The sequence below is a fragment of the Cololabis saira genome, chromosome 8 (assembly GCF_033807715.1).
Source record: "Cololabis saira isolate AMF1-May2022 chromosome 8, fColSai1.1, whole genome shotgun sequence".
NCBI classification, from domain to species: Eukaryota; Metazoa; Chordata; class Actinopteri; order Beloniformes; family Belonidae; genus Cololabis; species Cololabis saira.
The window spans coordinates 32160898-32449255 of record NC_084594.1 but is presented as its reverse complement, the minus strand read 5'-3'; the positions used below and the strand labels follow the sequence as shown (position 1 = coordinate 32449255).

Sequence of the window (288358 nt, the reverse complement as noted above, 5' to 3'; positions counted from 1 at the left end):
AATCAGAAACCGTCTCTCTCTTTCTGTCTCTCTCTCATTTGAAAAAAAAAAATCAGTACAGGGATCATTCACGTTTCTAATTGACAACTCATCAGACTCCCTGCTATTATGACTTCATTATATCTGCAGAGATAAAAATTAATGAGAAGCACAGACACTAGATGGATATGCCAAACTTAGAATTCATTTACATTAAAGAGGGAAACTCTCACTTGGCCGGGAGCATATCTCCAATGACTTTAATCTATAAAACTTCTAATTTAATGTCATAGTTCGTTCATTGTTATTATTCTTTATGACCTTGTGTATTTATTACTTTAAGCTCCTGTCATCCAGTTTTGTTTGATGAGCCCTCATTACATGCATTTGTTCTTCATATTTACTTTTTCTGAACTCACTTCTCTATAATTTCTTGAGTAACTTTCAGTGCCGCATTCCCACCTCCTCTCTTGCTCTTTCTCCTTCTCCTCTGACAGGGATAGGTTTCATTACTGTAGTCAATCTGGGCCCAGTAGACAGCTCTTCTGCTGCACTGTGCACCTCAATATAATCCTTTTAATTAAAGGCCTGCCCCCCCACTACTTCTGCCCTGCTCCCGCCTCTGCCCTTTTCTCGCATGGCGCCAGCCTTTTGTTCAACCAGGCACTCACCCACTCGCTTCATGTCAAGCCACGCTCTTGCCATTTCAAAAGAGGAGACGTCACCTTTGTCTTTGCCTCTTTCATGTGACTTTAATCTCTACTGCAATATTGCAGAAAGTGTCTTGTGTGTGAGTGTGTGTCTGTCTGGCTGTGTGTGGGGTTCATCTAGCGCAGGGCTCATCAGGGTTAAATCAGCCTTTAAAAGAGCTTGATTGCCTGTGATTGGGTGCTGATAAGAGGCCAAAGGGTAGGGTGGCATTTAGGCTGAACTCTGCTGTAGTTTCTCAATATTGATTTGCAATTGTAAAAGCGCTTCACACCTGATATTCTTCCCTATGGCATCATTTTCAGCCGTTTTGATCTAAATCATTGGCTCTTGGATTTATTATTGGGCTACGAAGTTGCCTGCAGAGTAATATGCACGAATGTAAAAAACATGTTGTTCCTGCTACTTTTCCAAACCTACCTACAGTATAAAACTCTGTGTTGACAACAGAAGTGTCTGTGATAGTTATATATCTAACAAACTGGTTACTGATGAGAGCCTCCCATGGAGTTAAAACAAAATGAATGATCTTAGATTATATATATTTCTCGTCAGACAGTTCTTTTTTTCTCACCTCTGAAAAGAGATTAACTTCAGTCATTCTAGCAAAACATGACATCAGTGACATAAACCTAAAGTGTTCACTACCCTGGAGTATTTACTATCACAAGTCATCATATCCTTTTCACCTCTCTGCATCTGTTTCTACATTTCACAGCTATCAAAGAAGCTTTATCCTGCTGCCACAACCCCCAACCCCCAACAAGCCCAGCTCTGCGCTTGTCTATGGCATTCCCTCGATGACTCCTAGATTGATAAGAAAAACTCCTGAGCTAACCCTCCACCCATTCTGTCCTTGACCTGTCTGCCTGCAGTATTCATTGGGGTTTTTAAGAGTCACATTGGGTTTGCTTGAATTGTCCGCTGTTAGAAGTGAGGGGCGTTATCAATCTCTCTGCAGAGGATCTCTCGACTCTCTGGCTCCCGACCCCTCGAGTTTTATGCATGTGCGCAGGTTTATGAGAGTGAGTGCACCCTGTCCCAAATAGACAGGACATTTATTCACTCAACTCTTAGAGTCCATCGGTGGTTGGCGGGCATAGCTATAACAGTCTCGGCCTCGGTCTGTCTCCCTCTCATCTCTCAGAATGGGATGTTGTTAATATGCACAACAAGCAGCCAAGGCTCTGGCCCTTTGACAAGCAGGCTTTGGGGAATAAGACAAGTGAGAACAGAGAAAGACAATGGAGGAGGAAGAAGAAGTTAGAATAGTGTCCTCGAAGGGGCATCTCGGTTGCTACTGCTGCCTCACTGAGAATTGTGCAGCATTGAGCATTAGGACCACGCATGAATGAGCGGCAGAGGCTGCCGTGGTGCTGCACACAGGACGGTTTACAGGGAAAAATTCTGAAGAGTCAAGTGCACGGGGTCAAAAAGAAAATTAGAGAGCTATTGCAAAGTAGTCTTTACATCGCACATGTGTTTTGACCTTCTGTGTCACTGACAAATCATGTCAGCCCCTACCGTTCATGTTGTCTCTCATTGTGTTGTGATCGATTGCAGGAGACAACTGGTTATTCACGAGCACCACCTCTGGTCATTACGGTCCTTACCATCTGCCTTCTGTGAGAGACTGTTTTATTCTCTCATTAAATAGGATTCGACACTGTCATCCTGCTAGCATTTAGCCATATCTCACCATGACAACCAATTAATTCATGTTTGGAGGCCCTCAGGAAACGTCCAATACAGTAAACCTATCTGCTAAACATTAGATTGCAAATTGGTGTTTCTTCGTTCAATTTTTTCTTTCACCATCCGCCCATGCCATAATGGGTTAACTTCCCGTGGCCACATATTCATTTCCTGTTGTGTGCTGTTCATATTGGTTGGAAGTGTTTATGTGGAACTCTCCTCCCGTGTTTATTACACTGCATATGACAGATCAGGCTCTCTGACCCCTCTGGCTGACTTAAAATAAAAGCAGTTTATTCCAAAGCAGCAGTCCCAACGTAGACCACTGACGAGAAAGTGCTGGAAGAGCACCAGGAAAGCAAAAGGCCAGTTAAAGGGAAGTTATATTCCTGAACAAGGTTTGACAATAAAAGCATGAGTGGGACAGATAAACAAAGGACACTGTACCCTTTCTTATTACTTCTCACCAGAGTCCATGAAAAGGCACAGGGGATTTGGTGAGCTTACTGTACTATGTTTACTGCTTCTTCAGAACATATTTGCTCACCATTGGCTTTTCTTTTCTACATCTGATTCAACTATGTTATATTCCATTTAAAAGGGTTATTAACTGCAAGTCTCCATAACCTTACTTATTAACAGAAGTTTAATGGATACGCCAGTGTTCTTCAACCTTGGTCCCCAGGGCACACTTCGTGCATGTTTTAGATGTTGCTCTGCACCGATGCAACTAATTCAAGTGAATGGATCACCATCAGCTTTCAATGGCCCACTAACCTGAATCAGATGTGTCAGAGCAAAACAACATGCAAGACTGTGTGTCCTAAGAACCAGGGTTGAGGAACACTGGGATATGCAATAGAAAGGCATTTATATTCATTTAAAGACATAATGGAGGTTATTTATGAATGATAGCAACATTTTAAGAAATCATTTTTCTCACAAAATTGTAAAACATCTTGAAGATAACCTTAATGTAATATGTTTGTGTGTATCCACATAAAATCCCTAATTAGCTGTACTTGTGCTAGATGCCATGAGTCGATGTGACCATAGATCATGTCCTCAATAATGTCTGTTTAATAGATTACAGTAATGTGAAGAACCCACCCATCTGAGAATAATACATTAAGTAAAAAATGATTCAATGCATCACCCAAGAATTATAAAGAAGGAAGTTTTCTTCTCACCAAAATATTTTAAATTTATAAGATAAGAGTAAGCCTGGGGCAAAAAAAAGTCTTCAGTGGCCTCTGAAATCTCATAAAACATTGTATAAAACAAGGGTTTGGGATCCCGATACACTGAGATTTTTTCTATTATTACAGGCATCCATTATGTCAGGCACTACTAAGCATGCTCCAAGCTGGCCAGCGGTCCATCGGGGGTGCGTTGTTATCTCTTCACAGAGTCGTTTCACTCTTCGTGTTCCCCCCCGAAAGAGTCAATGTTGCGGCACATCAGAAAGAGCCCTTGCCTCATTAAGCCATTGATATTCTGTGATGCTGGCGCCCTGCTGAACACCATATATAGGGACAGCAGCATCAAGAGAAGGAAACAGTGTGTGTTTTATGGAGAGACTCTACTAATACTGAGGAAATGCCATTATCATGCGGATATGGGTGCTGTGTAGTATCTGAATGTGTGTGTGTGTGTGTGTGTGTGTGTGTGTGTGTGTGTGTGTGTGTGTGTGTGTGTGTGTGTGTGTGTGTGTGTGTGTGTGTGTGTGTGTGTGTGTGTACTTGTGTGTGTGTGTGTGTGTGTACTTGTGTGATTAGTGTGTTCAGCAGAGTGTGAACAAGACCAGGAGTGTGTGTTTGTAAGAAGAACTCAGTATCATAGACGAAGCCTGGGGCAAACCCACTGTTATAAATACAGCATTCTAATGGTGACTTTATGATGTTGCTGGTGTAAGACTATGGCCCCCCGGGGACCACTTCCCTGCAGCCCTTCTCCTCCCTCATCTTCTTTCCCTTCCCCCCCTTTCTCCTCTTTAATATATTCTCCCGTTTCCCCACATTCAGAATTTACAACCTGACTCAGTAAGACGGGAGCTGTAAATTCTCGACTGCCCCCCCTTTTCCTGCTGAATTATTTATCTGCAGGCCTTGTGACATGAACAGCAGATGAAAATGCTGGTTAAAGAGATAAAAGGTAGAAAAAGTTTAGGACTAATTGACTATGTTGATGGGGTAATGAAGAAATATTCATGAGTGAAAGCAGTTTTACTACATACAGCACATATGTGGAGAAAATGGTGGCATTTCAGTTTAAAAAAAAAACTGTACCTGTGTGCGCAGCACAATGAAATCACCACATGAATGCTATCACTGTTAAAAGCTTAGGACAACTTAAGTAACATGTGAGTCAGCAGCAGCATCAGTGAGTCATTTGTTTCATTTTCCCATTTCTCAGCAAAACACAGACCTGAAAACAGTGGGATAGAAATCTTTTTAATTAAATCATCCGAGCTTTCAGTGACACCTTCATCCTACTGCGCAACATCTCTTTTTTGCCTTTGTTTTTCCCTCTACTGATGCAACCACTTCCTATATATTGCACTGTTCAAATGATAAATGATGATAAGAGTGGGCCATTAATACACTGCACCGTAGAAGTCAAAGGAGATGGTACGAAAAAGTGTATGTGATGTCCCCCTTTCCCCCACAATCTTATTGTTCTAATAGTACTGAAGTTCCTCTGAATGTGGTTGGATTTTTAAGCCTTGAACAGGATGTATTAAGCAATGACATGGCTTGATCATGTTCATCCCAGAGTGTATACCAACCCATTCTGATGACTTCCACATTTCCCTCCACTAAATGTCTCAGGGTCAGATGCATCCATAGAGTGAGGTTGTATGGCAAAAAAAAGTGAGGGACAGAAGAGAAATGCAGGGAGAGGGAGGTAAAGGGGGAGGATATCTGCAACTTTAATAGATTGTTATCTCTGCCCCATCACTATTGGCCTGGAAGAACACCAAGAGCAGCATGTCTACCGAGATAAATAAAAGAAAGCCATCAGATCGATCCTCCCCACCCCTCTGGTTTTCAGGGGGCCATGCAGTGACCTTTCCACAAGATAAGGCGGTCAAAAAGGTCACCCCACCACCCCACACCACCTCCGTGGACTATTTCTCTGAGGCAAACCAAGGCTGAGTGGTGTAGAATCAGAATGGAGAAAATTGTCCACAAACTTTTCCCTCCCACCTCCAAAGGGGTCCCAAGGAGGAGCCACATAGTCACAGCAGCAGATTGATGAGGATAGACCTTTTCTGAAATGCATCAGGAGGGTTAAAACATAGCACATCCCCCTTGCTCAATTGCAGAGGTAAGCTGTACCACACCCCAGATGTCGCTTTCTTAATTGCATCAAGTAAGAGCAAAGTGGGAACTAAAGAGCAGTGTTCTGGGATCACGTCTCTGTTATTCCTTTGTTGAAAAAGGTTACAGAAACAATCTATGAGATTTTCAATTCACTGCCTGTCATCAGCATTCCCCACGACAACCAAGTTTCTCTCAAGGATGGGTCCAAATTCATTCTCAGGATGAGGAGGATGTATGCAAATTGAAGGCCATTTTCAGAAATGTGCGAATTACCTGGTGAAATGTACTGTATATTCCTGCTGGCAGTCATTCCTTTAGCCGTTGTATATTGAGTCAATATTAATACAAACAGATCCATTGGTGTTTGTATTAGAATCATCAAAGGCCTCTTCTACAATCTGTCTCCTTCAATTTCTCCAAAAACACAAACATTATTCCATTAGTTGCACAGGAGACTAACTCATACTGCATGTCTTCATTATTTAGTTGCATTCCGATTTCTTTAAATTTGAAAAGGGTTAATCAGCTGAGACTTGTTGGTGGTTGTTTCTTGAGTAACAGCAGCAATATGAAGACCATCATCTTATCTTTTTTTGTCTTCTTTTTATCAAAGTCATGGTTACCAGGTTTGATTGAAGAGAGAGAGTGTGTTCTGTGGCTCATAACCTTGACACTTGACAAGTAAATAAAGACAAAACCAAGGGGTCCAGATTAGGTCTTATCTTGAGTAAAGATGCTGCGTGGTGTCAGATGGAGGGGCTAGGTGATGAAGATAATAACCTTTTTCTTTCCAGATGGGAAAGGACACCTTTAATTCCCTCCATGCTCCTGTGAAGAGAGAGTATCCCTCAATGTCTTATCTCTGCATCATCTCTCTCCCTTGCTGAGCAAAGAGTCTGGACACAGCTTTGAGATAGTGAAACAGTCAACTATATACTACAACGCAACACCACATAACCAACAGTCAACTGTAGCCACAGCTACAAGAAATGTATAGAGCAAAAAAAGGTGTATACGAATGTCATCTGTAATTGTTTAAAAGTAATATCATGACTTGTATTTCTTATTTTCTTATGCGTGCTGGCTGTGCTTAATGTAAGGTGTGCTCCCCTATCCCCAGTCACGGTCCCGGCATGCCAACATAGCCAGTGACTAGAGCTAAACACTTAGTGTAATTGAGGAAGGCAATGTGCAGAAATCAAGATGGATTGGTGCTGCAAACGGGGGCCACCTCCCTGGAGCCTCAGTCTATTAACACTGTCACTCTGCTCATCAGCCCAGCACCTGCCCGCTCCCCCTCCTGGCTGCCTTTAATCATGCTCACTAATAAAAGCCAATATATCACAAAACTACTGTAACTTACACAGCTTAGCACCTGCTGTTAACCTGCTAGACACAGCTTGTACAGAAAGGCATACTATAAACTCCTATAGTAAACTTGATATAGGCTACTTCTAGCCCGCATCAATCAATGGATCAATGGCAAAATGATTATCTTCGGTCATGAGGGGGGCTATTTGGCTACCACCCTAACTGTCTGAGATGGACAGATAGCCCATGTGGATGTTTAGAATGATTGCTGGCAATAAAGATGAATGGCTCTTCCTCTGTCTTTATGACTTGGCATCAGTGTGTTGTCAGAGCAAATACAGCTGAGATGGTAAATAGAGACAGGTGCATTTGTTTAGCACTAATGGGAGCTAGTAAAGCTGCGATGCTAATGTCTTCTTGAGCAGCGGACTTTGGACATCTGCTTTGGGGTTGTCAATAGGCATAAGTAATCAAACAAAGCAGTACAGCCGCTGGTATGTAACTTGAAAGCATTGGAAAGATGGGTTGCATTGACCCACTTGTCAATACCCTGCAGTCGAGAAGGCTTGGATTGTATTCTTTATTTATGAGGACACCAGGATGTATTTTCAGCTTGTTTGTAGAGTATTTTTGAGTTGAGCATGAAAGCAAAACTACGAAGCATGGTCATGTGTTAGCCATAATAATCATTCCAACCGTCTAATACATTTGACGTCCTTGCTTTGTAAAAGGATTTGAGGTGTTATGGATTTTCTTCTGTCAGCCCAATTGACAGCTTAGGTGTAAGGTTGGTTTAGCTGCTTCTCCAACAAACTCCTGACCTGTTCTGTTCCAGATTCCCATTCAGAGCTAAGTTTAAGTCTTCTTTTTTTCTGCAGATTCACAATTTTCTCTCTTCTTGTCATTTGTGTTGGACTACTCTGCGTACAATTTGTTGGCTTGAATAAGTTGTGTTTTTCCTAACAATAAATATAAAATGCTGAAAATGCATTTGCATTAAAATCCACCCAGACCACCTGGTATTGGAAATACATATGAAGGGGCAATGTTTGTAGCATTAGATTGCAGAAGCTAATACACACTATTATAAATACCAGTTTGCTGCTTTATATTTCTTCCTTTGCTTACTACAGATTTATTTGTACATCACCAAACAACATCATTCAGATAAACCTAAATCATTGACTCTCAAAAGGAAATGCTTGTTTAATGAGTGGATTTTCCGTGACAACATACTGTATGTAATGTTGGCTATGCATGATTTCATGGCTGTGAAATAGTAGAGGTAGCATAAAACTATTATTGACTATTTGACTATTATTTTGATTTTATGGCATAGTCTGTTGTCTGCTGTGTAAATACATCTACTAATGCCTATCTGGACACATCCTCAGTGATTTGCCTGACGTCATCTGGCGTTTTGGGTCTTTCGAAATCATACGCCCTCAATCAGGTGACCCAACTGGGGTGGATGAGGCCCCAGCTTGCGTCCAGATGGCTAGCTAGCTACCATGACTCCATGGTTCCCCTCTCTTAAGCCACAGCCATCTTGAGGCTCTCTCTGCCGCATCGGTGGTACTGTGGATGGCTCTCCTCTTTCGTTCTCCCTCGATGCCTAAACTACTGAAGGCTCTGACCAAGGAAACACCTTACTCTCCAACCAGCCAGCCTGACAGTTACTGACCAGTCCTGCGTACTTGGAGAGCTTACTCTCAAAGGCCTCTTCCAGGCGATGTTCCCACGGGACTGTCAGCTCCATTAGCACAGCTTGCTTGGTGGACTCAGACACAAGGACTATGTCTGGTCGCAGAGTGGTGAATGCAATATGGCTAGGGAACTTCAGCTGATGTTCAAGGTCCACCAGCAACTGCCAGTTTCTTGCAGACATCAGAATGCCTGCAGATGATGTTCTTCTGGCAGGCGCTGCCGTGTCCCCAGCTCTGACAAAGGCGATGGTTTTCTTGGTAGAACGGAACTGTTTTGACCACACTAGTCCTGTGCTGATGGCTTCAGCGATGGTCTTAAGGACCTGGTCATGTCTCCACCTGTACCGTCCATCTCCAAGTGCCTGAGGATGTGTTCCAGGGTTCCTCGCTTGGAACATAGTGGGCATGCTGGTGTATCTGCTATGCCCCATATGTGCAGGTTTGACGGGCTTGGTAGCACATCATACACTGCCTGGATGAGGAATTTGATACGGTGAGGCTCGGCTTTCCAGAGCTCAGCCCAGGTCACTCTCCTCTCAGCCGCATTCTCCCATCTCGTCCAAGCTCCCTGTTGCTTCATTACCACTGCCTTGCAGGTTCTTGTTTCCTCCACTGTCGCTCTCACCTCCTCCTGAACAAGATGTCGCCCCTCCTTCCCCTTGCTGTTTATTTGGGGTGTTGGAAAGGATCCTAGCCCAGCTCGACCTCGTGTAACCACTCCGACCAGGCTCCTGTGACGCAGCCTTGCATCTGCCTCTTGAACTGCTTCCTCCGCCCTCCATTTCCTGCCAGTCCTCACTTGGATCCCTGCGTTAGCCACCTTCGGATCACTTGAGTCCCTGTACTGAACAACTTCTCTGGCTCTAGTCACCTTGAATTCTTCCTCCAGGGATTTGAAAGGCAGTTGCAGTTTTTTGGTGTTCCCGTAGAGTGCGATGCTGCTCAGGCTCCTGGGTAACCCAAGCCATCTCCGGAGGTGGTTGCGACCCACCTATCCCAGGCCGGCGAGGGAACGCGGGTGATGTGGGCCCCCCTCCCGACCCTGGTGTTGAGTGCATGTAATTAATGCAATAAAAACAGGGAGGGGGAGGTCAGGGTATCATACTGACAATGATCCCCCAGAATTTGGTCGACATCGTCATCAAACTGCTTCCAGAGTGGGGTCATGCTAGCTGCAGGCCATTTGATCCGCCTCCTGTCAGACTTGGGGATTAGTTTGCACCACTTGGAGGTTCTGGGCACTGTGGGGTGACTCCGGGCCTGGCACCTCCTGCGTCTCACCAGGTGTAACACCTGTGCGTTGTGTTGCTTCTGCTCCCACCGGACACTTCATCCTTGCTCGGTGGATCTTTAAGCCGTGGATGTTCTTGCATACTTTGCCGCATGTACACTGCTTGCTTATAGTCGTCTGTTCGTTGCTTGGGTCTATTACCGTTGTATCCGTCTGACTGGGGTGCTCACCCCCATCCTCTCGGGCACCCCTGGGGGTATTTGTCCCTTGAGTTCTTCGTAGCTTGGTCGGGTTCCTCATCTCGAAGGATGCAGATTGGGGTGCCGACCCGCTCTGCCCCGGTTGCCGTCTCTCCGAGCTGTCACTGACTCTCCAGTAGTCACCACACTCTTCGTGGTTGTCATCCAGTCTTTCCTCAGGACAAACTACCATGTCAAACTGAAAAGCTATTTCCCCACATTCCAAGTTTCTGTTTTGAAATCTGTTTTTTTATTCAACCTATTCACTATCAGTTTTGGATATCAGATTTTTTTTTCAGTTATCCAAAGTAGATTACTGTGGTTTTAGTTTTGCTACATACTTTAAAAGGACATGTGTCCACATATTGTAAACAGTTGTGTGAGGTATCCTTTGAAAAGCAGGTAATACCACAGGATCCCACACCACCACCAACATCGTAAAAGTTGTAAACTAATGAAAAGCTCCAATTGCAGTATTTCTTAAGAGTTTTAAATATATGAGATGATTCTCTTCTGACCGATTCAATATAAAACCTGACCTGTCCGGGGATTATCTATGGAGGGTGATGGTCTGAACACTTTTGGACACCTTTGAGTGCATGCAAATGCTTATTGACTGGGGTACCATATATTTTATATACTATGCTCTTATATACAGAGGTGCACACAAGCCGGGACTCGAGGGCCAGTCTACTGCACGTTTTAGATGTTTCCCTGCCTCAACACAACCGTGATAGACAAGGCTGTGTCACCAACAGAGTTGTGTAAACCTTGATGACATGTTGATGACGACCAGTGATTAGAATCAGGCGTGTTGAAGACAGGGAAACATCTAAAACATGCAGTAGACTACCCCTTGAGTACCGGCTTGTGTGCACCCCTGCTTATATACTACTATGGCACTATATAGAATAGCATTGACCAATGGGGTAAATAAATGTGAACTCTATGATCAAGCAAAGATCATAGAATCCAATCACGTTATCTCGGTTTTTGCTTAATTAGGTTTTAAGAAAAAGAGAAAACTGTTTAAAAAACACATTTATTTTACAATTTCTATCAAACGTTTTGAGAGATGACTGAGACAACACTCCAAATGTGTCACCATACACATTTATACTTTGCATAGGGGTTAAACAAATAAAAACTGTCAATGACACTGCCAATTTTCGAATATGAAGTCAGAAACCCAATTTTAGACAAAAGCAAAAACGTCCTTTTCTCTACTACATTGCACTTCCATACAAATAACAAAGTATTTTCCTTGTGAAAATTTACATCCGGAGGGAATCCAGCTTGCCAGGCTCCAGGTTATGTGCATGTGGCCAAAACACAGTTGTTTGGACCAGTCAGCGTCCTTTACTGGCAATTACTGGGCAGATTTTGATGAGGAGACAGTGGAAAACATATGGCAGCTTCTAATTAGATTAGTGAGGATCCTGCAACAGCGTTTAGTTATTACAGAAATTGAGATTATTCTTTTATTAAAGAAAGAGCAAGACATTATACTGAAGTCTTTTCTGGTAACACTTATGTTGGCAAAACAATGGTATGATTAAAGATAGCGAATACAAACACATGTCAATTAATTTTGGAAAATGAATTATTTCTTTTTTTCTCAAACAGTTTCAAAGTAAAACGTCCTAGGTAGAGCAAACAACTGGTGTACCAGGATATGAAACAGGACCTCACACGTGTTACTGCTAAAATGTCTTATAGTGAAGAGTGCTTTACATTTTGATAAAAGGTCATTCTGCTTAAAACTGTTGCTCTACAACTAGTTTTCCAAAAAACAACTACAACCTTCCCATGCCTTTTACTTGAAACAAAGGGATGAGAATCATGTTTTTTTTTTTGTTTCTTCTGCCAAAGAGAAAATGTGTGTCATCACACTTAGGAAAAGACATTTCACTTTGTAGTGACCTCACTAAAAGCTTAAGTTTACAGTTATTTGTGTTGTCAAGGGGAACGAGTTGTGAGTGCCTGAGGTCGACAGAGAGCCAAGTGCCTGAGCACGAGCCTCTGCTGCTCTGATGGATGTAGGGAGGAATACAGTGAGGTGATGGCAGGAAAATCTTGCCCCATACTAATACAACTCTAACTCATAGCTTTTCCTGAATGGAAAGTGCTTTCAAAGAGTGGAGCCACACCCGGATGTCAGAAGTGGATCTCAGGGGCAACGAAATGACAGAAACACAAAAAATGGAAAAAGCTCAAGAGTGCAGCAGGATGAGCTCCCACTGAAAGAGGTTGGTTATGGTTCAACCTAAAGCCTCAGATGCAGTATAGTGAAGAAAAAGGAGGTACAGAAATAGCAGAGAAAGATGGAGAAAAAAAGAGAAGGGAAGGGAAGAAATCAATAATTCGACAACGTGGCCACTGTCACCCCGCCAATGACGGCAAACATCATGAAAAGATATGGGAGTAGGGAAAGGGACAGAAATGAAAGAGATAAGAAGAGAACAGTAAAGTAAATGACATCTGAAGCTATTTCCTCCAGGGTCCTGCGTAGTGTCGAGCCTCGAGGACCCAGTGGAGTTATGGGCAGAGTTAAATTTCTATTAGCTCTGAGGGGAAATTTAAGTCTTCCGTCTCTAGAGAAGGACTCAAGTGGAGACACAAAGTATACCCAGTGATATGTGACAGATGACACAAGCACACCTTAAAACGTGTCAGGGGGTTCACCACTAAATAGTCATGTCAGTGAAAATATATTAAAGTAGGACAAAGAAATTTAAGCTCATACTGTGTTAATTTAGAGCTATGATTTTCCAGATCTTTCAAAAAAGACATTTTGCGCATGCATGTCAACACACGGATTGTAAAATCAGTTTAACAATCAGTGTGATTATCAAAATAATGGATATTATTATTCTTTTGATTTTACCGCTCATGCTGTTAGAGCATATTCTCAACATGTTTTCTGAGAAGCGTCCTGCGTCTGTCAGCATTACAAAACCTTCCAAACAAAATGAATGAAAATTATTTTTCCTCCTTTTTCAAAGGGCTCGATCACAGGAATCTAACATGGATCGATTTCCACACAGTTCCGACCAGGAATGTACTGAACGATGAATATATATAGGAGAGTAAACCTATTTAATTTCAGCAAACATTTTACACATCCCAATCGTCATCTGTACATTACCTTCCTCACAGTAACACGATACATAGCCATGGAGAGAAAGTAATTTTGGAGAGCTCATTGTTGGTGGTGTAAACCCCATGCATCGCCTTCCTCCTTCCTTTCATCGCCTAAAGGCATTCCAGAAAAAGATAAAATATCTTGACTTAAAACAGAAACTGCAAAAGAAGTTTATAAAAGTTGCATGCTGTGGAATATTGTTTGAAATGTATAATAACTATGTATATCTGGGTTTTTATTAAAAGATTGTGTATGCTTTGTCATTAATTCATGTGAAATGTAATTATGTACATATTCATGTGCGTATCTGTAATGTTTATGTCTGTACTGAAGTTGTTGAGTTTCCTTCTATGAAAAGTGTCCTGAGATGAACTCATCAGAGAAAAAACTGAAGTGAATGTGTGCATTTATGCAGGCAAAACTAGCCTCCTACATAGCGGTTTATGATTTATTTTATTTTTTTCTCCCTTGAATGTTTTACCAACTTTATTAGGGCCCGAGCACTGACAGTGCGAAGGCCCTATTGTATCTGTAGGAATTTTTTTTTTCTCGTTTTTATTTTTCCGACGAAATGAGGGACTTTTTGCCCCCCTAAATGTGCCCCAAAAGTCACCAAATTTTGCACGCAAGCCAGGCCTGGCGAAAAATTTGATATTTAATGGTTTGCATTAATAGGCGTGGCCTAATGGTTCAACAGCGTTATCGTGGCGACGATGGATGCCAAAAAGCGTGCCCCCCCTTCATCTGATTGGTGAATATTTGATAGTCCCTACTTTCTGCCATAACTTTTGAATGGTTTGACATAAAGACTCGTGGGTGGTGTCATCGGACATGGTTTTGAGTCCTTGAACATAATTGATGCAAATTAGCCCTGCCCCTTCATCTGATTGGTCAATATCTGGTAGTTCCTACTTTCTGCAATAACTTTTGAATGGTTTGATATAGAGAGTCGTGGGTGGTGTCCTCCGCTAAATGTCCAGGCCTGAAGACATCTACATGCAAGTCATACAAGCGCTTCCACTGCAGCACCCCTGAACGTGTACAAGGGTGCGAGGGCCCGTTCATCGCTGTTTGCAGCTTTAATTGGCATTGTGGTTCCAGTGCTTGTGTATTAACTCCAGTTTGACTGGGCTCACAAAAACCCACATTAACAGAGACACTGGATTTGTGTACAAGTGCACATGTGTGTTTATACCAAACCCAACCTTTTCATTACATATTTTTCCAGACATGCTTTAAATGCCAATTCAAACTCCTCCACCTATGTTGTGCATTAGCTCTTCACAAAGTGATATCTAAGAAATACTTGTAAAAAGTGTTTTAAAGTTCTGGAGGCTCCTCTCACCTGTCTCCTCAGTCCTATTTCGATATCCAAATAACCAGTAGAGCCCACTGTAAAAGTCAGCATACTGACCAAGTCCCTCGCTCCAGGTCTGCAGCTCTTCCCACACCAACTCCAGCTCTGGTGCCGTGTGAAATTCGTCTGACCCACTTTACCATTTTTGGCACATACAGATCAACCACCTTAGTCACTAAATTAGTGGCCTCTGCCCTCCGCTTAACAAAGATAAGCAGCAAGAGGACAGTTGTCTTCATACGAGTCCAGCTGAGCTTATCAAAGCCTTAAAATATGCTTAAAAAGACACTGAATCAAGATGGGTTGAAGCTGATTCTATAATGAGGTTGATGATGAGCAAAATGGAGTAAGGAAGTGGAAATTTACACCTTCTTCTTTTACTTGTTATGGAGAATGTGAGATCACTGCCACAACATATGGAAATTCTTGAAACTCTGATAAAGACACTGAATTTTTAACGATTAGATGCAATGTGGTCCATCAAGATGTGTGCAGGAACATATTTCCCACTCCAACACCCCTTGGGGAGTGGTAGCCTAGTGGTTACAGAGGAGGGTTGTTCTGGAGGTCCCAGGTTCAAGCCCCTGGATTGCAACCGAGGTCAACCACTTTGGGCCCCTGAGCAAGGCCCTTAACCCTTACTGCTCCTCGGGCACCGTGCAAATGGTAGACCACTGCTACTAGTTTGACTAGAAAATGGGTTAAATGCAGAGAAAGATTTTCCCCATTGTGGGATTAATAAAGGAAAATTATTATTATTATTATTATTATTTACCTTGGTTTCATTTGGGCAGAGACTACAAACAAAGTAAGCAAGACTCTGAGGAGACGGGATCGCAGCACTTGTTAACAACAGATGCTGTACTCCTGGAGACGTTACTGTGACCAAGTGCACCCCAGAAATAGAACTAGTGACTGTCAAGTTCTGTTTTTCTATTAAGACATGAATGCAAAGGCCTTCTTCAATCCAGATGTTCACTTGGGTAGCTCGCTATCCCCACCAGGGAGAGAATCCACTCCAACTCCAGGATCTGGGGTATCTATAAAAAAAAACCCAGCCTGTATAACATCACAGGACGTATAAAAATATTAATCTTCTTATAATTGTACAGCATGTACATTAAAATAATAACAATACCTTTTTAATAATTTAACAGTGAAAAGTTGTAACTGTTTCATTGCAGTGTAACATGAAATGTCAACTTCACAGTTTATAGTAAAACAAAGTCATTCAATTATTAGCAAATGATCAAACCTGTATGCAAATGCAGGCCCGCCGTAAGGGGTGTGCGAACCGTGCGACCGCACGGGGCCTCGCGCCCCAAGGGGCCTCGCGCTATGGGCCGTTTTTTTTTTTTTTTTTTTTTTCCTTTTTTTTCCTTTTTTCCCTTATAAATATCAACAGTCACGTTCCATTACAGACCTAATTGTGTACTAGTCTGTGCGGACACAAGGTACTCTGATCCAGACGGGTGGATTGTGGAACAAACTGTCACACAATGTCGAGAGAACGAGACAGATTCAGGAAATTTCCATCAGGGGATGAAAAAAGAAAAAAACTAAAGAAAATTTAAGAGTTTAATGCCTCTCTGAAAGGCTCGTCTGATAAATTTGTTACAAAAATCACCGATCCGACCGGGTCTCAAGCAGCCGTGGGGCCCCACGTCGAGGCAAGAGATGATGATGAGGCAGGGGAAGGTATCCAGTATTTTGCTAATTGGAGAGTTAAAATTGCGCATATAGACACCCGATCTGACCCGAAAAACCCAAAAATTTAGTGCGAGCTCGCTATGCTCACGTGCGAGGGCCCCCCCGGCCATTTCGCACAGGGCCTCGCAAATCTCCCAGACGGCTCTGTGTAAATGATCATGAAACTACTCACAGCTTGTCCATGAATAAAAATACTCACAATAGATTGAAGTAAGCAAGATGGTGTAACATAAATTTCATATAAACTTGTGTTGTAGCCTATCCCATGCATGACACAGCACAGTGGTATGCAGAATTAAATTGTCTCATAACCTATGAAACTCAGCAAAATCACCTTTTTTATTCTTTACTTAATGTAAATAACATGCACATCATTTTACACACACAACCCCATTTTTACACTCTTGTTAAATAACAAAAAACAAAAACAAAAAAACACACTGATGGCTTCAGGCTCCTGCCACGTAGCTAAGCACCATGAAGCTACGCAAACTCACGCAGCTCTCCACTCATGCGTCACGGTAGGCTTCTCACCGAGAGAAGAAAATAATAACGCTTCTGTGTGGTTCACATAACACTGATATGCTTTTAAAACAATATCATTTTTTTCTGAATTTCATCACTCAAAAACTTCTGTGTTTCTGCTGTTATCTCACTCGTGCTCTGTGTATTTCTCACGCCGTAGCTCTACCTAACCTGCGTGAAGGGGGCGGAGCAATGCACTACTTTGCACCAATGATAATCCAGCTGGACCAGGACGAACCAATTATATCGTTTTAGTTTTCTTATGCAGAAGCACTTAACTGATTTAATCGAGACCACTGGAATAAAATACATTTATAAAAGAAACTCAGAATTTAAAAAAAGATGAGTTAAATAAAAATAAATCAATGAAAAATATATTTTTTCATAATGTAACGCTTGTTTTGTTTTCCTTCTTTTAACAGGTTACTGTCACGGCTCAAAAGACAGAGAACCCAAAAGCACAACACCAAACAGAGTATAAGAGTTCAAAAAGGCTTTAATCAGGTCAAACGTAGACAGGAGTCAAAAACTGGGCATGCAGGCAGATCAAGCAGACAAAACCAAAGGGAGCAGGCAAAAATAAAAAAAAACAGGAATCAGGCAAAGTAGCAGGCAGGCAGACACAAACAGACTCAGGAACGCTGGAAAGCTAGGCATGAACACTAGACAATCTGGCAGAGAGCAAGTGAAAGTGGGCCGGTATATAAAGGGGAACTGATGACAATGGAAACCAGGAGATGTGGAGATGGGCGGGGAAGCACAGGTGAGGGGAATGAGTAGATTGTCTGGCTGATGAGGGTGGCAGGATCATGAGAGTTACACATTTAGTAACAGTTGGGCTTGTTGTTTTCCAACAGGTTACAGGTGCATCAGTTGCTGCTAACCTACAAACACCCCAGTGTATTCATGGAATTTCTTATCCTTGAGATTTTTACCGCGCCGCTCCCTGCTACACTTCACACCTACTAACAGTCTTTTATGTTTTTCGTTACTGTATTTTAGTTTTACTAAATTTATTTTGCAACTATATAATTTGCTTTGAGGCAGGGGGAAGTTTTTTCATAAGGGCAATCAGACGATACACCACCACTAGGAAAAGCATTCATTCTAACACCTGTTACAGTCGTAACTGATTTGACAGTTTGAGTTATATCTGTGTTATTGTCCAATCAACATAAAGTCATGCCACCACTGGTCACAACACTTTTTAGGGTAGTAGAACCTCCCTGAAATGCATTTTTGAAACTTTGGATGTCTGTAAACATCCAAAAAGTTTCTGTAAAGGCTTGACAATTATAGATCCTACCGCAACTGGTATGATCGCAAAAACTGAATAAGCAGTTCTTCTTAACTGTAATGGTCTTGCTATTCGATTTGATTGTTTTATTGATAATGTTTATAGTCACAGTAACTAATTAATACAATAAGTTATAATTCAAATCAAATTAATTCAAAATCACCAGCTGGAAGTCTGTTTGTTATACCAGTGTGATCCCAATGTATGCAGATAATACATTTATAATATTGCTACCGTTGTAGATGGTCATCCCTTAAAGTAACAATTAGATCAAACTAGAAATTTGACATTTGAAAAGGAAAAAATAGCACAGGAGTTATTCATTATTATGAATTCATTTTTTCTGGGTTGTAGATGCATTGTAAGTAAACTTGGATTCGTCAAGTTTAGTAAAAACAGCAGGAACCTTCAAAATAATGTAATCACTAGACCTTATGGATATGGGACCACGTTAAAAGATAACAATTAAGGATTGTAAAAGGGTTGAGGACAGCTGGCTTTTATCACAAATTAAACTTTGTGACTCTTGTGCCTCATAGAGCCCAGTCAACCTCCTGCTTATGACCTATATTTGAACAACCATCTGTGATAGTAACTACTAATGTCACTGCAATCCAATGCTGACTCAGAAGTTGCAAAGATTAATTGGAGAGACATGTTCAATTTGAACAACATCCTGTGTGTATGTGTGTGAGTGGTGTGTATAAAATCCAAACACAAAGTTTCACAAAACACAGCGATCAATGTGAATATTTGAATAAATTCTAAAATTTTGGCTCTTCTGCCACCACCTGCTTCCAACTGAGCCTCCCAATTCTCTGTCTCAATACAGCTAATGTCTTCCCACACATACTAAAGTACAAACACAGTCCTGTTTTTTCCCCTGCTGTTATCCCTGTGCATTCGGCATTATAGAAGGAGGCCTGATTGTGATGGAGCAGGTGATTTTAGGCTGTGCCTTAAGCAGCAGAGAGATAGAACATCTTCCTAAGGTCTACGGATAGCGGTTTTTATGAGCTGCTCATTGCTGGAACTACATCAACCTGTCCAACGCCACCACTGCATCAGGGTCTTTAACACCCTCCTTTCTGTACCCACCTCTATCATTCCACCTATCATACTGGCTCAATTCTTTTCTTTTCTTTTTTTTTCTCTGTGTGTGTTTTTTTTCTCTAGGAGAAAAAGACATTTATTAAACTGGACAAATGAGATAAATTGGAAAGTACTGCTTGTAATTGTTTTCCATTTTAAGCTAAAAAGAAATGACCGTAGCAAATGGTCTTTATGAAACAAATGAGCCAACCCTCATAACAAAGAGACATGACACACATACACACACTTGCAAGTGCACTCACAAACACACGTTGATATGGCATAAAACAAGGGAATAAGACAACTGCTTAAGAAGCCATGTGCACACTGGTCAGCGTGCATAGCTTTCAACTCCCACACACTCTCAGCAGCCGTCGCCTCCACACATGCACAAAGACACACTTACAGCCATCACCCTTTTATTAGACATCAGTAATCACTTTTGGCATTTACCATTACCATCAGCTCTTCTTATACCCCATCTCAAGCCTCACAACAAACCACTTGGCGTTATCACACTGCTCTGCTGACTGACCTCAGATCACTAAACTAGTAATTTGTCACCCCTCTATCAACGCAACCATGGCGTGGAGGGAGCACGGGGTGAAAGGATGGGTGAAGGAAGAAAAGATGTGGGGGACGGGATGGTGTATCAACAGCAAAGCCAAATTATTGCCAATCAGATTTTATACACAGCTCAGCTCTTAGACAAATTGCAGCTCATGCCGTTTGCCATGGGTCAGGGCTCAGCGTAATTTCATTTTAATAAGTCATTTTCCAGGGTGGGATGACACTGGAACACACCTAAGTACACATGCTTGAGCAAACACATACGCATTCACTCATGAGCTCAGACTCATGCGTATCACGGCTCGCTGAAACAAACAAAAGTGTGTAACCATTTCTTTAGGGCTGATGTTTTATGGAGTGAAAGAATTGGATACACCACTAGTGATCTTCTGAGGGAAGGGCAATACATATGAAAATGGACATGAATGAGAAGATTACATTATATTTTGCCTGTACTTTTTACAGACTTTATAGATAATCTTACAAGCCATTTACAAAAACTAAGTTAGAATTCTGGTATATGTTTTCTTTTGAGTTTATCTTATTTTTTTGATGTAACAATTATAATTTTTGAAATTGCATGCTGAATATTTGATTGAAGAAAAATAAAACTGACATTGGGATAGTAAACCTTCTGACACTTTATAATGCTCCTTCTCACAAAATTTGAAAGGCATTAATAGCATTAATAGCATCAAGGAGTGATGTGTTTCAGTTAGGGATGTCCCGATCAGGTTTTCTGGCCCCGATCCGATTCCGAGTCATTTGATTTTGGGTATCCGACAATACCGAGTCCTGATCCGATACTTTTGGAACACATTAAAAAGATGATCAAATGAAAAACAAACAGATCCAGGTTGTCCCCTATTTTTATTTTATTCTTATTTTATCATGTAGCATTTAAACTGTGCAGTTTTCTTCAAGGTAGCTTGAACAATCAAGTAATAATAGTGCAACTAGTAACTAGTAAAAATAGTGCAAATTTTAACATACATTTGAATTAAATAAAAACAGCGGCTCAACTTAAAATACCCATCAGGCATGTAAAAAAAATAAGCAAATAACAGGGCAACACTATTTTATATTTTTTCATACTGTTTAATTGTTTTTTATATTCTGTACATTGGTGTATGCTATGATTAACATGCCCATGCCTACTCAAAATATTTGTAATTGACATGCAGCATTTCACCTTTTTTACTTTGTGAAAATTTCAATAAAAAGATCTTGAATTAAAAAAATAACAGGGCAACAATGTCTTAAAATAAGGCCAGTTGCTTTTTAGACTGTACTCTCACTGTCCTTTTCTGACATAAAGAATAAAATGTTTGTGTTTGAAGGACCTACAATCTTTCTCGCCGTAGCAGGGTGTCCATCACACTGCCCTTTTGGCGCAAAGTCAGCAAAAATGCGCGACAGCCTGTGGCGTGTTTCTGAACGCTCAGCTCAGGAAGACGACACAGACGCTTAGTCCGGGTTTCAGTCATTGTTGTATCTTAACTTTTATTTATTTGCCTCTGCTGTAACACTGCTGTGTGCAGATCACCAAAAACAAACAACTTTATTGAACTAACTTCACGTGACACAGCCCACACTCCGCACCCCCACCGCAGCGTTGTAGCGCAAAATTACGTGGACCTGTTGGTTGCTGATACACCGGTTAACATTGTTTCCATCTGTTTGATGCGCTGGTCAAAATAATGAGAATAAAATACATATCCGCTCCCTGATCGGAATGCGCATCCGATTTTTCGGGACATCCCTAGTTTTAGTTGTTTATTTGTTTAATGTACGCACAACAGTAAGGTGGTACCTTCCTATTAGCACTACATGGTTCCAAGTTTTTTAGGTAAATGATTGAAAGTTTTATATATATATATATATATATATATATATATATATATATATATATATATATATATATATATACATATATATATATATATATATATATATATATATATATATATATATATATATATATATATATATATCGTCACCGGGGCCCCTCCCTGGAGCCAGGCCTGGGGTTGGGGCTCGATGGCGAGCGCCTGGTGGCCGGGTCTTTGCCCGTGGGACCCGGCCGGGCTCAGCCCAAAATGGCGACGTGGGCCCGCCTTCCCGTAGGCCCACCACCCGCAGGAAGGTCCATGAGAGGCTGGTGCATTGTGGACTGGGTAGCAGTCGTGGCGGGTTGCCTCGACGACCCAATCCCTGGACCAAAACCCTCACAGTGGGGACATGGAATGTCACCTCGCTGGGGGGGAAGGAGCCGGAGCTTGTGCGTGAGGTTGAGAGATACCGGCTAGAGATAGTCGGACTCACCTCCACACATAGCTTGGGCTCTGGAATCAGAAGGGGGAAGCAGTACTCTGCCAGCACCGTTTATGGTGTGGGTGGGGAGCTGTTGACCTCGACTGGGGACATCGTCGGACGGTGGAAGGAATACTTCGAGGATCTCCTCAACCCGACTGACATGCCTTCCACTGAGGAAGCAGAGGGTGAGAACTCGGGGACGTGCTCATCCATCACCCAACTGAGGTAGTTCGTAAGCTCCTCAGTGGCAGGGCACCGGGGGTGGATGAGATTCGCCCTGAGTACCTCAAGTATCTGGATGTTGTAGGGCTGTCTTGGTTGACACGCCTCTGCGACATTGCATGGAGGAAGGGGACAGTACCGTTGGAGTGGCAAAATGGGGTGGTGGTCCCTCTTTTTAAAAAGGGGGACTGGAGAGTGTGCTCCAACTATAGGGGGATCGATAGTTGAACCTCGGATTCAGGAGGAACAAAGCGGTTTTCATCCCGGTCACGGAACACTGGACCAGCTCTACACCCTCCGCAGGGTGCTCGAGGGTTCATGGGAATTTGCCCAACCAGTCTATAAGGGCCAATCCCAATTCTCCTTCACTCGCCCTTCTTTTCTCCACTCGCACTTCTTTTCTTCCCTAAGCCCTAAAAAAGAAGGGGGAGATTTTAGGGCACTTGAGATCTAGGGCACTTGGCCCAGGTGCCTGTCCCATTTCTCCCCCTACCCCTCGTTTCCATCCCTACCCTGATCAGGAAGCTGAGAGCCAAAAGCTGTTTTAATTTCAGCTGTAGCGCTGTTAATATGGCACTTATATTCCATATAAAAAAATGTGCACAGAAATATTTACAAAAAAAAAAGTTTGCAGTGTATGTGCTGCTACTGCTGATGAGGTGTCCTGTCCACCATTTTCTCTAAAAGGTTCAGGAACCTGTCCATGTGTTCTTCATATAGTTTTGTACTTGTGTGGTTTTACTCACTTGGAAATACTTTTAAATTGTCTAATAAAACTTGTTACAAAACAGTTTTCTCTTCTGGGGTTTCTCAAAGTAAGGTAATGTCTCAAATTATAAACTGTACAACGAGATCAATAGTAAAATAAGGATAGTGAGAGAATCTGCAGTAAAAAAGGCTTTATTTGCTATATTCAAATACAATTTTTAAAAAGAAAAAAGTAAACATTGCACGCAGAACAAAGAAAGGTGCTGTTCCATATAAAAAAATTTGCACAGAAATATGTACAAAAAAAATAATTTGCAGTGTATGTGCTGCTACTGCTGATGAGGTGTCTGGTCCACCATTTTCTCTAAAAGGTTCAGGAACCTGTCCATGTGTTCTTCATTTTTTTGACATCTTCTGTCTTCTTTGGCGGCCTCAGCTTGAAAGAAGTCCTGCATAGAGAGTTTCTTTTTTTTGGGGATCGGGGGGAAAGTGGACCTGATGCCTGAAGCTTCCAGCTTCCTCTTCCAGCTGGTGAGGCAGAGCTTGAGGCCGATGTGCTGGCGTCTTCCAAAGTGTTCTGAGATAAAAAAGATGGATACACATGTTGATTACACACATGACTGGACTATCATACACACCCACAACATCATACCAGGTTCATTATCACTGTATAAATAAAAATTACCTCTGTGCTATTAATAAATACTTTACATGGATTTTTTTTTGTTAAGCATCATCTCTTCAGCAGATAATATAACTTAGCATAACCATAACCATTGCTTACCTTATATTTTTTTTTAAGATTTTCCCATTTTTTGCCAATTTGTGCTGTGGTCACCTTCCCCTCCAGTTCCAGCTCTTTGATGAGTTTCCTGTAACAGAAAACAGTGATGAATAGTAGTTATACCATGGTTAAGGACCCCATCACAGATATTCTGCAAGCAGATAGCTAGATCACTCACTCCCACAGTGCTTTAGCAGCATATTTCTTCTTAGTAAAATTCTCCTCGTTGGTAGTCCTAAAGCTTATTAGGTGTCGGACCTGATCCGGAGTCCCTGGAATGAAATGTGATTACTGCAATGCACAAACGTCCTCGAAAAAAAACAAAACAAAAAAAAAAAAAGTTTGAACTATGATAACAGGCAGCAAGCAACGTTATTATTACTTCGTAACCCCCCCCAAATAACGTTGCTGCCTTATAGTAATGTGAAATATACAACAAATTTGTAGAAAATATGAGAGTTAACGAGTAGTTAACAGGACACGGCAATGTTATCTACCCGACTCATCATGCAGCCACATATGCATTATCTTACGTTAACTCAGAATCAGAATCAGCTTTATTGGCCAGGTTCTAACATTGTCCAACAAGTAATTTGACTCCGGTAATTTCACTCTTTGGTATTAAAAATAAACAATAAACAATGTGGTATTTCTATGTACTGTTCAAACTGTTAAAACATACAAAAGCACTGTGATTTTTTTAATTCCATGGGACATTATACTTACATTTGTGGGTTCAATATCCTCCTGCTCTTTGCGGTGCGCCATTTGACTCAAAAAAAATGAAAAAATGCTTGCTTGCTCAAAATCGAGACGAGTCTGCAAAGCATGTTTTCCTCGGTCGGCGAGCTTTAAATAGACGCAGCCTACGGCGTAGCTTACGTAACCTACGGCAACGCTTACGTAGGTTACGTAACCATATTCCGGCGCGATCTTAGCGAACAACGGACAAAAAAGGGATGATGTACATTCACTGAGTGAATATTATGAAAGTAAAATATCGGTTTGCGCCGAGAAATGTAATCAAAATGCATTTTTATGCAGAAACTAACTCAAAATATTGATTTCATTCCCAAAAAAACAAGAAATGTCCTCCATGTTTTTTTTTTTGATTCAGTCGGCAAATGACGACGAAAAGCATTCTGGGAAATCTTCATACCCCCTCGCTCGCCAAGTCAGCATCTGAAATCCCTCGATTTGAAGGGGCTATTCTCAGCCCCTAGCCCTCGTTATGCCCCCTCCCCCTAGGTGAAAAGAGGAATTGGGACACCACTACCTTCACGGGAACGCGCAAAATTTAGGGTTAGGGAAGAAAAGGAGGGCGAGGGGGAGTATTGGGACGCACCCTAAGTGTTTTGTGGATCTGGAGAAGGCATTTGACCGTCTCCCTCGTGCCATTCTGTGGGGGGCGCTCGGTGAGTAGGGAGTCCAGGGCCCTCTATTAAGGGCTGTCCGGTCTCTGTATGATCGGAGCAGGAGTCTGGTTCGTATTGCCGGCAGTAGATCAGATTTGTTCCCGGTGCATGTTGGACTCCGGCAGGGCTGCCCTTTGTCACCGGTCCTGTTCATAATTTTTATGGACAAGATTTCTAGGCACAGCCAGGGGCCAGAGGGGATCCGGTTTGGGAACCACAGGATTTCGTCTCTGCTTTTTGCGGATGACGATGTCCTATTGGCTTCATCGGACCGGGACGTTCAGCATGTGCTGGGGCAGTTTGAGGCCGAGTGCGAAGCGGCAGGGATGAGAATCAGCACCTCCAAGACCGAGGCCATGGTTCTCCACCGGGAAAGGGTGGCCTTCTCCGGGTGGGTGGAGAAGTCCTGCCTCAGGTGGAGGAGTTCAAGTATCTCGGGGTCTTGTTCACGAGTGAGGGAACGATGGAGCGGGAGATTGACAGATGGATCGGTGCAGCGTCCGCAGTTATGCGGTCGATTTACCGGGCCGTCGTGGTGAAGAAGGAGCTGAGTCGAAAGGCGAAGCTCTCGATTTACCGGTCAATCTACGCACCTACCCTCACCTTTGGTCAACTTTGGGTAGTGACCGAAAGGACGAGATCGCGGATACAAGCAGCCAAGATGAGTTTCCTCCGCAGGGTGGCTGGACGCTCCCTTAGAGATAGGGTGAGGAGTTCGGTCATCCGGGAGGAGCTCGGAGTCGAGCCGCTGCTCCTTCACATTGAGAGGAGTCAGCTGAGGTGGCTTGGGCATCTGTACCGGATGCCTCCTGGACGCCTCCCTAGGGAGGTATTCCAGGCATGTCCCTCCGGGAGGAGACCCCGGGGAAGACCCAGGACACGCTGGAGAGACTATGTCTCTCGGCTGGCCTGGGAATGCCTCAGACTCCCCTCGGAGGAGCTGGAGGAAGAGCTGGAGGAAGAGATGGAGGAAGTGTCTGGGGTGAAGGAAGTCTGGGCATTTCTGTTGAGACTGCTGCCCCCGTGACCCGGGAACGGATAAGCGGCGAACGATGGATGGATGGATGGATGGATGGATGGATGGATGGATGGATGGATATATAAATAATTTCCTCATCAGCAACACTGAAAAGCAAATGAGTATCACATCATGAAACTGCAGGTAGGCTACTGAATACATTAATATCCAATTATGATTTACTGAAGTTGCCAAATTTCTGTCTTGAAGAATTTGATTTTTTAACCTCTCTACTCTCACGTCAGCTCCATTGCAATTCTCCTCAAGGTGTGAGTTGAGGCAAATTGATTAGATTAATATATACCTTGGCAAATAAACAACTTGTGCCTTGGGGGGCTTTCTTAGCAGCATTTCTTTTGAAATCTTAAGGAATCAAAGGCGCTAATATCAGCAGGTGCCATGTGGGGTAACTTCATACTCTAATAAAAATGCAACTCAATATATTATCAGAAGAAACCTGCAATAGTCACCATCTCAGCGGTGAAATGTTAAGTCAAATCATATTCTTGGGGATGCAAAAGAAAAAAAAATTCTCCTAAATAGACCATAAATTCTTGCACTGGATTCAAAGGCTGTAACGCCGGCTGCCTGTCATGTTCATAACTGGGTCTTTGAAGTCTGCTGTCAGTGGTCGATGCTAAACCATCCTCAGAGGTGCTCTCCCTCCTGTTCTTTCAAGTTCCCCTCCGGCGGCCAGTTTGTGGGGTGATGTTTTGAATGTGCAGTTGCTCCTCTGGAGATAGGGCTGGTCAATCCTCTTGTCAGAAATATCCTGTGAGCAAGGCATGTTTGCGTAAAGTTTGTCCTCAAAGAAAAAGGAATTCTGGAGGCTTATTCAGTGGGGTGCAAAATACAGGGTTTCCAGATGCTGAATTTTAATGTACTGTATTTTTGCCACTGGTTTCTATATTGAAGCATAATAAATATTTTATATATATATATATAAAATATATGTGTGTGTGTGTGTGTGTGTGTTTTAATTTAAAAAAGCCATATACTGTACATATATGCAAAATTTAATTTAATCTTTTCTGTAAAAAACATTCTTTACCGATACTTATCAGTTCTAGAGTATTTAAACTTTTATGTCATCTTTTTAATTTCTAAATAAAGTTCCTGTGGTATATTCTGAGGCGTATGGACTATGAGAAACTAAACAGCACATTTGATCTGTGAGCAAAAGAAATACCAGGCCAGCACAGTCAAGCTTGACGGCCAACAGAAATACCGCCAAATCAGGAAGATATAGTCTGGGGGTGAGAAAGTGGAGATAGCAGGGTAACTAAAAGATAGAGCCCACATGTAGAGAGGAAGAGTCCTCAACAGATAGTGAGCCCTCGGGATAGAAGCATTTGCGACAAAATGCCTGACATTATCTTTTAATTAGATTCACACTGTTTACTAGCTTGTTTATACTCTCATTTATACATTACCTGATATGGCTTTCCTTTATCTCATGTTGTGGTTGTAGGGGATGATGATGATGGCAGTATTTGTTCGTATTATTTGTGACATCGTGTAGAAACAGTGAAGAGGCAATTCTCCTGCAACGTTTCTTTCACGTAACTGATGCTTTTCACATGATCTGTTTCTGTTTTACATACCAATTAATTAACTGCACGATAACACTTGCAGAATTCTAGGAATTTCTTTATTTAAGTGTTCCAAAAGATGAAATGCCAGAGATCGCCAAAAGCTGACCAATTGATCTTTCCAGCTGTACCATGTGTGGGAGTTACAACTTCACAAATTTACTCCTCTAGCATGTAATATTCAATAACATGATGTATGCTATCATATATCAGTTTAATGGAAGATGCAAATGTCCTTGTTAAAGATGGAAGCACAAGTTTCTCTTACACACAGTCAATCCATAATTAGCTTGTTCCCCCCACTGGCCCTGAAGCATTTACTATAATGCTGTCTGAGGCCAACAAGCTCAGTTAGCCTCTGTCTCAGGGCTCATGCAGTGATACAAAGATGGGCAGTTAATCTTCCTGGAATCGTGCAGGATAATTCAAAGTTTTGCATTACATTAGAAACAAGAAAATGGTGAAAAAATGCAATACAATATTAAATTTGCTGTTTGGTTTGCAGCCAGCCTTCCTTTTCCTCTTGTCTCTCCAGCTGCCAGACTTCTTTACGCACCTTTGTCCACATGGCATTCGACTCAATACCACAATAAACATGACAAAAAGTGAAAGACTGCAACTTTAAAACCAAAAGCATGAGTAAAATGTAGTTCACATCATACACTTAAAGGTAATAGTCGTTAAGGGAATGGAGCAAAGTCATATGTGTAACAAATAAAAACCTTCACTGTGCCACTGCATGATTCGCAGGAAAACAGTCACTGCATGACTCGCAGGAAAACAGTCAAAGCACAGCCGGCTGCACTGAAAACAATGCAAAAAGTCAGTTTACATTCACTATCTGGGCTTTGAGCTCTGCAAAGGTGTCTGTTAAAGTCTTCAGATTCAGTTTGCAGGATATTGCTTTGTCCACTCTTCTTGTCTCTTTTATGGGTGTATTCTTGAGCCAGCTTTTCTTTTTTTTTTTGCTCATTCGTCACTAGTTTGTTGGTTGCTGGTCGTGTGGTAATGTTGCTACATAATTATACAGATGCCCACGGTGTGGCATTTCATACCTTACTTTTTTACTTTTATTGATTCATTAATCCTTGTGTCATTTATAATTGTAACATGTGTTTGAGTAAATGAATTAAATTATTTTATATACAAAATAGTTATATCTCATTGTTACCATTGCTGTAATTTTTACAATTAAATGTTACAAATTTCTTAGTAAACCTGATGTAAATCTTTACAATTCACTATTTTAAATAAACTACATAATGGAGTCCTTTGGGCTATTTTACGTATGCAACTTTGTTTTTTTAATTTTCATTATTTACTTTGTTGTAATTTACTCTTCTTCTGTCGTATGTCCTTAGACCTTCAGTTCGGTTGCAGCAAGCCAGACCAGCGTGTCATTGTCTAAGTCTATTAAGCCACGATCACCATTCGGTGGCCGGTATATGGGGCAGCTGGACATCACATGCTCCACAGTCTGTGATGGAAATTTACTCTTAATACATAGCCACTAACAGTGCTGTAGTTAGCCAATGCTAGCTGTTAGCCAGTGCTCAACAGTTAAGGAATCACGTTCTTAGAGGGGACCTATTATGAAAAACATGTTTTTTCCTGCTTTAACATATATAAAGTGGTCATAGCCTGCCAACTCAGAGAAGGAGGAAAGCAACCAAATTTTGCAGTGTCTGTACAGCCGCCCGGATGAGCCATCCAGTCTGATGTGGCTTCTACGAGCCGTTCATATTCTGCTCCCGTCGTTACATAATGACGGGCGCGATTTACATCCGTTGGCCTCCGATGCGTGAAACCACGCCCACAACTAACTCCGGTGGCCGGAGCTTCCGCCATTTTTTCGTAGCGGTGTATCGCGTCATTCAGGCAGCCAATCAGCACAGTGCCTCATTATCATAGCCTCCCCGCCCACTCAAAATCTCCTGGTTTAGAGGCTGAAATAAAAAAAAAAAAACAATCAAAAGATTGTTTTTAAGACATTCAAGACCTGTTTAAAATAGGTATTAGATGCCATAATAGGTCCCCTTTAAGTTAACTCAGAACCAAATGAGATGCAGGTTCTGTATGACCATAAGGCTAACTTGGCTTATTTAGCTCTTTAAAAAATAATTAAGAAAAAAACTAATTTAGATTATTACCGTATGTTCGCGACCATATGGCGCACCGACCCAAAAAGGCGCCGTCTACACACATGGAGCGCCGCCTTACAACAACACACACGCGCGCGCGCACAACACACACAAATAGAGCGGGAAAAAAAAACTAATTTTAAATAAAGCGGGAGCAAAACTTAGTTTGATTGTACTTTATTTAAGTTATTACATTAATCAAACCCATCAAAATCTTCATCCGAGCCTGATCGCGCTGAGACCAGGAGAACTGATCAATGAGAACGGGAGGACTGATCAGCTGCGACGGGCACGAGCCCGCAGCTCTCTGGCTGCTGAGCAACCGAGTCATTTTCCGTGCCGTGCTGCCCCTTGGAAATTATGCCGGCTTTTGCAAAAGCCCGAACAACTGTCCAACCCAGCAGACACGTCAGCCCACGCATCTACAATCCTTCAACAGTAAACGACGGAGCCCGCCGACCGAGTGGCAGTCGACATGTCGGCTGCCGCTCGGTCGGTGGTTCCTCCAGCATTCAGGCCCGCCTCTGCGGTGCAGCTCCTCCCCGGGAGCAGCGTCTTGTTCTCAGTAGCGAGGCCAAGTCTCCCTGTCCGCTCCAGGAGCCCCGCCACGGAGCCAACGCCGGGCAATCACGGGCAATTCACGCGCCCCCCTTCCCCCTTTAACTTCTCATGGTGGCCTCAATTACGTCCTCCTTATGGATCTGTGTTAAGTCGACGCAGCCCTACACCGTAGGCTCTGCGTCGGTGTAACGCGGAACCATAAATCAGCTTTTACCATAATACAATGGGCGCATTGCGTCATTGGGCGCGCGGCACATTTAAAAAAAAAAATAAGACGTTTATATGCACCTAATGGTCGCAAAAATACGGTACTCATATCTTGTCCCTGACAACAAATCAGTGCTGTAACAGTGGAACTGTGCAAGAGTCTTCTGCATTACTAGGTACAGGGAAACGGTTTAGAAGATTTTTAACACTATGGTGAATTGTACAACAATTAGTGTCCTACTACATGAAACATTTATAAGATGATACAGATACACTTTAAAGCTTCTATCCATCCATTAACATTTGCTTGACCAGGTTACGGTTGGAGAGTTGGCTAAGTAGAGAGGGTATTCATGAGGCATTCCAAGGCCAACTGAGAAATAAAATCGCTTCAGTGTGTCCTGGGTCTGCCCCAGGGCTTCCTCCAGGTTAGACATGCCCAAAAACACTTCCCTAGGGAGGCATCCAAGAAGCAACCTATCAAGATGCCTGAATCATCTCAGCTGGCTCATCTTGATGAGGAGTAAGATGACTGAACTCCTCACCCCATCTCTAATGGAGAGTCAGCCGCCTAGTGGAAGAAAGTCTTTTCAGATATTTAGGGCCCGAGCACTTACAGTGCGAAGGCCCTATTGTATCTGTAGGAATTATTTCTTTCTTTCTTTCTTTCTTTCTTTCTTTCTTTCTTTCTTTCTTTCTTTCTTTCTTTCTTTCTTTCTTTCTTTCTTTCTTTCTTTCTTTCTTTCTTTCTTTCTTTCTTTCTTTCTTTCTTTCTTTCTTTCTTTCTTTCTTTCTTTCTTTCTTTCTTTCTTTCTTTCTTTCTTTCTTTCTTTCTTTCTTTCTTTCTTTGCCCCCTTAAACGTGCCCCAAAAGTCACCAAATTTTGCATGCAAGCCAGGCCTGGCGAAAAATTAAATTTTTATTGGTTTGCATTAATAGGCGTGGCAAAATGGCTCAACAGCGCCCCCTAGAAAACTTTGTGCCTCAAGCCCCACAATACGGTTTGACGTACATGCACGAAAATCGGTACACACCTGTATCATGTCGCAACTTAAAGAAAAGCGCCTTGGCGCCATGGCCGAAACCGAACAGGAAGTCGGCCATTTTGAATTCATCGTGTAATTTATGCCATTTCTTCGGCCGCTTCTTGGCCCGAACCCTAACGTGCACCCAGGTGTGTTATACATCAAAATGTGCATCTCTATCCTGCAACGACGTGCATTACTTTTCTCAGTCAAAAGCGTTACCGTGGCGATGCTAGACGCCAAAAAGCGGGCCCCCCCTTCATATGATTGGTCCATACAGAAAAAACTTTGTGCCTCAAGCCCCACAATACGGTTTGACGTACATGCACGAAAATCACTACACACCTGTATCATGTCGCAACTTAAAGAAAAGTCTCTCGGCGCCATGGCTGAAACCGAACAGGAAGTCGGCCATTTTGAACATTTTGAATTAATCGCGTAATTTTGGTGCAATTTATGCCATTCCTTCGGCAGTTAATACGGCCCGATCCGTAACGTGCACCCGGGTGTGTTATACATCAAAATGTGCGTCTCGATCCTGTGACGATTACTTTCCTCTTTCAAAAGCGTTACCGTGACGACGCTAGACGCCAAAAAGCGCGCCCCCCCTTCATCTGATTGGTGAATTTGTACCTACCTACCTACCTACCTACCTACCTACCTACCTACCTACCTACCTACCTACCTACCTACCTACCTACCTACCTACCTACCTACCTACCTACCTACCTGCCTACCTGCCTACCTGCCTACCTAATTGTGAGAAGGTGATATTTCCCTTCTCATTACTGCATGAAGGTGTTATTGGGGGGGTCGGTGTTTCGTAACCCACTTTTTCACGTTTATTCACATTCTGTTCCCATTTACATTTTTGTGTTTTTTTGTACTGTTAAACATATTTTGGCGCTTTTAAACTAGTATTAACTCAGCGCGACTCAACTCGCCAGCCCCCGTTTTGCGTTTTTACACTACGAGTCGAGGCGGGTTGAAGCGGGTCGAGGTGGGTCGAGGCGTGCGGAGTTGATACTTTTTCTGTATCTATTCTGCCGAGGTTCTATGCGTGCTGAGTCGGCCCTGTATCTGACGTCATCACACTACACGCCACCGATTGGTTGGGGGGCGGGGCCGTCAGACGTTTGAATCAGGAAGAGACCATGGTGGGTAGGGGGGTGTAGTGTTGGGAAAATGGTTTTAAGGTCAATTTAAGAAATTGTATGGTTTGGAAATGTTCTATTTTGTTTTTCAGTTTCTGATAATTGGTTCATGTTAGATTAGTTTGTTTGGCTTTGTATTGGCTTGTCCTAATTGACGGCATTTAAGGTTGGCAGTGCACTATTTAAAGGTGCCTGCACTCCAGTCTCGGGTGGGTAGGTAGGTCTGTTGGCCTGCTAAAGGGAGCAGCAACCGTGCTAAAAGTACAAACCGGCTATTCTGTTTTTGTTATTGGTTTGGTTTATTTTTCCACCCCCTCAGTTTGGTGACCTGTGCATGTTTATGGACTGTCTGGTTTGCAATAAAACTACTTTATGTAAAAACCATCAATCTGCCACTTGCCCCTTCCAACTCTTCTAAAGAAAGTCCAGGCTGATCACATCCTGAAATGGGGTGACCACCCGGTCGCTAACACTAATCTGCAGTACAATATATTAAACACAGGCAACAGAAAAAGTAAATGGTATATGGGTGGTAGTGCAATAGACTGCTGTGAGAATTTACATATTTATGGGTAGAATGTATACATACATGTATGTGAAGTGCGGTGGTATGTTCACCTGTGACACAGAGGTGAATTGTTGTACGATGACATATTGATGACATGAATGCTTTCTTGAGGCTTTCTTTATTACAGAAGAGCTAAATGAGTCTGCTGGGGAATGAGGTACAATCTCTGTAATGTCATGAAGAGTGGGATGGATCGTCCATGAAGTAGAGCAATTTCCTTAGTGACCTCCTGTTTCTCCCTGATTTGAACATCTCCAGATACTGTACAATAGTTTGGCCAATCTTACGGGGTGCTTTGACCACAGCGAAGTAGATGGCTCTCACCCACCCCAAACTTGAAAACATCTCAAGTATCAAGCACTCTCAGAAGTATCTAAGCTTATCCAGAAAATATAATCCACACATCACCTATGTATGAACGCTCACTGTTTGTCTTCTAGTTGCGTTTTTATGTTTTGGATACACAATTGAATAGTCTGAATGCATCTTTTAACTCCAAGGCACCTTCATAGTTTACGATCTTGGGCAACAGGTCTGAAGCTGCCGATGCCAGGTGGGGTGGCTTTCTTAGGTAATGGGGATAAAAGGATATTTTCCAAAGCAGTCATTTTCCCTTTAAAAGATTCAGGTTGAAAATATATTCCAGGAGCCCAAATATGTGCTTGGAAACACAAAAGTTTAGCTCCCTGGAAATGATACAGTCAGGCCAACAGATTTTCTTCTCGAGGTCTCTCCTGCTGTTTCCTTTGTTGTTTGTATGTGACAGTCATGTGTGTGGTGCATGTGGTCATTTCTGAAGATGTTGGAGGTGGGGAATTATAATCCAAAGAATTTGATGATTTAGGAGGTGTTCTAACTGGTGGAGTGTTGGATGGCCAACATGGGTTCCTGTGCTGAATCTTTTGAAGAAAGGATTCAGTTCATTCCAGGACACACCCTGCTGCTGGTGTTAAAGCTTGCGATCTCTTCATCCTTGTCTAGGCGTCTGACATTATTATGTTGGATTTTATCCTCCAGCTTTTGCCTGCATGACTCTTTACACCTCTTTGGTCCCAGTTTCTGTTCCTGTTATATGCTTTTCAACTTGTCCTTGTCAAGAGACCTGAACAGCCTTGTTTTTCTATGAAAAAATGTTTAACTTAGGGAAGCCACACAAAGTTCTGGTTGGAAATACAGATGTTTGATGAAATTGGTAATGTAGTCAATGATACTGTGAATGTCAGCTTCCAAAGTGAATCCTAGACTGAAATATTGAAGCATTCCTGAAAAAACCTCTGACCTTCTGAACCAAACCTCTTTTCACACTTGTGGAGAAAGGTAACTTTTCAACTGGAGGACTACAGTGAGTGGGGGGTGGTAGTCTAGATACAGAGGTGGGCTTGGGTCTGGAGCAGCCAGGTTCAAGGCCCAGAATGGCAACCAAGACGAACCACCTTGGGCCCCTGAGCAAGGCCTTAACCCTAATTGCTCCATGGTGTGTGTGTGTGTGTGTCTCAGATGTAAGTCGCTTTGGATAAAAGCATCTGCTAAATGACAGTAGTAGTAGTAGTAGTAGGTTTTACTAAGACCAGGTTGTAAAAACAACCAAGGTCGGGTAGTGGATCTGTAGGTATCCTTGACAGGTGATCTTGTATATTATTTTATTATTATAGTGTGGTGTAATTAACAAACAGGGTGAAATGTTTTAAACCCTAAGTAACAGCTATGTAAAACCTAGCAGGTGTTTTAGCTGATGTTGAGGGGTAGCTGCCTGTATTACATCACATGGCTGCTGTGTCTGAGCTGACTGCAGTGTGTAAATACCAACAAGTATGGCTGAAGGGACATTTCTCTTTACGCATGTTCTTTATTGCGTGATTTATTTCACCTCAGACAACAACGCATCCATGTTGACATTGTTGCTTTAGACCCACAACATTGAGGTAAAACTGTCCCAGAGGCATTCCCAGGTATGAACACTTTATGCCTTTACTTTACTCTCATGTTGGACTTCTGCTGCTGTAATAAAATATTTAAAAAGAACATCCTTGACGGAAAATGTGAGAAGACATTTTGGTTTTTATTTTTAATTTTTTTAAACTGCAGTTTCAAACAAATCTTCCTATTGTGAAATATTATTATGAGCTATTCATATGTCTCACAAACACAGAATAATTACACTGTCTTACTGTTGTCAACTCAGTATATATCCCCACTGTTTTACTCGGGTGAATGCCCATATACTGAGTGACTTCAGACCTTTCAGTGACAATATCTTTACATCACTTCTATCTTTGAAATCTTCCACATCCCAGAACTGCTTCATAGCCAATCGATTCTGTAGATAGCAAGAATTCATTCATCGCTTCTGAACCTCATGCATTTGTGCCTCAAAACCAAACAAGGTGATATGTGTGCGACTGTTAAGGCATTGGGCGGCAGTCATCTTCATTTGATCCTCCTTGATCCCAAGAGATCGCCTTCAGGACTATCCAAGCACTGGATGGTCTGTTTTGCTAAGGATATCCATTTAAGATAGATTTTTTCCACGCTGGTTCAGGATTGGCCCCATTTGCTGCCACTTCCTGCAAAGTGAATGGATGATGGTCCGTGCCTTGATCACCTGTGCCAATAGTTCCCATCAGCTCCATCTTTAAAAAGGTTCAGGTGCATTCATATGTGGGCAGCTGTTTTTATCATCAACTTTTTCTGTCAGCTTAGCTGAGATTTGTGAATTGTATCTGTTTGTTCCTTTGAGGTCCACCTCCAAGATTGATTGTTTTGCTTTACCTTTTTGTAAATAAAACACTTTAGGTCCAATTTCATCTGGGCATTTTCTCAGTTGTGACGTGCAGTCCGAGCTGAGCCCAGGTCATAACAGCAACATTGTCATCTTTTCTAACATCTGGAGTGTTTCACTGTAAAATGATTGTGCATGGTAGATTTATGATTCGACTGGATCTCACTTTTTCCTTATTTTATAAACAGTCCGACAACTGAGGCCTTTGTATATACTTCTCATATTTGTACCCCATAGCACCTAAACTCAAACCACCATGCACCCTTTAACCAGTTTGCCAGTAGTGACGCATTTATCACCACCCTTATTTCTGATTAAAACAGGTGCCAGCTGCCAATTCAGACTCTCAGATTTCAATAAGCTTTGCATAAACTATTCAATTCCTAGGACTCACTATTTAGACACATTCAAATCATTGCCAATCTTTAATGACACACATTGTATTTGAAATAGTGGTTATTGGTTAATGAAAGTGACTATTGTAGGGTGTTTTTCAGATTGTACATGATCACAATTTCAATAACTGATCCTGGATTCTGAGAAAGATGATTTTCTAGAATCCATCCATCCATCCATCCATCCATCCATCAACTTCCACTTATCCAGGTTGAGTTTATGGGTGCAGGAGTCTAAGCAGAGAGGCCTAGATTTCCCTTTCTCATGCCACCACCTCCAGGTCTTCCGGGGTAATACTGAGGCATTCCCAGGCCAGCTCAAAGACACAATCTCTCCAGAGTGCTCTGGGTTTGCCTTAGGGCGTCCTCTCAGTTGGACATGCCTGAAACACCTCCCTTGGGATGCCTCCTGGGGAGGCATTCTCAGCAGATGCTTCATGCATCTTCCATGTGGAGAAGACTACCAAAATGATCAAGCTACTCTAAGGGAGAGTCAAGCCACCCTCTGGAGGACACTTATTCAGCTTGTATTTGTGATCTCATTCTTTTGGTCACGACCCGCAGCTTGTGACCATAGGTGGCACTTTGAACATAGATTGAGCAGCAAAGACAACCTTTACTTTTGGCTCGCTTATCTCTTGTGGTGAGCTGCAGATTCTGCACTGAACCACCTGTCAGTCACCCCAAAATACTTAAGCTCCTCTAGAGCAACACATCACTCCCAACTCTGAAAGGATATTCCACACCTTACTGAATGACAAACTATGGTTTAAAATGTTGACGTTCTGAAGCTATCAGGACCACTTCATCTGCAAAAAGCAGACATGTGGTATTGTGGCAACAATACCGGACCCTTTCACCACTTGGTTGTACCTAAAAATGTTTCTCTTTTTTTTTTTTTTTAACTATAAACAGAATGGTGGCAAAAGGCAGCCCTAAAGCCGAGGACACACCAACCCGACGTCGCCCGCTCTCGGACGACTGCTGTGTCGCCTCGCGTCGCCTGTGTCGGGCTGGGTCGGGCTCTTTGAACACACTGCAAAGACGACACCCGACGGCCTGACTAGCACGTACGTTCTGCGCATGCGTGAGAGGTAATTCCCCTCCATACCAGCAGGCAGCGGTAGTCTGTATTCACTCAAAAACAAGGGAAAACCAGAAGCTCTGGGAAGCCGTAAACAGAGAGGGAGAGGGAGAAGGAGGAATACAAATGTAAGTAACGTTATTATATAACATTTTTAATTCAAGGATTAATTCATTAATTAAGGACAACTATTAAAAATTGTGACAGAGCTACGTTGCCTATTTGTAATGAATGTAGAACTTGGCATATTTGTCCAAATAACGTTAATACAAAGCGATAACGTAACGTTAAGTTGGCTAAAGTAACGTTACTGTTAACGAATTTGGCCTCTTCAGTGGCGGCCAAATGCTGCACAAAAAGGATTTAAGTTAGGTCTTTAATAGCATGTTAGGTTTCTGTTAGTTATCTTAGCATGCTTGCTAGGTAAATAAAAGTGATTTAAGTGTTATGACAACGTTATATATCCGGAGTTCGTTGTATTTTCATGAAATAACTACTTTTCATTGCTGTGTTTTGACAGAGAATTTGTCCGGGAGCTGAAATAGGAGGTGCAGAGAGAGCGAATCGACAGAGAGGAGAAGAACTTTGTTAATAATAAAATGAAATTCAATAGACTGATATGTTCATTTTAATACATTTATTAAAATTGTGACAGCTCTGATGTACCGACAGTGCAGCAGCGCAATAATCAATAATCTATAATGATGACGGCGTGGGTTGACCCAGCGATCACGTCTGTCCCCCCGGCCGTGAGCTGCTGCTGTGCCCCGGGGCCGGCGGCTCTTCTGATCCCCGAAACATCGGATCACATTTCTTAACAGGCGTTATTTGGATAAACTGAGCCCAGGTTGGGGATCCGAATTCTGATACAGCCTGTGTGTCCTTTTCTAATATAATACATCCATTGTCCTCTTATCCTTTGCCGTTTGTTTACTTTTGTCACTTCCGTTTCTCCTCTCGTGCACTGATTCGCTACCTGAACAGCCAATCACAGTGAGCTGTTTGACACACTGGGGAAACTAGCCCGACAGACGCGCACCGACGCTCATCGACGGCCGATTTTCGGCTTGGTGTGTCAGGGCCTTAATAGAGACCAGTTCCTACTTGGAAAGAATCCAAATTATTATTGTCATTGTTAGCCAAAACTTCACCCCATTTGCAGAGAGACTTTATTTGTCTGGACCTAGTACCTTTTCTCCTCCAGGAGGATAGTGCGGGCAAAGAGCTAGCCAAGTCTTTCACGACCAGGGCAGCTAGTTCTTCCTGAATCTAAGGTTCAACTACCAGTCAGACTCTCTTCTGCATCACTGCAAAAGGAGGCTGAGGACTGTAATTTCCCTGTAATTGGAAAATACCCTATTGCCTCCCTTCTTGAAAAGGGGGAACACCACTCCAGTGATTGCTAATCCAGAGAGACTGTCCCGGATGTCCACACCATGAGGCTTGTCAACTAAGACAGCCCCACAACAACCAGAGCCTTAAGTTACTTAAGTAACCTGGAGCCCTGTCACAAAGGTGTTTCATGACTACTTTGGCAACTTCAACACTGTTAATATCTGAGTCTATACCGGACTCCACACATTCAATGTCATCTGTGGAAGATGTTGAAAGAATTGGGAAGTTCTTCAAAGTATTCCTCCTGGCGTCTAATTACATCTTCAGTTGAGACAAACAGCACTTACCCACACCGAACACATTGTTAGTAAAACACTGTTTTCCTTGTCTAGTGCCTAGTATTCCATAATCTCCCACACCCAAGTTTTTGCCTCATTATCTGAGGCTGCAGACCTCTTGGCCTGCCGGTACCTGTCAACTGCCTACAGTGTCTGGGATGCTAACCAAGCCATGCAGGACTCCTATTTAGTTGGTACTTTTCAACCTCACACACAGGCCCCTAGTTTTGAAATTCAGGGTTAGAAAGCAAAGGCCCACGCCCTCAGTTGAAGCCAATAACAAACCACACAATCCACACGGCCCCACCTGCAAGGGGGGCAAACCCTCATATTTCATTTGGTCTGAGCCTGAAGGCCCAGCAACCGGGCACTCACCTACAAGCCCCAGGCCTGGCTGCAGGGGGGGGCACAGTAACACACATCCAGATGAGGGATATGCTATCCCTTCATTTTTATTCTCCATGTGTGTCCAGAATCCCTCTTAGTCTGGGAAGTCCCTCAGGATCAATTTGACTTGGGAGATCCTACCAGGGGCAATTGCCTGCAGCAACATAACTCCTGGGATCATTCAGGCATGCAAATTCCTCCATGGCAATATGGTGATGACTTAAAGAGAGGTTTTTCTTGCAGTAATATACAATATATATATTTTTTTCTTTTTCTTCTTTCCCCTTTTGGAGTCAGCACAGTAGATCAATCATTTCCATCCTACCCATATTCCTCACATATACAATATATATATATATATATATATATATATATATATATATATATATATATATATATATATATATATATATATATATATATATACTTTTTTTTTCTTTGCAGACAGTACAAGGTCATACACTTTTTACACCTTTTTAGGAGTCTACATTTTCCACCCCCATTAAACATTTAATTAGGCACTATATGTGCCCCTATTGTGGTCAGTTTTTTCACAGGCAATAGGTAAGAACTACATTTCAATTTGAATTTTTTTTTCCTGTTTTATCTTGGTCAATAAGGGATTCTTTAGTGCTATTAAATAATGCATGTGTTTGCTTATGGTGGAAGGATAAAGTGGCTTTTAACGTGAGCTACCACCCAGTGTGGGGCTCTTCCTGTCAGGGGCCAGGTGAACCGCCTCTGAGCTTTCCACCATTGCTGTGGAGGTAACTTTCATGCTCCGCTGGGCAAACATTTTCCAGGTCACATTTTTCAATTACACTGAGAGGCAGGTCTCAGCAGCAACCACCCAATCTCACACACTCACTTCCACACATACACTCACATAAACAGACTAACCCTCTCACCCTTCCCCCCTTACATCATGCCATTCTGACACAATCTCTCATACTGTGTTTAGCAGCACAGCATCTTTTACTCGGCTGCATATCTTGAAAACACACAAACAATGCTGAGGTCTTGGGAAAAACAGCAATGTTTATAAGGGAGAGTTCAAAACACTTCATGATGGCAGCAAACACAAAAAGATAATGTTGCAATTTTCTCAGAAAAATAAAAAGTTTAATATCTAACAAACTTTATTATAACTTACTCAGTCATACTCAATCAGTATTTTGCCAAATTAAGCCCTGCCTATCGGAACGCAGGACCCATTTCTCCATTATAACTGTCACGTACCTCAAGTTCTGCATTAGGTGTTTATCTCCTTATCTGAAGACTTTGAAGTCTTTACCTCTGTGTGTTGCCTCAGGCGTGTGGTAAGATATGAGGAGAGTCTGCCTAATGCTACTGCTGTAGCTAATAGTCCAGAAAACACTGCTCTGTGAGGCCAATGATTCATTTTAAGTTGTCAAATGAAAGCAACTTGCCATGCTTTGGCCCTCTTTCGCGCCAACAATATGAAGATATAAGAGAGGTTGGCCAAGTTTAGAGCTAGAGAATACTTGCATCCATTAAAATAAACTCTTAGCTGCTTTCTGTTGTGCCAGCTCTGCTGTATATAAAAAACCTGGTGTGATTCCATCCATGTCTTGTTAATGTTAATACTTTGCATGAAATAAACATATTGAATATATTCCATCAACAACAGCTTATTCAGTATAGCTCAACTATTGACACAAAACAATAGCCATGCCCTCAGCTCTTTGCAACTTTCCTTAGGGACAGTTGTCCATTAGCTAAATAATGATGCCAATTCGCCATAACGCATTCTCTGTTTAAATGAAAATATACTTAGCAAAGGTAAAGGTAATAATGCTATGACTAACATCTTAGTGTAATATGTTTCTAAGGTGATAAGAAACCTAAAGCTACAATGAAACTGCTAGAAATCTCATTTGTTTTTCCAAAATGTTCACATTCCCAGAGTACTGTATCATATACTACCAGTCCATCCTTTTGACGTATGCACATGATGTATTTGGCATTATGGCATTATTAGAATGCACCAGCAAGTATGGCAAATGTCATTACAAACATGCAACGTGGTTCTCATAATATAGGAGTGTCAGGACAAACAAAAAAAAGACTTGGTCTGGAGATAACATTTGGACAGCAGTTTTTCCTTTTCCTTGGCTTCATTAATTTATTTACCTTGTACTCACATTTCTACCCACTGACAAATAAGTTGGTTTTAATAGAAATTGTAAGCCCTTTTTTCAAAAGCCGGGACAACTTCTTAAGACTTAAAATTAAATAAGTTTGACATGCTTGCTCAAAATGCCACAGAAATAGCATAACAAAGAACAAATCTATATTCAACTATGTTTTAACACCTCTATTCATAGCAGCAGGTTTTAGAGGGTGGAGCAAGCCACTTGACTGCAGTCCTCCCTCTTTTTTTAATTGGGCGGGACTCTTGAGATGAACTATGTCCCGCATCCTTCAAAGATAATTGTGACATCATTATTGTGATGTAAAACAGGCCCTCTCAAAAATGACACTCCATGTCTCAATGAGTGTAACTTTTTAGGACAAATAAATAATTAATTTGTTATTATTCAGTAGGGCTGAGCCAGTAGTCTAAAAACAAGGGGAGTATAGGATCAGCTAGCGATGGCTTCACGCATACACATTTCATTTGCAGCTGCTCCCAGCTCTGAGTGTGGTTGGGAGCCGCTGATGCCTGACCTTAAAGCTGCCATGAGAGCACTTTGGTATGGGACACGACAACACTGGCTGATCGCTGAGAAACAAGTGAAAAGGATACATGCTTTCACATTAGAGTCTCCAATAAGACCTAAAAATGTGGTTAGATTTGTTACTAAAGAGAACTGAAAACTTGCTTAATATAGTGTCAAAAGTTGGAAATACTGCTGCAGTATTGCTCCACTAGCTCTTCCAATGAATCAAATGATGTAAAGTCACCATTTCCTAGGTTGATGGAGAATGGAGAAAAAATGTTTCTTTGTGATGCAACTTGTGAAAAAAATGAAAAAGAATTGTTGTCGATTGGAAATAACATTGCATGTAAGTTTGTATCGAGGTTGCAAATGTTTTAATGATTTATTGTGCAACAATGCTTAATGCAGCATAAAGGAGCTTTTTACATTTTTAGCTCAAAGGTGTGGAGGTTAAAGGAGCCGTCTGTAAGAAATGGCCAAAACTGGTACTGCAGTCACTTTCAAAATATTGTTGAGCGGCGTGTACCCTCCCCCTCCTCCCCCCAACCAGAGGTTGCCAGGTAGGCTGCAGAATGCAGCAGGAACGTAGGCTGCCATGGCTGCGATAATTAGAGCCGAGCTGGCAACCCGGATGCCGAAACAATACGGACTTCGTGATTGGGAGATAGGTGGAGGGTGGAGCTTCAGAAACAATACTGACTTGGTGATTGGGAGATAGGTGGAGGGTGGAGCTTCAGAAACAATACTGACTTGGTGATTGGGAGATAGGTGGAGGGTGGAGCTTCAGAAACAATACTGACTTGGTGATTGGGAGATAGGTGGAGGGTGGAGCTTCAGAAACAATACTGACTTGGAGATTGGGAGATAGGTGGAGGGTGGAGCTTCAGAAACAATACTGACTTGGTGATTGGGAGATAGGTGGAGGGTGGAGCTTCAGGTCAAAACAAAAAATGACAACATAAACATCAGTTGAGGGCTGCAACTCCTCTTTTTAAACTGGAATATCCTGGCTTGAGTGCTGTTGTCAGTGACATAAGTATTTGACATGAACATGATTTTTAAATGTCTGTTGACATATCGGGGTCATTTTATGATTCGTTTTATTATTGGTCTTACATACAGCTCCTTTAAGTAGCTTTTATGACACTCGGCCACTGTCTTGTTTTCTCTAACTTATTTCTTACATCATTACTTCCCTGGGTCTCTCAGTACCCTAATGTCCACTGTAGCTAGATTAATCTTATATCCATTTCTGACTATTGTTGCATATGTTTGACATTAACAGAGTAAAGTGAGACGCAGCTGTCATGTAAGATGAGCAGGACAGGGGTCCAAAGTTACTTTGATTGGTTTTTGCCAAAAGGAATGGGAGACCGTGAAAGCTAGACGACACTTCTTAAAAACAATTAAACATTCCTTGAAATGAAATAGAAAAAAAAAATTTGAAAAAAAAAGCCTCTGTGTCACTTGAACTGCTGCTGAGCTTCTGTTTATAGCATGATAAAACAGTATGCATCATACCTCCTACTACAACTGGGTTTAGCAAATGAAGAGAGATGAGGGCCTCAGGTGGTAGAGTGGGTCGTCCAATGATCAAAGGTTTGGCGTTCGAACCCTGCTATCCCCAGTCTTCTGGGCAAGACACTTTACCCTCATTGCCTCCAGTGAGGATATCGAGAGTTGGAGTTTGTGGAAATAAAGATGGAGAGACTAGAGAATTGTATTCTGAGATGATCAAATTTAATAACAATTTTTAAAACATAATCAGGCACCCACAAATGCACAGCTACATATCCATAAAGCAAATAGGGTATCTCCAGATAGATGACCAGGCCTGAGGTTGTCAGAACATATGCAAATAATTAAAACAAAGCAAACAAAACTTGCTACTGGCATTGTTTCAAGCAACATAAAGACAGATATGTTTTTTCTTCTTACATTATAAGTACACTGACAACTTCATAAGTCCACTTCTGAAATTGATTACATGGCAGGTGTGTGTGAAAAAGAACTGGATCTCTTCAGCTCTTACTGACAATGTAAAAAAAAAAATTTAATTTATATATATATATATATATATATATATATATATATATATATATATATATATATTTTTTTTTTTTTTTTTTTTAACATAGGGAATTTTAAATCATAGCCTAGGGCTCAAGTCACACCGCTAGCAAAGTTAAAAGCACATTGGAAAATCATGCACTGATTGACATTCACCCCATCATCATAGTGAACAGAACTGTAGTTTATTTTAGGTGGATCCCAACAACATCATCATGGTGCCAAAGCTGCTCATTAGTGTATCAAATCCACAGCTGAAAATACACCCCTTTTAATACACTGTTTGCCAAAGTCTGAGAAGTGTATCACAACAGACAAGCTGAGGGATTGACACTAAAGACAATAAAACACATTTGGGTTGGTCTCTTCCTTGAACAGATTTACAACAATAAAACTGAGAAAAATAGCCTGTCTTATCCTTTTAATCCATGTGGATAAATCAACATTTATCTATTAATGCATCGTCTGTAGCTAGCTTTACATCTTTGACACAAAATACCCACCATGCATGTATAAACATTCATCAATCAGTAACTTTTAAATCCTGATTACAAGCAGAGTGTTGATGCATGGAGCATTCATGAAGAGTAGCTGTGTATTATTCACCAGGTATCTCAAACCACACACTGGTTCAAAACATGAATAAATAAACAAAGTATGAGATAGATTAAAGATGACAGACGGGTCAGATATCATAAAATAATATTCGAGCATCCATGTCCAGAGCAAGCATCAGCATATAAAAGCACAGTATATACACAAATGTTGTTAAATCCTTTGATAAAAATCATAGTGCTAACAGTAAAATCTAAAAAACGGCAGATGAGATCAGGAATATCAACTGCTATGCAAGTCTGTTCTCATTCCTGTCTTCTTTACTGACAGTTTGTAATGTTCAAAAGATGTGCACAACATATATTTTATCATCTATACAGAAATGCATCCTTGCAAGCTTGCTGTGTTCATGCAACTATTCACAGAGATCCCATAAATGACAAACTGAGTCAAAGGATGCTTTATAGGGTTTAATTATGTACGCAGACTAATCTCACAAATATAGTTGCATGAAAAAGGAAGCCCAGCTTCAGGGTTTGATATCTTATGAGCCTTCCCAGGTATTAAATTTAGGTAAAAGCAACCTCAGAAGAACAACAACACATGACATAATACACAGTCATTTTTCTTTTATCATAAACTTAGCTAAAATACAAGAGAAAAAAAGAAGTGTGGTTTACAACACCTGCAATCGTGTGACTGTTTTCTGTGTTTCAAGGGGTTTTGTATGTCCACACAAAACTAAGCACCACATAAAGTCACATCTCGAAGCTGAGAATGCAAGCCATAGAGATGCATCTAAACTTTGAGGACTTCTTTGTGAAAAGGGAGGAGATTTTGCAAAACAAAAGACATTTGATGACAGAAACTGACGAAGCACTTATGGCACTTTTCCACTAGTACCTACCAATCCATATTTGCCAAAAATGACTCTGACCATGGTCACATGTCTGCTGTTACACACAAGATTCACACTGGGTCTGCTAAGCCTGTGCGCCAGCCTGTGAGAAGAACTACTCTTGGATTTCAAGGTGAGGAGGAGACACACTTTAGAGTCATGCTGGAAGCCTGTGTAATAATGCTATCATCATCCGAATGGTCCTCTCCAGTAGTCCTAGTGTGTAAAAAAAGAGAGGAGGAAGGTGGTGTGTAGATTACAGCTGTTTAAAGACTCTGACTATCCACTACCTCAGACAGAAGAATGTCTTGATGTTGTTGGTGGAGCTACCATGTTTTCTACCCTCGAACTTCAGTCTGGTTACTGGCAGATTGCAGTGGACAGCAAAGATCGCGAAAAGACTGCATTCATCACCAAATGGGGCCTTTACGAATACACCCGAATGACATTTGGATTTGTGCTGAGTATGTTTCAGAGAGCAATGAAACTCATCTTTAGAAGCCTTCAGTGGGAAACCCTTCTTATTTACCTGGATGATGTCATTGTCATCTGCAATGGAGTGGACCAAAGCATAGATCAGCTTGAACAGGTTTTTTCAGAGGTTTCAAAGCTATGGTCTAAAACTAAAGCCATCAAAATGTCACCTACTTCAAGAAAAAGTTCTCTTCTTGGGCCATATTGTGAGTGGCCAAAGACTTGGATCAAATCCAGCTCTCGTCAAAGATGGGCAGCAGTGAAACCCCAAAAAACCTGCAGGGAGCTTCAAGCTTTCCTTGGGCTATGTAACTACTACCGTAACCCTCAGGTCCCTGGTTTTGCAGAGTTGGCAAGCCCCCTTCTCAAAAAGGGTAGTGAGTTCCTTTAGACTGGTGAGCACAAAGCTGTTTTTACAAAGCTCAAAGATAAACTGACCACTACACCTGTGTTGGGGTATCCCTGTGCTGATGGCATTGATGGATAAAGTATATCTTTGATACAGATGCTTCAAACAAGTGTTGGAGCTATCCTCTCACAAGTCCAGTGAGGAGAAGAGTGGGTTTTGACCCATGCCAGCAACCACCTTTCACCAGCCGAACAAAGGTACTGTGTCACCCATCGTGAGTTATTCACTGTTTTTCGTTTCACAGTTGTGCCACTACCTACTGGGCAGAAAGTTCCTACTGAACCGATCTTACCAGCCTTACCTGGCTCTTCCAGTTCAAATGCCCTGAAGGAAAGCGAGCTCGCTGGCTTGAAGAGTTAAGCCAATATGACTTCCACATTGAACATTGAGCCAGAAAACAGCACGCTAATGCAGATGCTATGTCAAGGCTGCCGGGAAAAAATTTGGAAATATGTGACTGTTACCAGGTGCCAATTAAGATCTGCCGTGCAAGGGGTGCAATTCTGCAAATTAATTCACGAACAGTGGGCCAAATTTGAAAATTACGTTGTGCCACTAGTAGTAAGGTGCAACACTATGGCAGTGGCACACAGTCAGCAAAAAATCGGCCATCTGCACCCTTGTCAGTGAACTGGCTTGAGTCCCTTATTCCTGAGCAACTGGCACCATTTCAGAAAGCAGATCCTGTCCTTGCCACCCTTCCCAAATGGAAGGAAACAGGGACACTCCCCACCAAAGACGAAGTGATGCTCAAGAGCCCTGCAGTGAGGATGTTCTGGCTCTGTTGGCCCCAAATCACACTGACAAGGAATCATATTACTCCTGGGAGAGAATTGGAGCTCAGTACTCCAGCTTGCTGCTATTAGATCGAACATCCATGCAGAAAGAAGTCCTACAGTCATGCCACAACCCTTCATACTCTGGTCACCTAGGAGAAGCCAAAACCTTGGAATGCTTCTAAGCTACCATTGGTAATGCATGGGCGGAGATGTCCACCTTTTTGCAAGAGGTGCCCGCACTGCAGTGCATGCAAAACTACGGGACCAACAAAAAGAGCAAAACTGCAAAGTTACCAAGTCGGAGAACCCCTGGACTGTTTGCACCTTGATATATTTGGCCATTCCGTGTGTCCAGTTCTGGTAACAAGTACATTCTTGTCATTATTGATCAGTTCATCAGATGGGTCAAACCGTTTCCTCTCCCTGATCAAGGTACTGAAACGACTGCAGGAAAGCTAGTCTATCCTACTACTACTACTACTACTACTACTACTACTACTACTACTACTACTACTGTCATTTAGCAGACACTTTTATCCAAAGCGACTTACATCTGAGAGAACACAAGCAAAAATCACACAGGAGGGTATAGCATGGATACATGCTGGTCAGACTGCTGTGAGTCCAGTTGGACACAGGTGCTGCCATGCCAGTGCTAGAACCTTTTTTTTTGTTCCTTTCCAGGTTCCACAACAGTCCCTTTATACAAGAAAGCTACATCTAAAAAGACACCATCATGCGATCTTGTCATAAGTGCATGCAGCTTACTCAGTGCTGAGTCCTGCAGAGAGCTGGACTCTCTTCTAACTAATTCTGATGAACTTAGGTCAGTAAGTGCTCATTGTGCTTGTGCTACACTAGCTAAGAAACTCAGTCACTTTAAAATATAACTGTAAATATTCACATCTCAACAAAATATATTTCAATGAAAAGATACAAAACATAACCCGTTCGTTTTTAGAGTGCATAAAGTGTGCAGACTCTGCTTAACGCGCGCTTGACCTGAACGAGCTCGGCACGTAATGGCGGCTGCTCGGGAAACTTCTCCCGTTTCTAGCGCATTTTACCTGTAAATAACGCAAGTAAACAGTCTTAAACTCGCTTTTTACATTAGTATGGATAAAAGGCAACAACATAAAACAACATTTTCCAATTCTCAAACCGTTTACTGACCTGTAAAAGCAGGTGAAGAGCGGAGTAATGAAGACACCATGCGTCTCTGTTTTCCTTCAGAACGTGTCTGAGGAACTAGGGGAGGGTTGAGCTCCTTTACCGTACCCCCTGAGCACCTGGAGCAACCACAACGTTCCGCCCCACTGCTTTTCAACATAAAATGACCCCTTTCATCATGGTTATCCATTTTTAAATTAAATAAATGAAAATAAATACATATATTTATGAAAAGTGTCCCATACACATGTAAGTTTTATACAAAATAATATTAATGTGACCATTCCCTCTCAGGGGTGCCACAATAGTAACAACCTTTTCAGTAAAGTAGAACCAAACCTTTCTGCAGACATCCCAGTAGGTGGTTGAGCAGGTGGTGGAGAGAAAAACAGAGTTAAACGCCATGAACAGTTGTCGGGAGTTGGGAGCATTTTGGATTTTGTTCTGGTAGAAGGATACCTTGGCAGCCTATGAGCTGGATGTGAAAAATGAAGGTTTTTGTCGGTACTTAGACAAGTCAGTGTGCTCTTTGGACTTTTGGTCTATGACTTTGTCTCCAGGTTTGGAGCCCCTCTCGAGATACATGCGGATCGAGAGCAATTTTGAGAGTTCACGGTTTCGAAATGTGTGCAAGCTCCTGCAGCTCATCAAATCCCGGACTACCCCATATCACCCCTCCTCTAATGGGCATGTCAGATGCTTCGAATTTATGTGGACCAGAACCAAAAGAACTGGGGCAAGCCATTGCCCCTGCTAGGCGCAGCCTGTCAAGGATGTGGAGGATAGGACCCAGATGCTGGAGACCAGGAGGCAGGGGTTCCATAAAACAGTGATTTATTTGATAAAAACCAAAAGCACTGCTCTGCAGAATAACAAATAGCTAGAACATGACAAAATCTTAAATAAACTGACACATGGAGGAATTAAACATTACAGACCAGCAGGGAGCAAGGGAAAGAAAAGAATAGATATACACAGAAAGCTTGACAAGACACAGGTGCAGATGAGAACAAGGGATGTCAAGACATAACTGAAACACAAAGACACAGGTTTCAAAATAAAACAGGAACTAAATACCAAAACCATGACACACAACAGCTTCCACGTGTTCCCTAAAACAAAGACCCTGGTTGTGGCAGGAGAAGGAGGGTTACAGGTTGATAGATAGATCCAGAAAAACCAAAATAGAATTTTTTGGTAGAAACACAACTTGTCGTGTTTTGGAGGAGAAAGAAAGCTGAGTTGCATCCAAAGAACATCATACCTACTGTGAAGCATGGGGGTGGAAACATCATGCTTTGAGGATGTTTTTCTGCAAAGGGACCAGGACGACTGATCCGTGTAAGGGAAAGAATGAATGGGGCCATGTATCGTGAGATTTTGAGTGAAAACCTCCTTCCATCAGCAGGCCATTGAAGATGAAACATGGTTGGGTCTTTCAGCATTACAATGATCCCAAACACACCACCCGGCAACGAAGGAGTGGCCTCTCTTATCTTTTTAAGTAGGAGAACTTGCACAACTGGTGTCTGACTAAATACTTTTTTGCCGCACTGTATATAAAAATAAAATAGCTCAAATCTGTTACCAAGTCCTCCAATAAATAGAAGATTCTCAAATTAAACGAAATATCAAATATGATACAAAAATGTATCTAAAATAATACAAAAAGACAACAAATAACTATCAGTTACAAATTGTAAGTTTTATTTATTTTTTCCAGGACAACAGCAGCTTTTGCTTGTTCATAAGGGGCTGGTATTTTAATACCGGGGCTCAATCACCAGAAACATGCCTGATGGCTGGTGAACAATGTCGGCACATTGCTCTTGTCTTATCTACTTTTCTCTGTCCGTTGTTTTTCACCGGGCAACCAAAGTGTTCCCAAACAGGAGACCTTAAAGATAAGGGAGGATCTTCTTGTTTGCATCAGAAAAAAAAAAAACTCATGTGGGAGTCTGTTGCTGACTACAAACTTCCAGTCCGCCAGTTAAGATGTCCGTGTGGGAACTCGGATTTGAACTATGCTCTGTGCGGAAAACGAGCCTGTTAAGCAACTACTGTTAAACATTGTATTCGGATCGGTACATACCGACAGCCCTGTACCGAAATGGTTCAAATGTGTGTACCATTACACCCCTAGTCTCAAATGACACATCTTCGCAATGTACAGTTATCAGTTGTTTGGAATTGGAAAGTGAACCATAAATATCCAAGGTCAGTTTAAGTAAATCCTGAGTCTTTTTGAAAATTTATTTATTTATATTGCCACCATACATAATCTAACTGTCGCACCTCAGGGCCGAACCAAAAGACTAAGATTGTTCAAAATGATAAAACCTATGGGAGAAAAGCTTTGGTGTGAGAGAAGTTGGGGGCAGGTGGTGCACTAGAGACTTGATAAGATCCAATTTTATGGCTAAGCAGAATCTGAGAATTCATCACATACAGGGTAGAGATCACGGCAAGCCTTCCTCCTGCACATATTTCTCTCGAACAAGTTGCAGAGAAAAAATATGGAGAAATAAGGAACAACCCCTCCCTTCTCTGGAAGCCTGATGGCACACAGAAAAAAAAGCACATTTGAAGCAATACATTTCACACATGGTTGTAGCGTTAAAGGATTAGCATCTGCAGATGAACTTACTGACTGGATTAGTGCTCTTGTTGCCTAATCTGAACACATTGTGAAAAGCATGCCCCCCCCCCCACCCCACACACACACACACACACACAAACACAGGGGATGTTAGTCATGCTTCAGATCCCATCATAGCGCACTGGTACAAAATTTTATTTTCTGTGATTAAGTAGTCATGGAGCATACTGTTTATTTTCCCGACACCCCATGAGCAAAAATAGACCAGTTGGGCTGTGATTCTTCCTTCCAAAGCATGTAGGAAAAGGCTGCAGGAAGAAGCAGATAAGAACGTCTCCTCTATTTTACTTCATCTCCATCTCAACCTGTTGGTATGACTGCTGTATTCCCGCCCTGCGTAGCCATGGAGATGTGCTGCGTAATTAAAAATAGTCTCCTTCCTCTGGCTATTCACATAGTGCAACCAATTAGCAGCTGTTGGATTTGTTTAGATTGATGTTGGGTGTTTGCACACTGCAACACGTTTGCTTTTTAGCATGTTCTGTGTAGCGTGCCTAATAGATGTATGTGTGAGAGAAATTTCAAAGTATATTTGCAAATACTAAACAGTGAAAGAGTTTAACTGTGTACAAAATACATACATGTAAATTTGCAACCCTGAGATTAAGTTAAAGCACTATGTATTAGCACTACATGTATTTTTTCCTCAATAGAGAATGTTCATTTGCTTAAGTGTTAGTAACCATTTTTGTAGGCTCTTATCCATCTGTGGGAAGTAGTACAGTGTGTCTGTCCTGCTTTGGTAAAAAAAAAAATGGTGTGTCGATTAGTCCTCTGAAGATGGTTTCTCCAGTAAAAACAAAGAAGGAATCAGTGATTCATGATTGATACCCTCATGTATATTGTATACTATCATCTGAATCAGGAATATAACCTTCAGTGTTACAGCTTTCTGTTTGGGAATAAAAAGGATCTTTCTTTTTGAAGAACCTTCTAATTTCTAAGAAGTCAGACAGACAGAAGTCTTGTCTCTTGTATCAGTGTATCACATCCATTTCAGTCAATAAGTCCCTCAAAACTCATACTGCAGCAGATAGGAACAGAAAACATGTGATGTAACAGTTTTGTGCAATCTTAACAAGGTGGGAGTTTTATACATCAGTTAAAACACCCCTGATGTTATTCTTGGTGTGTCTAATTAACACTCCTGTGTAGCGCTGATTCTAGAAACTACCTGTGCTGAGACACATGTCCTGTGACAAACCTGTACTCTCAACAGACATTTTATTGAGTATACTTTTAAAAATAGTGCCTCTGTTCGACATTTGTCTTGGTGGAGTTAAGATGAGAGGCAGCAGGTGTTTCAAAGAGGCTCAGCTGGTATGACACATGCATGCCCAGAGGTGTCAGCTCATGTTGACAGGTCCACGTGCACAATATTGTACAGAAAAAGATGGATTAGAGTATGACTAAGTTTGGCAGGTTTTAGAACTGAAATTTCTGTCAGCAGTTTAATGTATTTTAATTTAAAAATGTTTGCCTGTTGAGTAATCTAATGATGTTTTCTTGCCAAGATACTTTTCAGAGAAGATGTTCGTGAATTTGCATTTATATTCCACAGCAAGATTTATCACACATACTGATGCTGAACAAGTTTTACTGCAGTGTGCAATGATGACCTGTACATTTGATCAAACGTTGTGTTAGTTAATTGGTACTTTCTGTGTGTGTTTGCAATCGTGACCATATTGTTGCGCATCTCCCCCAGACATTTACTCTGACCTCATTGAACACAATGCCCCTGACTCTGCCAATTTTTTTTTTACTGTTGGCACGGCTTAAATTCTTAAATTCAGGAAACTCAAAGTGCTTTTATCCCCAGGCTCTTCCACAGAGATGTTTTCTCAAACCTGAAGAACTTATATGTGCAACATAGCATAATGTCTTGTTGTGGGGTTGTAGTGTCGTAGTGCTTTCAGAGTTTCCTGGTTAGTGAAAGATTCAACAGTTGAATTAACCAGCTGAGGCATGACATAGATTTACTGTCAGAATAAGGGAACCAAAGGAAAATGTTCCCACTGCACCTTAACAGGCAGGAATTTTGTGAAGTATCTCAAGAATATACTTCAACATAAAACCATAATTGTTTTTGATCATTCAATATTAATCTGAGAAGAATCTGAGAAGAATTGATATTTGTTCAGCAATTTTAGCTAGTATGTGATATGATAGCAATCAACGCGTTGTTGATTTAATGTTTGCGTGTGCCCATGTTTTATTGATGCGCATACATTAAAAATATGAAGATTGAATGCATTTATCTATATAAACTCTGTCAAATGCAGCTTTCACAGATTTGTCTGTAGAGAGCTGAAGCCTGCGGTTAACTCTCAAACTCTTTTGCTGCAGGAGACACTGGCACCAGCTTGCTTTGAGACTCTTTTCAATTAAGTTAAATATGTTTGCTTAATAATAGAAATATTTATTTTTTTATTTTGCTCCAGAATATTTTTTGGGGTGGTTGACGTCAGGGCCAACTCAAAAACTGGCATTTTTCAATTGGCAATATAAGTCTGAAAATATGTCATTCAGTGATCCACTTAGATTTGCAGGGTACATCACAGGTCCATTGAGAGTACAATTATACAGTCTCCTCATATTTTTTTTTCACCCAGCTTCAAGGTTTGGGAGGAAATGTTGGAAAATCCAGTAAGAGCCAGAGATATTTTGAAAATGTACCCTTAAAAAGTCAAATCCCCTTCCTTTAGACCTGCTTCCAAAGTACATGAATGCTTGTTCGTTGAAGAAAAAAGAGGTCTTGACGGACAAGTCAGTGGTCCAGGGTCTTCGCTGGGGTAACACGTAAAGGACCTTATTCAGTCAGTCTTCATAAATATGTGATTAGAATTTCACATAAATAACCTACTTACTATTACTAAAAACCTACTTCAGAGTCATGAACATGCGTAAAACTTGAATTTGAACGCAAGAACATGTGTATCTTCATGAATGCCAGTCAATCACACATATGCAGCACACTCATTGCTCATTAATTAGCATATATCATCACCCAGGGACCAGCGTATAAGGAGCTGATGATTAATATGTAAAGGTACATACTCATCTTCAGTCTGGCTGTAGTCACGGTGAATGTTAAAAAAGAGAGGAAGACATTTTTTTTTTTGCTGCAACACATGTTATTTTAAGTAAGGTGGAGCCAAGAAAAGTATTTTATTTTGCTCTGTTAGCATAGGGGAGACGGGGACCAGCAAGGCACAGGCCTGGAAAGAGGTAATTAATGCAGTTAATGCTGTTTCTTCTGTCCAAAGAAGCTTTCAAGGGATCGTTTGATATGGCGTTTGATGCAAGACAAACGCAGTTGTCCTCAACAGAACATTACTGCAACTGGAAGAGGAGACATCCCAAAGAAAACTCTCTGCTGAAGACCACATTGCTTTTATACATGCAGATACCTCTTTATCAGGACTCACACCTGAACGAGACACCATGTCTGTAAAGAACAGCAAACTCTGAGGGTTGATTTATACTTGTCATATCACTATACTGAAATAGCTAAGGGATGTATTGCTTTTAACACACATTTCAAGAAACGATGCATAGGAATACAATACAATGTATGGCACATTCATTTCATTCAAAATACCTCCTTTGTTATATATGTTATCATTATGTTGTTGTTGATTCTCGTTTTATTTTTTCTTTGGACAGCTTCCATATAATGTTCTCAAAAATGTTCAGTGTATAGTAAATTTTAAATGCACATATTAAATAGTGAAGACATGTATTTGGGTTTATGACTGACAAAAAATGAATACAATTTGAAACTGAATTATAACCAAGTTTATAGATTTAAGGCAAGTAAAACCTGTTTTATATCTTTTCAAGCTTTTGCCAGTTACTTAAAAGATTTAAATCAGCCTACAAGTGCTAGTCAAATCAATCACTTACCTTAGAGGCATGTCCAAGTAGCTTTGTTGGGAACGGACTCACAATTTCTTCAGGTGCGATGGGGTACTCCGGTACTGGAAGGTCTGCTTTAATGGACATGTCGCAAGCCAATATTATTCAGCATACCTTCTCGGGTTCATAGAGCAAGGTGAACTCACTGCATCCAAGCACAGCCACCTTGCCTTCAGACCACTACCGGTGCATGACAGCCTGAGTTGCTGTGTGGGCCTTAGTAAAAACCAGCTCCTGCAGTGTCTGTTTTTTCATGAGGGGAGTCCGAAGTCATGTGTTCAGTGGATAGCCACACTCTCTCATGAACAGAGAGTTAAGCCTCTGTATAAAAAAGATATGCGCTTCTAAAGGGAGGGGTATGTTCTTTATGGATAAGCCAGTGGTCTATCACAGCCCCATTTTCCAAATGGGTGCCAACTGAGATGTTGCATCACTGAAGCTGTCATGCATCCCACCAGCCACGGAGCCACAACATTTAGCGACAAAGGCCCTGCCCTCACATATGAGATGCATATTTACAAAATACAAATTTTTCCTATTTACAGTATGTAGGCAAATACATTACTGGATGGAGCCTACCATCCATGCATACCCAAGTGCAGTCTATGGATGGATGTCATGGATGGTGTGTGTATGCCAGACCTGTCAGAGTTCTCCCGCTGAAAGATCCCTGTTGCTAAAAACCTAAGATAGTAAATGAGAGGAATTGGTATAGCTGTACAGCATATATAGCATCCCGTGGAAGACGGGCATGTAGAATCTACTGTAGTCAAGTGCCTGACTCCACCCCGAAAACCGCAATTATAATCATTGCAGTAAAGAACTTATTGTTTAAAGGAGCCGTCTGTAAGAAATGGCCAAAACTGGTACTGCAGTCACTTTCAAAATATTGTTGAGCGGCGTTTCCCCTCCCCATCCTCCCCCCGACCAGAGGTTGCCAGGTAGGCTGCAGAATGCAGCAGGAACGTAGGCTGTCATGGCTGCCATAATTAGAGCCGAGCTGGCAACCCGGATGCCGAAACAATACTGACTTGGTGATTGGGAGATAGGTGGAGGGTGGAGCTTCAGAAACAATACTGACTTGGTGATTGGGAGATAGGTGGAGGGTGGAGCTTCAGAAACAATACTGACTTGGTGATTGGGAGATAGGTGGAGGGTGGAGCTTCAGAAACAATACTGACTTGATGATTGGGAGATAGGTGGAGGGTGGAGCTTCAGAAACAATACTGACTTGGTGATTGGGAGATAGGTGGAGGGTGGAGCTTCAGGCCAAAACAAAAAATGACAACATAAACATCAGTTGAGGGCTGCAACTCCTCTTTTTAAACTGGAATATCCTGGCTTGAGTGCTGTTGTCAGTGACATAAGTATTTGAAATGAACACGATTTTTAAATGTCTGTTGACATATCGGGATCATTTTATGATTCGTTTTATTATTGCTCTTACATACAGCTCCTTTAACTTATTGAAAAATAGAGCTTTTTTACTTCACTGCTGAGATATTTTGGCCAAAAGATGTCACAAACAATTTGTGAAGACCCCAGGAAATTGCTTTAAATTCAGAAAGAAATGTCATTACACCTTTCCTGTATTAATGTATTTTTTGCTGGAAACAGTTCTCCAGTAAATATGCTTTTTATGTTACAGTTTGTGGTAGTAATTGTGTTTTCTCTTTTCCTGCACTGCCCAGCTGGCCTCCGGCAGGAGGGTCCCCCCTTATGATCCAGGTCCTGCTCAAGCTATCTTCCCTCTTAACGGGGAGTTTTTCCTTGTCACTGTTCGGCTTAAGGCTTCTCCCGCCAGCAGAGATTTTTTTACCTGCCATTGTTTATGTTATGTTTATGTAATAATTGCTCGGGGGGTCATGTTCTGGTCTCTGGAAAGCACCTAGAGACATCTTCTGTTGTAATAGACGCTATATAAATAAAATTGAATTCAATTCAATTGGTAATACAAGTAGTTTGTCTTTTAGAGAAAAGTCAGAATAATTTCCACTTTATTTCAACTATCCCAACAGGGCTTGTTCTGCGTGGAGTTCATTCTCCCTGTGCTTGTGAGAGTTTTCTCCAGCTTTTCGTCACATTTCAAAAACATGAAGACTATGTCAGGTTAATTGGTGAATCTAAATTGGGCTTTTATTTCATTTCATTTCATTTTTATGTCCAAGGCTGTATGAATGTTAATTTGATCTGAGGATAGCAGCAATGTATTTCTGATAGGTCTATGACATCAACAGTGCTGAGTGGTGTCCTGTTTATTATATGAATGTAACAGGCACCACATACAAACCACACACTATCCTTTTACCTCCTTTCTCTTCTTCTTCCAAAAAGCTTCATCTTCCCTATCACGTAGTCATCCTTCATGTGTGTCCTGTGAAATTAGCAGACATCCTTTAAACTTAGGAGGGCATTTTGATGACATCCTGCTCCCAGAGAAATAAACGGTAATGGTAAAGATAAGTCCCTTGGATCCATCTAGTAAATCTAATTTGAGGAGAGATGTGCTCACGCTGTTGTAGGGTGAGGATTAGCCAGCTGCTGTTATGCAATCCATACTTGTAATAAACTACAGTCTGACATGTGTTGCTAAGGACATTGAGATGTGCATTAAGCAAGCAGGAGATTATCATCATGAAGGATAGCAAGCTGTTCCTTTACTCAGTTTTCTCATTTAGCTACTTGTACATTCAAATCTTCTGCTTGACAAAACACTCCTGTTGAATAAACAAGAGATGTAACTTGAAGTTCATTAGAAAAAGTTCTAAATTAAGCTTTTCACTTCCGCTCCAATTGTCAAATCAAATCAAACTTTATTTATATAGCACTTTTCATACAATAGTATGCAAAGTGCTTTACATAATAAAATCAACATTTAACAAAGAAAAACTCACACACTCAAAAAAAAACACATCTGGTCATTTTCACACACATCCTCACATTAATACCCACACAGCACACATATACCCCCCCCACATAGACATTAAAACATAATCATGAACATCAGAAATAAATAAATACCTGGCTTGACGCTGAGGTGAGGAACAATATCTTGGGGATCTATCCCCACCAGGAGCCCCCCCACCAATGAAGTGAAGTGACTCAATTCCAGTAGGATTAATGGCTCCATAAAGTTTCATGTGGTTAATCTAAATCTTTTTTTTTTTTGTACTTGTGTAGTAGACATAAATAACGTGACAAATCCACAAAGAATTACGATGCAGCTATGTAGCTGCTCTCAACTCCATTATACAGTACTTGATAGCCTACGAGTATTATCTGTTGTTAGATATCTAATGTATTCAGCAGCTAAAGAGTTAGTTATTTCCGTTAACATCTTCTTTTAACCTACCTTGGTAGATCAGGCCCACATCTAGAAAGATGTAGGATCTATAGGGCTTCTGGATCCAAGGTTGCGTTCGCACGCAGTTGATTAGCGCTATGAGCTATCAAAGCGATGAGAGAGTTGGAGTATTTCCAGGGTAATCTACTGGTGAAGAATCCCATGATAAACACTTAAAACTCTTTCTTTATTTCTTCAGAATAATCGTTTTACATCTAAAGATCAAGAGAAACTTTGTCCTCGCGGTTAACCATTTTGTGCTGTTGTTTTTTAGTAACAGGAGTCATGAGCCTTTTCCAATTTTAACATTTTGTTCTGCCACTAAAGTTTCTCCTTTGTGGTTGGAAGTGGAAGTTTGAGAAAGGACTTTGTTGTTTGACGTCACTTCATCTGACACAACTGATCTTAAATAATATGATTCTTTATCAGGTGACAAAAACCCATCACTACAAGAATTCCCTTGTCAGTAAAAACAAACTAAGACGAATCAATGTAAAACAATAAAACAATCTCAGGAAAGAAGGTTATTTTAGACGCAAATGTCTTGCATCTTGAACTGGTGTCAATAACAAGGTTTAATCTCAGGGCAATACCTACTTGGAATTAATGTGTTTAAATTCTTCATCACACGTTAGATTCTGGATTGTGGATGCAAATGATATAAGGAAAACTATGTCCTCAAAAGATTAGACTATATTATGATTTTGCCACATTTCTCATCCTTACCAAACTATAATCATGAGTACTATAGTAACTGTTTTTCCTCTCATTGTGCAAAGTTGATAAGTAATAAAAAAGAGCGAGCCCATGACAACTCAGTTAAAACACCCACAGCATTTTAGTGAGTATAAAATACCAGAAGCTAGAATGGCACCCCAGAGACACACAAACAAATAGCTTGCGAGGAAAGTCGTCTTCCTTTTTCTTTCCCTCTTGCTTTCCTTCTTCATGTTCAGTCTCATTTTCTCTTCACTCCACAACGGTTTCATGAGTGAACATTTCTCAGTTTTGCTCCTACTATGCATCTTATTTTTTTCCAATTACCTTTCCTTGTCTTTGGGCATTGTTAGGCAATGCTCTGCAAACATTCAGAAAAAGATAACTTTCTGGTGTAAACTGTTTCGGCTGTCAAGCATTGCAAAGCAACAGCACAATATTATTTTTCCCCCCACAGTGGCAGTCTGCACTGTCTTGTACTTGACATGTTTGAATCAATAATTCACATCCGGTGACTGCAGGTGTTTTGGTGTGCGAGTGTGAGGTTTGTTTGTCCACATCAGTTTGTCCATCAGAAAGGTCCCTCTGTGTCTGACAGATCAACATGTAGGTTTATCAGACAGATCCTCAGTCTGATATCATTTTCACAGCCAGTTTATGGTGGCAGCAGGTGTTGGAGCTCATCTAACAAGCAAAGACATATGCAATGTCTCAAAGGTTAAGTGACGGAAAAAAACAATTAAAAAAAAATAATACAGTGCTTTTATTTCAACACAAAAGAATTCCAGTTTGAAGAGTTTCTGCAGAATTGTCATGGTTTGTGTATATTTTTTGTGTGTGCATGAGCTGTTCACATGAATGCTCAAGTAGGTGTGTGTCAAGGCCACCGACATTAATATTCTCACCACGTAAGCAGGTTTGCCACTGGCACTATTATCTTTGTAGAAAAACAAAATGACCAGCACAATCCATTTCCAAAATGGCCTCGGCGCGGTGCAGAGGATAATCATATAATTTGCAGATTTAATTGGAAATATAAATCCCAATGCGCAAACCATTACAGGCAGCTTTGATATACACCTTCCCGATTGATGCATGATGACACCTCGCAAATGTGGAGGGTCACCCGTGTCATTTTTAAATATCACAGCACCCTGGGAAACCTGATTGGAGCACCAACAACACATTTGAATAGCTGTCCTTGCATATTGCTGAGCGAAATTACCTTCTCAGCTGCCTCTGTCTGCTGCAGATTAGATTGGCTACATTAGCTTTTTTTTTTTTCCTTTGGTCATTTACTCATTTGACAGAGCATGGGACAGCTCATGTTGTTTCCTCTTTTGTTTTCTTTTTTTTTTTTAGATTAAATTGTACTTATACAGTTGTCATTTCAGTCAGTATAGTGATAGGGCTATTACAGCATCATGATATTTCATCTGGCAGTGAAAGACTGTGGTATGTCCAGCTGAAAAGGCTGCAGGCTCCATGTACTTTGCCATACAGTATTGCAGCAGAGTATAATGCTTTATCAATAAACCAGTGGACCGTTTGCTATTTTCATAATGGAGTCGTGAAAGCCCACTCTGGTTCCTAATTACCAAGGCAAACAGGGCTTGGCAGCAGCTCAGGGGAAAAAGGAGCGAAGAAAAGGATTGGACACAACAAAAAGTAAAAAAACACTCTCAATCCACACCCCCCTCGAAGCTAATTATATCTACTGAAGCAGGAGGAAGGTCTAGTTATGCCCAGTGGACCAACGTCAGAGTTCTTACCAAGATCCCTATCAATGTCTGCAGGTCTGATAAGTAGAGTTCAAATTTGCCCTCTAAACTTTCCTTTCTACAGAATGGTTACTTTATCACTGATAGTAATGTTGATGACAAAGAACTTAAAAATATAAATGAAAAGCTAAGTGTAGAAGGGACCACTGACAAGAATTTCAAATGATATTGCAACTGAAAAGAATGATAAACTTGCAATGTTTAAATCTAAATGAGCTATAAGTTAAATTTATGTAAAAATAAATCAAAGCAAAACAAAAACAAAATAGAAAGGGCTTTCAACAAGCCAAAATATATGCATATAATTTTTGTTCTTTTTCTGTATGAAAAGAAGATTTGCAATGTTAGTAATTAAGGTAATGTTCTTTTACCTCTGCGAGACACTTGATCATTATCTTTGTTTGTTTAGGTTTTCTGCATGCTCTAATAAAAGTGAGCATTAAAAGTGAACACGTCTTCTGAACAAAATGCATCAAGACGACAAGAACATAAAATATGGAAAAAAAAGGAACTGTTTGCAAAAAAGGGAAGAAAGAAATTCAGAAAATTGTTCAGTCATGTAAAGTTAAGATGGACTTTATTTTACAATACAATGTACTCTTATACCATTTTGTTTCATACATTACAACTTGCAATAACATTTTTTAAATGATAATTTTTAAGGATAGAACTGAAGAAATGCACTAACATCTTATACTATCCTGACTTGGAAAGGGCATTTGAGTGTGTCCCTCAGGGACTCCTGTGGGGGGTTCTCCAGGAGTATGAGATGCTGGAATTCCTTACAGTATATGGGCTGTCCGGTCCCTCCACATCTGGAGACAGAGCTTGGTCCACATTGTCGGGTGTAAGCCTGTTGAGGCTGGACTCTGCCAAGGCTGCCCTTTGTCACAAATTGTGTTCATTACTTTCATAGACAGAATTTCAAGGTGCAGCCTAGGAGCAGAGGGGGTCTGGTTTGGTTTGGTTTGGTTTGGCTCAGAATTGGGTCTCTGTTTTTTTGGAAATGAGTTAGTTCTGTTGTCTTCATCAGGCCAAGACCAAGATCTTGCTGGAGCGGTTCACAGCCGAATGTAAAACAGCTGGGATGAGAATCCGAAGCTCTAAATTCGAGACCATGGTCCTCAGTTGGAATAGGGTAGAATTCCCTCTCCGGGTCGGGATTCAGATACTGCCCCAAGTGGAGAAGTTCAAGTATCTCTGGATTTTGTTCACGAGTTTAAAGCCGGCTCCAGCCCGGCCGGAAATCAGCTTTGAAATGCCTCTTAAAATGGCCGCTTTGTGAAGAACTACAAAGACCAAACGTGCCTTGGGGGCGGCGCCTGAAGGGTGCGCGTCCAATCACTGGCCAGGCGCTGACGGCCCCCCCCACAGCCCGCGGAACACAAAAACCTCTGTCCTCCCAGCTCTCATCCTCTCTTTCCCAGCCCAGCAACCAGGACAGACCTCTGTCGACCAGCGCATCGGATCACGTCTCCCCATTTTTCCTGAGAGCTGGGGCGGGGAGGGAGCCGTTCGGGACCTGGATTAACGGTCCAGGTGTAAGATCCGATACCAGAGCGCTGCGCTCTTGACTCTCTCTGTCTGCTAACTCCTCTTTTCCTCCGAGCCCTGTCCTACACCAGGAACGTGGCTTCCCAGAATGACCACCCACGTGAGCCAGAACCGCCGCAGTAGCTCCAGCTTTGGACCCGTGAAGCCCACGCAGCCCGGCGACAGACGGGACGAGCCGCACATTCCGACAGACGGAACCGGCCCCCGTGAGGTTTCATGTGTTTTGGGCAATCAGTTTAATCTAGAGCGGTTCAGAGCTAAATTTGTGTTTAAGGTTGTTTACCATATGTATACTACTGTGTGACGCCGGCAATTACCGGCATTATTGTCGTTTGTTATTTTGTGGCGCCATTTTGTGGCGTCATCCCGTCTGATTGCACGTGGCGTGGCGAGGGCGCCGCCATCTTTAAATGCCGCAGTCATCTTGCCGGCCATGTGCAGCCAAGTTGTTTTGAAACACACAGTAGATGATCGTTTTGTATCCCGTGTTGATTGTTTTGATTTCTTTTCCATTCATGCAGTTAACGTTTTATTCTTGTTGTTTTTCTTTACGGTTAGTGTTTTGTGTTTTTAATGTAGTTTGCCATCAGGGTTTATTTGGGGTGTCGCTTTTACCATCTGCTTGACACCTGTATGTAAATAAATCCTGATTGATTTTAATGAGAGAAGTTGTTTGTGTTGTTGGCACGTCACAATGGCTTGTTTGACAGAGCTAGAGCCGAACTGGTAATTGCCTTCAACGGTTATTCTGTAGTGATAATAGTAAAATTTACTACTCTGCAGAATAATATCTATTTTTGAGACTGATTTGCTGCTACAGTTATCATTTAGAGAATTAAGTCATTTTGATACTTCAATTTGTAGTACTAATCTACCTTATTAATTATTAATAATTGTTTAAAAAAATTATTAATAAATCTTGATAACTGAACAGCGCAACCGCTGTGGCACAACAGGAGATCAATAGAGGGATCGGTGTGGCATTCAATTCAATTCAATTCAATTTTATTTAAAAAGGGACAGTGTACAGTTAAAACATAAATGTTGCCATCTGATGCACTGTACCAGATTATAGCTTTGAGCTAATTTGCATCTGCAGTCCCTTGAAAGGTCACAATAAAAAAGAAATACAGTAACAAGTAATACAATACCAAGAAAAATTACACAGATTATTTAGAACACAATTTAAAACAACATGGCTGCAATCATCTGCGTGCAATCCCCCCACCCTGACACTCCCCCCACCCACCCACCCATCCCTTATCCCACATACACACACCCAGAAGAGAGCCCAAATTAATGGTTACAGAGCTGAGCAGCTTTTAACAGATTTTTCAGGTTGGCTTTAAAGACTCTGAGAGAGCTACTGCTCCTTACAGTATCAGGTAAGGTTTTCCACTGTTTTGTGGCTCTTACAGAAAAAGCTGATTGCCCAGTTACAGTGCGGCAAAATGGTATAGTGCAATCCAGTATTGAGGATATCCTAGTGGACCTGATGGAGCTTAACGCAGTGAGGCTGAATCTGCCATCTAGAGGAGCCAGATGAGGTGGCTTGAGCTGATGAGGATGCCTCCTGCATGCCTGGTGGCGTCTTCAGGGTACCGTATGTCCCACTGGGAGGAGACCCTGGGGAAGACCCAGGACACAATGAAGGGACTATGTCTCTAGTTTGGCCTGGGAACATATTGGGATCCCCCAGATGAGCTGGACGAAGTGGCTGGGGAGAGGGAGTTCTGGGCTTCGCTGCTTAATGCCCCTGCGACCCAACCGCAGATGAAGCAGAAGAAGATGGAAGGACAGATAATCCTAAAGTATCAAAGTGAAATGATATTTGTTGAATCAATATTTTCTATCATAACACTCATCAGTTTTCCAATCTGCTTGAATCGGTTGCAATACTTGCATTGTGAAAGCAAATCATAGCCAAACTAAATAAATAACTGAAACTTGAGTCATTTCTGCATCACTAATTGAGTGGATGGAGGTTCCCACGGCAACACGTATATGATTTATTTTTTCTTTTTCCTCTGTAGCTGAACAACTGATAATATGGATATATAACATATTAACTTAAAGGAGCATGAGGCTCCTTTTAAGAAATGAGACTCTCTAGCGCCACCCTTCGCTACGACGGCCGTAGGGGGTACTGCAGCCAACAGCGAAGCCGGCACGGGAGAACGGGGAGAACGCGCATGCGGCGTCATTTGACGTCACATCCGCAGGACAGCGCGGGAAAAGCGGCCCCAGCCTTGCAGCACATTTTGCAGCACACAGCCTGTTCAAGGCAACGGACAGATATACTAGAGGGCTCACTCTTTTTGGTTTGGAACGCTTCATCTGACATTATTACTAGAAAAATTAAAACGTATACAATTTTTTTTCATAAATCCAGCCTCAAGCTCCTTTAACTGAGAATGTACTATTCAGTGTGTTGTTTATGGAACACACAGATATTGTCAAAAGTGTTCATTTTTTAGGGTGGATCAATGTTTTAATATTGTAATAGGAAAAAGGCCAGGTATTTCCAAGGATCCACGTTTATTAGACAGCTTCAGCCAGACACAAGTCAAAAGCACTCATCCTCAAGACTCAATGGTCGGAACTGACCCCGGCTCACACGAATACTTCCGGTTCAACCCGTGTCTCACAGCCAACATAACGGCTCCCGGAAGTCCCGCCTGCAGTCACTCTTAAAGGGGCCGTGTAGCGGGCCGCTACAATATATTAACCTGTCATTGAATCAATCAACCAAACAACCTGACATTGTGGTTGAATTTGATGGTTGAAAAAACACATTTCATAAACATTTTCAGTACTAAATGGATTTTTAGGTTTAATAAAAATTGATTTATTTTTGGGGGCTTTTGCTTAGGTTGAAAATTTGATTATTGAACATAAATAATAACAAGCTCTTTCAATTAGCGTCCAAAGTCAAGCATCAGTTTGCATAAAATGCTTCTGCCTTATGATATTTCAGTGTTGTTTCTGTCTTATTTTCTATTCGAGGCAAGTGTACAACTCTACATATCAAATCCAAAACTGTGCACAGTCTTCCTCCAGAGTGGATTTAGTGTTCAGCAGAAGGTACCTTGGTGATTTAGCCAGGTTAAAAGACCACCACCTTCCCAATTAGTGAATCTTGCTTTGCAGTACAACCCTTATGTTACCTAAATATGCTCTGAGTAATCATTATAACATATGGATTTTAAGTGCATAAAGTCCTACATTTGGAAGATCTCTTTAATTTGTACAAAATTCAAACTTCAGCCACTGTGAGGAGTTTTATCAATTGTGTTGGTATTTGGGCAGAATGAAAAATGAGAGGTTTTGACATGATCCAGTCCTTGAACCAAGCATTAAAATATGATGGTTTTTTTTGTGTATTTACATTTTTTCTACTACAATGTCTCTTTATTTACAACATGAATTTATGTACAAACTTCCAAGGTAAACTATTCCCTCCAGTAGTGTTCAGAGTGAAGAAATGAATGACAGACTAACACCGTCAACCCTGGGACATGGTGCAGATGTAAATTGTTAATTTATTGACATATTGTGAATGTCAATACATGAGCACACACGTTTTTGATTCCATTTTCTGTACCATCTGATAGTTTTTAATGTTACATAGCAACACCAACAAGCTTTTAATTTATTTTTCTTTCATAGTTTTTTTTTTAACCAGAAGCTGTGGCAATTTTGAGCTGCAGAAAAAGTGATGTGGACACATGTGTCTATATGGTATAAAGGCTGACAGCAGAGTGGGACAGGTCTTAACCCAAGGCCAGTGGCCAGCTCTAATGAGTATTGACAACAAGCTGAGGCTCAACCTAATTCACTCTTGAAAAGGAGGAATTGCTGCCTTGAGCCAACAACAAATGAAAAGAGGGAAACATAGCTTAAATTCAACACCTAAGCTTCTGATCCCAAAACGAGATTGAAAATTGCATCCACAGTTTGTTTGAGTAAATCTCTCATCACACATTTTCTTCTATCAGATTTTTTTTTAAAGCATGCGGTGGCTTTTTGTTTGTCTCTCCTTTGATAACACCTCTCTTAAAGCCCGCTGCTCTGAGGTGAATATGGACTTTGTCTTAAGAGCATATTGATCCAAGGAGCACTTAAGACAGTACTTTACTATATAACTACAACAGAAACTTCTGTACACTTATAAGCTAAGATGTTACCACATACAACTTCACAACAACCTCAAATAAAGCTAAAATTAATTTATCTCACCTTTTGCAAAATATCAAGTAATTAACTCCGATGGAATTGTTGACAAACAAAGCTTTCTGATGATTTATTTACATTAATCAAGTCATAAAAAAGAAAAAGGCCCTTATCAGTTTTAAGATATACTGAGTGTCAGGGCAACAGAGATGAGAATTTCAGTATGATGGCGTCCATATTAATGGTGCCATCGGTGTAAACCGGAGTCAAGTTCTCTCGTCTGATTTATGTCCGACCTGGCAATAAAGCTTTTTCTGATTCTGATTCTGAAGCAGTCTAAAACATCATAACAAGTACAGGAAATAAATGTCTCCATAGGATGAATGCAAGCAGTGAATCCCTGATTTCTTATCTGGCATCACATCTGACCAGTATTTAAATAAATTGCTTCACACATTCACTCTCACATGATGGTGACTACCTTGACATTTCATGTAGTGCAATAATCAGGTCAAAATTCTTAACTCTTGTCTATGACCAAAATAACTGCCAAACGAATTGCTTTCCCATTAGTCAAATGAAGCGACCAAGCGTTATGCCTGCCACACATAAGCATGTTAGCGTGTCATTTTTAGCAGCAACAGCTTTTAGCTCAAAGCAAAGTGCCATTGTGTCAACGTGGATGTGATGAGATGGGGACAGATCAATTTTGGTCCTCCAACATTTGAACACCTGAAAAAAAATATGTCTCTGTTTTGTTCTAATTTCCTTTATTTTTAACTGCAACTGGTGTCTCTGAGCCAAAACATCACACTTCACTTTAAAGTTTCTGACTTTTTGCGGAGGAAGGAGGTTGTGTAGGAACTGAAAGAGAAGAGGAAAAGCAGGGGGGAATGCACAGTGGAGGTGCTGGAGCATGGGATAATTAGGCAAATACGAGAGAGTTGCAGACAAACTTGGATCACATCCTCACAGCAGCCAGCCTCCATCTCACGGCAAACATCTGAGGAGCCCTTCTGCAGGCAGATGAGATCGGAGTTTGGTCCATAGCAAGGCAAGATGGGAGCTCTATGGCAGGCATTAAATTAAAGTCATTTAAAACCCAGCACTTTTCTATTTCCTTAGACAAGTTCTCTGAAATCTTTCCCTTTGGGCCAAACCTGCTGAGCACAGACATGTAAGATAACCTCTTCTGTTCCTAATGATCTTAACCCATAACTAATGTAACGTCAGCTAAAATGGCACAAAAAGTGGCTTGAACATAATCAGTGATATATATGAGACAGTGGACATATACCTTCTAAGTTTCCATTATGGAGCATTCATCATCAGTATCATTATTTTTCACATTCATTCAGAGATAGAAAACAGGACATATTGTCATGCATAGTTTGATGGTGAATGGACATACTTTGGACAAAATTAAAAGCTGCAGTGGGCAGACGACCTGGGGAAGAAACTGAAACTGAAATTATACCTTCACCTTTAGGCTTCCAGCAAACACCCACACACATGCACACACACTTCGACAACCCGGTCATTTAGTTTGAGGCTGCCTAGGTCTGAAAACATGAGGAAGACAAAACAAGAAGGTGACCAAGCAATAGAACGAATAAGCATACAGTAATTCTCAGTCAGAGTAGTAGATGTTTTGTTGCAAAACAATCAGTGCCAACAAATTATTACTGCAATTCTCAATGAGAGAAAAAAATATTTAAAACAAAATATTTTAAACCCACTCTGCTCCAGCTGTCTCAGTTTTGAAAGATTCTTTCCCCACATTATTTTTCAGATATCTCCATATGTTAAACAGTATTAAGATCAAGGTAAATAAAGGCCACTGAAGAGTGCTTTTAGTTGTTTGAGTTTGGGCCATGACTGTGAAAGAGGAGTTTCCTGAGCCTGGGGAATATGTTTCACTCCAGGATGCCTTGCCAGTCTTGAGACATCATTGTGCCCAGTATAGATTGAAAGCCTCCCATTCCAGCTGCAGCAAGGCAGCCTCAAATCATAACATATCTTTTACAGCAATCATGGTATTTTTTTTTTTTTGTCTGAACACAGACGACATTCTCCTAGAAACATTGTCAGAATGCATTTTAACCACTTCCCATCTGCCTTTTCTCTGTCTTTCTTTTGATAGTGGAGTCCTGCTGGATCATCTTACAGACCGTTGTTTGAAATGTAACAGATGGTGTGCTAGCCAAACTCGCATAGACCTTATACTTATTCACAATATTTACAAATGTTGTCACGGGAACATAAAGCTGTTTGGAGATGGTTTTCTGCCTTTTAACTCTAACATGTAAATCTATAATTTATTTCTTTCTTTTCTATAATCCTTTGGTGTGGTGCACACAATGATACCAAAGTATAGTGGTAGGCTGTCTTCATTTAAATGGACTGAATCGCTGATAAAAGCATTGGAAACACCTGTAATACTAATCTAGGATTGAAAATGAGTTTGAAACAGATTGAATATAATGCAATAATTTATAATCATGTTTAGGAGGGCCAACAAATCTGTCCATCCAATTATGTGAGAGACAATTGCCTGTAATCACTTATCAAATGGAAGGAAGCCTTGTTTTGATGAGCTGTAAGAGTCCAAACAAATTTGTCCACGTGTGTATTCCAGTTGGAAGTTTAACGTTTTAATTTACTACTGTTTGTGAATGCATCATCCATATTTCGCACAGGAACATTGAATTATATAAGGAACCTTTAAAACCATTCATGAAATGTGTGTTACGTAGGAATGGTTAAGTGCAAAGACTGTACACAAAAGTCACTAGAAACTGAAGCCACTACCATACCAGTTACGATGGAATAATCTGGCACAGGCGTGGTGTCTTGGCCAGGCTTTATAGATTGTCTGGGATGAGAACCAGGTGTGCCTCATTGAGCATGCCACCCTGACCACACCCTCCGTTGCACATGCTGCCAGGGAGAGAGAAAGGGGTGGGGGGGAAAAAGGAAAACAGAGCATTCCAAAAACAAAACAAACACCAACAAAATGTAGCCATGACAGTACCCCCGCTTCAACGGACGCCACCTGGCGGCCTACCAGCCTTGTCAGGAAAGTCCCGATAAAAGTCAGGCAGGAGGTCCTGGCCCAAAATCAAGGAGCGGGACACCCATGTTGTGCAACTCAGGTAGCTTGGCTGTCCAGTTATCGAAGTGTTATTAATAATTTTATTAATAATTATTAATAATTAATAAAGTTGACTATTTATCAAATTGAATGATCAATATGATAAATAAAATCCTCGGGGCACCACTCTGTTCCCTTAAGCAGAGAAATGATAACTTTTAACAGCAGAAAATCAGTCTCATATGATTATGGTTTATGCCTAATACAGTAATTGAAGGGTGAGATCCGAACACTAGGCTCTGTCAAACAAATCAATTGTGACCAAAATCTGCATGAAATAACGACAACCACTCATTAAAAATCAATCAGAATTTATTTACATATAGGTGTCAAAAGATGGTAAACGGAACACCCCAAATAATTCTGATGGCACACTACTTATTATAAAACAATTAATTAACTAGAAAAACAACAATCAATAAAAATGAAATGAAAGTTAAATGCATGGAATGAAAAAGAGAAATCAAAGCGATAATAAAAGATGACACAGAGCCTCTACAGTTCAAACGTGTCTGCAGTGTTTAAAGGAGCCGGGCTCCTGTGGTATTTAAAAGATGGCGGAACCAGTCACGTGCAAATCTAGACCGGGTATTACTCCCGGTGTTTTAAACCGTGATCAACTGGCGAAACGGCGCCACCAAATGAACAAATACCCGTAATATGCACACAGTAATTTCATTAAACATAAATTCAGGTCTACACCAGTGACTGATCGCCCAGACCGCAGCTCACGCGTCCTCGGGAGTCCGGACCTGAGGCTGCAGGCTCCGTCGCCTGCGGCTCGGTCCTGCCGGGGGGGGTTCCTGGCGGGGGATCCTCAGTTTCTGCGGCCGCTCGGTCTCTCTCCTCTCCTAACTCCACAGAAAAAGTGAACAGTGGCTGGAGAAACCTCACACCGGCTCTCTGGTCCTGACCGCGTCCACAGCACACCGCCTCGCTGCGCACGGGGGCCGGTTCCTCCCTTCAGAACGTTGGCTCGTCCCGTGTTGTGTCGCCGGGCTGCGCGAGGGCCTCGCGGTCCAAAGGCTGGAGCTCCGGGCGGGTTTTGGCTCCCGGAGCGGTCGTCCTGAATGGAAGACAGGGCTCGGAGAAAAAGAAAGGAGTTAAGGCAGGGAGACAGAGTCCAGAGCACAGCGCTCTGGGATCGGACCTTGCGCCCGGTCAGTGCGGGCCTCGACGGCTCCTTGAAACCCCTCCCCCCACAGCTCTTAAAAGCTGCTGGACAGCAACGCGCGTCCAGGATCGTTGGCTGAAGAGAAGAGAAGAGTTAGTCTCGGTGCAGCATGGAGTTTTGTATCTCCGCGCGCTGCAATGATGTCATCAGTGCCTCGCTCGGGATTGGGTGCGCGTCGCTCTCAGGCGCCGCCCCATCCCGCAAGGCATGCTGGGATTGTAGTTCATGGCACAGCAGCCATTTTAGGAGGCACATTAACGTGCGTTTCAGGCTGGGGGGGGTTGACCAGGGTTTCAAAGTTTGAATATACATTCACAAAATGTTCATAAACATTTATAAGTTCAGAGTTCACATGGGCATATGGGCGACGCCCTACACCCAGGACCGCGCCTCCGGACCGTACCCCTCCCAGTCCACGAGGTACTGAAAAATCCCGGCCCCGTCTGCGCACGTCCAGCAGCCGCCGGACAGTGTAAGCAGGATGGCCGTCAATGAGCCGGGGGGGCGGCGGGGGTTTGGCCGGAGGGCACAGAGCACCGGTAGAGACAGGTTTCAACAATGACACATGGAAGAAAGGGTGAACTTGCAGGGCAGAGGGCAGTTTGAGTCTCATCACACTGGGATTGATCACCTTCTCAATCTCGTAAGGACCGATATACCTCGGAGCCAATTTCCTACTGTCAGTCAGCAGAGGGAGGTCACGAGAAGAGAGCCACACTTTCTGGCGATGAGAGGCTGGCCGACGCCCCCAATGCCTGGCAAAAGGCCCTCCAGACTTGGGAGGAGAATTGGGGTCCCGGTCGGAAACGATGTCCTGAGGGATGCCGTGGAGCCTGAATACGTGCTGGACGAGGAGGTTGGCGGTCTCTAAAGCTGATGGGAGTTTGAGCAGAGGGACGAAATGCACAGCCTTGGAAAAATGATCAACAATGGTCAAAATAACTGTGTTACCTTCAGATGGTGGGAGTCCAGTAACGAAGTCCACTGCAATGTGGGACCAGCGGCGATGAGGAACAGGCAAGGGGCGTAGAAGACCAGCAGGCGTTTGATGGGAAGACACGTGCACGTGCACGAGCACGGCAGAGACAAACTCTCTGGTGTCAGCAGTGATGGTGGGCCACCAAAAACGCTGCTGGAGCAGGGTGAGGGTCCAGTGGAAACCTGGGTGGCACGCCACCTTGGAAGCATGCCCCCACTGGAGCACAGAGGACCTGGCAGATAGCAGAACGAACATCCGGTTTGGGGGACAGCTCTCAGGGGGAGGCTCGCCATGTTGAGCCTCTTGAACCTCCCGCTCGATCTCCCATCTGGCAGCCCCAATCACAGAGGAGGACGGGAGGGTGGTTTCCTCAGGTGAGTCCTCTACGGGGGGAGTAAATTGGCGGGACAAGGCGTCCGGCTTAATATTCCAAGAATCAAAATGTCATCCAGGTACACAAACACGAATCTGTCAAGCATATCCCTTAAAACATCATTAATGAGTGCTTGAAAAAGAGCATTGGTTAAACCGAAGGGCATGACCAAATATTCAAAGTGCCCGAGTGGAGTGTTGAAAGCCATCTTCCACTCATCTCCCTCCTTGATTCTGATCAGGTGATATGCGTTGCGGAGATCTAATTTGGAAAAGATGGTGGATTGATGCAGTGGACCAAAAGTGTAATCTATAAGGGGAAGTGGGTACTTATTATTGACGGTGATGTCATTCAGGCCTCTGAAGTCTATACAAGGGTGCAATGACTTGTCCTTCTTCTCAACAAAGAAAAATCCCACTCCGACGGGTGAGGAGGAGGGACGGATGAGGCCTGCAGCTAGGGAGTCTGTGATGTACTGCTCCATGGACTCCCTTTCAGGTTTGGACAAGTTGTACAGCTTCTTGGATGGAAGGGGGGAGCCAGGGAATAACTCCATAGCACAATCATAGGGTCGATGTGGAGGCAGAGAAAGTGCTCTGTCCTTGCTGAAAACCTCTTTGAGGTCATGATACACTGGGGGAACGTTAGACAAATCTATGGGGTCTGGGGGCACAGGAGATGAGGGGACCTTAGAGGGGATGGCTGAATCTAGACAGTGAGAGTGGCAGAATGTACTCCAATTGGTGATGGAAGATGCGGACCAGTCAATGTGGAGGTTGTGCAACTTGAGCCAGGGGAGACCGAGGACAAAAGGTGATGTAGGTGAAGGAATGATAAAAGCTGGAGGGACAAGGGAGCAGTACAGTGAGTGATGCGAGCTAGTAACTGTCCATTTAAGGCAAGAACGGCCTTCGGCACAGGGAGGGTCTCTGTGGGCAGATTGGCTTGGGTACAAAATTCAGAGTCGATAAAATTGTCGTCTGCTCCACTATCGACCAAGATTTGCACAGGTACAGAGTTCTGAGGGAAACGAAGCATACCTTGCATTTGAATCCGGCTGGAGGGTGTGGTGGATGAAGTGGTACGGCTCATCAGCGCCCCTCCAGTGGCTGATGAGCCCACTCTCTTGGCAGCTGGGGGCAGAAGGCGAGGAAATGGCCGGACTGACCGCAGTAAATGCAAAGCCGGTGCCTCATTCTGCGTTCACGTTCGACTTGTGAGAGCTTCATCCTCTCCAGCTGCATAGGTTCCTCAAGGCAGTGGGAGGAGGAAAATCCCGGACCAGGGACCTTATGTACTAAGAGTGCGGCGCACAAAAAACGTGCGTTCGCCACTTTCTACGCTCACGGTCGGATACAAAGAATGGCTTGAACGTAGAAAGTTGCGGTCCTTCACTCACACATTAAGGCTGGTGCACGCACTTTTCTGAGGTTTTGTCCGTTGGTGACGCTCACTGGTGATGCAGTGAAGTGCAGAATATGAGGAAACGTGATGTCAACAATAAATTCGCGACCACATGAAGGACACGACAGTCCCCAATCACAAAATAAGTGACACACGGGTGGAACTGTACCAATTACATAATTAACCACATGGTCTGAACATATAAAGGTCGGCACAAGACAATGTAACCTGTGCAAATCCCAATGTCAGTACTGCTCGTGGTAGACGACTGCAATAATGACAGGATCAGGAGGGAGCGCGTCTTCAGGGACCACACTGATTTGCTGGCCCACGATGATGACTGGCTGTTCAGCCGTTTCAGATATCCAAGAGCCATCCTCTTGGAATTCTGTGCTGAGTTGGATCCGAGTTTGGAGAGGGGCACAAGGAGGAGCCACGCCCTACCTGTCCCCCTGCAAGTGCTCACTACACTTGGTTTCCTGGCTACCGGGTCCTACCAGCGCGAGTTGGCAGACCGGTCAGGAATAAGCCAGTCCGCACTGAGCCGGGTAATGCCAGCTGTATGGGATCATCGGCATGTTCACCAGTGTACATCAGATTCCCGTATGCTGACCTTGCAAATATTAAAACGCAATTTGCAGCGATTGCCGGTTTCCCTAATGTAATCGGTGTGATTACACACATTGCAATAAAGGCGCCATCGGTGGATGAATTTGCGTACGTCAATCGCAAAAACTTTCATTCCATCAACATGCAGATCATATGTGACGCACAGATGCGCTTCACAAATGTTGTGGCAAGGTGGCCTGGCTCGACCCACGACTCCTTCATCCTCACCAACAGCCTGGTGGGGATGAGGCTCCAAGCTGGCAGGGTGAAGGATGGATGGCTCCATTGAAGGGGTGGTTGTTGACCCGCCTCACCAACACCCAGACTGCCCGAGAACTCGCTTACAACCACGGTCATACCATCACTAGAGCTGTTGTAGAGCGAGCGATCGGGCAGCTGAAATGTCGGTGGCGCTGTCTGGACAGAAGCAGGGGGATGCTGCTGTACCGCGCCGACAAGGTGGGCCGCATCATTATTGCTTATGCCACCTTGCACAATCTGGCGCACTGCCATGGCATCCCACTGGCAGAGGTGGAGGAGCCAGCAAACGAGCCAGAGCCAGCACCCCCCCTTGTGCAACCCCATGCAGCTGTCATTCGGGCCCAACAACGTGTCATTGACACACTATAGATGGGAAACTCAGTCAAGGTAGTCAAGGTTCATTTTTTAACGTGTTTTATTATTTCACTGATCTGCTCAAGTGTATCAGCCATGCGTGTCATGGTTCTATATAGTTCCTCAATTCCCCGACTGATCCTGTCATGGATTTCCAGAACCGCCTGCGTCAACATGAGGCCGGTCGGACGGACCTCAGGACCGGAGGCACCGGTGGTGCGGGGTTCCTCAGATTGGAGGGAGGAAGCTGTGACCCCCAAGGTTCCCGGTTTGGCATCATCTGAATAAAATTGTCACAATATCACTTCAGTCACTCGAGTCTATTATTTCAATGCAAGCATAAATACGTTTACTTCACTGTGGGCTATGGTACACTATGGAAGGAGTTAATTTACCTTTATGTGGATGCTCAAATGAGACGTGTCGCCCTCACCGACAGGTAGGATGCCTGTGAGGATGGTGTCACCCACAATTGCGCACACGCGCTCCTCAAACGGCCTGAGCGCCTCCGTGCCTGCTCCACCATCCGTCATGGCCGCACTTTGCCGGTGTGCAGCCGCTCTCCTCTTCACCTCCACCTTTATGTCCGACCACTTCTTCTTGATCTCCTGTGTGCTGCTGTGTTCAGAGCCCACAGCGTTTACGGACGCAGCCACAAGCTCCCACTCGCCTTTTTTGCGTTTGGTGTTTATTCCAGAGGACAGGGAACCAAAAAGGACAATCTTCCTGGCCTCCACCTCTGTCAATAGTGTCTCCAGCTCACACTTCGTGTATTCATGCTTTTTGGTTGTTGCTTTCGCCATTTCCAAAGTTTATTTGGCTGATTTTCACTTGCTGTTTTATACTCATGATCATGAGTCAGGGGCGGAGTTTTGCGCTCCCTCATGTGCGCTCAATTCCACACTGATTGTGATGTACAGAGCAACCTGCGTGGATTTGGGTGTATGCACAGCTTTGTACATCTGAATTGTTTGTTACGTGTAAATTCCACGCTCGGTTCCACGTTGAAATTCACGCACTCTTAGTACATAAGGCCCCTGGAGCTAGTGCTGGAACTGGAACTGTGTTCCGGGGGGTGTCGAGAGGAGCAGCAGAAAACGGTGAGTTGGTCCAAGCAGCAGGAGGGGGGAGAGCCAGTCTTCCTATCCTCTCCCTACGTCTTTCTCGTAGCCTGTTATCGAGACGGATGGCTAAGGAAATCAGTTCATCCAGAGACTCGGTCTCATCACGTGCAGCTAGTTCGTCTTTGATGTTATCGGCTAATCCCTTAAAAAAGACGCTGTGTAAAGCGGTTTCGTCCCATCCACTCTCGGCTGCCAGAATGCGGAAATCAATGGATTTATATATTGGAAGACTGGAGCGGAACCTTGGCGTAGGGAAAGGAGCTGATTACCAGCCTCCTTACCCTGGACCGGGTGATCAAACACCTTCCGCATCTCTGAGACAAAGGAGTGATAAGATTGAATAACCGCTATTTTAGACTTATCAGTAGCATAGGTCTGGAACTGCTGATCGAACACAAGAGAACACTGGTGCAGGAACTGGCTACATGTCCCTAGCTCACCCGAATACCTGACCGGAGTGGGGATGAAGGGTTCACGGGAAAAGCTGGGTGAAGGGGCTGAAGGAACTGCAGTAGGAGCTGAAGAGGCTTGTGTATTCCTGTGAGGAGCCAGGTTGGAGAGCTGGGTGACAATCTGATTCAGACGACTGCCGAGCTGGGGCATATTGGCGGTGAGGTTCTGAACAGAGTCCATCACTCCATGGATTGCCTTCTCTTGTTGGCCAACACGAGCACCTTGAAGTGCCAGAGCCTGCCGACATCTGTCTGTCTCTGCAGGGTCCATTGTTAACCAGATTATTCTGTTACTAATCAGTTTTGTATTTGGAACCTCAGAATGCAGAGACAGAGACAAAGTCAGTTTTAACGTGTTTATTGGTAAAACATGGCGTTTCCAAAAACGGAGAACAAGGCACGTGAATGTGTAAAGGCTGATTTATGGTTCCGCGTTACACCAACGCAGATTTACGCCATAGGGTACGCGGCGACACGCACCGTACTGTACGCGTCGCCGCGTACCCTACGGCGTAGGCTCTGCGTTGGTATAAAGCGGAACCATAAATCAAGCTTAACGTGTATGGTGATTCAATGATCTGCAAGTTTTCCCAGCACACGGTTGACTGGACACGGAAGGATACGAGCGAGGATCACTTACAGAGTGAAAAGCATAAACGTCATAACACAGAAAGACTGACGATCATTTACTTTAACGGCGTCTGTAATAGGTGGAATAATTTTGTATTACAGTACGAGCCGCTCTCCTCACGTGGAGCGCGAGCGGGGTCCGTTTCTTAACGCAGCTGGCTGTCTGTGCGAGCAGAGATTAACGCACATGGCAGCTTAAACACAGGCTCAAACAGCAAGTAATTTCCAGCATTAACAGTGCTGCTCAGCCCGCTGTCTGTGTACGAAGTAAACCGGTCGTTCTGTATTTTCTGAGCTGGTTTCTCAGGCGGCCGCTTCGACATGTTTGTTTTGTTCACGAGGGCAGCGGGGGCGGGCGGGGCAGAGCTTGAACAATAGTGCGGTGACAACCGCGTAAACCATTATGTGTGTTGTAATAAAATATCGATATTAGCCGTCAGTATATCGATTATTTATTGAAACAGAGAGCACAACAATATATTGAAATATCGATTTTTTTTCCCCACCCCTATTGTGTACCGGGACTAATTATTAATAATTGTTGAAGGACAATCATTAATAACTCTTTGATAACTGAACCAGCACCGCCTCTGTGGCACAACAACATGTTAAACAATATATTCTGCTGTACATGTCTGACGGCGGCTCTGGAGATATTTGGAGCTGGTAGCCAAAGTCAAGTTTGATTGACGTGCGTGTTCCTGTCGCCTTCCAGAGCAACATGGCTATGCCCCCTATGAAGGAAAACTGGCTTCAAAAGTGCTTCTCAGAAACCAGTGGGTCACGTGACTTAAGGTTTCTTCCATTGTTTTTACAGTGAATGAAGCACCAACATTCCGTGACCAAACTGCAGGCTAAAAGTTTGAGTCAAGTGGCTAAATGTCTTGCTGTGAACAATGGTGTATAGGCATGTCTGAAAAAACGAATTGCTGTATTTATGTGGTATTCTATCCAAAGCATTTCACACATTTTAAGGACAGCTATGTCTGTTTCAGATATTCATAAAGACATACAATACATAAAATGTGTCAGTTTGTGGAAAAAAGGGCATAATATATACTATATATCCTCTTTAGAGGACATGGTGAATGTATTTTTGCAGATTACAGTGGCACTCTAAGTTCATGAGCTGTTTAATGCAAAGCATTTGTTTGAACTAAAAATCTCTTGTTTTAAGCTACTTGACATCCCAAAAATAGAGTTGCTTCAAAAAAAGAAACAAATAGAAAAGAAAAAGTATAAGAAAAAATATGACAACATAGTTTCCATCTTTACATGCACTTGAAATTAGAGAGACGAGGATTTAGGAGAGGGGTTGCCAGCTGGAATGGGGAGGTTTTGTCAAGGCAAAAATAAATTGTTGCAAGAAGAAACTGCTACAGCAAGGAAACAAGCCTCCGGGCTGATGAAATTGTAATGGGATGATTATTACAATTACTCAGGAGTCTAGATTCTTCTGTAGTATTTTCTTATTATATATTGCAAAATCATCTCTTGCTTCTTGATGTTTATGGTTTTTTTTAATGCAAAAGTGATACTAAGAATGGTGACCAAATAACTGGATAATACTGTTTGTTATCTTTTTTTGTTAGAATTCTTTTTCAATAACTCTTTGATAACAGGGGTTATTTCTGTTCTAACTGTACGTATGAATGTGTGTGCGTGTGTGCGTGCGTGCGTGCGTGCGTGCGTGCGTGCATGCGCGCGCGTGTGTGTGTGTGTGTGTGTGTGTGTGTGTGTGTGTGTGTGTGAGAGGGCGTTTTTTCTTCTCATCCGAGGGGTGACAAAGTATGACAGTTTCCCATTTTTAATTGCCATGGTTCATGTTGCCTGGTTGCCTGTGGGGGACAGGAAGGGTGCAGACACAAATATTGTCTAATGAGTATTAATCTAATCACTGTCTGATATAAACAAGGCCTCTGTAATGATGTCAGACCCCCACTGCCATCACTACCTAACTCTGGCATTTAGGCTGGGGATATTAGCATTTTCTGAGAGGGAGAACAAAAAGTGTAGAGAAAATTGAAGGACATTCTTGAGGCCAGGGGAGATAATGATGGCTAGAAAACTAACCTCTTGTTTTGCTCTGGTAGTTGAACATGGCATAGCTTGCCAGATTTAGCATACCCACACTATACCAAAATAAAATATATTTCTTTCAGAACCTGTGGATAAGTCATAATCAAGTTACTGCACATACAGCTCAAGGAACACATGAGTGTGTGTGAAACGATTGGCATTAATATGAAAGATTACTTATCTGTTGCTGCCATACACAGTTTCAAGGACTTTAACACCAGTGGGAAATATAGCTACTTGTGTGCTCATCTAAGCTAAAAAATAAATCAGTAAATTATTTTTTTTCTTTTAAAAAAGTGAAAATTGCACTCTTGTCTGTCTCATTTGCCTCGCTAGATTGAAAGGGTTACCTCCAAGGGCAGGGGGGACATGAATAATGTCTTCCACCTGCACCTGTTTCCTCTGGATGCTGCGGGTTTAATTACCTCAATTAGCATTTGGGAGATTGTTTGTAAGTCTCTGTATCTACAATGATGGAGCATACACTCAGAGGGGATGCTAACTCATTGGAAAACATAGACAAATTGTCTTCTGCTATAACCTTCGGCAGCAGTTGTGTCTCCAAGCAAACTCAGAGTGACTTCTATGCTTTGTTCAGATCATAGTGACAAGTAATTTGGCATGTAATTAAATAAGATGTCACACCACACTTTACATAAAACGTGAGTAGTAATCCTTGATCTCCAGAACAACAAAATGGCATCATTCGAAGATACAAGATGACACAATTGGTAGCTAATGTAATTCTCAAGCTTCCTACTTGCTATGACAGTATATTAGAAGTGTTCAGAGAGGACTGTGCAGGTTTGAGCTTTCCTTTGTCGAACCAACCACTCCAAAGTGTACTGCTCCATGATTTTGTTCCTGCTTTACCCAGTGATCTGTAACATGTGATTTGTCCCCTTTCATTTCCATAATGGCTTCTTGAGCTCCCTGATGGAAACGTATGGAGACCCATTCTCACTGTATAGGATTTGTCCTGCACTAATGGAGCTGAGATTGGATTCTTGCACTTATGTGTGCTGAGATGATTCTTCCTTTTTAGTGCCGTTCTCTTTTACCTCATACATAATACATAGGTTTAAAGCAGTATTGCTTTGCAGGAGATCTCATTTATTAACATGGAAGTCTCCCAGGGATCAGAAAGCTCAGCATCAAGGTTTACTTGAGCCCTGCTCTCATCATCACCAGAATTCACATAGGATATCCATCAACAGGTGGATCCAGAATAATTAGGAGCATTTGATCGCTATGTTTACTTAAAATGTGATATCTAATTAAGTTTGACGAAAGAAAGATGCCAATTTTTTCAACATAACATGACAAAGATAAAGGTTATTATGGTTGCACAATGCTGAATTTTTACTCCGCCTTTGTTATAATTAAGTTTGCTATGTTGTTGTAAAAACAGTGCTGTACAGTGACTAAAACCAGATTGGTATGAAACAGACTAAATGTGAGCGTCAAGGGTTGATGGATCTCAGTTGGTATAATCCATTTATTTGATTGTTCAGCTGACCTTTTATCCTCATGTGCTGAAGCCCCACATCCCCCTGATCTGAATCCAAAATGTGTGCTCCTGCACATTAATGTAACCACGACTGACAGTCAAGTCTTACAAATTAAAGCACTCGATCACATCAAGACATTCAATGGGTGCTTGTTAGCACAATATTTATGCTAGGTTAGATCTCATTACAATAAGGGAATATTCATAGTTTCAGATCAAATTTAAGCTTCTGATGGGAGCATTGCATGACATTCGCTGAACTGTGAAAATCTGCAGCACCAGTCATGTTAATATCAAGTATTATTGCTAATTGTAATTTAATAATTGTCAAAAACAAATCCAAATCAGAAGAAGGTGGGACAATATGGAAAATGAAAACATAATAAGTCAGTCACTCAGTCATCTTCTTCCGCTTTATCGGAAGCCTCAGCAGGGATGCCCAGACTTCCTTCACCCCAGACAGTTCCTCCAGCTCTTCCTCCAGCTCTTCCGAGGGGAGTCCGAGGCGTTCCCAGGCCAGCCGAGAGACATAGTCTCTCCAGCGTGTCCTGGGTCTTCCCCGGGGTCTCCTCCCGGTGGGACATGCCTGGAACACCTCCCTAGGGAGGCGTCCAGGAGGATCCGGTACAGATGCCCAAGACACCTCAGCCGACTCCTCTCACTGTGAAGGAGTAGCGGCTCGACTCCGAGCTCCTCCCGGGTGACCGAACTCCTCACCCTATCTCTAAGGGAATCGCTGTTTTTTTATTAGGATGCTCCCTAATAATAAAACAGCGATTCCCAAATTTGTTCTGACTTGTATTTCTAAGTAGGCAGTATGACCTACACTGTAGGTCCTAGTCTTCAGTAGGTCTGGAAGTGGATTCACAAATACCATTTAAGGTTTTACTTACATTAACTCTGTCCAGAAGTGTTGTCAACATGAAATGATGAAAGGGATCATCCAGACTTTGAGGCATGTTAAGATCATTCATGCTTCTGTGATGGAATCTTTTTTTTTTTTTTTTTTTTATTGATCTTTTTATAGGAAACAACATACAATGAAAACATGGAAATCTGTAGTCAAACACACGCATTATACATTGTCTCCTTTTTTTTTTTTTTTTTTTAAAACACACAAAACCTAACTAAGGAACAGAGTCTCTGTAGCGTTAAATAATAAATAAACAGATGAGCAAGAAATGATCAAAGGAGGAAAGTAATGTATGAGCAAAAATGCATACAAAAAACAAATGCAGTGGTGAATGTAGATGCCCATAAGTGATATCCCATTAACTGGAAATAAATAAAACATAAAAAAAAACAAATTAAGGAGATGAAAAGAAAATTAAGGGAGGGGGGGGTCAGTCGGTGGGTAGAGTCTTCAACGCGGTAAAGTGGTCTATGAAAGATTGCCATTTGCGAACGAATTTAGCTGCGTTGCCTTTTAAAGAGTATCTCACCTTCTCCAATTTAAGAAAAAACATAACATCACTAAGCCAAATAGAAATAGACGGGGACTTGGGGGATTTCCATAGAAGTAAGATACGACGTCTTGCTAAAAGGGATGTGAAAGCCAATACTTCTGACTGTGTGGGGCTGATATGTGAGGAGTCAACAGTGAGTCCGAATATTGCTAAGAGAGGGGCCATAACAACTTTTTTACCCAGAACTTTAGACATGATCACAGAATAATCACTCCAAAATTTCTGTAACCTAGGACAGGAGAAAAACATATGACTTAAATTGCATGGTGAACCCTGGCATCTGTCGCATAGGTCTGCAACATTCGGATATATTTCCGATAATCGGGATTTTGATAGGTGGGCTCTATGCAGCACCTTAAATTGAATAAGTTCAAATCTAGCGCAAGGCGTGCTAGATCGTATGCTACGGATAGCTTTATCCCACAGCTCCCCTGTGAAGTCAAGGCCCAACTCTTGTCCCCAACCCTCCCGAGCTTTATCTACAGAATGATCATCAAATGTCATACACAGTGCATATATCTTAGATATCAGAGACTTTTGACTGAGTTTCATTGTTAGAAGATCATCCCACGGTTGGTTAGCAGGAAGGGAAGGGAAGCATGGAAACAGAGCAGAGGCGCAGTGTCGAAGCTGGAAGTAGCGAAACAAATGGGAGGCAGGCAAATTGAACTTTGACCTCAGATCTGAAAATGTGGAAAAGATACCATCCTTATATAGATCCCTGAAGTGCTTAATGCCCCGGTTGTACCAAATCATAAAAGTGGTGTCTACTAGTGATGGAGGGAACAGATGATTCTTAGTAACAGGTGTATAGATGGATGGAGAAGCAAATTTAAAGTGGCGCCTAAACTGTGACCAAATCTTAAGGGAGGAAAGCACCACAGGGCTATTTGTAAACTTAGAGGGATTCAATGGTAAAGAGGAGGAGAGTAGGGCCGTTACAGAGGATGAAGAGAGTGACTGAGCCTCCAATCTGCACCATAATAACTCAGGAGACTGAAGCCAATAAATTAGTTTGTGAATATGCGCTGACCAATAGTAAAGCATAAAGTTTGGTAGTGCTAGACCCCCATTAAATTTAAATTTTTGGAGAAGCGAATACCTCACTCTGGGTGTCTTACCGGCCCATAAAAAGTTGGAAACAATTTGGTCAAGTGATTTAAAAAAAGATTTTGGTAGAAATAAAGGAGTGCATTGGAACAAAAAAAGAAATTTAGGCAATACAGTCATTTTCACTGTGTTAATTCTTCCTATCAGTGACAATGGTAGGGAGTTCCACCTCTGTAAGTCCGCCTTCACTCGAGTTACCAGTGAGGAAAAATTAGCGGTGAAAAGAGAGGGCAGAGTGCGGGTCACATTAATCCCTAAGTATCTAAAGCCTGACGGGCTGAGTTTAAAGGGGATATCAGATTGTTTGAGTTGTAAAGCAGAGGAGTTTATGGGGAAGCATTCACACTTGTGAAGATTGACCTTATAGCCGGAGAAGGATCCATAATTCTTCAACAGAGATAATATTGGTGCGATGCTGGTTAAAGGGTCAGATACATATAAAAGGAGGTCGTCTGCATAAAGTGACAATTTAAGTTCCACATTGGACCTAGAGACTCCGCGAAATAGAGGAAGAGTTCTTAAAGCAATTGAAAGTGGTTCGATGGATAGAGCGAATAGCAAAGGGGAGAGAGGGCAGCCCTGTCTCGTGCCACGTGATAATGTAAAATAAGTGGAGTAGTTGTCATTGGTGTGAATGCTGGCCTGAGGGGAAGTGTAAAGAAGTCTAATCCACGATATAAACCTGTGTCCAAATCCGAATTTATGAAGTGTTGCAAAAAGATAGTTAAATTCGACATGATCAAAAGCTTTCTCAGCATCAATTGCGATAACAACTTCAGGGAGTGGAGAAGAATCTTTAGAGAGAATCACATTAAGAAGTGTACGAACATTATAGAAGAGCTGGCGTCCCTTGATGAAACCATTCTGCTCCTCGGATATGATGCTAGGAAGGATCTTATCAAGACGAATTGCTAGTGCTTTGGCTAAAATTTTGACATCTACATTCAGTAAAGACAAGGGCCTATAAGAAGTGCATGATTCAGGGTCCTTGTCCTTCTTCAAAAGGAGGGCAATAGACGCCTGCATTAAAGAGGGAGGCAATGAGCCATGATCAAGGGACTCATTGTACATTGAAAGTAAAAGGGGGGCTAATTTGTCTTTGAATTTTTTGAAAAACTCAGCTCCGAACCCATCGGGACCAGGGGCCTTGTTGCTTTGCGTAGCTTCAATGGCGGCAGCAATTTCTTGCAAGCTGAAAGGAGCATCGAGGCCATTAGCCACATCCAAATTAATAGTAGGGACAGTGATATTATCAAGAAAGGAGGTCATTTCTGCTGTGTCAAGTGGAGATTCTGACTCATAGAGAGAGGAGTAGTATGATTTAAAAATTGTGTTGATGGCGATTGGATCGGTGGTAAGTGTGCCATTAGAATCTCTAATGCTGGGAATCAGTCTCGACGTTGCTTGCCTTTTTAATTGGTGAGCCAATAACCTGCTTGGTTTATCTGCCGTGTTCATAATAGTTGGCATGAGCGCGTAATAGGAGCCGTTCAGAATCGGCTGTCGCTATAAGATCGAATTTTGACTGCAAATCAAGCCGTTGTTTCAGTAAACTCGGATTCGGGTTAACTGAGTTTAGTCTGTCTGTGTCCTGAATTTTAGATGTGAGCTCCTGTAATTTAGCCCTGCGGATTTTACTGGCGTATGCTGAATAAGAGATAATCTGTCCTCGCAAATATGCTTTGAGTGATTCCCATACTAGCGAAAAACTGGTAGAATCTGTTTTGTTTAATGCAATGAAATCATCTATTGAAGCAGATATAGAAACATTAAATGCATCGTCGGATAAAAGCAATGGATTAAACCTCCAGGGAGAAGAAAAACGGGGGCGCTCAGACCATGTTATATTCAAAGTTAGAGGGGCGTGATCCGAAATAACAATTGGGTGGTATACGACAGAAGTAACTTTGGGGAGAAGAGAGCCATCAACAAAAAAATAGTCAATACGTGAATATGACTGATGTACTTGTGAAAAAAAAGAGAATTCCTTATCTCCAGGATGTGAGACCCTCCACGGATCAACAAGCCCGTTCTTGACTGTAAAATCGGTAATAGATTTTGACATAGAGGATTGAGTCAAAGTACGAGGATTCGAACGGTCCAAAGAAGGATTAATAACACAATTCAGATCACCGCCCAGTATTGTAATATGCGTATTTAAGAAAGGGAGGTTGCCAAACAGCCTATCCGTAAAATTGGGGTCATCAAAATTAGGGGCATATATATTCACCAACAATACAGGGTTACAGTATAGAGTGCCCGCAACAATAAGATATCTACCATTCTTATCGGATATTGTCCTGGAGACGGAGAAATTGACTCTTTTGTTGATCAAAATTGCTACTCCTCTAGACCTAGAATCAAAATTTGAATGAAAAATATCACCCACCCAAGCTCGTTTGAGTCTGAAATGATCTTTATTTCGCAAATGAGTTTCCTGAAGGAAAGCTATGTCAGTGTCCAGGCGTTTCAAATGTGAAAAAATCTTTGATCGCTTAATTGGATTATTCACACCTTTCACATTCCAGCTAGTGAATGTAATGTTTGATCCAGTATCAGGCTTGCGCAGATTACGATCGTTCATAGGCATTCTCTGAGAGAAAATAAGACCGACTCACCCACCACCAGAGGAGATATAAGGAAAAGAGGTAAAAGGGAAAACCAAAACAAACAAAACTCAGGAGTATATACATACCTACAGAGACAAAAAGCCAACATCCCATAACCCCCGCCCACCCACCCAACGCACATTAGATGATCCCATCCCCAAACGATGGAAACAGCCGTGCTGGCTTCAAAGGAAGCCATTCTCGAAAAGAGATGCTTTCGACTATAAAGCTAAATACAAAAACAAAAACAAAATTAGCTCCTGCAGAGTTAAAACCTTAAAAAAAAAAAAAATAAATAAAATATGAGGCATATGAAACCATCAATCTGAGGCATTCTGACGATCGCTGTCTTGTCAGGGTAACAACAAACGTAAATTAAGGAGATCTTTGGCCTATAGAACAATAATATATACATATATGCACTCACACACCCACACAGACACGCACACACATGCACACAATTTAAGCAAAGACAGGGGTGTGTGCATATTTTCTAATCAAGGCATCATACCAGAGAAATGATTAGGCCATCAATTTAAAACGGTGTTGTTCCCATTGATAGTTAGAAGAGAAAAGAAAAAAAAAAAAAATTAATAAATAAATAAAAAATAAAAAATTACGACATAAAGTCCCATTTTCTGAATTGACTCAGTCACTCACCCCGGGCCAGAGTCCCGCACGGACATCAAGCTGGATAAATCGTCCCAGAAAACTAGCTGGTAGTCACTTTTTTTATTTTCCTGATGAATGCCAGGGCTTCATCTGGCGACGTGAAGTCCCGCTGCTGGCCGTCATGGGTTACACGCAGCCGTGCGGGATACAGCAATCCATACCGGACTCCTTCAATCTCCCGCAGCTGACGGCGCACGTCATTAAAGGCAGCGCGCGCCCGCGCTGTCTTGGCTGTGTGGTCCGGGAACACGGAGATGCTCATACCCCGGACTTTGATCTGCTGCCGCTCTCTCGCCTTTCTCAGGATGTCAGCGCAGTCGGTGTAATAATGGAGCCTTGCCACTATTGCGCGGGGCCGCTCCCCGGGCTTCGGTCTCGGCATGAGGGTGCGGTGGGCTCGGTCCACCACCGGCTCTGCGTCGAGGGAGAAGGCTTCCGCCAATAGCCTGGAAACACCGGCTGCAGATGAAGAGTCAGGATCCTCCTCCGGGACGCCAATAATCCGTACGTTCTGCCGACGAGACCTTGACTCCAAATCCTCGCATCTGTCCTCCAGCCTCACATATTCTTTCGACAAGTGATCCACTTTTTTCTGGAGAGCAACGATGTCGTCTGAGCAGCTTGAGAGCGAGAGCTCGATCCCAGCGACCGTGGTCGCGAGACCCGCGACGTCCGCCTTCATGGAGGAAATACTGCCAGAAAGATCGGCTTTAAGAGAAAGCAGCTCGGACTTAATGGATGTTAAATTCTCGGTAAGTGCTGCCTGAAGCTCTGACCGAAATATAGCTGCAACATCATTGCGGAGAGCGGAGAGGAGTTCGGTTTTAAGCCGGCTGAACTCCGCAGCTGGAACCTGCGCAGCGCAGGTGCTCTCCGGAGGAGGAGAATCACCGCGGGGCGAGGAGACGGCATGAGCAGCAGGCCGCGGGTTAGCTGGAGGGTTATTCCCCGCTTTAATGGACTTTGGAGGCATTTCCGTGGTAAGTTGTCGAAGTAACCGCGTTGAAAATAATTTAGTTAAAACCAAAGCCGTGGGAGTGATGCAAAAAGTGCCTATAAATGTTGAATTAAAATTAACTCTGCAGGAGCTCCGCTAATCACGTCTCACCCCATGTACAGCTAAGCCGGAAGCCCCCTGTGATGGAATCTTTAATGCAGAAAGATTTGCTGAGATTATAGAGCAAGCGCCAACCATCTTATTTCCACATTGACGCTCATGCAAAACTCATTGCAGTTCTTCAACTGACCGATAGAGGCTGGCTGCAAAAGCAAGTCAATCTCCATTGACTCCCATGTTAAAATGTTTGACTTTAAAGCAGAAATAAACATATTTAAAGCCTTGTTTAAATAACATTTAGGTCTCAATCATTTGAATTCACACCAATGACAACTCTGAGGGGGGTGAATTTTTTTGTTCAATGCCAGGAGACCTTAGGCAAGGCAAGGCAAGTTTATTTATAGCACAATTCAACAAAAGGTAATTCAAAGTGCTTTACATCAACATTAAAAGCGGCAAGACATAATTAGACATACAGTATCAAGAAATAAATGTCTTTCTAATACGATGGATTGACAGTCAGCTCAGCCAATTCCTAGCTGTTATCACTTCCTCATCTGTAATGGCCATGCTACCGCATTTCGTGAACCGACCTAATTGTATTAACCCAGCATCAATAAACGTGATTGTCCTTTTTGATATTGCCGTTGAGTCGTTGTGTTAAAAGGTACATCCCCATGAAAACATCATACGGCACCTTTGCAGATATTTCGGCAGGGTTCGACTGAAGGAGCTGGGAGCAAAGCGTACTTTGATATGTGGTGGGCATGGTCCCGTTGGCTTGCTGAGCAACATGGCTGCGCCTCATACGAAGACTATGGTATAGAGCAGGGTTCTCCAACCCTGGTCCTCGAGAGCTACTGTCCTGCATGTTTTAGATGTTTCCCTGCTTCAACAGACCTAATTCGAATCAATCAAGGTCTACACAACTCTGTTGGTGACACGTCTGTCAGGGTTTTGTTGAAGCAGGTAAACATCTTAAATATCCAGGACAGTAGCTCTTGAAGACCATGATTGGAGACCCCTGGTATGGAGCAATGGATGTACCATGACTGCCCTGCTTTGGAAAGGCCCCAGAGTAACATATGTCAGTTTCAGCCCTCTACCATATCCGGGGTAAAAAAATAAGAAAAAAAATGTCACCATAATCCCAGAAAAGCTGCAGGTAAATTCTGATTAGCAAAGCCTTTCATATCTTAATCAGAAATTAGGGTTTTTTTGAACAGAAGTGAAATGGAAATCAGATTTGTGAACTTTAAAACTTTAACATGGGTGACTTTGCCGAATTTTGGGGATCCTGACAAAAACAAACAAATCCCATATGTAAAAGTATTGCCGTTGTATTTTGTCTATTTCAAATACAATTCTTTCCAATCTAAAAGTATTTGAAGGGCACTCTGGTTTTCATTGTGATATACTTCTAAATTGTTTATTAAACATTTGAACTGGACAGCATGTAAATGTATTGCCATTGTATGCTGTACACTTCATGAACCTCATTGTGTCGTGGGCATTTGAATTAACAACCTTTGTTCATCAGCTGAAGGTGCCACTGTGTGCCAGCAGTGTTAGGCTGTGTCGGATGGACCCTGTGTCCATGTGCAGTTCAACCAAAGTGAAAATGTTGAAAGTAAGATTTGGTATACTCCATTAGTGTACCAGTGGTTTTGCTGGATTAAGCTGGCATTACTACGAAGGGTATATCCCGACAATTTAAAATATGGTGCTCTTCTTGAATATCAACCGCATTAAGACCACTAAAAATGCCCCCCAATGTCGGTGTCAAAAGGCAATGTTAAAGCCCCTGAAGTTGATCCTTTGTCCAACTTTGGTCAAGTCTGTCAGGAGTGGTTAGATGAGGACCCAAACGCAGGAGAGCAGGAGTTCCAAAAAACTTAAATTTATTTGCAAAAACAAAACCAAAAGTGCTGCTGAGCAGCATAATAAAACAGACCAGGAACATCAAGAAGAAAACTGACGAGGAGAACATGGAGGGAGCAAACAGTACGGACCAGCAGGGAGCCAGGGAAAGACAAGACTAGATATACACAAAGGATAACGAGACACAGGTGCAGACAATCAGGGCAGATGGGAAACAGGAGTGTCAAGACAGAACTGAAACTCAGGGACATGGGCTTACAAAACAAAACAGGGAAATGTCAAATCCTGACAAAGTATTTCCTAACAGGAGCAGTATTGCCCAATATAGCTGCAAAGAGCAGCTTCTGATGAATCAATTATGTTTCAGTTATGAATCAATGATGTACTTTGTTGTTTTACAACCTTTTTAGGGTCCCAAAAGTTCAGTGACATCACCCATGTTAAGGTTCTTTCTTGGCAGGGCGATTTGATGAGTAAAATAGACATTTCTTTTTTCTAACTTCTTCAAGGGGGTTTTCCCAAGATGTTGAATCTGGGTGCCCACAGGGCCCAATTTTTTGCCTGCTTGAGAGGAAAATCTAGTTGTTTTTTAGAGACCTGGAAGGGGTCCATGGGACCCCACGTTTATAGTCCAAAACTGTCCATGAGATGTACCTGACTCCAATGTAAGGATATATAAACTGGATAGCCAATGTCTTAAGGGGGGGTGCGAGTAACTGAGTAATTTTTTTTTTTTTTTTTTTAATATTTTTTTATCCCCGATTTTTTACCCATTTCATCACCCAGTGCTCATACCTAAGTAACAGTCCTGGGCATTGCTCTCCTCTGCCAACCCAGGGAGGGCCCTACACTGAGCTCAGGTCTCCTTCTTATCCTGAGGAGTGACGGACCGCTTCTTTTCACCAGACAGGGTGAGGATTCTCTGACCGGACGTAGCGCGTGGAAGGATCACGTTATTCCGGCCAGATCCTCCCCACCCCATCTGGCGCCCCGGTTGGCCAGAGGGGGCATGTGTAACTGAGTAACTGAGTAACTGAGTAATTGAAGGACAGGCCGGCAGATCTTGATCTAAAAAGAAAAGTGTTTATTTATCAGAAAAGTACAAGCTCAAAACAGCTAAATACATATGGTAACCATTTTGGTCGGTGAATGTGTTTGGCTTGCCAGCTGACCATTGACAAATAGTTGACAAATACGCAAATACATGGGGAATGTCAATCCATGGCACGTAACTGAGATTTTCTGTGAAATGCACATCCATCTCTCTACCTGCTGACCTCACTCATGATTATGCACCCCTTATGGTCAGATTCGGCTTCATCACAATCTTCCAGGTCTTTATACCTCCGCTCTGCAGCCACAACAAAGTTGTTTTCTTCTTCAGACAGGTATATTATCCTTTTTGCTGTAAAATGTCCTCTAACTCTCTCCTTGATTTTCTGAAAGCTATATTGATGGGTAAACTCTCCTTCAACTCTTGTTCTCTTCAATTTCTGAGACCTGGCCTGCAAACCCCCCTGCGGCACTCCCTCAATTGATGTTTTTCAGTTCTCCGGCTGAACATATTGCATCCTGTCTTAAGTGTTACATGAAAGAAGTTGATATTTTCTTTAAATGCAAATATGTTTATTTGTAGCCAGCACCTATCATTAAAAGTGCTTTTGTACCGGCTTCACATCCAATAGTAAATGGCTCCTTCACTGAGGCACAAACACTAATGAATATATAACTTGCAACTGGATCGGGTTGAAGACACACATTCAAGATTGAGCTGATGCAGAAAATTCATAACAATCCCCTTAAGGAGATATTGCCTCTATCTAGTTTCTATTTCCAGTAACCAGTGTCCAACTAGAGAAGGTCTTATAAAACACCCTCCATTTTCAGTGTGATCTAAGCTCAAGACAGTATGAGCCCAGAGCAATCACCTTTCTCTTTATAAACCTTCACTCATGGCCTGCAAAAAGGAAACAGCTCTATAAGTTATTTCATTATCTCACTAGGCTTTTCTCTCTCCCAGTGAGTATTGCTTTTCTTTTAGAGGTCAAACTAAGGGGTATGGGATTATCTCCTAAATAGAGGGCATTCCAGAAATGACTTTGAAGTCAAAATGTTTGATATGAAAATCCGAGCTGCCACATGTCTACAGCATTTAAATGCTATTTGCCAAATGAGGTTCTCTTAAATCGTTGCTCTTAAGCCGTACCCTTGATTTTATTTTGGTTTTTTCATGTACATCTGGATTTAGATTTATTCAGAGCGTTATGATTGCTGTTGTGAAGTTAATTCAAGGTTATAGAGCATGCTGTGGAAAACCCAAGCTTAACAATGAAACCAACAATGAAAGTCAGCAATCAAACTGTTAGGAATTTTAAAATGGTCAATGACGCAACTGGAGTTTCTTCAAGAATATTCATTAAATCTTTACAGGGGTTCAGAAATGTGGCAACTTAGTTATTTCATGGGAAAATAATCCACAGGATTCTTTGGTAGGAAATGTGTAATGGTTTTTAAGTGTCATTATTGTGCAAACAGTAGAAATTTAAAAAAAAAGCTGTTGAATGTGAAAAGCTACACAAAATCATCTTTTGGATGGCTCATAATGTCGCGTAGGCAGTTCTATTGTAATTAGTGGTACTTAGTAATCTATGGTATTCAAAACAATTTCCTCAAGGAGCCTCATTGAACATTACAATGGTAAACAACAGTGTCAAAGGTGTAACATTGAAATAATTTATTCTTTTTCCCTCTTTAGTTATTATTCAAACAGAGGTTAGGCAGAAAGTACATCTTTAATTTATTAATACGTTTTTTTTAAATTCACTGGCTTATTTACTTCTACATTTTTCCTTGTTACATTTATGGTCTTATGACTTTGATCACACCAGTTAAATTATCATTATATAGTCTAATGACTTAGAGACAGTTTGTAGACCTCTATGCTTTTGATTAAAATGTGTTTGAAAGTATATGTGCATAATATATGACTGAATGTTTGAAGGTGTGTGTTCCTGCATGTCTCCATCCTCCTCTGGTCTGACTCCGTAGTGCTTTGATTTGAACGCAGTGATCCAGCTAAGACTCAGAGCAAATACACGGATTAGGCCGCAGCAGTGCAGATAACACTCTGATCAAAGTGGCCTCGCTGCTCCGACAGGCACAAAGAGGAAAATAAGTTAAAGGAAGAGCCTCTGCACTCACACGGGCCAAGTCACACCCTTTCACTTTTCACAAGCAGAGCAACAGACAGACATGAGAAGAGTCCCGTTTTATTTTCCAACGTCTCTACTGTTAATAGCAGGGGGGGAAAATTAATGGGGTCTCAGCAATATCTATCGAGGTCACTTATTATTGTTTTTATTTTGCATTCCTATCACTTTTTCTCTCTAACCAACTTGCACAAGGATTTAACCATTCTTTTTTTTTTTTTTTTTTTTTTTTTTTGCAGCCGCAGACAGAAGACAGAAACTGAGAGAGCAAGAGTCAAGAAACAAGTCAATACTGGACCAACTTACACTAGGATTGTTCTTTCACTGTGATTTTGGGGTGCTGGGTGTGGCGCTGGTGGGAGAGACTGGACGCCGGTGGTTTTGGAGACGGACGGCGACATGGTCAGACTGGGGAGGCGGGGATATCTGGGTACTTTCAGGGTACACTGTGTATGTGGGCGCGAATGTGTATAGGAGTATCAGTGTGTAGTTGGATGTGAATGTCTATCTGAATGTCAATTTATAACATTAAAATTTAGCTTTACAGCGCTGAGATTTAGAATTAAATTACTTTCTGCATTACTTTACATATATATATGTATGTTTGTTTGTTTTTTTATTTTTCTCAATGAATTCATAAGACTCAGAAAACTGGAGAAATATCAGTGTAATTATAGAATATTGCAGAAGGCGTAGGATTAAATAAGTTTTGCTTCTTCCTACCCCTTTTCAGACATGTTAAACATAATTTGTGTGTTATGTGTATTGTTATGCCTGTGCATGTGTATAGGTATGTATATATAGATATGTGTCTACAGTAGGGATGTAATGTATGGGATTTTACAGTATGGTATGGTGAGTACAGTGTACCGCGGTATTTCACGGTGACAGTATTTTATTTATTTTTTTACAATTTATTTTGGAACTAGGGGCCATGAAATGACCAACAAAACATCAATATAGTATCAGTATCAAATTATCAAATAAATGTACATGCTTTATGTAAAGTAATACAACTTATATTTGGTTTATGCTTAAGTGTCAGATAAATGTAATTATTTATATTCAGTCACTAAAATCTCTCTCTCTCTCTATATATATATATATATATATATTACACACACACATTCATATATCGTATTTATTATAAGTATTCTAAGGCGCACCTTCAATAAATGGCCTATTTTAAAACCCTCTTCATATATAAGGCGCACTGCATTATAATGTGCACGGAATATATTGTAAGATACCGTATTATAGTGTCTGGGGTTGAGTTACGTATCTACCTGATGGAGCTGCGCTACAGGAAATGCTACAAAATGCGACAGCAAACGCAAAAAAAAAAAAAGAGAAGAAGAAAAGTAGGCCTACTGTAAGTCAAACTTTATTAACAAAATAAAAACCAGCTTTCTGAAAACTTTGTTCACTCCCAAAACAAACGCGGAGGGGAAATTTTCCAGTTCATTCCCCATCCCCGAATACCTGGAAATCTTCTACCGTGTCGGAATAAAACAGCTGGGCAAGTGTGGCATCCAATGGTCCCAGCTCTGTCTCGTCACAGTCGCCATTATGCGAGTCACTGTCGCTGCTGTTGTTTTGAACGTCTGTGACGACGCACTGCCGGTTTTTGAGAAAATTAAAGGATGATCGGATGATCAAGGTATGTAAAGTGATGTTAGGGACATTGTATTTGTTGTTGAAGACCTTTAATTTTGCAAACTTTGCACATTTAAATAACTATATATTGAAGATATACATTTCTGTAAACTGTGCATATTAGTTTAATCTGTGCATATTTTAAATAAAGTTTTGTGTAAAAAAAAGTGAACAAAGCGTTGCAAATCGACGTAGTGATGGCATGTAGATTTGCATCTTCTGTACACAACAAGACTATGAGTATGAATGAATATGTATGATTTTTTATATAAAATGAGATGGTAGTTAGCCGTTATAATGAAGTTGACTAAATTGTTTCATGTTTCTGTTGAAGTTTCTCATATTATCATCAAAATCCTGCTTTAATGGTAGAAACTATAATAAAACTGACTTTCTTCTTTCTTTTGATGCAGGCAAACAAATTCCATCTTCATCTTGGTGTGTTAGAAACCATGTTAGTCTATCTGAAATATGGACCCTGATTTACTGAGTGAGAGGTTATTTTCTTTTGTTGGTTGAATAATGACAGGAAGAATAATGACGTTGTAGCTGCACCGGGGCCCGGAGACCTTCAGGGGCCCATGAAGGAGGGAGAAAATCAAAAAAAGGTTTTTGTGAATGGAATAGTCCAATCAACTCAATAGGCAGCTATATGTCAGACCTGCAGCTACATGCTAGACCTGCAGCTACATGCTAGACCTGGAGCTACATGTCAGACCTGCAGGTACATGCTAGTCCTGCAGCTACATGCTAGACCTGCAGGTACATGCCAGACCTGCAGGTACATGCTAGACCTGCAGGTACATGCTAGACCTGCAGGTACATGCTAGACCTGCAGGTACATGCCAGACCTGCAGGTACATGCCAGACCTGCAGGTACATGCTAGACCTGCAGCTACATGCTAGACCTGCAGCTACATGCTAGACCTGCAGCTACATGTCAGACCTGCAGCTACATGCTAGACCTGCAGCTACATGTCAGACCTGCAGCTACATGCCAGACCTGCAGCTACATGCTAGACCTGCAGCTACATGCTAGACCTGCAGCTACATGTCAGACCTGCAGCTACATGCTAGACCTGCAGGTACATGCTAGACCTGCAGGTACTGTACAGACCTGCAGCTACATGCTAGACCTGCAGCTACATGTCAGACCTGCAGCTACATGCTAGACCTGCAGCTACATGTCAGACCTGCAGCTACATGCTAGACCTGCAGGTACTGTACAGACCTGCAGCTACATGTCAGACCTGCAGCTACATGCCAGACCTGCAGCTACATGCTAGACCTGCAGGTACAAGCCAGACCTGCAGCTACAAGCTAGACCTGCAGCTACATGCTAGACCTGCAGGTACATGCCACCGGTGGTTGGTGGCTGTGTTTTTCATGTGGTTGGTTGTGATTGGCACATTAACTTGTGAGAAGTCATGAGCAGAAGGTAGTCTCCAACTCAACAGTACAAAATTGTAAAGAAGTAATAAGCCGATCATTGATTTTGTTTTGATTATATATTTGTATGAATACATACAGACATACAGATGAGCAAAAAAGGTACTGCAGAGGTAAAACAAAAAATGCAAATACTTGAAGAAAAAGAAGCACTGCAGTTGCATAATTATTAGGTGGTGCAAACTGAAACTAGTGCACTGATCTCTTAGGTCAAAAAAATATGTTCCCTATTTTCCAAACACAGCAGGAGCTACGTAAACAGCCAACTGGCAAACCCCCCACCCCCCACCCAACCCCCCATCGCTGCCAGCCATGCTGTAAGAGCATTAGTTATCTAACATCAGAACATCAAACATCTGGTAGTCTGGACCTACTGTAGCAGTCAATCCTTCTGAGCAGCTCTCAGCGACTTCAGATTTGTCAAAAATATAAATAAATAGATAATATATAAATAATAAATAAATAAAATAATATATAAAATGTCACATTATTTGCATTAAAATCATGTAAGCATTGTTTTGAGTTAGTATTTACCAAAATACAATACATCAGATCCTTGGGATCAGTGTCCCTTCTCACTCCCCCGTCACTTCATCTCCCTGCTGTGGTTGCACCTCATTCTTGGTATGTTTTCACAGTGGAGGTAAACCCCATATTTTTTCCTTGCTTTATCTACACTGAACAGTTAAAATAAAAATGAAAAAATAAATGGAGCGTACATCCCTGCTAATTTGCATTTCATAATTTAATTATGATATGTGTAATATCAGTTTGATTCTTCAATCATGTTGTTATAAATTGGTCAATGTTTGAAACTTCATAAACTTCTATAATCTACATTTTATTGCTTTACTGTGGAGCTTAGACTTGTTCCTAAAACGCAAGTAGAAGCTATACAAACCTTATGTTTATGTTCTCTCTGCTGGTTTCATGTGGACGTTTTAAAAATATTGCTCTACCTTGTCAGTCGGCACATTCTTTTCTTCTTCTGTAGTTTCCTTATTTTTCCAGATTTAATTAGTTTGTCAGTGTATAAGCAAATCCACATTGCGTTGGCTGGCCTGCTCGATTTATTATGTGTTTGCAACAGTGCGGTACCACCACAGAGCTGTAGCATGCTTTAAAACGCAAAAAACACCAAAGGCCTGCTGTGTTGCTTTAAAGTTGTTTTTCTTTGTTTTTTATGTTTTCACTCCAATAATGGCTTCTGCAGAGTGCAAGATTTACTGTAGTCTTATAAGACAATTACACCTCACACTGTACGACTGATCTGGTCAATCTTGGGTAAGACAGTCAGAAAATTAAATTCGGCAGTCTTTGGTCGCAAGACTAGTGTTACGGTGGTTGTGGTGTCGCTCACATTGTACGATATGAAACAGCTGATTTTGACCTCCAACGATGGATATTTCCACGATTCTTTCATGGCTGCCATCTTTCGTCTGAGACAGCCAAAACCCATGTCATGTGTAGGGACCTTAAGGCAGAATCTAGCACAACAACAATAAACATGTATTTTTGCAGGTTTTCTTCACTGCAGGTTAGTAATTTCCTTCCAGTGATTAAAAAATATTGACTACTCTTTTGGTTACGAGGGGTATGTGCAAATTCTGCTTGCAATAAAATACTGTCTCTGAATTTTAAATTTGGCCTTAGTTGATGCAGAGCATGGGGCAGCGCTTGCTCAGGTTCACCAGAGTCGTCCAATTAAAGAAAACGTGGCCTTTCAGGAGGGGAACAACCTCTATCGCTTTTACTTTTGGAGGAAACACAAAAACATAAAAAATACCTTTCATTTAGTTGTTTCATGGAGATTTTGATAGTTACTGTGCTTTATTCCAGTATCTCAGCAAGCCCAGTACTTTATATGTGTACCAGCACTCTCAGAGCCAAAATCCTGAACATGAAGCAGCCAAAGAGAAATCAGTCTCCGTTAATCTCATCTTTGCAAGCGTACGTTCATTATTTCCTTTCAAAATGTCTTATGTGAGAAGAACCATTCCTGAGCAGCTGTTGTAGGCTTCATTGTCCCACTTAGTCAGGCTGTTGCCATCTGAAGGGTATGCTTGGTCTCCAACAATGGCTGGTACATGTCAGGGTAACATTCAAACAAATGACACGCTCCAAGGTTTCCCAGCAGAGCTATGCATTTCAAAGAGATGATCAGTGTTCTTCATTTCACCTGTCAAGAGGTTTTAATGCTGTGCCTGATCGGTGTGTGTTACAGACCTGGGAGTGATTTTTTTTTTCAATTTCAACAGCTGTTGGGAAATCATGTTTTCTACATCAAGAAAATAGCCAAGGTGATACCATTTTCTGTTAAGAATGATGTTTTGATGCTAAGGTACTCTTATATTACAGCCACTGGAAAATGACCAGTGGAAAATTGCATCTTATTCAGATTGCAGCAGCCAGGATTTGAACATCTAAAGCACACATGTTCCTCTCTCACAACACATGGCATGCATTTTAGACGTGATTCAAAAGTAATCCTACTGGTTCATGAAGGAATATGGTTATTAATGTCATGTTCCTTATCATGTCAGTTTCCGACACATTTTCTATCCTTAAGTTCTGGCACTCTGAGTGAATCTTTGGCAGATATTTTGCTTTATGCTGAAAAAAAACCCAAAGCCTTCACTTATTTTTAAGAGAATGGAAACTTTTAGAGGGAAAAATCCACTTTCCTACCTTTTTATCCTCAAACTCAGACTTGCCAGATTAAATTTAGACTCTATTTCAATGGAAAAATCTTCTCAGAATGCTGTTTCGGGGTATGATATATAAAATAATGATTTGTATTTGTTAAATTTCATTCTACCTTGCCATTTAAAAAGATATAAGCATTAAACCCCCTGATAGAAAGCACTTAAGTGCTTTACTGTCAAATTCTTTCTCCTGCCATGTACAGAAGCAATCACCATAGAAACCCCTGAAGGAGTCTTGCTGCAGTCTAGCAGCCGAGCTGGAGAGTTTAAGGGTTGAGGTAGTGTCCCTCCGTCAGCAACAGCTCATTACTTATCCATGAAGGACTGTTAACCACACTGAAATAGAATCAGATCTATTTACAACAATGGTTTTAATTAGATCTGTGTGTGTGTGTGTGTGTGTGTGTGTGTATAGGACCGCATGCTTGTCAGTGGACAGCAACAACCTTGAAACCCAGGAGTCCCGTGTGAAATGCGACGGTGTGCTTTGTGTGTTTATAACCTAAGCCTAATTGATTAATGTGTTTCTGATGTCGGCTAGAAAACAAATGGCTTTCACCACTCTCTCTCTCACGCACACACACACACATTCACACACACATCGTTGAACTTTATGTAATTAATGCCTGAACAGACCATGTTTTTCAGATGCGCCAGTGCCGATGTGGAAAATAAGAAGGGATTAATGCAGCCCTCAGTTAATTCCACGGCCCGCTTTAACACAAGAAGCTGGACCCAAACAGACAGTGAATCTTATGTGGTTAATAAGGTAATTAATACTTAAGTCCTCTTAACACTGTACCATTTTCCACGATACAGTGACACAACACCTTGAGTCAAGGAAGGGCATCAAGGGATTTTTGGTACAAATCTCCTCTTAAACATCCAATTAGAGCACCCATCACCACTTTTATATACTACATTTGGCAGCTTATGACAACTTGTTGTTCAGGAAGGAGCTATAATAAGATGATTATCGTCATGCAGTGAAGGCATTCAAAAAGCACACGGACTTTTGCACAAATCAAACCTTTAAAAAGCTTGAAAACACTTCTCATTAATATCGTATTTCATAGTGTGTTGTCCAGTCAGTCTGATTTTCTATGTAAGGTGAAGACTGGCATGTCAAGGACTTGCGAAAGAAAAGGGGAGTGGAGAAGTAAGAGGGAGAGTGAGTGGAAGAGAAGGTGAAATGGAGAGAGCGTGAGAGAGAGAGGCCTGGCTTTTATTTGCTGTGCGACAGAGCCCCACAGCAGACGCGGAGGGGATAGCAGGTAACCAGCACTGAGGGGAGGCTGACAATTGATCCAGCGCTGCTGCCTTTCTGGAAACAGTTATTGTTTATTCAAGGAATGATATTCACAGAATAAGCGAGGTAAACTTTTTTATTCTCTGTGATGTCTTTCCCTGCATGTGAATTTAGTGATCATACAAACGATTGGCTGTGGGCACTGGCATTCCTCAGTTCAGGGCTGAGACACAGACTGAAAATGTTAAATTTTCTTTTCTTTCAATCAGAGTAAATCACAGGGAAAGGGGGAAAGGGAAAACTAAAGGTGAGGGTTATTGTCTAATAAACCTTTTGGTTTCACTATTTATATTGTGTAATCTGAATGTTTGTGCCTATATTATGTGTCTACACACTTCTATTCTATTGTCTATTTAAAAGTTTTCATGAATATTTTATTATATGTTGTTCTTTTGCTTCTAATCCCCACAGGTGAATAGTTAAATATTTATTACTGCATACTGGCTGAATTACATAACATCATAGACTACTTGATGCAATATGATGCGAATAATTTGTTTAACTGTACGTTTGTTTTTGGGCCAAAGACAAACATACACCAAATAATCCAATTAGCTTGCACAAGTTTGTGACAATGATGGGAGTGTTTGGATAGTTCCTTCAACAGATTAAAAATATAGGTGAATATAGGTATAATGGACTGACGCCATGTGCATGGTGTACTCCTGCCTGTCACCCAGGTCAGGCTGTAACAGGCCCCAGCAGGCGCCAGCAGATCCCCCGTGATCCAAAACAAGAATAAGAATAATGGATGAAAGTCAAGATACATTAATCTCTCATGCAGTCTTCTAAACATCCTGCTCCTGAAAAGAATAGTATCGTACAGCATCTGTGGTATAGTGACTGCATCAAAAAGACAATGTCTTTGATGGAAGCTGGTTAAGAATTTATGGAGGATGATAAACGGTTAACATGTAGGGTCCAGATTTTATAGGTGATGATCTTATAAGTGATCAAGGCCTTGTTGAAAACATCATTCACCGTCTTGGTACCTTGTCTTCTGTGCTTGTTCTGCAAAGCCTTACATAAATGCAGCTTTTTAAAAATGTAGATCAATTTACTTGAACTGTATTTTTTTCTCCTTTTCTTGTTTGTGAAGTTCTATTTGTAATAGGCTCTAACAGAAACAGTGACAGAACGCCAAGACTCATTTGGCTGAAGTTGACTCATTATTGTTATGTTGAGCATTGTCTGCAACTTAATGCCGGGACAATTGCTGCTGCTTTTTCGGGTTTGTGCTTGCTTTGCGCATGGCATCAGTTATAAAGTAAAGTAAAAATGTAAGTTAGTGAGTAAAGAATAATGTTTTTTCTTCCTGTTTTCAGATGAGAACTCCTGACATTGTGTTAAAGGCACAAACCACCGCAACAGCACTGACAACAGTTTGCTATCATCAAATGAACCTTCGTAGCCGGACTTTACGCTTTTACTTTAATTTAGTTTTGACAAACAGAGGTTTTCAAAGGTAGCAAACGTAAACCTTGTATAAAACATAAACCTTGTAAGCCTTGTGTCTAACCAAACTATCACCACTATTTGACTACATTGTAAGCAACCTTGTAGTCTGGTGAAAAGATTTTCTACTTGGTTTGCCTGTCTATTCCACAGAAACTCGATTGCATTGGGATCTGGGGAGTTTTGAGATTGGGTCAAAGGCTTGAATTCATCGTCATGTTCCTTGATCCATTCCTGAACAACTTTTGCAGTGTGACAGGGCACACTGTCTTTCTGAAGAAGACTGTTTTCATCGGAGAGTGACTTTGCCTCGATGGTGTGTGTGTGCGTCTGTGTGTGTGTGTGTGTGTGTGCGTCTGTGTGTGTGTGTGTGTGTGTGCGTCTGTGTGTGTGTATGTGCTCAACAACAATTTACACCAAAGGTGTCATATCCATATTCATGGCAGGATCCAGTGATGTCCAGCAGAATATTACTGGTAACATGATAGTCTGTTAGTCACTTCAGGTGTGTCACAACTTAGTGAAAGAGCATTATATTTATCACATTAAAGTTTTTTTAATATGAGTGGTGAGTGGGTCTGTGTCACACAGAAAAAGTCATCCAACAACTCTTTTACAGCCTGGAAACAGGACTTTTTCAGACCCAGAAAGTTTTTCCACCTTTTTAAATTATCGATCAAAAGTTTGGACAACCCTACACATTAATTTATAAGTTACAGTATGTCCAAACATTCAAGCTAACTCTGTGTTTAGTCTCTGTTCCAAGCGTGTGTATGGTGTTAGAAGTGTATTGTATTACTTCTAAAGCTACTAAATAGATAACAATGACTTACAATGAATTATTTTGATTTATGAAGAATACATTTATTAATCTAGAAATGTTGAATGGCATTTAACTTTTTTTTCTACATTTTTAACACGTAAATAAGTTGCAACACAGATTAGTTATAATATCAGATTGCACATGATTGTTAATTCATCATCTGATCCAAAAACTTGCATGAAACGCAACTTTGTTTGGTCACAATCAAGGATCCAGGAATCCAGTCAGTCTCATATCTAAGAGCCTCAATCAAAATAAAAGTAGCATCCAAAACTGGCGCAACTCTGAATAAAAGGTATTATCAGTGACTAAAGATGTCAGTGACACTTACAGTCAAACATCTAATCCCATCACAAAAGAGGAACTGAAAGACGAGCGTGGTCAACAAAATGGCCACAATACTAACAGACTGTTCAACATAGGCGACAGCCAGCTTATTTGCAACCTTTAAATGTGATACATCCAAGGTAAAACCCATGAGACAAGTGCTACCATTTTCAATTGTGTGTTTCCTCTGAATGTGAAGACTACACACAACGATGCGGCACAACAGTAAGTGGCATAGCCGGGTCCAAATAATCAGCTGAATGAATGCATTTTTCAGCCACCATTATTTGGATTTAGCGATGCGTACACAACAAGCATACACCACAACAAACTGAGGCATCTGGAGGAGGGAAAAAAAGTTCCTTTCACTGAGCTGGCATGATAAGAGCGTCTGTATTTCCACTCCCTTTATCACTTTCCGTCCCAGACAATGGATTGAATTTCAAAAGCCAATAAACAAGGGAGATGTCCATTCTGCATGGCAGTTATCGCAAGCCAGCGTCCCACTCTCATTTGCGCCCCCCCCACCCCCACCCCCACCCCTTTCCTTTCCTTCCCCTTTTTCTGAAATGAGCAGGAAAAGAGAGATGAAAATTAAAAGTGGGGAGGGAGAGCTGTGAGAGAAGAAAGGAGCTGCGGAGATGAGACGCCTTCATGCTCTGGCTCTTCTTTCACTGGACTGATAAAGAAAAGCATCAAGGCCACGGGTGTGTGTATGTTTGTGTGTGTGTGTGTGTGTGTGTGTGTGTGTGTGTGTGTGTGTGTGTGTGTGTGTGTGTGTGTGTGTGTGTGTGTGTGTGTGTGTGTGTGTGTGTGTGTGTGTGTGTGTGTGTGTGTGTGTGTGTGTGTCTGTTTCTGTTAACTGAATGAGGCTTTTGAGGGTGATAGTGAGGAGCCACTCCCCTGAGAGATGTTTGGAGGAACGGGTAGTGGTGAGCCAACATAATAAATATTCTTATCTGTTATTGTCATTGTAATGGGACAGGGCAGAGGGAGGGAGGGTGCAACAACGGATAGCTCTGTTGGTGCCAAGGGAGCTGACAGTGTTGACATGCAGCGCTGAAAAAATCAAAGAAGAGACAGAAAGTGAGAGGGGAAGGAGAGAGCAAAAAAGATTTCAAGCCAGGGGGAATCTGAGTGTAATTATCGATAGTTCGTCCTGGTAGGGCAGGAAGATATAAACAAGAAAAGGTGACAGTGAGGCTCTTTTTCTCCCTGAAGCCTATTGCTTTACTGTATCCCTCACTGCCATGTGTTTTCAACAGACAGAAGGAAGTGTCTTTAACTGCGAGGCACATCATAAATGTGTAATAATGTGAGTTTTCTCAAGGCAACACTTCAGCTGGAAGCTTCAGCTGTGCATCTGCATGTTAAAGCCTGAAAGCGTACAACAGCTGCAATTATATCAGTTGAATATTTCACAAAAAAAAAAAACAAAGTCTTCTGTCAGGTTTCTGAAAACTGCATGCTCGTTGAAAGAAGACAGAACTGAAGACAAGCAACTTCTCTCGGTTAAAGTTGTTCTTATTAGAGATTCAAAGCCTTTTCTGTTCGGCACAACCTCCCAGAAAAAAAAAAAGATTTTACATTGAGCATAGAGGTTTTCCACTGACAAAAATGTAAATATGTAACCCTAAACCTTCCCTTCGTTGGAGCCTTGATTGGTCCCAATCACTCGACTGTGTTCATTTTCTTTCATTCCCCAAACTTCGTGGACTTCACTTTGTACTCATGTAACCACTTTGTTCGCCTCCTCTTCAAGGCTGCCCTGGTGATAAGGCAACTAAAGTGATTGGGAATTTACATGTGTAAGCATGTGAGCAGGGTCACAAATTCATTTCTATCTATGTTTTAGTTCTTCGTACCTCTAAATATATTCCCAAAACTTATCTTTCTCTTTTTTTTTGATTGCAAAATTGATAAGGGACAATGCATGAATGAATGCACTAAATTGTTTTTACACTGTTGGACTGCAGAGAAGGGGCGATCACCTTCTCTCACATACTTCTCCCCTGTGTTCAGTAGTATTTAAAAGCATCATCTTGAAAAAGGGTGAGGGAGAAAACAAAGTAATGTAGATTTTGAATAGAAGTCCATCTGTCAGCTCTAACCCCTTATTCCAGTTGAGGTTCATAGGGGGTTTTCTGGAGGCTATCCCAGCTGTCTTTAGGGGTTCACCCCCGACAGGTCGCCAGTCCATCACAGGGCCACATATAGACAAACTGAGTGGAAATCATTACAGTTGAAGATATTACAACCCATAAAATGTAGAGAAAGTTATGTGGGCATGTGTCATTCATCTGAATTTGTAGGCGATAGTAAGAATATTGTGTTCTTTTTCAATAATGTCAGTTCACGTAAAAATGACCAGTGTAATGTATTTAGTACGTATAAGTGTTATCTAGATATTTTTGGTCCCTAAACCTAAACAATTTTCTTACATAAACCAAACCAGTTTTGGTCCTTCATCTTAACTAAATAGCAAGTGAAAGCAACACAGAGAAGGCAGTTGTGTTACGTGAGACTCATGAGAGTCAACATGTAAGGTGGATCAAAACATTTCATCAAAGTTTACAAGAACAAAATTGTTAGTTTTTTTCCCTTTCTCACTATACACTATATATATATATATATATATATATATATATATATATATATATTAGGGCTGGGCGATATGGACCAAAATATAGTCATATCTCGATATTTTCTAGCTGAATGGCGATACTCGATATATATCGATATTTTTTTTGTGCCATAATTGGGGTTTCCCCCAAAGCATTATAGCATAGCATCTCTGTTAGCTTCATTTTTTTCTGAGGTAAACCCTTAAAAAAACAGTCAGTTTTAATACAATGCCTCGTGCCAAATGTCACACAGGTTCCTTTATTAACAGAGGTCTGCACAATATCAAAATGTATAAAACAAATGAAATAAAAATAAACTGCCTGCATATATAGAATAAAAATCCTTCTTGAATAAAATAAAATAAATATCCCTTTCCTGCATAACAATTAAATTAAAATACACTGTAAAATTAATACAATGTAGACAGTAACAGGCAGACTTTTCCACTGAGGTTGACAGTTGTGCAAATAACAAAACATTTGTGCAAATCTCAAATAAAACATTCAAGTCAATTTGTCACAAAATAAGCTATATCAAAATCATTATTTTTTTTATTTTTTTTTAATAATCGATATAAACGATATTGTCTCGTACCATATCGCGTTTGAAAATATATCGATATATATTAAAATCTCGATATATCGCCCAGCCCTAATATATATATATATATATATATATATTATCTGTCACACAGATTAGTGTAAGATCCATCAGCAGATGCCTCCACCATCCTCCTTCAGGCAGGAAAAGCTGTTTGGACACATGCAAATACTCTGATATATAAAATTATTTTTTTTTAAAACAACAGCCCAGCCAAGTAAGTTGGAATGATCTTTTTGTCAAACACCAAATAAATAAAAAACAACAACACAGAGCTTCAGGCAGCAGTTGACTCAGAAGTAGTATATATAGAGCGCCAATCCATCTAAATAACTTGATGAATGCTTCCCAATCTGTCCTCCCTGGCAAAGACTGTGCCAATAGCCCCCTAATGGGATGTCATTTTGCACCCTCACCCCCACGCCCCCACCTTTATACCGTATATTGCCATCCAATATATTGATTCATCATCTGTACACACCACTCTCAAAGCCAGCGTTCTCACTCCCCTTGTTAAGTGGTAAGCTATGGACTATTAATGTGAGTTATCAGGGAGGAGTTCCACCTATAGACTCAACAGACGGTGGTCTCCAAAGCCCGGTGGACAATTACGGTGTCCCATGTGCAATAGTGAGTTCTCAGCTAAATGGACTTGTTTTAACATATCACTTCAGCCCTGGGACTTACATGCACATTTTCTTAACAAGTTCTTGATGCATGTGATGTATTTTCCATTTAACGCACATACTAACTCTCCTTTTTATAGACAAGACGTCACATGGAGCTTTTAAAACACAAAACAGACTGTGTTCTGCGAGTCTCGCAGACTAATACACCTATATGTTGAAGCTCCGCTCTGGGACTGCTTTGGCTCGTTTTCCATAAAGATGATTGTGCAGATAGGTTTGTGTGTGTATGACTGTGTATTCTGTTAAGCCAGAGAAAAAAAAAAAGTGTGATTCCTCTCCTTTGTGTGTATTTGGGTGTATTTTCATGTTGCTATAAAAAACTGCATTGCAAAACTCTTTTTTTTTCATAGCAAGAGAACACACCCTTGCATTCACAATAGCTCAGGCACATAAACAAATATAGACATATATTGTTCTATAGTGTTATTCCCTTGTTTTTTATGCAAGCTGACTGCCAGGCTCCATGTTCAGTCTGATCAATTATTTAAGTTACCTTGAGCTTTCTGGGATTTCCCAGGATTTATTAGATCCAGCTGTTGGAAGTGTGGCACAATGAAAAACATGATGTATGGAGAAAGAGACGAATACCACAGAGACTCGCCAGCCACATGCTACTTAATGCCACACAGGGAACATGAAAAGAGAAGAACAGATTTTCATTTGGATGATGTCTTTCCCCGGTATCTCAGGGGAAAGTTTGGCAAGTTGAGTCCACAGGTCTGCTGTGTATGATGGCGCTTTCAACAGACCACACCTGATGTGTTGCTTTTAAGTATAAAGAATGAAATATGGGGAAAAGTAGACATTGCGTGTGTGTTTATTTGCTTCACCACAGTGTCCAAGAATGCATGTGAGCAGAGGCTGCTTAGCATTCATGTGTGTGGGTATGTGTGCACATGTTTTCTCCCACGCAGCGGCAGCCTGCAGCAGTAATGAATGGGGGCTGGGGATAGCTGAGAGGATGGGAGGTGGCAGATCATAAATAATCATTTATCCCACCGTTTCCCCTACTTCTCTGCCTGACAGATCACTGGGTACAGGCAGGGAGCAGGCAGCAATGCGAGCTGAGACACAGCTGCACCACCCAGGACACATATGTGGTCTCAATGCTTTGGGGCAGATTTCCTTCACAGCGGGTCTGTCTCACTGGTGCTCCAGTGAAAAAAGTAACAAGGGAGGAAACTATCAAATAGTGAAGATGAGCTGTAGCCTGTGGAAAACAATATTAGCAAAAAAACAAAAAAAAAGCGAGAGAGAGAGAGAGAGAGAGAGAGAGAGAGAGAGAGAGAGAGAGAGAAGGCAGACAAGCCACAGGACAAGAAAGGCTTCCACAAATTTCAAACGAGTATGAAGTAAAATAAATGTAAATGAAAGCCAAATGCTTGCCTATATTGTGTGTTATCTATCTTAAAATCAATAGCCTTCTCACTCGTTAAGTTTTAATGTATACATCCAATTGGAGCTTGAAATTAAACTGTGCTGGAGGAAATCAGCAGCAGATAATGGCAGAGCCCTGGAGGGAAATTCGCTCATAAACAAAAGTTTTCTCTTCCTGTTGGGTGAAAAGTGTTAGCTTGTGAGCGGCAAAAACTCACTCTGAACCGGAGGTGATAAACCCAAGATCTGTGATGTACCGAACACCATTGTTAAAAGCATAATGCTATTGGTCAAGTATTCAGCAAATCACAAACGTGTAACGTAGAAGTGCACCACTACAACAAAAACACTCCTGTACTTGTGCTACTGTACTGCAGTTCAACTTGATGACAGTTTTGCATGCAAATACAGAAAAACACATTAATTTAGTAGTTTGTGTTTTTGAACAATCACTTGATCTAGATTTATTTCATTATTTGTTTCCTTTTTAAATCTTGTGTCTTTCAGACTAAACACAGGAAAATGTTTTAGTTAATATGTAATAATATGACTGGGCTCAGCACCCAAAAAGGCAGCATTAATCAGCGCTCTAACACCTTGCTCTTCTCCGGCCAGGCAGACTAAATCAGTAATGCGTCGGGCAGAGAGAAAAGAGGAGTTGGCTTTGATTTAATTTATGGTTCCTGCTTTCATGTTGCCACATGCCTGTGTCAAAGTGGCATTTATGATGTATGAAATTCAATTACAAAGGAACACCACCACACAGAAAACACACAAAACCTGTGATGTTTTCTCATCTGGGCTGGTTCAGAGAGAACCCCCACCCCCCTCCTCCATTTCTCTCTTTTTGTGTATTTCCTCTCTGCATAAAACAGCGAGAAATGAAATAAAATAAAACTTCAGCTTGTTATCGTAGTGAAATGTTTTTCAGGTGCTGGATGCTTTATGGCTAAACATATGGCTCCTGCTTATAAGAGTGCCATTGAGATAACTTTGAGTAAAACATTAACTTTGATGAAAATGTCCAACATCTTTCAAGGAAAACCTAAGAACTATGGTGCTGGTAAAAGCCCACAGCTCACTCACGTGTGTACAAATCTTCTCTGACTATATGCAATCTTTAAAAAAAACAGGTTCATATCTAACAAATGACTCCTCTCTGTGCTACATATGAATATAAAGAATACACCAATTTCTCTTTTTCCAGTGACCACAGGAACACCGGTCTGATGCATAAAACATAGTAAAGGCCAAACCTCAACAAAAATAATGACGTTACACTTTATGAATCCCAGCTGAAAAATTCTCTTTATGTTCTTTCCTTCCAGGTGGTTCAAAGCAGAGGGTCAGATACAGTTCAGAGCTACTACAGTCAGTAAAAAGAACTGCTCTTATTGTCTCTAAGTGAATCAAAGCCAGTGTATGGACCATGAAAATAATAGGGCTGTAAATGAATCTTAATCACTTAAGGGATTCTTAGGTCCCCTGTCACTAGATCCCTTGTTTTTTGTTGTTGTTTTTTTTTAACCATTAAGAAATACAACATTTCTGTTTGCTTATTAACTGGTTAATGACTAAATACTTGCAAAACTAATAACATTCTCATTAACCTCAAATGTACTCTGGTTGGGGGGGTTGTCCATTAATGGCGTGGTATGCTATTTAACTTTACATGCCAAATTGCTCATGCGCCAGATACTGTTGTTTGTTTATTTATTTACTTATTTATTACTCTTTTGTTGTATACATACAGTAGTTAGCAGTCCAATTAGTGAATAAAGAAGAGTTAATCTCATTGAGGATTGAACAACCCCCACCCTCCTTACTCATGCTACCCTGACACTACTCATTTTGGTTTGGCATGGGTTTGTCATACTGGGTAATAGCTCACATCAGGTAACAGTATGTTACTGCAGTATCACTAATAGAAAACTGATAGCTGCAATGCTCTGTCTTTATCTGCTCATGCTTTTATACCAATCAACACATTAACACCTTTGTGTGGAGTATATATAAATTAATATAAAAAAAGCTAGTTACACAAGGTTGTGGGTGTAGAACAGAGGCATCTATGAAAAGAAGAATGTCACACATGTGCACAATGAATCCAGCACATCGGTAAGATTTTACCGATTTAGACTCGAGAAATCTGTAGAAGGTAAAAATACCAATTTCCCAAAAGATAATCTTTAATTTGTTGTTTGGATTAATCCATATGCCGTATATATCTATCAATGCTGTGTACTTTAACCAAATTATGCACAGTGTATATTTCCTCCAGCTTAGTCAACAAATAAAACAAATAAAGTTAGAAACAAATAATTAAAGAAAATTATAGACTTTGTGTCGTAAGAGAAATCATATATAAGAATGAAACCTAATCCATCACACAGCCAGCATTACAGCTGTAACACCGCCAAAGTCCAAAACATACTACTTTATATCTCAATACGACTACTCGCTATATATCAGGATATCACAATGTACAAATGTTTTTTACAGCCTCTCCCTGTGTGGGCCTCTTTTTGCCTGCTGTGCTTAACGTGAACATGCATGAACAGCTTTAGTAAAGTTCTGTCTTTCCCTCATATGAATCAAGCACTTTAGAGTTGAAAAATCCCCACAAAGAGGAATACGATTTCAATCCAAACTGGCCTCTTTAGTCTGAGACAGAGATTTATGAGCTCCTTGAAAGGCTGCACGTTACATTTCACTTTCAGTACGGCTGTTTTTGATTTGGTCTCAATAGTATATTTGAAACCTTATAATCTAAAACTAGTGGATATGATTTTGTAAAAGTGTAGTACATAGTATGCAGTGTGCAAATACCTTTATAATCTACAATATGCTAGAATTACCAAGATGGTTTGTGAATTCCATAAACATTTTTAGTGCACAACTGACTTGTCCCCTTCATATACTATATTCCATAATGTACTGTTGTTGCTGTTTACTGGTTACTAACACACACACAGATTATATATACATACTTTCATATATACATATATACAAAAGAATTACAATGCATTTTTACTTTTTGTTTGACTCAGCTTTGAAACATCATTGTCTTTTGCTTTTCCAATGTGTGCCAGTAACTAAACTATTAATTAGGACAGTTTAACCTCACATTTTAGATTTCGTACAATACTTAGCTGTGACAAGGGGCGTTAATCTTGGGCTAAAATTCATCTTGGGCCTTCCGATCTGAATAATGAGGGTTCATCTAATCTCAATGCTAATGCTTCCCCTCGTTTCCTCTAAGCCTGGACTCTTCCCACTCCGACTCACCCTCCTTAATCTTATTCTTCTCACAGACAGTGGCCTCCTTTTTTATCGGAGAAAAAAAAATCTGCTGAGTAACTCCCTCACTCCCTGCGATTCCGTCTTCACCACCCCAAACTTCTCACACACACTTGTGTGCACACACACAGATGCACACTATGCACCCACAGAAGGTGATGGGAGGAAGAGAGGAGGAGAGGGTGAAGGGGGTTGCTGCTGTTGCTGACGTTACGTGGCTCACAGGACTTGCCCGTAAATGAACTCATTTTTCATCCTGCCTTTCTCCCTCCTCCCCCTCCTGTTAATGACTGGCACTTTCCTCATATGGAGCACCGGCCCTCTGAAGAGGCTGGCGAGTGACAGAGTACCATTCATCTCCACATGGCAGAGGATGTGGGGGGGAGTTAAAGCGGGACACCGGGCTGGCAGATGGACATGTGGACAGATGTGGAAGAAATAGACGAAGACAGGCTAGATTAAGGATTACTTCTAACAGAAGTAGTAATAGATAAAGATGCGACTATCACAGATGGGACTGAAACATCCTGTCTCTATTTCTGATGTGCCTGAACAAATGCCAGATTAACCTTGAATTAGATCCACATTAGGCATTTTGCAAGATTTTTCCATGTTTGAACAATATGATAGGCATGTAGACGTTGCTACGTGATGCATTTCAGACAATGGTGTAACAAGTCGGCACCGGCACCAGTGCAAGTTTTCTCACACGTGGTTCTGCCCATCACATCCATATATTGAGCTGACAATACCTTCTGCCTGCAGTTATCTTGATTTCCTGCCCCAGACGCTACCACTGGTCATTACACACACCTGTTATAGCGTATTTACCAGCCGTGGCCCACAGACATTCTCATTCTTGTGACAAACACTTAAACACATACTAAAGCATCAAGTAAAAGACTGCAACTTAAAAAAATAAAACAACAGAATCAACATTTAATTGGTAATTGCAACTGATATATGAGTGATGTTTGACTATGAACTTATATGTTTGTATATGCAAAAGTTTTATTTTCATACACAGTTTTTTATTAATTAAATAAACATCATATGGCACTATGATACAATGACAACCCTATACCATCGCAGAGCAGTGACACATTAAACCAGCGGTGACACTGTATAATCACAGATTCTGGCTTTTGGAGTTTGTCTCTGATAGATCTTCACAGTCAAATCACCAGTTAAATTAACACTAGGCAGTGTCTATACATGCCCACTCTTTTAAGTGTTATTTAAGTAAAACTTTCAGAGGAAAATTCATTACATTTTTGTTTATATTTTGAGTATGACATGCAATATTGTGTCCCTACCATGGTAAATTAATGAAAAAATGAATGAATATTACTCTGAAAGTTTTACGAGCTGACAATGCAGATCTAACTCTGACACCGGACGTAAAACAGACTAATGAACAGAATAAGGGATTCCGAGACCCCATACTCCTGGAAAGCCCCCCAAAGAAATCCCTGAGGGACACGATGGCCTTCTCCAAGTCCACACATGTGGACTGATTGGGCAAACTCCCATGATCCCTCCAAGATCCTGCTGAGGATGTAGGGCTAGGAAGAAAACCACACTGCTCCTCTTTAATCCGAGATTCGACTACCCGGTGGATCTTCCTCTCCGGTACTCCTGAATAGATCTCACCAGGGAGGCGGAAGAATGTGATCTCTCTATAATTTGAGCACACTCTTCTGTCCACCTTCTGAAAGAATGGGACCACCACCCCAGTCTGTCAATCCAGAGACACTGTCCCCGATGTCCATGCGATGTTGCACAGGTGTGTCAACCAAAACAGCCCCACAACATCCAGAGCCTTAAAGAGCATATTGCAGGTTAGAATTTTTTCAAAAATGATACCTGACCTTATGTGAAAATGACTATGTGAGAAGTTAATGTAGGATTTAATATGTTTTACAAGACATAAGGGCACTTATTCAGAGGAAAAAGTGGCTGATTTTAGCCAAGCTCGTACAAACGCTTTTTTTTTCGAACACAGCGTCATATGACGTCACACCAGGGAGCAGTCTCCATAGCTCTGCCCCATCTGACTGCCCAGACCCCGTACACACGTAGCCGGGTATCTGCTAAACCCAAGATATTTTCCTACGTTTGGACCTGTCATCCACATGAAAACACAAATAAACGAATGTTTAAAAAAACTCCGGGCAAAGGGAAGATTTTTGAAAACTCCGTTTATGTAGATGCGTGTAGACCTGGTGTAAACAGAGACAACCGGAGTTTTGCGTTTTAAATAAATAAATAAATCAGCCTTTTAAAAAGCGAGTTTCAGCTGTCAATCAAAAGAACGTGGGGGGCCTAACGGGTTCGTAATTATAAGGCTGTGGCCTGTCATATTGGTGTGAATACACATTCACAACCTCTTCAGTGTCACAAATAACATTAAGATCCATTATTTTTCCTATTGTTGAATTCACCGCGCTCCCTGATGTCACGTCACTTCCGGTTCAACTTTTTCAGATGCGGAAGTAAAATACTCTCACAAAAACAACTCCGGAGGTCACTGTAGTATATATTTATGCGTATTTCAATGAAAATTCAGTTCCTACATTATTTTCCTACACATTGATTCACAGAGGTCTCCAACCTGCAATATGCTCTTTAAGGAACTGAGGGAGGATCTCAGCCACCCACAAGCTTCTGAACAACCTCGGTGACCTCAGCCCCAGATGTAGAAGAGCTGACAGGAGACTCCGTCAGACATTTCCCAGCAGATCTTTACAATACATTTGTGCCTACCAGGTATGACTGGCATCACGCCCGCCGATAGGGGGGGACAAACAGGTCTGTTGTCCCGGGCCCAGGGTAGGGGGGGGGGGTATTCTCATTTAATGAGAATAATTTAATGTATTCTCATTAAATTATGGAATCATTTTTACAAATGTTTCAAAATATGCCTATTTGTGGAAAGAATATGTAGTATTTGAGTTACATAAAAGCTTATTATTTGTTTTCTTCCTAATTGTCCTTGTGGTCAAGAACCCTCAACACAAAAATGGTTTGGCCGCTGATCAAAATTTGATGTTATCATTTAATTCAACCATTAGAATGGTCAAAATGTCCGATCAGCACAAGTCCAGTGCTCAGAAAAGAAGAGAAAAGAGAAGAAGAGAAGAAGAAAATAGAGGCCTCAGAGATTCTCTACACAAATATTTTAAAAAGGGTGGTGATGGTGAAGCTGGAATTAATAAAGTCAGCGTAGAGCAAGTTAAGAAACAGCGCAGCCAACGTTTACCAACCTTGTAACTTAACTGGCTAGCTCTAATGTTAACGTCCATTAGCTTGTATAAAAACCTGAAGAGCAGAGGGAGAGGAGAGGAAGAGGGAGTAGGAGAGATCCGGGCGCAGGGGGGCCCATCTTAGATTATTTTGTCCGGGGCCCCGGCAGGACTGTCAGCTGGCCTGACTGGCATCTTCCCCCACCACCGAAGCCAACTCACCACCAGGTGGTGATCAGCTGAACAGCTTTGCTCCTCTCGTCACCTGAGTGTCCAAGACGTGGCTTCTAATCCGATGATACAACAACAAACTCATCATAGATCTGCAACCAGGCCCCACTACATGAAGTCATCAATACAATTACCTGTTGACTTCAGTTGTTTGAAAATACTTTTTTTTTCAGTGCCATTCCTTAAAGGAGCTTGAGGCCGGATTGTGGCAAGATTTATGAAAAAAATCCGTATACATTTTAAGTTTTCTAGTAATAATGTCAGATGAAGCGTTCCAAACCCAAAAGAATGAGCCCTCTAGTGTATCTCTCCTTTGCCTTGAACAGGCTGTGTGCTGCAAAATGTGCTGCAATTCGGTCCCGAATTTCCTGCGCTGGGCTGCGGATGTAACGTCACATGACGCTGCATGTGCGTTCTCCCCGTTCTCCCGTGCCGGCTTCACTGTTGGCTGCAGTACCCCCAACGGCCGTCGTGGTGAAGGGTGGCGCTAGAGAGTCTCATTTCTTAAAAGGAGCCTCAAGCTCCTTTAATTGCTCTGAACTGCTCAAATGGATGTATATTAACAAATTCAATTGAAGTCATACAAAAAGAAAACACATCTATACTGCCCCTAGTGGTATAAGAATGAGTAGAAATGTAAGATTTTCTTATTTATTTGTTGTTTTTTTGCATTAATCTTATTTTCACAGCTTTTTCTATTCCCCTTTGTCTAATACACAACTAACTACCTCTTATTTCAACATGAATGTTAGGTAAATATGCCTTAGAATGACTTCATTTAAAATGTATTCATACTGTACGTCAGTGATTGCTTTGACACTATAGTTCAACAACTTTTGCTGCTGTGTTAGCTCATTATTTTTCTAATTTTGCATCATTTGAGTCATTATTTTTTGCATGTGTTGCAGGCATGAAAAAAGACAAAGCAGTGTTCTCGGACTCTGCAGGTTTTTCTCACTGAAAAGATTTCACGTCAGGTAAACACAGAGATAATTTGCAGGTGGTGAAATATACTTATGGTTCCCTGTGGAGATTTCTTGCAAACAATCACAGTTGCGTTTCCGCTCAGTGATTCTCCCCACAACATAACGTGTATAATCTCAAGACCTAACAAGCAAGGAATGTGTTCCCTTTCTCATAAAACTTTTGTAAAGCCAATTTGTGATTATTTGAAACTTCAGTTGTTTGCATTCATTATTTTTTGGTTAATTGGAAAGTTTGTTTGCACATTATAGCCTAAAACAATCAGGATACGGTTGTATATTTTTAAAGTTGTAAAACTGCACAATCAAAATGCAGGTTTTCAAAAAAACATGATTTATTCTGATTGATATAAAATATTAGGAGCTTAGCTTCATAAGAAATGTGATGAGTGAAACATAGGCTCTGGATCTAAATCTCAAATCTCAAATTACCATAAGTGCTTGGAAGATATCTTTCTCTGGCAGAGTAAAAAAGATCACCCTGAGCTCTTGATTAGTAGCACTGTGCACATCAAATACGCCTCCATATTACATTTAATTAAATAAAGTATAAATATGCATGAAGCAGTGATGAGCATCTTTATCTCTTGATCACTTTTAGGGGTCGACCTTTTGCTCTTTCATAAACTGTGGAACGCCGTGTCAGGGCAGGTGTGTTTCAAAATAGAACAACAGTGATTAAAAATTCAAGCATGCAGCGAAGTAAACACGCCCCACTGTTCAACACAAATCTAATTGCACTGCCTGTTTCCTCTACTATCATATTACCTGTTGGTGGGATGACAGATCGCTGAGCCTAAACAATGCTATTAGGATTCACCACCAGTGACTCAGATCCTGGGTTTTGCAAGTAAACAACATTATTGCAATACTGGAGAGTGTGATTAATTATGATTATACAATTATGATTATAAAAGAGGCAATGCTATATTAATTCATGAAAGAACTTGGTGGTATCTTGAATCCATAATGTTTAATAATCAAAGTAAAACTGAAACACTGCCGTGCAGAGTGGCTTGGTGGTTTGCACTGTTGCCCTACAGCAAGATGGTTTCTTATTCATATCCCAGCAGCCCTATTTCTGTGTGAAGTTTGTGTGTTCTCCATATGCATGCATACGTTTTCTCCAGTTACTCTGGATAAATTGCCCGCAGGAACGAATGTGAGCAAATATAAGTCCCAGTTTGCTTTTCAGATTGCAGAATAAACATTAAACGCTCAATAAATGGAACAAAAGTTATATTTAAAAAATGAAAAACATGAAGACGAGCCACAAAACCCTTCTAAATCAATGTTTAAAACACATCTAATTTGGAATGTGCTTCCGTTTCCATTCAAACATGCACAGAAATTACACATATGGAAAGAAAATTATACAAAACACACATGGTTGCCTGTGCGTGCATCAGTGTTTTTATGTTTCTGTGCATGTTCACAAGAAAAAGCAATTCTGTTTTTGCGTTTTCTTCTCCTGGCAAGCGTGGCAGATGGAGTCAGGCTCAAAGTGACACAGCTATAAAGCAACACCTGGTGGAGACGAGCCGGTCACAGCTACATCTGTGGCCATCAGGACAGCGTGTGTGTACGGGAGTGTGTGAACACGTGTGTGTCCTCAGGCCAGCAGAAGTGTTGGCGCACTGTGGCCAGCGTGGGTGATGGTGCCAGCTTGAATTTTCAGTGAGATGTTCTTCTAAAATAAGAAAGTGCATCAGCTTGAAGATGTAGAAGTCAAAAACAAAATAAAAAATGTGATATCTGTTGAACTGTATATCACAAAAATGTATTATAATCTAAAGTTTTAGTTTAGTTTAATCCCTATATGGTAAAATTATAAAAGAGATTAATAAAATGTTTTCCAAACTGTATAATCTCAGTCAAAGTTGATAGTCAGTGTTGTTATTATCTGTTTTAAATATCCTCTCTGACTCACTGCTTTTCATCTTATAAGACACACGTATTTGCTCCTATATCATCTTCTACTTTCGTTATTAACCATATGATGGAACAATTTGTGACATCTGCTTCCAAAGATGCCTATAACTTTCACACATCTTTACTCTCAGTTATTCCTGGCCATGCCAGCTCTTAAACCAAATTCTGACACATATAAACTCCAGAGTAAAGTTTTATCAGTTTGCAGGAGAAGTGAGTCTGACGTCTTAAGGTTCGTCTTTCACAGTGTGTCCCTGCATGCCTCTGCCCACCTTACTCCTCTGCTAGCCATTCTGAGCCCTTCCCAGTCCCAGCAGCCCACAGCCCAGTCAGTCAGAAGTCATTACACCCACTATTAACTCCTTCTCAGCTTCATTAGGCATGCAAATTGAGGAGGGACAAAGATTTGAAAAACTTTACTCTATCTCACGCCCTCCACCTCCCCTCTTCCTTTCTCTCTCTCCCTGCTGCCAAACTCCCACCTGTGTTCAATTAAGCCTGGATCTGTATCGAATAGTCTGATGGGAAAATGTGTGTTGTGTCTCACTGTGCGAAGAATCTAATAGCTGAATATCTGACATTATCAGTGGAACACACATATTACTGCATTTTAATGCGTCTCTTATTGCATGGCTTCATCGCACTAATGTATTCTTTTAAAGGCTCATTAACATATCAGATTTTACAGGAATGATTTTAAATCTTTGGTGATTATTGGTGAGTAAATGACCTCTTCAAAAATGTATACTAAGACTGTGAGCGAAACAAAAATGTGATGTGAAATTGTTGTGGTTTATTACCATGTAATATCACACCCTAAAGACAAGCACAGAGATCTGTGATTTATGAATGCACTGGCTGGTCACTATTTTAACTAGAGAAGGTTCCTCTTTTCACTCCATGATGTCTATTCCTCTTTAGTGACCCTCTTTGCGTCCCTGCTGTCTAAAGCCACCAGTATTAGAGACAAGGCCAACATGGGTCAGGGCCAATACCTTGCTCTGACGGAGCATAAATGTATTACCGACGGGATGAATTACCAGGGGATAACACGGTGTGTCGCGCCATGCCACTACGCATCGCACAACAGGTTCAAACAGGGGGAAAATGTATTCAGAGGAGAGGGATCAAATAAGCCTTTGTCAGTGTTTTGTGAGAAATGAGCCTTTAACATAATCTGAATTCAACTGTATGCCATACTGTGAGACAAGATGAAAGCTTTAGTTTGAAGATCAGATGTATGATTAATGTCACATCTCAAATGTGGAACTCTTGGATTCAGACAAAAAGAAACTATTTTGGGAACCAGCATGGGGTGGTTAAACAAAATCCTTAAGACATTTAAAAAAATGTCAATATCCTAAGTCCATAATGGCTTTAATTTTAATAAAAGCCAACCAGTCCATTTACTTTTGTCATGTATGCAGAAAGATAAAGAAATAGGACTGTTCAGCAGTCAGCTGTGAGTTGAAGGGTAAGAGAAGATATTCTGTAGTAAACAGTGCCTTCAACTGATTATTATGAGAACTGCAATCAAATGAATTTTATTTCAAACTGAAGGAACTTTAGGTAAGAATAAGTGAAGTTCATCATAATTATATGAGGGCGTACTTGTTACAGTTATTATGATTTTACTAGACAATTTTAAAATTATGATATAATTGATACAACCTTTTCTGAATGGGATTAAGTTTGCGGAACGAACTAAACATAGGACGGAAATTTATGAATCAATGTATGAATCATTATTTTCATAAGGCCCACAGTGATGAAGGATGTCTGACTGAAAATCTTTCCAGTGCTAAATGGTGCTGCAACTCCGATGGCCCGGAGGCCAAGGGCCAACTGGAGGACAGGTGGCAAACTAATCATGTGGAAAATGAAAGCCTGGAAGGCGAGTGTAGGGGTGGGGCCAGAGGCTGATGAGAGGTGACCACCTTGTGCTCACAGGTCCTGATGCCACTGGGAACAAGACCATCCCTACAGTCCTCTACCACCAGGGGAAGGGAGGGCCTTTTCCAAACAAACATTTCCACAACTATATGATTCATCTACCCCTCATACCACCACTTAAGGGCCAACCTGTTGCTTTCACAAATATTTTTTCTTTATCATTAAATACATTTTCAGAATACTGCCTTGTTTATTAATTATACTGACATAGATATTATCTTAAACCAACCTTTTGGGAGATGGAATGTACTTAAATCTTTTATGTTATTTATTATGCACAGGAAAATTGACATAGCCCACACAACAGTCATTATAACTTCGCCACCACAATTCAACTAAGTGAGACTGAATTGTTTTTGGTTGGATTTGTCCCTGTCTAAAAGACTTCTTGCATTAACAGTGATGTGAAGAGAATAAAAGTGGAGGACAGAGTCTGAAACCACAATTAAATAAATGGGGCGGTGTAACTTTTGTCGTCTGATTGCCACTTAAGCCATGTGTGATTATTAGCGGTTTGCCATTGCAGGACGTTTGATGGTATGCTTGGAAGTCTTGGTGCACAAGACAAACAAGAACATGAAGAAGGCAAGTCTAACTGAAATTCTATTTGTAGTTGACTGCTTTTTTTCTTTTTTTTTTTTTTTTGGAAAATAGTGTGATAGTTGGGCTTAAAATAGTTTATTCTTTTCCAGTCTAAAAGACATTGAAATGTAGTTCAGACTATGTATACATTCGTTTAACCTACTAACCCCCATAACAGAACACACTATATATAATTTAGAACTAGGCTTTCCTAGTAATGTCATTCTTAGCCCAAGAGATCATACTTCTCTAATCTTAGCTGCCCTTCATTTATAAATTCCGTACCTTGTAAATCCAGTGTAGAATTTAAAAATCTCATCTTACATCTCCCTTCTTACACATAAAGCCCTTAAAGGCCCAACTCATTCTTACCCTTAAGATCCCATAGTACCATATCATCCCAATACTTTGCTTCCAGACTCCAGATTTTCCAAAAATAATATGGGAGCTGGAGCACTCATCTATTTGGCTCCTCTCTTGCAGAACCAACTCCCAGTTGGTGTTTAGAACACAGACACCCTCTCTACCTTTGACATTAGGCTTAAAAACGTCTCTCTTTGATAAAGCTTAGGGCTAACTTGGGAGCCGTGAACCATCTCTTTGGTTATGCTAAAGTTATTCTGCTATGGGTATAGACTTCTAGGGGATCTTACACTGGGCTCTTTCCTCATTCTGTTTTCTTTAGTTATATGAGTTGGTCATTATTCTTGCAATAAAACATGTTTCTCTTTTGAGACTTACAGATATATATCCCTAGACATATCTCTCTGGGTTTACTGGCCTATCTTTCCTTTCATCTCAGACCCCCAATAGGTCGAGTTAGATGACTGCCCTCTCCAGTCTGGTTTTGCTGGAGGTTTTTAGTTATGTTGATTCATTTTTTCTTGTCTTTACCGGTGTTGGTTGCTTAAGCATCTGCTTAAAACAGATAAGTGTTCAAAATCTTCCAGTGTTTTTCGATGAAGCTGAAAGGTAAGGATGTACAAGCTCCAGTGTCTGTGCAGCTGATATTTAACAGCTGTTAACTCATCTATGTTTGAGGTCGGATAAGCGACAGATCAATTTCACTGAGTCGTATTGTCCTTGATTGGACGGTACTGAATTTGTTTTCAATGTAAAGTGCCTTGAGATTGCTTTAGTTGTGACTTGCATATCATTAAGTACAAGCGATGTAAAGTGGGTAAGTGCTAAGCAATTATCCAAAAGGTAACCGGAAATAAACTTAATTTATCAATAAAAATGGTAACAAATGTTGAAAGTGAAGTAAGCCTATCATGAAAAATAAAAAGAATTGTAACATAAACCAAAGAAATACTGAAGTGTAAAACTCTCCAACTCTCCATCTATCTTGATACCACATCTAGCGCCATTAAGTCCCTCTTGGCCCCAGTAAAAAGTGAGGTCAGAAATCGGGGACCAGGGCAGCCTCTATTGGCCCTGTTAAACCCTGGAAGTGACAACCAGAAAGTAACTCGCCTGGTTCAGCTTCAAATAGGCTTCGTTTTGGCGCAGTAGTGGGAGAGCTGGGAGAGTCTTTTTAGGATAGAAGTCAGTTTCATGGATCCAACTTTTTCCAGCATCTTGACAGAAACGGGAGATTAGTTTGGCTAGTTTTTTTGCTATCATTGGGGATGTAGTTGCCAGCCGTAAATAGGTTGGCAAATACAGTTATAAATAATGATATAATAAAAGAAATAGATCCCGTTTCAGGCAAGACCTGATTGAATAACCATTGGTCAGTGAATCAAAACTTGGTTAGGACAAGAAACATTTGTCACTTTTATTATGCCTCTCTTTTAGGAAAAGAGGTAACTTTAGATCACACATACTCATTGAATGATGGCATCAATTGTACAACAGAAATTATGTCAAATAAATACGCATTCCCAGATTGTCTTTTCTCTCTGGAGAAAAAAGAGGAGGGGATTCTATACTACTTCCTATATCAGTAACCTCCATTTGGTTCCTGCATCCTCTTCTTTAATTTTGACCTCGTTCCTCATGCTGCAACAAGCAGAAAAAATAACTCAATTAGTTTTCACATGACTTCCTTGTTAGAATTTCCATACAAAACGACTGTGTGGATGAGGTGGAGGGGTTTTAAATTGCAGGGACAATCCTTCATGAGTCATGAGAGGACTTATTTGTTCTTCGTGCTTGGATAAGTGATTTCTCTTTTTTTTTCTTCTGTTTTTCAGGGAAATATTCTGTATTTCCAACATTATGGCTGAGTCTGATTTCTTTTGTCATCACTAGCTCAACTGAGCCATGGAAGATAGGTTAATTCAAAGAGTGAGCAGAGGTAATTTGAAAAAGGGGGAAATTATGGGTGTATTAAATGCATTAAATTAGTGACATGTCCTCTTTGATTATAGATAATGCAGTAATTCTATGCAGTAATGGGCTTAGGATCTTTTGTTCAAAACAGGGTAAATAGAATCGTTTTTGTGTATTTCTCATTTAGATCCTACTCTTGATCATCAATACTTTGCAAAATAACATGGTAACTTTTTTTAGTATTTACCTGTTCTTTGCAACCTATACGCTCTCATAGGGTTTTTATCCCTATTTCAAAATGGCAAGTACCAAATAACTCAGATAACTTTCTTTTTCTCTAGCATTGTGAAATGATGAATTGAAAATGTTTGCTGTGGTCTTTTTTTCCTCCTAAAACTTCAACCTGTGACCTTTAATTTGACCTTTGGCTTCTTTGGGGTTTTTGCAGACACCTTTGGGAAACTTTTGCCAAGTATTTCAATACAGAGTTTCTTAGGTGAATGCCACAAAACTGTTATGTGTAAAAATAAATATGAGCCATGTCCAGAATCCACACTGATGTCTTTGGGCATGGAGGTGTCAGGGGTTGACCAAAACAGGATGGAAGACCTCGAGCATACTAAAACATAATTGAAAACTTGTCTCTTCTTAAACCGCTCTTCTTTCTTCAAGATTAATGGACCTCACCCAAACAAGTTGGGCAGCCAAGTTTTAGCAGCTAATATTCAGAACGCAGTCCAGACAACTTAACTGTTTACAATCAATGCTCCTTTGTTTTCTCCTGTTCTCCATCTGATCCTGAGGTTACATTCATACCACAATTCCCTCCTACTGGACTCAGCTGTCTTTAGGCTTTTCACCAGGTAATTTCCACATTCAGATAATTATCACCCACACAACCTCACACAGTCTGTGACAGAGGCCATACTTTAGAGATATTTTCGCATTTCAAATGCTGACTCTAGTTACATTTTGTAACACCTTTAATTCTGCTCCCCTAAACCACTATGAATCATTGCCTGGATCAGAGCCACTGTTACAATTGTATAATGAAAATTGCAATATTTGCAAGACCTGATAGTTTCTTATGTATATACAGTATGACACCAACATGATCTCCTGAGCGGTGCCCATCCCCCCTCTTTCTCTCCTCTTCTTCTCTTTCCTTCCTTCAGCTCAATCCACATATTACTAATTAGACGTATCTCATTAGCATAATTGTTCTCCATTGCTCTTGTAGTTTGTTGTGCTAGTCTGCCCCCTCGTTTTCTCTACTGTACATGTTTGCAGGCCAGAGCCTCAGGAGCTACATGCTGACCTGCACTCTGATCCTCTGACCATCCCAGTGCTTGCTTCCACCTGTCTGGATAGATGTCTCTATTGGATATCTGATGACATCCTGATCTGCAGTCCCACCCTCTGACCACCTCAGTGTCTGCTGTCTACATCGGTTCATATAGTCGTCCCTCTAGTCCTCCAACTAACCATGTACCAGTAATATGAACATAGAACTCTTAGTTTTCCTGCTCACGAATAATAATACTAATATATCTTGTCTGTTGTACTCTTGACAATATATCTGTGCCTCTCCTCTCACTGTTCTTCATTCTCTCTTTCCTATCTCCCTTTTCCTGCTCTGCCCAGCTGACCTCTGGCAGGAGGGTCCCCCCTTATGATCCAGGTCCTGCTCAAGGTTTCTTCCCTCCTAAAGGGGAGTTTTTCCTTGCCACTGTTTGGCTTAAGGTATTTCTCCCAATAGGGGAGTTTTTACCTGGCATTATTTATTAAATAATTGTTCCAGGGTCATGTTCTGGAAAGCATCTAGAGACACCTTGTATTGTAATAGATGCTATGTACATAAGATTGAATTGAATTGATTTTAACATTGCCTCTTTATCCTTAACCAAATCACCCCACCAAAATCTGAAGACAAAAACCCAATAATGCACCTTGTCAATGGAAGGCTAGCAAGCTGAAGAAGTATACAATTCCACAAAATTTCAACAGTCAAATGCTATCAGAAAGCAATAAGAGATCCAAGATGAGCCCACTTTCTTTATTAATATGCAGTAACAACCATAATCCTAGAATACTGTTTAATGTTGATGCTGTTATAAATGGTTCCCTATCATCCTTTAGAGAATCTGATCCTGAATTGCCCATCAAATTATTGATTCTTTTTATAAGTGGAGAATATCAGAACTCAGATCCATATTCTTGCATAATTTCTATTCTATTCTATTCCTTGTTTATTCTGCCACTTTAAAACAATTTCAACAAATCTCCCTTTCAGAATTAAAGCACACAGTATCCTGAACGGCATCCTCCTCCTGCACTGTGAATATTGTTCCCACTCGCCTGCTTAATGAAGCATTCCCCGGAATCAGTCCTATTATCTTAAAGATTTTTAATTTGTCTGTAGCCTCTAGATCTCTTCCAGACAGCTTTAAGCATGCAGTTTTACACCCACTGCTAAAGAAAACCCCACATCTCTAATGAACTACAGACATATATCTAAACTATCCTTTCTATCTAAAGCTTTTACGAAAGTGATCTATGTACAGTTGATATTAGAGAATTCCATCACACAAGGACAGCCCTGCTCAGTGCAGATAGAAGTGAATGTTCAACTTTTCATTTTATTAAATTTAAGGGTTGGCTTTGATACTGTTGACCATGACATCGTCCTCAATTGTTTGGAGTCCTGGATTGGAATTAAGAATTCCATTCTTAGTTTATTATGTTCATATTTCTAAAACAGAACCTTTTCAGTCTCTCTGACTAGTTTTACCTCCTTGGGTGCTCAGCTCAGTTGTGGCGTGCCACAAGGCTCAGTACTTGGTCTCCTTCTCTTCTCTATTTTCATTAGAGATACACAATATTGAAATTATGACCGATACCCGATATCCGATATTTTCAGGGTCATATCTGTCAATACCGATTCCGATACCTAATATATTGTATTTTTCATATTAGGCCTGCTGTAAACTATACACAGGATCACAATGGAAATGAGACCCTCTGCCCTGAGGCCTTGGCCCAAAATATTCAATCAATCAATACTCAGTTTCTAAGTGTCTGCTTTCACTACTGAAAAGACATCTGAAAGACATCTGAAAAGTAGCGCCGGCTAGGTAGATAGCGGGGTTCTAGTTGTGAAACCAAACAGCGGAATCCGGCATCTTCCACTACTGAAAATGGCTGATTATCAAATGCAATAAACTCCATCACTTTAGCGTTTAATGCCTTTACCTTGGGGTTGTCGAATGGTTTCGCTTCTTCAAGTAACTCCCCAACAGACGGCTGTGTGGAGGGAATGGGGCGGCAGTTGGCGGTTCTTTTTTTCTGTTTCGCAGCCTCACTCTCTGCCGCTTTCAACTCATTGTACTTGTCAAGGTGATTGCTCTTCAGGTGGGTCTTTAAGTTTGTGGTATTAAATGACGATGGTTTATTCCCTCCTCGAGCTACTTCACTCAAACAGTCATTACAAATGGCAACTCTGGTCAACTCTGTCAGTTTCATTGCCTTTAAAATAATTCCACAGCAGAGACATTTTTCTTCCTTTCACTCCCGTTGTGTTAGTTTTCCTTCCTCGCATGTGAGTGCATCTATTTCCTACTTTCATAGCACATTGAGCTCACTGCTGCCACCTGCTGGGGAGAAGACTACAGTGCTGAGGTGCCTCTGCCTATGTACCAAGGCATAGGAGGAGGCGAACAAGTTATTATTTTATCGGTGAAAATGATCTGGTTTATTTTGACATCGGTTTGATACCGATACGGCATTTTTTTGGCCATTATCGGGGCCTTACCGATATGCTACAGATAATATCGTGCATCACTAATTTTCATAATTCCTCTTGGCCACGTTTTTGAATATGGAGGATTTTTTGTGCCAAAATTAAATAAATAAATACATAATTAATTAATTAAAATGGGAGTGAAATATATCATTAATTAATTAAATGTGTCATTAATTAATTAAAATTAGAATGAAATATGTCATTAATTAATTAAAATACAATTCATTTTAAGTAAAAATATATATTTATTATTTCAGCATTTAATTAATTAATGACACATTTAATTAATGATTTTGTGTTGCGTGTGAATCATGAAATGTAAAACTGCATTTAATTAATTAATGACACATTTAATTAATGATTTCGTGTTGCTGAATCATGAAATGTAAATGTAAAACTGTCAGTTTCACTCGTCAAACTCAGTGGGCGGATTCCAAACACCTCATTGGTTCCCCTGCACATCAAGTCAAGGCAAATCTGAAATCTGAGTGAAACTGACAGTTTTACATTTACATTTCATGATTCAGCAACACAAAATCATTAATTAAATGTGTCATGAATTAATTAAATGCAGTTTTACATTTCATGATTCTCACGCAACACGAAATCATTAATTAAATGTGTCATTAATTAATTAAATGCTGAAACAATAAATATATATTTTTACTTAAAATGAATTGTATTTTAATTAATTAATGACATATTTGATTCTAATTTTAATTAATTAATGACACATTTAATTAATTAAGGATATATTTCATTCCCAATTTAATTAATTAATGATGTATTTATCTATTTAATTTTGGCACAAAAAATCCTCCATAATTGAAGACCATAATAGAAATTACCATTTTTAAGATGATGACACTCAGCTGTACACACCAGTAAAACCCTCAGATCCCAGCAGCCTTGCAAATCTCACACCTTATTTCCCTGACATTAAATCCCGAATGGCCCACAATTTTCTTTATTTTATTATTTCTTTATTTATTTCAATAAAAAAACAAAATCACAGGTCATCTTTTTTGGTACCCCAAATGCTGTTGGTTATATTGTTTATTGGCAATCTCTCAGATAATATCAGATAGACTGCTAGAAATATAGGAGTATTATCTGACTCCAAACCTTAGTTTTGATGCTCAGGTCAAACATGTAGTTCAGTCTTGTTCTTTTCAGTCTAAGACAAAAGCTTAAATCAGGTAAGCCTTTTACACCCAACACTTTCACGGCAAGACATGTGCGCTGACATTTGCTTAATTTTTTGATTGTAAACAGCCTTGAGGCAGAGCTCTGCACTGGAAGATGAGTTTTGTGTGCAAAGGTAATCTGGTAAAGGTTATCATGGTATGATGACACACTGCTCTTAACAGCAAAGTTTCTCTCATCTGATTCCACAACTCCTGTTAGTTGTGTGTAATCTTACTGATGGTGCTGCTGAGCCTTCTCCTCCATTCAGTCTGTATGAATTTCCGATGGGGAACTGCAGCAGTCTAACAAGGACGGCTTTTATATGCAAATATGACATGATCACTGCATGTAAAGTTTGTGTTGAACAGGCTGTAGAGAAATGGTGAAGGTACAGTCCCATGTGGTGTCCCTGCACTGCTGAGCACCTACTCAAGTACACAGCGCTTCAGTCTCACATGCTGGAAGCTCTGTCAGGTAGTCAATAATTCAAATAATTGTGGAGGTTACAAACACATTTCTTCTTCAGTTTTCAGGTTAAAGGAGCCTTTCATAAAATGGAGGGAAATGGCGATGAAACTGTGTTTATTATATCCATGGCTGAGGTGCAAGAGGAGACCACAGGGAAACAAAGGTCAGGGGACAGTGTGAGATGCAGCTGGTTGCAGGGGAAAAGAAATGCTGAGCACTCACCTGACCGAAACCAGCTAAAACATGTTTAGCTCATCCACACTTCCTTCAGTCAGATTCTCTTTCTGCTTAGTGATCTTTTTCATCCTTGACCAACATGCCTCTTGTTCTGAATATTTTCCAGCATAACTTCTTACTTTGTCTGCACCTCTTTTTCAGTTCTCTCTGCACACTGCTCCATAACTCCCCCTCTCTGAAGGGGTTTTTTCCTTATTCTGAAGCTGCTTCAAGTTGTTGGTGATTTATAGGCCAAAATGTCACTGTGAGTGACATTTTGGAAATATACCATTTATATATTTGTTTGTATGTGTGTAAAAAATATTGATTACTTCAGTTTTAGTGAAGGAAATAACACACTTACATTGTCAGATATTAGAAAATGTAGGCATTGTGTAGAGGGCGAGGACCCACACAGAGAAAACTAATGATTTTGAAAATGTATGTGAATACTGTAGCTACTGAAAAGAAGTGGACCCATAAGAGAGAGCTGAAGATGGTTTATAGTTCCAGGCAAAGGGTCAAAAACCTGAAGGCAGGCATTGAAATGAAATATAGACAAGAGAGGGTGAAAGGGAATAGTAATAATAAAGATTAAAAAAATGCTGCAAAATTCAACTGATTAAGGAGGTGACAAATAAACAGGAGGAAGTACATATACAGAGGCGACAAATAAAAAGAGTTAACACAAGTATTGAAGTATACTAGCACAGGAAAACGTTTTAAAAAAGGGCATAGGATGACTAAATGCATAACACATAATAAATAATATAATAAATATATAATAATATAATAAATCAAAATGAAAAGGGATATTTCAAACCAAAATTCCACTCTGTATTATTGAATTATATATAAGTTATTAATTGCTCTATCTAGAAAAGAAAAAAAAAAGAAGTGAAATGTCAGTACCTGTATTTGGTCAATTTTCAATATCACCAGTGGATTATTTATATTGTCAGTATTGCAAAATTAGAATAAGGTAGTGATAACTCCTACACATATCTGTCACTTCCCAAAAGTTCTAATTTATTTCAAAACAAATGCAGATGGACAACTAATCTTACATTGTTACACATATAAATAGACCCCAGCATGCCACCAGAGCCATGGGGATAGAGCCAAATAAACCAGCAAAGCTGTTCAGTGCAAACATCCATAACAATGCCTGTCTCCTGGGCAAACTCTTCTTTGGCAAAATAAGAAGGGCAGCAGGGAAGGAAAAAAACAGGTCAATATCAGTGTTTTCAGGAGGGGGAATTGCTGCTTGTGTTTTTGAAGAACAAATAACACCCTGAGGGGAATCACTGATCAACACAGGAGCATAAAACAGAAAGGCCTCTACCAGTACCAGTCTTTGTCTGAAGTTTTTTTTTTAATCATAAATGATGAATAGTAATTAAAGATTTTACATTGACTTAGTAAGATACCTTTCGGAGATGACAAACCTTACCCAAATTCTTTTGGCATTTTCATTGGTTTGTCAAGGTGGAAGTTAGAAATTTCGAATCGTATGCTCAGCGTTGTCGGACAAAATCAGTTTAATGTAGCATATTCAGATCATATCTACATAAATTTGTTAACAGCCGGAATTAATTCATTTCCATTCAGGGATAAATGAAGTATTTTTGATTTAAAATTGAATAGCCAAAACCCAATGAAATGTGCTTTCCTTTTCTTTAAAAGAAAAACTGATTCAAACCACTCCACAGCTGGTTTATAATGTGATGTTATGTAACTTGTGTACAAATGACAAAACATCATACCTACCCTGCAGGAACTGTAATCTGGTAAAATAATCTTGACACCTTCATGAAGTGGAGAGACCGGCTGCCCCTCCAAAACCCACCCATTTTTAATTAGTTATTTTATCAGAATCAAGAAGAAAAACTATTTCCAATTACATTTTTGTTCTAGAAATGATCTATGTTTCATAATGTTTGTGACTATCATTATACTCACAGCATTAAAAGTGGGAAAATACTGTGAAATGAGCGTTGGAAAAGGCAGATTTTGACCTGTTGAATTAAACTAGAGGAATGTGATTGATAGTCAACAATGTGATTGAATCAAACAACATGACTAAATACCAGTAATGTGACTGATTTCGTAACTAGGTGTATGGAGGATATATATATGGTTTACGTGTGCATTGACTTCAGTAGACAGGAGGAAGATGACACTGGACATCAAGCTGCCTGTCTACTTCTTGTACAATTAATATGATTGTTGAATCTAACCTCTCACTCTCTTGTGTCTTCATACTAGCTGCTGCATAGTTGGATCTATATATATATATATATATATATATATATATATATATATATATATCTATCTATCTATCTATCTATCTATCTATCTATCTATCTATCTATCTATCTATCTATCTATCTATCTATCTATCTATCTATCTATCTATCTATCTGAAGTCTTATACCGCAGTCCAATATATTGGCAATTACACCATATGTCCATTTGTGTGTAATCTGAACTGGAGTTTCTTTTTTCTGTTTCCTTTCTTTCATTTTTAAGAAAGAACTGTCCACTGGCTATGACTGCGATATGGGAAATTAGTCTGATTATTTGCAGGTACACTACCAGTTAGTATTGTAGCTGTTACGAATTAATGGTGAAACAAATATGCAGTCCTCAATGTTGTTTATTAACATTCCAAATAATCACTGAACTGCTCCTGTTGTACCTTAATTTTCCATCAGGAATACGCCGCAGTGGCAACGTTGGAAAGAGGAGTAAGCAATTACCACCCCAAAAAACCCATTCAAATCCAGACAGAATTGTAACTTCAACCACAAAACACATCTGCCAATCTTATATAGCACATTGTCTCCTTATTACTTATTAATTGCTTCTAACTCATTGTAAATGATCTCTGCATTACAGCTAGGCATAATGGGCAATACAGCTTCTGTCATCACACTGCACGTGATCAGTTAACTAATTTTTTCAGTGATAGTTTAAATTGTAGATAATTTATCTCCTTAGAAACTTCATCTTTCTGTCATGTTTTTGATCAAATTCCCTGCAATGCTAACATTTTTTTTAATCAATACAACTAAATCTGCCATCCTTTCTGTGATCAGTTACAACAGCGTTGCTATCTGACAGCAAAACACACACACGCACACACACTAGTGTGATGACATGAATTGCAATTTTGAGGTAGCTTTACATCCCCCATTCAGCTGCTACCCCCACGACTTGGGAAAGCAGAGGAAAATTAAATCTTGTAACTCAAGCTTTATTTTTTAGTGCAGAACCCCAAATTAGAAATTTAGTTTCCCATCCTGCAATACAGGCTCATTAATATTTATTGGTGCTTTTACTTTGTGGGTGCTCACTAAAAGTAGAGCCGTGACCCACTTTGGGTCTTATCCACAGTTTAAGAATACAGAAAAGAGATTATGCTCCATTTCAGATATATAACAAAATGTCTTGGTATTAAGAATAAAAACATCAAATCCCTTAGTGGACATGAAAAATATAATATGAAAGCTAGCAGAGTGAAAGATGCAGGGGAAGAAAGTTTAATAAACAGAAAGAGAAGACGTGTTAAATTTGCCAGAAGGGGAATCCATTCCTCTCTGTCCCTATCCATATGTTGCTACGGTGATGTTCCATGACATCCACCCTAACTCAGACACCTGCCAGCCGGAGGTTCTAACACTTCTCCCCTCCACGTCCATCTGGACCATTTCAACCAGTGGCAGCTGGAAAACAGAGCACGAAGAAGATGTAAAAGTAAAGGCTGCCAAATGAGAAAAGAACAGCCTGTACCAGGTTGGTATTTCTCAGCAGCAGTGACGTTCCTATCACAATAGGAGCCATGTGGATGTTGCAACCCATGTAAAGTACTCTTTGTGAAATAAGCTTTAACGGTATATTTATTCATCCTCGCTTGAAAAGTATTTGGCTGTACCCTAAATAAATCCCTGTGAGTTAAAGATAGATCAGCAGGAAAGACAAGCGGTGAAAATAACACAGGAAACAGAGGAAGGAAGAGAGTAGCTGCTTTGTCTCCATCACTCTATTAATTTGAGGAGAACTAGGAAATGCCAGTAGGATTAAATGTGTTGCTGCAACAGCTTTTTCCTCACCTCTTATTCTTTTTCTCTAAGAGTTCAAATGAAAGGATGGAGCGGGTATGTGTGTGGAGGAGGGTGGGAAAAGAGGAGAAAGGTGTTAATTGCTTGCCAATCGATAATTCTATAATTACTTTGTGACAAATGGCTGGCTTGCGGTGCTAGGGTGAGTTCAGAGGATGTGGGGAAGAGGGTGGTCAGTGTGGATGTTAAAAGGGATTGGCCACGATCAGGAACGGAAATATTTGCTTTTGTGCCTTCAAGCCCGCCTGCTCCCAGGGATTTGTGACAGGGAATTTACGTCAGGTTTTAAACGTGAGGCAGAACCTGCCTGGGGTGGACTTTTCATGGGGGGGGGGGGGTGAGAGTGTATACATGTGTATGCAATGACACCTCATTGTTTCTCTCCTCAGTGTGAGCGAGTTACTAAATCCCTTTGATCTAAAGTCCCCGGTGGAGTATGAAAGAAGTGTGAAATCATATTAAAAATCGGCTTTCACATCATCATTTTTTGTCATCATTTTTGTACCATTAAATTGTCAGATTGATTCAGGAGAAGAAAGGGCAGTAAAAATCAAACCTGGAGCAAGAGGTTTGAATTTGGCCCGAAGACTTTGAGTCTCTTACAACCTGTCACAGTTCTTTATCTTCCAATTACAGTTTCATTACAGCAGTCAAGCGTGAAGATGTGTGAGTCTCTTCTTGCTGTAGGGGGAAGCATTTAGGCAGACAGCAGGTGGGCTGTCTGGAGACCTGTACAGGTCAGAGCACCATGACACCTAGCGCCCCCTACCCGCTATAGATGGACAGGGGAAGGTCGGAGAAGCCAATGGGAGATTGATGGCCCACCTTCATTCATGTCATATCACCTGTCAACACACCCCTGGCACTGAATCCATTTTGGTCCAAGCCACCATTAACCTTGGATCACTAGTATTCATGCCTCCTCTCTACGGACCAGGCCCCTGCAACCTTTGTCCAGTCCAGCTACCAAACTAATTTCTGGCCTCAACTTTTATCACAGAACTTCCAGCAACTTGGCTCACTTTTAAATATTGTACAACAAAGTAGGTGACTATGAGCTTTTGTCTAACACAAAGCGAAACTCTAATATTTAGGGAGTACTGGAAAACACAAATTCAGTTATTCATGAGATCTGTCTGAAGGCCTTTTATTCCACCGACTCTACACAGTGTTGGATAAATGCGCTATATTGCAATGTTGCATCCAGTAGGATTTGATATTATATGTGCGATCCATCTATATATAAAGCATGGTTATGAGCAGATGCTTGATCATTTCAGAGGCCTATAAAAGGGCGATTGGGCTGCCAGTGGCCGCTGTAATATTGATTGATGGTGGGCAGGTAGGGGCCACAGTGCTGCCCTCAGACAGACTCTGTTTATTCATACAGTCTGTCGTCTGCCCACCTTACCCACCACAGGCCTACATTCACTGAATTTACAGTCGACAAGAGGGAAAAAATATGGTAATGATGCCACGTAGCCCTGAGGAGAAACAAAAACATTTTCAGTCCGTACTTTCTGCTCTCGGATCAGATATGACGGACTGGATCTCATGCATGTTCAGCACCTACATGGAGCACACAGTAACTCAACGGTACCAATTCATTATTGCGACTCTGTTCCCTGGGGCATACATAAATTGGATCCAATAATGAAAGGCAGTAATGATTCTCTCTGTATATATGGTCTTGATTTTCAATTATATTGCTCTGATATTGTTGTTCTTGATGCTGCACTGCGTCATATTAAACCAAACTATTCTGTAGTTCTTCGGTCTCTTATTGGACATGCAAAGGAGGCCCTGTTTTATTATAGGGAACTTTACAACAAGTTAATTAAAATCAGAAGTTTCTGTGTCCAGTGTTTTTTACTTTTTTGTTATCCATAAATTGCCACTGTAAGTGAAGCTGCTTTTCTGGATCAAAAACATAAAATCCATCAAAACAAAACTCATGAGCCGCTCGCTGGCACAGTAGATTAAGCAAGCGGCTCATACACTGAGACTTCATCGCTCCTGCAGCGGTCGCAGATTCGAGTCCCGGCCTGCGCACCTTTGCTGCATGTCATCCCCATTCTCTCTCTCTACCCCCCTCCTGTCTGCAACTTGAATAAAGGGCCACTAGAACCAAAAAAAAAAAAAAAAAACTCATGAAAAGTAATAAAAGTCACCATCCAAGAAATGGTAAGATAACATGTCTATGTTATTTCAGTCCCACGGACAGACACAGATAAAAGGAGAGGAAGATGCAGACGTGACATAGTCTTCTCAGTGCCATTAGGGATGCTGACTAGTGAATTCCCTTTTCCATTCCAATATTCCAAACTTTGAAGGTTTCCGTGGTTGGATGTGCACCACCTGTCAGAGCGTGGCTGCTCTTCCATTGAGCACACCGTGGCTTAGGGATCAGCCTGTGTCCCTGACAGGAATGTGTGCTACCGAGTGTTGGCCTGTCCACTGAACAGAGCTGCAAACCTTAGATCAGTGGCACTGCCTGGCCTACGGGATGCTCTTTATGGCTGTGTGGCTGGGCGGCTGGCTCTCTGCTCTGCACGCGGCAGCCCTCCAGATGGATGCCGGGACAGCGGAAGCCACAGGGCTGAAAAACCCATCAAGCAACAGTTCCAGGCCCTTGCACTGAGAAGATGAAACACACTGGTGAGCCAGGGGACATGGGCCAAACGCTCCTGCACCTCCATCAACACTGAAACCCCTCTCTCACATCTTCAATCCCTTCATGCCCCTCTTTCCCTTTACCAGTCATCCCTCTCTTCCCCCTTTTTTCTTTCTTTTACAAGGCAAGACTGTATGCCCAACCATCCAGAATATGGAGTGTGGCCCTCAGGGTCTCTGGCCCTCGCTTGTTAAATAAAGGAGCTGACTGGCTGATTGATAGACCCTCAACAGTCTCTGCACCTCACACGTTTCCCAGTTCGCTGCCTTGTATACGAATCTTTTGTTGGCCAGGCCTGCGTTAGCATTTGTTAAATGCAGTGTTTGATGGATGACACCAATTTTCCTCCAAAACCCAGATGAGCCACCCAAGCGCCTTTCCCACTCCCCTGGTTTCTTCCCAGGTAAAGCCCATGAGGACAGGAGTGTTCTAAAACAGTATCAATCAAATGGCCTTGTCTGCAGCCACAGCAGTAACACAGTGTTTCAATTGTGCATCTGTTCTTCAGTGTCAGACATTCCGTTCAAGCTTTCAACCCCTCCAAGTAGCAGAGGGAGTGCCCTGGCTGTTGTCCTCACCCGGTTCTTTACATTATATTGCATTATAATATAATACAATTCAACACCCTAAAATCAGGGTTCGGGACAGCTTTAATGCCACAGTTTCCAATAACAATAGACTAGAACAGCTGCTTTGTAGTTGTTTGCCATACCTACCATTTAAGTCACAAATTACATTCACTTTTATTTTGGTATCTGGGTTTACTTTTGAGTACTCATCCATGAAGTAAAATGTTATGAAGTAAAACCTTAAGCTTTTCTTCTAAAAATTCATAACTTCCTTCAATTAGACATTTTGGTGGAATTTTGTAACGAGCCACAGAAAACTAAACTATTAGAAACTACATATTCACTTTACCTCTGTGCCTTCTTTCCCCCCAGGATGATTCCTTACTAATTGTATTATTCATATGCTTTATCAGTTATCAGTAAGTACTAAGAACTAATTCCTGGAGCTCAAAATGGCATCTCTCAAATTCTTGTATGTTTCCAGTCAACAGATTGAAACAACACTATGACTTAAAAAAAAGAGAATAGCAATTTTTTTTGGCATTTTTTTTTTCTTGAAATGTATGTAGTACAATAAAATACATGATAATAGACACATGTTAAAAAAGAAACACTGAAAAGAAAAAAGAAAAGAAAAGCTGTGAGCTACCAAGTGTACAGTATTTAAACAATGTAATGGACTAACACATTCTGGTACATAATCAAGCCCAGCCCCAAATTTAATTAACGTTTCTATGGTGACTATTTCCCTGTAATGTCAGAAGCATGCTCTGAAATCCATAAAGGCTGCAGAAGAGTGTCAGTCTGATGCAGTGCACTGAACAGACAGGTGGAGGGGGAAAAAAACAAACAGATGCGAGACCAGTCTCTGGAGTGTTGGGTTCATTTGTTACCTGGCGAGGACAGACATATTCCTGTCAGACAAGCCATGGCAACACCAGATGCGAGGTCATTCCTGTTACGGAGTGAAAATCTTGGGTTAAGGACAAAGATTCTCACTTCACACATGAGATGGCCATGAGGTTTTATTTCCCAAGCGGTCATCCACCATAAATGCTCATTCTGCATTTAGTTCCAAGGATACAAAAAGCTTTTCTTTTTTTCTTTTTTTTTAATGAAACTCCAGTTTATTCATCAATGTTTGTCACATTTTCAGTTTGATTTATATAAGCCATCTAATAACAATTTTATGATGATTATCTGAAATTCTCTTGGCAGACATTTGATCTGTTAATGAACTTTGTTTATTCAAGTGTATCAGAGACTAGCTGAACAAGAAAAGTACACTGACATATTGCAAAATAATCTTACAAGTCTACAAGGTGTCAATGTCTGTAGATATTATCAAAATAATATATTTGATTTATAATTATTCCTATCGTTATTATTGGTAGTAGCAGCAGTATTTTTGGCAAATGGTTCTCTGTCATGCATATCATATCCTCCTCTTTCCACCAAATAGGTTCTGGCCAGTCAGACCACAAGCAAAACATATCTGTGGATGTCCTGGAGTGTCTGATAAAGGGACTCGAGCAGAAGCAAATGTGGGCCGTGGGACTCAGTGGCTTATACCTGCTTCCATGCTACATCAGATTGGTATCTGGGAAGTTTGGAAGTTCTATTCTGTCTTATGAGTACTTCTTAAGAAGTTTTTGCAGGACTTACAGGTGCCCTATTGACATATGGGAAGAAGGAGAAAGCACTGCCAAAATATTTAGGTCGGTGACAAGTAAGAAAGTAGTATCGTGCGAATGTCAGGATGCAGTTTTCCCGGAACATTGTATTATGGCAAGATGAGCACCAAAGACTCACTCCCCTGTCAGCGGTTTTAATGTTGTGACTGATAGGTGTATTGATATGTGTCTTATTATGTATGACTAACAAAAGACACACACACACACACACACACACACACACACACACACACACACACACACACACACACACACACACAGACACACACAAATACATACTGAAGTCTTTCATTGATAGGGTAAAGTACTTGAGACACAGTGGCTCCTAACCAGAACAACTGGCACCTCTTCTCTGCAGATGGACACACAGGTGGGCTCACAGGTGGAGAGGGAAGTGCTCTGCCAGTTATATGTCCTGCTCAGCGAGTATGTGTGTGCTGGTGTGTGTGTGCACATCTGGACCACGGCCCTCTAACATGTTGCAATAGAAGTAATCAGTGAAGCTACACTGCACCCTTCTGGGTGACTGCAGCATCACATAGTCTAACCAACTGAGGCTTCACAGCTCATTATTTAGTTTTTATTATATAAAAGCTTTTGAAAACTCACTCTCTCACACATATATGTTTTATGTGCCTCCTTACACTGAGCAAGGTGCAAATATGATCCGCCAAGGCACTATTTTGGTGCGTGAGAGTCATCTTTTCTCTTTTTCAGCCATTCAGTAATTTCCCATTTAGTACATAAGCTTCTGAAATATAAATTATTTGTTCAATCTATGAACAGATGGGCAAACCCAGACAACGTGACTGCAGACGGCCCACTGACAAATAATATTGATCCCAGCAACCGAGACAGGTAATCAATAAAAGTATGTCCTTTCCGCACCGACTGCAAGTCAAGATCAATTTTGAAGACATGAGACATCTGCAGATAAAGCGAAGTCATTCTGAACCATACCCGTGTTGTGAAATGGAATAAATTCCCTAACCATATAAAAGACTGACTACATGAGTAGTGAAGATGACAAACTGTTTGAACGACGACGGTTAAAGAACAATCATGTTTAATGCCATAACTGTGATAATATTGTTGCTATAGTTTCCTAGAGTAGTAGGTTTATCTTTCTTGTTCTTGTTGTCTGGTCATACACTTTCATATCCCTTGCTCTCAAGCCTCACATCATGAACCGCCAGATGATTTATTGATTTCAACACAGTCTCCAAATAACCTGCACAATTGTTTCATCACCTTGTCATTATTGCTCCATGATGAGTTAGGTAAAAAAGAAAAAAAAAAGACTTGGATAAGTCCCTGAAGGCCGTCTCTTTCAATATTGAACCAACTGGCACATTACTTTTCAGCTACTGCAGACTCATAACAGCTTATAGATTGTTGGTAGCTCACTGATTGGATGGGCAGCTCACAGACATTAATTTCACATCAACTTGTCTTTTTTTCAAGATATTTATTTATTTACCAATCCTTGTAAAGTGTAAAAGTCTGAGATAACACTTGGAATATTGATAGCCATCCAGCAATGACAGTATTGGCTGCAAATGTAACAATTTGTCTTGTTTATTACTTTTTTATTTCAGTGTGTGCATTTTTTTTTCTTCTAATACATTCATCCAAAGGATATCAAAGATTGATACACTTTTAATGTAGTTTTAGTTACATGCAATTTACAGATTTTCTTTTTTTAAAGTCAGGATTCACCAAATTAAATCAACCAAAAGTAAAGAAAAAAATACACAGAGTCCAGGGAACAGCCATAAAGCAAAATTGTCTGGGACAAAAATAGCCTCAAGGGATGGGCACAGATGCCAAGTGAGACCTGCTATAAATAGGTAGAGATGCGGTCTTGACACTGAGTCAAAAGCCACAAACAAAAACCCATGAGGTCAACTGGAAACCACAAGTCAGCTTCAGGCAGCTTAATGGATCAAACACAGGAAGCAAAAACACATATCAAAAGGGGGAAATTACACAGTAAGTCGAGGGCAGTGAACAAGTCTTACCCTTATTTCTGAGGACATTTAAATTGCAGGTTCAAAAGCCATCAGAACCCATTTCAAGATTTACTTTTAAATAAAGCACAAGAGCCAAAAGATGTCAAAGATGATTGTCATGAAACCAAATTATTCACTCCTCTTTATGAAAACTCTATGAAAACTGGCTTCTGAGACAAAAGAGATCTCAGGCAGTGGAAAATACAAGTCTTAAATCTTCAGTCCAGAACTGATGTAGTTCGCAACTACGCATGTCAAATTCAGGAACAACTTTATTTTTGAAGAACATGGGGCACCATGCCCTCTGGAACCTGTGATACACTTTATCAAGAATGAATCCACCAAAACTAGTGAATAATAAATCAAATCAGCAAATAAAGTTAGCTTGTTAGGTAACAATCTCCACAGACAATGAAATGCATAGAAAATTTGAAAAAGAACTGTCGGAGAAGTTATTAACAAATGGCACTTAAAGGCATCAATGAGGTATTCAGAAAATGCAAAATGGCAAAACAACATAGTACCATGTAATGTGCTGATTTCATTAATCTGTAAAATATATAAATAACGTTATCACTCATTTCATTGTAATACATTTCAAAGATTAATTAGAAAGCTTAAAGATTAGATTGAACATTTTGCATTCTACATAACATTTTGCATTATACATTTCAAACATTGCAAAATGTTATGGAGAAGCTTAATTCTTTTAATGTGGCATCCATGTATTTAAAAAAAAAAATAACAGTAACACTTGCTGTTTAGCTGAACTCAGAGTGAGCATTAATAATAATTACCAGATGCTTCAAAGCGCACCACAGCCTGAGAAAACAGTAACCTGAGGAAGAGTATTAAATACTTAGAAGATGGTAAAAAGAATCTTCGTCTTGGCTAAAATCAGTTATACAATATCAAGATACACAAATAGAGCAAATGCAAAGCATCACAAACAGCAGAGTATAGTGCATTTGAGTGTTACAGGAAAGTAGGATAATGTTGGTTACCATAGACGACCATCTCACTTACAGCAATACAGTAATGACATACCTTTATTTGTTTGGCTTAAGCTAACGTTTAAAGTGCTGTATGAGTGAGGAATATAACAGCTTTATGGCACGCATTTCACTGTGAGCGGATTCCCTTTTTACCAGGCACCAAACACTAATTTGACACGGTTTAAGAAATATCATTATGATTTCATCACAAACTGGGATTTTGGTAGCACAGCCTTTCTGGCTCTGGTAATACACTGTTGGCTTATAATGACCAGTGGTGACTGATGCTGCAAATGTTTACACAAATACTGCGGCACAACTCTTGTCAGCCCTCTCCTCTGCACGTTACTCCTGCATATACCATTTAACTTACTATGACCGATCACTAAAAGTCACACGGCCCTAGTTCAAATGACAATTTACTGCACTTAGTTCAACTGAAAAATGTTAAATTAATTGAAAAATGAAGAAGGTAATTTCAGGAGCTGCATGACGCAAATGTTACTTTTGTGGAGTAAAGAAGTGTTATAATTTAATTCCTTAAAAATGTCTAGATTTTGTTGCAGAACACCTTTTCTATAAATAAACCCTTTCACACCCACTATCTGCCATGTCATCTGTAACAGATGAAAATGTGAAGCTTGTCTCATTGGCAAACTGGAGCACAAGATAACCAAGTCTAATGTCCTTCTCGCAGCCCCCAAACAAAATAGGCAATTTCATCCAGGTCTACAGGATAGTCTGTAAGGTGCAGAGGCTCTTTGATCTCAAACCTTTCCCCTTTGTAGCTTCTCCAATGGCCAGCAGGGAGGTAGATGTCACGCTCTTGTTTTCTGGGCTCTAAAACTGGAGCTACCATGAGGTCATCCCCAATCAGAAACTGGGAGTCAATTTTATAGGCCGTTTCGTCACCTGTGGCAATCCACCACAAGGGACGTATGATTGGGTCCCCGGTGTCTATCACCTCGCCTGCCAGCTCAAGGACCCGTGGTGCTACAATACTTTCATGGAGGGCTGTGTATTTCCGAGCAATTTCAACCACCTCATTGTCATATTCCCATGGCGGGATTGAAAACTGCATGGAGGGCATGAAGGCCGCCAGCTCTAACCAGCGGATATAAAGTTCTCGATCGGGTAATGTGCAATCTTTTCCTGTGCAGTTTAGATAAGCATTCCCTCCAATCATGTCTGGCAGAATGAACTGATAGCCCAGAATGCTGATTGTCAGCACGGTGGGAATAAGGGATTTGAGACCCAACTCATATCCCCACACAGAATCTCTGTCAATTGGTCTGAAAAAACAGGATATGTTCTGGGATTGGTAACCGCTGCGCAGTTCAGCTCTATCATTGTAGGGAATAGCCATTTCAGTGTAGTGCCTTGTGAAAAAACTTGGATCACGAATGGGAGCCCAGGTGCTAAATTTCCATGGTAAATAGTTTGTTTCCCCTGCGTCAAATTTAAAAGAGGCTACCCCGTACTTTGAACGAAGTGTTCGTAGCTGGAGGGCAAACCAGTCCCGGGCTTCTGGATTTGTGAAGTCCAAAATGCCACCAATGCCATTCCACCATTGGACCAATGCTGGCAGCCGGCCTGTAGGCTCTCGGACAAAATAGCCCCTCTCTACACACGTATGGAAGTTCGCAGAGTCATAATTGACAAAGGGGTGAATCCAGAGGGAGACCAGAAAGCCATCTGATTTCAGCTTTCGGAACATGTCCGAGGCGTTAGGGAACTTAACTGGGTCAAACTCAAAATCTCCGTAGCGGCTGGTGTAGCGGTCATCCAGTTCCAGGTGGCTACAGTTAAAGTTATGCTTTCGGATGCTGGCAGCATATGACAAGAGTTTCTCTTGGTCAACATCAGTTTTATGTTTTGCCCAGGTCGACCAAATGGGATGGCGAAACATGACTTTGGCAGGTACTTTGTTGGGTTTGGTGAAATATCTGCGGACCATGTACTTGTGGATGGATGTCACGTCCAAGCCCACACAAACTCTGTAACTAAGCTCAGCACATGGCGCCTCGCCTGGGTTTGGCTTGAAGGGACTATCATTGTAGCGTGCCTGAAAATACATGGTCTTTTCTGTGTCGTTCCATCCAAGGTGAAAGGGCACAGAATTATTAATCTTGATGGCAGTGGCATTGGACGAAAGCCAGTAACTCTCCAGAATTCCACCAAATTCATCGCGGTTTGAGTAAATGTCACTTGTAACAAAAGGTTTCGGAGCCTGTTGGCCAGAAATGGAAATAGGCCAGTGCTGAATTGCTGACACTGCACCTCCGTACCAATGTGCAAACTTGTAGGTCATGGCATGCTCAACAGGAATATCAGGAACCAGTTCCTCCCAACGAACACGGTAGCACTGCACAGTGTCCTTGGGTTGCACCGTCTCAATGAAGAAGTTAAGTTTTCTGTCAGTTGTGCGTCCACAACTCAGAATTTCCCCTTCTTTCGAGCAGGAGTCCAAATCAAGGGTCCCAGATCTGCCAAAATTTGAGAATAAATACATTTCTGTGCATTGTTCCTGGACACAAGTATTACATTTCTTTTAAAAGACAAAATATTCACATATTCAAATTTGTACATTTTCTGATGCATCTTAATTTCACATCCAACCAAATAAATGAGATTTCAATAACTCCAACCAACCTGAAATCCATCCTAAAAACAATAGACCCTCCCTGGTTGCGAATAATGTAGCCATCTTTATTCAGATCCAGTAGCTGAGTCTTCAGCAGCTCAGCTTTACGTAGAGAGGCTATGTAGTAACACCAGGCAGTTACAGCTGCAATCACCAGCACCAGGCCGATCACTCCAGCTCCGACTAAGGGCCGAGAGTCCTTGGTATGTTTCTGCTTGGGGATAACATCTGTAATTGTGCCCCCCGCTCCTCCTGGTACCACTTGGTACATGACTTGTGCTGGTTCAGCGGATAAATCTCCGGGGTGATGCTCCACAGATCATCAAAACGGTTAGCAAAGATGCTTTTTTGTTGGACTCTGGCCCTGTCGTCACACTTGTTTGCATGCCTGCAACAAGATAGATAAACTTTTGAGAAGTAGGTACAGTAAGATTGAAGGTTTCCAGAAAGAATGTTAGTCTTCGAAACTGGATTTGGGGGAAAGACGTGCCCAATTTATGACTTTCTAACAATCTTTGTAGTGTACTCCCATTTAATATTAATAACGAAAATAAATTGATTCAGCTATAGGAGAAAGGCAGGATAACAGGAAGCACATGACACGCGCTCTACATCTTTGTTTCTCTGGCACTTCAAAGCCTCCATAATATTTCAAGCACTGTCGAACACACTCTGCATTGCTAAGCAAAGTGATTTCACAGCATTTAAAGGTATTAGGCTGTCAAGATGTAAACTTTAAAGATATGCTTGAGATTTAACAAAACAAATCTACTGCCAATTGCCCATAAAACGAATGAGTGGATGTTTTCAGCAGTGACTCCTATTTACGAGCTGAGTTGAAAGAGGACTCATTTGTATGTAAGGAAGTAAACAGAAGCAGAAAAGGGGATTTCAGCCTTAAACTCTGCTAGTGCCAGGAGGGAAAAGGAAAGAATACTAAGCGGTGCGTTCCATCAAGCCCAACTAAACAAACTGGACACTCAACTGTGACTACTCTGGCAAAAAATCCAAGAAAAAGGGAAAAGACATGGATCCATTTTGACTGTACGCAGAGAACAGGATATGAGAGGGAAAATAATACGTTAGGTGATTTGGGCTAAGTTAACCAAGACAGATTCATGAGGGCAGTTAAGTCCTCTCCAGCTTGCCTGCGTGCTGACAAGTTCCTACTGACCCCTTTGCTCTGCACTGGGATCAATAGTAAAAAATGCTGGTAATTCTGTAGCAATTTAATTGATTAATTCTCTGTTCAATCACACTATATAGTTTTTCTCCATCAACCAAAGTGATAACAAGTCCACCATCAATTAACAATCAATTAAAGTAACTGTTGGTTCTCTGGAGCGCCGCACAAGCTGCTGGACTCAAGAATTGACCGGGAAAGTAATAAAATGAATAAATGTATAGACATTACAATTCTTTTTATTTAATTGTTTGTTTAATAATGGCATGAGCGGCAACCTGCATTAGATGTGGGAAGTCGATATTGAGAAGTTAATGCTTCAATTATGATTGCTTTTAATAGTTCCTTTTTTTGTCTGTTAATTAAGTACTTTTATTAAATATTGGAAAATCCAGTACTATGTCCACAATCTGGGAAGGTAAATGTCTTCCATTAGAAAAAAAAGAACACAAATAATCCATTAATATTTTATAAACTATGTTTTAAGCAGCCAAAATAAAAAATAAAATAAAAAACAGTACAACACCTAGTGTCTTACAGAATATTACACAGTTTACTCATTTCTCCTGTATGCTGTGGCTTCACAGTTAAGGCTTTGGGTTACAGAAAGTGTCTGAGTGAGGCCTTTTCGTGTTTGTACTATGATCACGGGGGTTCATATCTGCTGTTTCAGATGATCTGTTATCTGACTTTGGGGAAAAATAAACAGTGGAGTGCTGATGCAGTCAGTGTGCTCTTATCTGCCAGCTGCTTCTCCTGAAACGTGTCTGAGGGCAGAGGGTCGAGCTCGCCAACTATGGTTATGTCCCCGCGGTTAATAAATGTGTATATTTACGTGCAGGGAGCATGTTACATCTGCATAATTAAATAAAGGAACATTTTTCTCCCGCTTTTGGTTCAACTGAGAGGGGGTGGGGGGGTCATTTTCAAATTATCTTTAGTGCACTAACATCTTCACTAATAAGAAAGAAAATAATTTAATGCCAGAAAGAAAATGCGTGCTCAGCTTCCACATTCAGTGATCGATGTGCAGAAACTGTAGCTGAGCTGTTTTGCGCCTCTGAGGTGCCGAGAGAAAGTTAACGGTGGGGAAAAACAACAGCGAATCTGCGCACGCAGCGAACACTAAACTAATGCCTGTCTAAATTCAGGTTTCTTTTCTCTTTTTTTTTTTTCGAAAAAAATAAAAAGGTTTTTCCTACCGGTCAGCCACGGTCTCCTTAAAAGTACAAGGTGTAACTTTGTTTGCAGCAGCTGAGTTCACGCTCTCGAGAAGAGGAGCAGGGAGTCGGCGGCTCCGCCTCGGCCGCGCGGAACCACGGGAAATGTAGTCCTTTACTTTACAAACTACACCCGCTATTTCAGAGAAACACAGCAGGAAAAATCACATCCCTGTTTGTTGAATCAGAAAGAAAAGTACGGAAGAGCATTAGGGCCATGTAGGAGAAAAAATATTTGAGAGGGGAAGATTTTTTTTTATTGTGCAATTCGAGAAAAAAGTCGAAATGTCGAGAAAAAAGTCAAAATGTCGAGATTAATGTTGAAGTACAATTTCCAGAAAAAAGTCGAAATGTTACGGAAGCGTATTGCATTCACTTGAGAAAAAAAAATTGCTCTGTTTTTCTGAATTAACGAGATAAAATTTTAATAAAAAAAAAAATCTGTTCTGTTTTTTCTAAATTAACGAGATAATGTCCAGCAGATCAAAATGGGCTTTTCGTCTGAACAACCGCAAAGTCCTGAGGTGCCTGCGCAAAGTCGACAAACTAATAACAATGCTATCTATATAACTTAAAGATAATGGTTTCCCAGATCAGTTAAGTAGTTCTTAACAGCGAAAGACTTCTTTCAAACCATCTTAAGGAGCCTGTGAAAGAACTACTTAACTGTTAAGAACTACTTAACTGATCTGGGAAACCGGGCCAATAAGAGTATCTCCCAATGTTTCAAACCAAAATCAAAATAAAACTGGATTACACTGGACAGGCGGAACATGTTTGCTTCCATAAAATCCAGCTCTCATGTGAATGACAGCTTCTTGCATGATGCGAGGTATTTCGTTAATTCAGAAAAACAGAGCAGATTTTTTTTTTCTCAAGTGAATGCAACGTGCTTCCGTAAAATGTCTAGAATAATGTTGAAATACAATTTCGAGAAAAAAGTTGAAATGTCGAGATTAATGTTGAAATACAATTTCAAGAATAAAGTCGAAATTTCACCTTTTTTCTCAACATTTCAACTTTATTCACAAAATTTTGACTTTTTCCTCAACATTTCGACTTTTTTCCCGAAATTGTATTTCAACATTATTCTCGACATTTCAACTTTTTTCTCAAAGTGCATAATGAAAAAAAAATCTTCCTCCTCTAAAATATTATTTTTATTTTTCTCCTGCCTGGCCCTAATACTCTTCCGTAGAAAAGAGAGTAAAAAAGCTACATATTAACTTGCGGACCTGAGATATGTGTTGTGTATTTTCACTTCTTTACGACAGACAAGCCATGTTTTGCATGCTTTAAATGAAGCTCACTATCTATCTGTGGCTGACACTGTGTTTTAACATAATGATATTTTATGTACATATTGCGGGACTAAATCCTCCAAAATCATGTCTTAGTCCGTTTCTGCTCCTCATAAACAGTTGCTAAACATATCTGTCCACCACAACTTCAACACAAATATATTTTAATAAATTACTAGATAAATGTTTTGCTGCATGAACCAGCCTATTGAATATTGTAATCTGTTTACTTTAGTATTTGTGGAAAAAAGTGGGAGGTCAGATTTTGAAACAATCTCTTTTTATAATTTGCAATGCTTTCGCTTTATAGTAGGCTACAATTCAAATTTTGCAGAGATGGTCAACCATCCTTTGTCTTTCCCGTTCTTCATATCCTCTCTTCTACACCACATTTGTACCAATTTTTTTTATTTAATCTAAACGGAAAATAACCAGTTAACAATGACAACTGCCCAAAAATCACAAGAAAGTGTTTCTTAAAGAAAAGAAATTGAAGATCCTCTCCCAAAATGCAACATCTTAAGTTTTTGTGTCTCTGTAAGACTTTTATAGAGATCTATTGGCAACTGGACAAATGTCAGAGGAAAGCACCACTCATTCCTGTCTGTATGGAAGAGCCAAGCTATAAACAGAGATGAACCAAAGGAGGATTGTAGATCCAGGTTAAAACACACACACACACACAATGTCCCAAAGGCAGTAAATCTTCCACTCATCTGAAGTTTTTTTTGTTAGGTCAACTAATTTAACTACGTTTGAAGACAAGTTTGTTAATAATCGCCATAATTAATAGTAACAATCTGCAATACCATTCAGCTGAGATAGATGTGTCTTGTGCAGGGTGTAAATTAGGGGTTGTTCCTGCTAAGTGTTGCAGGCTGTAAAGTTGCTTTATAGATTTTCGTTTTGAGCCCAATACCATTACCATCAGCCTACAATGTTGCTGATATTGTTAAACAAGAAGAGCAAAAAGAAAAAAGCACAACATCGAGGACCTGGCAGAGTCATTCAGAAATATTGTCAGCTGGCATTTTCTACAAGTTTATCTTCAAATCCATTTTATGATTTAACTATTAATGATTTAGTCAACAAAAACTAACAAAAAAGTACATTCATTAAAGAACTTTATTACAATCTTGTGAATGCCAACTTTGCTCATTGTCAGTGAAACATCCATGTCTGGTACTGCCCTTAACCCTTTCTTCATTTTCCATGGTACTATACATGCAAGATTATCAGTCTAATAGATTAAAATACTGTCAGACCTCGGGCCTCTGCTCTTCTGGTTTGATCATCAAATGCCTTCTTAATGGAAGATCTTTGCAACTAATTCAGCACTGAACAGTAGAAGATTCCCTGCTGTTTGTAACAGCTGTGAGAGTGCAGCTTACACTATAAATACAATAGCAGAGAGGCAAACAATAAATAACATTCCCTCATTGTGTATATAAATGAATGTAGAAAGCCAGAGCTCCAGCAGTCCTAATAGAGACTTTCAGACACAAACTCCGGGTGAATGATGTAGTGTCCAGCTTGGTAAGCCCGCACAACATGGAAGCAGCTGTAGCAACCACTGTTGAGAAACCACAGGAGCTAAAATTAGACCTCAGTGGCTATCATTGATCACACAAAAAGATGACACGCCAGTGAACGTGCACCTGCATGAAAAAAATAAATCTAAGCGCATGCAAATATAACATGTTTAAATCTGTGATATTAACAATTTAAAATGAAGTTTGTTGAGTTTACATGAATACATCTAGTTTTGAACTTAATCTGCATTTGTTCAAAAACAATACATTGTGCATTTTTTCCTTAACAAGCAGTATTTATGTAATTCCAGACAATCTTTTAATTTACACACAAACAACAAGCAATGATCTTGTTATATTTACTTTTCCTTTAACAATTTTAATCTATTGGACAGATTGACCAACGTTTAGATGAAACATGCTTTATTTGTTTAAGTAGAACACCACAGTAAAAAAATATCTTGCTTGATCCGCTTAAAAAAATTTAAGGCGACTTTTTCGCATGAGATTTTTATGTAAATCAAGAAAGACTAGTCTTTGTATAAACTACTTAATTTTTAGTATGTACAAAATTCATTTGCAAGGAAAGATGATAAATAAAGTAAACTTAACACAATTAAGTTGACTGTACTTGCAAAATGTATTATTTACATACAAAAAATTAAGTGGTTTATACAAAGAAAAGTCTTTCTTGATCTACATAATAATCTCATGCAAAAAGTTGACTTATTTTTTTTTAAGTAGATCAAGCACAATATTTGTATCAGTGTGTAAGCCAGGGGTGCTATGAGAGCAGCACCTGCGCTGTTGTGTCCGAGGAAAGCAGTGAGGAGATGCTGGAAGATTACTTGTTTGGGGTCTTGTTGGAAGATGAGGTCCTGTTTGTTGCCTGTTAAAATAAGTGTTATTCCATTAATTGTCTTATAGGATCATTCAGTAGTATTTAGTAACTCCAATGATTTAAAGGTTCTGAAACCTCAAAAACCTTTTAAAAGTGGTTCACTAACCTGCGTTGCAGTGGTGAGAGTGCATATACGTTCCCCAGGTTATTCATTCTCCTGCAAAGACGGTACATCCAAGTCACTGTGTGTTTATAGTTCACGTTGAGCCATATGTTAAACTGATTAATGATTTGTTTTATTATAAAACCATGCAAATTATGTTCAGAGCAAAATCAAAAATGCTCCCCGACTCAATACAGAGGTTTTTTTCAATTCAGGAGACTCCGTATAATCTTAGAGGTGTCTACAATTTTACTGTACAAAAAGCTAAAAAAGGTATGAAAAGGAGATGTGTTTCCATTACTGGAGTTAAATTCTGGAATGATGCCAACATAAATTTAAAAACATGTCATTCTCTTTTGATTTTTAAGAAAATGGTTTGTAAAGCTATTTTTGAAGCTATTTTTGAAGCTTATAAGTGCGATTGAATTTCTCCTCTGGGAGATCAATAAAGTCTTCTATTCTATTCTATTCTATTCTATTCTATTCTATTCTATTCTATTCTATTCCATTCTATCTGTTAATGTTTCTTTGCTTTTCTGTTGTTTCTTTGCCTTTTGTTGTTTCTTTGCTTTTCTGTTGTTTCTTTGCTTTTTTTATTGTCTCTTTACTTTTCTGGAGGTTGGTAGCCAAAAAAAGAAAGTTGGTAATATAGGATAGGCTTTTATAAGGAGTTTGCTATGCCTTTTCAGTCATTGTTCAACACATGATTATTGGTTTTGTGTGAAATGTCAATGCTGTGCACAATGTTTTTTGGCGTTGTGTTGTTTTTTTGTGTTGTCATGATTGAATAAACTTCATTCATTCATTCATTCATTCATTCATTCATTCATTCATTCATTCATTCATTCATTCATTCATTCATTCATTCATTCATTACCTTTGGGGGTTCTCTGAAGATGAATGAAGCTGAATTTCAGCGTCAGCGGCAGACTGTTTGAGCTGTAGGTTCTGCTTTCTGCCAGCAGAGGGCAGCACTTGCGGCGGGGCTGCAGTAACAGAAGGCATGCGCTGCGGGCGGCCTGGAATCAGTGCGTGCTGAGAGTTGTGTGTTCGGGCTGTAGCAGGACTGTGAAAGGAGAGATGTCTCACGGGGGGGAGGACAGGACAGGAGTCCACGGGGGGCAGCGGATGCGAGGGGGCACGTGTTGGCCCATAGTTGGACTGAACTCTGCGGGGAAACAGAAAGTCCTGGAAGGGCAATGAAAATAGGTACATATAGGCAGAAATACTACAAGAAAAAACAAACAAAAAACGTGCTGAATATACAGACTTTTGTGCGCACTGAGCACTATTTCTGTTGCATGTTCACATTTAGGTTGATTATTGTTATTTTTTATTTATTTATTCTTTATTTCATTCATTGATAAAATAAAACAACAAACAATTTAATATAAACACAAACGTTCCTATATTGTGAATGAAGGGGAGCAGAAAGAAGAAGAATCTTATTTAATCTGCCCCTTTTTCCCGAGAAATCTATTTACAAAGAATGTAAATTAAAAAATGTAAAAAAAACAACAATAAAGTAAATAAAAAACTAAAGTAAAATAGCCGCCGGCCAACACAGAAAGTCACATTCCTTTTTAATTCCCAAGTTACAATTCAGTTAATACCATTCAACAATAACAAACAATGTTTGTACCTTTCATGACAATGGGTATGTCAATCAAACGTAACTAACATATTTCATTATATTTCCTTAACATTTTGGCTTTAATTGTTCTTTTGAATGTAATGTTTGATTTGGATTCTTTGTTTTCTTTGTTCAGATTGTTCCATAAACTGATTCCTTTCACAGAAACACAACGTGCCATCAATTAAAGATCTCTGTTCCTTTTAAGTTATACTTGCTTTCTCTTTTTTCAAATCTTTTCTGAATGTTGATTGGTACAGTTTTCTTATGAGCTTTAAACATAATCTACTAATTCATGAAATTTCAACAATTGTAACTGAAGGAATAATGGATTTGTTGGATCTCTATATCGTTTTCTACTGATTATACTTATGGCTCTTTTTTGCAAAATGAAAATTGACTGAATATATGTTTTACATATACACACATACATATAAACACACATTTTATTGTTACATGGACATCTCATTTAGCAAAAAACTGTACAAAAAAGCAATGTTTCATATTTTAAAATACCACATAAGTTTGTGCAACACTTTCTCAACTTTTCAAAGTTTTCACTGAATTCTGCCAACAATAACACTAAGGAAAAAAGAAATGTGAAAAAAACGTAAGTTAATATAAATATTTGGTTTGCTCTCTGTATGAGTTATATTATTATTATTACTACGATTATGTATTTCTTGTCCTGTAGTATAGAGAATTACACAACCTCTTAACTGAGTTTACTGAGTGATTGAACAGTCATGAAGGAAGGGCTGAATAATATATGGGACACTGCTTTCACCATGCATACAGAAATGTAAACATCAAGACTTAGACCTTAAAGTTAATAAGACACCTTATTATGGCTTCATTAGGAGGAGTCTATGTGTGCCTGTGTGCCTGTGTGAACCATGTCCCCTGTTGGGACCAGTTGGACCAACTTAGCATAGTTCATGCAGGTGACACAGAAGGTTTTGCATCTTACCGGCCGTGGCTGAGGGTTGTTCCTGCGGTTTGCTGAGGTTGGTCGAAGCTCTGTTCGTTTCACTCTGCCAGGAGGGGCAAACTGCTCTTTGTACATCGTGATGTAGAGCTGGGGAGCCATGTTCACTAACTGACTATCTATTTTCTTTTCCACAACCTGTCTCCAATCTACCTGAAAGTCATGCAGGATCGTTCTCCTCGCCGTCAACTGTAAGCTCCACCCCTTCCCCCTATCTGTGCAACTCCTCTTACCATTTTTGAGAAACCTAAATCTAATATGCATGGGTTTTATTGTTGCAGGGTTTTGAGCATCACCTGTTTACTTCTATGGATTACTTACTGCGTCACAATGTATTATTTATCTTCCTGCAGCCACACACATCCTGCATGGATCTTTAACAACTATCAAACAGATCAGACTTTAACCTGTTGCTGTTATCATTATGATGAATCTAGGCTGTTGGGACAAGTTCAGACCAACCTAGCTGAAGCAGAACAACTCTGTGCCACCTGAGCACTCAGCCAATAATCCCCCTGGACTCCAAGCCCCCTGCTGAGACACACATACCTGGGGTCACTGTCCTTGACCCGCCTCTCGCAGAGCTGATGCAGATCTCAAACACAGAGGCCCAGCTAGGCGTTTAGCTCCCTTGTATTTAAAACGTTTTTATTACAGATTTGTTGAATTGGAAGAAGTGAGTGGAAGAACTTGACCCTTAAGGATGTACAGTACCATCAAATCCACCATCCATCACTTCTATTCATGGTCAGCATACAACAGGAGCATTAATAATTCACCAAGTGTGGTTGGGGTGCCATTGTGTCTCTGGTTCTCTCACTGAGTTATCTGTGACAGTGACTGCCTGCTCATCCATTGCAGTGGTTGGGCCTCAATTGAAAGCCACGTGAATCCCGGGTGAATCCATGTCAACAGATGCAGAACAGGGAGACATGTGGTGTCATCACAATGATGTCACAGAAATGTCTTTCACAGGGGCTCAAATCACATCCAAGTCATGCTTTATGCTCCCAGCCTCCAAAACACACTCATTCTTTATTTCTCTTCATTACAAACAACAAATTATTGTTCATCCAAGTAACTTTCACAGTTAGAGTTTGTATAATATAAAAATCACAAGCATCTTTAAAATCATATGCATACACACTGAAAACATTCATGTTGAAATGATTTCATCCACCCTGTAGCCAGTGAAGTGAACATCCAGCATGTGCATGTTGGTCTTTACAGCCGTTGTCCTGAGCTCAGTATCTGCAGACTTACGACGCTTTCTGGTGCTTGGTCTTCACAGCCGCTTTCAGTTTTGTGTAAAGATACCCCAAGTTCTGTAAAAGAGTCAAGAGAGAATGTAAGCTTTGTGCATCTTTTCTCTAAACCTCCTAAATATTAGTATTTTGAAACAATATAAAACATGTATTCAGTGATATAGAAGATATTTTTGGATATGTTCTAATGCCACAACGTACAAGTGGCGTTAGTCTACTGCACTATTTATACTCATCATCATAAGATGAGGATTATCCATGCATTAAAGTAAAAGTAGGATTTACGTTGAGATGGAACTCACTTTGAATCTGTTTCCAACTGTACCTACATTTATTTTCTCTATGAATCAAAAATTCTTATAATCCTGAGAAACATGGTGACAAGGGTTCAAAAGACTGAAACAGCTGCATATTTGTGGTCAGTGGGCGAACTGATTAATTGAAGATATGTGAAGTAACCTGAAACTAAAGTTCTTGTGAAGTAAAAGATAAAATATCTCCAAGATGTAGTGACAATGCAAAAAAGAAAGTACATATATTAAATACATCCCATCACCGCACATATAATGCAGTGCAGTTTTTCTAGAGATTCAGAATATGAAGAGTAAATTAACAGACCTGAATTGTATAATAAACAATCCCCAAATACGCAGCGATGCAGCCGCCCAGGAAGAGATCAAATGCTGCTGGCTTCACCCTAGAAGAAAAGATTCGTGAAGGTCCTGATGTCTCATTGCATTCAGCACATGCATCAGAGCTGCAGAAGCTGAGATATTTACCTGTACATGACGATCTGCTGGTTCATTTGATCAAAAAAAGTGATGTCAGGGTCCCTGGAAGAAGAAATATTCCTTATCGTTAGAGCCTTTTAGTTCTTCCTTCAGCACAATCAGGCGCATTGACAAGCTGACGGTAAATATCACCTCTTGTCCTGACGGAAGGTGTGTCTGTGGACCTGCTGGAGATAACGTTTGAACTCATGCTCCAGTGAGTTGACCAGCAGGACTTGACTGGGCTCCTTGTCCAGCAGCTGGGCAGCCCGAGGGATTGACGTCAAGAAGGACATTAAACTGGACAAACGACTGTCCTGAAAGTCCTAAATTGAGGACATAGATGTGGTTTCTCAGACAGAAGAAGGTGTCAATTATCTACTGTAGCATCATTTACTGTATGTATGAATGAATGAATGAATGAATGAATGAATGAATGAATGAATGAATGAATGAATGAATGAATGAATGAATTTCCAACATGTATATAAAAAATAAAAATAAACAGTAACATCTTCATATGCACATAGGTTCGAAAAGGGAGTAGGAAGAAGTATACACTTTTTCCTAGTTCCTACCCCGTTATAACTCTATGAATTTACATTATTGCTATTATTATATCTACTTCACAATATCCATATAAATATAGTCTATATAAATACTACGTAAACATGCCTATTACTACATAATTATCCATATCAATATAAAAAATACAAATATTATATAAATCTATATAAATATACACTATATAAACTACATAAATATCCCTATATATATATATATATATATATATATATATATATATATATATATATATATATATATATATATATATATATATATGCTACATACATAATAAATATATAACATATATTACATAATTATAACTATCCCTCTCAACATATAATATATACTACATAAATATCCACATTTATGAAAAGGAAACTGTTTGGAATTGAGCGTCATCAAGCTGTCACTTTTTAAAATGGTTTCTTTCTGTCTGTTTAAAATAATTCAAAAAAGAGGTTATTTCTAGCTGGAGTTATACCAACATCAACAACAGTATCGATGTCGATCTAAATAATGTGTAGGGTCTATAATCTACCACCAGGGGGCAGCACGATGGCTGTTAGAACATGATACTTACCAACTGGCCCTTAAAAACCTGCACATCCCTTGGTGAGCCCTGAACACAAAGTAATTACACCAAAACATTCTATAAAACCAGATCAGGGGATGATTTAGATTTTTTGTGGTTGTGAGTAAGGAGACATACCTTGTCAGAGAGATTGTACATGTACCGCGCCAGCGCTTCTGCTACGATAATGCTGTTACGTTTAAGTTTTCTGAGATCCACTTGTGACCTATGAGGTGATAGTCACATGACCTAATCATCTTTCCATGGCCATACCTTTCAATTGAGACGTACATGTAACAGTGAGAGCCATAAGCAGAATTTGTGCTTACATGGTGTCTAGTATAGAACCACGGAGCTCAGATTTGGGATCTTCCACATGAGACAAAGTGAAGCCAAGGATCCTGCGTAGGCTGTAGCGCTCATGCTCCCAGGCTACCGTGGACTCTACAAGATTGATTTTCTTGTGAACTAATCCTACCTTTACCCAGGGAAATCTGGAGGAAACCACCTGGAGGGCAAAGAAGGAAAGAAATAATAATAAAAGAAGTTCCACACACCATCTGTACTGTTTAAGACACGCATGCTTGCCCATGCAGAAAGAATTATGCGAGTTACCTCCTTCAGCTGTTGAATGAAAGAGTGAATGGGAGTGTCAGGCTTAGGAGGGCGGGACACATGCATGTACAGTTCATCACCTTTGCTCAGTGTATCCAAACACAGAACAAAAGCCACATTGTCATGGAGCAGGCTGGACTCTGCAGGAGAAATGTTTGGCTTCCATAAAAACAGGGCAGTTCGTGTTGGAGTCCGTGTTAGCACATACATGAGGCTATACATTCCTTGTGCTTAGCGGAAAGGTGACAACTCACCAGCATGATCCAGATTCTCCTCAATCCATCTCTTAGTGCCAAGGAAGTTATATTTTCCCCCTCCAGTTAAGGAGAACATTAAATTGAATCTAAAACATCAAAAAAATATATAGTATATCATTAAGGTTATGGTGTGTATATTCACGTTGGGTTGTCATTTTCAGATCAGTGCAACAACTATAAAAGTGCATGATTTCATAAATTTGAAGGTACTTTGGAACTCACGGTGGTCTGGTGCTGGAGTTACTGTAAAGTTTCTGGAAGAGACGCGCCAGCTCCAGGAGGATGGTGACGCCGCTTCCATTGGAGTCTGCTCCATATGACAACCACTGTGTTACATACAAACATGTCCCTGCATGAGGCCACTGTGCACCGACACACCAGGAATTTTTGAACTTTCAGACGAGGTAATTTTGGATGTGACTCACTGGGGCTAGTCCATAAGAGTCATAGTGGGCAGTGATGACGATGGTGGGTGCATCCTCTCCTGCTCCAGGAAGCGCCCCCTGCAATACACGATGCAATATTGCAGAGACCAGGAGCAATCAAAAGAAGCGTCCAAAGAATTCTGTTTGGAAACTATAAAAGGATTCGTGACGCTTTTTGCTCCTGCTGTGTGGGGAAAAATGTATTATGTCCCACACTTACCTCCAGGGTGATTATGGAGTGGTCCGTGGTGGCCTTAATGGCTGCATTGTTGCCCACCAACATTTGAAAAGCGGTTGCCGTGACCATACTCCGAAGGACTGTGAGGTGTGAAAACACATCTTATTCAGTAAAGGTCGTTTTCCTTTCTTTTCATTTTATATTTTGTCTATTACAATCATTTAACTACAAATGTTGTGTCCATTTTGCAATTCTGGTCCATTTCTGATGATTTCTAAGGGCTTCCTCATCACATTTTGCTAGACTGTTCACCGTTCGGCTCATTAACGTCTCCTGCTGGAAGCAGGGCCGGTTCTAGAAAATGATGAGTAGGGCTGCATCTCAGATCAGAGGGGGTGCACATGCCTGGCACGTTATTCAACACTAAATTATGCATTTTCCCATAATTTCAAGCGGAATGATACTAGTAAAACAAGAATATTTCAAGTGTATTTCAAATGCTTTATTGCAGCAATATTGCTGCAGAACAAAGAAAATGCTACATTTAGTCTGGGCTACCTCACCCATCAGACAATCTACACTGCAAAAATTCAAAATCTTAACAAGAATATTTGTCTTATTTCTAGTTAAAATGGCTCATTTTTAGTCTAAAAAAATCTTATTACACTTAAAACAAGACTCATCACTGGAAAAAAGAACAATTTTCACCTGTTTCAAGTAGATTTTCACTTAAAATAAATAGAAAAATCTGCCAGTGGAACAAGATTTTTTTGCTTGTAATAAGAAGATAAATCTTGTTCCACTGGCAGATTTTTCTACTTATTTCAAGTGAAAATTGACTTGAAACAGGTGAAAATTGTCAAATAACAAGTTATTTTTCTGGTAATTACTCTTGTTTTAAGTGTAATAAGATTTCTTGACTAAAAATGAGACATTTTAACTAGAAATAAGACAAATATTCCTGGTAAGATTTTGAGGTTTTGTCAGTTTTTTTTTTCCGTCTTTTCAACTGAGCATGCAAACACATAAACTGAGGGTGCAATGCATGCTTATGCACCCTCGTAGAACCGGGCCTGGCTGGAAGTGTTACCTCTGACAAATATGGATGAGGTCCGTGTGGCTGCAGCCTGCTTGACCTCATCGTACATGTAAAGCAGCTGTTCATCTTCAGGTGCGACGTACACTGGGATTAGCGTCTCCTTCTGCAAGGCCTCGCTCTCACTCACCATGAAGGACTGAAGGAAAAAATAATTGCGTCACTGATTCAAAACTGCTTGAAATCCTCATTTCTTCCATCTTTTCTGTTCATTTCCCTGTGGTTTGCATGTTATGTAACGGCCTGTTTTATAATGATGTGAAGTCCTGAGGCAGCTGCATAGCTAGTGTCTGATGTATATGTGATCTTTGCTTCTTCTCCTTAGATTACCTGTACAGTGTCGTGAGGGATGCTGGAGATATTTCTGGGCAGCAGGATCAATACAGCAGCAGCATTTTGTCTGTGGGCCTCAAAGTACTTCTCAGCAGTGAAGTCCTCGACCCTCATGATGACACAGCGGCGGGTCAGCGCCGGCTCGTCTCCTGAGCGCGCTTCGGCCACAACAATAGCTCCACGGCAGCCTCAGCAAGAGAGACACGGCAAAGCAGATCAGGCAGAAAGATGATTCTAAACTCTTTGATTGTTGTTTGGCAGCAGTTTTTATCTTACTTTAAACCATAAAAGCATTTAGCAAAGTGATTAACTCTCACCAGCGAATATAGTCAATAGAAATCAAGTCAAGCAGTTATCTGTTGAGACAATTATATGACTAATGTGGAGGTTATTTATATTAATGTATCTGTTTTAAATCATGTTTTTAGAAATACAGGGAGAAACACTGGACTGATGGCCTTACAAAGAGCACAGGTCTATAGGTGGGGGGGAGGTATTTTAAAATACCAATAAACTATACATCTGCCCAAAAAGTTAACTCTTCCACAAAAAAAGGTGGAATAAGGACAATTTCTTCGAAAAGTGTAATGACCCCCCCAAAAAAAACTAAACGTCTAGCTGTTCCCAAAAATATTAAAAAAAAATCTTACATACTTCCTTCTTTCAACCTTCCTTTCTGAATATTTGCTCCACATTTGACTTGCGGAAGCGTTTGGCGCTCAGCCGGATCTTACCATGCTTCTGCTGTGCCAAGTTGTACTGTTGCATCCTGTAGGCGGTGAACTCATAGGAGGACACGGCTGGAAGCGCAGAGCCATGCAGATGGTGCACGCAGAGCAGCAGCACAACAGCAGCGCCGCCCAGCAACATCGTCTCGTCCAGATGGGATACCAATCTGTGAGGTATGGTTAATAAAAGCTTTTATAGGAGGCCAGACTACAGTTTAAGTAAAGACCAAATGTATCTTTCTCAGAGTTGGTAGTCAGAGGAGCAGCAGCAGCAGGTGAGATGAGATGAAACAGCAAAAACATTGCATTCAAAATCTATGAATGGTGAGGAGCTGTAGTCTAGTCAGGGCCACAGTCTCACCACACCTGGATCTCCAGACAGAGAGGAGGCTTTCACAATTATACTGGCAAACCATTATCATGAAGTAGGTTAGTATAGCACAATTTGGGTCGTTTTGCTCACCTGTCTGCTGTGGTTCTGTCTAATTAACCCCCGCTTCACGCTCCTCTTCAAGTCCAGCGTTACTTCTTGCAATGTGGCCACATGCTAACTGCTTGGACTCAAGGCATCTAGGTAAGCCACCATTCACCATCTGCTCCCAAAGGATCAACCCCAGGCTAATCACAAGTGCCCCACCCCCACCTCTCACATTCATCCCTCATCGGTCTTTCATCCGTCCATCTATCCTTCCTCCGCCTGCTTGTCCTGACCACTCGCTTTCAGGCCGTAATCAGCCACCACAAGCGGAGACTGGAGCAGTCCCCTGCAGGAACAACCGATTTCCTAATTGCTGCTTCATAACACTGTGAAAAGAGGCATCAACTACAAAATAGAAAAGGGACATGACACTATTAAGCTTGAGATATCCCATATTTATTTTTAAATTGGTTGCAATATACACAGAACTGAGACACTTCTAAAATCTACATGGAACCAGTTCACAATCGTCAGCACAAGCATCTGGCATGAAGAGCATCCGCCTGTATATGCGTTATTTCCCACACGTGAAAATAAAGGAAAAACACACAAGTGCATATAAATAATGTCTGTTACAACAAATTATTCTAAACTCAAGAAGTCAGCAAAGCTTTGCCTTATTTCATACAATATTAATTGCACTCAGGAGAGGACACCTAGGAGGACCGGAGTGATACTGCACTGCAATGATGTTGATGGTACAGAGACGCAGCAACCGGGTCAGTCACAGTCAGCATTCATGTCATCCAAACACACAGATGCCCGTCCAACAATCACCTTCACTTGTGGCTACGTTATTGAAATGTTTAAACCAACTTCTGTTAACAAGATTTGTGTCATTTTAAAGCGACTGCACACGCAGTGCAGTGCAGTGTCAGAGAACTGTCTCGCTCAGACGGGATGAGACAAACACAGAGCTTCCATTTAGCAAGTCTGTGTTTCAAAATCAGCCAATAAGTAGTTATGGAAGCTTCATAGTTAATGATAAACAGTCATATCTTTAAAAAAGAAAAAAAAAAAAAAAAAAAAAAGATTGTTCATTGTATATGAGCAATCTTTCAGATCCCTTAAACATCAGAATATTAACTAGTGCAAACATTATAAGCAATAAAAGCACGCACGCACACATGCACGCACACATGCACACACACACGCGCACACACACACGCACGCACACACACACACACACGTTTGCCAGCTACTATTCTAGTAAGTTTAATAAAACCTAATGAATGTTCAGTGGAGTTCTTTAAAAAGAAACATTTTTCAAAAATGATATGACAATTCGGACTTTTAGCCTAACCTTTTTTTTTTCAAAGCAGCACTGACCCATCAAACATAAAAATTATTTTAAAAAAAATTTAAAAAACAAGACATTTAGTAACCCTAAATGACATGGCTGACTCCCTTTGAGCAGTTCTGATATCAATGAAGCGACAGCAGACAGCAATTTCTGCAGTTTGTTCACACGTTAGACAAATGAGTCATACTGCAAATCTGGAGGAATATGCATGCATTAAATTAGTCCTGCAAACAAAATAAATACAAATTTTAAGTAAATCTCAAAAAAGAAAGGAAAATTTACAGTACCTATGCAAAATAGGAGTGCCTTATTTATGAAAACAACATAATGACCCAAGCTTTTGGCATCATTTCATTCACATTCTTCTCATTCAGACGACCAAAACTGTACATTTCCAAACATTTTTCTCCACTTCTGTTCATTCTATCACGTTTAGGAACTATTGTTACCATCGGTGGTGGACGCTAATGTGGACAAACACACCCACACACACAAAATACACACTAATTCACAATTCAGCTTTGCCATTATTAGAATGCTATTTTTTTTAATATACTGATTTTACAGTATAGGTGAACTTACTGTATGTATGACTTGCTGTTTTGCAAAGCACGTAATGTCTCCGCTATGGGTGGATGTGGCTGCCGGACAATAAAAACTGACCAACTTTCTGCACATTGGTCACCGGGACACAGTGTTAGCAGGCAACATGCACATTTTTAAGCTTCATTTAACTGAATGTAAAACAGGTAAAAGCAGTACAATCTCAGTAACAGATAGATAACTACCTTAGTGTTGACAATATGAGCACTAGTATTTTATAAGCAGCTTGATGGGTTCGCATCGTTTTTCTTGGGATGACGAGACACGTGTCTGTTTTCAAATCTGGCACATACAGCGCAGGAAGACAAAGGAGACTGGCTGAACGAAATTAAACAAAAGAGGAAAAGACAACGGCCACTGCTTAAACTTCATGCTAAATGTCAGTCTCTTTTTGTCCTTGATAAATAACCAACAACTGTAAATACGACAGTAGAAGTGGACAGCTCGGATGGTCCATCACGGCTATAACACCCGGTCATTTTGCCGATTTCCTTCTACCCCATTTGTTGTTTCTTTTCTTGCACAATCATGAATGGTCCTTGTAAACCCAAAAATCCACAAGCATGAAATGAAGGAGAATAAACATCGTTTCCTTGGAGGTAATGTTTCTGCCATCGCTCGAGTCCCTGCTGAACCAACATGATCCTGCCATAGGAGGAACATGCACACGTACTGCACATATTCAGTTTTGCGTTTTCCTTAGTTATAAAGTCATTTTCCCTTTGAGCCTTTGCAAGCCAATAGTTTTTTCTTCTTTGATCAGCAGAGATGGAGGGAGTGCTACTGAATTTGACAGGCCGTGGAAGGGGCAGCCTGGCAGCACATGCAGGTAGGGTTCACGGCTTTAGGGGGGATCAGATCCAAGTCCTCGTCATCTGGGATCTCATCGAGCCGGTAGCCGTCCTTCAACAGCTGGATGTTCAGGTCCTGGTTGATTTGCTGCAGAAGGAAAAGGAATAAAACGCATCAGCAAAACTCCAGGACACTCGTGTCCAATCCTACGACTAGGAATGAGCTTTCACCGTGTTACTATGCCGATTCAACAAATATTTGCAAATTCATAAGAAAAATAAAACAATAAAGACTCAGATTTAAAAAAAAAATAAATAAATAAATTATACAGCAATATATAGCGTAAAAAATTCAAGTTTTTGATGGTAATGCGTGACAATAAGACAAAAACAACCAAAACAAAGCACGATAGGATGAAAACTATGGACGGATCATTAAAGGTGACTATGAGTGCTATAAGTGACATCACCTCGATGAGTGCACATAGACCTGGTGTGGCAAAGGGAGAGGGTGATCACATGGTGATGTTTGTGGTGTTGACAGCCAGATGATGCTGTGAAACAATATAATATGTGTATAGATACCTGGTCCCTCAGACATCTCACCTCGGCTGAGGAGTATCCTGATGAAGAGTATCTTGACATGTCAAAGTCATCATCACTGAAAGACAGAAAACATCCAACGTTAAACACAAACAAATGCTGTGCAGCATAAAAGTCTCTCTGATATTCTGCTGGATCCCTTTGAGCTTTGAGAATGGCTCGCTTTTGCCGTGGCATAGTTCCAGAAAGCTAACGCAACGTCACAACATGTATTTCCATCCAGTCATCTTATATAGCCACACTATATATCTACTGATGGTAAAGTACACTCAAATAGTCAGCAAACCTCATTTTTTGGAAATATTTATAAAAGCTCTGCCATACCAACTGAACGCACCACAACTGATAACACTGCCAGCACCTGCTTGCACTGTGAGCACGAGTCATGGAGGTGTTTAGCACCTCATTTGCAGCTCTTTTGACCCATGTTCACCAATCACTTTGACACTTTGACACACACAAAGTTGCAAAGTTGCAGTTTATCTCCCATTTCAGCCAGATTATTATCGCCTGTTCAACGAGGTGGATGTTCAGAAGATTTGATGTAGATGAGCATAGTCAACACCTCTTAAGTTGTTGTAAAAATCTGCACGCTTGCATGTTTAAAATGTGTTTACACATTCCTGCATTCAGAGAACTAGTATAGACATTCAGCAGTGTCAGTTGTATCAGAGAACCCCGCAGAACAATTAAGGTTCCTGTAGGGGTGTGCAATTAATCGATTTAAAATCAAATAAATTTTTAATTTAATTTTAAATTTTAAAACGGTTTTATTAGTCAAGACGATGTTTAAAAAAAATAATAATAATTTTCCTCTCGCATGCTTCCAGGGGATGTGCCTCTAGGCTGCCGTCGTCCTCCTACCCCCTTGAGAAGCTGCGAGAGCGCCGGCACTCTCCCCACCCTCATCCCTCTGTAAGCCTGTCAGCGTTTGCTAAAAGAAGAGAGGATTTCGTTGTTAAAAAAGGGCAAGAAAGGCAAGTCAGTTGTGTGGAATTGGTACGGCTTCGCAGTTTGGGATGAAGAGCAAATCACACCCTGCTCAAAGTCTGCCTGAAGGCGGTATCTGCTATTAATGAAGGTTTTCACTTCATTCCCAAAGAAGGGCACTTTATTTATTCGAGGACCTGTTCATTTTCAAGTGAAGCTTGGTGAAAGTAAGGTTCTAACTTCATCAATCCCGAGGGATTCATCTCTGTTTGGTCTGTTTTGGCTCTGTTTGTGATTGTTACAAAACCCAAGGAGTATTTATTCCCAAAAGGGAAATTTGATTGGTATTTAAAAAATAAATAAAATAAAGATAGAACATTTGAAATAATTTATTCCATTGCCTTTTGTAGTTTTTCAAAAGAGAAAAAAAAAAAATCAAAAATCAAGTTTTCATAGAAAAAACAACAAAAAAGAAATCAGGAGAGGAAAATAAGAAATATTCAAGGTGCAGAAATGTTAACGCAAAACAGCATCTTTTTTGGGTAAAGCGTCTTCTGGTCATGTGCAGTGAGTTTATTGACCACAGAGCCTAGGCGCTAAAACATAGTAGATTACCTGATTTACAAATAGAAAACAAAAGAATCCAGGGAAAACACAAGTAAGAGCAAACGGGGATGCAGGCTGGTTCATGTCACGTTGCTTTACATCTGCATTACAGCACTGAGCAAACGAGTCCAGGTGCACGGGCCTCTTGGGGGGGCGACTCCACGGCTGACGTGGAGCCGGAGGAAGGAAACCTTAACAGACTTCTCTCCATCCAAGACGACCACTGGCACTCCCTGAAGAGGGCATCCTTGAGGGAGAACAGCCTGTTCAGTAACAGACTGCCACCACTGTCCCGCAAAGGGGACACGCTGAGAAAGTCTTTTGTTCTCCGGGTCATACAGCTCTTCAGTAAACCCCAGAGGAGAAGGGAAGACAGACTTGCAACACATTGACACTTTTAAACTGGCCATGTTAGTCCCAGAGTGACTATTCACATGCACATCAGCACTTCTTTAGTCAAGTTGGCCACTAGCTTCATCTCCCTACGGTCTGAATTCCCGTTGCTCTGGTTGACGGTACCCTTTGTACTACTTATACCACACCTTCACACATCGTATAACAAGAACAGAATTTTTTAGTGAGTGCGGCAGCAAAAACTCTCTTTTCCCCACTGCAGTTTCTCTCAGGAGTAATATTATTCAGATTGAATATTTCTATTCCTGAGCCTACTTGTGTCTGTCTTCGTGTTTCTCATCCATGTTGTGTATTTACAAGCTACCGGATGTCTGAACTTCCTTCAGGATCGATAAAATATCTATCCATCAATATCTCGTTGGCCAAGATGTACAAAGAAAACTAAGTTTTTTTCCTTTTCATTGAAACTACAACTCTTTAAGCCACCATGCCAAAAAATACAAAGAAAGATACTGAATACTGATATTGGATAAAGTTAAATTGGTTATACGGGCCTCTGTCACCAAACTTCTAAATAGTGTAATTAGTGTAAAAAAAATAGTGTCTAAATAGTGTAAAAGTGCAACAAATTGTCTTAAATCTCTGAAGAACAGATTAGTTTGTAAAGTGCTTCTTACATGGGCCCACAGCCTCTCGTGATCCTGCAGATTTTTAAACTGTAGTTATAATTAAAAAACTGGATAAAATCAACACACAAACAACTGGTTCAGTTACAACTGGTCTATACATTTTTTTTAAAATAAAAGTGACACCATAGTAGCAGTTGCTTATAATTTTTTTTTGCCATAAATGAGGATTCCTTCCATGCACAGCAAACAAGAAGTCATAGAGCAAAAGACATGCAGATGAATCCACAACATGGACAATAAACAAATGGGAGCCCTGTGGTGTGGTGGTCACAGCTTGCTAGAGAGAGTAAATGATGCAATGAGCTGACATAAGCCCTCATTTTACCAGAGGGTTTGCCTCATACAGTAGCATCAGGAGGGCACGAAGGGCGGGACTCATCTGTGTCAAATGCAGACCTGCTGGTACGAGGGGGGAATAGAGCGCTCTCTCTGAGCTGCTTTGCCCATCCAAATCCTCACCCCGCTGTCATCTAATCCTGATCCCTGGGAGAGGCTTTGCCCCTTTTTAGGATCCCTTCTGTTAGGAACTCTGGCAACTTGTGGTATGGATTAATGCAGCATGTGGACCAAGAAAGGTCAACAAAAACAGCCAATTTCTCCCTTTTAGCTCACGTTGACTGTTGCTGGAATACTTCTTTCTCCATCTGTGATGTTAGTCTTACGCGGGTTGATGAACAGTGCTCACCTGTCAGTGTCCAGCGCCACCAGAGGCTTCTCATCGGGGCTCTGGTCCAGAGAAGAGTAGCCTTTGTTTGGCACCACCAACCTATTAAAGAGGACAACACATTTCTGCATTAGAGGAACAAAAACAAACATGAAAAGTCAGCCAGCACATGCCACATTCATGACAACGTACATGCACAGGACATGAAATCATAAACGCATCCACTCCAGGCCAGTTTAATTAGTTTTCTTAATGATTCTGTTTAACCACACAATTCAAAAGATAAGACACATTTGTCCAAGAGTGTAGCATTTGTTCAAGTTATGGCATGTAGCCTTCAGGCTTCAGGCAGTGCTGAATTGTGTTTCTGCTTCAGAGATTCTGGGTTCAGACCAGCGGGCCGCCATTCTTTTGTGTTTCTGCTAATCCATCAGAGAGTGGGATTAAGCACAAGAACCAGTTATCAATGCTGCTGGCTGCATTAGGGTTATGCTTGGAGCGCTCGCCTCTTTTCTCAGCATCCAACAAAACATCTCATTTCTTTTTCTCTTAGCAGCCTTGTTGTGTACCATTTGAATTTGGGTGTAACATTAAAGAAAAAAATTAAAGTCTGATGGTGTCCCAGGCAGGCTCGCTGCAATTAAAGCCTTTACAGGCGCATTGCACTGCTGTTCTGCATTTCAGCTGGTTGCAGTAGATTACTCTGAATGGCTAACAGAAGTTGCAAAAGCATATTGCTTGTAATGCTAATGAATGCAAAGTGTAACGTTTGCGCTTCAATTGGTCAAAGTTGCAGATGAAGAAAGCAGCAATTTAGCCTTTTACCTTGTCCTGGCATTCTTCTTAGGCTGTTGATTGACAGGACTTCCCACGGTGCCATTCTTCACCGATGCCTTCCTGGCAAGGTCCCTCTGTTTCTCTGGGCGACACAGGGTATGAGATCATCAGTAATTAAATCGGCTAAAATAAAGACATTTCCCATTAAAGAAATTGGCACTTCGTAAAAGCAAAAGCTGCAAGAATGTTTTTTCCATTTTTGACGGTTTTCTAGATTTATGAGAGCGTGAATGAGCTGTTCTTTTTTTTTTTTTAATATATGTAGATCTTTCAATCTATTTAAGACACTGCGTCAAAACAACAACAACAACATCAGATGACTGTTTCACAAAAGTAGGATTCAGAAAGGCTTGACATAGCGCCATCAGTTCATCCTGACTTCATCTTTTTTCACAAAGTGAAAAGTAATCCAGGTAAATGCGTGTCCACAGATTTCTTCAAAAGACCATGAGAGCGATCACAGATTCACTGATTTTACAACGGATAAACTGCAAGCACCATACTTCATGAAATGAAGCACTTCATACTAAAGAAAGGAAACACTGCCGCTTTTATAAACAAAGGGCATGGAAACAGTAGCGGATCCCCTGAACAAGTAAATAGCCTAAAATACATATTTTCTAACCACTACTCTTAACGGAAAAAGTTATAATCATATCATTCATTTACCTGACATCTGCTCAGATTAACAACTTTAAACTCATAAATGAACAGTGGAAGTCTATAATGTAATGTGTGAATCTGACAGGATTAATTCATGTTACTCTTTTTTGTTCCACATCATATCAATATTCATACAGTACAAACATGACTGGACCAAAGAGGACTTTTAATCTGGACACCACGTCCAGATTAACATTTTGCAGACTGGAAAGTATCTGGAAAAAATGTTGACTACAACGTACAAATGACTTGTTCTGACTTACAAGTGCCTGCTCACAGATTTCATCCCCGTATTTATTTTTTAATATATTCTTATCTCGATTTTTTTAATCACCCAGTACCTAAGTGACAGTCCTTGGCATTGCTCCCTCTACCAGCCCAGGGAGGCCCTGCACTGAACTCAAGTCTCCTTTTTATCCTGAGGAGCGTGGAGGCCACTACTTCACAGGGTGGGGTTTCTCCGGCCGGACGTAGCGCGTGGAAGGATCACGTTATTCCGGCCAGATCCTCCCCCACCCCATCTGGTGCCCCGGTTGGCCAGAGGGGGCATGTATAGCCCAGGGGCCTCATTTATAAAAGAGTGCTTAGGATCCATACTAAAAGTGCACGTGCGCCCAAAAGCCGAAAATGGCGTGCGCAAAAAAAAAATCTGGATTTATAAAACCGTGTGCACGCACATTTGCACACACATTTGCACGCAATGTTCGCTTTATAAATCACATTCCAGCTGGAAGGTTGCGCACGTGAATTCGCCTCATATTCCGCCCTCTACACGCCCACTTTTTTACCAAGAATGGTGAATGCAAAGCACCTGGTGACTGTATTTGCATATAAATGAACCTGCCGATCAACAGTGTTTTACACCCAAAAATCATGGCAGGGAGACCGAGATCGAGATGTTGTGGATGAGGTGGAGGCCAGGAAAACGACATTATTTGGTGATCACAGTAATGGCATCACTAACAAAAATAAAGCGAGTGAGTTGCCTGCCAGAATCTGATTTCTGGCCGCGGGAGCGCGCACAGCAGCCCGTTGAGCGATAGCGCTGAAACGTCAGATTTTCAGATTATGAAGCTCAAGAATGAGATCAAATCATATTTAGGTAGAAACAACCTTTCATTAACTGTATTTGGCCTTCAATCAATTTTTGGCAGTTAAAAAGACCCATTTTCAGGGGAGAAATCAGATTCTGGCAGGCAATCACTTTTTGGCACGACACCGGCACGGCGTGTCCTGCACCGTGGACACGCCGTGCCGGTAGGATGATTTGACAGACGAAAATACCCCGTCAGATCACGCTTCCACATAGACATCAACATTTATCTATGTGAAAGCGTGATCTGACAGGGTATTTTGATCTGTCAAATCATCCTACCTGCCAATATCTATGTGGAAGCGTGATTTTACGGGTTTTTTTCTTCTGCCGAAGCGTCAGATAGATCTATGCGGAAGCACATTCTGACTTCCTGCTGTTAAATCGTCTATTTGCATGAAAAAGCCTTTGAAAAAAAAGAAACTGAGATAAAATAAACGGGGATCGTACGGCAGTATTTTCTGCCAAGGTAGGACACCTCGGCAGAGAAGTATGTCATTTCATCCTACGGGTAGGACGATTCGTGGATGTAGGACAACACGGCAGAACACCGGCTTGGGTGTACATGGATCTATAAGTCTGATATGCGTCGCCAGTTCCCCATATCTTCAAAATGTTTGTGCGGGAGGGTCAGGGTTGGCGTAAAGATACACACATTTTTCGGTTATTTTTTTTTTTATTTTTTTTTTTAAATCCCAACCTTTGTGTAGAAGGTGGCGTGTGCATCTTTCAAGCCCTGTTTTGTGCGCAAGCAAGCTTTATAAATGAGGCCCCAGGACTGTTGCATGTTTTTGTGAGGGTAGCTCACATCGCTACCCAAGGGAACACGGGGAGAACATGCAAACTCCACACAAAAAGGCCCTTTCACCAACCCCACCCAGGGTGTGGGCGATGAAGTCATGTCAACTTAACATGCATTCAGCGTCCACAGCGTCCCCGGCAGGAACTGAACCCAGGACCTTCTTCCCGTATTTATTTTAGCAGTTAAAAAAAAAGGCTCATGTGTCCGACACAGGGTGGCCCACCATCCCCAGAATCCACGTCAGCAGAAGAGCTCACCCTTGATATAAATAAAGGGAGGCCTGTTTTAGAGAGGAGCCACTGACTGTGTCCCAGCCAAAGAAACGGCCCCCTTCATACACGGTACACCATTCCACTACTGAATATACAACATAATCACACATTACTGTAGTATGATATGGACTGACTGATGTAGTCTTGCTGTGTCTGGAAATGCATCTCTTGTAGAGCTCCCAGAGGCTAACATTAATCCAGTCAGTATTATTCAAAGGCAGACAGACTATTGCTACCTGTCCACACCAGGTTAATAAGAGTTTGGTTAATGGTGGAATGAAAAACATTCAATGTGGCAGGGTGGAGGAACTTCTGCTGCGGAAGATGAGGAGACTGTCTGGAGTCAAGAGGGCTGGAGGTATCATGTCACTCGTGGGGAAATAATTCAATTTAATCCACAAAGAAAAAATTCCCTGATGTGATGCTCATAGAACATCATTTATAACAGGACCCAGACGGTATACTACTGCCTGAGAGCATATAAGGCACGTGAAGCACATGAAAGTAATTAACGGGAAAAGCCGTTTAGACCTGTCCCGAAACACTCCTTCTCGTCTAAAAGCCCTTATCAATACAAGTGCTTCATCATCGATGTCATTCAAAAATAGGCACACCATTGTGAAGGACGACACACATGTTGGGAGTTACTTATATGGCTTGACTTGATGACAACACTTTTGCTTCTTTATCAGTCATTAGTCTAATCCCCTCAACACATGCATGGTCTATTGAAGAGCTTTCTGACAACAGCGTCTTCTGAAACATGATAGAACAGTAACAATACCCACATGATTATAAAATGTATAAGGATAACCATCATCAAATTAAAATAATAATAGTATAATTTAATATATTATTGCAGAGTGATTTATTTTATTTTTTTAAGTCTGAAAGAGACAGCTAAAAAAACTGAATCACGGACCAAACACGTTGGTTTCTGATTGGGGTGACGCTGACCGAACAGATAAGACACCAAGGGCCCGATTTACTAAGATCCTAAATAAAGAGTACTAAATTGCGTGTGCACTGAAAAAGTTTGCGCGTGCTGTTGTTGTGTGTTTTGCGGGTGATCAACTAAGATTGTGTGCGCAATTGATAACAGGTGCAAACAGCAGTATTTAAATGAGGTGTTGCGCGTCTTAAGGCTGAGTTATGGTTCTGCGTCACACCAACGCAGAGCACACGCCGCAGCCGTGACGCCGTGCTGAACCCTTCTGACTTCTCCGTCTCTCCATTTGGTCGCGGTGCAGTACCCCCCGCGGCCACTAGTTAGCGATCTTTTTCTGAATGGTTTATCCGACTTTTTCCGGTCACAGTAAATCAAAGAGATAAGGACAACTATTTTCGGGAGGTGCACGTCAGAGACGGCGCAGGTGACGGCGTGTCCTCTGCGTCGATCCAAACCACACGCCGTAGGCACGGCGCCATTTTGACGCAGAAGCATAATTCAGCCTTTACGGTTTGCGGCGCAAACTTTGCGCCATGGAGAGTCTGGATGGAAAGCAGGATATAGTCGCAAGCGCAAAATGAAATTTGACGAGTTGGAGTTAGAGATATTAGTGGAAGAGGCAAATTGTTGTGCCGTATTCAGCACCCCTGCCGTGAAAAGCACCCCCTCGTATATTCAATGATAAGTAGACCAAGAAAAAAAACAACACACTGACACTTCAATATATTTATATATACACACTCACACAAACACATACTTAGGAGTTTATATTATATATATTTACAAATATTATGGAAGACAACACAGTAAGCAGGCTATTAATTAATGACATCAATAACCATTTACCCGATTTTTGTTATCTGTGACTGTGATTGTGGGAAAGTATGACTATTGTGGAATCCATGAGCGCATTTAAACATGAATCATTAACACAAAACTGGACGCTAAACAGAACATGACACGGAATGAGAATATCATTTTTGTCAGACAAGGGGGTGCTTTTCACGGCAGGGGTGCTGAATACGGCTCGACACCGGACCGGGGTATGACAACTGCAGAACAAGTATAGGCGCACAATAAGAAACACTTTTTTCTCCATGAAAACACGTGATTTATTTATTATCACAAATAAAAAAATGAAGGTGCCTCCTGTGGCAACCTTTTGCTGAATAATACTCGATTTAACATTCAAATAAAATATTTCTCCTTTTGCATGTGGAGAATCCTCACCACAAATTGAGCCATCCCCACCCCAGTCCTCAAATCAGGCACCAACAAGCATCCCTGCGTAATGCTGGGCAGATTAGCACCTTCCTTTCGAACGTATTAAATACAGACGCAATCACAATCCCAGCAAAAACTTTCAGGCTTGGTAAATCTCATTGCGTGTAGTAAATGGACCAATTTGCATTCTCCCCTCCCAGTATTTAGCAACTTCTGGCGGTTACGCCCCATATTGATTATTCATCAGGGCAAAAGTACTAAATGAACAGCGTGTGCTATTTTGCTCATTTCAGAGACGCAGTCCTCTTTGCACGCTGTTAGTAGATCAGCTTGCACATTGGTTTGCGGGTGATGTCAAGTTTGCACACGTTTTAACACACGCAAACCTTTAGTAAATCAGGCCCCAAGTGTAACTAAGCCTGGCGGTTAGCAGGCTGGCTGCACAGGATATATCGCCATGGTAACTGCTGCTTTTGTGAAATCGAATCCAGGCTTAATTAAGCCAGGATATCCAGAAAAATCCCGGCTTAATCCGCTATCCTGGTTTTGTGAAACAGCCCTCTGGTAATAAAATCAAGTAATGAATAAAGTTCATCACAAGACAATTAGTCGTACAAACAAATTGTCTTGTGATGAATAAAACTATTAGGGCCGGCCCGGCTCGGAGAATATAGTCGATTGTCCTCTGACTGGAAAGCTGGCGGATCCGTCCCCTGCCCGTCACGTCCCGTCAGCCCCACGTTACCCCCTCACCTTCTCATCGGAGTTTGAGAGTGGAAATAAAACGCTAATGTACATACTGTAGAGTGACTATGTAACGTAAGTGCTGAAGTGTTTGTGTGAATGGGTCAAAGAGAAACAATATAAATCTCTGTAGAACCTGGATGAGGTTAGAAAGGCTCTTTATGAATGCAAAACCACTTACCATAGTAAATGTGTTTTAGTTCAAATATGTTCATCGTGTCTTCTTATGAAACAAGTTATTTGTTCTTTTGTTCAGACATATGGTCACAACGTCTTTTTTCTACCGTATGTCTGAAAAAAAGAACAAATAACTCTAAATGTCTTTTAGATGATGGACTAAATTGCTTAAACTAAACAGGCCTGAGATAATAAACTGTGAGGTTTCAGGAAATAATATTTTTCATCGAGTTTTCTGATATTATAAACAAATGTTTGTTTCTATCATGGCTGTAAAGGTTTTCTATCTTCCTACTGACCTGGTACGATGCAGTAAAGCAAACCTGCCTGCTGCTGGATCCTGTTTTGGTTTTAATGCAGCTAATTCACTGATGTGTTGCATCTGCTCATGAGTGAATGTTTGGTATATGCTGTGTCGTGTCAAATGTTGACTTGCAGGTAGTTTGTCCTGATACCTATCTGAACCTGCAGATGCGAGGGCTTGTAGTTCATGGCCACACTCTCCCCCTTGGCGTCAGGCTCGGCCTCTGAGGTGGAAGACGCTGCTGGGTCCTACAAAAATTAAAACACACCGCGCAGAAAGCGTTAACACTCACTTATTATGTTGTTTTAGCAGAAACTCACAGAACGCCGTTATGCTTTTTAAAAGAAAAACAGAAGGCAATGACTTGCAAATTATCTACATATTTCAAATATATCACTGGTACAGTATATGAAATATTTTAAATTTCTATCTCTGTTTGCAGATTTAGAATTTTTTGAAAATAATATATGTTTTTAAAATGACAGGAGAAGAACCATTATAATACAGAGCAGTGATTTTATAAATACAGGATGTGATCCGACAATGCTTCAATGAAAAAGTACAATTTTTTCTCACATTAATAAAAATGGCAGGAAGGTCACATATGTTGCCCTGAAAGTTGGATTCACCAATATACGGGCTACCCTGCCATCTGCCAGGCGCACAAAAATACAATCTTGTGTGTTACATTTAAAACCGTACAATGAGGTTTATGGTTTTTCAACTTCAGCCCAGAAGAGTACCGGTAATTCAGATGTTTGTATCTTCTAGGCTAGAGTACTAGCCTAATATTAGCAGAATGTCCAAGTAATTCTCTGAATATCATCCAGCTGATCCAAAATGGAGCAGGGAAAGCTGACAGGAATCAACAAGAGAGACCACGTCTCTCCAGTGTTAAGGCTGAATTATGGTTCTGCATTAAATCTAGGGTACACAGCTACGCGGGAGGCTCTCCGTAGCCTACGCCGTAGCCTGACGTGCACCTCCCAAAAAATATAACTACGCGTCGAGGCGACGCAGACACAACGCAGACCGAGATGGCTGTGATTGGTTTGCTTGGTAGCAACGCATTTCCGGTTCCTCTGCGTTGGTTTAACGCAGAGCCTTAAATCAGGCTTTAGCCTCACTCCACTGGCTCCCTGTAAAACTTAGTATCCAGTTCAAAACTCCTTTACGATCTGATCTCTCCGAGCTCTCCGTTCTCAGGGTGCAGGTTTGTAGATTTGGAGGACGGGTCTTCTGCTATCAGAAACCGTTACTATAGAACCAACTTCCAATCTGGGTTAAGGAGGCTGACACCACCTCCACCTTTAAAACCAAACTTAAAACGTTTCTGTTTAGTAAAGCTATAGTTAGTGTAAACTCTGGTGTGTTAGGACCAGTAGTCGTAGCTGCAGCTACAGGACAAGACTAGAGCAGCTCGTCTTAAACATAGCTTCATCGTAGTTATGCTGCTATAGAGCTACGCTGCAGGGGGACACCAACATGATCCCCTGACCGGTGCCCATCACACCTCCTTCTCTTTCCTTCTTTCAGCTCTACCCCCACTTATTAATTAGAAGTATCTCATCACCATCATTGTTCTCCATAGTAGTTTGTTGTGCTGTTCTGCCCCCTCCTTTCCTCTTCTGTACATGTTTGCAGGCCAGAGCTTCAGGAGCTGCATTCTGACCTGTAGTCCCCCCCCTCTGACCATCCCAGTGTCTGCTGTCTACATCTGCTTATATAGTCGTGCCTGTAGTACACCAACTTATCATGTATCAGTAATATGTACATAGAACTCTTAGTTCTCCTGCTTACCAACATTTAATGCTAATATATCTTGTCTTTTGTTCCTTTGCCTTCAGCAGGAGGTCCCCCCCTTATGATCCAGTTCCTGATCTAGGTTTCTTCCCTAAAAGGAGAGTGTTTCCTTGTAACTGTTTGGCTTAAGGTTTTTCTCCCACTAAGGGAGTTTTTACATGCTGTTGTTTACTTAATAATTGTTCTGGGGTCATGTTCTGGATCTCTGGAAAGCATCTAGAGACATGGTGTATTGTAATAGATGGTATATACATAAGATTGTATTGAATTGAATTTAAAGATACTACATACATACGTCTCAAAACAATAGAGTAAAATAAATGCCACAAGACAGTTTAAGTCTTTTTCAACTAGTTCAGGCCCAAAAAAGGTGATGGCATTAAGGATTCTCACTTATAAATAAGATTTTATTCACACTGTAGAATTTTAGCTTCTATTTGTGGATTCAGTGATGAACAGTGTAAGTTGATAAGGTCGCCCAAGAGAACCTGAACCATGCAGTGAGAGACTTCTCCGTTTTAAAACTGTCACATCCACACAGGATCTTCCGAAGTCTTTATGAACAACAAATGCAACACAGAATCCTTCCCACCTTCTTTGCTGGAAGACTCAACCTTTTTTTCTTAACAAACATGTTACTAAGCAGGTAACAATGATCATAATTAGATGTAGAGGTTGTTTTAGCACTACACAACTTTTCTAGTATTTTGTTGGCACTGCGCTAACTATTCTGAAACATGACAATGGCATTTAGTCCAAAATAAGCTTGGATTATGTTCCAAATGTCACATTTTACACCATGTCCAAACTGTTTTGGAAGTGAGGGATTTACATCATAAATAAACACAGACAGGGGTATTGTTTTAGCATTAAGGCATGAAGGCCCATACTAGTGTCTTCTACAGAATACAACCACCTCGTACTTTGTGAGGGTAAATGAAACTGAGCCCTTTTGTCAAGTAAACAGTCAACTCACTACTGGGAATCACAATCCAAATAATGAGCACCGACCACAGCCAGGAAACATTCTGGCACGACTGCACTAACCCACTATAGTTGTTGAGGCATCAAAAGGCTTGAGTGTTGGTGGCTCAGGGTCTTTCATGTGAGATGCGAGTGGTGATGGCATGGGGAGGCAGCGTGGGAGAACAGAGAGGGCTGCTGTTGGAGCCGTGGTTTCCCCAGACTGGGAGAGGGGAGCTGGACCAAGCTGGGCCTACTCTGCTGACAGAGCTCTGCATTATGTTGATCTTACAGGCCTCCTCTTGTTGCCCACTTGGTATCTGCACAAGTTGCTTGGGTGAAGGGTGCTGTGCTTTTAGTTTCCAATAAACAGCAGCTGCTGGTGGCCTATATGTTTAAATTAATTCTCAGCACTTATTCATAAGTGAAGGTGAGGCACTTGGCTCAAACTGGCTCATTAAAGGGGACCTATTATGAAAAACACGTTTTTTCTTGCTTTAACATATAAAGTGGTCTCCCCTCAGCCTGCCAACTCAGAGAAGGAGGAAAGCAACCAAATTCTGCAGTGTCTGTACAGCCGCCCGGATGAGCCATCCAGTGTGATGTGGATCTACGAGCCGTTCAGATTCTGCTCCCTTTCGTTACGTAACCAAAATGCAATTTGCATAGGTTGGCCTCCGATACGTGAAACCATGCCCACAACTAACTCTGCCGGCCGGAGCTTCCGCCATTTTTGCGTAGCGGTGTATCGAGTCATTCAGGCAGCCAATCACACAGAGCCTCATTATCATAGCCCCGCCCACTCAGAATCCCTCATAGATGCTGAGGTTAGAGAATGGGAAGATAAAGACATGGCTCAGAGGCTGAATTTCTAATGTATTTAGCAAAAACAATCAAAAGCTTATTTTTAAAACATTCAAGGTCTGTTTAAAATAGGTATTAGATGCCATAATAGGTCCCCTTTAAGATATTTCTGTAGCTTTTGCCTTATAAAAATATACACAAAGTAATGCTTGGTCCTGTATATTAAAATATCTGATGAGCTTTCAGAATTTAAAACATTTTTTAATATTTCATGTTTTTAACAGCATATTTTAGTTTTATATAGTTAATAGCCCACACTAACGTATGGTATGACGGCTTTGTTCAATTCGAGCCACAAATTTAACGCAATTTCATCATATTGAGAAATACTAGGTAATTGAGCTTATCCAGTCTCACAAGGGCAAATGAAAAATTCATGAGTTTGTAGCGGGGCAGTGACGGCTTATTTTGCATATCAGTCCTCATGTTAAACACAACGGCCAGATAAAACACCATAACAAAGTGTTACGTATTTAAGAAGACTAATACTTTCGTCAGACTGAACAAAATATTTCCTTTTACATGTATTTTTCCCTGACTAGCCAGTGAAGTTAACCGCTCACAGCGAAAGAAAAGTATTAATGAACCCATCTTCATGTGTTGATGATGCTTGTTCGCTTATCTGAAATAATGTGTGAAGTTCCACCGTGAACACAACACATGAACACACAGACCAGCAGATCTGGTTGAACTCAGACCCCATGGATGAGGGATTCCCACTGAGACAAGCAAGGCATTTTGAGCTCGATGACAGGCCCATCCTTTAGATCATAAGGCTTAGCCGCATGTTTTTTTTCCTCCTTTCATTTTCCTTCGAAAAGGTACTATGAAGAAGTAGGATCCCACTCCCTGTCCAATAAATCCTACGGAATATTTTTTGGGAGCGCTCTCAGTGAGCAATGAAAAGGATTCCATATTAATCTGCTAGACGACGTCTTGAAAATAAGACTTGAGAATTGGGGTGGGGTACCCAAAAACATTCAAAGAAGAGCTTAAAATGCGTTTTGAAATACAGTGTTCAATGACAGGGCTTGAAAAATTCAGCTTAGACTTTCTCACCCAAAATACTCAAATGAAAGAACAGGAGATGTGATACAAAAGGTAAAGTGTCAATCAAGGACTTCAAAAGCAATTTATACACTCAGGAAGAGTCTTTAGTTTCCTGAAAGAACCCGTGCTGAGTGTTGACAGCCTCTAATAAATGATCAAGGACTGTCGTACGACTATAATTCTAGGGCATTACCATTTAAATATGACACAGTGCCCTGACCTTCAGCAAAGATTCATATACACGCTCAAACACATATTACAGAAATGACCACTCATTGTATCCATTTCATCTGCCTGTCCTCCTGTTGGTGACTCCTTTCCTGCTTCTGATGATGAAATACTACAAGGCTGCTGACAGAGCATAAACTGGGAGGGACTGGTAGGATTATACATCATGGCCACCCTACTGGCCAATAGCAGAGAGGACTGATACATCAGGTGACCATTAAAACAGTTGAATGGTATCCTCATGCTTGACAATAGCAAAAAAGGCTTTAGTGCAATCTCAAAGTGGGGCAGGGCATTGTGTCATAAACAGATCTAGTCTTCACTAAACACTCAGATGTTTTCATCCTGAATAATTTAATTCTTTACGAAAAGGAAGAGTTTATCATGTCATACTGTGCTAAAAGATATACATACATATACACATAAATAAATAAATATATATATATATATATATAAATATACACATAAATATATTAATTATATATATATACACACACACACACACACACACACACACACACACACACACACACACACACACACACACACACACACACACACACACACACACACACACACACACACACACACACACACACACACACAAACACAAACACACACAAACACACACACACACACAAATATAAATAATAGCCTATGATTTAAATGCTTCACTCAGTGTTCTACATTAGGCTCTTTTATTTGTGTCCAACTGGCAGGTGCCAAGTGCATTCATGCCGGTTACGAATCACAATGAAGTAATTTGCATTAAAATGCACAGTGTGCCCCAGCACCTGGGACCCTGATGTGGTCAGATACCGTGTAAATGCAGCAGGAGATCCTGGCATGAAAATGATTTGATTAATGATTGCTTTTAAGTATTAAGAGAAGCACTGTCCACTAATTCACAGCAGCCAAAACCAAAGTGTCTCTGAATTCACATTTGACTCAAGAGAAGTCTTAGGGGATGAACCATGAAGGCAGACAGGTCAAAAGGAGTTGCTGCCCCATGGAAAAGGTGATCTTCTGTACGTCTTTATTCAGTGTCTGTGAAGATCCTTGGGAAGCATGAATCATATAAACAGGAGACCCTGGAAATCAGCTTCATCCCAAAGGCCTGGGGCAAATACAGAGCTCATAGAGATGCTTTGTTTAAAGTGCAGAGAACAAGTCACCGTGTCAAGATTACTTCTAGAAGTATGGCTCAAATTGAAGTGAAACTAAAAAGGAAATGACTGGAACAAAGCCCAGTTGTCCACATTTAACCGTTTTGAAGCAATGTTACAGAGAAATATGCATTTTTGTTGTTTTTAAGCAGTGCACATCACCTTAAATCACTGCAAACTACTGGACCTTATACAGATGGCTGATCTGCTACATAAAAAAGGAGAAAACTTTAAAGCACCAGTGCTTTGCAGAGATTTAGACACGGGGATCCAGATTGTATTTATTTCTTTTTTTTACAAAAAGGGCGAAAAAATTGCTGGCCTGTGACATCTATGTAAACAAGCGCATACTGACGTGTTTCACATACTCACGATTCTGGCAAGTGCGTAATAATTGGACTTTTACGATGAAGTGACGGCTTGTTCTTTAGTGAAATAGTAGCAATAGAGAGATTGGATGTAACTGTGGGGTAAACAGCAACACCCATCTATCCCAAACACCCAGTTTGTCCCAAAGCTGCACATTATTGCTATCCGCTAGCTCCCGGGGAGATTATGTGACACAGCCGAAACGATTAACTACAGACGAACACAAAAACCTTACTATATAAATTCAGAAGAGACGGATTTTGCATCATATGATGTGCTTTTGTGTGTCCTCCTCCCTCACCAAAGGCTGGGTCTCCCCGTTGACAGGAGGGACCTGGAACCGGTCCATTTCTTCCATCATTTTGGCAAAAGCGGGGCAAAAATCGACGCGACGACTGAAGACAAACACCGAGTTTCGTTTAACTATCACGGTTGCAGATGCTCGGTGGCTGGGATCCTCTGCTAATCGGCATGATAGCTGCTCATTTTCCCCCGATCCTGCCTCACAGAGGTGACTCGACAGCAAAACAGAGCACCGCCCCACTTCCGGGTCCGGGGACGTTCCCGCCCCCTCACGCCCCCTCGACCAATCACAGACGAGAGATGGATGACGAACCAGTCTGCTTTAGCACTATTAACATTTCAATGTTCCTTTTTTATTTATAATGACATAGATTGTAAGAACACTTGGATGTTATCAAGGAAGTTTTGTATCACAAATAAGGTACGAGAAGTTACAGTTAAAATACTTCACAGATGTTATCCAGTCAAGACCCTTCTTGTAAAATACAAGATTAATATTGATATACTCTGTTCCTTTTGTAGCAGTATGGAGGAAACCATATGTCATTTATTTTGGGATTGTACCTACTCTCATGTCTTTTGGATTGATCTAAATAATTTCATAAATAACAAAATTGACTATTCTTGTAAACTGAACATCCAACATGTTTTATTTGGTCTGTCACAAAATGAGGAAATAAGTTCAGATAAATTATATGTTATCAACCTTCTAATACTATTTGCTAAATTTCATATTCATTGTACCAAATTTGCACACCAACGCCCGAATCTTATACTATTTAAAGCACTTTTTTCATCCTATTTAAAATCTTTGAAAGAAAGTATGAATCCTAAAGCCAGCAAAACTAGAAGACTGTGTGAAGAATACAATTTAATATAAATCTTGTATCTCGAGCTTCTTTATTTTTATTTTTTGTTCTTTTACTTTATTGTTTGTCATGGATATGTAAATTTGAAATGTGAAATATTCTATATTTGTGTATCTACATTTTGTCCTACAGTGATGTAACATTTTCCTGTGCATATATTTCAATAAAAAATTAATAAGAAAAAAAAAAAAAAAATTTCAATGTTCCTTTTACTGGAGCAGGCACAGACATGGGTACAGATCCCGGGGGGGGGGGGACGGGGGGGACATGTATGTCCCCCCCAATTTCTGAAAAACATGAATTGTCCATGAAATACCCTAAATTATTCAAAATTGAAAAAATGTACTTTCAGACTTAAAGGTTGAATATGTAGAATATTTATTAAAAATATATTTCTAAAAAAATAATACATCCACGGTGCGTTTTGAGGTGTACAGAATGAAAGTATTGCTACTCCATAAATTTATTTTTTTTAGTCTGAATTAATATTTTTTAAATTTTTGACGGGCTCGACAATTACTTTTTGTCAACGTTCTGTTTACATTCGTACCTGCCCCTAGCCAACATGTGGCTCACTTCTCTGTTTTCCTGCCTCCTCCCGGTCGTATGCGTCTGTTTTCAACGAAGCCTTTTCAATAATCAATTGGTGGATCAATGGATTATCATATACTGTACCTATTAGGATGGGTGTATTTGTGTAGTCTTATCTGTCATAAACACGTTTACTGTCGCTGACTCCCGATGCCTCATAGCTTTTTTTTTTTTTTTTTCAACTTGACGAGAGCAGTGACAGCAGAGGCTCTGAGCAGTATTTTTTGGCGAGCCTTTACCAATTTATGGCATGGTATGAGTTGCATATTGGCAAAAAATTTAAAATTAAAATCACGTTGGTGTCCCCCCCAATCCTGACAATCGGATCTGCACCCCTGGGCACAGATATGTGTTAATATCAACAAAACATAGGCAAATACAATTCAACTTACTGCACAGAACACACTACACCCCTCACAGATTGCATACATTTAACAGCAGCGTTTCTTCAAGATGTCAGAGGTGTAAAGTGGCAGAAAGCGACCTCTTGTACATGTTTTGGAGCTGCCCATTGATAGGAAAACTTTGGGAACACATTATTGAATTGACTTCTAAGATAATAGGATGCCAAATTGAGCAAAACCCAAAACTTTGGATTTTGGGGGATACAAGGTCTGTTAACATGGATAAGAAATACTTAATTTTACTTGCCAGCACAGCAGTGAAGAAATGCATCCTAATTAATTGGAAATCTGAAGCTTGTCCATTGCTGAGGCACAAGATTAATGAGCTAGTGTCTTACTGTACTCCTGAGAAGATATTATACAATGTGAGAAAGAAACCTGGAACCTTCCAGAAAATTTGGGGGGCCTATGGATATTCTGCCTTCTCTGGACATAGTTGACCACGGTGGGATGACTCTTCCTGGACCAAATCCATCTTTAGACTCTGTACTACACAGATAATATTATTAGATCTTCATTAGTATTGCAGTATGTAGATTTATAAGTACATTTGTGTGTGGATGTGTAGGTGTATGTAGACTGTGTAGGTATATGAATGAAAGGTAATAGAGAGCCATACAAGGGAGGTGGGTGACGGGTGGGATGGGAAGTGTTGTTTTTGTGTGTGTCAATAATCCTTCTTGCATCTGACATGTTTGTGACCTGTTATTTTTAATAAGTGCCTTCTACATTATTTGACTGAAGTAATTGTTATCCTGTCTAGATATATGTTAGATGTGTTTCCTTATTGTGTTCAGAATTATTTTATTATTTGTCTTTTTCCTTCTTTCTTTTTTCTTGGAAGCATATGCTGGCATGTGTTCTCATATGTACATGCAATTTTTTATTTGTTTATTTTTTTAATTTGTTTTATTTCCTATTTTGTTGATTTTATTTGTTTTCTTTTGTTTTTGCTTTTTCTTAAATTATAAAACAGGTATTCTTTGCACAAACTTGTATTACAGTACTTGATGCACAAACATGCTGTAATGAGAAATAATGTTAATAAAAAAATATAAAAAAAAAGAATTACAATTTTCTTCTAAATCGTTTAAAATAAATCCTTAATTTTGTCTTATAATAAATAATAAAGATTTTGTTAACATTCATCGTTTTCTTTGTTTTTTGTTTCATTTTTGTTTTGTTTTTTTCATAATGGGGACAGAAAAAAAATTAAAATAAAAAAAAAAAACCCTTTGCTTCTGATTGGTCAGTGTCTTCTCTCGGCTATGGTTGAGCTTTTTCTCTTCAAAATAAAGGTTCTCTTTGAGAACATAGTGTCAACATCCATATATCCCTGATTTATGTACCTGCTTCATTATATGCAGGGTGACAGGGCTGAATCCCAGCTACCAAATTTGCTCAGGTGGAGGTTATGAGGTTATGAGTTCTGCTTAAAAGCAGTTTATATAGGCAGAATTGCTGATCGTAGCTAATAACTAAACAAAAAGACTTAATCAAAATAATTGTCTGATAATCGGATGACAGAACTCAATAATTCAATTGTCATCCTAAAAATTCAGCTTGCATGATGATTTGATTTGCCAAATTTAATCAAAATAGGTCCAACATTTCTTGTATGCATTCTGTTCAGCTCTCAATTCATTAGATAGTTAATCCTAGTAGGGTTTTAATCTGAACCACTAAACCCTGCTGACAAGAAATCTAGCTGAATTAACTGCTGATGTGATGCAAATTCTCAGCTTAGAAAATGTTAATTTGACCTAAACCTGCTGAGATCTACTATTAAAGACGTTGGAGACTGATTAAAGCAATTGTTTTTCCTCCCAGCATCCCCTGCTGTGTGCCAGTGTTTGTTGATATTTCTCAATGTTCTAATATGCTAAACTAGTGTTCTTAACCTGGTAATACTTACATTTTCGGTGTGTTCCGGTTCACTCAGTACACTGATTTTGTACCATGATGTCAGCACCTTTGTTCAGTCAGGAGGAGCGTTCTTATGGAGATCCCTCAGGTTTTAGAGCCCACAAGGGAGAGTTTCAGCAGCCCTGATGCATTCTAGGAGCTGTTCCATTTGTGAGGAGCATAAAAGCTCCTCTCACCTCTCACTGTGCAAATAATAAACAAAACAAATAAACTGACCTGCCAAATGAGCCAAAAAGGAAAAACTTAAAAAGTGGCTGATCAGCCTGTAAACAGAAACACAAGAGGTGAACCCCCCAAAAACCTAACTGAGAATTACAAAAGTAAAACCCCATTCCCCCAAGGCACTGAGGTTAAGTTTGGTCCAAAGATACCTGAAACAGAGACATATTTAAATTGTCTAGGAGCTCTGAGGCCATACTATGAGCAATACTTCCAAAAAACCCTGTTGGCAGAGTATCAAGGCAGCAAGCGCTGGAGTTTAGGTGATGCATGATGTCATCCAGGCTCTTGTGAGTGACTGGAAAAAATGGTGTCATGAAATTAGTTACTGACTTCATGAGCACACACTGTACCTACCTCCATGTAACTGACTCCACATATCGGTGCTAATGCGAAGCGACTCATGATAAAGCACCAATATGCTTTTGAAAGTGTGTGTTGAAAAGGATGTCATACTGTACTAGAGACTCATAAAATAATTTTCTCCATGCGTTGTGGGTGTAAAGTCATTACATGGAAGCAACTGTAAATATGCAAAGGATTTCAAACTGGAAAGAAAAATAATCCAAAAAACAAAACACAAACATCAAGTGTGGTAGACTATTAGCAATTGAAACCCGCCTCTGTAACCATCCTAGGGGGCTTGAAGCCTCTGTAACCGCTAGGCTATAATTAATCCTAAATAAATATTTTAGAAAGTCAGAAGTACAGATCTTGTATCTGTATCAAGGCCTCCTCCGACCTCTGGGTGACTTCTGAATCATACATGATAAGTCCTATGTTTTTTTTACTATTTTACTGTTTCAAGTCAGTCTCTACAAGAACCTACTGTAGGTTAATGCAGTGGGAACAGACAATTCTTGTGACAGTCAGAGTTTCCATTTGAACACTGTCACCAGTTCCGCATGAAAAATTTAAACAAACAGGATATGTAGTTTCACAGGTTGAAGATGGCATAAAACAGCCATGTCCTTCGTTGTAAAGGGAGATCTAAAATCCATCAAAGTAAACACTGGTCACATTTTACCCGAAACAATCTCAGTATGCAATGGTATTTTGCCTAAATGAAAGCAAACTATAACATTTTAATGTATTTTCATTTTGAAGCAATTTAGCTTTTTTTGGTTTTTTAAAAAGGACAAGTCATATGATTTCAGGATAAAATAATGTTTAGGGTAGTTTTCCTGCTGCCAAATGTCAAATCAGGTCAGATTTGTTTAGTTTACAGTACCATATTGTCAAATAAAATGTAAGAATTTTTTATAGCATCTAATACAACAGATGTTGTCTCTAGACGCTTTCCAGAGATCCAGAACATGAACATAAACATAAACCCCTGAGCAATTATTACATAAACAATGGCAGGTAAAAACTCCCATAGTGGGAGAAAAAGCCTTAAGCCTCATAACAAGTAAGAATACATTTGCAGTTTTGTCAGTTCATTGTAAAGGATGAGTGGGTTCACTAATGCTTTCAGCAAAAGTGCAAAGTGTAGTTTAGTGTGTAGTGGTGATCCAACACTGACATCTAGTGCTTCATCTGCACATTACATACTGTATGTGAAAATGTAAAGTTGAGAAAGATGGAAAACACCAAGAGCTGGACAGGGACCATCTCAGGGCCACAGAGAAACACACATCTAAACTTACTAACACTCTTATTGCCAGTTTGTAATCGCCAGTTTACCTAACAGCTGCATCGGTGGATCTACACAGTACAGCTGTCCGCAATCACCGCGATGAAGCCCACATGTACATGATACCTGAACTTCCACCTCCATTCGGATTCGAGGCCTTGGAGGTTAGGCCAACCTTTGCACCACTCGTGATCGCAACATGTGCTTTTCTGCACAATGTGTGCCTGGACAATGGCGACATGCTGGAGCCAGACGCAGATGTTGCTCAGGACATCCTTGACCCACACGCTCCACGTGAGGGCCTTGCCCAAGACGAGAGGTCCGGGAGTGCCACAAGAGAGACTTGCTGCCCTGCTCACCCAGGAAGGCCATTAGGCATTCTGCCTGAACTTGTAAATACTGGCATTGATCCCCATCTCCAGGTTGAGAGCAGGGAAATTAATATATATATATATATATATATATATACACATATATATAGCGTGTAAATTAATGTTCTGTTATGTGGGTTTTGTTTGATATATGCAAGTTCAAAAATACTTTTTTGTATTCAACTGTGATCGGTTATTCAGTGTTTGAAGGAAAGCAGGGAATCTATTAAAACAAGTTCATTGCGATATTGAAGAGTGCCATTGCACGTTTTGCTCATATCGTGCAGAGTTGACACATATCTGTAAATAGTTTTGTACTTGTGTGGTTTCACTCACTTTGAAATACTTTTTTAAATGTCTAATAAAACTTGTTACACAACAGTTTTTCTCTTCTGGAGTTTCTCAAAGTAAGGTATTGTCTCAAATTATAAATTGTACAACGAGATCACAAGTAAAATGAGGACAGTGAGAGAATCTGCAGTAAAAAAAAGGCTGTTTATTTTCCTAAATCAAACTTGAATCTATTGCAATTGTATTCAGAGTACAATAATATGGCTTGAAACTATTTGTCAAACCCCTGGCTCAGGTATGGGTTTAAAACATAAAGATGGCAAGGCACGCAAGTGGGCAAGGTTTACAATGGTTTTATTCCCCCAAGTGATAGTATGTGAACAATACAAAAGAGGACCAAAATCTGAAAATATAACATAAAAACCATTTTAACTTCATAATAATATACTGTACATAATGTAAATCAAATTCATTTTAAGCTATTTTTAATCTATTTATAATCACTCATTTTAAATACATAATATATTTATATTATATTAAATTATTATATATATATATATATACGTATTTATTATAAGTATTAAATAGCACATTATATTCATTAGCTCTTAGTCTTAGCTTTCCATTTCAAAAATCAGGCTTTTCAAATAAACCAAAATCATTTAACCAAACAAAAGATCTAGATCAAACCATCAAACAAACAAACAGAATGCATTCAAATAATCACCTCCTCAGAGAACAAAGACACGCCCGGACACCAGCACAGACAGCAGTTCACTCTTGACAGTGAGCTGCCATCTCTGTCTGTCTTTTAAAGATGCCCTGGCTCCACCCACATTGACAGGCCCACATGAGGTCCACATAGAGAGGGGTGTCAGAATAGTTCAGCATAGTTCATTCACAACAGCACTGTAGAATTATTCATTTCATGTCATTTTCGTTGTACTCAGTCTTTTCTATAACATCCAGTATTCCTCCATGAAAGTCCAGAATCCCTCCATGATCCATATGATTCCTCTTCATAGAAGTCCAGTATCCCTCTGTGATCCAGACTATCCTCCAGTTGGTATGGCCCAAATAGGCCTCATTAGTGTCACATTAGTGTTCAGCCTTGCATCTCCTCTTAAAGGCACAGCGTCCCATTACTCTGGCCTGTTGCTCTGGCCATGTAACAGTGACAGGGGGGGTCAGACTGTCACATTACCTCCCTCCTCCCCAGCGACGGCAAGTTCAGGGAGACGAGACAGGTAGTCAGCTAGGAGATTAGTTTTCCCAGCTCTGTGTGTGATATTGAAACAATATGGCTGTAGCGCCAGATACCATCTTGTGACACGAGAGTTTTTATCCTTCATGGAATTGATCCAGCTCAATGCACGGTGGTCGGTTTCCAGATCAAAGGTCCTTCCGAGAAGATAATAGCGAAGACTGTCCAATGCCCACTTAATGGCAAGACATTCTTTCTCAATGGCCGAGTACCTAGTTTCTCTCGGCTGCAATTTACGGCTCAAATAGAGAAGTGGTTGCTCTTCACCCTCCTGTCCTTGTGCTAGTATGGCTCCAAGGCCCACTCCCGAGGCATCAACTTGAACAAGGAATCTCTGGTTAAAGTCAGGACTTTGCAAGACAGGGGAAGAGCACAAGAGAGCTTTGAGATTTGTGAAGGCAGTTTCACATTCTTCGGTCCATTTCACTGGATTAGGGGAGTTTTTAGTAGTCAGATTGACCAGAGGGGCGGTGATGGTGGAGAAGTGGGGGACAAATCGCCTGTACCACCCAGAGAGACCCAAGAATGACCGGACCTGTTTCTTTGTCCGCGGTCTAGGACTGTCTCTGATGGCCTTCACTTTGTCCACCTGCGGACGTATTTGCCCGTTACCAAGATGGTACCCGAGGTAACAAACTTCTCGTTTGGCCCACTCACATTTCTGGGAATTCAGTGTGAGCCCAGCGGAATGGATCCGCTGCAGGACCTGACGTAGGTGGGAAAGATGGTTTTCCCAGGAAGTGCTGAAGACCACCACGTCATCCAGATAAGCAGCACAAAACTGGCCACACCCCTGAAGAGCTTGGTCCATTAACCGCTGAAATGTGGCAGGGGCCCCGTGAAGCCCAAACGGCATGACAGTGTATTGATAGAGCCCCTTTGGACCACGAAAGGCTGTGTACTCCCTTGACTCCTTCTCTAAGGGCACTTGCCAATATCCCTTACATAGGTCAAGGGTGGTAATAAAAACAGCTTTGCCCAGTTTCTCAAGAAGTTCATCAATTCGTGGCATAGGATAAGCATCGAACTTTGAAACTGCATTTACTTTGCGTAGGTCATTACAGAGTCTTATAGTATTGTCTTTCTTAGGAACAAGAACAATGGGATTACACCACTCACTGTTGGAAGGTTCGATCACTCCTAAATCCAGCATGGTTTGAATCTCATTGTTGAGGGGCTCCACCATTCGCTCAGGGACTCTGTAAGGACGTTGGCGGATAGGTGTGCAGGTTTTCAAATGAATCACATGCTCTATTAGGTCCGTTTTCCCAGGCTGTCCACTGAACAGGTCTGGGAACTCCCCACACACCTGCAAGAATTCATGGGCAGAATGTGCAGACAGGTGACTCACATCAGGTTGCTGTGCAGTTGTGAGCATGGACAGATCAGTCTCTTCCACGGAATCCTCCATTTCCACTTCTCGTGCCAGCATCACCTTTTCCACTTGTCCCTCCCGTTCCGGAGTAGGTGATTGACTGGCCTGGATGTCCATTCCTTCCTCAGAGCATTCTCCATCCTCAGTTCCTTCCACAGAGCACGTTCTGTCCTTCCATTCCTTAAGGAGGTTAATGTGGTACACTTGTGATTCCTTTCCTTTGTCAGGGTGTGAAACCTCATATGTCACCGGTCCGACTTGCCTAAGCACCGAAAAGGGACCTTGCCACTGGGCAAGCAACTTGCTGCTGGAGGTTGGAAGCAACAGCAACACTTTTTGACCTGGCTGTAGCAGCCTGTGTCGTGCCTTCTGGTCATACCAGGTTTTCTGTTTCAGCTGAGCCTTTCCAAGATTTCTCCTGGCCTCGGTTCTGTACTGCTCTAGCCTGTCACGCATCTGCAGCACATACGAAAGAACACCTTGGGGTGTGGGTTGCTTGCACTCCCAAGATTTCTTCAGGAGGTCCAAGGGTCCTTGAACAGGGAACCCATAAAGGAGCTCGAATGGCGAAAAGCCAGTAGACGCTTGAGGTACCTCTCGATAGGCAAAGAGGACAAAGGGGAGCCATTTATCCCAGTCCCGACCAGTGTCATCTACAAACTTTCGCAGCATGGACTTCAAGGTGTCATTAAAACGTTCCACTAATCCATCAGTTTGTGGATGATAAGGAGTGGTGCGAATGCCGGTAATGCCAAGCTGTTGGTGGAGCTGCTTCATAAGCTTTGAGGTGAAATTGGTTCCCTGGTCAGTGATTATCTCATCAGGAATACCAACTCTAGAAAAGAACTGGACAAGGCAGCTGATGATTTTGGGTGTCTTGACGCTCCTCAGAGCGAAGGCCTCAGGAAACCTGGTTGCATAGTCACATAGAACAAGGATATATTCCTGGCCAGTACTGCTCTTCTCTAGTGGACCAACAATGTCCATTGCAATCCTCCGAAAAGGAACATCAATGAGAGGAAGAGGTAGCAGCGGAGCTCTCTTAGGACGTTTGGGAGACGTTTTCTGGCACTGGGGACAAGTCTGACAATATTCTATAACATCTTTGGCCATCAAGGGCCAAAAGAAACGAGCTTTGACTCGAGCAAGAGTCTTGTCCTGTCCAAGATGACCAGCCCAGGGGATGGAATGAGCCAGGTGAAGAACCAGCGACCGGCAAACTGTAGGGACGACCAAGCGGTTCTCTGGCTGATCAGCCAAATATAAGACTCCCTCCTCCAAGAGATACTTCTCACTCTGGTTGTGTTGTACTGTATCATTGGCATTGTTTAGCTTTGCCAGTAATGGTGCTAGCGAGGCGTCAGCCTTCTGGAGCTCTCCGATGTCTTCAGGTACCTGCCACTCCTCATCAGGCTTCATATCAGGAAGATCACCTAACAGTGGAGTACCACGCATCTTCTCCAGGCGGCGCTGGCGCTTACTCTTCTGGGGACCACTCCGTCCACCCTGGCATAGGGAGGGGTCCAAGTCAGGAAGCGGCTCCAGCCCTGGCTGGGCTTTCTGAGACCGGGTAAGTACAGGATAAGCCTCTTGTATGGCTGTGGTTGCACCAGACCTCCCTCGCTGCCGGTGGGCTTGACTTATAAGATCATTGAGAACGGGCAAGTCTCGGCCCAAGATCATGTCATGGGGCAGGTTGTCAAGAACCCCAACACGGAGCAAGAAAGCCTGGTCTTCAACGACAATAGTCACATCTGTCACGGGATATGGCCTCTGATCTCCATGAACACACTGGATAGCTGTGGCATGCCGGTAATCAAGAGTGCCAAGAGAAACAAAGGACTTGTTAAGGAGGGTCATAGAGCTACCGGTGTCAAGCAGTGCTTGCACATGTTGACCATTGACACGAGCTGGCATCATGATCGGCTCAGTGTCAGATTCAAGCTCAGATTCAGGATTGGGCACAAGGGGTGGTGCCATGACTGACGCTGGAACAGATGGGTGAGGCACATGACAGAGGCCGGACAGCTTAGGACCTTTCAGGGGGCAGACTGCAGCCCAGTGCCCTGGCTGTTGACAGTGGTAGCAGATCAACTCTTTCACTGGACCCGACTTGGAGACACTCCTCGTCTCCGCTACGGTGGCTTGACCACCCACTTGACCACTCACTTTGCGGTCTCCTCTCGGTGGCGGGTCAGCTGCTTCTTGGGACGCTACCCCTTTCTGTTGTCTCGGCGGCCTCAGGCCTTTACGGGCGTTGAGATACTGCCCAGCAAGTTTGGCTGCAGTAAGCCCATCATCTGGCTCATGTTCTTTGATCCAAGTCTTCAAGTCAATAGGCACCATACGAAGGAACTGCTCAAGAATGAAAACCTCTGCAATGTCACCTTTGGACCGCTGCTCGGGCTTAACCCATCTGCGGTAAAGACCTTTAAGTCGGGTGTAAGTCTCCTTAGGAGATTCACCAGGGGGAATATGAGTTGAACGAAACTGAAGTCTGTATGTCTCGGGAGAGATGTCAAACTTGGCAAGGAGGGCTTCTTTAAGGTTAGAATAGATGTTGGAAGCATCCTCCTCCATTGAGGAGTAGGCATCGAGGGCTTTCCCTGTTAAAAGAGGAACAAGCCTGCAGGCCCATTCAGCTGGCGGCCAGCCCCAAGTGCGAGCGATACGCTCAAAGCGAACAAGAAAGTTCTCAATGTCTTCACCTTGTTGAAAAGGAAGCATCTTTGGGCCTTGACGCATGGGCAGGTCGCTGTGGGCTACAGGCTGCGAAGAAGCTATTGGCAGCGAAGATGGATGCTCGGCGGTCGAAGTGTTAAGTGGCAGCCGGGCCCTGAGTGCGGGCGATGGCACATGGAGAGCATGGCTAGTTGTAGGGTTAGCATTGGGGCTAGCTTCACCCACATGGGCCGGTTGGGAGGGTGCTTGCGTAGCGCTAGGCGCTGTAATTGCAGATTTCAGCTGCTGGAGCTCACGAACAAGGACAGCTTCTCTTTGTTGCTGCCCCAGCAGAAAGTCTTTGAACATGCTAGCCAGTGACGGTTCACCTGGCCACGGTGGCTCCTCAGACGGCCTAACCCTTCCATGTCCTCTTCGGATCTTGCTCCTAGCACCTCCTATATCCACAGAATGTGCAGCTTCCTCCTCCACCTCCGTGTTCCACTCGACGTCCTCCTCCGCCTCCGTGTTCCACTCGACGTCCTCCGCAGTGGCCTCCTCGTCGAACGCCAACGCCATGGCACCTCCGATGGCCCCATCTTCAGTCCCCTCTTGCTTTGTCACATCTGCCACTTGGGATCGTAAACCACTACGAGCTCTACCTCTGCCCGGTTTGTATGAATAACCCTTGCGGCCTGCCATCCCACCACTGCCACCAAATGTCAAACCCCTGGCTCAGGTATGGGTTTAAAACATAAAGATGGCAAGGCACGCAAGTGGGCAAGGTTTACAATGGTTTTATTCCCCCAAGTGATAGTATGTGAACAATACAAAAGAGGACCAAAATCTGAAAATATAACATAAAAATCATTTTAACTTCATAATAATATACTGTACATAATGTAAATCAAATTCATTTTAAGCTATTTTTAATCTATTTATAATCACTCATTTTAAATACATAATATATTTATATTATATTAAATTATTATATATATACGTATTTATTATAAGTATTAAATAGCACATTATATTCATTAGCTCTTAGTCTTAGCTTTCCATTTCAAAAATCAGGCTTTTCAAATAAACCAAAATCATTTAACCAAACAAAAGATCTAGATCAAACCATCAAACAAACAAACAGAATGCATTCAAATAATCACCTCCTCAGAGAACAAAGACACGCCCGGACACCAGCACAGACAGCAGTTCACTCTTGACAGTGAGCTGCCATCTCTGTCTGTCTTTTAAAGATGCCCTGGCTCCACCCACATTGACAGGCCCACATGAGGTCCACATAGAGAGGGGTGTCAGAATAGTTCAGCATAGTTCATTCACAACAGCACTGTAGAATTATTCATTTCATGTCATTTTCGTTGTACTCAGTCTTTTCTATAACATCCAGTATTCCTCCATGAAAGTCCAGAATCCCTCCATGATCCATATGATTCCTCTTCATAGAAGTCCAGTATCCCTCTGTGATCCAGACTATCCTCCAGTTGGTATGGCCCAAATAGGCCTCATTAGTGTCACATTAGTGTTCAGCCTTGCATCTCCTCTTAAAGGCACAGCGTCCCATTACTCTGGCCTGTTGCTCTGGCCATGTAACAGTGACAGGGGGGGTCAGACTGTCACACTATTTATGTGCATTCTTAAAAAAAATAAAATAAAATGTAAACATTGCACACAAAACAAGAAAGGGAAGGTGCTGTTTCCTATCAAATTACAAAGTCCACATAGTGGTTATTGTTTTTATTGCGCAGTCCACAATATTGCACAGTAATTATATACAACTGTATTTCCTGAAATATGATACTAACATAACCAAGAATATGCACATATGAACAGAAATAACTTAGAACAAAAGAACAATGTTTGCAGTGTAGGTATGTGTGTCTGCGTGCTACTACTGCTTGTCAGGAATATTGTCGACAAATTTCTCAAACAAGCTTAACAACCTGTCCATTTTTGCCGCACTCTCCTCATGCCGTCGCTGTTCCTTTGCAGACTCCTCCATAAGGAAGTCCAGCAGAGGGTTTCTTCTCTTTTTTTTGGGAGATGGGGATGGAAGTGGACCTGATGCCCGCTTTGAAGAAGCTCCACTTGGTGGTGGGTTGGAGGCCCTTCCAGCTGATGCTGTGGTGTTTGAGGCATTTGAAGTGGCACGGCTTGGGGCTGTTGATGTGCTGGCCTCTTCCAAAGTGTTCTGAGATAGATAAGATGGATACACATGTTGATTACACACATGACTAGTCTATCATACACACCCACATCTCCATCATCATACCAGGTACATCTAATTTATCACTGTATAAATATAAATTACCTCTGTGCTTTCTTTCGGAGTTGCAGGAGAGGACACTGGGGACCATGGAGGGTTGATTATGTTCTGAAAAGAAAATTCAATTCAATATTTTACATCAAATTTACTACACTCCCTATAGATTAAATAAATGTAATAGTGCGGTCTCTGCCATGTGCCAAAGATGCAAAATAAATACTGGAAATCTACTTCATATGCTCTGGAACTGTCCTATTATAGATGCTTTCTGGAAATACGTGATCAAAGCATTTTCTGACATTAAAATCCCATATTCTTGATCCTAAAGTCTGGATACTGGGAGATATCAGTTCATTAAGTATGACTTATAAAAAAGTATTTCATTCTGCTTGCAGGCACCGCGGCAAAAAATTTTATTTTAAAAAACTGGAAATGAGAAAACCCCCCCGCACCCAAACAGTGGATCAATGAACTTGGATCACATAGTACTCCAGAAAAAATATTGTATTCCGTTAGAAAAAAAACTAGAGACTTTGACCTTATTTGGGGACCTTTTTTGGATTTTTTTGCTTTTAATGGACTAATGATCGGAATCATCAACCATATTAATGAATGTGTTTACACAGGACTTGATTATTTAATTTATTATTCAGTTTTGTTCTAGTATTGATAGACATATGTTAAATGATTTTGAATGATGTAATCTATTAACCATATGAGGGAGGGAAGGGGAGAGGGTGTGCTGTTGTGTTTTTTTTTTGTTTTTTTTAAAATTATTATTATTATTATTATCTATTTATTTTGGTTTAATTGATGTTATGAAAAGTAAAAAAAAGGGGGGGAAATATTGATAATTATATTGTTATTGTAAATCTTATTTCTTTTTTTTTTAATGCCCTCAATAAAGACATTTATACAAAAAAAAAATTGGAACCACTACTTTTGTCAACAGACTTTTCACCTACGTCCTCTTCGTCTTCTTCTTCTCCTCTCACGTAAAAAACACCGGTGCATCGGCAAAAATAGTCCCCGGTAATTCACTTCCATTGTGGCTTTTTTATTTGCGTCGTTTTTTTATTTTATTTGCAGCCGCGTTTATTTTATTTGCAGCAGGGTTTCTTTATATTTGCAGCGTTTATTTTATTTGCAGCGTTTCTTTAATTTGCAGTAATGGCGGGTCTCGGCCACCATACAAATGCCTTTTCCTGATCTAACAAAATGAGACCAGTATCTATCCCCAATGAGCTGGAGACCTCCAAAACATCCTGAATTAGTTAGACATTGTCTACCATGGCCCTGCCAGGCACAGAGTAGGTCTGATCCCGGTGGATGACCTGCTCCATAGTTTCTCTCAGCCTTGGACAGAATTTTGTAATCCGCACATAAGAGAGACACAGGGCGGCAGTTTTTTATATCCTGCAAATTGCCTTTTTTTGGCAGGAGAGCCACAACGGCCTACGGCAGGACATAGGCAGAGAACCTGAGGCCAGACTTTCATTAAAAACATCTAAAAGATCAGTTGCTAAAATGTTCCAGAATGCTTTAAAAAACTTGACCGTCAGCCCGTCTATTCAGGATCCCTCCATCCCTGCATACTCTACAGCTGTGATTTGGCTTCTTTAGAGACCTGAGGCAGTTCACTGCAGAACCCCTCAAACAGTGCTTCATTCTCCTCATACTTGTATAGAGGGATGAGTAAAACTCAAGAGCTCTCCTCCTTATCTGGCCAGGCTCAGCCAGCTCCTGCCCTGTGAGAAACCAATGAGTGGATTCCTTTCTTCTGTCCATGCTTTTTTTCCAGGCCAAAGAAAAAACTAGAGGGAGCATCCATCTCCGAGATGTTCTGAACCCGGGACGGACCAGTGCACCCTGTACCTTTAACGTCTAGCAGGTTGGCTAAAGCCATTTTTTTAGACTTGAGGATTTCAATATATCCCTGATTTCCTGTGGACTCACTTATTGCTTCTAGTTCCACTATATCAGTCTCCAGGTCTGTCCTAGATCGACAGGCATCATGTGTGACATTGAGTGTATGCTGCTGACACAAGCTTCAACTCTACTTTGCCATGGTCCCACCACTGCCTAAGACATGTAAAATCAGATTTCCTCTGTCTAAAAACAGTCCAAAATAACATAAAACGAAAGTTACAAATGTAACTACAGTTCTATGAATCCCAAATGACCGCCAGAGGCGGTGCTTTAAGCACTGAATATTCCCCTTCGCGCCGGAAACTCCTCTCAGGGCCGCCCAGGATGTGGAGACGCTCCTGGTGGAGTGGCACCTCACACCAGGTGGCAGGTGATGGTTACTCGCCCCATACGCATGGCGGATGACATCTACAACATAGTGGGACAGACGCTGTGCAGAGAGAGCACAACCCTTGTTAGGGCCCCCATACACAAGAAGAGCTGCTCCGACAGCCGAATGCATGCGGTAGCTGCAATGTAGGCTCTCAGGGCCCGTACTGGGCACAACAGTTCCAGCTCAGCCTCCCTCTCTCCCGGCGGAGAGTCAAACCGCGCAAGCCGTATAGGCTGGTTGAGGTGAGAGCGCGACAGACCCTTAGGGAGGAATGCCGGGTTCGGCCACAGAGTAACCCCCGAGCCATCAGAGTTCCACTTCAGACACAAATCACTAACAGACAGGGAGTGCAGCTCACTGACACGCTTTGCAAAGGAAATGGCAAGGAGGAATGCGGTCTTGCATGACACCCACTTCAGCTGCGCCTGTACCAAGGGTTCAAAAGGAGGACGGCCCAGCGCATCCAGCACCAGAAGAAGATCCCATGCTGGGGGTCTCGGGGCTCTCGGAGGAAGCAACCTCCGAACCCCCTTCAGGAAGAGGGACACCAGACTGTGGCTCCCTACTGTGCCATTGTCAACCCTTGTATGTCGACATGATATAGCCGCCATATACACCCTCAGAGTATAAGGAGACCGGGCCTTGTCCAGGAGGGACTGCAGGAATTCAAGGACAGTAGGCACAGAACAATGTACCGGATCTTCACTTCGACCCCTACACCATTCGGAAAACAACTTCTACCTGTTGGCGTACTCTAGCCGAGTGGATAGTGATCTGGCATTCAAGATGGTACATCTAACAGGGTCCACTCAACTGCTCAATAGTGGTTCGGGCCCTCCAGCAGCCACACACACAGTTGGAGGCGTTGGGGATTGGGATGCCAGATTCGACCCCCTAGCTGGGACAGGAGATCCCTCCTGCTGGGGAGGCGCCACGGTTCACCGCAGCAGAAGAAACCAAGTCCTTCCCAGCCAGAAGGGGGTCACCAGCAGAATTCTGTGACCCTCCCGAAGGATTCTCTGAAGTACTGGACGAGTCAGAGGAAGTGGGGGGAAGGCATATAGGAGACCCCCTGGCCACGGATGAGCCAGTGCATCCTGGCCTAGAGGGCTGGTGGTCTCTGCCAAGGAGAACCACAGAGGGCAGTGGGTGGACACCTCCGAGGCGAAGAGGTCCACCCCTGTTCTGCCGAAGAGGCTCCAGATGGTGTGCACCACCTCCGGGTGGAGGCCCACTCCCGCTTTTGGCGGGAAAGGAAGTCTGCCAGGTGGTTTCGCCCTCCCGGTAGATATACAGCCCGTAGGCTGATCAGGCGAGGGGCTGCCCAGGTCAGGAGATCCTCCGACACCTGCAGCAGCCGTGCAGATGGTTGATATGATATACAGTCGAGTAGTTGTCTGACCCTATGAGGACGTGCCTGCCTCTCAGGTATGGCAGGAAGTGCTGTAGAGCCAGTTGCACCGCACGCAGCTCCAGCACATTGTGTTCGGCACCATCGGCCACAGACCACCGGCCTTGAGCTGTCCTGCTCTGCCACACAGCACCCCGTCCTGAGGGGCAGGCATCAGTGATGTCAATCTCCCTGCGAGATGGAATGCAGCCCATATGGACACCCCTTTCTATGTAGGCCCTGTCCCTCCATGGGGCAAGGGCAAGGAGACACTGCTGGGACAACCTGAGCTTCCTGTGCCTGTGCATCCAAGTGGAAGCTGTTCAACCAACTCTGCCGAGGGCGCAGCGATAGCAAGCCCAGTGGAACAACTGCTGCAACGGATGAGAAAAAAATGTCAGGAAATAAAGAAACGAAGAAAAGAAAAACGGGGGCACGGTGGCGCAGCAGGTAGTGCGGCCGTCTCACAGCAAGAAGGTCCTGGGTTCGATTCCCGCCGGGGACGCTGTGGGCGCTGAAGTGCGTGTTAGTTCTCCCATGACTTCAGTGCCCACACCCTGGGTGGGGTTGGCGAAAGGATCTTTCTGTGTGGAGTTTGTATGTTCTCCCCGTGTTCCCTTGGGTAGCTAATGGGAGCTACCCTCACAAAAACATGCAACAGTCCTGGGCTATACATGCCCCCTCTGGCCAACCGGGGCGCCAAATGGGGTGGGGAGGATCCGGCCGGAATAACGTGATCCTTCCACGCGCTACGTTCGGCCGGAGACTCCTCATCCTGTCTGGTGAAAAGAAGCGGTCCATCACTCCTCAGGATAAGAAGGAGACCTGAGCTCAGTGTAGGGCCCTCCTTGGGTTGGCAGAGGGGAACAATGCCAAGGACTGTCTAGGTATGAGCACTGGGTGATGAAATGGGTAAAAAATTGGGGATAAAAAAAATATTTATAAAAAAAGGAAATAAAGAAACTGGGTGCGCAAACGCAACCGTATCAATAAACAATGCAAAGAACTCAGTAGTCACATACCCCGTTCCGGCTAGAGGGGAGTGACAGCACCGGCTTACCGGCGAACAAAAAGGACACACCGCGTCCACGTGCTAACAAACTCAGAAGAAAGTTTTGCCGTTGCAGTTCCTGAAGGGCGAATTGTCCGCTGCTCCAACCGACAACGGTCATGGAACTACCAGCGACGAACTATAAGTTAGATTTTGTTTAAATGCGGTTTCAACACTTCCAAAAGCAAACCTACGCGCGAGAAGATGAAAAGGAACTGATCCTCTGACGATGCTGGAAAATATCGACTTCTCCAGGTTATCCAGGGGGGACAGGTGACATTGTTGGTATACATACTCGAACTGCGCATGCGCGAAGGGGAATATTCAGTGCTTAAAGCACCGCCTCTGGCGGTCAGCTGGGATGAAATAGAACCTCTTTAAAACCCTTATCTGATGCTAAAACTGAATTAAAATGCCAGTATGCACTTATGTAAAATGTCTTTTATATCAACATAACATAAAACCAAAGAATAATCAGTAAAACCAGCTGGCATAATTTTACAACCCTACAAATATTAAAATGGTGCTTAAAACAATAAAAACGGTCAAGTCTGGCTAGAGAGATCCTATCTTCTCTCAGGTCGGACCATGTGTACTGTCTGCAGTTTGTTTGCATCCTTCTCTACACATCCACCAGGTCATGAGAATAGACCAGCTGTTTCAAAGTGTGGTGGGTGGCTGGATGCGGCTCTGCATGGTTACGATCTAAAAGCTCGTACTCAGTACAGTTAACACACACTCAGCGCCCACAGCGTCCCCGGCAGGAATTGAACCCAGGACCTTCTTGCTGTGAGACGGCTGCACCACCAGCTGCGCCACCATGCCCCGTTAGCCTTCATATTTTTTTAGATAAGCGTTAACTGAGTCACTCTCCAGGAAAAATAAGGGTTCTTAGTTCATCTTCTGTGGGAAGTTTGCATCTTCTCCCCATGCTTGCAAGGCTTTTTTTTGGCTACTCCGGCCTCTTCTCCCAGCCCCAAAACATGCAAGTCAGGCTAATCGGTGATCCTGAAATGCCATTAGGGAGTGTGAGCGCGTGTGGTTGATTGTCTAAATGGGGTCCTGTGAGGGACTGGTTCCCTGGATCCTTTACTTTGCCATAAATATGAGCTGAAATGAAAGCTAATGTTTTCGACGCAGAGCCTACGGCGTAGGGTATGGCGTAGCCTAAGGCGTAGGGTACGCAGCGACGCGCGGCGACGCGCACCCTACGCCGTAGGCTCTGTGTTGGTGTAACGCGGAACCATAAATCAGCCTTTATTCTCTGAAAGCACAACGCAACAACGAGCAAGCGAGTGATTATGTACATTCACTGAGTGAATATTACGAAAGTAAAATATATATTTCTCGCTAGAAATGTAATCAAAACACATTTTTATGCAGAAACTAACTCAAATATTGATTTTATTCACTAAAAATTAGAAATGTCCACCATGTTTTTTTGTTTGATTCAGTCTGCAAATGATGACAGAAAGCATTCTGGGAAAATTTTCTCTTGCCCTCCATCGGCGAGTCAGCATCTGAAATCCCTAGCTCTGAAGGGCTAGATTCATACCCCCTACCCCTCGTTATGTCCACTACCCCTATATGCACTGAGTAATTCGGACACCACTACCCTCACGGGAACGTGCAAAATTTAGGCGTAGGGCTAAAAAGTAGGGCGAGGGGGTGTATTGGGACTGGCCCAAAGAGATGGAAAACGGTCTCCACAAAAAAGAGATATTTGCATCAGAAAAGCTCTCCAACCTGAACTAGATCTCGGACAAACAAGCTTAGATCATCCCAGGTCTCCCTGAACCACAGCCAGGAGAAGATGCCAAGAGATAATCCAAGCCGTCTTTATGAAGGTGTTTCAAGAAAGCTGTCACACCAGCGCATCACCAACACCACCATAAAAGTAGGATGCACATTCAGAGATCCAACATCTCAGCTGACATCACTGAACCAGGAGAGTTTCTTCGATTAGAGGAAACCCCTGTAGAACAGGATCTGTTTACAGGACCAGAGCAAGCCAGATCAAATGCACCTTCAACGTGGAAACACATCAAGAAAAGCTTCACTCCTCCATGTGTGCATCAGAAGAAAACAAGAAAGAACATCAGAACTGAGGATATACTGAACTTTTTTATCTTCAAATAGAATCAAACTTTTGACCACTATAGTATGTTTTATTGTTTTACTGGGTTTTTCTCCAGGTGCCCTGGTTTCTCATACATGTTTTAAATATAGATTTGAATGTCTAAATGAAACACTGAAAATAACTTCTACTTTCTTTGTTATTCATCTTTCATATCTATTACAAATCTGTTGTGATGTAAACACTCTTTAAGGGATGATATTAGTGGAGGCAACTGTGCAGGAATTAAGGATCATGTGGTCTAAAATCAAATCAGATTTACATTTGGAAAGTAAGCGGGTCCCATTCTCACACACATACCTTCTGTGCATAAAGGTTAACATTCTTCATTTGCTTTATTAAATGTGCTCACTTCTACCGGATATTTTATGATAAATGACAAAAGTCACAAAACTATTTTGTGAAAACCCTTTCAAAAAATGTGGACACATTTCAGGAGTTTTCCTAAAATGTGGAGCAGTTAAAGCATTATTAATTATGACATGGTTCTGTTTATGTCTGAAATAATTTAGTTAACACTGTCTGCATCTTAGTGGTATCTTACTTGACTCTAAACTAACTGGTTAAACTAACTGGAAACAGAGTATGCCATTAAAAAATATCAGTGATTCAGATCCAAATGTTGATAAGCATTTAAGCATCTTTTTTTATCAAAAATGTTGACATTTTTACTTCAGCCCAGATTGTCATTTTAATTGATATTTCAGTCCAGATATAACTTCTGTTATCTAGAGGTTTTGTGGGAATGAGTGATGGATTTGTAATCTACTTTGATGTGTTTCAGACTGTGGTGTACATACAAACATATCTACATCTTGCATTTATATTAACTCCAGAATTATTATACATGCATGAAATCCCTCAAAGCTCAAGTGTGTCCTTCATGTTCACTTGAACTTACAAACTCAGCTACACTGAAGGCAGCTGACCTCTGGTACCGCACTGATCCTTTTAAGTATTTCTGTCTTTATGTTCCTAATCAGAAACTGCAGGCACAAATACGTCAACATGATCACTTAGTCACTCAACTTCTTCTGCACATTTAATCTGAAATATTTGGTTATAGAACGTTGTGACAGGCAGGAAACTCTGACACCCAAAAACTGCAGAGCTGAAAATGTCTTTGACTTCCTGTAGGGATGAATAAAAGCGCACAAGCCATAAAAACCTCTCTTGGAGCGACCAGGGTGAGCGAACAGACTTACAGGGACCTGGTAATGTACGGGGAATCTCTGATCTACCACTTCAAAGCACAATTGTGCACCCAGTCTTTTCTTAATCTCTGTTCATACTGTAGTCAGTCGTCTTCCCGCCTCTGCCTTGGTCGCTCTCAGATCAGCTCCCCTACAGGCAAGTGAAGCAGTCTTTTACACTCCCAAGTGTCAAACATCAATCTGATTCAAGCGAGCAGAAACCAGCGTCAAGAGCTGAACTGCTCGTGAGATCACGCATCCCTTGCAGAAGAGGGGGCTGGTCTCTTATGCACAAAGCTTTTTTTTCTCCTCAGGGGCTGACTTGGTCAATTTTATAACCACAAATAATGAAGCCATCCTCGATTATAATATAACTTGCTCATGATGACCATGTTTTATTGAGCCCTTGACACCAGACAAAAACATGATACTAAAATATAAAATAATTGAATTTAGATCCACTTAATTAAATGTAGTTTTAAAATAATCTCTAAAATGTGATATATAACTTGAACACTGACTATGGAGAAACATTTCCACCTGTAGTTTCATGAACTTTTAGATAAATTATTGTTTTAATGTCCTGTTGTGGCTTTCTGTTTGTCCACCAAAGTCCGAAAAGTTCAGCAGCATTTTTAAATCATCTGTGCACCGCAAAACTGTACATTTCTAAGTTTTTCCCCATAACTTTGAAAAGCCTTGGTCTTGAATCATCTGATATTTTATTCCAAACATGACTCTCAAGAAGCGGAATTATAATAACCACATGAAGTAGTACACCTGTAGTACACCTTTTTTAGCGTCTTCCAGCGGTGCTTGATCTGGTCTGGCGTTTGTATAAATCCTGCTTCGCGCAACTTTTCCCTCACCTTCTTATAAATCTCGCTATCCCGGTACTTTCAACCGTCTACAAATGCCAAAATGTTCATATCCTTCATTAAATTTATAAAATGATTAGTCTCCTCCTCACTCCAAAAGTGTGGCGTGGTCTTGCGTTTCTCCGTGTTTAGAAGTACGTCCTGGACTCAAAAGACCAAGATTCCTTGCAAAAAGAGCATGCGCAGAAAACAAATTCATGTTCCGTTTGATGGGGATATTCCGTTTGGTGTTTACATGACCGAATATTCGGGTTTTAAAAGGAGTAACCCAGGGGTAATATTCAGGTTTTTAAAAACCAGAATATGAGCAAATTCGGGTTATTCAAAGGGGTTATTGGTGTTTACATGGCCGCGCAAATTCGGGTTATTGCCAATATTCGGGTTTTAAAAGGGTTATTGACTGCATGTAAACGCAGTCATGGACATGTCACAAAAATGATGTGAGGGATCTATCAGTAAGGCCCATCCTCTTAGTTACTGTTGCTAGCTTGGACAGTCTATGGGCATTGTTTACAGTGTTACCATGGCGACTGCCTGGGATGAGTTTAGCTGCTAATATGACGATAATGCTCGTCAAACGTTCTTATTTTTGAAACGATTGTTAGTTCATCTTGTAAAGTGGTTAATTAGGAATAAAAGGTTGAGGCCACAGCCCACCAGAACTGTTCTCATGGCTGCGTTTCTGCAGAAATATCAGGCTCTTAATCAGTCCTTGAAGACTGTGATACCCCTGGGATAAAAAAAGCTAAAAGATGCAAAATCCTCCCAAAAACTCTGCACTAAAACATGAACAATGAGCACTTTTTAATTCTACGGGGAGCATCAGAGGTGCTACAGGAAATATGGTATCCTGCAGATATTCATATGAGAGGCAATATTCATCAAAAGACACAGCACAGAGGATCAGGAGGAAAAAGGAAAGAGCAGATTTTTAAAGGATTCCACCTAAAATACTGATGCCCGACTGAACACAATCACCTGTGGATCAAGGTCTTACTTTTTTCTGTTATGCAAAAAATAAAATAAATAATAATAAAAACATGTAGTTATATTTTAATAGTCTGAGCTTATGTTTCTCAAAAGGTTTTCAATTTTGTTTCACTGCACTTTATGTTGCACCATAGTTTGCTGTGTAGGAGTCTGTTTTAATCAACATATGAGTCATTCTTCCTGCAGCTTGTAAAAGTTCAACTTGCCATGTGCACGCCTACTACACGCCTGCTCTTGATTAGTTATTGTGTTTGATTTCATTTTTCTGTCCCAGTGTTTACAGCCCACTGTTTTTGGTTATATGTCTCAAAATAGGTAGACTATCCATTTAATAACTTGAAACCCTTTCCTGTTAATGTTATGAGCTTGCACTTTCAAATGGGGACTAAATGTATATTCTGTTTCATGCATGTTAAATTGATTTCTAGTTATGGGGACAGTAGTCCAAACAAAGACAAGACAAGTGTAATCTGTTGAGAAAAAGGGACAACAAAAAGTTACTTTCATATCATATTTGCATAAAGCATCAGCATCGGTCTGAATGTCATACTCATCAAATCCTTTCTTTACTTTGAGGAGCACTGAACACGTCTAAAGCAGGAGTAACTTTACCTCCTGCAATATCATTACCGAGCAGAAGGACAAACAGCAACTGGGAAGATTCCCAAGACTAGCTTAGAGTGCAAATGTACCAGATGGGCAGGTCGAGGGGGAATATCCCATTTCAATCCCTCGGATTATAGTATATGACCACAGAATGATTGGTCAAAGAATGGCAGTGTGTCAGCAAAGATGACGGTTTGAGAGCCGCCGGTATCACGCAAAATGTGGCTTGGATGCTGGTCGGCAGGGTGTCCGGAAAGTGAAACCAGCCCATCAAATAAGAAAGGACTGAAACAGGGATCAGGAGTGCATGTCAACCTCTTTCATGCCTTTTGTACAAGGATTATTTCCGACCAACCCCACACCTATGGTCTGAGGGTGATTGGACTATGATCCTTTTTACTTTAAAACAGGTCAACAAGAGCAATATGTCAAAACTTATGACAGTAAAAACATTCTGTAGCCTATCCTCTTTCAATTGAGTTGATTTAGCCTTTTCATTTGATACACCAACAGATGAAGTTCTAACAGCTCCCGACTGAAAGGCAGACTAGTGTGTAAGAACATACTCATCTACTTAAACAGCAGCAGCTGAAAGTGACTTGACTTCATGTTACTTCAGATGTACAGCAATGCGTTCACGTAAGTAATTCTTAAAATCTTCAACAAAAAACCAACACCATCTGTCAAAATAATTGCCTTTTTCTCTGGCAAACTCAACAAAGGTTTGACTGGAGGTCTTTTTATATAACCTACATTTTTTTTAATTTTTAACATACTTTTTATTTTGACACCTGATTTTCTTTTTTGAAATCCAAAAAAAAAATGTGTGATGCATTGCCTGCATTTTAATGTAAGATGTCTATATAACATTGTTTTTTTTTCTCCAAATGTAAACATTATTTTTTTTTAATTTACAATATATATTTTCTACTCTATAAAAATGATCCATTTAACAAACTTGTCATTTGTCAAGTTTTTCTTAGTCGGATTTTATGTTTTTGTGTCATTTTAGGTCCTATACAGTTTGTCAAAATTATATAATATTCAAAAACAGTGACGATCATGAGGTGAATTACAAAACATAGTTATAATGAGTAGATGATTAGACCCGAGTAGGTACTAGGAAAAGTCTGGTTGGAATGGAAGGGGAGGTCGGCTTACAAAAGCTCTGTGAAAGTACACTAGCACCCCCTAGTGGACAAAATGGTTATCATCACTGAAACCTGAAATCTCTCACCACAAAGATGATTAAAAAAAGGGGGAATGAACGTGAAATTGCATATTTTTGTTGTAAAAGCTGTGATTAACAGATGTGCTTATCAGGCACGCAGCTTTTGTAGTTTATCGCAGGTGCTTGTATTAATCAAGAAACACGCCATGTGAAGTGATTAATCCATATAAAAGGGGCCTCAGGTTTATCAGATTTGTGCATGATTTTCCTAGTTTGTGCAATAATCTTTTAGGTTCAAATGCACAGGGTAAGCTGCAACATGATGGGTAAAGTGAATATTACATATTTATTATGACACTTGTTAATATCAAGTTCAACTAGATCTTATTCCAATCTTTACTACTTCCACTAGTACTTCTAGTATTATTACTACTGCTACTCCTTACAACTACTATTAATAATTGTGTCGTATTTGTCAAAACATTAAAAAATAAAAAAGCTTTTGCTTTGTTTACTGTGTTCACTCTGAAGGCGGGACATTCTTCTTCCGGCATTCTGATTGGCTAGAAGGGATTGATTTGCGCATGCGCAGCAGCAGCGTACTGGAAGATGGAAGTTTTTCAGAGTGACAACAGAAACGTCCTGAAAAAGTAAGTTCTTGTCAGACCTTGTTTTATTCCTATACAGACAGAATTAACGCTCTGTGACATTTATAGAAGATGTTAAGACGTTTAACTATTGAGGGGAATCTGAATTGTGTGCGATTGTTTCCGTTGTTTAACCCTTCACCCTGTATTTACAAGGTGGTAAAGGTCAGTTGTCTCCGACTAAATTCTTCCTTATCAACGTTTCAAACTGGCCTGTTTATTTAGGGTTTCGTTTAAGATTATTTACTGAAGTTTGGGAATATAATAACAGTATCGCTGAGGTGTTCAAACGTGGACAAATGAGAAAGCAGCGTGTGAACAGCTGAACTCAAGCCATGCGGAAGTCTTGATGAGACGTGTCTTATTCTTATTAAACAGCTCCGCCAAAAAATGATTAAAAAAAGAAGAAGCCGTAAATAATGGTAACCTTCATATAGTCCTTTGTAAAATGTCCCATCATAAGGGATCTTGGACCCTGAAACGGATTATCTAAAAAGTGACATATTGTGAGAGACGTAATGATAACATGTAGAGGCAACAAATGTACATGTTTTATGCAGTTTGTGATGTAGCTTCTCTGGCAAAATGGGATTTATGTAGCAGGTTTTTGATCATCTGCTTTCTACGTTTTGAATATGGAAGAATGAGGTCGTTTCTGTATTTTATTTATGTGTTGTTACCTTAACTGCCTTTTGAATAAAGCAAAACACTATGTTTGACAGCACAATGCTGGCTTCTGTTTGTTGATTTAACAATGTTAACAAAGAGGCTTTCTGGGAGAAACGGACACTGATCAATACAAACTAGTATCTTTGAAGCTCTTAGTTTGAATTCTTCAATCAGGAAAAATAAAAAAAACAAAAATCTTAAAAATAACACCTATAACAACAAATGATAGAAACTGAATAATTTAGAAACAGCATTCATACTTTTATGAAAACACTCACACACACAACAGGCTTGTATTTTGCTCTCTATCGCTATTTTTTTACTGCTGTTTCTCTCTTTTGTACACCAGACCTGATTGTTTTTATCAAGCATAACTTCTAAAAGAACAAAAATGGAACATTTGTGTCGGCAGACATTGATTTTTGTTGTTGTTCTGGACAGCAAAGCCTTTTAGCCCAACTAACAGTTTAGACTTATGTCCTTCTCAGACATCACACCACCACCTCCACCATCGTGGCCTACCTTTTAATATTGTGTTTACCTCTATAGAGAATTCAGGCATTGATAAATATCCACATTTGCATGTTATCTGTTCAAGATAACCATCGGTGCTGGGATTTTTGGTCAACTTTCCAGTGTTGGCAGAGTACCCTGATCTGACGGTCTAGAGAGCTGTCGTTATGACCAGAAACTGTGCGGTCTGCCTGTGTGCATTTTCATGCCAACCTTGTTTCAATAGCCTGTCCAAGCCTTTTAGAAACTGCTGGTCTGGCTGTCATGTGCGGAGGGGAAGTATGAATTCAGTGTGACCGTGGGGGGTGTATGTGTGGTGAATGCTTGTGAAATAGTGTAGAGATAGAGATAGAGGAAGCATCAGTGCGTGAATGAATATACTGGGACTCTCACTGATTGCTATATTTCACTTGCTAGATCAGAGCAGAGAGGACTAGAACTGTCACCTCTGATGAGCACTGATTGAGTGGAAACTCCCATCTAGCTCGGCAGTTACAATTGCCTGTATGAACTTTTGTTGTTTCATCTCAGAGGTGTCACAGCTAGAAAAATGTAGCCTGACATCCACGGGGAGGTAATGGGGTGCACTAACCCTAAGAAGCTGGAGAAGATTACGGGGAACTGAGTTGCCGGTCCTTCAGGAGGGCATTGCAGTAATGTGTCTGGGCATGGTTTACGAGTTCCCAACTTTGGAAAAGTTTTCCTTGTTGAACCAATGGCGGAGGGGAGGTCAGGACAACACAGCCTGGCTGGGAGGGGTTATCTACATCCTTCTCTCTGGGTAAGAGTTAGATCACTTATGTGGGTTTTGAATATGCCATACATACAGTTGATGTTAATCAAACCGTTTTACATTAAAATATAAACTTCTTTAAGTTGTTATCTCGGTTGTTGCAGTAAATTGAAGGAAAAAAAAGTATTGGGAATCATTTAGGCAATATTGGAGCTTTAAGGCTAAACTCAGTTTGATAGATCATTAAACATCGTGTTAGTTTTATTTTGGTTTGTGTCAACTAAAACTAAGCATGAAAAACAAATAGTGTTCAACATTTTTTCAAGAATTATTTTGAATGTTTCTTTTTCCAAAAGCTTGAAACAAAGCAACTGGACTTCTTTTTCTTGTTTCAAGCCGTTGAGCTTTACCGTGACTTGGATGACTGCTTGTCTACCAGCATATTGTGTCCCCTCCTTTGTGCCTTCAGTTTAAGGCGTTAGCTTCATCAGCTCAGCAGTTACATCACCTCAGAAGTTATTTTGCAAATGTGAAAGTAGTATTGCATAGGAGCAGGCTATTTTTATATTCCTAAAAGTTTTGTCTAGACTAGAGCTTTTAAGGTCGGCCTTTAGTTTGTCTCCTAATCCCACAGAAGCCAAGTGTAGTCTAGCAATTTGTTTTCCTGCACGAACTGAGCTTGTCTATGATCGAAAGAGGACTATTTTTCTTCCCTTCATCAAAACTCATTTTGTGGTAAGAAAACCCCACTAAAAGGATGTTTTTTTGAAATCAAAAGTAAAATTGGATGTCAATTCAGAAAAACCAAACCATTTATATCTTTAAAAAGATATTTGTTTTCCCCAAGTAAATGCAATATGCTTCTGTAGTTTAGATCTTTTTTGTTTTTGTTTTTTTGTGACCAAATAAAATGTCACGATAGTTCAACATCCTTGTTTATGCATTTTAGTATTGACTTTTGCAGCCTGTTAAGTCAGTTTGTACTGTGAATATCAGACTCCACCTTGTGAACCTTTTCACATAATCACCTTGACAGACCTAAAAACAAGTCTGTTCAAGAGCTGGTCTTAACTGCTACCTAATGACCTTTAGACCATTATTCATGATGAAGATCTCATTACAAAGGTCACAACGGTTTACTCAAAGGATTAGAAATATCTGCTTGGCAGTTATCCAAGGGACATCCCTCTGTTTTGGTGTCAGCTTGAGTGAAACGGTTGGAAGTTTCATGGCCTGAAGCTCTTATGACAATGTAATCACTTATATTGGGGTAAAATTAAATTATCAGAGAAAATCTGTTTCAGCAAGTTAGTTAGAAAGTTAGAAAAAGAACTAAGAACCAGACAGTAGACTCAACATAATAAATGCAGAGCTGGTGCTTTTTTTGTTGCTATGTCATCACACTTGACCTCACTACTTCTCTTTTTAAAAATGCTTTTCTTTATTTGTTTGTAGTCCCAAACCATGAATATTGTGGGGCAGTTGGCAGAGACCGTGTTTGTGACAGTGAAGGAGCTGTACCGCGGTCTTAACCCTGCCACTCTCACCGGAGGGATCGACGTCATCGTTGTCCGACAGCCGGATGGATCTTTCCAGTGTTCCCCCTTTCACGTCCGCTTTGGGAAGCTTGGCGTTCTGCGCTCCAAGGAGAAAATAGTCAGTCTTCATGTTATTACATGTTTTTTCACTCAAACATTCCTCTTTTGTAGCTAAATCACTAATGCAGTCCTCTGTTATTGTAATTTTAGGTCGATATTGAAATAAATGGAGAACCAGTAGACCTGCACATGAAGCTTGGGGACAATGGGGAGGCTTTTTTTGTGGAGGAAAATGAAAATATGTTGGTAAGATTGGCAACATTAATGGCAACTGGTTCAGAATCAGCAAATTCAGTTTTTCTTGTAATTCCAGTTTTTTAATATTCACCATACACCTTTGGTTGCCCTTCTTTGTCTTACCATAGGTCCCAGCACATTTGTGCACCTCCCCAATTCCTCGTGAGATGTCCGGGGACATTGAGGAGACCACCGAAGGGACCCCAATCAATGGGTCGAGTGCCCGCAAGAAGAAACGGCGGCGAAAGCGCATGCGCTCTGATACCAACCTGAGAGAAGAGGCCAGCTCTTCATCTGAAGAGAGAGACAGAGAGAGAGAGTCTGAGAGAGAAGGTTATCTGGCTCATCTGGACAGTTCTGCATCAGAGGATCTGTCCACACCACTGCAAGTGAGGTCAGTCCCTGAAGCATGAAATAGTTTGTGCTTTTTTGGGTGAACTGTTAAATACACTTTAGACTTGCTACAAATATGAGGGAGTTATGTCTCTAATACATTCTGATGGCTACTAATGTTGCATTCCTATTTTAATCTGGTAAAAAGATGGCTGATCAGATTTATATTATGACTGTTTTTTTAATTAAATCCTTTAGTACGTGTGTCTTAAGCACTCATACTATAAATTATCCATTTATATCATCTCAGATGCATATTGCATAGACAACTAATTGTTTCCTGCTGTGTTTGTGCTGCATTGTTCTGCCCTTTCACCTCTTATTCACTCATGCAAAGGTGCAGACATGAATTTAAAGCCAAATACTTTATCATGGTTTTATTACTGCTGGCATGCCTGTGTTTATGTTAACAAACTCTACCTTCCCACTGCCTTGCCATGTTAACTTGTTTTCAAATGCTAAAATGATTAGTTTTGTGTGTTTTTAAAGTAAATCCATGTACTACTCACTGTCTGAGGAGCCAAAAGAGGAGCTGGGGGTCACACCGACTAGAGACTCTCATCCACACTCAGACGGAGAGCAGTCTCCCTCAGAAAAGTGAGAAAATCTTTACTTTAAATAAATTAAAGCCTTTTTCCTTCCTGAAGCATGCATTAATCTTTCTGGATCTGGTTCTCTTTGTCAGCAGTGTTTTCTGCAGCCGGCCACCTTCTCCAAAGAGTGATTCTGAGCTCCTAGTTAAAACACAGGATTCTTCTGGGCCTCAGATGCAGTGGAACTGGGGAGGCTTTCCCACGGTATGATGGCATCCACTTACACAGATGTGCTTCTAAGGTATACCTGTGCCGTAGTAATGCCGTAAATCTTCTTCTTCTCAGGTTTGTCAGCCAGAGAAAACACCGGCAGAAGCGCAGGATGCGTCTCTTTCTCATTTCCACACCATTGAGCGACAGGACTCCTTTGATATGGGCTTTGAGCCTGTGATTATCTGTGGAAGACAAAGCAGTGTCACCGTGGTGAAACCACAGCCAAGGACATGTTCGGTTGATTTTGATAACTCGTCCCTGCAAACACCTGCTTTACCCCAGGGGATAGATTCTCACTTCGCTCATTCTGCCCACAGTGACCTGTTCATGTCTTGTGCCTCATCAGTCGATGTAGAATCAACAAAAACCCTTGACTGTACACTAGGAGAGGAGGGACAAAGAGACCTTTCCTCCAATTTAGAGAGCAATACTAGCAAAGAAACAAAAGTATTTGTTCAGTATATTAGATCACATACTTTTAGCCCTGGAAATGAAAATAGTGTGGATACCGAGGCCAAAACAAACAAAGCACAGAAACAGCTCATGAAAGACAGTGATGACTGCACAGCCCCAGAAACAAGTCAGTGTGGTGAAGAACCATTAGATCAGCAGGTTGTTTTATTGGAGCAAAGCGATCAGGGTTCTACCAGTAGTGTCCATGTTAGTGAAGGGGACAGTGGGATAGATCCGTGTGCTGAGGGAGGAGAAGAGGACAAAGTACCTGCAGCAACTGATGGATCAGCAGGAAGCTCACTCACTGAAACAGCTGTATCAAAACCACCAATGAAAGACACAGGAGTGACTGTTGTAGAGGGCTCAGCAAAGTCCTCGGAGGCATCTTCCAAAGTGGAACAACAGGATAAGAAGAAAGGTGAAATCCTTCTCCAAGTATTCAAACTGTTTTTTTTTTGTTTTGTTTTTTTTATTATTTGAGTTAAGGGTGGGTATTGGGAAGGACCTCACGATACTTGAGCCACGATACGATACACATTGCGATATCCCGATTATGCGATATCCCGATTATTATATTCTACATAGTTCACCGAAAAATTTTAAAATGCATTACACATCTTAAAATCCAAGTTGTATATATGTACATCAGATGATAGTGATGGATCTTAAAATCCGAGTTGCACGTTCATCAGATTATAGTGACAATTCATGGGACAAACTGAGTCAAAACAATGTTTTATTATAACTATACAAGCTAAAGTTACAACTTATTTGTATATGTTTTTCATATTATTTACATCATATGAAATTAACATTAAATTTAGTATGAGGTTGCTTTAATTATGTGGCAAATGATAATAAACACAAGAAAGATGGTACTAAAACCAAGGACAGGCACAGTGATCAGTCAGTATAGATATAAATCCATAAATAAATAAACCTCTGTCCATTATTTTTCATTTTTTAAGGACAGGCAATTGTGTTATATAAAAAATAAATTATAAAATGAAATAAAACGTGAAATAAAACCTGAGCTCAGTGCAGGGCCCTCCCAGGGTTGGTAGAGAGTGGCAATGCCCAGGACTGTCACTTAGGTAGGAGCACTGGGTGATATAATGGGAAAAAAATCGGGGATAAAAAATATATATAAAAAAAAAAATCGATATTCAAATTTTTAATATCGATATTGAATCGGCTGGAAAAGTATCGCGATATATTGCCATATCGATATTTTTGCCCACCCCTAATTTGAGTTGACATATCTTAGCTATCACCCAGAAATCCTCTCTTACTGCACAATATCCTCCTGCTGATCTGCTGATGTGTACATTGATTGTAGCTAAGCGAAATCATCATCTGGGACCAACTGATATCTACTTGGATGATCTGACCACACTAGACCCAGAGGTTGCTGCACTTTATTTCCCTAAAAGGTAAGAGCTTTGCACCCGATATGTCAGGTAAAACGGCATGCTGGTAAACATGGCCCCATTTTGTGATCTCTGAAATCTGTGTTGTGAAGTCAACAGGACAAAAGGTAAATACATTTAGCACCAGAGTGATTCAATGGATCATAAATTCCCACAATAACCCAGTAATTGTGTTTTTTATTTTTGAGTATTTAAGATGTGATGAAGGGTGAACTGAAATGACCTAGACTGTGTGGGGTGTCTGCAGTGAGGTGGAGGGAGCAGGTCCGCAGGGCGCTGAGCAGAGCTCTTGCTCAGGTAGCCAGTCCCCTCAGTCGGTGGGCAGCGGAGCGATGGACAGCGGTACGGAGTACCTGTCAGACTCCACCTGCTACAGCATGGACGTCAGCATGTCCCTCTGTGGACAGGAGGGCGACACCAGCCAGATAACCAAAGGTAGGAGGGGTGACTGAGTACTGGTTTATAAAAACACAAATAGAGTGTAAGAAAGACGGTTTAAATCAGTCTTTGTGTTGGTTTGACTCTACTCCAGAAAAGTTCATGGAACACCTTGTCACATACCAGGATTTTGTCAACAATCCAGGAATCATTGAGGACCCAAGTCTCGTCATCTGCATTAACGCCAAGTAAGATTAAAAATGAAGCTTTGATTATGCATCATTCATGAGCTAACTTTGACTCTTCACAGCTATTACAACTGGGCAGTGGCTGCTCCGATGATCCTGTCAATGACAGCTTTCCAGAAAAACTTACCAAAGGTATAGTTCTTATTTTTTCCCCTAAACCACATGCAATCTTAAAGGAAATGTATTGTGCCCCATTTTTCCGAGGTCGACACAATTTCCCAAGGTATTAATGAAATGCCTTTTGATGTGGATTTTGCTATTGCTTTTTGACTCTAAAGGAAATTGAAAATAAAACATAAGGTTTTAGTGGAAATGACAGCAAGACTAATTGTTTCTTACCTTCTTCTTTATGTATGCTGTACACAGAGTACAGTGGAACGACTGGTGAAGGACAAAATGCCTAAAAAGTCGGGCCGTTGGTGGTTCTCATGGAGAAGAAGAGACATGGACAGTAACCAGGTAGCAGCTCAAGTAATGAAAAAAAATGCTGTATGTTTGAAGCATGCAGTGATCACTTGTAAGAGAGTGGTATTTATAACTGGGTTTGATTTATTTATGTAGGAATAAGATGAGTAAGGATAATTACAGTGGACACTGTTTAATTTGGTGCAGACGATCTAAACTCTGTGTTTCTTCAGCAAAAACAGTCAAAGGAGGAGCAAGAAGAGCCAATGGCAAGTGTTTCCACCACAGTTAAGTAAGTCGTTGCATCAGGAAATAATCTAAGCCCAAAGAACAAATGCTGTAAACTTTAAACTATTTCATGGTTTTATGATTTCACATGGAAATTAACGGGTAGTAAAACGTAAATGTAAAAAACTATTTTTTCCCCCCTAGATTTGTGTTAATCTTTACTGGTTTTGGTATAATTCACTTAAATTTTGGGCAGAATTGCTCCTTTTTGTTTGGAGCTTCTTAGCAGTGATTTAGTAGAGCCATGAGCAACTGCATACAAACTCAGATTTAGAATTTGATCATGTCTGTTGAATTATTTATTGTATCTCTTCTATTCTGAAGATGAACAGTGCGCACTAAATAGACGAGTGAAAATCAGTGAACCGTTTACGTCTTGTAGCTGTTCTTGTTGTGTTTATGTTTTGTCATTGTTGTCTTCTAAGGAGCTAACGTAAGCTTTAGACTGATGAATGTGTGGCCTTGTCACGTTTGCAACACAGAGCAAGGACTCATTCGTTGGCCAAAATCTTTATTAAAATTATAAGATTAGTTTTTCTTTTAAAGGAACAGAAGTGGAGTATGTGTGTAAGATTGTCAAAATACATAGGCATACATGATTTTTATTCATGAATCACAAGCAAATTTAGCTTTTTTTTATAAATAAATAATGCAATGGGAAAGAGAGTGATAATGCCACCACAGCTAATGTTTTTTGTTCTTTCTTCCAGAGCCACACTTGATGACATCGACAGTGACGAAGCGGCGGGGCTTGGCCGAAAAGCCACCATTACTTCCACTCCATCCACAGAGGCTGCTAGTGTCACTCAGTCTATCTGCCAGATGTACCGGAAATCCCTACGTCTAACTTCTAAACAGATAGTAAGAGATGGCCTTGCATACATTTCAATATACTTTATATATTAAGCGTATTCGGAGAGAATGATCTGTGGGATTACACTGGAATGCATTTAACTGTCGTTTTTTTGTTTTATCAGGAGAATCTGAATCTGCGTGAAGGAGCCAATAAAGTGATGTTCAGTGTAACCACACAATACCAGGGCACCTGCCGCTGTGAGGCCACCATCTATCTGTGGAAATGGGACGATCATGTGATCATATCAGACATTGATGGCACCATCACCAAGTAAAGAAAAAGAACAAAAAAATCTAGATAGACCCGTTGCAGACTCTGAATTTTCTTTGCTGTTGTAATCTTCTATAGATGCTAATTTGATTATTTTTAATAAAAATATTCCCTCTTGTCTCCTGCAGATCTGATGCTCTGGGTCATATTCTACCTCAGTTTGGTAAAGACTGGACCCATAAAGGGATTGCCAGACTGTACCACAAAATACACCAGTATGTCATGTTATTTTGAAATATTTTCTCCTGTCAAATAACATGATTACTTCAAATTACCGGAAACTGTTAAATTGTGTCATTTAGTTGTTTTCTTCCTTTTAAACTTCTATACATAATACTCAAACAATAATAATCAAACCTAACCAACATCTTGTTCCCACCAATGGTTTTATTTCTAATAATTCTAATGTAATTTGCAGCAAAGACACTTTGATTCACACGCTTAAATGTTTCTTTCAAAGTAAAATCTTAATTGAAATATCTCTTTCCTTGCAGAAATGGTTATAAGTTCCTGTACTGCTCAGCAAGAGCCATAGGCATGGCAGCCATCACTAAAGACTACTTGCAGTGGGTCAATGACGAAGGCACGGTCCTCCCTAAAGGCCCTGTGTTGTTGGCTCCCAGCAGCCTCTTTTCAGCACTACACAGGTAATACGTTCAAGAAAATGCCCTTTTCCTGTAGATCAGATTTGTAGTGATAGAAATCTGATTGGTTTTGTACTGATTAGGGGTAACTTTTTTCTACAAAGAGCAAGGTTGCATTTGAAGGAAAAAGGGTGCAAAAGTTTGAGAGAAAAAAAAAGGATGTATTGCTCAATCCAAGTGGCCACATCAACTATAATAAGCACTAATACACCTGTATGACATATATTCAAATGTTTGTCTACGTACACATATACATCATAAGTACTGTCAACTGTCTTAACTTGTGTAGAGAGGTGATTGAGAAGAAGCCGGAAGTGTTTAAGATTGCTTGTCTCAGTGACATCAAGGACTTGTTCAACCCAAACAGACAACCTTTCTATGCAGCTTTCGGCAACAGGACTAACGTAAGTCCCGACCTCCATGTCTCTTTATGAGGGGAAAAAATAGAAAAGAACAAACACATAGGTTTCCAAATGTTTTAAATAGTATAATTTGAATGCAGCTTGTTGACACGAAGCATTGGATTCGTGAAACAAAAAGTCTTACATTATTTAGTCCAGCTCCTCTGTAATACTTCCTTTGCTTCTGCAGGATGCTTATGCCTATAAGCAGGTTGGAGTGTCTAAGACCAGGATTTTTACTGTCAACCCGAAAGGAGAGCTTATCCAGGAGATGACTAAAGGCAATAAGTCCTCGTAAGTATCAGAGAAAAATAAACGCTTGCAATGTGTAAACCGAGTCAAAACAGATATTTCATCATTTTTAGCATCCATGTGTAGAATACAACATTTTACTTCAAGCAAAAAGCTGTGTTAACAAGACAGTGGAAAGATAAAAGTTCACTCTTGTAGTACACAAGGCAAAAATATGAAAGCTTCTGAATGGTTGCAGTATTCATGAAATTGTGAGATAACGCTGAACAATCTTCTTTGTGTGTTGTAGGTACAGCCACCTCAGTGAGTTGGTGGAGCATTTCTTCCCCATGCTCTCTGTTGAGAGCAGCACTTCCTGCAGTGTCGACTGTCCTGATTACAGCAGCGTCTCCTATTGGAAGGATCCCCTGCCAGAACTGGACCTGGATTCTCTAGTGTAGTTGCTTCCATACGTCTATCACAACCCATTCATACACAAACAATACATGCAAGAACATGAATGTTCTCAGATTACTGCCTCTGTGTTGACCCACCGACTCCAATGGTCGCCTGTAAACTACCAAATGAACTAAAGATTAGAGGTATGCTCTCTTAGGAACATGAGAACAAACAGGTACCTCTGGTCAAGATAAGTTTACAAACCATCATATTTTGATACTTACATGTATGAGTAGAAAAAACACAATGAACACTGATGGCCTGGATTGTGTCTTTGGACTGTATCGGGTTGTTGTTGCTGTGTGAGCCTTTTACAAACTGGTAGATTGTATACATTTCAGATGTAAACATGGACCATGTACATATCCTGGAGAAATTAAGCCTGAGTAGAAACATAGCACATGATGCCTAAACCCTTTAAATGCCTAAATGTTTTGATTATTTTGTCTGTTTGATCTTAAATGGTAGAAGATGACTGAACATTCTTTAATCAGTGCAGATCATGTATGGTTTTGACCTGCTGTTGATTTCAGAGGACATGCTGGATGTGAAGGGACTTGACAAAAAAGGTGAAATTCCAACTGATATTTTCTCTCATGTGAGAGGACTGCAGCATCTCATCAGCAGTTCCTGCACTGTGAAAACTTAAAACCATATTTTTTGTAGTCTGTTTTCTTGACGGTTTACAGATGTTTGTACACTACATGATGGAGGAGGTACATCACACTAACAATGAGTTTAATTCCAGATGTGCAAGCAGATGTCTTGTGTTGATTTAGCGGGTCTGTTTTCTTCACAATTACCTGTACACCGTTCTGTTGTCTTATTTTTGCATGTCTTTCATTGTCCAGCTTTGAGGACACGCTCAGAAGCTGAACATTATATTTGGTAGATATAAAATTATTTAAAACTATGTATATGTAACTATATACTACTATAGTATAGTTATATTACTATATGTAACTACATATATATGTGTGTCTGATATATATATATATATATATATATATATATATATATATATATATATATATATATATATATATATATATATATATATATAACATGCGCGCGCACACACACACATTACCAGTTTCCCATTCATTTGGGAATGTGTCCAAACCTTTGACTGTAAGCATATATGTAAGTTGTTTGTCCAAAGCATGTATGTTATTCAGTTTTTTGTTTCTTTGTTTGTTCTTGAAAGGAAAATGACCGTACTATACCTTCATTAGTATGTGTTGGAGAATGTATCCTGCTAAGACTGTGATATGATGATAAAGAATAATTATGAATACTAATAGCTCATATTGATTTAATACTAACTTTTTAATCCTCACAAATATTATTATAAAGGTATTCATATAGGAAATCATTCTCAGTCTGTACTAACTGAATGTAACAGTGATCATTTTGTTTAAAGGAATTACTTTAACTTTAAAATGTAGTCATTCTTAAAAGCCCTGGTAGATGAGAAAATATTTTACCATAATTAACAGAACAAATCAGTTGCAAATATCCAATAAATGTTACCCGTAGCTGATTTCAAAATATTTACCTCAAAGCTTCACGGAACTAAACTCTTGTGAAGGCATTTACACCTTTACACTGCTTTTATACATTTAAAATGTACATTTTTTTGCTAAGATTGGCCTGATGCATTCCACTGTGTCCAGAATATGAATGGAGAGTTGACCCTACCCTTTAGCCTGCTTGTGGCCTTACCTATCCCTGTCTATACTCCTACCTGGATTTAAAAAACAATGATGTAATGATAAATTTAATAACATTTTACACCCAAGAATGACTAAACACAAAACATTGGACTGTTCTGAAAGCGCCTTCTATCAGCCCTGATCTAAATCCGATTAAACATCTCCAGCAAAAGCTGCAACGTTCAATTCAATTAAAATGTAAAAGTACATTAATCCTCAAAGGGAATTCATTATTGCATTGGTTTTCGTGATTTAAGTCTCTTCAAAGGTCCATTTTACAGGTTTATTGCTGTGGTCGTCTGTTGCAGCAGATTTGCAGAAGCCTCTGACTTAAGTTGCTGAAAAAACATGCAGTTCAGAGAACAAATCCCTCAAATGTGAAAACTGAAGAACAATACATGTGTACAGGTGCAGGAGTCTTGTTGAGAGTTACAAAAATCACTTGATTGCAGCGATCGCCTCAAAACGTTGTACAACAAAATAATAGGTTGAGGGGACCAACTAAATTGTCTGAGCTGCTATTAGTATGATTATTATTGTTATTGAATGAATGATTTAATTTATTTTGAACATGTATATAACAAATAAAAATAAACTAATATCTTCATATGCACATAGGTTCGAAAAAGGAGTAGGAAGAAGTATGCACTTTTTCCTAGGTCCTACCCCTTTATAACTCTATGAATTTACATTATTGCTATTATATCTACACAATATCCATATAAATATAGTATCTATAAATACTACATAAACATGCCTATTACTACATAATTATCCATATAAGTATATAGAAAATATAAATATTACATAAATATTATATCAATATATAGAAAATGCAAATATTATATAAATCTATATATATACTATATAAACGACATAAATATCCCTATAAATATATATATATATGCTACATACATAATACATATATAACATATATTACATAATTATAACTATCCCTCTCAACATATAATATATACTACATAAATGTCCACATAAATATCTAAACCTATCTTAAGCGAGTATAATATACAATTTTCCCTATTTTATTTGTTCATCACACTCTTCATTAACCCATTTCCTCTTCCATATACCTGTTTATTATTATTATTAATAATAACAACAATAAATTATGAATGAAAACAATTTAAAGTAATTGTCTGATTTTTAGGAAATAATTTATTATTACTTTTGTCACTTTTAATTATTTCAGTGACCATTGTGTTTTTTTTTTCTTTTGTAGAAAGCTACCAAAACCTTTCCCCACGTGTTATAAAATGTGAACTCACCTTGGCCTGTTGTTATAGGTGTATTTGACCATTATCGACCTCCAGAGAGACGGTCATGTTGACACACGCAGGAACCGGAGGATCAGTTTATGGCAGGCGCACAGGTTTCCCTGTAGGAACGGGAGGATCAGTTTATGGCAGGCGCACACGTTTCCCTGCAGGTCGCTGCGTCACCGTGATCACTGGCGTTTGCTTTGATCAGGAAGAGTCGACGCGGCACTGTTCGGTAGCAAGAGTAAGTGTTTTCCTAGTTTCCACTGCCTTTTTCATTTTACAATTTCAACAGGTAGCAGCTCTTTTAATACCCTCTCTGAATGTTTACCCAGAATTTGCAAGCGCATTAGGCGATAAATAATTAAACGCCAAATTATCTGCAATGTACTGTGGTCTAAATAATTTTGATTATAACCAAACTGATTAATAAAAACAAAGCGAGTAAGAGCCTACTGTAACCTGGATGAGTCTGGTCCGCATGCATCCTCTAAACTACATATCGAAACTTAGTGAAGCACACGCACAACCTTGTCTTACTACATTTTTGTGACAGTTTCTTCACTCCCATTGGCCATTTGGCACATAGTCAAGCTGTCTTTTTTGTTTCTTTTTTCTCTAGTCTGTGTACATTTTGGCGTGTAGTATACTGTAATTCTACTAGTGCTAGTTGAGTTATGAGCTTATCATGCTGGCTGTAACTTCCTGAGTCAAGAGTTGATATATATCAACTCTTGACTGAGTGATGTCATATATTTACATACAGGCTATCATGATATCTAATTTGATTTTCGGAGCAACACAAATCATTTTCAAAGCTATCCTTTAAAACAAATGGATGACATCTCCAGAAGATCCAACTATATAATGACTATCTCCACCAATGCAATGCAGATTATATGGTAAAGTTTGTATTTCCTGTTTCTTAAGGTTTCCAGCAACTGCTAATATGTCAGCGTGTAAAGATGAAGACAATATTTCTCCAGGAAATCATCCAGAGGATTTGGCTTTGGAGCTTACATGCCCCATGTGCTTGCAGCTCTTCTCTGAGCCAGTTTCTCTTCCCTGTGGTCACATCTACTGCTCCGCCTGCCTGCAGACCATGGGAGAAGGTCTGGACCAACACAGCTGCCCCGACTGTCACGCTGAGTATCAGGGGACCACACCCCTTCAGAAGAATGTTCAAATGTGCGCTGCTGTAGAGACATACAAAGCTGGTGCTGGGAAAATCGCCCAAACGCCGAGCCGCGTCACGTTCGAGTGCAGTCGTAGCTGTGTTACGGATGAGTCAGACACAAAATATCAGCATGACGTAACAGCTGCTGAGGAGAGCCAAGAGGATGACGCAGAAGACACGATAAATGTTGGCTGTAATGTTGAATCTGGATCCACAAAGCACCCACATATTATAAATGAAGCAAAAGGCAGTCGCAAAGATAAAATGGAAATGAAAGAACCTAAGTTTAAACTAGCATCACAAGTTACAGAGTTACACCTAAAGTTGGAGATGGCAGAGGGTCTTCTGAAGAAAGAAAAGAAACAGGAGTTTGAAGTGACCGCTGCTAATTCTCTACTGAAAGAGGAAGCAGCCAAATTACTGGGGCAGATAGAGTGCTTGGTGCTGAGGTATAGTAAGCAGGTGACGCAGATGATTGAGGAGGAGTTAAGACCAGGTGAGGCCAGTGTACACAGTAGAGTCGGCCAAGTGTCTGAGCTGACGAAACAGCTGAGGCAAGCTGTGCTCAGAGCTGAATCCCTGCTGACTGAAGAGGATGAGACTGCATTTAACCAGGATCTCCAGAGTCTACAGCCATGTATTGTGGAGTTGCTTGAAAAACCAGTGGAACAGGACGAAGAACTCGTTGAATCAAAAGTAAACCCTGCACGAGTTTGTCCCAAGGTGGAAAATATGAACAATGAGCTGAGGAAAAGACTTTCCGAGATTCAACGGTCCCTCCGGAACACCCTCAACCCCTCAGAGGTGACCTTTGATCCAGAAACCGTCCATCCTAATCTCCTTCTCTCCGAGGACTTGAAAACAGTGACTTTCTGTTCTGTCAAGCAGTCTTACCCGCTCTCCCCACAGAGGTTCACCAGTTTCTTCCAAGTCCTCAGCACCCAGAGTTTCTTTGAGGGGGACCACTGCTGGGACGTGGAGCTTGAGGGCTCTCCGTGGATCGTTGGCGTGTGCCACAGTGACAAGCTACCGCGCAGCGGGCTGCCTTCTGCGCTGGAAAGCAACCGGAGCTCCTGGTGTCTCATGTGGTTCAATAACTTGCTGACTGCCTTTGAGCAGGGTCAAAGTGTCCCACTGAAGAGAACAACAGTGTCACCCAGGCTTGAGATCAAGCTGAGCTTCAAGACTCACAGGCTTAGCTTCCACAACGTCAGCCCCAGCAGTGGGAAGACTCATATATATACCTTCAAGGCTAATCTGAATGAACCAGTGCACCTAGCCTACAGGATGATGTCAGGGGACCCCAAAGCCCGTGTCACTATTTATTCATAATTACAACTTATTCAAATACGCTGCATGGAAAATTTTAATTTATGAACGGATAGCCCCTTGAGATGAATCATCTCGTTTCCGAGGGGGTCCAACAAAAAAACATACAACACAGTAGAAAACAGTTACATACAACATACATAATACATAAGGCTCTCACACACAATCCCACCCACACACCAGTCCCCAAGACCTACCACACCCGAAGAGCACAAGTAAACACTGCATATAATACAGTAATAACAACAAGAACAACAATATTAATAATAGTCATTATCATCATCATTATTATACAATATATGAAGAAATAGATACATTATATATAAAATAAATAAATAAAAATAAAATGAGAAGGCAATACCACTAGAGGCAACTACATGGTTTATTGAGGTTGGAATATAGTGAGTTTTTAAAGAGGTGTAATGAATTAAGTTTTCTTATATTGATGGCTAAGTTGTTCCAATCTGATGGGGCTTTGAACTTAAAAGCAATTCTGCCAATTTCTTTAAACGTCATAGGAACGAAAAAGCAGTGGTGTAAAGTAACGAAGTACAAGTACTTTGTTACTGTACTTAAGTAAGATTTTTGAGAATTTGTACTTTTATTGATACTTTTATTTTTCTGTACTTTTACTTTTACTTCGTTACATTTTCAAGGCGAGTCTCCTTCATCCTCCTTCAGCTGGGGTTGCTTAATGTTGTCACTGCATACTACAGGCTGGGGGTGTACCTGTCAGCGGGGCCAATGGGGTACAGCAGCAGTGATGAGCAAAGGGAGAAATTAAAATGGGGTAATGGAGACAAACGCTAAAGGGGTCAGAATAATATCACCATTATTTAGAGTTGTAAGCAAATTCTTGGAATAAAGCCACTTTCGACAGCATGACAATGTTGGGACTTAATTTCTTTGCAATCCTTTTGAAAATAATTTTGTACTTTGTACTTTTTACTTTTGTACTTAAGTACATTTTGTACCATGTACCTTTGGTACTTTATTATATTTAATTTGAGGTACTTTTATACTTTTACTTAAGTAATGTTCTTAATGGGTACTTTTTACTTTTACTTAAGTAATTTTCAAGCAGAAAATCTGTACTTTTACTTAAGTACAATATTTGTGTACTTTTTCCACCTCTGCGAAAAAGAAGGGTTGCTGAGTGTTTGTGAGAGAATATGAGGATGGTTGGAATCAAATATTGTTTTAAGTAAGTTGGATAACTAAAGGGATACATTTGAATAATCTAAAATAATAAATATATCTTTGGTCCTTTTAAAAAAAAAAAAAATACTCCACCAAAGCTGTCACTCGATTTCTCAAAAGACAAAAAAACTCACCTTGTGTACTATGCTTATGTGAATGTATTTAGGACACTTTTTTTTTTAAAGTCTTGTCTTGGTTTGGTTTGAAAATATGTGACTGAATTATGCTTCAAGGTTTTCCTGATACACTGGTGCAGTGCTAATAATTGCATGATTTTTTTAATTGTATTTTTGTTCAGTTCTGTTAATGCAATGTAATTGATAAAAAAAGAAAGAGAAAAACATTAAAAATTGAGTGTGGTTACATTTCAGACACATTTGTTTTTGTTTTTGTTTTTCAGTTTCTTTGAAAATTACCCAAATATCTTAAGCTTAAGCTTAAGATTTCCTTCAGTTTTTTTCACTGTCTTTGCGCTAAAAAGGGTTCATAACATATAATAACAATAATAATAATTATATCATAATAACTTTAGCGATCATACACCACACAAATACGTTTTTTTATATAAAAGTATATTATCTATATGTATAGCAAGAAAAAATAAAATATACGTAACATAATGTAATAAGTTGTAAACGTATTATTTTTATTTTATTTTTAAGTTCAGTAAATCTCGCAAGAGTACCTGGCTGCAGGCAAGATGGCCGACAAGGGCGCGGCCATTTTTTCCAACCATACCGGAATTCCAGACCGGAAGTTGGTCTTCTTCGTGTATATTATTATTCGTCGCGCTGAACCAGACCGGGAGTTGGTCTTCTTTTTTTTTTTTTTTTAATAGAAACTTTATTGAAAGGTCAGACGTTACAATTAGTGAAACACATTCAGGTGTTCCCAATGCAGGTAGTAATGTACATGTCCCATTACAACAGTAATAATAAACAACAATTAAACAAATGTAGTACATATAATGGCATGACGTTATTGATAGAAAAGATTATAACAGCTGAGTGAATTGAGCATGACGAATAAAACAGCATTAGAAATCCAGAAAGAGTAACAAGGGAACATAAAACTGACCCTAATGTGACATATTTTAAAATGCTTTAACATAAAGTGCAACAGACTGAATAAAATAAATAATAAACAGACATAATGAAATAAAAGGAACTTATATAAATAAGTAATTAAATTAATAAAGTAATAAAACTAGTAAGGAAAAAAAGCAGCATTTATAAGGGGGAATTCAGACTGATTTTATCCAATTCAGTAGGGAAAATTCTTTAAGAGATCATATAAATTTCGTGCCTTAATTGTTGTTATACGTTTTAGAGATTTCAAATACATTTTAAATTCGTTCATAAATACACAAAATTTGGGGGATGATTTTAGGGTCCTATTCTTGTGGATAAAAAATTTGGCCAAGCAGAGGATTACATTGCAACAGAGTTCATCATTTTTGTTTTTCAAGATCATACCAAAAGTTACATTATCTCTAGAAATAGAGGATGGGAACGATGCAATTTTCCGTTTAATACATTTGTGAAGGTTATTCCAGAATGTTTGTATTGCATCACAAGAGAAGAAAATATGGTCCGTAGTTTCAATTTCATTTTTTAAATGAAAATTTAATTTTTTTTTTTAAATTAAATTAAAAAAAAAAAAGGAAAATAACTCATATTCACTATTCACTCATAATTTTTCCCCTCATGGATCCGTTTTATGGAATAACAGAGTGATAATAGTAAATAGAAAATCGTTATTTAAAAGAGATTGGTATGAGGCAGGCATTTTATTTGTGAAGGATATGATGGATTCTGGTGGAGGTCTTCTCGACTACAGGACATGGTTAGGAAAATATAAAATAAATTGTACTCAGAGGGAATATAACAGGATCCTTAAAGCAATTCCTATTCCACTTCTGCATTTAATCCAGAATACTTTGTTATTTTCAAGTGTTGAATCAACACTACCAAGACTGATGATTAATGAATGCAACTTAAATGACAAAAAATGTAACAACAAAGTGATTAGTGCTGCGTGGAAATCAATATTTTTTTACGATTTCAACAGAGGACGTAAATTCCAAGGGCTTGAGAAAGTAACAGCATCTATGTTGGAAAAAGCTCACTCTAAATATATTAAATGGCCTATTTCCCCAAAGATGAAAGAAACTCACTTTAAGATACTGCATAAAGTCTACCCAGTTGCAGAATTTCTTAAAAAAAGATTTAAGTTTGAAGTTGACCTGTGTACTTTCTGTAATGCAGCAGATGAAACTTTAGATCATATGTTTTTCTTATGTCCTGTGTCCAGAAACTTCTGGAAAGAATTGAGAAGTTGGTTATTACTTAAAATAGATGACATACCAGTTTTTAATATTTCTCATATTTTTTTATATGTAGACAATTTGAAGGCTGTTATATCTGATATGATAAATATAATTATTATCATGGGTAAATATCATATTCACTGCTGTAAATGGAGAAATGGTAAACCCTCCTTTGATTGGTTTTTAAATGATTTTAAATTGTTCTTTTTGTCCCTCAAAAAAATTGATTCCAGCAAATTGGCTAAAAAGATTTGTGACGACATATCTTGTTTTTTGCTTTTGTGATTCATGCCTCAGACCTTGCTCCTATTTTGTTATGGTTTTTGTTTTGCCTGATTTTGAAAATATATGCAAATGGTTTTACTAGTATTTTAAAATAACAACCCCTGTTTGTTTTGTTTGTTTTGTTTTGATTCATTTCTACATATATATATATATATATATATATATATATATATATATATATATATAAATATATATATATTTTGTACATGGCTTATACTTGATGACAACATTCCACGTCATGTTTAAAATGTATTAATGTCCTTACGAGAAAATGTTATGATACTGTGTTATTGTATGTTCAATAAAAAAAAACAAAAAAAAAAAAAAAAAAAAAAACGAGGAAAGACAAACCTCCGGATCAGCGCGACGAATAATATACACGAAGAAGACCAACTTCCGGTCTGGTTCAGCGCGACGAATAATAATATACACGAAGAAGACCAACTTCCGGTCTGGAATTCCGGTATGGGTGGAAAAAATGGCCGCGCCCTTGTCGGCCATCTTGCCTGCAGCCAGGTCCCTCTCAAATCTCGCAACGCCTCGATTGTGAGGACATAACGTCACGAATGTGATCTCGCGATACTTCCTCCTGTTGTTTGGTGTGAGGCAGGTCAGGTGACCACACGGGGAATTTGTCCGAGTGTCTACCAGACACAGATATGTCTCACATTAGTGATCAATATCTCTTTCGATTACACCGTGTACGACAACGCGTATAGGTTGGGGTCATAATATCGACTACAACCTTTAACAGCAGTTCTACCCTTGATAGAGGAGCTTCTGGAGCGGTAAGATGTGAATGTTTACAGTTTGAAGCCTTGTTAGTGTCACGTTTGTTTTGATGCTAACGCAGCCGGTCCTGCTCTTGAAAACTGGTCATTAATGTCAACGAGGAAGTCAAATTTACTGTCAGCATTATCACCATTGTATTGTTTGCCGCTAAAGAACACTCAATTAAAAACAAATGCATTGATAAGCAAAAGGCTTTTTGTTTGGTTTTAGGGAGCTATATGTAGCACCTTAGCTGACACCGAAACTCCCCTTTAAAGCGAACTGAAAGTGATAAAGACATGTACCGATCAGCTTCCTGTTTGCTGTAATTATTATCATTTCTTGCTATCTTTTTAATTTAGGTGAGTTATTGTAACATGGGTCTTCATCGACTGATCAAGGGGCGTAGCTAAATGTCTAGGTTAATGCTGTGTATGTTAAAGATAAGGACATGCATGAAGGATCCAGCAACACATACTTACATAACATTCACCTAAGCGGAGAAAGGTACGACAGGTGCCCACGTAGTGCGCTGAAGATAATAATACGAAAGGGGATATACTGTATTTTGGGGAGGGGGGTGCTTGAAATTTGTATTTGGGTGTCTAAAATGCCCACGAAATCAAAAAGTGCAACACAACACAGCTGTGTCTCTTTGTTAAGGACAGCCTGTCTCTGATAATATGTTAGAACCTGATATGAGTCCTTGATATGAAAGACCCAAGTCAGAAATGATTCATGCAGTCCTCCCACCTCTAGTCTGCTGCATTAGAAGAGTACAGAACAGAGCTGTGGAAATAGGCACGCTCTTAAGTGATTTATAGAAGAGTTTGTGTTTATGAAAGAATGATTCATGTATGTATGTTTAAGACTCATAATTAGTTATGAGTCTTAAACATACATACATGACCCTTCCTCCCTCTCTGTTCCTTTCTCACTACAAAAAAGGTGCTAATTCGTAAATTTGTAGGAGGAAGGATCAACCTAACAAGATTGTTCTTTTTTTTTTTGTTTCCCTCAGGCATTGGCACCATGTTACCCACAGTGACTGCTGTGGTTAGGTTTGCTCAGTATAATGCCACTATTTCACCTACATCACTGGAGAACATATCAGTATTCCCAACTTGGCAACCCGATCCTGAAGCTAACATCAGCAAGCCTCACAAATGTCTGCAAGTTCTGTATGAGGACATTGGAGATTCCAGGTATTCAGTAGTCTCACTTGCACAAATAAACATTAAATCACTCAGTGTTGTCTGATAGTACCAAAAATGTGAGAGAAAAAAAAAGTAGAAATGTCCTTTTTCTGTCTTAGGGTGCGGTTCTGGGATATTTTTCTCCTGGTACCTAATGTGGCTTTCCTGGTATTCTTGATGTGGAAGCTGCCCTCTGCCAGAGCCAAGATTCGACTCACATCCAGCCCCATTTTTGTCACCTTCTACTTACTGGTAGGATACTAACTAAAAAAACATGTACAGTGTCAGTGTAACTGTTTTGTTTCCAACATCACACATTGCATTGATTTTTGTTAATAGCACACTATCCCTTCATTTAACATTAATCTTGTGTCCTTCCTAAATGATCTTTGAACTGCTATAATAAACTATTTTACTGCAGAATAAATCTGCGCAAAAAGCTGTAATGATACCGTTGCTGTTAACGCTGTTTTGGCAACATGACTTTCTCAAAACACATTTTGTTTAATATGTTTGCTGTATAATCTGTTCTGTTGCAGTGTATATTAATGTCCTTTGGTATAATCTAACAACCAGAACTAAAGAGTGTATGATATTGTAGTCATGGCAACGCAGTAAAGGAACTGGAATGGAAGTGTGGTTATCAGCTATACTTTGGCCTGCATGTGCTTCAAGAGATTGACTTTTTTATGCAGTCTAACATGTTGTGTATTGTATTTCTCAGGTCTTTGTTGTTGCAGCAGTTGGAATCACGCGAGCTATTGTTTCCATGACTGTCAGTGCATCCAGTGCTGCCACCATTGTAGACAAAGTAAGGAACAGAGTATAATTAGTTACAGAAATACATTTTGGGGATATCTTTTACTTATGAACTCATCATTATCTGTTCTGAATGTTGAAATATAATTAGCATTGCTGACATAGTTGTACAGATTGCTTAATTAATGTAAAGTGTTCTCAAAATGTTCTTTTGTCTATGTAAGAAAGTTCAGTTTGTGTGAAATTACTTTTGAATTGATACTTTGTCTAGGTTAAAAACATATTCTTCATTACACTAAAGAAAATGTGTTTTTTGTACCGGAAGGCAAATACTCTTGCAACCGCAGCATGTGTTTAACCTTTCATGTCTAAAAGGAAAAGCCTGGGTGACATTCCACACATACCAGACATATCCCAAAGGAGGATGGACCAACAATTCCCCTAATGTATTATCATGGCTGAGCATTTATAGACAAAGGATAGCTCTATGTTGTTTGAGCTGGCTTGTGAATTTATGCCTGTGTCTTGGGTGAAAGATGTGTTAGAGCCCATTTCTTCAAGCGATTTCTCATGATCTTGTTGTCTCTTTAGGTGCTGTGGGAAATCACACGCTTCTTCTTACTAGCCATTGAGCTCAGTGTCGTCATCTTGGGACTGGCCTTTGGTTAGTTAGTTCTCCTTTCCAGTGCTAGTATAGTATCCCAGTCTTTGTTAAAATGACAAATCTGTTTCAGGTGCTCAGTTTGATGTCTTTTATACCTCATAATGCAATTATAAATTTCTACTTTTTTTCTAATTTTTCTATTTTTCTATTTCTATTTATTAGGCCACCTAGAGAGCAAGTCGAGTATAAAGCGTGTACTAGCTATTACTGCTGTGCTGGCTCTGGCATACTCTATCACACAGGTAATAACATTTTATAAGGGTTTAAATGCAACTTTTTTTGAAACATGTTGCTGCCATCGAGTTTGAAATGGCCTAATATTTTTCATGCAATGATGAAATGTTTAATTTTCAACATTTGATATGTTTTCTATTATATAAAAATATTGTATGATATTCGAAAATTAAAGATTTTTGGGGTTGTATTGTTAATGAAATCTAAATTAATAATCTGTTTTAGGGGACACTAGAGATACTATATCCAGACAGTCATCTGTCGGCTGAGGATTTCAACATCTATGGTCATGGAGGACGGCACTTCTGGCTGGCAAGCTCATCCTTCTTCTTCTTGGTCAGTATTCTGTAGCTCTTCTGCAAGATGAACATAAGCAAAAATGAGTCCTACCTCTGGCTGATAACATCATATTTTTTTTTTATAATAGGTGTACTCTTTGATTGTGATTCTGCCTAAAACTCCAGTGAGGGAGAGGATATCTCTGCCTTGTAAGTTTTGTACACGTTATTTCAAAAGTTCTACACAAAGCTGTAATAGTTCATTCAGATGTTGTTGAGCGTTACTACAAGGTTTAGAGGAGTCAGACAATTCATCAAGTTCATAGAATAAGATACAATTAAACAGATATGTATATGTGATTTAGTCAGTTTAAAGTGTGTAAAACTTATATAGCACTTTTCATACGGGTAGAGTGCAACACAAAGTGCTTTACATTAATAAGTAAAAAGATCTACCTTGACTCCCCCACTCCCCGTACCCTCATTCATACGACATACACACACGTACACACAGCATACTATACAGATGCATACACACCCGGCACCCCCCCACCGTTGTGATAAAAATGGAGTATGACCTACCTATATGGATGTGTAACATTCATTAACCTCATATGTAGAACTAAAAACAATTGTCCTCGGATTGTACATGAATCTTTGTTTTGCTTAATTTTGACAGCCAAGAGGAGTTTCTATGTGTACGCTGCCATCCTGTCTTTACTGAACTTAATTCAAGGCCTGGGGAGTGCTTTGCTGTGTGCTGGAATCATAGAGGGACTCTGGTTAGTATTTTCCTTTTTTTTTTAGGAGGCATACTTGCACATATGTTCCATAGAAATATGTATATAAAGTAATTACAGTATTTTTATGAATTAAAGTAAATGTTCCTTCATATTTCAGTATTGAGTTTACTTTGATAGTTTAAATTCAGTCGTTGCAATGCGTTCTTCCTTCTAAGTAAAACATTTAAGAGAACAAATAGAAAACAAAGGAAGACTGTCTCCTGACACGGAGTTAACATGTAAGGTTGATGCTATAAAGGATCTCCTGTATCAGTTCCCAGCGGAGCTGAAGAAGTCTGACTGAAGGCACACCGTTGTTTTATGAGTATGTTATACAGAAAGTCTGCAATGTTTATCCATTTTTTTTATTTTTTTTGGAACAGTCTTTGTTCCAGCACAGCCAACCATCTTTGACAGTTTGTTTGATGGCAGCTGTGAAAATATTCCTGTTTCTGGAAGAATGGAAGAACCAAAGCTTCCTTGGGGCGCACATTCTGCTCTGAGCCTTCTTGTAGACAGCCCCAGTGTTGCATGTCCAGTTCAATCTATTGTCCAGGAACATACTCTGTTATTTGTAGTCCTCCACCTCTTCTCTTAGCATGAACATAATGTTTGGCTGATTCACAGTCCTTCTAAAATCCATGATCATCTCTCTCGTCTTGTTCATAATCAAGATGATGTGACTGTTCCCACACAGCGCCACAAAACAGTCCATCAGCTCTCAGTATTTGGCTTCCCATTTACCACTGGGGCATTGAGTATTTCTGGAGATGGCAGGACTCTTAGTTGAACTGGAAGTCTGAAGTGTCCAGATTAAAGAGACATGTTGAGAAGACAGTCTCGTGCAGAGATCCAGTGCTGCTTGAACACCCACTCAGATGCACAACCCTTTAATCTCACAAATTGTGATCTGTTTATTACGTAGTCCATGGAGGTGATTGTGAAAGCCTGCTATTTTCTGGAGTATCTACAAGCAAAGTGATTATAAGGGATTTTTGGGCGGATTTAAAACAATTACAGTCACTATATTGTTCAGGATTTTTTTTTTTGACAAATGTATTGGATTTGGACCTAAGGTTGTGTTCAAGAAGCCTTCCAGAGTGCAAGTTTCCTGGCAAACGTTTTTGCATCTTAAATGACAATGGTATGCTCATGTTTCATCAGAATGGAAAATTAAAAGCATGAGGTCTGAATGTGTTACGGCCCTTGTTATTTGAATTATGTCAGTATGCAGTGGAACCACTTTACAACTCCCTGTTTGAATGTATGAAGTTTAGAGGGACATCTACAAGTACCTTATAACCAGCTGCAGCAATGTGTGACTTGTAGTTTAGGATATAATCACATTATGAGCCTAAGCTTTAACCAAGACTGTTTTATTCTTTCTCTCCTCTTAACCAGCTGCGTGGATATCACCACCTTCCTGTACTTCTCTGCCTTTGCTCCACTTATTTATATCACATTTCTCAAGGGCTTCTTTGGGTATGTACCAGTCACAGAAAATATTTGGACTAACTTATCTTAAAGTCTTAAGATGCTAGAAACCACTGGCATTTTCTTTCTCAAGAAAGACTATTAAAGATTTTAAAAGATAATTACTTGATCAATCTGGATTCGAGTGAAAATCATTGATCCTGTTGATTTTTGTATGTGTTATACAGCTGGGAATTACTGACTATGTTTAGGGATGTAAATGTCACATTTGTGTACATAATGAATATTTATAGGCCATATATATCTTGATAAAGTATATATTACATCAGTTAAAAATAGATAAATAAATTTGTCAATTCTGCAGAAGCTGTGAACATGTGAACTTTTTTTCTCCACCCACCCACTCCTGCAGTTCAGAGCCCAAGATCCTGTTCTCCTACAAGTCACAGATGGATGAGCCCGATGAAAGCGATGTTCATCTTCCCCCAACAGTCGCTGCATCGCTTGGCCGCAAGGACCTCGGTGACCTGTACTACTCTTCCACCCAGATTGATGGCTCTGGTCCCGGGAGCTCTCGTATGGTCGGCGCGTACCTGGATGATGTTGTTTCCGGACCCTATGGGTCCAGCAGCATCAACAGCGTTGAAGCTGACCGCTGGAGACCCGTCAATGTGTGAAAGGATGGACAGAAAAGATAGCTATACAGCTGGACTCAATTTTTTTCATGTGTGTAGTAAAGGGCTGGATGGCAATAAGAGATGTTGGCCAAAAAAAACATTGCAGAGCCAAGTGGGTGGATACCAAGGGAGAGTATTCTTGCTTTGATTCCAGAAAAGCTAACAAATGGACACTTAAGAAGAGATGTTTGTTGATCTCTTTCTGAAAGACTGAGTTTAGTGTCTGCTTTTGTAACACTGTTGCCAGAGTACACTGCTGCTGTAGCTCCAAAGTAGGAGTGCAGCTCCTTGATGTGGCCTTGACAGTCTATTGTTTCTGTTCCACAGGCTTCTAGATGTGGGTGCTTACTGACTTGACTCAAAACATATTCTGTAACTTCATCACTATGAATCATCTGCTCAATCATTGTTGATGGTGGGTTTTTTTTTGCTATCCCATTTTGAAAAACCTAAATCTGCTCATGCAGTCTAAAATTCTTTTGATTTAAAATCTTAAACTCTGCACATTCCTGATGAAAGCTTTGACTAACAGCATTTCCAACTGAAGCTGCCCTGTAATTAGACTATGGACTGAGCTGCGTAATCCGTATCCGCTAATTGCTGGAATTTGAAGACAAGGATTCGATTATGATTGGTTAAATAATGTAGTAGCTTTGCTCGCTGTTAACATGATCAATGTACATTACTGCGATTATACAACACATTAGTAACTCCTGATTACAGCCATTGCATTAAAAAGGTTGTGTACAAGGAATGACCAAGAGACTGCAAAAATGTAACTTTACGAATCAAAGCTCACCCATGAGTGCTACTTTAAATTTGTTTATGCTTTTATTTATTATCTGCTTTTGGATTGACTTGTTATAGCAGATATATCATTCCTGGATCTGAAATGAACATTTTGTTAGTTTCTTATTCAGTGAGGTCTTATGGATTTGACCTGTATTCCACTTAAAAAAGGCGTTCATGTTATATGTATTTCATCTTTGTTTTATCACTAAGAGGTTGATTGTATTTTTTTATTTTTATTTTTTTTCAATTTTGGTTATGCAATTACAAGGAGTGAAAAGAGACCAGAAATAATAATTGTCAGCTGTAATATATTTAAAGATGGTATTGGTATGATATTAAAATATATTTAGAGCTTCTGATTCCCTTTGGGTGAGGAATGTTTAGGGAATAAATATGATCATTTTGAAATGGCAAGTGAAACTGGGTTTTTGCAAAGGAAAATATTCAGCTTTCTTTGTGCTTGACACTTTAACTTCTGATTTATCTCATAAAATCAATACTTTCATAACTCTGGGTATTACTGCAACATCAGTATTTTCAAACACTTTATATCATATTTATTCATGCCTTCCCAGGCAATATAATCCAAATTCCCCCCCAAAAAATTTAAAGATTTGGTATCAATATCCTGCTTTTTTTTTTCTCTGGAATGTTGATGGATTTTGGCCTAATGTATGCAGAGATATTGGGTTCTATTTACATGTACAATTAATAGGCAAGAGCACATTTGAAATGGTTTTGCATTAATATATCGTCTTTCCTTGACTATGATGTTTTTCATTATGCAATTTTGAATGCTGAAGAAAGGTAGCTTGTGAGTTGGATAGGAAAGTCACTTTACTGTTTTATGACTCCAAAAGGTGTATTGGTATGGAATTCAATTCTTGTAAAAATTTTTGATGGTGAAATCATTTTGCAAATGATGTTTGAATTGCCTTTATACTAAAGTGCATTGGTTGTATAGTAATGCAGTGCGTTGGCCATTCCATGATCTACATAATAAACCATGGACTCTTTTGTTCTTATTTTATTCTGGTTTATTTATCACAAGAATAAATAACATGCAGGGGTTAGGACTGGTTAGGACAATGTCGTGGTATCTAGAATGAATGAATGAATGAATTTATTTCGAACATGTCTATAAAAAAATAAAAAATAAATAGCCTATTAACATATTCATATGTACATAGGTTCGAAAAAAGGTGTAGGAAGAAGTATATACTTTTTCCTAGTTCCTACCCCTTTATAACTATGAATTTACACTATTGCTATTATTATATCTACACAATATCCATATAAATATAGTCTATATAAATACTACGTAAACATGCCTATTACTACATAATTATCCATATAAGCATATAGAAAATATAAATATTACATAAATATATCAATATATAGAAAATACAAATATTATATAAATCTCTCTCTCTCTCTCTCTCTCTCTCTCTCTCTCTCTCTCTCTATATATATATATATATATATATATATGTATATATATATATATTACATACCTAATAAATATATAACATATATTACATAATTATAACTATCCCTCTCAACATATAATATATACTACATAAATATCTAAACATATCTTAAGCAAGTATAATGTACCATCTTGAGGTAATTACATATGTCTACATGTGTCTAGTGATGCACTTCCGTTGTATCTATTCATAAAAATGCCACTTGACCCATGTCGGGCTTAAAAAAAAAAAAAAGAGATGACCTCAAACGCTTCTAGTTGAACTACAATTCCCATCAACCCCTCTGTCTACATATGATAAACGAGGCCGACTCATTGGACGCGAAGATTTCTTCCAACCAATGAGCGTCGAGGATACTGCAGCTGCAGGTATGACCTTTATTGGACTATGTCGACCACCGGTCGCTGTGGCGGCCACTCCGACTAACGTATATTTAATGTCTTCCTGCCAAGACGGTCGAGTGGGATTCATCGGTTTTGCGTTTCACCAGTGGGAATAACACGCAGTCAGAATGGGAGGAAACGGGAGCACGGGGAGGACGGTGTCATTCGGGCTGGATGAAGACGAGAAGGTCACAGTAATTGAAGGAGTGAAGGTTTGTCACATCGTTTTAGTCGTTTGAATTAAGTTGTCAATTGCGGCGATAAATGGAAATAATAGCGGGATATTGAAGGGGGGGTCGGTCAAAGGTGACATGTCCTCAAATGAACCGGGCTATGTCTATTTCTCCTTCATTGGTACCATGCTTTCAGAGTGGAAACACCTCTGCTTGGAGATTGTACGAACAAAACCACATAAAGAGACTGCTAGAGTGAAAAACGAGACATTTACACCATCCGATGTCACTGTTAGCTGGTGTGCTAAGTACATACAGTATAACATTGTAATTAACTGTAATGCTGCCTGGTCAGAGAGGCTCAAATACCTATAGAAATACCTTCATACAGGGCCAGCAATGTAAACATGTGTTGAAACACGTGCAGGGGTTTGATTCCCTCAGGATGGTCAGGAACAGCTGTATGACTGGCTCAAGGACACTAATACTCTGCAGGTTGGGCCCCTAAACCAGCAACACTGTCTGCTGCTGTCAACATCTAACCCTGGGTTCCTCAATCCACGTCCTGCTTGTTTCAGGCTGTTTCCAGCTCCAAAACACCCGATTCAAATGAATTGGTTATTGACAATTTAATTCAATTCACATTTTATTAGAGACACATCTCGAGAAGAGGTCCATACTCCATAGTACCATACAATTATACATACAAGCAGAGCTGGGTAGAGTAGCCAAAAATTGTACTCATTAAAAGTACACTTCAGAATAATATGACTCAAGTAGAAGTAAAAAGTAGTCATCCAAATAATTACTTGAGTAAAAGTAAAAAAGTACTTGGTGAAAAAACTACTCAAGTACTGAGTAACTGTTGAATAACGTCTGATTTATTTTTTTAACACAACCATTCAAAGAGAGAAAAGTAAAAAAATAATCATCTTCAGGCAAATTAAATCAATAAAATAAATTAAAATGACTAAAAAATAAAAAATAGCTTAAATTAAATTAATCTTAAAGTAAATTCAAATACTTTAATAAAGTAATAAAATAATAACAGAATAAAAAAATAAATTAAGCACAAGTAGCACAAAATTTCAAGCCTTTGTACTTTTCTTTTTTAACCAGAACTAGAACAAGCCCATGAACTCATAGAAACTCTGTGTGTGTTTGAGTCTGTGTAAATGTGACAAAACATGCAAAAACAAACATTTTCCCCAAAGAATCACTCAGTGATGTCATGAGATTGACGGGTACGCGGATAAAAGGGATAAAAGAAAATTAACAGCTCAACGTAGCCTAATGTAGCGGAGTAAGAGTAACAGTTTCTTCTTCACAAATCTACTCAAGTAAAAGTAAAAAGTGTAGTGATTCAAAATTACTCCTAAAAGTACAAAATTTCCCAAAACTTACTCAAGTAAATGTAACAGAGTAATTGTAACTTGTTACTACCCACCTCTGCATACAACATACACGATATAAAAGACAACAACAACCACAATACAGAAGACTTAAAAAAACAACAGTGACACAAAAAGAAAACAGTGTCAAGTGTCCAGAGTCTGGACACTTGCGCTTGACACTGTTTTCTTTTTGAAAGTTAAGAAGTTATCAGCTGGCGTAGGCCTACATCCACCCTGTTTTGCTTAGCTGTCAACATAGTGTGTTTGTGAGATTTTGAATTAATAAATGATTAATGTGAAGTTGTCTCTGTCTCCTATGTCAAAATTGTATGTTAATTTGGTCAGTCTGAACTGGTAATAATGGCAAAGCCCTCCGCTCCAAACATCTGTTCCAAGTGTCCTTTTTTTTTTCACAAATCCAATGTGGCAACCCTAGTCCAGACATGAACGCCAGTGGTTCCACAACATAGATGTGAACCTGACTGAGCTAAGTGCAGGATTCATTAAGCAGGTAATAATGCTATTTAAAGAGTTAGATACTCTACATATAAATTTATACATTAAATTCTAGCACAGCAGCACAGGTTGGTACTCCAACACTAACAAACAGATGACTGGCACTACAGCTCCTTGGGACTTTAAGAAGCAGCCTCATACAGTCATTATAAGCCACAGTGAGACTCTGCATGCTGCCTTTCTTGTACCGACACCACAAGTGGCCAGTGTATAGGGATGTGCAATATGTTTTAAACAAAGACATTTTAACATCCACCGAGCACATGCCGAATTTGCGCAGCAGCATATTAGCTTGGGCATACATTCTTCGACACTGTCTATAAATATCTCTGTCATCAGAGAGATCATTAGTCAAAAATTGACCAAGGTATTTCACCTCGTCACACTCGATGAGGGCAGAGTCTGCCAGAAAGAAGACTTGTACAGGCCTTTAGGACAAGATGATGATGATTCATTTATTTGAAGCAGGTGTGTAACAAATAAAACATACAAAGCAGTGGCCCCTGGGGGGCCTGGATTGGAAAACACTGATATAACCTGTGTCAACACTAAGTTGCACGTGTTTATGCTCTCTTTCTTGTCCAGCTGTCAGCAGATGTGCTCACGAGGATGCGGGAGGCTCAGGGGTCTGGAAACACCAAGCCCCCAAAGCCCCCATCTGACAAACACAAGCCTGCAAGTATGTATCAATCAAAGACAAAGGTACTCATGTCCATATGTAGTGATTGCTGAGAACTGAATCTGAATAAAGTTTAAATTATGCAGAGTTTTGTTGAGTATCCCTTGCAGATGATGTGCATAACCTTTCACTATATATATACGTTTATTTATGCAAATCGAGGAAATTAAAAGGACATTTAGCAAACATGTATTATTATTATTTACTATTATTATTACTATTGTTGATTGTTGCTTACATTTATTTTCAGGTTCAACACCATCAGGACCCTCTGCGGCAGAGATGCATGAAGAAATGCGCAAAAAGTAAGTTTCATGATGTCAGAATGATAACAAAACTGTGCCTTTGTATTTCAATACTATCTGTAATGTTCATTAGTTTATTCTCCTCACTATGAGTTTATTATGATCCTCTATTTATCACATGTACCACATCTGTTGCACGGAGGGACTCCCTCTACAAAAATCACCCACAGATTTTTTTTTTTCCTGCCTGCTTTCACAAATAAACACATCAATGGAGAAAAAAAATCACGTTGGCCAATTTCTTCTGTTTTGCGACCATTTTTTGGTGGAGGAATACATTTTGCAATTCAGTGCATCAGTTGAACTTTGAAATACAGTCAGTCCCACTTTTTTATTGGTAATTATTTAGGTCTGTCTCATAAAAGCACAAGTAGGGAAGAATAATGTGTGGCACACTCGTGTGGGCCATGTATGCTATGTCTGAATAAGACAAAATAACAAGTCAAACCCAAGTCTCTTATCATCCTAACACATTTAAAAAGGATTGGAGCAATGCAGAGTTAACATCTGCCTGCAAAGAAGTGATGCAACAGTTCAACATTTTTAATGAAGATCTTTTAACCTTACATTGCCAAATATCTTACATTTAAATTAATGCATTTCTTAAACCTCTGCACCCCTCACACAATCAAAATATGCAATAACATTTGTTGTTTCCAATTAAAAAAAATAAATGAGGAGTGCAGTGCCCTCTAGGGATTGGCAGAGGGAAAGCAATGCCCAGGATTGATACTTATGTACTGTAGGAGCACTGAGTGATAAAAATGGGGAAAACATCGGGGGATAAAAAAATATATATATACCATATACATTTTTTTTTTAAATTTTTCTGGGTGAGTTTTTGTGCTTTTTATTTCATATGTCAATCATGGTTAATCAGATGCTCCTTTAAAGAAGCAACGATCTGCTAATTATGACATTAAACACTCACCTGGTTTGTCACAGATATAAAAATGCTGATCCAGTTCAATGAAAGCAGAGACCACAATCTCGCCTCCTTTTGCATTTATTAACAGTGGTTTGTTAGACAAGTTTTGTGAACTTATAACAGGATGGAGATACTGGCACAGTCTCTTTTATGCATTTTTTGTACACATAGAAAGATAAAAATACTTGTTTTGTCACTGGGGAACTCTAGCCATACTGTCACTTAAGGGAATTGCATTTTTAAGCCTTGTCAGAGATTTAAAAAAGTTTATTTTGATGTAGGTCTTTTGCCTCCAGGGCTAAAAGTAATTGCCATTTTAGAGCCAATATATTATTATGTTCAATTCAAAACTGCTTTGATTCATGTTGTTTTGGTCATTAATAGATGTTTATGCTTCTCACCATGTAATAGTAGGTCGAGGGTTGTTTCAGCTTGTGAATGTTCTTTTAAGCATCAAACACTTTTAAAGAACAGCGACAGTATGATGCATGAACTACGCAGGAACGTGTGGAGCAATGCAAAGTGTCTCAGCACTCTCAGCTAATCAGTCTGCCGAAGAGACAGAAATAACATAATACATTTCAGTCCATCTAACCATGTGTGGATGATGAACTGTCTTTTACTAAAGTTAAAAACCAGAAATTAAGTCAATCTGACTTCCAGACAACACAACATGTGTGCAGGTCATTGCAATTATAAACCTCATATTTATTACATCTTAACAGCATTGCTGGTAATTAGTCTGGTAAATAGTTTAGGTTTACATGTATGTCAATTATTTTTCCTATTAAATAAGTACTACATCTTGTGACTTTTACCCTTTTAATGTAAAACAGATGTTCGATCATGTCTGACTGTAAATGTATGTTACAAAATAATTTATTAGTCATAAAGGGAGATGGAAGAGAATGGGAATTCACAAAAGTGTGCACTAAATGTTACAGTAATCCTGATTTAAAGCGTCAGTGCAATTGGTCCAACATTTTGTGCTGATGTACCTAAAATCCTCAGTTCGGAGTAGCTGCGCTACTTGTGATAAGTTACCTTGGAGACCATCAAACCTGTAGTTTAACATTTCCCTGAATGTGAAGATATTGTGCCCACATCAGCTTGGTTAATGGTAAAGTCTGACAGATATATGCTGGTCTTTTAGACTGCAGTTGACCCCACTGTGTTGACACAGTAACCTTGTTGACAGTGCAGGTGGCAGATATGTAAATAGAAGTTGTGTATACAATTTGATTAACTGTCGGCATAACAGGCGTGTTGCTCATACACTATCCTGATCCGCTATCAAGTTACATAATGGAAAGTCCAAAGGTCTCACCAGCTCTCACTGCAAGGAGATAATATGCTCTTCATTGCATTTTTATTGGTGTCATTAGGGACATATGAGTTAATATAATTTACAGAAGCATTGTTGTTCAGTAAAGGATTTCTTTAAGTTGATGAACTTTTGATATAAGGGTTATGCCCACATTTCCTTATTTGTTATCAACCTCAGTTTGACAAGAGGATATGAACAATAACCTCATCTACAGCTAAATTATCTGCAAGGTTTTAACTTGGAAAATAGTGAAATGAAAACCTTTACTAGCTTTGAGCTGGACTGGGAATTCTTTTCCCAAATTTCCTCGTATCGTATGCAGCAAAGACAGCAGTTGATTAAGAAGGTCCAAGAGAACTTGTAAAACTGTGAAAACAGTTGAGTTATCAAATGAGATTAAAATATTCTTTCATAACTGACACACACTTATGTTTTCCACTCTTATCACCACCAAAGTGCCAAAGAAAACAATGCATAAGATACTGTGCATGAAGACCTCTGAATGCCACATCGATGAACTGCAGGTGTTAGTACTGACTTACTGAAATCAATATCTTTTTGAGCCCAGTGGTTAGCGCTGTGTGTGAAATAGAACCTGCATGTTGAGCAGACTGTCGCTGAATGAATGTGAAAGGGTAATGTTTCTTTTTTTACTCCAGCTTTGAGCGTCAGCAGGCTCTGGTACAGGAACAGTTGGCCAAACTAGCCCAGAGGGAGAGAGAGGCCGCAGCAGTCTCAGGCCTGGATGAACTGACCCCTGCTCTCATCACGACACGGGGGAAGGCTTTTCAAGAGCAGGAAAAGGCCAGCATTCTGGTGAGTGATGTCAGAGGCTATGTCAGAAATGCACATTCACTTTACAATATAATGTCCAACTTAATTAGACTTCCATAATATGGTAAATAAAAAATATGAAGCCATTCTGGCCCATGAAAGAACCCATCTTGTTGAGAGAGGAGGATCAGCCTTCTTACCTCTACAGACTAGTATCTGCAAAATCATTATCAGAGTATTTTCTCTTTCTCTCTTCCCAGAGTTATTACTAGAATGCTAGGTGGTTAAATGTCGCAAAAAGGCCTGACATTTGATTTCTATGATGCAGCCCCTGTGTTGCGTAGCTAAATATGACTTTAGAAATATTTCATATGTACAGAATTCAACTTGGCATTTATACAACATGAATTTAAGCAGAGAGCAGTGTATATACTATTAACATCCATCCATCCATCCATCCATCCATGCATGGACACCATTAACTCCACCATTAACAAAAACAGTTCAGCAGTGTTTAAGAAGAGGGCGTTTGAGCGATTTTCTCATCATGAGATGGACTTTATAAGTAAATGTAAATATTGGGCACAAGCTAAAAAATATAAGTAAGCTTTATTTAAAGTGCTATGTGTTACTCCTGGATGGCGACTTTCTTTTGTTAGTGACATGTACATTGATGGGAAAAGATGCATTGCTAATAACTTAATCAGCACTTTTCACCTTGGCATTTTTCATTTGCTTTGCTGCGCTGAAGCTAAACATTGTGGATTTCCTGCCAGTCCAATGTTCTCCCCAATTGGTTTGCCTGCATGTTTTTTTTGTTGTTTTTTTTTTTGTTTTTGTTACCTTCACAGTTTGCCATCCAGCTGTAATGAATACCGAGTGAAGCTGCTGGCGTAGCTTCTACTGATATGGGTTGCAAAGGTATAATAATGTTGCAGTGCAATGAGAAACTCTGCTCTCGGGGTGTTTTGTCGGTGTGTAAGCGTTGCATCTGCTCGTGTGTGTAGAAGACACTCAAGAGTGTATTCTGTTTGTAGCAAGTGTATTTGACAGGTTTCAGCAGCAGCAGCTCCATGTGTTAATGTGTAAATAAAATCGAAAGGAACTTTGAGCTTCACCGTGTTGAAGTGCGAAGCGGAATGGTACATTCACGTTCAGGTAAAAGGAATAGGGAGGTTTTTACAGCTTTAAGGTGATATTAGACTTGAAGCAGATGCCCATATCATGTGTGAAAGGTCTAGAGAGCACGTGTCTTAGTGTTGATCTGACCATGCCTTCCCTCTACCCAGCCATTCCCACCTTTATTTCATTCTCACCTGTCCTTCTGGTTCAGTTTCTGTTCTGTTTAACTGCCTGGCACATTCATTTGTGGGTCACTTGATTTCTCTCTTGGAAAAGTGTAATGTCTGCTCAGCAGACCAAAATAAAAGAAGATCTGTAAACTGGCAGAATTTACTACCGAGATAATAAAGATGTTTCAGTTTTGTTGCAATCCTTCAGCTTTTAAGGAGATTCTGAGAAGTGTTGATTCAGATTGAAAAGCTCCACCAGCTACAAATTTGTCTGCTTAGCAGGTGGGCAGCTCTCTTTTCTTAGCATTTCCCATCGACCTTGCATTCACTTGCAGCATCACAGCTGGAAGCTCAAAGCACTGGCTTCTCCACCCCCAGCTTGTTTCATCATACGCACTCTTGGCTCCCCGGTACCCAGGCTTCCGTGTCATTGTGGAGGTGAGGAGGAGGTTAGGTGTGAAGGGTATACCTATTGAAGAGATGAGCTGTTCCCCACGCATGCCTCCGGCTGTCTGTCACAAACATTCATATGAGCTATTTACTTCTGGCTCAGGAGTGCTGGAAACTGTGTGCATGTTTGTGCGCAGCATTTCCCACAAAATCAGATTATTCTTGTGGCGGTCTGGGAGCAGGGATGATAAGGTTACTCTGTGTACCTGCATTCATATTTTGGCGTAGTGTTATTTACTTTACATTACAAGTAACACATTACATTATATTACTTTAGATTGTCAACAAACAAAATATTTTTTTCTTAAAAAGGTGCTCCTTTTTTTTGTGTGAAGCATTTGAGTCGGTTGCTGTAGTTGTCCAAGTGTTAACCAATAGCTTACAATACCTGTATACTCTAGCATGTCAACTGCCTCCACCGAGGTGGAGAGAAGTTCAAATACAGGTCAGTCCATGCTATTTTTACAGATTTTCTTTACTGTAATGCAGTTATACTTTTGTTTGGAACATCTTTTTCGCTGATGTCTCTGATAATTTCATCTCTCTATGCCATCATCATATGCCATTCTCTCGTACCCCTGTAACCCACCAAAGTCTGTCACTTACTTATTTACGATGGATATTTTTGCCTCAAGGAGGAGGAGGTGGTGTTATACTTTCCTTATGTTTCAGGTATTGGCCAAGTATGGACAGGGTTGTCTGCTGCTGAAATCAAAATAAACATAGCCATCACTTATAGGAATCATTAACAGCTCATAGATATATAAATACCAATCTCTCTTGTCTACTATTTCCAACTTGAAGAAATGAATATGCACACTAATGATGTGCTGAACGAGTCCCAACAAGCTCACTAACGCGTATCTACAATAAGCTACTGAAAAGGAGGGTGTAATGGTTTAATGTTTGCCATGTTGTATAATACAAGCTGTGTTTTATCTGCTGTTTCCAATGCAAAACACTCTAATCAGCGACAGTGGGTCTAGTTGTTTCCTGGATAATCATGCAACATGGCATTTTACCTGAGTACCATGTTTGGTAAAGGCGTTCACAACAACTCTCCAATGTCATAAACATGAATAGTCCTTATAGAAAGTTTATATTGTGTAAATGATGATGGTCATGTACTTTGCATGCATATCAGGATCATTTGGATTCTAGTCCGCTTCATCCAGGACTTAATGTAGCCAGAAGGCAGCGTTTATATTCACTTCCTTTATAGAAACGGGGTTACTCCATGTCACACTGCTTTGATATTTGTTTTTATACTCTCATCATACCCAGAAGGGACAGTTCTTTGGCTCCCTCAAAGTTTTCTTACAAGATTAGCAAACTAGCACTGTTGTTAAGTCTCTGAAGATCAACATTTTTTTTCACAGTGCAAAGGAGGCAAAATTGTATAACAGATAAGAGTTGTTGGTGGTTATGCTAGACTTTGCAAAAGAAAGTAACTTACATGACTTGTTTGTATATAAATAATGATGTTTTCATATGATTTTGTTGGTTTTGGGATTTGAACTTGTGATAAGAGATGAAGCCCCCATTTGATTTCCTATATCTCCCACAGTACCTTTCATTTAACACCCTCAGCAGATTGTTAGACATTAATTTCAACAGAAATACATGTACTTTTGTAACACAATTTAAGCTCGTGAACATCCTTCAGAGAATGTGCTTAACGACACTTATGGCTGGTAGTATTGTTTTTAGTGCTTTTGTAGCTGTTAGTGATGACACCTGGTTTCTTTATATATTGACATTTCTCCAGATCTTACTGTTGTCTGCGTAATTAATTTATTGGTTTATTTTTTTCCCCGTTATTTGAATAAGGTACTTTTATCACCGCGCAAGGTTAGAAAAGGGTGTGTTCTCGCGAGCGGCCACTAGGAGGCAGTGTTGAAGCGCGTCCAGTCAGCGCCGGGACTCAGCCTGATGAATGCTCTGCACTTCAACATGTGCTGCTGGGCAACATGTTCTCCCACAATTCCTTCCTCCTCTAGTGTCTCTCATCTTTTCATCTGTCCCTTGTGTGTGTGTCTGTGAATGTGTGTGTCTGTATGTGTGAGTGATGACTTAGAGCGAAGCGTCTGACACTGTCCAAAAGACTGATGATAAAAACCAGGGTGAAAAGCCCACATTTATTAAAGTCAGAGCCGCGATGACAAACGCTTAGGCCACAGCAGTGGATGCCACACGGGTTAACATTACTGCCCAGCTGCTGCGCAGAATCACCGGGAAATGACACTTGACAAGAGTGTAAATGTTGTGTTTTGCACTGAATATGCAGCCCTTCAGCTACAAGATGTTCCTGCAAGCAAGCAGGCCCCCCTGCTGTCTGAGTTTCAAAGTCATTGTTTCATTCGTGTGCTCTTGCTTCGGGACATTTCTTAACTTGTATTAATTTTTTTTTTAAACACTTTATTTAATTGAATTTCCTTTATCTCCATGATTACAAAGAGTGCCGGCACTCCTACTATTATAAATTAGCATATTAATTCATTAGAATGAACCCAAACCTACCTGCTAAACTAGCCTGAGAACATGGTTTTATTAAACTACGATCTCTCACTTTCTCATATGTTTGTTAAGCACAATTGTAGTTAATCTTGAGGTGGTCTTTTTCACTAGAATGAAGGTGACGACGTACTAAAAATACCCACAGTCTCTTTCCCTTGAGCAGATGTTTGCACATGATTGTTAAGTGAGTTACCACAGAATAGAAATTAAATTGTTGCGGCGCAAAAACAGAGCAATCCCATATTTACTACATGCCGGGATAAACGTTATGAAAAAGCCTGCATTTTTTTATGGATGCAGCAGAGTTTAAGATGATTCATTTTCCTCTCACCTACCACAGGACTGAGACAGTCATCGCTACCGACACGTGGTGTCTGGAAGTGGTAGGAAAAACATGGAAGAATGAGGCTGGAGATAGCGAGAGAGCTCAGAGAGAAGCAGCCGTGGTCAGAGATGTGCTACAGGCGCTGAAAGGCAGAGGGGAGAGGCACGTCGTATGGTATTTTAATAGATTCAGGTGACTGACTCTGGCTTTCAGCTGACTAGATTAGAAAACCCTGCTTGTTAGCCAAAGACAGAGCGAAGAAAGAGAAGGATGAGAAGAGAGTGGAGAGAGGAGAAAGCCAGTCGATAAAACAGAATGGATCGAAAAACAAGTTAAGAAATTGACAGTTGTATAAGAGAAGTGTTTTTTGAAATAGATCCTCTGAATTTAGGTCTTCAGAATCGTGATAGCTACACACACTTTTTGTTTTTAATCTGAATTTCTCCTATAATGGGACTATAAACCACAGGGCAGTGATTCAGACACACACACTTGCTCTCACATAGCACACGTTATCAGCCAGTGTTATCACAGACTTGACATCTTTTCTGCATGTTAAAGCAGCTAAGCCCTTTGTGTGCGCTCGCTCCTACACATTCACACACGCTCACAGCGCTCCCCCATCGTCTTGAGCTACGGTAATTGCTGACGAGCAGAGCGCACACCGGATGGGGAGATTTTGATCAGTGCGGAGCAGCAAGAAAGAACCAGGCACAAATCCTGTCGGTTCAAAGGATAAATGTGCAGGAGCAGAATACCTCTCGCATCTGAAAGTCAGTGAGATTTAATGAAACAGCTGGACAAGACTTGTTGTCAAAAAAGGAAAATGATTGTTTCCAAGATGATTGTTCTCATAGTGGAGTATGCAAGTAGTGAGTCTGTTTCATTGATCACAGCCAAGTATAAAGGCAGGAATGGCATGTCAAAAAGTTTAAATCATCGCTATTTTTAACTTTGGGTGAAGAAACACAGGAGATTGCTATGATTTTTATTTATTTTTTTCTCTAAGTGAATCTACTTTTGCCTGATAATTCATAATATTTCTTGCCATCTACCTGTTACTATGTTTTTCACTTTCTCTCTGTGGTGACGAAGCAGGCTGATAATGGAGTGTTAATTCATACAACCTCCCATGGTTACGGGACAAAAGCTCACATTTTAAGGGCACAGAGTTACACTAGCCAACCAAACCTTGTTGCTCCTACTCTTCTTTGTGTGCATGCTCATTAAAGCTTTCGTCTGTGTCTTCCGGTTTCCTTGTAGGTGGATGTAGATGTGTTTGTCACCCACAAGTGTTCGTTTTGACAAATATATATACACTAAAACAGTTTTCCTCTTGTCGAATAAGAGAACATGCATTTAGTATTTTCAAAAAAATGAAAACATCAAGATAATCTTTAGATACTTCCCATCTAAACTACACAACAACGCTGGACAGATGTGTCTGTCACTGGAACAAAACACTAAATACAGGGGGACGAGCATGTGCTGTGGAATTTAAAGTCACTTATTTTCCGATGCGGTGAACGTAAGTAGACATGTTGTTGTCGTGATGATTCTTCACATTGATTTTTATCGTCACTGCTGTCAAATCATTCGCTTTGAAAATGAAGAGCAGCTTTGGTTGAAGAGGAGCGTTTTGACGCACTTAACTGGTCAAAGGTGCATACACACAGCGCTGGAGCTGTGCATTCATTGAAATGAATTAGATATAGCTACGATTAGCTTATCAGCCAGAGATATTTAATGTAAAAACACGTGATTCCAAGCTTTTGGTCCTGTTTCGGCTAGGTCGTCTTCCTCATTAGTGGGATACACACTAGAATTCTCCTCATAATATGAATCAAGACCTCTTACTTAAGGGCTTATGGTTTGGGTGTTTTGGTTTGCCCTCAAGTGCTTAACTGTGTTCACACCACACAAAGCAAACAGCATCAAGCAGGAAAATCAACCTGTTATATGGATTAAGCACTAAGTACAGGGGCTAACCACATTGATTTACTAACTACAATCTAATGATTGCATTCAGATATAATGCTTGGGATTTCTGCTGCCACACACACCGTCAGTCTTACGTCAAAAAATACAGATGACATCAGTTTGGATAATATTTTTATAACGTAACACAAAGATATAATACTCACCCATGCTGTGATCATTTGGGCCAAGGAAGCGTCAGTTTATTTGTTGACAGAGGTTACAAAAAAAGGTTACAAATGTGTTAACTTGTGTTCGTCTCTGGGGTTTGTAAGTTTGGTGACATAATTTGTCAATGCGCAAATAAAAACCAAATCACTAAGATTCATTGTTTAGATCAAAGGCAGCCTATTTTAATAAAAAATATGGTCAGTACATTGCTTTTTTTTTTTTACATTACTTTTTAAGGGTAACTTCCTTTCAATAAATGAGAAGAAATGAACAAATTTACCCCGCAAATCAACCTTTGTTCTTTCTCTATGTCAAAGCTAAACAGAAAAAAAAAACCTTTCTGTATATTTGTTTTATATGTGTCATTTTCGGAGGGATGCCTCATTGTGTGTGCATGACAATATTTTCACTTCATTGTGCCTTTTAACAGAAAATGTTGAAATCGAGTTACACTGGAGTTCCTGCCAAACATCAGCACTGACCAAACAAGAGCCGGGATGAAAGCACTCAGCTGTACCAGTTGTATTTATTACTGGCACGTAAGATGAATGTGCTTACCGTACTTATTCCCACTGAGATATGACAGGAAGAAAGGAGTCAGTGAATTAGCTGTTATTTGCTCCTCTCTTGTCTGTATATGTGTCTATTTCCCTTTCTCTCCACCACCTTCCCCCTAATTAAAAAGCCAAATCAGAAGTTTAACTGTGCACACTGTGTCTGCCAGTGACATTCTCCAGACTAATCCTCATTTTAGCCCTCTTTCTACATCTCTCTCTCTTCCCTGACTCCAAGTATAAATCCACACCAAAATCTTCTCTCCCCCCCAAAACACATGGATTTATTCAAATGTGCCATTTGCATAATTTTGTATTTGCATAATTGATTTCCAAAGAAGTATTTCTTAGCATGTGAGGTGGCGGTGGAGACCAAAAGGTCTGATCCCGTCACGCACAGACAAGTCAACACATGCTTGATGTTTTATTGAAGTGCCACATCCTCTTCTCCAACGGACACATGGACAGAAACTCACCGTGTTTCTAGATGGTTAAGATTTTGAGTCTAAATCAAGCATGAAGTGTTGCCGAGCTGGTGCATCTGGTGTCCTGCATGGTGCACACAGCAAACAGAATCAGCTGAGCATACATAATCAAATGCACTGAAATCTGTGAAAGTCGTGTATACACCAGAGCCTGTTTTATTTCTCCATCCGGGTAAATATTGTGCCGCGTTTCTCCTTGGAATTTGTTTTGTAGATTTAAAAGCTTCTTTGTTGTGAATTGCATCATTGAATCTGTGGCTGGACCCCAGCTTTCATTTACTGTCGTTTTAATAATCAGGGATGCATCAGTTGCTGAGCAGATGATCCACCTTGACTAGTGAGGGGCAGGGCAACCTGTCAGACGTCACACCCTGCCCATGTTTTCAGTCTCAAAGGTCAGGATGAAGAGTGAGGTCTTTTGGGCAACTGAGAGTGTGCAGGATGGGTTGAGTGTATGCTTTGCAAAGCCCGTGTTGCTAAACAACATTTGTGCTCATAGTAAAGGCGTGCACCCTTGTAAGCGTGCTTCTGTACCTTTGCTTGTGATGCAGAGAAGCTCTGTCAAGATAATAGTTTCTTTACAATTTCCATGTTTGCAACACATTTGGTTTTCAGTTAGATCAATGAAATGCCATACATGTTTTATTTCTCAATTTACTGCTATCCATCCATCCATCCATCCATCCATCCATCCATCCATCCATCCATCCATCCATCCATCCATCCATCCATCCATCCATCCATCCATCCATCCATCCATCCATCCATCCATCCATCCATCCATCCATCCATCCATCCATCCATCCATCCATCCATCCATCCATCCATCCATCCATCCATCACCTATACCCTCTGCAGGGTCACGGGGGTCTGCTGGAGTCTATCCCAGCTAATTTTTAGCCGAGAGGCAGGGGTTACAGCTTGGACAGGTCGCCAGTTACTGCTCAATAATTTAAAGAAATCAGCAAAGAAAACAGATTACCTAAGAACAGCTGTGAGGCGTATATTAGATTCATAGTTTCTTAGTTATATCAAGTGAAATTTTGCTGCGCGTACGGCGACACGCCTCATGAGCATGGCATGTGTCATTTCCAGCCACGCATTCGGGGTCTGTGCATGTTCTAAGCTGGGCTGTTTTATCACCATGGGTGTTCAAAAAACGCTGCCAAAATAATGGGAGGCCCTCATTGGGTAGATTATGTTGTAAAACACAAATTGCAGCCAAATGATGACTGCAAAGTAAAATTTAAAAAGTGCTTTGAATATATTGCTTCTCCCACATGTTCCATACACATGTTTTTTCTAATACTTTTTTGTTTTGCTTTTTAGTATTGACAACTCAAGTAAATTGATGTTGGGTGTTTAAAGTATACCCAAATCACTTATTTTTGTACTTAAGATACCATTAAACTAACTGCATTGCTTTCCTTGATTTGGTTAGCTGGGATGGTCTGGCACTAAGGCTGCTGACTGCTGGTCATCAGGGAGCTTAGTGCCACAGAAAGTGTGAGTGGATGTAGCTGAAATGCCATTGTTTGCTGTGGCCCATGGACTGTAACAAACTGCCAAGGTGTGTGTTTATCTCCATCTGTATCACAACAAGCCCCTTCACCTCTCTTCTAAAGTCTTTCATCTATGGAAATGGGACCTCCACACTCCTGTGAGCACTCTGCGGGAGTTCACGTATTTACACGCACACACAAGTCACCACTCCTCATTTTCAGGCCAGCCACTGAAGAGCGGGGAGGTTTAACAGATGGTGTCGACTGTATTCGTTACACAGATTACCCAAAACCACGCATACTTATTCTGAAGCAACCGGCTCTTAGAGCTCACCTCATTTAATGGAGTGGGTTTTTTATGAGGCATGACAACATTAGAGCCACCTACAGCTTTAATCTGTCCCTCTATTCTGTGTCTAAAACCAGACTGGGAGCCTTTGGTCACAAAGGAAAGCAGGAATATGGCATTCTCTGTGTCTGTTTCCACTTTATTTTACTTGGTGATCATCTAGCATATGCGGTTTCATAATATTTTACGACCGCAATCAAGACTCGGTAATGTAGGTCTGTAAATTGCGATATAAATATTGATTGTGAGAAGCTGTTAGTCAGTTCTGGCAGCCTCACAAAGAGGTATTGTAAAAAAAGCCGTAAACGTATAGTACACACCTAAATGGCACATAACTGTCATTTAAATGTTATTAAGGATAAATGTATCTGCACTACCGTTATGCTCACACTAAAACTTCTATTTCATTTTTATTCATTCACTTTTCATTAAGTCAATAGTTGTCTCCATGAGATGGACTTTCATCTTCATGTGCCGTCCAGACTTGGGAAAAGGCGCAGTCTGTGTCCACCAGCTGTCGCCACGGTTACGAGCCAAACATCCGCAAAGTTGGAGCTCATTCATACTACGCCTGCAGTTTTTCAGACTCTGAGAACGCTGTCAACTAACCCCAAAGACGACAGCGATTGAGGGGATCGTGTGAAGCGTTGTGCTGTGAAAGCGTAATCCTGACTCGTCGCAGGCTTTGTCACACATAAGTATCCGAGAAGGTTGCCCATGGCAACAAGGATTGTTTGATATAAGTTTGTCCTGTCTCGATACGGTCACGAGCAATCATGGTCGTCTGACTTGAAGCTGTGCTGCACAGTTGATTATCAGCATCTACATTTATGCTGTTGGTTGGGGCATTTGTTTGTTATATATTCTGCTGACCGGTAATGTGACATTTTGTAATTATTTAAGTTTTTATTTTCACACATTAAAAACTCCTACATGGTTGCTTAGCCTACCTGTGTGATCCAGTTGGGATTCTGCAGATGCACAGGGCTCTATCCGTCAAAACGTCCCGTGCACAGAGATGTAATCCATGTACAGTTATTGTCACCATAGAGATTACTGGTATTTCTCACGTTGCACAAAGATTTTTCCTCAAAAAAGAAAAAAGGTTATTTTGCTTTATGCCTTTTACGAATGCTGTGTTGATTTAGGTGCATGTGCACTTGGCATGCTCAGTTTGCATATTTTGGTTTGCATGTGACACGTCTATATTTCACAGGCTCGTGCACGGGTGAAGGCATAAAACATAAATTGACTTTTACATTAAACAGTTGAAGGATTGCATATTATTGTGTTTACTGAATAATTATGTGTCTGAACCAGAAGACCCCTGGTCATGTTCGCTCCTCATCACATACAGTATTGGCACTTTTCCAGGATGGAACCTGCTTGACCCCTTTATACTAAGTCCAACCGTTGTGTTATTCTTACCATAACCAGGTAGTATTATTGCCTAAACTCAACCAAAAATGACCAAAAAAGTAAGGGTGAAAAAAAGTTCTCAGATGGGACCCAAAAGAGCTTCAAATCATGATATGAACAAAAAACTCTCACTTGGAGTCTAAGGCCCTGTTTACACGGAGCAAAAACGGTGGCGTTTTCATGCGTTTTGGCCGTTCGTTTACACGAAAAAAAGCTCAAAGTCACCAAAAACAATCATTTCTGAAAACTCCGGCCAAAGTGGAGATTTTCAAAAACCCAGTTTTCACGTTTGCTTGTAAACGGAGGGAAATGGATATTTGGGCTTCAGAACGTCACATTATGCAACAGAAACGTCACCAGCATCATGTGTGCGACTTGTGTTTACAATTTGTTTGGCCACCGTCAATATTTTCTTGTATTTTACCTGTTTTATATTCTAAAGTCATACTTAAAAGTAACTCCACTTCTCTGTCACTCCAAACGAAAGACTCTCGTTCCGTCTTGGAAGTAACTGGCGGTCAAGGCTGATTTATGGTTCCGCGTTACACCAACGCAGAGCCTACGGCGTAGGGTACGTGACGATGCGCACCGTACGTAGGCTACGCCGTCGATTTAACGCGGAACCATATTATTCAGGCTTCACACGTGTCATTTGTTGATGTTTTTTTCCAGGATTCAGATTGACTAGCATGACTTTGCGCTTCTCGTTACACTGCCCCCTGCAGGTTTGGATGCTCATAGCACCTTAACAGCCTATGTATGCGGGTTCGTGTAAACGAGGATATTTTTCAAAACGTAGAGGGGGAAATATCCGTTTTTGTAAATACCCGGCTCTGTGTAAACGTGGCCTAACTCTTTAGGTAACACTAAACAAATAATGAGAAGTGCTCATCCAAATGACTTGGCACTTGACACCACTCTACACTTTTTTGCATCCTCAGCACTCCACATGTCAAATTTAAAGCAGATCAGTTGAAGAGTTGTTGAAAAAAATATTTGAAAAGCACAAATATGTACATGGAGTTCTTTTTATATTAGTTGTGGTGTCCCTTCATGTCCCTTTTTGGAATTGATCTTTATATCACCTGTTGTTCTTTGTAACGCGGCCTTCCTTACAACCCTGAGCTTTCTTTCTACCTTCTACCATCTCTCTAACCTCTGTTCTTTCTCTCTTACCTAGCCAGCAGATTTGGATGCATGGGTAAGCAACAATAGTATTTCCTTTTTAGTTTAACTTTTCCTTTCTCTCTTCTCTATTCAAATGTCATGTTTTCACTGTGCCTTAAGTGTGCTGCCGCCATCATTCCACACTGCAACACTTTGGGAGGTATTCAGCTAGAAAATTACACATCATCTGTGCCTCTGGCAGAAGTGATTTTACAGGGAAACACACACAGAGACACACATCCTCCAAGCATCAAACAGCTGCTATTGAAAGAAAAAGTGCGGTGAGTGCAGCATAGGGATTTGCAGATGTGCTCTTTGGGGATACGTGTGTCTGTTAAGTTAGGATGTGATTACCTTGGATTGCAATGAATATGTCGATCAGCGTGTGTGTTTGCAAGCCACTACATCAGTAAAAATACACCGAGGATCAGTGCGTCAGTCTGTATACATAGGCTGGCCAGCCATCTACATCTTTGTTGATACAAAGAATTTTTCTGCTTCCTCTGGATTCAACTTTGGCCGCGTTCAGACTGCAGGCAAATCTGATATATATCTGATTCCTTCTCATATCCGATTTTCAGGGCTGACTGTCCACACTGTTTTTAGCAAGTGTCCATATCGGATCTGGCTCTGTTCAGACTGGGCCACATCACTGACTGATCTGACGGGTTGCCGTAGCAACGACGTCGGAGCGGAGGCGTCACCCAGAGCGTGTATTGTGTGAAGTCATGTATTTCTTTTATATATATAAAAAATCCCAAAATATCTGTACCGTTTCTGATTGGGTCGGCACTGCGCATCATTTTTAGACACAACAATGAACGCATACAGCAAAAGTTGTGTCTCGGCGGAGGGACCGACGTCCCAGCAAAATGAGAATCAGAGAAAGGTGTTCAGAACAAAACCACCAGCAAACTAACAAACCAACCAACAAAGCTCAGAGTTAACAAAACGAACCAGCAATTAATATCTGGCAGCCCCGCTCCATAACCTCTCCTCCTAGGAGGAGAGGGGCTGACGAGCTGCAGGTTCAGGCTCTCAGCGCGACTGAAGGCTGATTTATGGTTCCGCGTTACACCAACGCAGAGCCTACGGCGTAGGGTACGCGGCGACCCGCACCTACGTGGAAATGCGGTCTTTTTTTCTGCTATTAAAACATGATTTGTAATGTGAATTTGCAACACTTAAACTACAAATAATAGTTTTTGACGTGACATCAGAGATTGTACATGCTCTCTGTGAAAGGATGAGTAGCTCCACAACTGGAAATGGGCAGGTGGTTTGGAGCGTCTGGGACAGTCATATCCGATCTGAGTGTTTGGAGCTGTTCAGACTGACACGCATCTGCCCAAATGCGATATGGATCGGATATGAAACTACCTCCTGGAGGTGGTTTCCATCTGGTTTGCAAAAATCGGATATCATGCGGTTTGGGACTGTTCAGACTTCAAAAGAGTCATCCAGTTTCAATCTGGATGGGCTAAAAATCGGATATTTGCCTGCAGTCTGAACGCGGCCTTTGACTTTCACGGGGCGGTACTAGCAGAAGCAGAAGAGACTCTGCATGGAGGCCATTGGATAAGCCAACCAATATGCCTGCCCAGGATACAGCTTATGTATAGTGAGCACTTATCTTCACTATATAACAGTATGTGTGTTTGTCTGTGATGGTTTATATAACACACGCTTTGCATAATTCCAGGTTCCGTTGCTAACTCTCTTGCAGCCAGTTTTATTGGGTTTAGACACCTTGTCATGGTTTTGCTGCCATAGCTCTACTTTATAGTTTTTTGGATGTGCTTAGAAAACAGAAAAATGTGTTTTTAACATAATGAGCATTATAGTTTTCATGCAAAACACTTTGACAGCGCAGTTGTGAAAACAGAATACAATCTTTTAGTTCTAAGGTTTTACACATATCAGAATATACAGAAGAAAAAAAAAGAAATCAGATAGTCATTATGATATTTTAGATTTAGACACAACCTCAGTTGAACAGCAATACATGACAAATGACCGCAAGGCATACAGGTCCATATCACCACTCCTCCACTACCGTGCCCTATGAGGTGTTTGTGATATGGTATGCTCCACTTTGGTCTGGTTTTCCTGAGAACATCGTTCCCGATTTTGTCTTGTAATTTGTTCAGATGCAACTTTCCAAAACTAAAGCATCCTGCCATGTTATTTTTAGAAAAGAGGCGACGTGTTGAAACAAATAATATTTTAATAGGGTGTTTTTCTTATACTGTCACAAGCGTAGAGTCAGATATTTTGCCGTTTTGTATTACGCAGCCTGATCTTGGGATGAACTTGCTCAGACACTTATTCCTGGGGAAACTGCAGCTGTCTTGAATGTTTATGCCGTTGCCAGTACTGTGCCTCCGACGTGGGCTGAAGGAGCTAAAAGTCACAGCAAACCTTGATTGACATACAGTGGGCGTGTTCCCATCGGCTCCGAGGGCAACATGACATACTCTTTTTTTTTTTTTTTTACAGTCTAGGGAAAAGAGAGACTCCAAAACCGGTCTTCAGAAAACCAATAGGTCCTGCAACTGATACTTTCGAGTATCATACTTTAAAGTCTATTAAAGCTGCATCACTTCTTGTTTTTTCAGACTACAGGCTGAGCCGAGAATCATATTTCCTGAAACATATGTGTATTAATCTCTTTAAAAAAAAAAAGGTATTAAATACAATTTGCATGAATGTGCTATTTACACATTAACTTTAACAGCTCTAATATTAATCAATGATAGTTTATTTGAAGCACTTACCTTACTAATGCCATGGATTCATTAAGTGTGAGCTTAGATAACCCTTTTCTAAATTTTAACTGAGGTTTTGTTAAATGAATAATGACATTGTGTTATATAAATGTGGAACACACTGCCAACTGAGATAAAAACAACTCAAGATTTTAAGGTTTTTACTAAAAATGTCAAAGACTGGTTGAAGCAAAATCAGAAATGTACACATTTTTAATCACCTGTAACCGCTAATAGGGTGCTCTCTTGCAAGCTGAGAATTGTAAATAGGATATAGCTTTGCATGTTGAAAATTGAATGTATTTTTGTATTCTTTTTCTCCTTTCTTTCGTTTTCTTTTACTAAAAGCCTAACTAGGGACAGGAGATGGAAACTAGCAATAGCTATAATCTCTGTATGCAGAACATCAGTCACATTGGCTTGTTTGTAATGAGTGAATGTGATCACATGTAAACCTGCATTGTCCCTATTAAATAAAATAAATTAAATTAAATATTGCCCATCTGGGTTTGTCATTACCTAATTTTAGGACTTGGTAAGGATCAGATGTCTTTTAAACATCTCATGTACATCATGTAAAGCCTCAGAATGGAAAGATGTTGCCTTTCATTTTTCTCATGATTGTAAGTCTGTTATGTTGGTGCATTTCCAACTATCCCATGACTTGACAGTGGCTAGCTTTGGTATGTGCAGATCCCATGAAAATCTCTTTCAATTTTATTTTGAAGCTCTACTATAACTCTTTTGTCTGTTTATGATGTCACTTTCATTCGCATGTATTCGTTGAATTCTGTTTCATTCATTTCTACACTGCATTGTCATACTTTTGCAATGAGATCCCTTTATCAAAAAAGTAACATCTCATCTCCATTCCTTTAAACCACGAGTGCATGTACAAGCCTCTCATCGAGCTAAACTGCAAACCTATTTTCAGTGTCTCTTTTTTGACATCTGCCTTCTTTCTTCTTCTGCTTGCATGCTGCTTCGTCATGGCCCAAGCTCTGGGTCTTCCTTCTGCCACTCTGCCATCGCGCTGCCTGTCAAAGCTTGGGTCAGCCGGCTTATTAGAGAATTTCACCTCATCCTAATGTCAACTGCGACAAGTCAGCTACTGACACACCTATGCTAGTGCCATGCCGACTAAGTGCTTTTTGTAAGTTTTCACAAATTGTCACAAACTGACCTTTCTAATCATTGCTTTGTGGGATGGATGTGATGTATTTCTCTTTAGTAAGTTACTGGGTATCATTTTTAAACATATATTCTATGTTGATGTTTACCTATTGAGCACTCTATAGATGGATGCAATAAACTGAGATTCATTTAAATTGAATTGAATATTACATACAAAGGGAAATGATGTTGTTTCAGGATTAAATTAAATAAAATATAAACCGAACACTGCAAAAAAAAAAAGAAATATCAAATGAATGAGTATATAGTGAAAGGATAGTAAAAGTACTATTTTACTATTAACTTAATATAATCATAATTACTTTACATGTGGCATACTTTTATTTTTAAAGATGCATTATTATGTCAATGGGACATAAAAATGACTTATTCTGTGCTTGAGATCAAATATTTGAATGTCAGAAGAGTACCAACTCAAAAACTCACAGAAAACTTAACCCAGTCATTTCTTTGAGTGAGCTCATCAGAGTTTCAGGGAAGCATTTACATACAGTCCCAGAATCGTGTTCACCATCTTTATTTCCACACACGTCAGATGATACTGTATTTGCTGTCATTCAGAAGTCAAAGCTCAAACCTTTTACACCACCTTCAGAAGTGCCACACCGCACAGAAGAGATGTAGATATTCTATGAAAATGTTGGGCATCAGCTTGTGAATAAAGGGATAATATATCTCCTAGAGGAAAATGTATATGGTGGACATGTTCAATTTGAATATGAAGCAGAGAAGATACATGCTTTGTGTTCTGCCATAAATAAAAAGGGAAGTTGTGTATTCAGAGTTTTCATTTTCAAGAATAGTAGAAAGTGCATTTGCTAGTGACTGCTCAGCTATGAAGGTCTAGCTCATCACCATGAGTTTAGCTACTTTGTTAATGTCACTTTGCTAAAGTCTAGTTTAAAAATGTTTCTGCACTAGGATTTTTCTGGCACTGACTGTAGTTACACAGTCCTACATGAGAATAATTTGTTGTATGTGGTAATAGTATGATGTCCCAATCTAAACTATCCAGTCTAAGTATTTATCAGGTGTTCTTTATATCATATAAAATCTCTCTCTCTGTCTCTGTCTCTCTCTCTCAGGCCAAACAATTGGAGAGAAAAGAAAAGGAGCTATCGACCATATCCAGCTTCTATAAAGAACAATTAGAAATACTGGAGAAAAAGGTAAGGGTATTCATTTTGCGAGTATGTAAACTATTAAACAGACCTCCCAGAACTCTTCTGAAGACAAGACTGTTTCCTAAACTATTTTCAGCAGATGTCATAAGAGAGATGTTACACAGACGGCCAGACCCTGATACGTGACAGGATAACACAGTCTATTATAATGTGACACAATGACGGGTGGCCTCGTTAATTAGATTTAAAATGAGAAAACAAACAATGTCTGGGCTTTCACCAAACACAAAATCAGTCTTCCTACATTTGGAGTAGCAAAATGTAGTGGAGATTCAAATGGAGTTGAAATACAACTGCTATTCCCCAATCTGGAAATGTCAAGCCCACATATCACAGTCAAAATGTAAATGAATTGAAAGCCTCAGCATTTAGATGAGAGTGTGGACCCGCTGTCAGAGGACCAGCACTCAGCAAGGCTTCTCACACAGGCTCAAATGCATAATAACATGTACTGTGCTTTTCTCATCACTATGTCATTTTTGTGAGGATAACTGTGGTCTTTCACAAAACTGGAAAAAAGATAAAAGGCAGGTTGTTGGATGCTTTTAAGAAATTAAGGCTCAAGTTCCCTCAACCTGAGTGCTAATGCATTGCTGATGATGTGCACAGAGAAAAGGCGCCAGTCATTTGATTCTTGCTGGCATTTCACAGAGGAAATTAGGACTTTAATCAAACAACTTTTTATTTTGGGGATGTGCAGACACTGGGAAAAAAAATGCAAGAAACACAAATTAATTAGAAATATAAGCCAGAAAATCCAGATAACAGGCATGCTAAGAAAACGGTGCACAAAGATGGTAAGATGTAGGGGAAAGAGGGCACACATACCTTTCATTTCTTTTAAACAAAAATACAGCAGCATTGACTGAAAACAGAATATAAAATAAAGCACAAAAAGGGACTGGAAATACACCCGAACCCTCTCCTGGCATTTTCCGTTTCACATCTCTGCCCATGCCCAAAGCTCCCCCCTCAAGAAATCAGTAGACACTGTAGGTTTTCCTCTCCACCCCTCCACTCCAGCTCTCCCTCCCTGCAGCAGGCCCCATCAGGCAACCAGGGGATCTTATCTCATCCCCAGCACTCACCTCCTTTAGGCCTCAGAGAAAACCTTTTACATAACCAAGTTAAACGGAAAGGGCTCTGTACGAATCGCAGCGAGCAGAACACGCTGCAATGCTTGACAGAGGAGACTGATTGGTGGAAGAGGGCAGGACGCTCTATCTTTCTCTGCTTGTTGCAGCGGTCCCTTTTTCAAGATTTTTTTTCAACTTCTACTGTCTTGTAGCTGACCTGCATGTGGATGAGGAAGTGAGAAAGTAAGGGACCGAGAGGGCTGTGATAAAGAGGCTATATGGACTGCGCATTAAACCGTTTATCCTGAGCCGGCATCTATCTCCCACCTTCTAGTCCTTCATTTTGCAGTCTAGCACTTCATTTCAACCACTTTTACTTCCATGCCCTCTCTTCCATTTCCTTGCTTATCGTTCAACCTTTTATTCCTCCTACCTGTTGCCAATTTAGTTTTGGCTGGAATAAATGGTGATTGGCGTCAGTTACATACATGAATACCAAACAAATTTAAACCAATACTTTATATCTGGCTTGTGGGATGAAATATGTTTCAGCCATGTCTTAAAGAAATCTGTTTTAGCTTGGGCACATTGTCGAGACGCCCTTCAATGTCAGCGTAGAATACAAGAGATTGACTAAAAAATATTCGTCTGCCTTTTTGCTGCTCGTATCTCAGATGTCAGGGCATTATCAAACATGCAGACGTGTGTGTAATGCACGAGTCATTTTGCTTTTTGGATATCTTTATGATCTGAGTTGAACATTTAAGCCAAAGGTAAGAACACATATTTTAAAAGGAAAATCCACTGATAATTGATGTATGATCTTCCCTTAAATCATCATTGAGTTTCGGCTTAGAGTAGTCTCTTATAACATGCAATTAATTGTGTGCGTGTGCGTGCGTGTGTGTGTAGTTGCTGGTGTGAAAACACATTTGAGCATCCTGTCTAGTTTGCCTTGGGGATAAATAATGATAATACTTTTACGTTTGTTTAAAGTATGCGTTTGAGTTGACTAGCGACACAAATGTGAAAGCCATATTTGTGTGTGTGTGTGTGTGTGTGTGTGAATGTGTGATTATTATGACAGGTTTGTGTGTAGAAGTAATTATTTTACAGTAGCCGATCCAGTGCAGAATGTCTAATTTCCACTCTGGCACACATTTAAACATGTGAACATGCCAGCACATCCTTCAGTTCTCCCAACTTCCAATCTCCTTCTCTCTCTCTCTCCCTCTCTCTCTCTCTTATTTGTGGATGCCTCCCTAATCTCTCCAGAGTGTACAGGTGGAGTATATCTGTTTTCCTGTGGCAACATACGCCGTGACTCTGTAAACAAGCCTCGGTTTAAAATTCACCTCTTTTAATCCCCTCTTCCTCCCCTCTTTGTCAACTTCTGTCTCAGAAAGAAAAATTAATCCGCGCTCGTCATAGCATGGAGCGTGAAAAAAACCCCTCCCTCAAAATCCTGACATCAGCCCATCTCCATCCACAGCTCCGAGAGGATGTTCAGACAAGTGTGCCCGCAAGGATCATCTGAACACAGATTCATGTGCAAACACAGATTTAGTCACACACCTGCATGTATGTAAGATTATACACAAACACTGCACACATGCACCCACACTAATCCCCTCGATGAGCCTCTCCAACAACTTCAGAACCTAGCTTTCCCCCTCAAAGGGGTCCCCCCCCCCCACCACCACACACCCCTCTTTTCTGCCTCTCCACATTGGGCTTTTGTCCCCCATGGGTGGAAAGGACTGGGAAGAGCTCAAAGAGTGTTTGCCATTGATAGTGCCTCCACTTCTCTGGTGTCACGAGAGCTGAGCAAGGGCTGTTGTTTGAAGTCTGCAATGTTAAAAAGATACTAAATAATATGTGGATACACTGAAAAACAATGCATTCACACAGTAAACCGCACCTCTTTGTCCAAATACGGCTTTCATGTCTCCATTTTCAACATCTTAATCCTTCATTTATTTTTTTGGTTTAGCGTGACCAGATTGGATGGTAGCTTGGGGGAATATTTCCTCCATTGAATTTCCATTTTCTCAAAAACAGATGTGGGGGAGACGGAAATCACCTGGAAACATGAAATAGTTCCCCTTTTAAAATTGTGAGATTCTAGAATATTTCAAGAACATGTGTTTCTTAGCAGGGAAATACAAGAAGGGACAATCTCACAGCCAATTAGGCATTCACTGTCATGAAATCCCATTAAATGGCACGATTTCTGTGATTTACATCATTTTTAATGCAGTAATAGGGAATGCCCTGGCCTCTTGAATTGTTTGAGTTTTTATCATCTGCCTAGTGGGAGCACTCTATCAACCACTGCCTGACCCCTCCAAAAGCTTCAAGAAGCAGCATCACTTTGCTGCTTCCTTAGCTGGTGCCTTACTCTCTCTGTCCTGCCTAATCAGAGGCACCCATGTGTTTAAAAGCCTCCAGGGAACCTTTTTTTTTATCTTGGTTTGAAAACTGGATGTCCCACAAGGCACCCACATACTTTAAAGTTTCAGTACAGCTTTTCTCTGTTGGGTTTACCCACTAAAGCATTGACCCGAGGCCAGATGTTAAGGGAATTATCATGTGGCTAACTTCTTTCCACATATCCCCAAAGAACCGACCGTAATATTAGTTCAGTGCCTCCCAACAAGAAAGGAAACTTGCTTTCTCTTTCATGTCTATGAATGCAGAGCCTGGTTTCTTTAACTGCCAGATTAAGGTTTATGCTAAGTAGATTCATGAAACATCTGAGCAGAGGTTTTGCGGTGTGGAACGGCCTTTTGTTTCAAAGTACAAGGTGCTGAGGTGTGACACAGTCGACTTCTAGTCTATGGAAATTCACCTGTTTGCCGTTAGACATGAAATGTTTTAAGCTTTGTCTATGCATTTCCTATGAGGACACTAGGTGAGAGTAAAAGTTTAATCTCGAGACCTTTGCTGAATAATCCGATGCTATACAATTAAAATACCAAGAATATTACGTTTGCATTGAATTTGAATCACAATCTGAATTGAACGCTGCAAGATTTTAGCAATTCGTGAAGGCAGTGTGGAAATTGTCTATTGTCCTGGTTAAACAGGCAAATTGGCTGGTCAGAGTCTTGCAGGTGGAATAAAAGGAGTTCTCTGAACTAGCATTGTAGACGTGGAAAGAAGATACTCCTGATTTTTTTACCAGCACTTATTCTTCCTTATCAAAACTGTCTATGCCTATGATAGCAACAATGCATCTTAACAATTTCTACCAACTAGCTTTTAGTGGACTGATATTGAGTTAATACCACTTAGAAATGCACTACTTCATCTTAGTATTAAAACTTCTGGTGTCATTTATTTATTCAATGAGCAAATAAAGTAAGTGAAGAAGTGAGAGATGCCTGTCACATCCCCTGAGTCTTGTCCACCTATAGACATTCAGATCAGGTTCAGCATGTCTGTGGATCAGCTTGAAATAATGAGATATGAAAATGATTTGTGGGCATTGGAGGAGCAGAGGGCTAAGGATTGCAGGGGAGCTTTGTGTTTGATCCTTTCTCTTCTGCACCCAGTCAATTCAATTATCTGTCTCTCCTATCGCTGCATCTATTGGGAATATAGGGAATAATTAAGTAAAGCTTGAGTCCTGCAGTTATTGGCTTAAAATGAAGATTTCGGTCTAGTGAACGTGCATTGCAGGGTTGCTGTGGAGACATGCTTTGGAGTTTGGTTATTGTACACAAATCATTTTTTATGCAAATGCTATAAGATGATTATTTCACTAAACCCATGATTTTAAATATGTGCTTTTTAAATAAGCAAGACTAATACACGTTCCAAAGGAATCTATTTTATCCGTTTGGCTCCAACCTAGTGTGTGTAAATGCAGTTTAGTTAACACTGTGACCACTGATTATTCCAGTAAAAGTGTGCTGTATATGACCTTGCCCACTAGGCACAAGCTGCATCTGTGTTGTAATTGCTATTTAAATGCCAGGCTTTCTTTCTTGAAATAAAACATAATGGAGAACCACCCGACTGTCAATATTCAGATTTGTAAGCAGGCTGTAAAATTCAAAGGTCACTAATTTATGAAATGTGACATTTCCAGTGGTGCTTTATAGATTTTTCTTATCACGGCTGGCTTGTTAGAGCTTGGATTAAAGCTGAAAACGTAGTCGCGGTTGTGGTAATATGTAGATCTGCATGCTGTCAAGCTCCTATTTTTGAAACTTAATTTGAAGTCTTTGACTTTAAAGTCTGTCTTGTTTTTTTATACTTTATAATGATGTGATCTGAAAATGGAATTATATTAAACCATGGAAAAAAGTTTCTTAATTAAAAGAAGCTCAATTTTCCTCTTAATATAAAAAGAAGTGCGTCTTCCCTGAATGGATTTGTTAATTTATCTCTCTGTCACTTTGCTTTCAGAACATGGACAACTACAAGCAGACATCTGAACAGTACGACCGGGCAGCTACTAAAGCTGAAGCTCATATACGGTAAATAGCATGATTTTCTTTTTTCTTAATTTATAATGCTGCAGATATTGCTTCCTTACTACTGATACAACATTGAGTTGTATCAGACGGGTTCCATGTCCTCAGGGAGCTTGGGGACTTGAATGTTTTGTAGCAAGATGTTGCACGTGTTCTATAAGTCCGTCCACTGTAGTCCTCTGTTGCTGCAGCATCACGGCCAGTGATACAAATAAAACTGGACTAATTGATAAGTGGATGTGTCTGTGTGGAGGATTGGAGCCCCTGCTGCTGGCTGTGCACAGAAAAATGTTGCATGAGTTGTAAAACATAATGGGCAACACTGCACATCCTCTACACAACACAGTGATTAAGCAAAGGCTGTCTTTAGTCAAATTTGTTTGAGATCATTCCTGCGCATAGCTATAAACAATGTATAGTGACTATTATTATAATTCTCTTAGTATAATAAATTGCAAAAAAAAAAAAACTGACAAAAAAACCTTTGTCAGTGCTTAAAGCTACTTTTACTGTTAAGGCGCTTCAAATATAAGAGATATTTTCTTTTTTTTTTTTAAAGTGGCAAGCAAACAGATTCAGTCTCTTCATGGCTTAGCGCCAAAGTACATCTCTGACATGTTAGAGCCACTGGGACTCTGAGAACCCCAGGGATTGGTCTCCTGCTGGTGCTCAGAGTCCGGACTAAACAAGGTGAAGCTGAGTTTCACTTTTATGCTCCGAAAATGTGGACCAGTCTTCCAGTAGATGTGAGACAGGCCTCAACTCTGACAATGTTCAACTCCAGGCTGAAAACATTTCTGTTTTCAGTCTAGCAGAGATGACAACTGAAAGGGTTTTTATCTGCACTCTTCTTTTTGAATTTTATTGGCCTTCTTGTGATTTTATGTAGTTGTAAATATTTTGAATTCCCTTGTGTATGAATTGCGCTCTACAAATAAACTCTCCTTGCCTTGCCTGTATGTGTCTAAGAAAGACTAAAAGAAAGACTGGTAACCAACTAGAATTGAATCAGATACACTTCCATCGCATCCAGAAGGATGTGTATGTAAAGACACATCTCAACCCCTCTCAGGCCAGAGCGTACAAACTGATTATGCATATTTCTCTCTTTGATCATGATGACTCACAAGTACTTAGAAAGACTGTTACCACATCATCATCATATCTGTATTCTAATACTTTGATTCACAAAGGCTATGGCTCAAATTGATACAGCTCAGGAGGACCACCAGGATCCTTCACCACAGTCTCCAAGTTCAAGTTTACACAAGAAGTAGTGGAAGGAAAACCCCTCTACTTTAGGAGACCACTGTCTTACAGGTTGCTTAAAATGATGTGTCTCTGTTTGTATCTGTGCCGATAAGTAGCTTCTGCCCCGGTCACGGGACACTGGGTACTTTACATAGGTAAAGACAAACAAAAAAACACAAAAAAAAAACCCACACAGATACAGCTGAGCTGCACTTCTAACAAATTTAAGGTGGAAGCTTACGAACATGAAAATTGACAATTTTTTGACTATTGACTATCTTGAAAATAAAGTTAAAGGAGCATGAGGCAGGATTGAGGCAGGATTTATGAAAAGAATTCGTATTCGTTTTAAGTTTTCTAGTAATAATGTCAGTTGAAGCGTTCCAAACCAAAAAGAATGAGCCCTCTAGTGTATCTCTCCGTTGCCTTGAACAGGCTGTGTGCTGCAAAATGTGCTGCAATTCCGGGCCGGAATTTCCCGCGCTGTCCTGCGGATGTGACGTCACATGACGCTGCATGCGCGTTCTCCCCGTTCTCCCGTGCCGGCTTCACTGTTGGCTGCAGTACCCCCAACGGCCGTCGTGGTGAAGGATGGCGCTAGAGAGTCTCATTTCTTAAAAGGAGCCTCAAGCTCCTTTAAGACCCCAAACCAAAGATGCACTGTGACAGCTTTGTCAGAAAGATCATCAGAAAGTCAGCAGGTATATCATCTGACACGGTACTACATCCCACTTTTCTACCAATATGCTCTCACGTGTGTGGTTGTAGAGAGAATAGTCGCATACTGTCCATAGAGCTTACTATGTTACTATTTATTTGGGAAAAAAAGAAGCAGAATGTGTAAAACACACATCTAGATAAATGTAATGTCGAATCATTAATGGTGACTAGATGGTCTTATAAGATTTATGGAAAGATTGTTAAAAAATAGATAAATGCATTCATTCATCATATTCTCCTTCATTGCAGTGATCATCACAGTTTTAACACTCGTACCCTCGTGTTTTTACGTAGTGATATATATCTTGACTATTATTTGTCTTGTAGTCACGACAATCTTTGCTGTCAGAGCAATAAATAATCAAACACTCTGCCTTTTTATCTGACGTATAAGCCACTTAAAAAAATAAGGAAAACAAAATAACTGTGACCTTGTGAGAAGCAGAGTTGCTCCTTTGGAATAGCAGAGTTTAGATCTCACCTGTTGTAAAAAGCACATCCGTTTTATTCAACAGTGAGCTGCTCCAACATTAACACTCCCAGAGTATGTGGGACTTGCAAATTTATGCTCCTCCATCACACCAATTTTCACCCTGTTTCTTTTAGTCAGAAAGCCTTTCATTTTCCATTTGGTTTTCATTAGCACATTTTTCCACCCTCGCTCTCATGTCAATAAACTGAATTTAGTTAAAGTTGAGGCTTACTAGTACAAAATTTAGATTTTCTTTTTTTAAATTCAGCTGTATTAATTATATATGTTTCATGAGCCCCTGCAGAGAAACAGACACACAAAATAAAACAGGGTATTGACATGTTTCACTGCAAAACAGTAATAATGTGGTATAAGTTTGATAATAAGCTTTACATGACTGCATTGATACTGATGTCTGAATAGTAATCAAACCTATAGCTGAGTTTTTCTGCATTGTCCTTATTTTGTGTGCTTACAAATGTAAAGCATGGAGATACATCTCAGATCTTTTCATTGGATAATGACATTGAATACATAAAACACATAAAAGCAATAATAGCAATACTATAAACAAAGAAAATGTACTGTTGAGATTTGAAATGTCTTTATCAACAAAACCAGCAGTTGTTACACAGCAATGCACACACGATATATATATATATATATATATATATATATATATATATATATATATATATATATATATATATATATATATATATATATATATATATATATATATATATATATATATATATATATATACACACATAAAGCTGTTCCAGAAGTATGAACCCTGAAGTATAGTGTAGTAGCACGCACACATACTGCAGTCCTAGCAAAATGAAAAGTAGGTGTTTGGCCATTTTTCCAGCTTTGTGCTGCATGATGGGCAGTGACCTCGCCCATGCGCTGACATCTTCATGCTCCTGCTCCATTGAATTCTGCTGCGTACAATTCAAGTCGCAAATTTTGTCCAAATGATTACATTTGCAAGGATGCGGCGTATTCCATAGCTGCTTGGGAGGGGTCAGAAGATCTCTCCTGCACAAGTTTGCAGAAAGAATAGCGTTCGGCCCTGCCACAATGCTTTGCGATTATTTTTCCATTGCACATGCATGCTCTCAATCCTATTTCCCCTTTCTATTCCGCCACACTTAGTGATGCAGTTTGTGCTCCAAGAGTCATGTGCTCGTCATGTTCTGTCAGCATTTAGGCAGTGTTTCATTGTGCCATGGTCACACTGTCATTTCACACTACACTGACCATCCCATAATTATTCTATTTACCCACTGCCACAGGGAGGGGAGCTGCACAGTTCATCATATGATGTAGCTAAAATATATCTTTTTATTCTGTGTGTATTTATCTCTTAAGCCTCAAAATCTCTACATTATTTTCCCATTTTTCTGATTTTAAAATAATTTCAACTCACTTTTCTCTGACCATGGTTGTAAATGTTTTGGCATTTATTTATCGCCTTTTCTTTCTCTAGGAACTGCTGACTTGTTCCATGTCTTCTTCCATCCAAATTCAGAGCATTCAGATGTTATTTTCCTCACTGTCCTGTGCCTGTGAGGTCAGGTTGTTAAAGCTGTAAAGGACTAACTCTGTTAGGGCCTCAGGTAAAATAGGTCAATGCCACTTTATATCAAAAACTCCCAAAAAAACAGAGCGGGATCCCTGATAAATCACAGCAAAGTGTCTCAGAAAACAACCCTGTTTCACCAAAAAGAGCTCAATCTGGAACGGGGAAACAACGAAAAACTAAATTTAGTAAACTTTGAAACCTTAAAGGGGACCTATTATGGCATCTAATACCTATTTTAAACAGGCCTTGAATGTCTTAAAAACAAGCTTTTGATTGTTTTTGCTAAATAAATTAGAAATTCAGCCTCTGAGCCATGTCTTTATCTTCCCAGTCTCTAACCTCATTCTCTATGTGGGATTCTGAGTGGGCAGGGCTATGATAATGAGGCACTGTGCTGATTGGCTGCCTGAATGACACGATACACCGCTACGAAAAATGGCGGGAGCTCCGGCCGGGGGAGTTAGTTGTGTTAGTTGTGATTTCACGCATCGGAGGCCAACCTATGTAAATCGCGCCCGTCGTTACGTAACAACAGGAGCAGAATCTGAACGGCTCGTAGATCCACATCAGACTGGATGGCTCATCCGGGCGGCTGTACAGACACTGCAGAATTTGGTTGCTTTCCTCCTTCTCTGAGTTGGCAAGCTGAGGGGAGACCACTTTATATATGTTAAAGCAAGAAAAAACGTGTTTTTCATAATAGGTCCCTTTAACCCAAGAACAAGGCCTCTCAAAAAAACTACCACCATGTGGTACAAAGGCCTGGCAAGGAACGGCACTCAGAGCCAAAGTTGTAGATCTGCAGCAGATGATTCATAATGAAGATGAGGTGTGGCACAAACTGAGCCAGATGCTCTGCCTAAACATCCGCTTACTCACTCACTCCAGACGGGGAGAGACTCAAATGAACCAGGAGAGGAGGAGAATAAGAAGAGAGCCAAGGGGAGGAGAGACCTAGTCCATGACGCAGGAGTCGACCAAGATTTAATCTTGTTTAGACCCTTGCTTGGTCATTCTCTCGTTTCTTATCCTGTCATGACTGCTTTAGGTCTCCTAGTTGCCTCCGTCATGATGTTGAGCTACTTTATAGACTTAACCAAACTGCACAAGCTATCATCAGACCCCCACCATCACTTTTACTTATGAGATAGTCGGATTTATCTTGTAGCTTTGTAATACCATTGTTGATGTGTGATATTGTGCTGTTAGGTGAGCAGTTGCGAGAGATGAAGAGGAATGAAATCTTTCTAAAAGTCATCATGTATCACTTCAAGTGAAATTGACTTTAATGTAGCAACAGATTTAAGAGTTTTTATTTGTGAATGATGGTAATCTGTTCCAGAGAATGGGACAAGCTCACCTCTGTTTTTAAGGTTGGCTCTGTGAACATCAGGGGCCGTCTGGCTGGAAGACTCTGGCTCCGACAGGAGTGTGAACATGAGTAAGGTCGAGCACATACAGTAGTGCCAATCCATTTAAAACCTTAAGAACAATCAAGAAGCCAGTAGAGTGATGGAGTGAAACGCTTACATCATAACGTTGTAACTGATATTTAAACATGTTGCTTTAATGTCAGGTGAAAACACATCTTTTTCTTTCCCTCTTTGTATTTATTATTATTATTATTATTATTATTATTATTATTATTATTATTATTATTATTATTATTATTATTATTATTATTATTGTTATTATTATTGTTAATGACAGTATATTGGCTGTATGGATCAGGAGGTTGTTGCCTATCATAGGACACATGTCACAGATTTTTTTGTACAGAACTGATCAAAAGCCATATATAAGGTTCAAATGAGGTAGAATATATCAGCAACTTATAAGGTGACAGAGAATCAGTCTCATTTATTGAGCGCAATTTAAAAAAATATGGAAGCTCCCTGAGAATTTTCCTCCATTGTGCTGCACTCGACAGGTCACACTTTCAAACAGGTTATTCTTGTTGTGAGGTCCATGTTCCATCAGGCACTTTGGAGTCCATGCATTAGTTTTGCCTTGGGGTATCTTACTACTCATATTCCCCCAAAGGCCCTTCGCTGTAGAGAACCACAACATTGCAGCAGAGCGTACCTTTAGTTCTAAAAATCCACTAATCCTCTTAACAAAAAAAAAAGGAAAAATAAACTTTTTACTCTCAAGGTGTGAGCAAAGACAAGAACCTAAGTAAACCTCAAGTGGATGTCTGTATGAGGATTTGCCTAAAAGCGACTGCTGGCAATTTGTGGCTTTAAGCTTAGTTTCACAAGAGTTTGCTTTATCTACTTTATTCTGTTGGTGTTTGTCTGTCTTTTTGTTTTTATGTGGGAAGCATCTCCAATTAGTAAAACAGACAGGCAGCTTACTGTAAGGATCTTTTTGGCCTCCAGAGTAGCAGTCTGCTAGTCATTACCAGAGACCGGGCCTGTCTGAACTGTGGGATAACACAGATTTACCATTAAGACAGAGGGTTACGGTCAGTTACACACTCGGCCTCTTACGATGCCTTTGGAGAGTGTCAGAAGAAACACACAAACACTCTGTCCTTGATAACAGGTCAAATTTACTGATCCGTTCGCTTAGATGGATGTGGGTTTAGACAAATCTGTCCTTACACCACTCAGAGTTGAGTCTAAACAGTTTGGTTGGGTCTATATCTGGAATCTTTTTAATTCCAGAGATTGTTGAGTGTTGATATTTGTAATAAATTAGTGTAATGTTGATATCTGTTTTTGACTTTGGTAAGATAGACTGTTTTTAATTGTCTTTTTACACTGGGATCATTGATAAGAACATAATGATGTTATTAAAGGACAAACCGGGAAACATGATGAGAGGACCAAGGAAACCGAGTTTAACCAGTATTCTGTGCTCATTCATTCAAGCGATGAAGCATGCAGGAGGTTGTGTGACACGCAGTAGCCCATATAAGAGGCAAAGTATGAGATGAATGTGCTAACAGTGTCTTTCATTATGCAAACTTCATGTGTCCATCTCATACAAATTAAGCTTGTACTGTATGACTTTCAAAGCAACGCAGCTTTTCTGAGGCGATGTGAAGCTTATAGAGTCACACAAATGTGGAATTGAATGTCTCGATATAAAGTTTAAAGATGGATGCCAATCGGAGTCCAATATCCTTCCCAAGTCGGACGAGTCGTCAAGCTGCAGGTTTTCCTGATTGGAACAGTTGTAGTCACACCCAGTCAAGCATGCTTGTGTGCTTCTTATCTTGTCCCTCCATTTCAACTGAAACACTGCCTTTATCCTTTCCCATCTCTTTGTTCCTCCGTCCCCACAAAGTGAGGTTGGTGGGGATCAATCAGTCTGGCTAACTGAGAGCAATTTTTTATCCTGCAATCTCATCTCCTTTCAACATTTCATCTGTCAGTACGGGGAGATAGAGTTCTGTCAGTCTTCGGTCCAAGGCATGTGGTTACTCTTGAATGTTGTTTCCATTTCAGATAGAGACGCTTGCTGTTTCAGTGAAGTTGAAATAAAACTTGGTGAAGTTTTTTTAGTGTTGACATATTGGGATGTGAGCTCAGAAGTTCAAGTTTGCGTCATTACTTAGCAGAAGTAGGATAAGCGATTATTATGACTGCTAAATAATCACAGCTCCTGAATTATGTCAGGCCTCTGACACTTCATAGGATTCATAAACTAAATCTGTAGTTCTGATTCGGTGTGATTAGTAAGATTTGTGCCAGCTGAACTATAATGTGAGTGTTATGCTTATAGCCTTCTCATAAAAGCTTTTCAAAGCCTCTTACAATACAAGATGCATGCTCTGTCATTGCTTTTGATCTCATCACAGCCACGATATCTTTGATCCTCTCAGTTCTTCCTCTCCACTCAGCATAATATTAAAAAACAAAAGTACAATGCCATAGCTGCTGCTTTAAAGCATCCCCAAATCCTTGTCATCATACATTAATAAACAGTCACACATACACAAACAATGCAGTCTGAGACAGAGAGAATAATGAAATGTTACGCCCCTTCAAGCTTTTCTTTTTCTTCTTATTGCTTTATTCCCTAATGTCATGCATTGCAGCAACGAAGAGCTTGAGCTCTCTTCATAAAAGCCACACAGCACCAAGGTGAGACAAAAATAATGAGAAACTCGTAACGATTTCAGCCTAATCTTTCTCTCTCAACTCTGCACGCATCTATGCAAGACGTCACTTGCAGAAAGCAATTTGAGTGTTGTTTTGCTTCTTTCTCAGCAAAAGTTAGCTATCAAAGTAGCTGGGGCGACTAATGTTTTTCTAATAAGAGCTCACCTTTAATTTCAGTCAAACGAGGCAGTTGGTGCAGATTAGCAGAGGCAATTTTCTGCTTCAGATTCCATTATTAAAACACTCCTGCTATCAGAAAGTTTCTCATGTTGAATAGAAAAAAGAATTAGTTTTCTTTAATTTTTTTTCCGAGCTTGGGTTAATACCTCGAGGCTATTGTTGCCGTTATCTCATATTCTTACGGTGTAATTCAGAACACAGACCTTTTGTCAAGGCACGGCGTTAAACATCAACCATTCACATGCAATCATCAAGTTGTTACATAAAAATGTTATATTGCCCATTAAAAAAAAAAAACTCCTAAAAAAAAACAAGAAGGATTCTTACATTTTTTCACACTTTTATTCATACTTTGTTGGTGTTGGCATCTTTCCCATCTATCATTACCCAAAGGCAGACGACCATACATGTTCAGACTGACTCCTAACCCAACATACATTCTTTTGAACTTTAGGAGAAAGCCCACTCAGGGTTCAGGTCGAACTTGCAAGTTCCACATAAAGACGCCTGTAACACAATAAGATGAAATGTATGAAGTGTACCAACAAACTATGAGACAAAACATTAATCTATTGATCCCTGCTTCCATCGGTGACATAAAAGTCAAGTGTGTATGGAAATTACTCTTTTTGTGTGTGTTTTTCCATACTGTCCCAATTTGTCTAGTGTGAGGTTATATTGTTAAAGGGGACCTATTATGAAAAACACGTTTTCTCTTGCTTTAACATATATAAAGTGGTCTCCCCTCAGCCTGCCAACTCAGAGAAGGAGGAAAGCAACCAAATTCAGCAGTGTCTGCCGCCCGGATGAGCCGTCCAGTGTGATGTGGCTTCTACGAGCCGTTCAGATTCTGCTCCTGTTGTGACGTCACGACAAAAGCGATGTGTGAAACCACGCCCACAACTAACTCCACCGGCCGGAGCTTCCACCATTTTCGTAGCTGTGTATCGCGTCATCGCGTCAGGCAGCCAATCAGCACAGTGCCTCATTGTCATAGCTGCCCGCCCACTCAGAATCCTGCATAGATAATGAGGTTAGAGAATGAGATGATAAAGACATGGCTCAGAGGCTGAATTTCTAATTTATTTAGCAAAAACAATCAAAAGCTTGTTTTTAAGACATTCAAGGCCTGTTTAAAATAGTTATTAGATGCCATAATAGGTCACCTTTAAATGCATGATTGAATTTTTTGGTAACCACCAAAAAAATGTTTTTTTGCAGCAAAACAACCTTTCAAGGTCACTTCATGTTCTGTTGTCTCAGTCTCAGGCAATATTTCATTTCAACCATATTTCCTGTTGAAATATTTCATGCAATATTTTAACCCCCTCAATGTATTGCCAGTTCATTACATAGTTACACAAAGTTACACATCCATGTACACTCACGACAACTGTCAATTTAGAATCAATAGACAGCGATTCGGTCAAAAATTAATTGTCAATTGATTTAACAGTAGAGCTTCATAGAAACTGGAGAAAACCCATGCAGAAACAGGGAAGCAAGCAAACTCCACCTAAAACTAAACAAGCAGAGATTTGTACCAGGAACATTCTGGCTGGGAGGAAACAGTCCACACCTCTTACCCACCTGAGATAGTGTTCCTTTAATCTAAATAAAATACATTCCCCTATAAAATCTACATTTCCTGCCGTCCCTGTGTTTTGGGACTAGTATATGCTTTTAGTAATTAAGACTAACACAGTGAGTGTATCCAGCATGCTTAGATATTATTGAAATCGTGTTTTTCCTCCCTTACCAGCTGGAGCTGGTGAATCATACATTAAAAACCCAGATTTTAATTTATTGGTGCTCCAACTTAATAGTTTACTACTTATTGTGCACAAAGTGAGGCCAAGTTAAAATGCAAATTGTGGTGGTTGCTATGGGTTACTGTCTGTCATTCAAGTTGCAACGGTTATTCATCATTTAATGCATCACTGTCAAATTCTTTCTCTGTCTAAGGTTGCATTTGCCTCTGTTTTCATGACTATTCTCTCCAGCTTTGAAACTCTCTGAATTGTGTACCTGTGGTCTCCAGGGGTTAATATAATGTAGATGTACAAGTTGGAGCCAACTGTGTGTAAACTGATGCAGGTTTGTCACAACTGAGCCCCAAAGTAGACCCGTCTTGTATCTTTAGCAGAGCAGAGTGGACGGTTGCTTCTGGGATGCTTACAAACTGAAGCATAGTGCTTCTAGCTTCCCTGCTTTCATTGACAGCCACTTATTTGGTCAAATCTAAGACAAAATCCAGAATCTGTTTGTCACAACCTAAGTATACTCAGAGTTTGAAGATCATATTGAATTGAGAGAGGCTGCACTTTCCTCTTTATAACCTCCTCAGACCCAGCTAGAGCAAAGTGTTAGATATACATGTCTTCAGTGTGTGTACCGGTATATAAATAGTTCACTGAACTGTGAAAAATGTACATGTTGATATGAGCACATACTGTACCTGAGGACCTCATGCTGTCACTGAGCATTTTCCTTCTCACTCCACTTGTAGACCCCGGCCAACCGCAGCGCTGTGTGCTGGGCTGCAGGGCCAGGTGCTGCAGTGCTACAGAGAAAACCCACAGCAGACGCTGCACTGCTCAGACCTGGCTAAACAGTACATGAAATGTGTTCAGGAAGCAAAGAAGGTAAGACAAAGCTACATTCTGTATGTGGAAACATGGGAAAATAAAGGAATGAGCTTTGATAAGAAAAGTACCATATTTACTGACTTCAGTAGATATACATTCAATGAAGAATTCTGGGAAAAAAATGTTATGAAAGTGAAAAGGTGTTGTAATATTCTCCAATAACCCACCAGGGTTGGCACTGTTAGATTCTAAGTATATAAATAACTGGACTACAAAACATTGAAAGTACATCTTTTACATTGTTTGACCTTAAAGGAGGTGACAGAGAGGGAGAAACGAGACTCATTTCAGCTCTAAAAGTGAGTAAGTTAACCTCAGAGAACCTTTCATAAAGGAGGCATATACGACGCCTATGTTTTTTTAATTGTTATGAAAGAAGGTTTACTCGATTGTGCCATTAAAATAATTTTATTCAGCACATTGAAATACATTCTGCTCTCAGATCACGCTCTCTTTACAAATTGTGTTTAAACTTTACGCATATCTACAAGGTGCTTATTTGACCCATCCTTTGCACCAAAAAAACTATTTTGAATGAGGCAATTTGGAAGTTCAACATTACAAAATCTACTGATGCAGCTCCAAAGTAGATTAAAGGCATAAAACAATTCTTGAACTTGGTATTTCCACTGGTTGATCAAAGCAAATACTCGAAGTTAAAGTAATCGTTGGTTTTGAATTGGTTCATAATATTGATTTGCCAGTAGGTTGGTGCTCTGTGGGGAAAAACATTGAATAATTTTGTGCATGAGGTCCTTTTTTTGAAGCATGTGTGATCTAAATTATAAGTGGAAGTTTTTGTTTCCTCTCTTAGCTCTTATTTAATGCAGAGTCAGAGTCAAACTAAACAAATGGGAGAAAACACCAAAGGTACAGAGAAATAGTAAAAATTCAAAGGACAGAAAAATACCTTTGGTCCATATAAAACACATCAGCACATCACATACAGTATGTGAGCAGTTTTGGTTTTGAGGATGAAAAGTTCCTGACTTAAAACCTATAGAGGTTAATTTGACTGACATTGATTCAATCTAGTTCTTTTTCTGTTTAGGTGGTAAATATTCTCCACTATTTCTGATACAAAAATAAATATAGAATTACTTATAATTACTAGAATATAGAATTATTAATATCAAACAGTTACAAATATGAGAGTCGATCTACCTGAAATTAATATTATTCTCCAACCTTATACTTCTTTTTTTTCCCCCAAAGTTCTTGTTGCTTCCTCTCTTTAGAGTGGAGAAAAATTAATAATCTTGACCCAGGCATTTTATCACAGATATTTCTTCGGTCTAACCTTTCTTGAGAGGATAGTCTGTTAGAGATTAAATCTTTCATTTTAAAGAGTGACTGTCACTACCCTTTTGAAGATTGTGGGCTTTTCAGATTGACCTTTGAGATTTATGAAATGTTCCATCCCAGTCTCAAACTTTAAAAAAGGGCATATAAATGTTTCCAGATTTAAGATATAAGTCCATGAATCCCAAGGATTCCAGATCAAAATATGGCATTAAACTGTCTCCTTCCAGTGTATAAGAGTTCAGAGTTGAGGAAGGACCACATTCAAGTGTCAAATGGCCAAATGGTCTCGGTCTCCTTGACCACATTTCACATCCATAACAACTGTACGGGGGTGGGGGTATTTTTATGCGCCACATCGGGTGTAGACAGATGAACTTTGTTGATCTCAGACTGAGACATTGTTTGTGTTACAGCAGGAATCAGGAATGAAACGAAACAAAATAATAATAATGATGAATAAACAAGGTAACTCCTCTGTATTGTAACAAGTCCAGTGTCCAGCCCTGAAGTCCCTGGCATGGGCAGAAAAACAGGTAATTAAGATCAATTCAAGATAGAAGCGACAGTAGGATTGGTTTTGTGCTGTTGAGGACGAGAAGGGTAGAGCGCTTCATGCGAAAGCCCGAGGTGAAGAGGAGACGCGGGAGTCTAATTCAGGTTGGCACCAGCTACTCTGTGGGAATGAAAACCAGTGAAGCAGTTTATGCAGGTTTGCAGCCCAGCAGTAACACTGCACAGGGTTTGAAATGAGCTTTTTATACTTAGTATCAGTAGTGCTCCCAATTTCAGAAACTTAGGAGCACCTACCAAAATTGACAGCACCAAGAATATATAGGATAGACTTCTTTTATTGTAAAATGCTGACTCACACCTGCACGCATTTCTAAAATAATTCCCTCAGGCCATGAAAGCATCGGCATACGGTTTGGATGTCAGTACCTCAACTTAAGCTATTTTCTACAACAGTTTTGTGGTCAAATCATGGATTTAAATCAAACATGTCCAAGGAAAGAAAAAGTCGAGATGAGGGAAGGTAATTTAAAGAAGGAAAACAACATGTTTCTGCCCTTTGGTGATTTGTGATAACAAGTTCTGATTCCGAGCATTGGAACACTGAGGCGCCAGGTGTCGATTACTGAGTCGCATTCCAACACGGCCATATTGTCCGCTCTAGTCCATGCATGTCATGTTCCAGTCGCTCATTTCTTATTCATTTTCCCATAGTTCCCCAACAACTGACGGAGTCGTTGTGAATCTAGGTGTAGTCTGAGCCAACATTTCTACGTCTCTTGCTCATGGAGGCCTAGAATCTACAGTATATTAAAAAGAGAAGCAAATGCAGAGCATGTATTACTAAGAGTCTGGAGAAGCATCTGACATTGAGAAGTTCTACCAGTGGCCAGAAAAGGCTGGTCTGAAGAGCGGGACTGAAGCATTGATCAAAGCAGTGCAAGAGCAAGCCTTGAGCACAAGAGCGTTGATGCTAAAACACAACAACAAAAAACATAAAAAGGAGTCGTAATTGTGAGCGGAAGGTGCATGGGTATATGGCTGAAAATGGAAATAAAGGGCTGGCCACTTCAGCCTCTTCAGCTCATATGAAAGCCTTGGAAATCACCAAAGAGCTGAAGACATCCCCCACAGGTTCAAAGCAAGCCTCAGCTGGTGCTCATGGATCCTGCGGCACAACGGACCGCATTTATTCGTCGGTAATGTCCGATCTGTGATGGTCCTTTTCTAAAGGGACAATAAAGGGTCCTCATTTCTCAGCATCCTTGCATACAGTCCCCTTTTTTTTTTTTGTCACGGCTTATAGACACACAATCAGTCACACCTTGTTCAATCATTGTGCATAATTTATGAAACAAAGCTTTGACAGTAAAACTACCAGTGTTACATAATGTTTTATTACGGTATATGCTCACACAGAGAGCTTGCCCTCAAACTTTGGAGAGAAGTTGCTGTCTTGGTATGACATTAGTTTGTAAAAAAGCACGCATATGTGCATTGAAAATAAATAAATCAATAAAAATAAAAGTCCTTACCGAGGGTAAGCAAGGTCTGGTGTCCAGATTATTATTGTTTTTTTTTTCTTCAAAAGATGTGTCTAGCAAAAAAGGGGGAGTCGTATGAGTATGGTGGTCTTATAGCCAGGTATGTTTAACACACACAACCGAACATAGTTGAGAAGAATTGGACAAACAGAACAGTTTTGGTTATTTTTTTTTGTTTAAAAGACCAAGCCAGCTGGCTGCTCCTGGGTAGATAAAATAGCTTTAAAAGGCTTACACCGTTTTGGATCCAGTCATTTTTTTCAGCTTTGTCCTACAATAAAATGAGTGTTCAATAGACAGCAAAGCTTTTAGCCTGCTGAAAACCTCCCGACAGCTTAAAAGCTTCACTCTTTTGTTATCTTATGTATTTGTATGGATTGTCTAACGCAGATACATTCTTTCTTTCGATTAAAGGGAGAATGCTGTATTTTTTTTTGACAAATTAATTATTGTCAGCAGTTGATACATTGCGACACACTTTTCTTCCTTATTGCTCCTTCTCTCTGCCTATGCATGTGTACTGTCAGTTGAATACACGTTTGCCTAAAACTGAGCACATTTTTCACAATTCTTTGTGAAAAATGATTTTCTATTTACACATTCATATTTTTTCATTGATACCCTTCAATGATTTTTTTAATGATGGGTTCCTGATACACCAGACACCCACGTAAGCACACTTGAAGTCAGGCGACTTAGTTCTGCCATTTCCACTCAGCTTGTGATGAACTTAGCCATGTGGACTCTGCCATGTATATTTTTATAGTCTGAGTGAGACTGTCTAGGCTGCCAATCTGTCAACAAACCAGGCGGAAACGTCTTTTTTTCCTGCCAAAGTTTTGTCAATCCATTTTCCATACCTGCTTTATCTGGTTCAGGAGTCATGGGGGTCTGTGACCTGTTTGACGCCGACCGCTACAGCTTTCGTATTCTTCAGTTTTTCCCTTTCACACAACCTGCTCTTCTTATAGACAGCATGTCAGGAGGTCAGTGAATTATGTGCAGAACAAAGGTCAGATGGAAGCCTACCACGTGCCACTTTTATGAGAGTTTGCAGAGCATGAAGCCAAAAGAAGCATCACATCCAGACCTTGTTGTTAAAATTTTTTTTTTCTTTTAACTTCTAAATTGCAACTGTAGGTTAGGTCTAACTTTTCTTTATTCTGCCACTGCACTGTAACTCATGATTTTTTTTCTCTTCTTCACTTTTCATATTTTCATTACGTAAATTCAATTTTATTTATATGGCCTCTATTACAACACAAGTTGTCTCTAGGCGCTTTCCAGAGACCAGAACTTGACCCCCGAGCAATTATTACATAAACAATGGCAGGTAAAAACTCCCCTAATAAACCTCAAGCCAAACAGTGGCAAGAAAAACTCCCCTTTAGGAGGGAAGAAATCTGGACCAGGACCTGGATCATAAGGGGGGCCGCCTGCCGGAGAGAAATGGGGAACAGAGAAAGAAGAGATACATACAGAATGGTTAGTTGCTGCACTACAGGGATGACTATATAAGCAGATTTAGACAGCAGACACTGAGGTGGTCAGAGGACGGGACTGCAAGTCAGGATGTCAGCATGTATCCAACAGACATCTACACAGACAGGTGGAAGCAGCAGTGGGATGATCAGAGGGGGGGACTGCAGGGCAGCATGCAGCTCCTGAGGCTCTGGCCTGCAAACATGTACAGAGGAGGAAAGGAGGGACAGACCAGCACAACAAACTGCAAGAACAATGGACAACAACGATGTATAGCACGTTGAATTGCCTTGTTGCTTAAATGTGCAATACAAATAAACTTGCGTTGCCTATTTCACACCAACAAACCACAGCCAGCTAAAATGTTCTGATAGTGTTTGCAGCTAATTACTGAGAAGCCTTTAATGAAAGTAGACTGAGAAAGTGACACAGTGACAGAGATTGTAATAGTTTACATGCCTGGCAACAGCAAATTATGTTAACCTCAGGAAAAATGTTCTTTATCTGTTTGAAGTGCGTACAACAGGTTTCAGCAGAAAGCTGATGATTGAGGGCGGTATGATTGAGTTGTAACGTGTGTAATCTTGCTCCTGCAGCCATATCTCATTCGTGTTTTATATTGTCAGGTCTAGAATATTTGGTGGGAACAAACTTCATCAAGGAGTTGCTTGATGACCTGAACTGGAATTTAGAAATTAGGGGGTGCATTATAATTGATAAAGGCTGCCACACACTTACGGGATGGAACATTAATTCAGTTCATAGGTTGATTGACAGAAAATTAATGGATAATTTACCTTTGACTGCAGGCAATTTTTTCAAGAAGTTTTTTTCCCATCTTATGAAGGGAAAGAATGTGGATTGAATGTTTATGTGTGTCAGTATCCGTGTGACTTGTGCATCTGCGCAGCTCCATTGTCGCTGCTTCTAAACGTTTTAATTGTCATTTTCTGCCGCAACCACAAATAATCCCTTTTCCATCAAGAACGTATTTCCAGCAGCATACGAATCACATCTCAGATGGCATTCAGACATACTTAAATGTTTAGTATTTCATTTACCATTAAATCCATTTTTCAAACTCCTCAAGTAGTTACAGACTATTTCTCCATCTCCCTCCATCTTCCAGCTTAGCAGAATACAGCGACAGTCAAACCTGTTCGGTTGGTCAGTTTGTTCACCCGACTAAATTGATAAGAAGTAAAGAAATTCAGTCATTTCTATTGAAACTGAGAAAAAAAAGAAAGATGAGTCTTTGTTGCAGGGATGAAAGAGGAAAGTGGCCATCAGTGGAGGAACGGAAGAAGCCTGATGAAAGAGAGGAAAACTGGGGAGACTGAATTTTAAGAGCGACTTTTGGCAAGAAAGGTTTAGAAGACTGTAAAGAAGCAAGAAGTGGAGGATGGTGGCAGTGTAGAGAGGATGACTAAAGAGGAGAGGTATTGTCAGTGGAAGCAATGCAGGTATGACAGAGTATTAAACCAGGAATAAAGGAGCAGCAGAGGAGAGGAGGAGGCGCTGTCACTCACGACTGTGAGAGTGAAGAAAAAGCTGACACTGAGACAAAAAAATGGAATTATAAAATAAAAGGCAAGTAAAGAAGGTGTATTTGTGCATATGGCTATCGGTAGCAGCAGGTGCTGAGCTCCACTGTGAGCCTTGGCCTGCCTGTTAACTCTCATCTGATAAAACAGCTCCTTTATTCAGCTTCACTCACAAATATTTTTAAAAGCGTGTGCATGCAGCCACACGTACACACACAGACCCAGTTAGTTGTGCATGCTGTCGAATTCTTGTAATTATTTTTATTTCAAATGTAAACATATCTCCTCAGCAGGGTGTTTCCATACCCAACTGTATATTATTTTATTATGATTGTACATGCTTCCTAGCTTACATGTGGGCTGTTTTTTTTTTGTGGCTCTCCCTCTTTCTTTCCCTCCTTCCATTCGACATCTCCTTCACATCCATCTGTTCCAAAGCGCCCGCCCCATGAATGTCCAGGCCACATAAAGATTACCTGTTCTCTCTCCTGTCCCTCCCCTCCATCTCCCAGCATTCTGTCTTTCTTTCAAATCTATATGCCACTCCATCAGCCTCTGGCCAGACATCCCATCCGTGCTGCTCCACTTCACCGATCGCCCTCTCCAACATGCGATCAGCACCATCCTCCCAGGGTTAAGCTGTCATGTGTTTTACTTCATTTGTGTAGGGGCAGTCTTTCAGGATAAATCGTTTACAAATTAGGCTCTATAAATGTTAGTCTCATCTCCAACACCCGTCTGAGTAATCCTTCATGGACAGTGGAAAATATAATGTAAAGACAAATACAAATATTAGGTCAAATTAATGTTATCATGACTGCTTTCTAAAATATCAGTCTTTTAAACGCTTCTTTAATCATTTTTTCCTCAATGAAAAGAGGGATTATCGAACAAAAGCCGTTTTTTCTGGGGAATTCTGTGTTTGCATGAATAAAATTGTACATCGCTTTCAGTGGTCGATGTGCAGTGTTGTGAGATATTTTAAGTCTCTCAAAATGAATCACGTCACATTGACCAGGGATTTTTTATAGATTGTTAAAATCATATAACATGAAACCAGAATGTAATGCCACTGTGAAAAATACTGTCGTAGTCACTGTTCTGCTTTCCAAAGCCATTTTTAAAACGTGCAGCGCTTTCAATTAATTTGCTGGTGGAGGTCAATGACCACCCTTTGACATGATGCAACGCTGAATGCCATCCAGTCCTGACATTTGGCATTTCACAGCACTCTGACTGATGAGGTTAACACAAAAAAAGTGCACTGATGGTTAATGAATCTGAGGGGAGTTATCAGTTGAACGTACAGTAGAGTTCTGCTTTGCTTCAGGAAGGTTTGTAGGGAATTTCAGCTCAGTAATTAGCTGTCTATTAAAGTTATGTTGTTTTTGTTTTTCTTGCCTCACACTTCAACAAATCAAGGACAGCCCTAAAAGCCCAGTGTGGACTACTTCCTGACGGTCACATTAACAAGCAGCTGATCAGCATGGTCTAACACTGACCAGCTGAGGAGCTGCTCACTTCCCTCGGGGGGGTTGTTGGACACTACTGGAGGCCAAAAAACAGAACTAACGGAGAGTGAATGTTGGTCCTAAATTTACCAAGTCACCAGATGCACTAGCTGATTAACTGACAAAGAGCCTTCGTCGATTAACTAATTGATTGTCTGTCTGTGGTACAGACTGTGTAATCAGTGGATGGCTATGTTTTTATAAAGCGGTCATATCCACGGCAACTCTGAGTGCCTGATTGACAGTCCTGCCTGGCAACTGTCTCCTGAGACGAGGAGAGAGCTGAGTGCTGTTAGCACTGAACAGAGAAGACAGATATTGATTTTCTTCTTGTCTATTATTTTTATTTTTCACAGAGAAAAGACAAGCAAGCAAGGCCAGTGTGTACATCTGTGTGTATTTGTGTGTGTATGTGTGTGAGAGAGAGGAGCCTCTCCTTATATTTGCTGTAGAAGGGAACTTGTGTGTGTCTGCAGTGTGCATGTTGTCCAGTAGCTTATACATAGCTGTGGAAGTGTCAACACACCCAGTGTGTGCAAGCTGTTGCTTCCATGCTGTTGCTGTTTCAGAGCTGATCCCCAGCCAACGAACACAACATCTATATACTCTTCACACTGCTCTCTAATTGGGTGGAAACTGCCAGGTGGAAGAATCTATTTGTTTCTGTGTGCATTTTCTTTTTTTGAATACATGGTTTTGTGTGTTTTTAATCTAATCTTAAAAGATGACTGAAGTGAAACTGTCTTTTCCTTCCAGAGGATGTACATTTTTGTTCTAAATCATGTATATAAATTAATAAAACATCAAATTAAAGGAGGAAAATAATCACTTCATGGCCTGTGTGACATCACAACAAAACAACAATAAAAAGAACTGGGATCTGACGTGCAAGATGTGATGTTGCAGTCCCTACCTTTATGAGACACGGCTGCTCTTAGCAGTGCAGATATATTCAAATGCAGATGCTGTTGCTAGCTCGGCTCCAAAAAATTGGCAAGTGAAATTGAGTGCAGACCTTGAGTTAGAATATTTGGCTGCCTTTGCTGTCTGAGGTGTTGTGCATAAAGGGCTTTTCCTGTCTCTAATTTATCCAAGTTTGGATGGCGACAGTCCGCACTTGGACGTGGGGCAGCGCATTGAACTGCGTGCACAGTGGGAGGTGCTTGGGGTCATTTTGAAATTCAAAAATGCTTCATACACTATGCATTAGGCATACTGCGTACGACGGTGGCAATACCAACAACCCTGTCAAGACTTCCCACCAAATGACTGCGCACAGCACCCACACCCACACATATACACACGTCTTTGTGTTCACAAATGTCTGCACACATTAGCAGCTACTTTCACAGCAATGGTGAAATTTTGTGCACCGACGCAGGCACACTCTGCCTTCCTTTATATCTCAGGATGTGAGTGGAACAGTGGAGCTAAACCCCCTTGTCACATTTGCCACTCATCTCCAATTCAAAGGCACAGACTGCGATGCCCTCGGATGCACTTGGCAAGTGCACAGCTAACCTGCCCGCTGGCTTATAGGCTTGCCAGCCGAGCACCGAGGCAGTTAGCATGCCAACTAGCCCGCCCGGCGGCCACGAGCTAATGCTTCACTAACCCCATGTTGCCTTGCGTCTCTTGCGCCGACTGGCTGCTTGTATGTATGTTGGCGCAACGGGGAGTACAGTTGCTCCCTGTAACGTAGTAAACTGGCTTTCTAAAATGTATTTAGCTTTAAGTGTAACACCACACCTTTGTACAAAAAGGAATGCTTTATAAACATTGAAGCGCTGACATTAAAAAATGCCATGTTGCTTTTACCGTTCTCTCAATTTAATGTGTCCAGGGTTTTGTGTCATAAATACGTAGCCTCAAATATAGTTTTTGAGAGAAATTAATGCACTTTAAACATACCAAGATTCCTAATAAACCCTTTAGAAACATGTTGTTTTGTTCTTGGTGTTATTTGATGTGCTTTTACTTTTTCTTTCAGGGAATTCTCTACATTAGCAGATGTGTTTCCAGATGTTCTTGTAGGGAATTCCCATGAGCAGACCTGGAAGGCAAGACTTTCCTTTTAGTATTTTAACAGCTTTACAAACATCTGCTGTTGTACAAAAGAAGCTGAAGTGCTGCAGATAAACGCAGTCAGGCACAAAAGCAATATGACAAGACAAAAAAAAAAGGACATTTATGTTGCAAAATGACTAACAGTATGTTTAAGCAGTTGTCACATTTACAGAGCTCGTCTGAGCTGCATGCCCGCATCGTGACATTGGGGGTTGTATGTTACTTACGGAAATAAGTGGAAAGAACTGGAGGAGCATGTTGAAATTACCCTGGATATGTTATTGATCAAATAAAAACAGCCTTGTAAGTATGTATATATCCAAATATATTTTAAGACCAGTTGCTTTATTTACAACACAGACACTTCCATGCATCATTTAAAAGACGATTTGGGTCATATAGGTGATTAAATATTGAAATGATTGTATTAAAACACCAGGCCATCCATACTGTACATCAATCTGTACCTACGTCCTTCCACTAATGCTCTCAGGGAGGTGCAAAGCAATTTTTCAATTATAAGAATTTGAGCTATTTGAGCTCTTCCAGACTAGTGGAAAGAAATTGTCCACAATGCACATTTGTGTATTTATTTGACTGATTTTTTTCAGTGTGAAGTGTATTCAAAGAATGTATCAATTACACAATCACATGCATAGTTCAAAATAACATTTTTGGAAACTTATTTTCTGTCTGCTTCTGTTCAGTATGAATGACCACCTTGTTCCTCGGTTGGGTCTCCAGAGAACCAAAGCTATGCTCCTGTGGTGAAGGAACGCTCCTCCAGTTAGATGTACAGACTGATAATTGCTGTTTTGTTTAGGTTGGGATATGAGATGCTGTGTTTACATGTGAGGGACTGCACTTCTCGTGATACTGTACATCCTGGTTCCTGTGATGGTGTCCTCTTAGTTTCTAGAAATGTCAATTCACGATTTCTCCTTCCCACTTTGTCTCTGTTCTTCCTTTCTCAGGGGCCTTTGACGAATCACGGCTGAGAAACCCAAAGAAAGCACCAGCAAGTGAAGAAGTAGTGACGAAGCAAAGAACATCACATCTGTCCTTTTTTTCTCCTCCTATCCGTCCACTCGTTTGGCCACCATCGCTGCCCAACCCCCACTTCCTTTTCCTTTAACCATGTATCTCTGCTTTTGAGTGTATTTTCTTCACCTGTCACTTCAGAGTATATGATGTGTTGATTCATTGTCAAGCTGTGCCAGTGCACCCCTGCTGTCATTGAAATAAATTATAGTGATCTGGTGGTGATGAGACTGCAAAAGTGTGCCTTTGTGTGTGTGTGTGTGTGTGTGAGTGTATGCATGTGGTGAGGTGGCGCATGATTGGCTCATGTCGCAGTAAGCAAATAGTGTCGTGTGCACCCTTCTGTCAAAACAGCGCAGGCCCAGGGGCTTGATTTTATGCAGTGCTTGTGGTTTCATTAAGCAAGAGAAGGGAGACAAGAGTGAAAGAAATGAGGGATAAATGAAGAGGGAGTTGTCCATGTATTAATGTGGATGTGTGTAGGAGCGTCCGTTTTGTGTTTTTTCCCGGTACATCTCACCCCTAACCATACATGTCATCATATATAGGGGCTTCTGCAAATGTGTGCAAATAAACACACTGGACAGGGCACATATTGTCCCTGGAAGCTGTGTTTCCATGGTTACAGAGAGGCTTTGTGCCAACAGCAAGGTGTGGAGGAACCTTCCAGATAACCCTGGAGGTCAGCAAACAGAGCTCCAGCTCGCAGCCGTACTCTATACCCACACACTTAAACCTCTTCCTGTGTGCGTGCATTTGTAACTGCATTCTCACTTATATGCGGACATGGTTGGCCACCCTCAGAACGACAGAGCTTGTTATCTCAGACACACACACACACACACACACACACACACACACACACACACACACGCACTGTGCTGTGCACACAGATACACACAGCAGACACAGAAAATATTGATGGTCTTGTAACAAACCCGCATGTTTATTCCTGGATTTAAGCACACATTCACACAAGTGGTCGTCAATGAGGATTTCGTGGAGTGTGTTTGTTAATGATAGCTGTTAGGAGTGATCTATTGATCGCAGTTTGACTCCCACTTGCACCATGGCATCGATCGAGACATCCATAATGCCAAAAAACCAATCCATACGACATATGCTCTATTACAGAAATTTACTAAAATGAAAGCAAAAAGTGCACCCAGTGAAATGGATTGTGGTATGAGTGTGAGTCAGGGAACGCCTACAAACTTCACTTCCAGGTACCCAGCCGCTCTAACCCAACAGACACACATATTACCTATATTAAAGCCAGCTTTATATTGGTTTGAGCCAGTGACTCAGATATCCCTTCCCTCTCCCTGACATTTCTTTACAAATACCAGCCTGCATTCACTCTGTTATTGCCTTCTCCCTTTCAACAATTCTCTGATTAAACAAGCTCCTGGAAAGCTCCGCCACTGCTATCTGCCATTTGGCTTTTATTAGAAACCCACCCCTTTAATTAAAATGCTTGAATTACAGAAATATCAGGGACATTTTGCAAATATATTGAATAAGAGAGCACAATAGGTAGGGGGGGAATGGAAGAATAGGCTGTATGAGAGGCTTTGAATGTGGTTTGGCGCTGGAATGAGATAAACACAATCTTGATGGCGCCGGGTTGCTTGTTTTTAAAAGAAGCTGAGTTTGTTCAGTCTGATTGAGTCTCATCATATGGCGCAGCTGAACCTCACTCCCTCCTCCTCCAGCT

The 288358-nt window shown here is 40.5% G+C and overlaps 7 protein-coding genes and 1 long non-coding RNA gene across 13 annotated transcripts; 4 read left to right on the top strand and 4 right to left on the bottom strand.

Moving 5' to 3' along the window:
* Positions 1-139641: 139641 nt before the first annotated feature.
* myorg (myogenesis regulating glycosidase (putative)) lies at positions 139642-145593 on the bottom strand. Its single transcript, XM_061727788.1, has 3 exons — positions 145504-145593; positions 143127-143506; positions 139642-142960 (listed from the first exon to the last, which is right to left on the bottom strand). The coding sequence occupies exons 2-3, from the start codon at positions 143387-143389 to the stop codon at positions 141154-141156; spliced, it is 2070 nt and encodes a 689-aa protein (XP_061583772.1). The 5' UTR covers positions 143390-143506; positions 145504-145593; the 3' UTR covers positions 139642-141153.
* Positions 145594-149169: 3576 nt separating this feature from the next.
* On the bottom strand, positions 149170-150358 carry LOC133449498 (uncharacterized). Its single transcript, XR_009783043.1, has 3 exons — positions 150236-150358; positions 149362-149412; positions 149170-149243 (listed from the first exon to the last, which is right to left on the bottom strand). It is a non-coding gene; the product is annotated as an uncharacterized LOC133449498 (long non-coding RNA).
* A 1516-nt stretch (positions 150359-151874) lies between these two features.
* On the bottom strand, positions 151875-159377 carry zgc:109965 (Nicalin-1-like). The gene is made up of 16 exons (XM_061727792.1): positions 159248-159377; positions 158791-158951; positions 158054-158244; positions 157718-157862; positions 156670-156767; positions 156450-156527; positions 156247-156350; positions 156022-156110; positions 155768-155907; positions 155482-155660; positions 155291-155378; positions 155162-155200; positions 154168-154340; positions 154024-154077; positions 153863-153941; positions 151875-153304 (listed from the first exon to the last, which is right to left on the bottom strand). The coding sequence occupies exons 2-16, from the start codon at positions 158924-158926 to the stop codon at positions 153239-153241; spliced, it is 1659 nt and encodes a 552-aa protein (XP_061583776.1). The 5' UTR covers positions 158927-158951; positions 159248-159377; the 3' UTR covers positions 151875-153238.
* An 829-nt stretch (positions 159378-160206) lies between these two features.
* Positions 160207-207201, bottom strand: fam219aa (family with sequence similarity 219 member Aa). 3 transcript variants are annotated; one of them, XM_061727796.1, is made up of 7 exons: positions 207080-207201; positions 183396-183588; positions 173022-173118; positions 166631-166724; positions 165827-165907; positions 162545-162620; positions 160207-162107 (listed from the first exon to the last, which is right to left on the bottom strand). In XM_061727796.1, exons 3-7 carry the CDS (start codon positions 173056-173058, stop codon positions 161949-161951), a joined length of 447 nt encoding a protein of 148 aa, XP_061583780.1. In that variant the 5' UTR covers positions 173059-173118; positions 183396-183588; positions 207080-207201; the 3' UTR covers positions 160207-161948. The 3 variants fall into 3 exon arrangements, with proteins under 3 accessions (XP_061583780.1, XP_061583777.1, XP_061583778.1); XM_061727793.1 differs by lacking the exons at positions 183396-183588; positions 207080-207201 and adding an exon at positions 179615-179856; XM_061727794.1 differs by lacking the exons at positions 183396-183588; positions 207080-207201 and adding an exon at positions 179615-179856 and having other exon boundaries at positions 162566-162620.
* On the top strand, positions 205815-217872 carry LOC133448862 (phosphatidate phosphatase LPIN2-like). 3 transcript variants are annotated; one of them, XM_061727791.1, is made up of 20 exons: positions 205815-205872; positions 209240-209440; positions 209533-209628; positions 209748-210013; positions 210502-210609; positions 210698-210809; positions 210891-211689; positions 212611-212704; positions 212949-213136; positions 213234-213327; positions 213390-213459; positions 213694-213786; positions 213966-214024; positions 214731-214881; positions 214998-215146; positions 215275-215361; positions 215641-215793; positions 216080-216194; positions 216382-216485; positions 216733-217872. In XM_061727791.1, exons 2-20 carry the CDS (start codon positions 209249-209251, stop codon positions 216881-216883), a joined length of 3081 nt encoding a protein of 1026 aa, XP_061583775.1. In that variant the 5' UTR covers positions 205815-205872; positions 209240-209248; the 3' UTR covers positions 216884-217872. The 3 variants fall into 3 exon arrangements, with proteins under 3 accessions (XP_061583775.1, XP_061583774.1, XP_061583773.1); XM_061727790.1 differs by lacking the exon at positions 205815-205872 and adding an exon at positions 207474-207832 and having other exon boundaries at positions 210701-210809; XM_061727789.1 differs by lacking the exon at positions 205815-205872 and adding an exon at positions 207474-207832.
* A 2137-nt stretch (positions 217873-220009) lies between these two features.
* trim107 (tripartite motif containing 107) lies at positions 220010-223941 on the top strand. Of its 2 annotated transcripts, none has more exons than XM_061728651.1 (2): positions 220010-220117; positions 220812-223941. In XM_061728651.1, the coding sequence occupies exon 2, from the start codon at positions 220823-220825 to the stop codon at positions 222380-222382; it is 1560 nt and encodes a 519-aa protein (XP_061584635.1). In that variant the 5' UTR covers positions 220010-220117; positions 220812-220822; the 3' UTR covers positions 222383-223941. The 2 variants fall into 2 exon arrangements, with proteins under 2 accessions (XP_061584635.1, XP_061584634.1); XM_061728650.1 differs by having other exon boundaries at positions 220804-223941.
* A 2858-nt stretch (positions 223942-226799) lies between these two features.
* tpra1 (transmembrane protein, adipocyte asscociated 1) lies at positions 226800-234859 on the top strand. Its single transcript, XM_061727787.1, has 11 exons — positions 226800-226981; positions 227986-228169; positions 228280-228412; positions 228885-228971; positions 229511-229583; positions 229746-229825; positions 230043-230153; positions 230245-230305; positions 230775-230877; positions 232279-232359; positions 232724-234859. The coding sequence occupies exons 2-11, from the start codon at positions 227997-227999 to the stop codon at positions 232986-232988; spliced, it is 1167 nt and encodes a 388-aa protein (XP_061583771.1). The 5' UTR covers positions 226800-226981; positions 227986-227996; the 3' UTR covers positions 232989-234859.
* Positions 234860-235631: 772 nt separating this feature from the next.
* Positions 235632-286879, top strand: LOC133448859 (MICOS complex subunit mic25-b-like). The gene is made up of 9 exons (XM_061727786.1): positions 235632-235865; positions 238322-238415; positions 238666-238720; positions 241635-241791; positions 253971-253991; positions 259005-259088; positions 264596-264666; positions 275499-275634; positions 286575-286879. Exons 1-9 carry the CDS (start codon positions 235782-235784, stop codon positions 286596-286598), a joined length of 726 nt encoding a protein of 241 aa, XP_061583770.1. The 5' UTR covers positions 235632-235781; the 3' UTR covers positions 286599-286879.
* Positions 286880-288358: the final 1479 nt, after the last annotated feature.

Coding starts and splice junctions, on each gene's coding strand:
- LOC133448862 (XM_061727789.1), top strand. CDS start 207,767: ATGGCGGAGGGGAGGTCAGGACAACACAGCCTGGCTGGGAGGGGTTAT. Junction 211,690..212,610: donor ACAACAGGATAAGAAGAAAG/GTGAAATCCTTC, acceptor CATTGATTGTAG/CTAAGCGAAATCATCATCTG. Junction 213,137..213,233: donor CACCAGCCAGATAACCAAAG/GTAGGAGGGGTG, acceptor ACTCTACTCCAG/AAAAGTTCATGGAACACCTT.
- myorg (XM_061727788.1), bottom strand. CDS start 143,389: ATGTACCAAGTGGTACCAGGAGGAGCGGGGGGCACAATTACAGATGTT. Junction 142,961..143,126: donor GTTTTTAGGATGGATTTCAG/GTTGGTTGGAGT, acceptor AAATTTTGGCAG/ATCTGGGACCCTTGATTTGG.
- trim107 (XM_061728651.1), top strand. CDS start 220,823: ATGTCAGCGTGTAAAGATGAAGACAATATTTCTCCAGGAAATCATCCA.
- fam219aa (XM_061727793.1), bottom strand. CDS start 179,674: ATGATGGAAGAAATGGACCGGTTCCAGGTCCCTCCTGTCAACGGGGAG. Junction 165,908..166,630: donor AAGAAGAATGCCAGGACAAG/GTAAAAGGCTAA, acceptor CCTCTTTAATAG/GTTGGTGGTGCCAAACAAAG. Junction 162,108..162,544: donor TGAGATGTCTGAGGGACCAG/GTATCTATACAC, acceptor TTCCTTCTGCAG/CAAATCAACCAGGACCTGAA.
- LOC133448859 (XM_061727786.1), top strand. CDS start 235,782: ATGGGAGGAAACGGGAGCACGGGGAGGACGGTGTCATTCGGGCTGGAT. Junction 241,792..253,970: donor AGGAAAAGGCCAGCATTCTG/GTGAGTGATGTC, acceptor TCTCTTACCTAG/CCAGCAGATTTGGATGCATG. Junction 264,667..275,498: donor AAAGCTGAAGCTCATATACG/GTAAATAGCATG, acceptor CTCCACTTGTAG/ACCCCGGCCAACCGCAGCGC.
- zgc:109965 (XM_061727792.1), bottom strand. CDS start 158,926: ATGTTGCTGGGCGGCGCTGCTGTTGTGCTGCTGCTCTGCGTGCACCAT. Junction 154,341..155,161: donor AGGTTTTTAAGGGCCAGTTG/GTAAGTATCATG, acceptor TCCTCAATTTAG/GACTTTCAGGACAGTCGTTT. Junction 153,305..153,862: donor TTGTTTATTATACAATTCAG/GTCTGTTAATTT, acceptor ACTCTTTTACAG/AACTTGGGGTATCTTTACAC.
- tpra1 (XM_061727787.1), top strand. CDS start 227,997: ATGTTACCCACAGTGACTGCTGTGGTTAGGTTTGCTCAGTATAATGCC. Junction 228,170..228,279: donor GAGGACATTGGAGATTCCAG/GTATTCAGTAGT, acceptor TTTCTGTCTTAG/GGTGCGGTTCTGGGATATTT. Junction 228,972..229,510: donor CTGCCACCATTGTAGACAAA/GTAAGGAACAGA, acceptor TTGTCTCTTTAG/GTGCTGTGGGAAATCACACG.